Here is a 282,240-nt window from a genome sequence, read left to right as displayed (position 1 = left end):
TCTATTTATTATTCTCTCATTCAAATAAAAATTTATAGTTTAAAATTTGATATCATATGAAATTTGAATAAAAATGTGAATGTGTTAAAAATTTAGACTTGAAGCTTACAATGTAGATGGCTGCTAGAATTGAATATGATTACATAGTGGTGTGTATGACGAGTGCGCTTACATGTAATAATTGTTTTGTTCCTAAATATAAAATTAGTAGGTTAACGTTGATTTAAAATTTGGTAGTGGTACATAATAATTAATGTTATATACTATAAAGTACAATAATTAGGTAATGAGATAGTTTATAATATTCAGACAAACATTATTACCTTGCTGACTATCATTAAAGTATTTTTAGTATACAAAATTGTTTTTGTCTCTGTCATTTTTGTTCTCCTTCACACCCAAACTTAACCTATTTATTGCTCAGTCGATTTTTAAATTTATTAAATTTTATTTATAAATATTTAGATAAAATTCGAATATTGAATTGACGATCGAAGAAGGTGAAGGAAGATAAAGAAAATGGGATATAGAAAAATAATAGAAAAAACGAGAATGGAAGGGATGAAAGAGGAAGCATCAGAGGCAATGAAAACTTCATTTAGAAAAAAAAAAAAAAAAAGACAATTCCGACAAGTATTAATACCAAAAATCCATTAAACCAAAATATTTTTGTTTTGTTGTTTTTTTTTTGCTTTCAAACTTAAGAAAGATCGATTTTATATTCCAATAAATTTTAATTTCTTATTTGTCTCGTATTCCGTCTTGCGTTTTTACTTCTTCTCCTATTTATATTATTTAAAAAGTTTTTAAATATTATCGTTAAACTTTTTTAAACAATATTATCGGACACACTTTATATATGTCTTAACTTCTTTTACTGTATATAAAACAAAAAATCGAATGTGAATATATATAACAAATTTGTTTCCTCTGCTAGTTTATTCAAATTGTAATTCATAACTAGTATGTTTGAACTTCAACTATAACGTGAAAAATGAAGCTTCTCGTAAAAAGTAAAAGCAACTACTTTGTTGCTTTTGGAAAAGCGTTTTTAATGGTTAGCCACCAATTTGGAACAAAAGACGGAATTACTTTTTTTTGCAGTGAAAGTTAAGTCACGCTTAAAAATCACATGACAAAACGGATTAAAACGGATTAGTTCGGTTCGTTGTGCCCGTCAATACGTAGTTCATAAACAATGGGTCGGATTGAACTAATCTGTCAAACAAAAATAGGTTAATAATAACAATCTATTTTGAATAGGAAGGGTTATCGGGTTGGTTCATTCAATTTTTTTTTTTATTTTTTTTTAGTTTTTTAAATTATTTTTAAATTTTTCAAATTTTTTATTTTTTAAATTTATTTATATATACATATAAATTATTATTAAAGTCATATTTAATTAAATAAAATATTTTTAAAATTTTTAATTAATTAGTTAATGTTTTTAATTAGATAAGTTAAAAACCTTGATGGATTGGCTCGTACTTTGGCCTGTCAAGTTGACGGACTGGACGAAACGGACTAAAATGGGTTGATGGGTTGAAATCTTCAACCTAACCTGTTTCTTTTAACACGGATTTACGGACTAATACTTTAAACAGCCCGTTTTATCATCCCTACTTTTTTCCCTCTCAAAATTCAAATATAAAAATTTCTTCAATTCTAACCAAGCAGAGGCATAAGTAAAAATCAAATTCAATTGGGCTTGTGTGTTTTGATATAATACAAGCCTTATTTTGCATTAACTTGGCCAATTTATGGTTGTGAATATTGCTCATTCTTAATGATAACATGAACTAAAAGTCAACAAACTTCTTCTCTTTTAAACATTCAACTGTCTCCCTAAGACTCTCTTCCAAGGAAATAAACTCTATTCCCAACCTCTTTGCCTTTTCTTTCGAAACCTTAAATGTTGGCAGAAATGGCTCATCATCTTCACACCTGATACAATTGGCAGAAATCACTGACTTTTACCAACTCAAAAATATGCAGTACAAAAAAAATTGTTTAAATTTTACATAGGTAAACTACTCAGAAATTATACATTTTAAAGAAAGATGATTTTTTGACTACTAAATTTTGACAATTAAATTTTGACAATTTTCTCTTATAACCTTAAGTGACATCTTCTAAATGGTTCTCCATTTCTTCATTTTTTCATTTTCAATATTTCAAAATTACTTAAAAGACGACACATCATGTTATAAAAGAAAATTGTCAAAATTTAGTATAAAAAATATCATTGTGCGATTCTAAAATAATTACAACAAAAACTTCATTGACAGATTAAGTGTCAAGAATTCTAAAAGTTCACTGACTTTTACTAACTCAAAAATATGCAGTAGAAAAAAAATTGTTAAATTTTACATTGGTAAACTACTCAGAAACTATGTATACATCCTAAAATAAATCATATATTAAAAGTCAAACAAGTTGATATACATGTCAATTAATTCTTACCTAAATGACATTTATTCATCACATTACATGAATTTCTCAGAGTTAAACTTACCTGTCTGCAATCTTCAAAGTTGGGTACATCTGACCTAAAATCTTAACAATTTCGGAAAAGTGTGCAACTCTTTCAACCAGACAATATCTTCCACTAGCTGAATCACTCTCATACGCTTGAACATGAGCATTTGCAACATCTTTCACATTGATCCACCCAAAGCTGAAATTGGGAAACGTTTGAGAACCTGCATCAACCAAGTGAAAGAGTTATTGTTTTGGGAAAATCTGCAGCAGAGTTTTTCTTCTGCATAATTCACTTTTCTTGACAAAACCAAAAGGCTCGAATGGTTCAGAAGATAAACATCACCATTGATTAGGTTTAAAATTGAGGCACAACTTTCGTTCATTTGTTGTTGCAACAGAGGCCCTATGGTCATTGCAGGGTTAATAACAATCAACTTAATGTCTTGTTCTTCCAGAAATTTTCTGGCAGCATCCTCAGCCAAAGTCTTTGCATATGCATACCATCTCTGAAAATGTGTAGCATAACACTCAAAAATAAGAAACAAGTTGCAGAATATTAATAAGAAGTAGATTTCAAGTCTAACTCAATCTCATAAAATCAGTTTATAAGACGAGGTTTCAACTCATTTATGTATTCTTAAATCGTTTTATTTCTAGTCAAGTGAGACTTCTAGACACACAAAAACAAAGTGTTAAATAATATGTTTTTGGTCCCTTAACTTTTAGTGAATTTTGGAATTAGTCCATTTTGAAACTTTAGACAAATTTAGTCCTTCATCTTTCGAAATACGTGAATTTAGTCATTTTAATCAAATTTGGTTAGGTTTATTTGATGTTTCATACGTATTTCAGGATTGAATTTGAATTGTTCATTTGTTTGACATATTTTTGCTTTAATATTAAGTCAAATACTATTATGAAACGCCGCTTGAAATATGAAATAAACTTAACAAAATTTGATTAAAAATACTAACTCCACGTATTTAAAAAAATGAGGAACTAAATTTGTCTAAAATTTTGAAATAAACTAATTCTAAAATTCACTAAAAATTAAATCATCACAAACATATTTAATCCAAAAACAAAAAACAAATAGCAGTTACTCAGAAAGAAGAATGACACACCTCAATTTCGCTTAAGATGTTCGGATCTGAAAACCAAGTCTCGTCAACTACAACCTCGGGAGAACGAGGTCTTCCATTGTACAAAACCGCAGCAAAAGAAGAAGTCAAAACAATTCGTTTCACTGATGTCGATTTTGCACATGATTTAACAACGTTGAGAGTTCCTTTAACCGCTGGATCAATTAACTCTTTCTGAAATAAATGAAAACAAAATCATTCAACAAAAATTCAGTCTTTATCTGAATTTGCTGAACTGCAAAAAATCATCTGATGAAAATGTGCATCACTGGTATTTGAAAGTGCTTAGTGAAATGAACCTGTGGGTCGTTGACTATGAACTGAACCCGTGAAGCAGTGTGAAAAACACCATGACAACCCTCAAAAGCAGAGTCGAAGGATCCTTCTTCAAGAAGATCTGCTTTATAGAGATGTAACCTTTCCTTTGCTCCTTCAAGTTTCAGCAAGTGATGAACCTTTTCATGATTAGCTGCATCAAATACTTGTATTATATATTATTCATCTTACTTTTATAAAAAATAGGTTAATCGAAGGTGAAAGAGGAACTGACATGGGTCACGAACAGTGGCTCTGACAGTGTATTGACGTTGGAGAAGGAATTTGATGATCCATGAAGCAATGAAACCAGAAGCACCAGTCACACACACCACTCTTTCTCTGTTGCTGCTCATCTTCTTCTCTTTTTCTTAATCAAACACCTTGCCTTCAATTTATGTTTGGTTATTTTCTACTTAAAGAGGTTTATATCATCCGTGAGTAAATAAATCTTGACTTACAAAACTGGGCAATTCTGCTGAGTAAAGTTGATTCTTTCATTCATCTTTTAATTTTCAAAATACTTTATTCAACAAATTAACACTGATATGTTTTTTTTAACTAGTCTTTTTAATGACAAATTATGGTACAAAAATGTTGTAAGTACATAAAGACAAGAGATAAAATAATTTTATAGTATATTATATAATATAGATAAGGACAAATCTTATTTTATAAGTTAATTTTGTGAAAAATTGAGTTAGACTTAAAGTTCATTTTTTTTTTCAAGATATCACAGTCATAATTTAAAACATGTCTTAGTGAAATTTATGTTTGTTAGACATATATTTTCACTCGATCATTTATTAATGTTTAGTCTCACACACTAAATATACTTATAGCTCAACATGAGGAAGGTGTTGAAAGTCTCTCATATCCTATTTAGTAAATTGAAAAGTCCAGTTTCTTTACTGAATTTTTTTATATTATCCTCTGCTAAATATTAAAAATACATTAGTCAAAGATTATTTTAATATATTTAAAAAATTTTAAAAAATTAATAGAAAATCCAAACTCAAAATTAAATTAAACTCCAATATGCCACGTTAACCATTTGATTTTTTTCTTTTCCTTTTTGTCTGGTACGTACCTGAAGTGCCCTATTGCAGTGGGACAGTTTTAAATTCAATATTAAATGTTCATTTAAAAAAGTCTTAAATGCTCAGAGTTATTTCAAAATAAAATTAAAAATGACATTGAGTTGGTGTTAGGCAGATGGATACTTTAGATGATAAACATCATACACTTTATTTGCACATCAATTTTTTTTTCTTCTTATTTCTGTATTTAAGGGTCTGTTTCAGATATCTTGGGATTTGATTTGAAAATCACTCACTGGGTTTTTCCTTTTCTGAAGATCGATATGTTTTCTTGGACTTGTAGAAGCACAAGAAGGACAGAAAAGATGGTGTGGAAGCTTACTTTTCTTCATGGATATATGCATTTTTCTTTTCTTTGATGATGCTTTTGTTATGGAAAATGATTTTTGGATTATTAACTTTTGATAATTTTCTCTTACAATTTCAGGTATCATTTTTTAATTGGTTTCAACCTTTTTATTTTTTTTTAATAGTTCAAAATCATTTAAAGATGACACATCATATTATAAGAGAAAGTTATCAAAATTTAGTAGTTAAAATATTATTCTCGTTTTGTTATTTTCTAACAAATAAGAGTGGTAATATAATAAGTTCAGTCCATTTTAACCCGTAAAAAATATATAGGATTGAGCTCGATTGTCACAAGAATGGGTTAAGAATTACGATCCATCTTATTAGAGGACAGACCAGGTGAACCGATAAGTTTGTCCATATTTGTTTTAATTTTTATTTTAAAATTTGTTTATAAATAAGTATTTAGAACATATTTAATTATATAAATATTTTGTAATCTTTGACTTAATAAATTAATATTTTTATATAAATAAATTAAAATAATTATTATATTTATATATTAGATTAATCTATTATAACTAATAAATAGAATTTTATATTTAAATATTTATGATTTAAATTATAATAATATTGTATATTTATATATTTATAACAATATAATATAAAAATTTAATTTTTTAATTATTTTGATTTAAGTTTTTAACTGATATGTCAGTTTGGTCTTACTACAGAGTTAAAAATTGTAGCACTACCCACTCTATTTTATATTCTTAATAGTTCACAACCTAGTCCGCAAACCATAACCTATTTCGGTAAAAGAAATGATTTGTTTGATAATTTTTTCTTACAATTATAGCGACATTTTTAAGTATTTTTTTATTTATTTTTTTATTATTTTAAAACTACTTAAAAAATAACATTTTATATTATAAGAAAAAATACTTAAAATTTAATAATCAATATCATTGTTTTTAATAAAAATATAAATGTTCAAACATAAATATAATTTAAAAAATAATACAATTTCAAAATCAATAGAAGACTTTGCATAAGCGAATATATCAAATCATTACAAATCTTTTTAAATTTTGAAATGAAAAACACAATACATAATTTATTTATAGTACATGTATAAGAGTGCGACTTGGATGATTTATAGTAAATTTCATTACGGAAAATAAACCACTAAAATATCATTTTCTGGCTAAACTTGACATAGAAATCAACTTTAGAAAATAACAGAAGAATTAGCCCACGGTGTGAAGTGGGATTTATAATTGAAATTCGCATTCTGCATTTTCCCATGAGAGTCCAATGCAGAAAAGTCGCAGAGAAGAGCATAGTGGTTGAGTTTATACCTTTCTGCGTTAGTGATTCAGTGGACAAAACAAATTGACCACTCCATTGTACCTAAATAATTATGATGGCAAATTTCAAAATAAGTAATTTTTTTAAAAATTATAAAAATGATTACGTAGAAAATTGTAAAAATGAATATGTCAATTTTATATTATTTTATTATAAAAATAATAACTTCAATTTAAAATACTCTGAATTGAATTGAAGTCGTCTTAGTTTATTACGATTCTAACTTTAAAATATATTTTGAACTAAAATGATGTCACCTTAAATGACTATTTTATAACGAAGCCGTGTTATGTTAACAGTTTATCTATTATCATAAATTTTTTCATTTTGATAATTTAATTTTTGAAAAAATTGTACAAAAATTATGTTTTTTTCCCATTATGATACCACTTGGAAATAATGTATTTTTTTTAGAATATGTGATTCTTACTCTATAGTTTTCAAACATAATAAAATCAACCATAATAAAAAAGAAGCTTGATATAGATTCAATCCAAGTAGTATATACGAAGAATCTTTAATACATTAGTATTCACCATAACCATACTAAGTGAATTAAGTTCTTCTTGGGTTGTTTTCTTGTTGTATTGTTCTTCATCTGGTTGTTAATTCTTGTAGTTAATTAATGTCTGCTTGAACACCATTTTTTACCAACTCCAACCTTACGGATTAGCAATGAACACTGGATACCTCAAAAATCCTTAACTATGTATAATATTTTAATAAATGTTTAACTGAAATAAATCTAAATTAACTATACCAATGCTTGATTTTATAAGTGAGTAATGTAGGTATATGAGATAATGTCTATTTGTTTATTTGTTAATTTGAGGTGTAAATTACAAAAAAAAAAAAATGGTTAGTTAACCGTTAAATTATACATATGGATGAAGTAATGGTGATCCATGACGACTTCTAAAGTGAAGTTGTTAGATATATAAACGGTTTCTCTATAATTTTTCAAAATTTTTTCAAAGAGTCAAAGTCGTCATGTATACCACGATTTCAGTGTTCAATTTTAAATAAAATAACTGAAGTCGGTTAAAAATAAGAATGATTCTTACACTGAAATTGTCATAATACATCAAGACTTTTTCTTTCTACAAATTTTCAGAACTTCACCTTAGAAGTACTCGGCATTACTTCTGTAATCTAATTGTCAACCAACTCTATTTTTTTTTTTTTAATTTAAGCCTAAAACTAACCCACGTTTAAAAAAAAAAAATTAAATATGTTTTTTGTCCCTCAAATTTCAGTTAATTTTGAAATTAGTCTTTTTTGAAAATTTTATACCAATTTAGTCATTTATTTTAAAGATGCGTGGATTTAATCTTTCTTACCAAATTTTGTTAAATTTATTTGACATTTTAAACATATTTTATGATAATATTTGAGTTAATATTGAAACGAGATATATGTCAAACGGTATAAATAATTCAAATATTATCATAAAATACGCTTGAAATGTCATATTAACAAAATTTAATTAAAAAAATTAAATTCACACATTTTTAATAATGAAAGATTAAATTGCTGACTTAAGAAAAAAAGGAGTAATTTTAAATTTCACTTCGACTTCGACTTTAACAGACAAAAACATATTAAAAAAAAAACGATAATGTCCAGAAACTCTAAGTCTTTAAAATATTTAACGCATGCACTATACCTGAAGTGATTGTCATCATGGTCCAACCGGTGGGAGAGTGGTCGAGACCACAACTTTGTATAATGGAGCATACGTAAGTGGAACAATATTGTACAAGGAACGTGTTTCATTCACAAAATGTTTTTTTATTTTCTTCCCACCATAACCTATACCACCACACCCATTTCACCCCATTCATTTCTTCCTCATCATCATTGCTCTTTTATTGCAAAACTTCATCTTCATGGCTTCTCTTCTGCTCCTCAACCACCTCCCATCATCTCCTCCCCTATCAACACCGCACACCACCACCTTCAACAACACATCAACCACAACCCTCGCATTCTCTTCCAAAACCAAACCCTCACTCATCCTCAAATGCTCTTCCACCTCAAACCTAACCCCAAAACTCCACCAAGAAGAACTCGACCAAGAACAAGAACAAGAACAACAAACGTTTGAGTTTGATTCTGACACCCCCTTGAGCGAAGTGTGGAGGGAAATCCAAGGCATGAAGGATTGGAAAGGGTTGACAGAGCCAAGCATGAACCCTCTCCTCCGGCGAGAAATAATCCGGTATGGAGAACTCGCACAAGCATGCTACGACTCCTTCGACTTCGACCCTCACTCCAAGTACTGCGGAACATGCAAGTACCATCCCTCACACTTCTTCCACCAACTCAACATCCCCCACTCCGGCTACACCATCACCCGCTACCTCTACGCCACCTCCAACATCAACCTCCCCAACTTCTTCCAGCACTCCAACCTCGCCGCCGTCTGGAGCCCCCACGCCAACTGGATGGGCTACGTCGCCGTCAGCACCGACAAGGAACACATCAAACACCTCGGCCGCCGCGACATCCTCATTGCATGGCGAGGAACAGTCACCTACGTCGAATGGATCCACGACCTCAAAGACATTCTCCGCCCCGCTTTCTTCTCCAGAGACCCAACCATCAAGGTAGAATCTGGATTCCACGACTTGTACACCAAGAAAGAACATTCCTGCACCTACTGCTCTTTCTCCGCTCGCGAACAAGTACTCTCAGAGGTTAAACGTCTTCTCAACTACTACAAAGACGAAGAGATAAGCATCACCGTCACCGGGCACAGCCTCGGCGCCGCCCTGGCCGTTCTGAGCGCGTACGACATAGCCGAGGTTAGGTTAAACGTGGTTGGCGGCGTTGGCGGCGGCGACGGTGGTGAAGGTGTTGAGGTTCCGGTGACGGTGTTTTCGTTCGCGGGGCCTAGGGTTGGGAACTTGAAGTTCAAGGAGCGGTGCGAGGAGCTCGGGGTGAAGGTGCTGAGAGTGGTGAACGTGCACGATGTGGTACCCACGGTGCCGGGGATAATAACGAACGAGAAGTTTCGGTTTCAGAAGTACATAGAGGATACGCTGTCGTTTCCGTGGAGCTATGCGCACGTGGGGACGGAGATTGCGTTGGATCACAGAGAGAGTCCGTTTGCGAAGGGGAAGGTGGATCTGGTGAGTGCGCACAACTTGGAGGTGCACCTGCACCTGCTTGATGGGTTCCATGGGAAGGGGAAGAGGTTCTGTTTGGCGTCGAAGCGTGACATAGCGCTTGTGAACAAGAGCTGTGACTTTCTCCGGAGTGAGTACGGCGTTCCGCCGCACTGGCGGGAGGACGAGAACAAGGGGATGGTGAGAGGCGGCGATGGGCGGTGGGTTCTGCCGGAGCGCCCTAGATTGGAGGCTCATCCACCGGACATGGCCCACCATCTTCAACAAGTGTTGGACAACCACCTCGCAGCAGGTCAGCAATTAGAAACCATTTAGCATGGCTTACAGTTACTAGATTTTCGGACAAACGACAAAAAAACAGTGTTAAATATGTTTTAAGAAAAACAAAAACTTTATTTGGTCGTTGGAATTAAAATCTTAACAAAATTATATTGACGCGTGTTTTGAAGAAAGATATATATTGGCAATCAATAAAAAAAATTAACGTACAAAAATATTTCATTTATAAATTCTAATAATTTTGTGAATAAACTAAAAAATACAAGATATACATGTTTTGTTAATATGATTAATTATGTTTTTGGTTTTTACTTTTATTTGAAATTAATTCTTCTACTTTAAGTTTAGTTTAATTTAGTTCTATAATTTTAAAATTATATAAATTTAATATTTTAATCAAATTTTATTACATTTATTTAATTTTTTAAAAATATTTTATAATTGTTATTGAATTGTTTATGTCGTACTTTTGTTATAACATTAAATTAAATATTATTATAAAATATGTTTGAAATGTGTTAATAAATTTTGATTAAAAAAATTAAATTTAAACGTTTTTAAATTCAGACATTTTCGAGTTATTTGTATATAATAAATCTGTTAAATACTATAAAGGAATGATCATCCATTCACAGAAAAGTAAAAGTATTATATAATAATCAATATTTTAAGACAGACTTGTTAATTGTTTCTGTTATAATTTATTGATAATGAAACAAATTATCTTCTAATCATAAACTGCTACAAGGGTGACTTATTTCAAATAAAGTAGAAAATAAAGAAATATATTTTCGATTAAGGATTTATTTATTTTATTTAATTACAAGAAAAAATTGTGAAAAAATGGTTACACAGATGAATAAATAAATAAATAAACAAAACACGTTTCCATTTAGGAAAAAGGACAAAAATAAGTGGTCCATTCATTCATGAACATAAGTTCTTCCACCCGAAGGGTTTGAATATCATGACCCACTGAGAAATGCTTGAGCTCGTTGTACCCAAATTCGATGACATTCCAAGTCAAACTTTAATTTCTAATTATAAAAATTAAGAGTGAAATAGTTAATGATTATACCATTAATTATATAATAATTTGTGTTTGTAAATTGTTAGGTATAATATACTGTTAATTTTACCATAATTATGTTAAAAGTTGATATCAACAGTGTTTTTATGAACCACCACTAATTTGTTATTAGTTTGTATCATAAAACTTGTTACTGTGAGTGTATAGAAATTAGACTAAAAAATAAAAAATTAATGAGTTTGGATTTTTTAATGGTTTCTTTTTATATTGTTTATCTGTTGTACATTCAAAATATTAATTTTAAAATTTTAAAATATATTAAAATTATCTTTAAAATATTAAAATAATATGTTTTTAAAGTTGAGCATATGACATTATAAGAAAACTCAGCAAGAAATCAAATTCTAAAATTAAAAAGATTGAAAGTATGAGGGTAGGAATGGGCCATGGACCCTCTAAAATTTTGAATTTATATATATATATATTAAAAAATTATTGGATTTTTTAAATTATAGGTAATATATTTTAGAAATTGATGAAAATTAAATTGTATATTTTTCTATTTCTTTTATAAAGCACAATATTTAATGTTAATAAATAATAAAAAATAAAAATATTTAGGTTTAATTTCTCTTTTAATCTTGTTTTTGTCAAAAAAATTGACATTAAAATTATATTAATCATATCAACAAAGCAAATCATCCATATTAAGAGTTTTAATTTTAATGAAATAATCATTGACCCGTTTCAAGACATTTAAGTAAAAGACCAAATTAGATTAATTTTTTAAAAAATCTGAACCAAATTGAGACTACAAAAATTGGAGGACCAACTTAACATTTCTAAGCGGAAACATAAATAATAAAAGTACTTAAACCAAATATTTATTAAGATAATTTTTATTTTCCTTCTTCTTGTCTTTTTAGTTTTTTCACAAATTGTATTAATCTCTCACTCTCATATTTTCTTTTCGTTTAAAAAAAAAAAGAAAAATTAGACACAGTCATTATTTTTGTTTTTATTTCTCATTTATCCTCTTCCTTTCTTGTCTCTGGTTTCACTTGATAACGAAAACATTATTTTTTATTTCATTAGCTTTTTGTCTATTATTTTTTGTGAATATAGAAAATAAATGTATTGTATTTTTTCATAATCGATTTTTAATTGTGACTTAACTATAATATTTTTTTAATAATTATGTGCCTCAATTTTTTATTAAATTATGATAATTCTTTTTAATATTATGTATAAAAAAGTATATTTATAAAAAATAAAAGAATAAATTTATGATTAAAAAGTGATAAAAAAAAGAAACTATCGATAAAAACAAGATAAATTATATTTCTTCATATATCTTAAAACATTATACTAATAATCAAATTGTTTAGTTGAGAAGCCAATTTTTTAAAACATTATACTAATAAAAAAATATAATAATCTCAAAATATATTATTCTACTCCTCTAATAATTTTAATCAAAATCTGCCACTGAGTAAGAGGAAAATGTGAGAATATGGTTTTGAAGTTAGTTTGTTTCTTTAAGTGGTATTAAATTAATATATGTGGAATGTAATAAAACGTACATGTTTTAAGAATAAAAGACAATACGAAACGTTAGTAACAATTTGATAAAAGTTTATGTTTGAAAATTAGAATACATATGTTTAATCGTTGAAGATTCCTTCGAGAAAATGTTGAATATTCCGCTGAAACAAAGTAACACCAAAATCTATCTGATTCCACTATAATGATGACACCATATTTCTCAAATGTGAACCCATTCTGGTCGAATCATGAATGCGTGGTTTATTCTACCTTACCTTCATTTTAATCTTAGATTACAAATCCTATTTCCTAGAATATAACATATATAAAACAACTTTTTTTTTTTTTTAAGTTTATTTGTATATGTTATGGAATTTTTATCTTTATCGATGAGCAAATATTTCAACTAGTTCAACTTTTAATTTGCGGGTTGGTTAATTAAGGAAAGAAGTGAGTTTGGTTTCTTGATCAATATTTGGATAATGTTCTAAATATTAACTCTCTTACACTATAAAAAAGTATTAAATTATCAATATGAAAAAGTGTTAAAGTATAATTTATCAACAACTTTATGGATAGATTTTAAAATTTTAATTATCAATAAAAAATTTCTGTAATGAATTATGTTGGTAAACTAAAATTTTTATTACCAACAAAAGTATTTATCGTAAAATCTATTTGTAACTAAAATTTATTATCACGGGATAAAATTGACATTAAAGTTTTTTTTTGGATTTTGACAATTTTAAAATTTATCGATAAGGAATTTCTTTTTAATTTATTTGTAACTATATATTTTGAGAATTCATTGATAAATAAGTTATAACTGATTTTTTTATAAAATCTGTTGATAATTTTATCGATAAAATGAATAATAATTTTTGTGTTAAATTTGAAGAAATATCTGTTATAAACTAATTAGGGATGATTGAAAAGGAGAAGAAGTAGAAAAAAATTAGAGTATGATGAATAAAAATAAAAATAAAAAAATGAAGGGGAGTGAAGAAAAAAAAAATAAAGCATTTTAATTATATATCTGTCATTTATAATAAGTCTATTAATTTTTTATTAAAAAATAGCCAATTGGTTTTTGTAACGGATACTTGAAACAACTTCTAAATAATGGACAGTATAATTCTTTCAATTCACAATACACCAAAAAAAAGTATTTATTATGCATTTGATTTTCATTCAATTCGTGTTTATTTGCTAAAAAAGAGGGTCCATTGACCCACCCATAACAAACAAACAAAAATAAAAATAAGTTCAAAATAACCCTAAATTCCAGTCATTAAAATCGGTTCCAATTTGATTAAATTCAATAACATTTTCAAATTAAATATCATTTTCAAATTGACTCAAAGTAATATGATTTTTTTTTTCTTTTATTTCGTATTCAATCTAAACCGAACCACACACGTAGTGAATACATGTAAAAGAATAATGCCTAAGATTATGCTAAAGTCAATGATGCGTTCCATTTTATAATTGACTAATTAAGAATATTTTTTTTTCTAACAAAATAAGTGGGAATAATGGTATATAACGAGTGATTTTGTTACTAATTTTATAATTATATCTTTCATAAAAAATGGTTTTTAGTTTTTCATCATGTGCTCGTTAGAACATTATTTTTTTTAAATTATGTATTTAAAAACTAATTTAACTTAATTAAAGATGTGAATAAATTCTAGGATTGTGATCAGTGATTCAGTGACCAGAAAAAGTTGTGTGAACAGAGTGAGAAAAAAGAATAATTTTTAACATCATGCAAAAGCCAACGATGCATTATTCATTTTATAATTTATCGAATAGTTTGAGAATATAGATCAATCATTTAATAAACCAGCAATATTTAATTTTTTTCACAATAATCAGTTTTCACAAATGGTTAAGAAATCTCGATCATAATTACACTATAAAAAAGATATAAAAGCTCATATAAATTACTTTTATTTTAAGTATTTAATATTTAATTTAATTAATTTTAACACATTATTAATTTTTTTGTCCGTTGAATAGTTATTTTATTTTTTTATTGAGTTTCTATTGATTAATCTTTCCGTTAACTGAGTTGTTATCTTACTTATATTCTTTAGGGTCCGTTTTCAATTAGTTAAGCGGCGTGTTTTTAATGTTATTCACATTTTTTAATAAGTAAAAAAAAAAGTAGTCAAGATAAAATAACTGCCCTTTCAACTATATAATAGAAAAATTAAATGATAAATATTTAATTAAAAAATATGAAAATTTTGAAAACTAAATATAAAAAAGTTATTTAAAACTCAATTAAAAAAATCCTTAAATTTACTAAAAAAAATGAAACTTAATTAAATCTTGATATTTTTACATTAGACACTTAACAAATTAAATCTCTTAATCATTTAAGTAAGTTTTACTTTTTTTTTCTTATATATCACGGTAATTGAAACATATATTACAACATTTAGAACATTTCAAATCAATCAAGACAATAAAATATAAATAAATATTTTCTGAAATTTAAACTTGATTTAAAAAAAGTCATTAAATGCTTAAAACTTAGTTAACTAGACGAGCTAAGACTCAAAGCTCAAAGCAAATAAAAAAAAACATACTTTTACATCTCATTTTTCATTTGACATTAAACAAAAAAGTTAAAAAAAAATATTTAACTATGAAAAATATGAAAAAGGAGATGTCTTTATGCTGAAGGTGGCAATATTTTAATGGAGGATCGACAAATGAATGAGAAAGATACTGTTTATTGGTTAGTGGTTGGTAAACTTTATGAAAAAATAAAAATAAAATAAAAAAAAGTTATAAAAAGGAAAGTTGTTAGGTTTGGGATGGTGATAAGAGGACCTAGTAAAAATATTTTTACCAAAGAAAATATTATAAAAAATTAATAAATCTAAAAAAGGTAAAAATAATTTTCGGAATGATGAAATTTAGAAAAAATAAAAATAAAAAATAATGATGGTGTAATGGGAACAAAAAAAACCTAAGAAGTAACGCCCATCGCCTTCTTCAAGTGCAAAGGGAGAAGCCAAAATTTTGTCTGAATATTAAATTTTGTCACTGCAGAGCCAAAAACATCAACAGCAACACATACCTAGTATTTATCACTCATACCTCTGTGTCTGTTTCTTCGGAGAGGAAGAAAAAAAGAAGAAGAAGGAGTGAAGAGAACTGAACCAGTAACAATGGCGATCGCTTTCTCCTTCTTCACTGCGCCTACTTCCTCTTCATCTTCATTTTCTTCTTCAAAAGCCCTTCCTTCACTTACCCTTTCTTCCTCCTTCACCGTCCGCTTCCCGCGCCGCCGCGCGGATCGCTTTTTCCCTCTGTGCTCCACAATAGGAGCTTCTGTCGGCGGATCCTTCGGAGGAAACGGTGGTGGGCATGGTGGTGGTCACGGACACGGGGGTCATGGTGGCGGCGGTGGTGACGAGGAACACAGCAGTGAGGGAAAGAACGAGGCTTTAATGGTGGTGGTGGAGGCGGGGAGGGCGTTGGACAGCGTGCCGGCGGATTTGGCGACGGCGATTAAGGAGGGAAAGATTCCGGCGGCGGTGGTGACGCGGTTTTTGGAGCTGGAGAAATCCGCGTTCTTCCGATGGCTGCTTCAGTTCCCCGGCTTCAGAGAGCGTCTCCTCGCCGATGATCTGTTTCTCGCGAAAGTCGCCATGGAATGCGGCGTTGGCGTCTTCACCAAGGTTTCTCTTTTCCCTCTTTCTCTTCTCTCTACTCTCACTTTCAACATCAATTTGTATAACTTCGCGTTGTGGTGTGTTTGTTTAGACTGCTGCTGAGTACGATCGGAGAAGAGAGAACTTTTTCAACGAGCTCGAAATCGTATTCGCCGATGTGGTACTGTTTTTTTTTTTTTTCTTTTTCTTTCTCAGTTGATTCTCGTGTTGTAAACACATTCGACATTCAAGATTGAATCTTGTGTTGGTTTGTGTGAAATGTGGATTGAAATGTTGGTTTGAGTGACATCCCTTTTTGCATGTGTTGTTTTTTGTTGTTAGGTGATGGCCATCATTGCAGATTTCATGCTGGTTTATCTTCCTGCGCCCACTGTTGCGCTTAGACCACCACTCGCAGGCACTGCAGGGCCTATTGCTAAGTTTTTCCACGGCTGCCCTGATAATGCTTTTCAGGTTTTTGTTAATATATCCAATAGGGTTTGATTACTTTCATGGTTTTGCTATCAAAAGTTTGTGTTTGTGTATCTCATCTCGTGTGTTCCTGTTTTCCTTCAACAGGTTGCTCTCTCTGGGACATCATATTCATTGATACAGAGGATTGGTGCGATTGTGGTATGTGCTTCAATTTGGTAACTTCTGTGTTATTTATCTTGCAATTTGAATCCAAGTTTGCTCCTTTCGTTTCCCGGGACTAATTTCTGTATGTAATGTGGTTTACTTGCACAGCGTAATGGGTCTAAGCTTTTTGCTGTTGGTACTGCTTCATCACTGGTTAGTAGTTCTTGTCTTCCCTGGAAATTTTTCCTGTGCTTTTTGTGGTTTGAGAAGTTTCTGTTTATAAAGATTTTGCATTGCTTGATCCTCTCTTCCTTTCAAGTTTTGGCAACTGATTTGACTGATGCAGTCTTCTCATTTACCTTCTACAAAACTTGACTACTTGAGAGTTGGAGAAAGAGTTTAGTCTTAAATGTTTTTTCCTCTGAGTAATGAGCATGATCCTAGTTAGAGCTAGCACTGCATTAATATTTTCCATGGATTCATTTTGTGTATTACAATACAACCTTCTCTTTTAATAAATAATCCTGCCAATTGGTTTTGACTTGAATGTTCTACATGTGACCGGAATCAATTGACTTCAGATCCTAACATATGTACTCTATTTTGTATTTCTTCAGGTTGGTACTGCTATGACTAATGCCTTAATCAATGCAAAGAAAGCAGTTGAAAAATCTTCTGAAGGGGAAATTGAAAATGTTCCCATATTGTCTACCAGTGCTGCCTATGGTGTCTATATGTCTATTTCTAGCAACCTCAGGTAAAAAAGAATGCTGTGGCTTTTGTTTCGAACTTGCTCTTGCCTTTATTCATCTGTATTGTTCCACTAATTGTTATAACAAGATTTAGAAAAGTTATTTCTCTACTTTTTCTATAAATAATTACCACTAAAGGAATCATTGTCATCTATATTACTATAATGTGAGGGCTACCTAACCATAGTTAAATAGTTTACATCAGTTGCTTGTCATTGTTCATAATGTTAACTCATTGTGGTCAAGCATGTCAATATATCATGATGAGTCCTATTCTCTGGTCGTATTTTAAATGTTTCTTTACTATGATAATCAACATCCAATAGACTAGTAAAGCTACTGAAAAAGTTACAAAATGCAGATGATTCTAAGTGGTATTTGCACAATTTATGCTGCATGATTTTCTAAAGAAAGTTCACTTTTGTAAACTGTTCTCTTTGCCGTATAAAAGTCTGTTATCATCAGTGTTTCCTTCATTGCAATAAGAATATGCTCTCTCTCACCACTTCATTCTTCTGCAGTAATTGAATATCAACTGTTCTTTAAAACGATTACTAAGAATCTGATTTTGCTGCCAGGTATCAAGTAGTTGCTGGAATTATTGAGCAGAGGCTTTTGGAACCTATGCTGCACCAGCACAAGCTAATTCTTAGTGCACTATGTTTTGCTGTGCGAACTGGCAACACGTATTTGGGTTCACTATTGTAAGAAATCTCATGCCTTTTCTGATTACTTTTTGGAAGAGTTTTTGCTTGTTGCCACTGATTCATGCTGTGTGTGATCTGTGATTTTCCTTGACAGGTGGGTGGATTATGCTCGTTGGATAGGTGTTCAATAGGCTCAAGACCAAGATTACATGACTTGGATCTTTCGTTAGGTTTTTCTCTAGATGTTCATTTGCTTCAGTAGTAAACATCAGAAACATGTTTCTTTTTCTGCAGAGGTTTGGTTGTAGGGTTGTTATCTCAATAGGTTTTCGTTCTCTATTTTTACATGCTCATCACTGAGCACTTTCTGCGTATTCTTCTTTGTACAAGTGTGTCCTCATTCAATAATGTGATGAGGATTTGAAATAATTTAGTTTTGTTATGAGAACTTGATTTGACAGTTGATGAAAGTTGAAAATCTTGTGATTGCAAGATACAAAACAAGTATTTTTTTTATGCTAACACAAGAATCCTCTATCATTTCAAACTTAGCATACATTTTGATTAATTCTTTGTATATTTATTTGGTAGAATCATCACAGCTATACCTTCTCTTTAGATGAATTTTTTTTTTCTGACTAATTTGTCTTGTTCATGGATTTGGATCATTTCATGACAAACCCTTTCTATGATAATACTTATTGTTATTGTTTTTTGTTACAACTTTAACAAAATATCAATTTACAGATAGATAATGAAACATATATGATGTAATTAAAGAGAATAAATAAAATGAATTCATGGATTTTTTGATTTTTTTATCTTTGTAACATTGTCCATGCTTTGTTTTTGCTTTTTTTAGACAGTATTTTTTTTTTCTGTCCTTATGAGTTTGTCTAGACATGTACGGGTTCCAAAAATAGGATGAATAAGATGAGAGTTAGGAAATTTAGAATTTCCCTGTTTAGAATATGCAGAAATATAAACAAAAATGGAAACTTTTAAAGTTGGGATAAAAACTCAAACAATTGAAAATTTTACAGAGATGACAAAACAAAAACATCATTATCCAAGCAAAATTTATAAAATATAGTAAAAAAAGGCTTTTTCTGGTAAAGAGAGTTTTAGCTTTGTCTATTTGTCTTGAAAAGGTAATACGTACCTCCAAAAAGGAAAAGTGATTGCAGATTCCAATGGTCCAAACAAGAATAAATTTGGTGACCCTATTTGTTAACTTTAAATATTTATTATAAGATGTTAAAAAGTTCCATTAGTGTAAATTTGGTGCTTTTTTTTTAAAAATGGAGGGGTTAGTGTTTCAAATATGAGAGGAATGGAATTTTTTTTTTATCTCAAGAAAAATATGTATCTTAATAGGTAAATTTTGGATGAAAAATCCTTTGAAAGAGTTTAAAGAATTTAGGTTATAAATATTTTGAAATGGGGAAAAAGATGATTTTAGACTTTAAAGTTTGAGATGTAGAAATATGAATTAAAAGGAAACTTGATTGTTACAATTAAAAATTGAAAGATTAAGTTTAAGACAAAAAAAAAACATTAAAAAAGGTTCATGTTAAACATAGCATAGGACCAAAAATCAAATACACTTAAGCCTGTGATTAAGGAAGTGTATAGAATTATAAATAAATAAGGCGTGTTTGTTTTGTAAGAATAATAAAAAGTGAGTGCTAATATAAAGAGGAGCAGATTCACAAAAGTATTTATTCTCATCTAGTGGCTGTAAGAATGAACACTTGGCCACATTTTTTGAAAGTCACTTTTTAGAGTTATTATATATCTCCGAAATAGCCTAAAATGTTTGTATTTTTTGTTTAAATCAATGTATTTTCTAATTTTAAATTATATATACGAGTTTCTATAAGTGGATATTTAGAGTAGTCTTAAAAAGCTCCACTTAATGTTCTATTTTCATCTATTGCTTAATAAATATTCACTAAAAAAAGAAAATTAAATTGAACTTTTTTAATAAATTAAAATTAACTTTGTCTACCACAAATTAAAAATATAATTATATCGTTTGCTTTTTCAAAAGTAAAAATATTTAAATTTATTTAACTAAAAAAAAACTATATTTTTCTTCTTCTCTGTGAATGTCCATTGAGAATTCATAAACACTTTATTATAGCTGCTATATGCTGTCTCCCTCTTCCTCATTTTATTTCACTTTTATCAGTCACAAAAGTATATTTTGGTAATTGCATTTTAGTACAGAAGTGATATATTGATTTCGAAAATGTATTGCGAAAAAATAACATTTAAAACGTTTTTATAGTATATATTTTTATCTAATATATTAATTTATTTAATTATAGTATCCTTTCATTTAATTGTTGACTAATTTTGAACATTTTAAGGGTTCGGAGATAAGTTTTTATATTTATTCACTCATTGTTATACAGACTTAAAATCAATTTTGTGCCTTTCAAAAAACTAAGAAGTTAGTTGGATGAAAAAGATAAGGTAAAATAACGAAAATAAGAGTGATGAAAATAATATTTAATTATTTGGTAAAATGAAAGTAAAAGTTAATGAAAATAGAGTAATTCTCAGATGTATTTTTCGACTTTAATTTTCATCTGGTTATATCCATCTTTCCTCTCTTTTTTCTTCTAATTTTTCAACCAAATTCCTTTAATTTACATTTTATACGTCACCAATTTTCTTTCATTTTTTTTTTAATTTCTGTCTACCCAATTTCTCTTCCTACTAAAAGTGGTGGCAAATAAAAACCATCATTGAAAAATACTTTGGCAAAATATCCATCAGCTATTACTAAAAGGTTTATTCGTATTTAAATGAACTGAAGAATAATCCATATTCATCTCTTTCTCAAGGGGAGTGAGTATACATACATCATAAAATAAGAGAGGATAAGGTGTAAGAGGGGAATAATTTACTCTAAACTATAACTATATATAACTATAGAAAAGGAACTAAAATTGAAGTTGCTTCTAGATATTGCTGATGAAGAAACTAGCCAGTTTCCAACTACAATGCTCTCTACAGGTTCACTAAGAAAGATGGATAAAGAGATTATGTCATGTTTCTCTAGGGCCATCAAATGATTGTGTTTTTCTCAAATTCCAATGGAGACCTTCATGAATGCTGCGCAAGAAATCATTTGTAGAATCATCCAAACAAGCCGTAGGAACAGGCCATGGAGCCATGCTACAAACCAGTGCATCTCCAGGTGCTAATTGCTTCCTGTCTTTTCCATCAAATGATGCCCATGCAGGGCTTCTGCTGTTGAATGGTACTTGCACCCTCAAAGTCACATGCTCTGGAAATATCATTGGCCTAAAAGATAGAGAGTGTGGGCATATTGGGGTGAATAAAATACCTGGAACCTGCAATTCAAGACTCAGTTTCAGATGGAGGTGGAGAATGATTATATTTATATTTAGTTCTAGACAAGTAAATTGAAGGTTTAACTATGTTTTTCGTCCTTAAATTATGACACAATTTTGACTTTTGTTCCTATCTGATCCTGTTAGGTCCCTAAATGTATGGATGAAATTCTTTTCGTCTAACAGCGTTAACTGTTTTCTGACATGACAAACGACAAACCATATATTAAAAGCAATCCGCAAGTTCCTCTTCAGTCAACGTTTTAAAAGGTTAGCATGATTAACAGTTAACACCGTTGGGTTGGGTCAGGAGAACTGCGTCCATGCATTTATTAAGGATGAAGTCCTAACAGGATCAAAGTTTGAGATAGACAAAAATCAAATCACTTGGTGACCAAAAACATAGTTAATCTTAAAATGAAATAAATCGATTAGCTTCGTGATGATGTCATTGGAACAGTAAGATTAATGTGAATGTGACTTCAAACAGAGTAGATTTCTATGGCAGTTCAACAAATATAGCTGATTTCATTCCGAGACATTGAAGATACCTTTTTAGTGAACTGGCATTTAGTAGATGTTATTTAAATGCAATTGGTTCACAAAGGAATTCTACTTTCATTCTCTAGTTTTGACTTGTTTGAGACACTTAATTCAGAAAAATAGAAAATCAATCAAATAAAGTTTGCTTATTTTCAAATTCAATTTTATTCTCCCAATTTTCAAATTTACATTTTTCACACCATGGGAAGAGTCGATTGGAAGGTAGTCCAAGTAAAACACAGTGTTCATTTATCTACAACTGTTTCTTCCAAATTGCTTATTTTTCCCTCAGTTAACAATTCTAGAAATATTCGGGAGACTATAACAACCTTCAATAATTTCCTCTGAAACAAGTGGCATACTGGCACTACATAATTCCCTCCCAAAACTGAAATTCATTGCACTGAGCTCCCCTAAAAGCTTGAGCAAATCAAAGGTACTATTGTAAAATTCATTTCACAGTCAAGTCCCACTAAAATCACAAGGATTTATTTCTTTTGGATAATCACCATACCATGTATCACAAAGGAAGCAGAAAATCTATGGCTTCAACCTTAATAACATTTGTCGTAAATATTTTACATTCATTGTCTATTTTAAGGCCGAGAAAAAACTTTAATTTATGAGAAGGATTGACCAAAATTTCCATTGTAAAATATTATCTTTATCGATCGAGATGAAACACTACCAGAGAAGAAAAAAAAAATTAAACTATGCAGTCAAGCCATACGAATAAGAAGCTATTCATCAAAGTACCTGTGGATGAACCATTGATCCTCCAGCTGCTAAAGAATATGCTGTACTGCCAGATGTAGTGGATAGGATTAATCCATCCCCTTGCACACACGTGACAAAGGAGTCGTCACAGTAGCATTCCAAATTTGTGAGGAAAGAAGATATTCCACGATCAATTGTAACCTCATTTAGAACAAGCATAGGTTCTTCAGTTTCATATTCATTTTTAGCTGCTTCTCGTATAACATGACATTGTAAACGATGCCGTAATGTGATACTAATGGGGCCCTTTAAAATTGATTCAAGGCATTCTTTGTAATGTTCACTATCTGAAGGATGGTTAAGTCCAGTTTCCAATTAGAAATGAAAACAGATACTATAATAAAAAGGTCCGGAGGGACAAAATAAGTTACTCTGTTAGTATCTTGATCTATCTTCTAAATAATATATGTAAATAAAAGTTGCAGGATACAGAAAGGGGTCATAAAGCCAAGAGACCCTAAAGAAAAAGGGACAATGGGAGGCACTGGCCCTTTGAACATAGATGCTGCCTGCACATTTAGTACATGATCATTATTAATCAATGTCCCTAAGCAAACCAATATACAACAAATAATATGACAGGTAAAGTAAAACCAAGTATCATATCTATTTACTAAACTCTTTAAGAATGAATAATCCATTGCCAGAGATTAATAGTACTAAAGATACCCCATCCTGAGTGTAACAGTCATCATATTCTTAGAAAACTCAATCCAAAAGGAAAAGTTACGCAAATCCAAGATCAGTAATTAATTAAATGAAATTTATACTCTTAGGATGAAAAAGTTTTTTAGTGATTTAGTACACTATGTAAATACCTATTCAGATTTACCTCAACATGATATCTTTCCCTCGAAACTGTCTCGATGCATAGAATCATTCACAAAAATAAACCATCAAGAAATATATACTATTACTACTAATAATAATAAACTAAAAAATCAGCAACTGAAGAAGTGCTTAAACTTCAACATTAGTAATATGGATAAAATACTGGAAATCCAAGAGTTTCTTTGGTTCACAATGCCTGTTGGTTAAATTTTAGGCAAATAATTTCTGGCTTCTAATCATATTTTATGTGACAAAGTTGACAGGTTTCACTTTGAAAAGTGAACCTTTCTAGATTTGGATCAGAAATAGTTTTTTCCCGAGACAAAATAAAGCAAATTAATAGCTTGAATGTGTATTAGAAATCTGTGCTGCTTTTATACAATGGCAAATTAATTTAAATTGATCTCACGTACCCATAGAACAGTACCATCTCCACCAAGAGTTACCACGAGGTCAACCTTAGTGTGCAGCCTCAAAACTTCCTCGTCTACAAAAAAATGTCATTGTTCAAATAATTATAATTTTCAGAAAAATAAAGTATGCAAAATAGTTTATGAAAATAATAATAAAGGATATATTGTATGAACACACACACACACCTTGGTGTACAAGCCAGAAAATTTTGTGAAGGCGATTAAGTGAAAACTGTCCTTTTATGAATTTAATTGCTTACCATCATTCCAGGTTTCTACAAAGTTAAAGTATGATGATTCTGCCAAAAGCTCAACCCTGACACGTGGTTCTACATAGATGTGTAGATTCTTTTGTTGCCTCAACCATCTGGGAATGATAAAAAAGAAGCACACAGTAGATTTAAATGAAGGTTTGCCATGAGCTGAAATGCTAAAATCAAAATAAAGTTTCCGTTCTGTATAACTGGTTATTCACTTGAACCAAAGACAAATACATCGAAGGCTAAAAAGGTACAGGATAGATGTAAATAATACTACATAATGAGAATTGGAGTTAAACTTGAAAATAAACAATCTTCACTTAGTCACATCAAACTCACAAAAATGAATTGAAAAGTTAGGCTAACTTATATTTTGCACGAATCTAGTGAGAGAATGGAATCTTAACCATCCATTATGATTGAAAGTTAAGACTATCACATTTTCATGTGCATAAATATGAATGACAGACACCATCAAATGTATCAAGTTTTGTATAAAAATGTAAAATGAGTTGAGATCTATGATCAAAATTAATTTCCATATCAGCATAATCCTTACTTTCATGAAGAGTTTCAATCTAAAATCAGTATTGTATTAAGGAAAACCCAACTTTGGGAGAACCAAACGTTAAAACAAACAATATATTAGAGTTCATACCTAACCATTTCAGAACACAGAATTTGAACTGAAACTGAGTTTGGTTTGGTCAATATGAGCACTGTCTGTGGGCATGATTGCCACTTCAAAGAGATCTGAAATAAATAAACTTCTGAATTAGACAATATACAAGTATAGCCATTGTAAATTTACAATTAGCATTACAACAAAGTTTAGAAAAAAGGAGACAAGATTATCGGTCACAAGAGCAATAAAATCAAATCGCCCACAACAAGAAACACCTGCTTACTACTGCGCTGAGCAGTGGTTATATTTCCTCTTTCAAAAGAGACAATGTCATGTTTGTACTGGTCACTTTGATCATCTTTGCAGAACCATGAAAGTTTAAATGAAGCCTGCTCAGAATAAAGAAATAAATTAAGACTAATTAGCTTAAGCAGCAACTAAGCGAAGCTTATGAATTGCAAATTTAGTAGGAGATAAAAGAATATTATTTGTAAGTAAAAATAGAAGAAGGTGCCTTAGCACAGACTTTTAAGTTTAAATATATGGAATAAATAATACAAAATCATGTAGAAATTAATGAGGATGTCAATCGCAAGATACTTGTGGGATGCATAAAATAGAGAAAGAGGCATCTGAAGGAAGAAAAACAAGACTGATGACATGGAAGGTCTATGCACAAAAAGACAAATCCCAAATTAGTTACAAAGGGAGGACAAGTGGCAACCAATTCGAAAATTGTGGAGCCAAGGAAGAGTAACAGAAAGAGAATACCAAATATCACGGTACAAGATTTTGTTAGGTAGGCAAATTGTGGTAATTCTCTCTCCTCTCAGATTTCTCTCTGTTTCTCAAACCCTTTCTGAGTATTCCCTTCCTTCTCAGGTGCAATGGCAGGAATGAAATTACGACTGCAAGTCCTTCTAGCATCCCTCCATTCCTTACAGTGCAGCTTTTATGTTGGGACTTATTTACTAATTCTGTTATTGTTGAATGATTGGAATATAGTATTTAAACAATAATAAAAATTCCACATACATTCTCTGATATTCTGATATTTAAATTTATGTTCTATCAGCATCAAGGGTTACTGTGATCACAAAGTCCCGACTGAACTCAATGGCAAGCTGCTTTTGCATTGCTATAGGTCTGACTATATTATATGATAGTAAGTGTCGGACTTTAAAGGGACAAAATAAGAGGAAGGTGAAAGTAGCATAAATGAGAATATTAAGATGGATGTGTGGCCACACAAGAAAGGTCAGGTGGTTATATACAAGAAAAGAATGGTGTAGCCACTGATTGAGGAAAAGATGATAGAAAACCGATTTAAGCCGGTTTGGACATGCACAAAATTGGCCATGAGTGGCACTGGCAAGAAGAGTATATGGCACAATTTTTAGTCCTGTACAGAGGAGGAGATGAAAAAGGAGCTTGGAATAAATTGTCAAAGGAGATCTAAAGATAGATAGTAGTCTTGAAGCTCTGACTTTTAGCAAAGCCAAAAGACGTTGTGTGATTTATATGTAGCGAATCTCAGTCAGACAAGGTTTTCTTGTTGTTTAGTTAAGGTTGGGTTTGTAATGTTAAGATTAACTGACACACTACAAATAGAAAACTACTCGGATATGAATTAGTTACTGGTAGGACAAATTTTGTAAAACATGTGGTGATGGTACTTGCATGATGTCATGGAAAAAGGTGCACAAAAAAATTTAGTAGTAATTTCCCTAATTATACACCAGTAATAACATAGTTAACCCAGTTGTCATTTGAATGTAAAGGCTCAACAGCTTGTGCTGTTCTGAAGAATCATAATCTGTTCAGTCTTATGGATGTTTGAACATGAGAAATGTAAAAAAATATAAGGCTAGACAAACACTTGCACTGAGACACAAATATTTCAAAATATAAAATATCAACAGGACACCCGACTGTGTCGGGTTGATCATATAGCCCAATTTGTTTCGATCACGGAATTATAAAATACCTTTTTGACTATTTTGGAATCAGAAGTGGGTGTTCCATCCTTAAGAACCTCATGCGAGCAAATACCATTCCTCGAACAACATTTTCCAGACTGTCCATTAGCTACATTACACGATGTAGGTTGTTTGGCAGGGCTATTTGTCCTCATATCATCAAGATCAACCTGATGCTCAAAACATGATTTTTCTGCAATAAAAACAAACAGCAATCAGAAATTACAAACTTCCAAAGTTGAGATATAGATAGAACACCACTTAGCTGAAGAGATAGAAACTACATAATGAAATAGGCCACATGGAAACATAAATATAGAAGACATGGAAAAATAGAAAATTCTAGCATTCACTTTAATGCTTCAATCACCATATCTTAAAAAACGTTCAGTATTGCCGGTGGGACCTTCGTAGATGTCAGAAGCTTAGAAGGTACATCTTAACATCCAAAATATTTAATTGTTTACTTCCTTGAGGTCAAGATTGAGATCATCAAACTAACTTTTTTGCAACTTTACGAAAATAGGGGTATTATATTTTCATCAGTTGAATGACCATGAACACACACTGAAAACATGCAATGAACAAAGCTACATATTTAGCAAAAGATTTCAACCGTAAAAACATACAAGAACAAAAAATGAAACCGGAAAAGTACTCTCTTCGAGAAAATAAAAGTACGCTTCATCACTTCTAAACAGCACATACACCTAACTTGAATTCCAATCAGTAAAAGACAGAAATTCCATTGCATAGAACAAATACTTGAGACAGCAAATTTGGATAAGATGAGTGGTATGAAAAGGGATAATAAAAAGTAACATACAATGAAAGTAACTGAAATACGAGAATAGAATTGACAAAAAAGAAATAAATTGTTCATAAATCAACAAGTATAAGAGAGCATGATCACAGTTAAGTCAAAAACAGATAGTTTATTTTCCTTTTCCAATAACAACCACAACAGAATGGAAAATTTAAAAATAAAGACTCTTCATCTTGTAGTTATTCAGTTATTAGAACCTGTATGTTCAAACTTCAGATTCCGATCCCTCTCCAGCTCAAATTTACGTTTCCATTCAGCAGCCTCAGCTTGAGCAGAAGCTTTCCCTTCAGCAACTTGCCTGAGAGCCTTTGCAACAGCTAGAAGGAGTTCAAGACAAAATAAGGACAAAGATCTTTGCATCAAGATCATGTCTTGTTGCAGTTGATATTAATAATTTGAACAGAATACGATCATACTTCTTAAAGCTTCAGAGAACTCTATAAGATGGTCATCCGATCCCTGGATGGGAGATTGAAGAATCTCTTCCACTGCTTTCTCAGGAAATAGAGAAAAGGAATTGACAAAACCATTCTCAGCCTGTGAACATGACATGCTAGTCTTTCCCTGCTGCATAAAGTAAATCAGGCAAAAGTCACAAAAACAAGAAGTATACACTTGTCACAAATTCTGATATATGTGAACTTCGGTCGTGCTTTGTTTGATTATAAGCATGAACATGCAAATGACCAGTAGGTATTCATATTGGCAGATACATCTCAGTGTCAGAGAGATATAAAGGTAGCACAGACTGCCATGAAGAGTAGTGGTTTACAACTAATCCCACCTAACAATCAATAAATTTTGTTAACACAAGCAATCCCACTAGACGCTGATCCTACAAGTAATGAAGGAAATCAAGGCCAATTTTGACTCTAACTCATTTTTGGACACCCCCACTTTCATTTTCCTTAAAAGCAATAGTTTGAAAATTGTAGCCAATTGTAACAGTAAAGGATTCCCCGGCTCCCAGATTCCAGGAACACAACTCCAAACCTCAAAATAAACACAAAACAAAGCATCCTAATGAGCAAACTTGCCAGCGAAGAAAAACCCTATCAATTCATGACGCGAACCAACCAACAATTAAGATTAAAAGACAAAGGAAAAAAACATAATTGAAGCTGAAATTAAGAAGATTATGAAAAATTAACGAAGATAGAAATTAAATTACCGATGAATTGAGCTTGTTTGGAGCCATTAGAGGGAAATGGAGAAGACAGAGAACAAAGGAAGACGAATAATTGGGATCCCTTTGTCTCGTTTCTGCTCCAACACAATACAATCCAAAGTGTCTGAAGAATTTTGACCTTCAAATTTGTTTACTTATATTCATATATATACAACTCAACGCAACGCATGGCACATGCTGTTTCTGTATAATAGATTAAACTTTTTGTTCAAATTTCGAACAACCCAGAAACAGTGGGGTTTTCAGGTTTTTGTTTTGTTTTTTTCTTCTTTTTCTTATAAGTTAATTACTACAAGACTAATTAATTCCTCTCTACAGATAGATAATATTTTGTGAGTATAGCAATGCAATTAATTAGTTAATTAATAATTAATTAATCTGTGCTTCCATATTAACATGCATATTAATTTTATTTCTTTTATTAATATTATCAGTTCATTCAATTCTTGATATTGTGAATAAAAATAATAATAGTAATAATTGCTTCGTCTATAGTCAAGTTTGTACGAGTCAATAAATTTAGTCTTCTTCACACAAAAAAAAATTATTTAGTCTTTTGGACTAATGCTTATTATATATTAAATTAAGATTGGTTGTTAAATTGAAATAATTTAACTTATACTTAAGAATTAGACTGATGATTGGTGTCAATTTTAAGAACTTCAATTATTTAAAGGTAGATTGGCCAAATATATAAATACTTAATATAAAGACTAAAATTAAATTTTGACCAATTTTTGCACCTTTCCAATTAAAATATTAGTAATGAAAAATGAAAAAAAAAAACTTATTATTCTATTAATCACTTTGATATTTATTAGTGAGAACATATGCATCACATATTTTTTTTTATAATTTTATTGTAAATATAATTTTTTTATAATTTTATTGTAAATAGATGTTTTTAGTTTGTAAATGATTTTATAATTGAAAAAATTCAATAAATGTATAGAAGTGATTAAATAAAAAAGTAATTAAATTTAGAAAATAATTACTAAAAATATAATTACTAAAATAATTATTTTAATTTAAAAAATATAAATAAGATACATTTAGAACATAAATATAAACAAAAAAAATCCTGAATATCTAACATTCAATATTTATGGACCGATTCATCTCCAAGTCAGACCAATTAAAATAAGATGAGGTCAAAGTGAAATAAATCATGTATATTTAACATATATTTAAAAAATATATTTGTACAATTGTAACTTAATAGTTGAAAATAAAAATATATTTAAAAAATATATTTGTACAATTGTAACTTAATAGTTTAAAATAAAGACTTATATACACTTTATATATATATATATATATATATATATATATATATATATATATAATTTATTTTTATTCATTAATCATTTTGAGGAATTAATGACATTTTGGAAATGAGGACCACAAACCCACTACATTAATGAATGATAAAATCAAATACCTTTCTTCTTTAACTAAAATTATTAATGAATCTATGTTATTGCATGATGTTGTGTGTAGCTAAGTCCTATCACATCATTAGGAACCTTCTTTTCCTTTTTTATTTCTTAAAATCTTAAGACAATTATGAAATTCAATTTGTACTATTTAAATATTTTTAAATATTTTAAAACAATTTTTGTTTGGTACCTCGGCATTATTATATGCCATTAGAGATTATTTACTTTTTATAAGTGATAATTTTGTTGAGGAGGATTTTGTAAAGGAAGAATCATTCATTTGCATAAGCATAAAATAATTTTAAGAATATCATTATTAAAAGTATGTTGAGGATCTTGCACTGAAAAAATCATTCTTCCCAATAAGCATGGAATAAATTGACATTCTGATTCTTTAAAATATCATTCATGAAAATCTTTTATCGTGAAGGAAAAGTTATTTCCCAATCATTAATAAAAGAATTTTAAAAACTTCATTTTCATAAATATCATTCATGAAATTTATTTATTTATTTGTATGAATTGCATTTTATTCTGAAATAAATACTGAATTGAATGTCGTTTTTTAGAAGTAAGTCGAGATGTTCATGGGGATGAAAATTTATTCCCAAAGTTATAAATTTATAATTAATATTCAGAATATTTAAAAATTATAATAAAAATATTTTTGTGTTTCTAAAAATAAATCCGCAAGAGATGATAATTATAATATTTATGCATGTCAAATTATAAAGATAAATTAATATTATGTACATTAGGAATTTAAAATTTGAAAGTTATTAGAATAAACATGAAATCAAAATTACTTGAGGTTTATACAAATATTAAAAATTTTAAATTTATGACTTAGTGACTTTTTAAAAACATATATGGAGAATGTGTATCGAATCACTCAAATAAAATGATATTTTTTTATATATTGTTTGTCCTGTCGAAATTTTATCTTTAAAAGTATATTAGAGAATAGAAAAAGAAAAAAAAAATATAAAATACGTTTAAATTTAACTTTTAAATGATGAGTGACTTATTAGTATCGAGAATCATTTATCATGTGTCTAACTTTGTTTATACATGAATTTTAATGAATTTCAAACCTAAAAATCTTCTTTATATATAAGTGATTTTGAAGTTATTAAATATAAAACATCTTTTTTCCATTAATAATCTAACTACTTAATAGACACACTATACTTTGGTCAAATAAATTACCATTTAAACCATTTTCAATCACATCAATCTAAAACATCACCATAAAAAAATACAATTCTATGGGATTGTTCAATTACATACATCAAAGAGAATATTCAAAATATACCCACGTATTTATTTAATCAAAACAGAAATAAAAGCATAAAATTTAATTTTATTTGGGCATAAACTATTTTTAGAGTATAGTATATAATGTTAGAATATATGAAAGACATTAATAAACGAATAAGTTCAGTTTTTCTACAATATTAGTATATAAATTTTACATAAGTCAATAAAAAAATATCATGTAATTTTAAAATTAACTATTATAGAAGTCAGTCACATTAGTTTATATATAATAGTAATTAGTATAAATACATATGTGACCTTTTTCTTTAATAACAATCAAAAAATAAAAATTAGCACAACAATTAAATTATTTTTAGATAAACTGATGTAGGATTTTTTTTAATTATATTATAAATAATTTCATTTTATTTTGCTTCATAGTTATTCTACTAAATATACCACGAGTTTTGATGAATAAATTTATTAAAAAAGTTTCTATTTTTCCTTTTAGAGGAAGCACAATGATTAATAAAAAATTATTTAAACTATAATATCAATTATCTCTTTTTTCTTTCTATTAAGCTGCTATTAAAATTTAAAGGATTTGGAAAGAAACTTATTAAAGTGGATATATCAAGTTTTCCTTTACCAATATTAATTACTCACAAACAAACTACTCGGTACAATTAATATTACTTTATTTATATATATATATATATATATAATATTATATTATATTATATTATATTATATTAATGTGATATTATCAATTATTTTATTATTTTTTATAAATAGTGGAGTGGATTTTTTTTCTCTGTATTTCTTTTTTATTTCTATTAATATAACATTTGATTTGAAAAAAAAGGAAAAAAATAAATAAAGAGAAAAGTGGAGTTTACGCGCAAAACGCAATTCACGCATTTATAGTCAACCAAACCACACCAACTACCCAACCCAACCTAACATGTTTGTTATATAATTTGTTCAAACTATGTAATTTGAAAAAAAAATTGACATCTTTGTCTTCTAGACTAAAAAATTAAAAATCACAAAAATGGAAATTTTCACATTCTTTTGAGATATTAATTATAACAAACAATTAATGTTTTCTCACAACTTCTGTCAACCTTTTCCATTTTCTCCCACATTTGGTCATGGTTGGCAATAAATGTAAGACCACTCTCCATCATTGGAGAAATAAATAATTGAAAGTAATAAAATAATTTAATTTAATTAGATAAAATATTTTTGTTACAGAGTTTTACTTTATTCTTATTATTTATTGACTGATTTTATTTCTTTGTTATTGAAAAAACAAAATTTTGAACAAAAAAAATTCTTCATACCATTTATGGAGTTCACACATTTCTATACTTTTTCAATATAATCAGACTCAGACTCAGTCACTCCTTCCCAGATTCTCTAGTCAACCAAACAACCCCTCGTTCATTCATTTTATCTTTTTAGACATTAAATTAATGCTTTATTTTTTTTAAACATTTACAGGGTTTTTTTTTAATAAAATAGTGAAATAATTATTAATATTACTCTGAGCCATAACAAAACTGTTCGTCCATGACTTATTCTGGAAATTCAACTAAATAGTGAACACATTAAGTGGGTTCAACTTTTCAGACAATTGTTGAATTGAATTTTACGCGTATTAGTTACATCAGCTCTGCACAAATCAATTTATAAACTAAAATCAACTCATATGGACGAAACTGTAATTGCACAGCAGCAGGTTTAAGTCAAAAGAAAAAGTTAAGTAAAGAGCTTATTGTAAATCCCTAAAATCTTAACATAGAATATATATATATATATATATATATATATATATATATATATATATATATATATATATTCGGTACACCCAATAAGTTCCACATCGCTTAAAAGTTGAGGTCAAGCAAAGTTTAAATACTCCTACCTCCTTCCATCATTTGAAATGTCTTTTAAAGACAAAATCGTGACGGAGCTAAAATGCTTATGGACAATACATTCTCTCATTCTCTTTTCCCTCTTATATTTTTTATGTGATTTATTTATTTATTTTTAAGAATTATCTTACGAGTTTTGAAATGACATATCTTGTAAAAGAAACGGTTTAATTTTAGTTTTAAAAATTTCATTATTAATATTTAGTAGGGTTAAACATGTTTTTGGATATACTCCAATTTTAGCCAAGAAACATATTTGAACCTCAAATGAATTTAACAATTTTTTTTAAATAATTAAATTCATGCATTTAAAAAAAAAAACTAAATTAGTGCAAAATTTTAACCAAAAAAAATAATTATAATATTTAATAACAATTAAGGGGTCAAAATTAAATTTAATCTCATTTAATTTCTATTTACACTTTATTTACTCATCCATCGTGCATTTAAGTATGTTTATATAAAATTTTTTAAAAAAAATTGTCATCTTTTTCACATGGACATGCATGTACCCGCATATACACAAAATATTTTAGTTTTAAAAACTTTATCACTGATATTTAAAAGAGTTAAACATGGTTTTGGTTATACTCCAATGATAATCAAAAAAACATTCGAATCTCAAATAAACTTAACAATTTTTTTCAAATAATTAAATTAATGTATTTTTAAGAAAGAAAACTAAATTAGTCTAAAATTTTAAAAAAAATTACATGTTTAATAACAGTTAAGGGACCAAAATTAAATTTAATCTTATTTAATTTCTATTTACACTCTATCTACTCATCCATCGTGCATTTACACATTGTTACATTTATATTTAAGTATATTTATGTCATTTTTTTACATGGACAGACATACATTTACACAAAATATTATTCTTTTCCATAGTATTTTGAATACTTCTATCTAATTTTTTTTTTGCTTTTGTTGCGTAACACACTGTCATCACATGTTAAAGATAACACAAATTGCACAAACATAAAATTAATATTATTTACAAATATCATACACACAAAAGTCAAACATCTTGTTAATCATCTAATTAATATCATTAAGTAATCAACTAATTTAATCATCCATAAACTTATATTACCTAATAGCTTGTCACAATAATAAATATTAATATAGTCACAATAATCTCTTGTCAAATCTATTGTGTATAACATTTAATCACTTTAATATAATACTGTTAAACCAATATTTTATACAAATATTTTAATCAATATTATAATTGTTTTTAGCAATGAAAGACACAATATGACTGCATATGAATAATTTTTGTTTTTCTTATTCAAAATCTACTTCTCGAACTCCTATGTCATTGTTTGATTAGACTAAAACTCGCATTAGGGTACAGGTTGAAATTGTGGAGTGGGAGTGCAGAAAGAAATAACCCATACTCAGAGGCCTTGTTCTGGGCCTGATTGGGCCTTAGGAAGCCCAAAGTCATTGATTGGGTCGTAGTTCACTATTCTCTACTTTCACTTTCTTCTATTTTACTACATACGCTTTTCTGAGAGCTTGTCGGAGCTTCCCTTTTCCGCTCTCCCATTCATTCTCACCGTTAAATCAAACCCTAGTCATGGATAGCTTACAAGCCACTTACAAAGATGAGGAAGATGAAGAGGACGAGGTGCCACCACCCACCACCGCCACCACCGCCCTAGCCACAGACTCCGAATCACCGGAAGCTCCTCCTGCCACAACCAGCACGCCCTCTGATACCCCAACCGAGCAACCTAACGACGCGCGATCGGAGCCTGACCCGTCCGACGAACTCTCAGACGAGGAGGCCGCCTCCGACGGATCCAAAAAGTCCCCGAAATCCGGCCGCGAAGAAGGCGACGCTTCTGACGAGGAGCCGCCGCCGAAGAAACAGAAGCAGCTCTCATCTATTACGGCGGAGGCGGCGAAGGAGGACTCGCCTGTGCCAGCGACGGCGGAGGGCGCCAACAATGCGACTACTCCCGCAGCGAACGGCTCGGCGCCGAACGCGAAAAAATCGAAGAAGAAAAACAACAACGTGTGGGCGACGAAGTCGACGCGGAAGGGGAAGAAGAAAAACAACCGCAACAATAACAACAACGGCAACAACAACAACCATGCAAACGGCGAGGACAACGTGCTGATTACGCCGGTGCCGCGGTTCCCCGACAAGAGCGACGACACGGCGGAGATGAAGATTTGTCTGTCGAAGGTTTACAAAGCAGAGAAGGTGGAATTGAGCGAGGACAGAATGAGTGCGGGGAGCACCAAGGGTTACAGAATGGTGAGGGCAACGCGCGGAGTCGTGGAAGGCGCGTGGTACTTCGAGATTAGGGTTGTGAAGTTGGGGGAGACTGGGCACACGCGCCTTGGGTGGTCGACTGAGAAGGGTGATTTGCAGGCTCCGGTTGGGTACGATGGGAACAGTTTTGGCTATCGGGACATTGATGGGAGTAAGATTCATAAGGCGAGTAGGGAGAAGTATGGAGAGGAAGGGTACAAGGAAGGGGATGTTATTGGTTTCTACATCAATTTGCCTGATGGCAAAAATTATGCGCCCAATACACCTCAGTTGGTGTGGTATAAAGGCCAGCGATATGTTTGTGCTCAAGATGCTAAGGAAGATCCACCCAAAGTGGTGCCTGGTCAGTTTTCAACTTTGTTATTTAGTTTTCATGATTCTCATTTACGTTTTTCAGCTAGGAAACTGAATCTTCAATGATAGATTTGCACTTGGTGATTTTTTTAAGTTAAGATACTACTGAAATACCTGGTGGTTGCTTTCTTAGTGTTTGAGGGCTTAGTTAATTATTCATGTTTTTGGGCGGAGGGAGAAAATTTGACTGACAACCTTGTTTGTATTTCTCGATTACTTTATTGTGATTTTGTTATTGGTTCTATTTTCTGCCTAGATTTTCAAAGTATGGGAAACTGAATGTTGCCAAGATGTACCATATACTTGTAATGAATGGTGAAGCTGCTAATAGGCTTGGAAACCCTGCTAAAATATGTAGAATAGACTAAAAGAACCTGCAGAACTCGAATCAACGGAAGTTAATGATTTATAGGACAATGAACATAATTAAAACATTAACGGAAACTTGGACCCATCTTGTGAAACTTAATTGAGAAATGCTAAAGTTGTTAGAGAAATAGAAGCAAAATGTTTGTATGTAAGAGTCTAGAAATAGTGTTTGAGGTTTGATAAAACAGAGATCAGAGCCTCCAAAGAGAATAATACAGATGAGAGGGATCATTGAAAAAAAAACTTGACAGAAACAGAGATGAGAGTATTTGTTCAAAATTTTCACCCATTGCAACCTAGAGACATGTGGCAGAGATGAGAGTAGAACATGACAATAAGGTTTTCGTGTTCTTTTTCTTTCTATTTGTAACAAAACTAAGTTGAAACACCTAAGAATCGTCTAAAACTTGGTTAACATGTGTTGGTGGCATGACCAGAATTGGAAAATGGGGAAAGTCTCATGTGCCTTCATCATTTCCACTCTGATGAATCATGTGGAACACTGTTTTCAATACAATTTAAAGTATACTGGCAAATCCTGAGTACTATGGGTTATTTCATATTTCAAAGTTCAAATCTTATTGATAGGACTTATCGTGGATGTGGGATATTTTGTAATTTGGATAGGGACTTATATATGGATGCACATCTAGGATATTCTTGGGCAGTGAGATAGGTGGAACTTGATTTCAGATTACTCTGTACAAGTAGGTCAATGCTTTTTTTTTTTTTGTTAGCTTACTAGTTTCCATCCCTACCCCATATTGGAAATCTTCTTTAATGTTGATGCTGATCCAATTTTTTTGAACTCTCTTCTTCTCAAAAGATGGAATATGAAATACAATTTAAGAAAGCTTTTAATAAGGAATGTAGTTTTTTATTTTAAATGTAAAATGCCCAAAATATAGAGCTTCTATAAAAGTTAATTGGAGGATTTTTTTTTGAAGATAAGCACCCAAAAAACTGGGTCAACATTATCCAGGTCACCCATGCTATATTTACAATACTAATGGTTTGACAATTTATGGATTAGAGGTTTAAGTGAGTATACATGCTGTGATGTTAAGGAGACCATGGCCATGGGCGAGTAGGAGCTTGTGAATACAGTGTAATTATGGAGATTATATTGAAATTTTCCCAAATGCACTAATTTCTTACCCCTATGAAATGTTTGGAAGTGGCTGAGAAAGTGAGAATGTAGAATAGTAAATATATGTGAAGCATTTTTGCTGGTAGTTAAATACAATTTGTGCCGGTGGGTGCTTGTCAATGAATCCTTGAAAACCTGATAGTTAATAAACTTTTGTTAGAGGCCTTCATTAGCTGTGCTCCTTATCCCTTAATTGAAAAAAGTGTTGACATTTAATAACCGCCTCCCTTGCATGTAGTACACGTCTACAGGAGATGACATTATTTGATCCATGTAGCCGAGTCTGCTAAGTAAGAAAAGGGCTTGATATTATTGTTGTTCCCTTGCATATAGTACAAACATATTCCCTTAACTGTTGTATTGTTTTTTTTTTGCGGGAACTGTATGTTGTATTTTATGTGTTCAATTTTTAAGTTTCATATATTATATTGTGTGCAGGAAGCGAGATATCATTCTTTAAAAATGGCATATGCCAAGGTGTAGCTTTCAAGGATCTCCACGGTGGTCGTTACTATCCTGCCGCATCAATGTTTACTCTACCTAATGAACCAAACTGCACGGTTAAGTTCAACTTTGGTCCTGACTTTGAATGTTTTCCCGAGGATTTCAAGGAACGACCAATTCCTAGGCCAATGATCGAAGTTCCTTATCACGGTTTTGACAATCGAGTTGAAAATGGAGAATCTAATGAGAAGAAACCCCAGAAAGAGTGACGTGTGTTGCACTTATTGCTAATTATAAAATCTGATTCACGAATGGTTAGATTGGTGGTGTAAACGTCTGAAAGAGAGAAATTGGCCGCATGATGTACATAAAATTTGTACGTGTTCCAGTAGACATTCTGTAGTTTCTTACTTTCTTTAGTGTTGCCTTATTTTTTCTATTCGAGTTACATATGGTGTCAATCTATCTCGGTGTCTCTTCACATGCCAATAATTATCAGTCATAACAATTTATACACTACATGTGTCATAGCTTTGAGTTCAGTTTTTGTCTTAGACCTTGCAAAACCATTTTGTTTCTTTCCTAGTCATCAAATTTTCACCCAAGAACAAACAATATCTTAAGATAGATTTCTCATTTGTGACAGATTTGCATAGTCCCATTCATATGTATTTCTAATCCTAGTTTTCATTTCTCTTAAACAATAATTCTCTTCCTAAACTTGTTTTCAAATATTAAAGGATTTTGTTAACAACTTATAAATGTTTTATTTTGGATCACGCTTGGATGACATGAACAGGACTAATTACACTTCCAACATAGACTATGTCAAGTCTAGTGTGAGGTAAACAAATGAGCTTCCTTAGAAGTCCATAGACTATGTCTAGTCTAGTGTGAGGTAAACAAATGAGCTCCCTTACAAGTCTATTGATCTTTATTCACAATAGAATTGTCCCCATAGCTTCCAATTTTAAGGTTTTATTTTATAAGAACTATTGCGGTTAATCTTTCATGTTTCTTAGACATGATCAAGAATATACTTTTGTTTGAGAGATAAATATGTCTTTATTTGAGTAAGCTATTTCTATTCTAATGAAGTAGTTTTATTTTTGTAGATCCTCCATTTTAAATTGGGTATTGAACTTTTCTTTTGAGATTTGTTTTTCAGGTTCATTGTCTCTTGAAAGAATTATATTATCAATATAGACTAAGAGTAGAGTAAGTTTACTTTTGGAGAATGTTTGATGAATAAGATATGGTCATCTTGACTCCAGAAAGATCATCACTTGAGTGAGCCTACTAAACCAAACATGGGATGACTATTTGAGTTCATACAAGCTTCTTTCAACATGAACACTTTATTCCCTTCTTCAATAGGTTTAGAACCTGGAGAAATTTTCATGTAAACTTCTTTCTTTAATTGTCCATGCAGGAAAAAATATTCACATAGTTGTTACAATTTTTAACCAAAATAATGACAATGAGAGGTTGATTCTAATAGTATTCATCTTTGTATTCGGAGTAAATGTCTTCCCATAATCAACTATAAGGTTGGGTGTATTCTTTACAACTGACCTTTCTTTATACTGTGCCACCAAATTTATATTTTACATTATAAACTCATGCATCCTATTACTTTTTTATCCAGTGATATGTCAACCGTTTTTCACCTCTTGTTCTTTTCTAAGACATTCATCGTCATCGTTTCATTTATGGCTTGATTATTCTTATACTTGAATGTTTCTTGAAGTGAAATAAGGAGTTTCTTTTCTCAAAGCAATGAACAATTCATCAAAGTAATGAACAATTCATTCCAAGTTGTTAAAATAATACAATCCTTCCCATTTTTTAATAGTTCAAATCGTCCCTCTTGTGACGAGATTTGAAAAATGCGATAAGTGGGACAAATGTTACAAAACAATTTAGGTCCTATATGTGTTTTCTAACAAAAATAAGTTTATCACAGAATTTTAGAATATAAAGGACATCTTTAGACAATTTTTTTTTTGACAATAACAATAGTGATGACAATAATAACAACAGTAACAACAATAGCTCTAATGACAACAAAAATAAGATTATAAGACAATTTTGGAACATAAATAACACTTTTTAGAGAATTTTTTTTTCAAAACAATAACAATGACGACAACAACAATAACTCCGATGAAAGTTTTGACGAAAAGTCCAACAAAGATTTCGACAACAATTCAAAGGAGAACTCCTAATATTAAAAGCTCTGATACCGGTTCAAAGTGATTGATTAAAAAAACAAAGTTCTTATTTAGTTAATTTATTTCAAATACTACACCATCAACCTCAACCCTCTAGTAATAACTAGAGAGATATATCTAAAATCTTATACACTTAATATCTTAGAGAAAATATTATTCAATTGGTTCTTGAGCTTCAAGAAATTTACATAAATGGTTTAGTTACGACAATTCCTCTAAAACGGGGAAGCGATGGCCTCTGAAACTGGTTCTCACTTTTCTAAATTATTGGCCATTGGGCATCCAGTGGTAGGTTAAGCTTGTGATAAAAGGAATGCCCTCCCCTCGAGAAGTATAGTTATGTTGGAGCGGTGGCCAAACTTCCCAGATGCGTGATTAGCACCGATCGCCACCTCGCGTCGGAATTCAGCTACAATTTGGAGTCCTTGTTGTCTTGTTTGATTTATTGTTGGTGAATGTTGTGTTGTTTGATTTGTTGTTTGTGAATGTTGTGTTGTTTGATTTGTTGTTTGTGAATGTTGTGTTGTTTGATTTGCTGCTCTTGAACATCTTCCATTTCTTACATTTTCTGTGGCAGAGGAATCATCGCTTTCTTTATAGGAGAGCATTGATCATTCACTTGATACGACAAAAGCTCAAAAGAATACGAGACAACTTCGTTTAATTCCGTTTGTACTTTGAGTAAGTTAGACAAACTCATAAAAATAACTCATCGGATTGATTAATTTAAAAAAAAAAAATGTAAGAACACCATCTATATGCTTTATTTACAGAGCTTATGACAGTTAATAATCATTCCTAAAGAGATAATAGCAACTGAGTAATTACTCTTACATATATGTATCAGCAAATGATGGTTCTAATGGATGAGCGAGTTGAGATCCTCTGGAGGAGACAAGGGATGCAGTGATTGGTGGCGTTTGGAAGCGAAAGATGGTACTTTCCTGAACGAAGGTCGCTTTTTTATACGTTCCAGAGTTTGCCTGGCGTAGATGCTATAAAGAAAAGGTGCTGCTCTCTCCTTGAATTTCAGAATGAAAAAGAAAAGAACTCTAAGCGATATGAGGAGGATCATGATTGCAGCTATGTCCCACCACTTTGAATTATCAATATGAATGCCAAGCATGGTTTTGAGGATGAATTCTCCTTTCAGTTTCGGGTCACCAGGTTCTAAGGGATCAAACTCCATTCCAATCAAGTCATTCTTGAAAGCTCCCTGCGTTCCCATAATCAGTAAAAGTAAGGCTAAATTTCAGTCCCAGATAATTCAGCTCATATATTATATATCCTTTTGATCATGCCCTTTTGAAGGTAATGCCTCTAATTTTACCTGTAATCCCCATGCGCCATAATTGATGTATGATATTGGGTAACGCCAGAAGATTTTGGGAAGATCAGGGAGTGGACGGAAAAAGCCAGAAGTCATCATCATAAGACCCTGCAAACACATACGCACTAAAATCAGCAACAACGATTATTCAACTGAAAATGGGGTTATATTATATGTAGTATATAGTTTTCTTACAATATATCCTGCTCCAATTGTCAATCCCATGAGGAAGTTGGGAACCAGTGAAGCTATAACCATCATGGAGCTCTCCACAACCGCAATGCAGCCCATAAGATCAAGAGTGATATACAAAAAGTGTGAAAATTCTGAACGAGACTTAACCATATAATAGCTTATAGCCCCTGTAGCAGTGGACATCACTGCCAAAAACGGAAAGGAAGAGAGAAAATTTGAGAGAATGTAGACTCCAACGCCATAATAACCACCCATTCTTTCTTTGTAGAAGACCTGAATCCAGAGGGTAAAAGGTAAGAGAACTAAATGCATATGTTTTTAACGTTTTAATTTTGTATCAGATTAACTTTTTATACCTTCATTTCTTCTAAGAAAGAAGGGAAGCTCCCAATGGACATGAAGGTCATGAAACCTGAGATAAAACCGGCACATGATCCTCTGGCAAAAATGGCTCTGTAACTCGTTCCGACATCATGGAAGATTGTTCCAACGCACAAAGATAAGGCGACATAGGTAGTTATCCTTATCCAGTAGTATCCCAAATCTCTGGACATGTTCAGGCAAGATCTCTGAGTCAGCATTGATAGTTCCTTCCACCATGTGGCTTCGCATTTCCTTTTACTTTCAAAATCATGTCCTTCCTGTAACATGATTAATTCCTTGGCCTTTACATCCCACAAAACATGTTTCCAATTGTTGCAAAATGGAGTATTAATAGTTCAGTGAACCATTATATATTGATCATTTTCCTATGCATATGTCTTTAAATTCAAGTACATGTGTTTTCTGACAGTCATGATCTCTTCTTCGAAGGGATTTCTAATATTATTGCATTTTCACATGAAGCCAAAAACTAGCTAAGAAATAAATGAATAAAAGAAAGGTTCTTAGAGTGTGAAAGGTTCACCTTTCTCTATTTATCTCCCTTTTCTTTATGGCACAAGATGAGTCCATCATTGTTATACTATTTTTTTCACAGCTTATCTAGCTGGATAATAACAGTTTCAGCTCAGGCAAAGAATATTATTAATTACATGAAGTTCTATGTTCTGTAAACAATAGTTAGTAATAACATTTTGAGTTAAGGGCTTCTTACTATGTTTGATATTTCCTTGATTCTTTCTCTTGCAGTGGTTGCATACTCAGACCATCGGTATTTTTCTATGAGTGTTGCTTTGATTGCTGCAGTTGATAATGATACTTCTTCCTGTATCAAAGGAATAAGGAAGACAGTGAGAAAGAAGCAAATCTGATAGGAAGAGATTCCAAGGAAGGAAGAAAAAGATGTAATTTATAATCAGGTTAAATGAGTAAATAACATCTAGGGTAAAAGATTTGCTAGTAGAAGTTGATGACTTTTATAATAAGTATTTTAAAAATCATATTAAAAAGGTTGATGACTTATAGAAATGGTTATATATACTTGTCTCGTTTGGGAGGCCGTGATTGTGGCTGTGACAGCGTCGAAGTCTGAGTTGATACAACGAAGGAAATGATCGGAAGGGTTTCTTCTACTTGGACATGGGAATCCAGCTTTAGCAAAGAACTGCATGCACAAATACAATGTCAGCTTTTAACCTGTTAATGTTCTAAACACATGATTTTAGTTGTGACATGCATGAAAACATGAAAACACATGAATACCTGAGTTGCCTTTTGTGCAGGTCCAAAGTAGATTGTTTGACCCCCAGAGAGAAGAAAGAGATTATCAAAGAGTGCAAAAACCTCACTACTTGGTTGGTGTATAGAGGAGATAACAGTTTTTGCATCATGAGCCAAATTTCTGAGAGTTTGAGCAACAAAATATGCAGAGGCACTGTCGAGACCAGTGGTGGGTTCATCAAGGAACAAGAGAGTTGGCCTTGTGAGGATTTCAAGAGCAATGCTTAGTCTTCTCTTCTCTCCACCGCTTATACCTCTCAAATGCCAATTCCCTATTATCCGATCTGCACATTCTTGAAGACCCATTTCCATAATTGTTCCTTCTATTATCTCATTCACCTCTTCTTTCCTCATGCTCCCTGGAAGCCTTAGATTCGCTGAGTAATATATCGTCTCTCTCACTGTCAGAGTTCCCAGCATTGTGTCTTCTTGGGTCACATAAGCCTGTAATTTATCTCATTCATTTGCACTGAAATATTAAAAATGGATTTTTATTTTTGCTATATAGACTCATACTTACAGCACCACCATAGTCCAATCTCCTCTTCTTTCCATTTACAAACACATTTCCAGACATAATAACGTTTCTGGAGAGTCTTCCTGCAACCATTCCCAGTTATCTGATGTTAATATATACAGTTTTTCTCATGATAATTAAGACACTGAATATAACTACAAATAGGTATTTTTTTAGGTATGCTAAAGGAGTTAAAGGGTATTAATTGTGGAGGTTGTAACATGGGGAAGCTGGCTGCTTCACCAGCAGGAACGTCATATGATATATAGAAACAAGTTAGATGATGAAGTATCAGATGATAAAAATCAACCTTCTATTTCTCATTTGGGAAAGCTAGAACATGCGGATTTAGACTTCAACTATCAGTTTACGCTTTATAGGGAGAGGAGTCAATCAAATCAACACAATAATTTGTATCTGCTGATCTTATATGCTACATTTTCACTGCAGATGAAGAGCTAGAAGGTTGGAGCTATAGAGAGGCAATTGGAGGTGTTCCTAGTCTTCTAGCTATGTAGAATGTCAACAATGGCAGGATGCCATGGAAGAGGAGATTGAATTTTTGAAGAGGAATCACACTATATGCTTGCTTTTAGATCTGCCCAGAAATCAAAATGTGGTTGGATAATAGGTATTCAAAAAAAAAAAAAAAGAAAAAAGAAAAAGGAAGGAATAACTGTTATGGAGAAGAAAATATTCAAGGTGAGATTGCTGGCAAAAGATTTTAATCCAAGAGAATAAATGGACAACAATACTTTGACACAAAAAAAAAACGGTTTTTACTTCCACTTGACAATAGCTTGCATTATTTTTTATTTTTATTTTTTATAAATACAAAATTTAATTTTTACTTCCATAGTATATTTTCAAATGGTAATTTTTGGTTAAAAAAATCTTTGTCCTGAATAAATAAATGGGGTCTCTCTGTCAGACTGTCGGTAAACCTAAAAAATTCATATCAAACTCTTGCTCCACTGTTTTGAAATGAATACATTAATGGTTCCATCCATTGCTCATATTTCAACCTCACATTAATTGAGAAAACGTTTCCATCCATAGATTGACATTAACATATTCTAACCCTAATATTAATTACTTTGACAGGTAAAAAACAAAAAAGTATGACAGATGATAGTGTATATATACTATACTAGAAATAAAAAGATAAACCTATGTTTATATGTTGTTGTCCACTTATAATTATCCTTAAATTTATTCTGTTTCATGGTTTCACAGGTGAAAGTGTTTCATCCATGCAACAATTGCAATTTATGTGTTTATCTTTTTAGATATACTTCATGAAGCACTCAAGTTATTTCATGTTTACTTCCAGGGAAATAGATTCAACAGAGGACACTGAGAACCAATCAAACATGTAAAAATGAAAATTACATGCTAGCTGATAAATTTGACTCCTGAATTCAAGAAACTTTTCAAGAAAGAGAAAAATTTGGGAAGAGATCACAAGATTGGTTATTTAACATTTTCCCTACTGTTTTTCACTTCCAAACCTTGTTTTTAAGCAAAAAGTGTCACTATCAAAAACCATTTAAGGTATACGTTTACACACATTCTATCTGTCATTTATGTGAAAGGAAAAAAAAAAAAAGTTTCTCTCCCTTTTATTTTCTCCCAGCTGTGAGTTCTTGGTCTTATGATCCAAAACTCATAAATTCTAATAACTTTAATATTAACAAATGAAAGTGACCACACAGATGCATAAACTAATTCAGTAATGAAAGTCCTTAGATTTCCTTGTTAGGAAGGATTTAGTTATGATAAGTTACTTGTCTTGGAACAACATCAGTCTTCCTTCATTCTGATTTTAATGTACCTGCAACATTCTCCATGTCAAGATTTAGTTCTGTTTTTCTTTTTTTTTTTTTTTTTTTTTTTTATCTTTATGACCGATTTAAAATATGTCTAGAACAACATTAGATGATTTGAAGTTCATAACCACATGATCTCAACAAGGATACTTACCATGTTTGGTTCGTTCTCTGATGCAAAAACCAAACATGAAAGTCCCTCTTAATTTTAGCATGAAATTCGTATTCAAAGTACAAGAAAAATGACATGCACACACAGAGACACACAGAGAAACACCAATGATAAACAGATAGAAAGAAGTTGAAATGAACTTGCTAAAGCATTAAAAAGAGTAGATTTATGCACACATGGACACAGACACACACACAGAGAAACATCAGTAACGATCAGAAAGAAGGAAGTTGAAATGAACCTGCTAAAGCATTAAGAAGAGTAGATTTATGCACACACAGAGAAACACTAGTGATGATCAGAAAGAAGGAAGTTGAAATGAATCTGCTAAAGCGTTAAGAAGAGTAGATTTATGCACACACATGGATATACAGACACACACATACAGAAACACCAATGATGAACAGATAGAAGGAAGTAGAGATGAACCTGCTAAAGCATCAAGAAGAGTAGATTTATGTACACACATGGAAACACAAACACAGGCACAAACACCAAACACCAGTGATGAATAGATAGAAGGAAGAAGAGATGAACCTGCTAAAGCATCAAGAAGAGTAGATTTTCCAGAGCCAGAAGGACCCATGATAGCCATGATTTTGTTAGGTTCAGCATATCCACTCAACCCATTAAGCAATCTCTTAGTGTGTCCATCTCCAAAATTTGGAACCACAACAGTTAAATCTTCCCACACCAGATACATTCCTCTATTTTCTGAAACTTCCATCGTTTCTCCACCCTCACCAACACCCTTTTCTTTAGCAGTGGCTGCTTCTATCTCCATTTTTCTGCACTCCAAAACAGGCTTTGGTTGATCAAAACAAGAGGGAACCAAATAGCATGGTTGAGTCACCTGCCAGTTTAAATGTATAGATATAAATGTACAGTAAGATGTGGTTGACAGAAAAGAAAGATATAAAGTGAATATCACTGATATTATATATCAGTAACTTTGTTTTCATCTTCTCAAATATCTTGTTTTTACCATTTCCATTTTTCCACTCTCATATTCCTATTAGGGTCACTGGTGAGCTATGTGGTGTATTAATTTCATTCAACTCCCACTGATAGAAAAATAATAGTGACGCAGCCACGTACCTTGTATCAGTAATGGCCATGCATGTGAAGGATAAAGACAAGTCTGAGATTGTACGGCTTCAGAGATTCAAATTAAAAGATTGAATTGATATATATATATAAACTCTTTCCCTCACAATTTTACAGCAAAAGAACATACATTCTACTTTTGCTTTCATCTTACAATACTTTGAAGTTTTGAAAGTTTTTTTCATGAACAAAGGAGTGTCTCAATGAACAAGAGTGGATAACTATGTTCAGAAGGTGTTGATAACAGTTCATGGCTATTTCAGTGACTCATAAAACACTTTGCTTCTTTTTTTCATGGCGATGAACTTCAGGTGTTTTCATGTGAATCTGGCATTGAAGGCCATAGACATTGTGATATATATACAAATTTTTTTATCAAAGTTTGATAGTCACAACACTAAAGTATAGTATTTGATGTGGTGGTGACCACCTATTATAAATAGTCTCTTTCATGCTCTCTTATTCTATGTAATCAATTGATTCCTACTCTACTATTTGTGGGACATTCTTGTTATTATTATATGGTTTTGGTCTTATCTTTTTCATCAGCTTATATCTTTTTGCATGGGACCTTCAACACTCCATTTTCATCAATAATTTGAAGGCCTTTGTAAAACAAAGTTTAATGTATATTTGTAGTATAACCTCAAGAACTTAATATTAATTTATAGAGTGAGAAAGTAATATAAAAATATACATTAGAGAAACTCAAATTAGAACAAAACACATGAGATATGTTTGTTTCTTTTGTCTGATTTTCGAAAAACAATTATTTCTATTTATTTGCATTTCTTTGAACTTAGTTTCTGAGAAACATATTCTATTTGTGTGAAGGGAAAGAAAAACATAAAGAAAAAATAGGCAAAACTGCTATACATAATGGAGAAATAATAAGAAGGTACGTTTTCATATGGATCATACTACTTTGACAATCAAAAAGTTTTTAAACTCACTTTATATTCATTATTATATCACTTAATCTCTCTTTTTCTTTACCAATACACTTTCATATTGTTAATTTAACAAGGTTTAAACTATTATATGACTAACTCTTTTTACTAAAAAAGTGTAAGTGTACTAGCAATTGTATGGTTAGAAAGAGTAATTCCTTTTGGCTATAACTTTGTTTTATCTGATCTGAATATTGCCCCCATTGAATAGGCTTTCTTTTTTTAAAGAATGATTTTGATATCATGTTAGAAGTGTGTTTAAGCCTAACTCAATCCCACAAAACCGGCTTGTAAGATGAGATTTGCACCTCACTTATATACTATGAAATTGCCTTACCTCTAGTCGATGTGGAACTTTCAATAGATATAAAAAAAAACATCTTGCAGCTCTGTCAGAATAGCTGTTCTGTTTTACTTCAGCTGTAGACATTCTGTTATATTGAGCTGAAAACTGGTGACTCATGGAATACGTACGAGTAAAGTTACACATATGGAAAACAACATGTTAGGATGTTTTAGAAAGTGTGACAGTGAAAAGGAGACATAGTTGGGAAAATTATTCTACTGAGTGAATCTGCTATATGTTGGAGTTAATTAAAGAGATCCAATTAATTTATGTTGTGGCAGAGGATGATGAATTGTTAGAGAAGTATATGAGGCAAAAGAATGTATATATATGAAGCTATGTCATGGAAGGAAGCTACCAACATTTATTTGGCGTGGCAGTGGCAGAGGATATCGAGGTGCTGCATGTCAAATAGTGACAGATGAATGTAGCATGTTTTGATGTAAAGCATATATAGGAACTGAGAAATGTTTTGTATATTCTTGAGAATCCAAGTGTGAGTTTAAATTACACGTTGAGTAAAGATTCATATGAGAAAGTCAAGCTTCATATAAGAATAAAAATTCATAAATCTATTGTTTTAAGGTTTTAGATAAGAAATATTATCAATCTTTATGCGGATTAAACTCATATTTCATCATTGTTGTATCTCTCTGATGAATCCACTCTTAAAAGACCTACCGGTGATATTAGAGTGGTGAAATGTTCATCTCGGTGATCGACTTAGACAATTCCGGTGTCATCGTTAGTTGAAAATATAGAAGTGATCAGACACATGCTTAAACTAATTAAGTAGCATCTCATATAAAATACACTCTTAGTCTTGCATATACATTGTGCATATCACTCTTTCTTCCTCTTACTTTTGCATAGAAATCTTATTAACTTGGGATTGGTTCCAATGGGTCTTAAGCAATATCAACTCTAGCACAAAGTTTTAATAAAATAGGTTTATGAATGTTTCTTTTTATAGATTGCTCGTCATGGGAACACTCGATGTAATTTTTTGTAATTAGTGAACTATGCGTAGGAATTAATGTCATCCAACTACCACAGATAGAACAGTGACAACTCTTGGGGGCTATGGCCGTACGGTGGTTGAAGTGAACAATTCAAATAATCTATTCAGAAGTTCTGTTGATTTGCGTACCAGTTTGTATTGCAATGTAGAAAAACCTAGAAAGAATATTCGGTATAAAAGAAAATTATCCTAAGTTCCTGTTATATTCTGAGGGATTTGTGCATTATATTGCAGATAAATTCTTAAGGATAGTCGTCGAAGGAAACCACCTAATTTGTGTTATCATCTGCTTTTACAACACTCTGATTGTCATTTTAGAATACTTTGGAGTTTTAAAAGTTTCTGAAAGAGGGGTTCAACAAAATTTAGACTTTTCTCTGCTAAAGATATATATGACCGTGAACGAAAGGGTATCTCTGGATTTATGAAGGAGGATAGACATTTATAACATATGCTTTCTTTACAACAATTCAAGCCCGTGTGAGTGACTACAGTAACTCTTTGATGCCAACATACATAATTGTGTTATTTCTGAATTTATACACACAAATCTGAATTTACAACAATTCAAGCCCGTGTGAGTGACTACAGTTTGAGAGTCACAACAAATCTACTTCAGTTGTCATTGTCAGTGTGCTGGTGACAATTTATGTTCTTGTTGTATGGTTTTGTGGGACATACCATATGGTTTTTTGGGCTTGTGTTATAATATATGCATCTTGCATGGAATTTGAGTAACCACACCTAATTTCTGTTTCATTCCGGTTTTTTATAAGAATGCAAATATAAGTCTAAGTCTTCCATTAAATAAGAATGAGAAAGTTGAGCAGAAGACTCAAACTTAATATCTTTTAAAGTTTTGAGTTAAAAGTGATATCATTTTTTTATATGCATCTGGTTCAACTCTCTTATATGCAGTTCACACATAACACATGCCATTTCTTCCTTTCTAAGTATTCAAAGTTTTTGGAGAACTATTTGGTAAACAAAATAGAAAGTCTTAACTTTAACTTAAAATTGGAATTCGTCCCTGTCTGAAATTTCGATACATTTTGGTCCCTAAACTTTAGAAATGAATGAATATAGTCCTTTTAGCTCAATTATGTTAACTTTTTTTATGTGTCGAACGTTTTTCATATTAGTATTGAAGTTTTTTACACTATTTGACACATTCTTTGTTCAATATCTACTGAGAAATATGTTCGACACTTCAAAAAAAGTTAACGTAATTGAATTAAAAAGACTGTATTCATTTATTTTTAAAGTTTAGGGACCAAAATATATTGAAGTTTCGGACAAGGACGAATTCCAATTTCGGGTCAAAGTTCAAGGACTAAAAACATACTTAACCCAAATAGAAACTATTTTGCTGTATATAACTATAAAATGAAAACTAATTGTGTCAAAAGTATTTTTTAGGTTTAATTAGTCGGATGATACCTACTTTCATTTATATGTGTTAGTTTGGTACCTGTTTTTAAAAATGTGTTAATTGAGTCCCAACTTTTGAAAAGATGCCTCAATTAGGTCTTTTTCAGCAAAAAATTATTAACACCGTTAACGGTATTAATATTTAAATGACTAACAAAATTATGTATTGATATTTATATCAAAATTTAGTAGTAAAAGTCATGAATTAAGTTAACGACTTTAGTAATTTTTGTCTGAAAGGGACCTGATTAAGACACTTTTACAAAAGTGGGTATCATCCGACTAATTAAACCTACTTTTTATAGACAAAAGAAGGGACAATGGGAAGATCAAACAGAAAAGTATCAACTAATATCTGGTTTTTTGTATCCAACTACGTACCAAGTACAGTGAGCTAGTTGCCTTTTTAAATTCCATGTCCGAACAGCAAGTGGTAACATCACTGGATGTGTTCTGCAAATTTTGGTAGTTTTTGAATTGACAAAAAGTAGAATCGGTGTGTATTTATTGTGACTACACCCCACACCACTCAAGCTTTCATGTGTTTCACCCAACCTTGTTTCAAACAATAACAGCAGAAGAAAAACAAAAACTGCTGCTTGTTTTGTAATATTTATGTTCAATGTTCTGTTGGGTTAATTGCATTCACCTAAAGTTACCTAAAATCAGGTCTAACCAACCATTAGTTAATGATTTTAACTAATTTTATGTGATCGATTTGTTATGTTCACCTATTGATTTGAAATGACAAAAGCGATTATGATTTGAAATAATTCTAATCAGTCCTGTGTTAGATAAAAATATCTGTACAAAATTTTACTGTAATACCATAAAAGGAAAAGAAAAAAAATGGATCAGCACAAACTTATTTACTTAGTTGACGATATTTAAGTCTAACTCAATCTTATAAAATCGGATTACAAGATAAGATTTGCACGTACTCACATATTATAAATCTATCTTATATCTAATTGAGGTAAGATCTTGATATTTATTTTTACAAGGTGAGATTTGCAAAATCGGATTACAAGATGAGATTTGCACGTACTCACATATTATAAATCTGTCTTATATCTAATTGAGGTAAGATCTCGATATTTATTTTTACAAGGTGAGATTTGCACGTACTCACGTACCGACTTCTTAAGAACATCATTTCTCATAATAAACACATTTAAACATGAATTACAACAATAATCAATTCATATAGTAAACCAATTTCTTAAATATTCCTCCAAACACACTGAATGGTTCACCATACCTGAAATCATAGTCTCAGGGGTGCTCTTCCTTATTGATATATATATATTTCATCTAACTCATGTCAGTAATCTAGACAAAGTACAAGAATTATACAAAATTTATATAATATTGGGGGTATGAATTGTGTGATGAATGTTGTGTGTGTTTGTATGAGCAAATAATTTTGATGGTTCTAATGAATAGGGGAGTTGAGACCCTCTTGAGCAGACAAAGGATGCAGTGATTGGTGTCTTTTGGAAGGGAAAGATGGTACTTTTCTGAATGAAGGTCTCTTCTTTATACGGTGAAGAGTTTGCTTGGCGTAGATGCTATAAAACAAAGGTCCAACTCTCTCCTTAAATTTCAGAATGAAAAAGAAAAGAACCCTAAGCATTATCAGAATCATCACCACTGCACCTAAGTCCCACCACTTTGAATTATCAATTTCAATTCCAAGCACACTTTTCAGGATGAATTCTCCTTTCAGTTTTGGAGCTCCAGGTTCCAAGGGTTCAAACTCCATCCCAATCATGTCATTCTTGTAAGCTCCCTGCATATCCCATGATCAGTAAGTTCGACACAGGACAACATCAGAAAACTCAGCAGAGAATCTAGACTCAAAATTTTGTTACTTTTTGTATGCTTTTAAATTAAACAATGATACTATGACTCTTATCTTTTGACTCTCATCATTTACTCGGCTGATGTGAAGTAATGTGAATCATTAACTAATGTACTACTATCTTTTTTCTTTGAAAAATTCAATGACGCACACTAAGTCATGTCAGAGAGAATAAAGGGAGTCAAAAAAAATGGAAAAATAGTGATGCTCCAGAATTACCTGCAATCCCCATGCACCATAATTGATGTATGAGATTGGGTAACGCCAGAAAAACTTGGGAAGATCAGGGATCCGACGGAAATAACCAGCAGTCATCATCATAACACCCTGAATTCACACACATAATATCAGCAACATCATTGAAAAACAAGCTTATATATCTTGTTTTCGTATTGTGTATAGTACACTTACAATGTATCCTGCTCCTATTATCAATCCCATGAGGAAGTTGGGAACCAGTGAAGCTATAATCATCATGGAGCTTTCCACAACCGCAATGCACCCAATGAGATCCAGACAAATATACAAAAAATGTGAAAATTCTGAACGGAACTTAACCATGTAATAGGTTATTGTCCCTGTGGCAAATGACATCACTGTCACAAAGGGTAAGGAAGAGAGAAAATTTGAGAGAATGTAGACTCCAACTCCATAATATCCATTCATTCTTTCTTTATTGAACACCTGTATCCATGGAACAAAAAAAGAAGTAAGCACTGATAAAAAAAACCCTAAAGGCCATACATAACATAACCCTTTTCTTCAAACTTTTATATGGCCGATGAGTTCCAGATTAAGATTGACACCACTTTTAACTCAAAACTTAGAGATATCGGATTTAAATTATATCATACCTTCATTTCTTCTATAAAAGAAGGGAAGCCCCCGATGGACATGAATGTCATGAAACCTGAGATGAAAGCTCCACATGCTCCTCTTGCAAAAATGGCTGTATAACTGGATCCAACTTCATAGAAGATTGTTCCAACACACAGAGATAAGGCAATATAAATGGTTATCCTAATCCAGTAGTATCCCACATCTCTGGACATGTTCACGAAAGATCTCTGAGTCAGAACTAACAGTTGTTTCCACCATTTTGCTTCGCATTTGCTTTTTCTTTCAAAATCAATCCCTTCCTGCAACAACACCATTAGTCCTTAGATTTCAAAGGTTCATTACTACATCAATATGGTTGTTCTTACGTAGCCTGAGGGAAGGGTTGCTTACAATGTTTGAGATTTCCTTGATTCTTGCTTTTGCAGTGGCTGCGTGCTCTGACCATCGGTATTTTTCTACAAGTATTGCTTTGGTTTCTGCAGTTGAGAAATATACTCCTTCCTGCATTAAAGAGAAAACAGGGAAGACTGTGAAAAAGTTTCTGTAACTTGAGAATATTTCTAGGGGAAGGAAGAAAAATATTACAGTAACTGTTACCAAAAAATGTTTTTTTATGAATAATTTGTGTTGTTGTTCCGTTCATTCAATCAATAATGCAATTTATAGATTCAGATATTTTTGATCGTAAGACAAAAATAACTAGTACCAGATTTAATGTATTTGTATATTTATTCAATCTCACACATGCATAAGTATAGATAGAAAAAATGAAATGGTGAGAGATATAAACTTGTCTTGTTTGGGAGGCAGTGATTGTGGTTGTGACAGCGTCGAAGTCTGAGTTGATACAATGGAGGAAATGATCAGAAGGGTTTCTTCTACTTGGACATGGGAATCCAGCTTTGGCAAAGAACTGCATACACAAACACAATATATACGGATAAACTGTGTCAGCTTTTAACCTGTTAATATTCTAAACATTTGATTTTAGTTGTGACCTATGAAACCCGGATACTAACACCAATACAGACACAGATACGACTAAATTGAAAAAATATAGACAATGAACACGACATATATACATATTAGTCTCAAGCTTTCAACTAATACATTGTCAACTAACACGAAAATGAATCTAATCTATCTTTTTAATTTCCAAAAAAGTGAAAAATAATGACCATATAAAATTTTTTCCTTATTTTCATAATGATAATAGAAACTCGTGTGATAATTCTGTAAATTTATAGATTTTTTAGAAAATTATTGAATTTGTGATTATTAACGTTGGGTTAGAATCATTTCAAAAAACTAATAAGTATCGTTCAAATTGGACACTTTACTGATATTTATATGGTAGTAGTATATACACGTAGCAGTGTCTCATTCGTGTCGGACATGCGACACGCCATTTGTCCGGGATTCATAGATTCATAGGTTGTGGCATGAAAAGAGGAGAATTTGGTTTAGAAAATGAATACCTGAGTTGCCTTTTGTGCAGGTCCAAAGTAGATTGTTTGACCCCCAGAGAGAAGAAAGAGATTATCAAAGAGTGCAAAAACCTCACTACTTGGTTGGTGTATAGAGGAGATAACAGTTTTTGCATCATGAGCCAAATTTCTGAGAGTTTGAGCAACAAAATATGCAGAGGCACTGTCGAGACCAGTGGTGGGTTCATCAAGGAACAAGAGAGTTGGCCTTGTGAGGATTTCAAGTGCAATGCTTAGTCTTCTCTTCTCTCCACCGCTTATACCTCTCAAATGCCAATTCCCTATTATCCGATCTGCACATTCTTGAAGACCCATTTCCATAATTGTTCCTTCTATTATCTCATTCACCTCTTCTTTCCTCATGCTCCCTGGAAGCCTTAGATTCGCTGAGTAATATATCGTCTCTCTCACTGTCAGAGTTCCCAGCATTGTGTCTTCTTGGGTCACATAAGCCTGTAATTTATCTCATTCATTTGCACTGAAATATTAAAAATGGATTTTTATTTTTGCTATATAGACTCATACTTACAGCACCACCATAGTCCAATCTCCTCTTCTTTCCATTTACAAACACATTTCCAGACATGATAACGTTTCTGGACAGTCTTCCTGCAACCATTCCCAATTTTTTGTTAGGACAGACTCACGACCTATGTTGTCCAGACACGAACACACCGATAAAATTATATGTTTTAAATTGAACATAACGTGTCCTACAAGTATCCTACAAGTGTCAGTGTATGATACGTATTTAACACGGGACACACAATTTATGAGACGTGTCGGAGCATTTTAGCTCAAGACTGGTGAGTCAAACAATAAAATTAACAAACAATTATTTTTGCTAAGATAAACTAATTTATAACTCTGATATCCGATGGGTTTATATATTTCATATGAGTTATTCATCGATAGATTTTGGTTCTACCTATACATATATTAGTCTTGTACATATAACATATTTATATAAGACATTTGACATCATTTTTAACTTAAAATTTTAAGACAATAAATTCTTAATCTTTTATCTTATATAATTTTTAACTTTATATTTTTTATCCGATATAAAACTTTGAATCATACTTGAATTATTTCTGATAATACTATATTAAAAAAATGAATATTTAAGTCTAATTTAATCTAGCGAAATCATCTTATTAAAAAAAAAATCTGAAACAGGTATCTGGCCGACTTAAATTTGTTTAGGAAGATGGAAAATAAACACGACCAGACAATGTAGAATGATGTAGAACAAAACAGGTAGAGTACAAAGGAATAGAATGAATTTATATAAGGATAATATAAGGGAAATAAGGTACATTACTAGAAAGCTAACTTAAACACAAATTCATTTATTCCTACCTAATTTCCAAACCAGGTAGGTGTATTCCACCGACTTTTATTTCGTTTTTAATTATGCTTATATAAAAAGCCTGTTTGGCCGAGAGTTCCTTTTGGATGATACAAAATTATTACAATTATTTTTATATGAAAATAATAAGTAAAGAAATATTTTAAATTATTTATTAAAGTAAAATGAAATATAGAAAAATAATTGAGATTATTTTAGTGAAGTACATGGAAAATAATGAAACGTCCAATCCTCCATGCAAGAGGTAGATATTGTTACTTAAAAGCCAATAAATGATCTGAGGTTTTTGAAATGAGGAAAGAGTCATGGGAAGTAAAACCTCCCTGTTTGGTCTTTTAGATGTCAATCAAGTTATCAGACACTAGAGAAATAGGGTTAGACAATAGATAAAAATAATTCAAAATTAAGAATAATTTATTAAAAAATAGAAAAAATAAATAAAAAGGGTAACAAGATACTAAAAAGAACACAAATGAATTTCGTTGTATAATTTTATTTATTTATTTTTTCAATCAAAGAGGGACAGAGTTGTTTTCTTCAAGAGTTGTAATAAATAAATGGCTAATGGAACAGGAAATAATGGAACAATTTAATGGTTCCATTGCTCATTTTTCTGGCTAAGCATAAATCTGCAGTCAACACTTACACAGTGAAAATGTTTCCATGAATGAAGGACTCATATTAATGTTATCCTGGTTCTTTGTTTTTTTATGTTTGCAAAACATTTATTTAGTTGGGAAGATAACACTGTTCTTTGATTGGAATGGACATTAATATGATTAAAAAAATATGAGAAATTTTAAGCAAATTATTTACGAAATAGAGAATATATATATCAGTGTTTTCTTCCATTTTTGTTCCCACTGTGTTCATTTCTGCTTCCTTAGCCAGAAAAAACAAAAAATAGTTTCTTCTCCCGAAATCTTTAGATCTAAATAAATTAGGGTTTCTTGCTTATCTTCTGATTAACCTCACAGATTCTATTTATAATATAACATAGAAAGAGACCACACACAAACATTCCCCCACATGAAAGTTCATTAAAAAAATCAAAGTTTCTTAGTCATCTTTGGATTCAACTTCTCAGTTGACTAATAAAAAATAAGATGAAAGGAAAATTCATCTTCTTCTGATTCATCTTAAAAAAAAAACTTCTGACTCAGCTAACAGATTCTATATTTATAATATAACATATTTGTACATGTATATATGAAAAAGAATACACAAAAACACTCCCATAGAATAAACTAAATATTAAAATGTGTTAATGATAAAAAAAAAAAAAGTGGAATGGGAAGAACAAACCTGAGGTTCCATTAATTATGCAGATCACAGGAAGCAAAGAAAAAGGGTGGGTGAAAGTACATCATATATATATATATAAGGTATATGTTATCAAAAGTGAGAATCATATTCAAAAGTACAACAAAAACAAGTGCAGAGAGAGACACTAATGATGTACGGAGTGAAGGAAGAAGAGATGAACCTTCTAAAGCATCAAGAAGAAGAAGAGTAGATTTATGTACACACATGGAGACACAGACACAGACACAGACACAGAAACACCAATGATAAAGAGATGGAAGAAGAAGATGAACCTGCTAAAGCATCAAGAAGAGTAGATTTTCCAGAGCCAGAAGGACCCATGATAGCCATGATTTTGTTAGGTTCAGCATATCCACTCAACCCATTAAGCAATCTCTTAGTGTGTCCATCTCCAAAATTTGGAACCACAACAGTTAAATCTTCCCACACCAGATACATTCCTCTATTTTCTGAAACTTCCATCGTTTCTCCACCCTCACCAACACCCTTTTCTTTAGCAGTGGCTGCTTCTATCTCCATTGTTCCAAGAACGAAAAGATGGTTTGGTTTGAAACAGATGAAAGAGAGAAGCTGAAAACAATCGGAAGTAGCCACCCTGCTTACATAGAAATAGATATACGTGTGCGTGATGGAAGGTATGAAAGAATATTATGAGGTGTAATTTAGCTTAATTTTACAAAATATGAAAACCCATTTACTTTGTTAAACTGTTCTTATTTCTAATGAAAATTTCAACATATTTCTAATGAGTTATATAATAAATCTAAAAAAAATATAAATATCGAAAAGATATTTTTTGGATAACTTTGATAACATTTAAAAAAATATTTAAATCTAGTTAATTTTATAGAACTGATTTAAAAGATAAGATTTGTATTTAATTATATATTATAAATTTATTAATATGAAATCTCCAGCACATTCATTAGGCTAAAATATATACATAAGTACATGATAGAAGCTATAAATGAATTTTATGTTTTAACTATATCTTTACTAGATTTGTTTGTAAAATAAAATCTGCACTCATTTATATATTATAAATTTGATTTTATTTATGGTCAATAGAATATTTTTGATGCATCTCTCACACCAAGACACATACGACTTGACTAAATATTTGTATGTGATCTAATAACAATATAATAAACTCAACAAATAATAAATATTTTTTATGAAATTTTAATAATTTGATAGGTTAAAAAGTAGATTTTAAAAATAAAGTTTATATCCAGTTAAAAATTAGAGGGACCACTGAGAAATGACATTGCTGATTTTGGTCGTTCGTAACAATGCGTAGTAATTACTGTCATCCAACTCCCACAGAAGAGAAGTAATAGTGATGCAGACCTCGTTGTTCAGTTAAGGGCATGCATGTGAAGGAGAGCGACATCTCTCAGGTTTAATAAAGGAACTCTTTTGCGAGCTCATTCTGCTCACCAATTTCAAATCAAAGATTCAAAGTGTTTTTCTCAGAAGCAATAAATGATTCTCAAATATCAAATGTTACATATCATGAAAATGGGAGAGAAAAAGAATACCCACCAACAAAAATAAATATACATCAACTTTTCATGGTTATCTAAGCTTCTTTTTTTTTTTTTAGTTATCGGAGAAAGTAAGTTATGTTAATTATAATAAAGTAAAAGTATTTATGTAAACAAAAATCCAAACATTTTGAAACGAAAACTTGAAAAAAAAAAAAAAAAAATATATATATATATATATATATATATATATATATATTTGCAAACCGAGTCTCTGAACTTTTGTATTGCTTTTAAATTGAAAAATACAAAAAAACATATACCCTCCTCTTCTATCCGAAGAAATGACTCATCGAATAATGAGTTACTAAATATTTCAGAATTTTTCTATTCAATCCTTTTTCTTCAAGTTTTTGCAAACTTGAAAAAAAAAACATTTTTGCAAACCGAGTCTCTGAACTTTTGTATTGCTTTTGAATTGAAGAGTAGAAAAAAAACATATACCAATAAAATTACAAATTAATTAGGTTAAATATGTTTTGGTCCCTCAAGTTTTAATGGAATTTCAAATTAGTCCCTCTTTTAAATTTTAGACCAATTTAGTCTTTCAACTTTAAAAATGTGTGAATTTAATCATTTTAATTAAATTTTGTTAAGTTTTTTTGATGTTTCAAGTGCATTTCATGATAGTATTTGAATTATTTACACCGTTTGACACATTTTAGCTTCAATGTTAACTCAAATATTATCATAAAATGTGTTTAAAATGTTAAATAAACCTAAAAAAATTTGGTAAAAAGGACTAAATCTACATATTTCTAAAGATGAATGACTAAATTAATATAAAGTTTCGAAAAGAGACTAATTTCAAAATTCACTAAATTTGAGGAAGTAAAAACATATTTAACCCAAATTAATTTGTGGTGTTTGTGTGTGTTTAGAGAGAGAGATAGACTTCAAAATTAATCTCAAGAAAAAAAAATGTATATAATCTTTTGACAGCGTAACTTTTCTATTAATTATTCAATTTTTTATAAAATAAAATTATGAACACTTACATTAATAGGAGATTAAGACCAGGACACGAAGTGATCATGCTAGAAAAAACCATACTTTCATTAAATATAATTTAGAATTACAATTAGTTACAATGAGTCTTTATAGTAGAAACTAATATCTGCTATCCAAAAGACGGTGTTTAATGTTACTAAAGAGTATTTAATGAGTGTATAAATTATAAAGAATGTTAGCCACGTGGAATGTGGGTTTTTTAAACAACTTTTAAGGTTAAAATTCATTATTAAAACCTAGCGTAACACATGCGCGATATTATATTAGTAGGTGATAATATTATAATGTTATTAAGTTAATATATATTAAAATTATATTTATTAAAAATAAAGTGAAATATATCAGATAAAAGAATAACCATTGATAAATAAAGAAGAAGAGAAGAATCAGAGACATATGATTTTATAAAAAATTTATAAAAGTAATAATCAATTTTTTAAAATTTAATAAATTATTATATTTAAAGAATAAAATCAATATTTTGAAAAGTGGACACAAAATGGAGAATCCTTTATATATTGTTATAGATAATACAACTGTGAATGAGATTTATTAAATAAAAAGTACCGCAAGACTTACGAAATTGCCTGAATTTCAATAAATATAATTTATTTAATAGTAAAAAATCACTCAATAATCGCTTATATAAATAAACTATATAATCTAAAGAAGTGAACTCTCAAATAATTTTTTTATTTATTTATTTTTCTCAATTCACTTGTGGTAGTTCCTACATTATTCTTACAATTAAAAAAATCTTGTGAATTATCTCAAACTAAAAATATTGATTCTCATGCTTGACTTATAATTATTTATCTTTCTAATAAATTAAATTTTAATATTTGAAAATTTGTAAATAGTTTGGGTTATATATAAAAAATAAAGATACAGTAGCTACGATAGTACATAGTCTAAAATTGGTATTGATTAGTACTATAACAGTAAGAAAATAAAAATTGATTGAGGGTGGTTGTTTTGAAACCATATCCAACCTGCTTTACAATAAATTCCATAATGAAGTTGTGTGATATGAGAAGAAACCAAACATGAACAGACTTTGAAGTTCATTGAATTTTGCATGTTGCTACCCTAGCTAGCCTCTCTGCACGTTATTTCAAACTTTCACATTTGACACATTTCATATATAGCCCACACCTGTAGTTTGCAAAATCTTCTGTCGTGTGTTTTTTTACGGATAAGAATTTACAGTATATAAATATGAGTATAATTCTTATTTTATAAATTTGAATTAGATTTAAAGTATACTTCATAGTATATATGTTATTAGAATTACCTAAAGTTTATCTCAAAAAAAAATATTATATTTTGAGTCTATCATATTATCCGTTATTAGAGTGTATAATAAATCATTCATAATGTTTAGTTTTACACTAGGGATGTAAATATCTCAACATAAGATGTATTAGAAATCTCACACAATTATAAATAAGATGATTATATAAGATGAACTCACATGAATGCAAATTTTGTCTTACAAGTTAATTTTGTAAAGTTGAATTAAATTTAAAATTCACTTTTTCTTTTATAAAAATATGGGTTAAATATATTTTTTGTCCCTTAACCTTGAGTGAAATTAGAATTAGTTATTCTTCAAAACTTTAACCTAATTTAGTTTTAAAACTTTATATAGGCAAGAATTTAGTCATTTTATCCAAATTTTGTTAAGTTTACTTGACGTTTTAAAAGTGTTTCATGATAACATTTGAGTTGTTTATACTTTTTGACACATATTTGCTTCAATGTTAGCAGAAAAACGCGTTTGAAACGTCAAAAAAATTTAACAAAATTTGATTAAAAAATTAAATTTATGTATTTCTAAAGTTGAATGACTAAACTGAGTTAAAGTTTCAAAGATTGATTAATTCTAATTTTAAGTCAATGTTAAAGGGATAAAAAATATATTTAAAATTAAACAATATATAAAATAAAATTATTGTGTTTCCGGCTTTAAATTAAAAATATATAATTCTCTCATATTTATGATTATGGAGACAAGGAAATTATAGTATTTTGGTAGGTGGGTATCATATTAGTAGCTATTTACTATTCCAAGGCACGTGGTACCAAACCCCAACTGCCAATTAAATCCTCAGACCAAAATCTGAGCCATATTTTATCTCTTAATCCTTTCACCTTTTACTGTGGTGAAACAACACACTACTACTACTATCATCTTTTATGCTTCTTGCATCTTTTATCATGCTTAATTTCATTAATTAGTATCATAAGTAACCAAATATGTTCATCCTAAAAAATTAACTATTTAAAGAGAAGACAACGTATATTAATTTAATACTTAAATAAATAACTAGTTGGTATGGATCATAATATCCAAATTCCTGTTATAGTATCATTCTATAAAGTTTCTAATATTGTCACTATTTTAATATAGACTTTGCTTTATTGAACTAGGTAGACATTTTCTTTCTCACCACTTTACTTGTCTATCAATATTTGAGTAGTCTACTCTAATCCAATTATCTCATACAATTTATGCGTTTCATAATAACATCTAAAATATTATTATAATTATTAAAATTATATTAATTATGAGTTATATAAATATTTTCTTACTTTTTTTTAAATATTATTGTGTCGTTATATCATGAACGATCTCTCTAAAGTTGAATACATATACTTTATACTTTATAAGATTTGATCTAAATCTAATTGTTGTATGTCTTGATAATTTATTGTCAATTTTCCTAATTGAATACAGATGCTTTATTAGGTTTGATTATAGATGTGTTGTAAGATTTGATTACAGATTGGTACGAGGCCAAACTCATAAATGTTTAGCATAAAAAAAAATAGGTTCAAATATACATTTATATATATATATATATATATATATATATATATATATATATAAATATAATTAGAATGTACATTTATATAATTGGAATGTATGTTGTGTGGTAGTGTAGTATTTTATTATTTGAGATTTTCTAATCGATAATAAGAGGATAATTTTATTAAAAAGGCATCTAAAAACTTTATTTAAAAAACTATTTCGTCTTAATTTTTATAAAAAGTAATATTTTTTTTCTTTTTCTAAAACAAGGGAAGAAAGAATATTTTTTTAAAAAAAAAGTATTTTCTCTGCCTCTCCTTTCTTTTGGGTAATTTATTTTAGATCACACTTTTAATAAAAAAAAGAGTAGTATAGTGAAACTAATAATAAAATTAAAAAACAGATATACATACACGTCTTTCAAAAAGTAGTCACCTTGAAGAGTAGTCGATGAAACTACTTTTAATGATAATTTCAGTTCATCATTAAGATGTCACACATTTATAAATATAATTTTTTATTAGTTAAGTCATTCGTACATTCATTCCTATAACAATGTCCGAAGCATTCTTATAACAATGTTGGGCTAAATTTTTATGAAAAAATTTCAATGAAATTTATTGTAATTCATTGCATGAACTTTATAGATAACTTTTTGGATTTGCATATGATGAGGATTGCATTCCTTATTAAAAAAAATGAGAATAATATTTTTGATTATTAAATTTTGATAATTATTTTTTTATATCATGAAATATCATTTTTAAGTAATTTTAAAATATTGAATATTAGAAAATGAAAAATTAAAAAATTACTTAAAAAATAATATCTAAAATTATAAAATAAAGTTGTCAAAATATAATAATTAATAAATATTTTTCTATAAAAATCTCTGCCAATAACAGTAATGAAATTGAAGAATTAATGAACAAAACTTATGGTGAAACATAGTTACTTCAAATCAAAAACACTGCAACCTTGTTACCCGCAGACTCATTATCACAGTTCACAACACTGGAAGAAGCACTCGACAAGGGAACGAGACTTGTCTAGGCATGTAAATTCACCCTTAACTCCTACTCAAGTATCTGTTTCTGTGTTTCCCATGTGAATTTATTCAGACCATGTGTAATTATTGTATATTATTTAACTTTATCAAGTATCAAGTATCAAGTCTAATTCAATCTCACAAAATCGATTTATACTTTATTTATATATTAATAAAATTGTCTTATCTATAATCAATAAACGTGAGACTTCCAACGCCGGTAGATGCGTATACCATGACTGAGACTTCCAACGCCGGTAGATGCGTATACCATGACTGAGACTCTACGTCTGTCGCTAAAATTCTCTCAGATTTTGTAAAACTATTTTAATATGTTATATATATATATATATATATATATATATATATATATATATATATATATATTATATAATGCATATGCACCGTTATATTATGCGCATTCATTACGAAAGGAGAGTTGGCGCGAGATCCTGTATGTCAATATATCCACCAATGATTAACGTTTTGTTTGTTGATTTAGCTTTGATAGAAAAATTATATACTGCATTGTTCATGCAGGTATTTCATCTGACAAAGTTTAAACCTGAAATGTCCATGATCTACAGATACCTGCACTGCATTTTGTACAAAGTAATTATATATCCCAATTTAGAGATTTTAACTAAGAGTAACAAAAAAATGTAATTGAAGGACTGAGGCATGTCCCATTGGTCTGTTTTGTAGCTTAAACGGTTGTGAAACATTTTTCTCTATACATATGCTAATTATAACAGATAACAAGTACAATTTTGTATGTTAATGAAGCAAAATAATTGGAAAACCCAGATGCAATAGTTTTATTTTCTGGTGATGGATTTTAGTTGAGTGGAGAATCAAGACCATCTTGGGAAGAAAGTGAATGGAGTGGTTGATGCCTCTGTGAAGGGAAAGATGGCATCTTTCTGAAAGAGGGTCTCTTTTCAAGCTGTTGGATTGTTCTCTTTGCATAAAGTGTCTGAAACAATGGTGATGCTCTCTCCTTGAACTTCAGAACAGTGAAGAACAGAACTCTGTAAACTATGAGAATCACAAATAGAGCTGCCAAGTCCCACCACTTTGAATGGTTCAATTCAATGCCTAACATGTGTGTGATCACGTATTCTCCGGTCAGTTTTTGGTCACCAGGTATCAGAGGCTCAAACTCAAGTCCAAGCAAGTCATTCTTGTAGGAACCCTACATTGTGAACACTATATGTTACTTCTTCTGCTTGATCTAGAGAAAAATCTTAATCATATATCCTTGTTGGTAATCATTAAATATAAAAATAATCTCTTCAAACAAAAATACACCATAAATTTAACGTGGTACAATACCTCAATACCTCAAGACCTACTGAAACATACTCAACAAAAAGTTTTGTTACCTGTATTGCCCATGAACCATAACTGATATATGAAATCGGGTAGCGCCAAACTGGTTTTGGAAGATCAGACAGCAACCTGAAGAATCCTGAGGTCATCATCATGATTCCCTGAAAATGATTCAAAGTTAATTACTGGTAAACATATGTGACTCATTAACGTAGGTGTTTAATTAATTGATCTTACTATAATTCCAGCCCCTGTAATTATTCCCATGAGGAAATTTGGAACAAGTGAAGCCACAACCATCATGAGGCTCTCTATCACGGAGATGCAGCTGTAGATGTTGATGGTGAAAAACACAAAGTGGCTTATCCCTGGCCTGAATTTCACCATGTTATAGGTGATGATGCTAGAAGTAAGAGCAATAGCAACCAAGAATGGGAAAGAAGAAAGAAAATTGGCTAAAATATATGCTGCAACTCCATAGTATCCATTCAGCCTTTCTCGATAAAATACCTGTTTCGTGTCAACAAATCAATTCAAAACCTCGTAGCTAAGCCTAAAAGTTTGAAAAATACATATTGCATATTCACACAAAACCTTTCAGAACCTTCTAAATAAGTTCGTGTTAGACATAATATTTCAACTATGCTATGCTCTAAAGTCCATCGATCATTTGTTATTACACCAAATTCTTGATAAAAATTATACTTCACGAAACATAACATAGATAAACTATAAAAATATTTGAAACTTTTTAGGTTACCTTCATTTCTTCGATGAATGATGGAAAGCCTCCAATAGACATGAATGTCATAAAACCTGATATGAATGCACCACAGGCACCACGGGCGAGAATGGAAGTGTAGCTGTAGCCAATGTCAAAATAAACTGTTCCCACACATATGGACACAATGATGTAAATTATGATCCTCAACCAGTAGTACCCCACATCTCTGCACATGTTCACAAATGATCTTTTTGTCAGAGTTGAGAGTTGCTTCCACCAACTAGCTTGACTTCCATTTTGTGGCTGAGGTTCAAGCCCTTCCTGTAACACATCACAATCAATATTTTATGATAATTAATGCTATCAAGTATTATACACTATATTTTTCAAAACCTCAATAATTAAGGTAACACAGTGTCTTATGAATTTCAGTTTTGAACTAATTAAGTGTGTAGAAAAAAAATATACATCTGTAGATAGTTCTTGAATTCTGGTCTTTGCTCTTCTGGCATATGTTGAACGCCTATACTTCTCAACTAGCATTGACTTGATCTCTGCTGTAGCCAAATTCATGAAAGGATCTGCTGAATTTGGAACATCCTGAGGAAAATAGAGAGAGCAATTCCATGCATTAGTATAGCTACTAAAGCTAAAATTAGACATATTTTCCTTCTTTATTATTCATTATTGTTAGAAATAGATTAAGTGTGAGTCAAAAAGAGTCCAAAAGTTTCATATTGAATAAAATAGACAAAGTTAAACACTATATAAGAATAAAGATCCATAACAATATTATCTCAAGGTTTTGATGTAAAAGTGATGTCAAAGATCTTATATATGTGTAAGACTAATGTCATATAACCATATGAAACCACAATCTCTCGATTATTATAACTCATATATGAAAAATATGAAGAATATATAAAACCCAACAATTATAAATATATTATCCTATTTTCTAAACAAGGGGAATTTTCACTACTTTCAACAATTTCCATACTTTAAATCTGTCTAGCATATAGAGACAAAAAACCAGTTTCGGGCGGATAAGTACTCAAATATAAACCACAAAGCATATTTTAGTAGAATTAGTAACTAAAACATACATGAATTCTCTGAGATCCCTTCAACGTAGCTGTAACAATGTCGAAATCAGAATTGATGCATCGTAGGAAGTGATCAGAAGGATTTCTTTTACGTGGACAAGGGAAACCAGCTTCAGCAAAAAACTGTAAAATAAATTCACAAAAAAAGCATATATATAGCAACTGAGTTTCTGAACTCAAAAAATTGAAGTAACCATATTCTGGTTTACAACAAACATGAAATCAATTAATCATAATGAAATAGTGAAGTTTGAATATGATAACTGTTAAAAGTGTACCTCAATTGCAGATTTTGCTTCTCCAAAATAAACTGTTTCACCGCCAGAGAGCAAGAAAAGGTCATCAAAGAGAGTAAAGACTTCACTGCTGGGCTGGTGAATGGAAGAGATAACAGTTCTTCCGTCACGAGCAACATTTCTGAGAGTTTGAACGACAAAAAATGCAGAGGCACTGTCAAGGCCACTGGTGGGTTCATCAAGAAACAGTAAACGAGGCATTGTAAGGATCTCAAGTGCAATGCTAAGCCTCTTCTTCTCGCCTCCACTTATTCCTCTCAAGTGCCAGTTACCGATCAATCTATCAGCACAATCTTGGAGACCCATTTCTATGATTGTTCCATCCACCAGGTTGTTGATTTCTTCTTTGCTCATTGATGTTGGAAGACGTAGATGAGCTGAGTAAGATACAGTTTCCTTCACAGTGAGAGTTCCCAGCAACACATCCTCTTGTGTTACGTAAGCCTGAACAAATGTCAACCACAAAACAACCATTAGAAAAAGAGCCTCTGAGATCGATGCATGTACATGCAGAATTAGCATATATATATATATATATATTGAAAATGCTACTATACTTACAACACCGCCGTAACCTAGGCCTTTTTTCTTCCCATTTAGAAGAACATTTCCTGTCATAACTACATTTTTTGAGAGTCTACCTGCAACAACATCAAGACATTTAAATTCAGAAAACTGCATTAATAATTAACCAATGCTGAAAAATTATGAACCAACTTATAGAAGCACACGACGTCATATATTCTTGAACCAAAAACTAATCCAAAATTCATCACCAGTTTTCTCTAAGTGATGACTGTATCCAGAAATAATTTGTTAACTGTTTAATGATCTCAAGAAAACTCAAGAACTATGATGTATGAATACTATGCGTATCTCGTATACCACATAAGTTTATTTTAAAAATAATATGATATAATAAAAAGTGTATAAAAATTTAAAAATATGATAAATATATGATGATTATTCTGTAAATCAAAATTTAAATAAATATACTGAATGTTGTTAAAATAAAAAATTAAAAAATTATTATAGCACAACATTTTCTGTTGCTTTTGTTTCATGAATAAACCAATCGACCAATTCGCAAAGATGATTATGAAGTTTGACTCTCTTTTTTTTCTCATGCACCATATCCCATATATAATATAACAGGTCCTGGATACATAAAAAGAATACACGTGTTCACCTCAAAGAAAAAAAAAAGAATTAATACTTTTTTTTTTAATTAGAAAGTGTTTGATTTTATTTTGTAATTTATGAAATTTTGCAGAAATATAAAAATAAGTATATAAAATACGTTAAAAAAATTGTTATTTCTTACTATTAAAATATAACACACGCACTAATTTAAAATAATTAAACTAGAAGTCATATTATCAAAGTATTTGAGAATATATATATATATATATATATATATATATATATATATATATATATATATATATATATATTATGATTCTTATTTATGGTATTTTGTGAATGAAATAATGAAAATGATATTTTTATAATTACTAATATGTATGTATGGACTTAAATTGATCAAATCAACTTATATTTTATTCTTTAATTATAGATAACTAATAATTGATTTGGAATTGAAAGGCAAAATATTAATTTCTAGGGTTCATGCAATCATGGTTAAGTTTTCAACCGAGATCACTTGATAAGGAAGGATAGATTACACATCATTACGAAGAACTGCAAAATGAAAACTGAATTCCATTGTCATTACTAAGTAGTGAAAATGACAACAGAAGAAGTCTACAATGAACAGAAAACTTTCTTGTCCCAGCATGGGCCACCCAGAGGGCTTAAACTGTGTTATTTTATTGTAATTGCTAAAGTGGTATAATCACCGACTTTTACTCTTTCAGTGAAAGTTTATTCATGTGAAATACTATATTAATTAATCATATTCTTTAAATAAGGCTCTTCAAAATGAGTGAGGTAGGTTATAGACTTATAGTGGTGGTTATACACTTTACTATGCAATTCCAATCTCATCGTTCCAACCACCAAAATTGAAGACTCGCCTACCATCAACTATTGTACTTTTTCGGTATCAATTATCACAAATTTCCAAACTTAATCAATGAAGAATTAAATTAATATATAACCCCACGAATTGAAACAGTTTTTGTCATTCTGTTAAAAGAAGAAACTTGAAACTTTCTTTTTTCTTTGTGATTATTTGAAGGACAAACATATTTATAAGAACAAAAAAAAATACTTGATAATATTTCTTGGGAGGAAATTAGATGATTCATGTGAAGTGTGTAGTTGGAGATAACAGCGTACCCCACCACGGACCAAACCCATTAAAACAATGGCCCATCCTGTCACAAGATTTGTAAGCTAAGAAATACAACAAAAAATTCAACTTAGCAAAAATTCAACGCTCTAAACAATCCAAAAAATGAACCTCGATATGGAAAGATCCAAGTCCCATTATCCAGCTACCCCAGTTGATTAAAAGAATTTGCACACCAGAATTTAAGGTCCTTCTTTTCCCAAAAAAGATAAATTTGATTTTCAGAAAGAGTGAAGGTGAACCATGCACTTGAACACATGGTGTTAGCACAAGAAAAGAGTGCAACATGATATGCATATTGTTTTCATACCAAGTCCGAAGAGAGATATTTAAATCAACTTCGATTTTCAGATTACCAACCTTCTAAACGATGTGAGACTATTAGATATATAAAACAGATCTTTTAAGCGATGTGAGACTATCGAATGTATACAACTAGGTGTAAATATATTAGTACCTGCAAGTGCATCAAGGAGGGTAGATTTTCCAGAACCAGAAGGACCCATGATGGCCATGATTCGGCCAGGTTCAGCATAGCCATTGAGACCATTGAGCAATCGCTTGGTGGGTCCTTTTCCAAAGTTTGGAAGCACAACTCTGAGATCTTGCCAAGCCAAGAAGCTTCCTCTGTCAAAGCCTGCGTATGGAAGATCCCTCTGAGTCTCAGTAGCAGCAGCACCACCCCAGTTCAAGCCTTTGTTCCGATCGGTGGCTGCTGCGGCTGCTGCTGCTGCTGCTGCTTGAATCTCCATGGTGATAGGTATGGAAGTTTGACCTAAAGAGGTTGGAACTTAACATAAAATAAAGTTAAGGAGAAGAAGATAGATAGATAGATAGATAGGTGTTATAGGAAGGAAAAGGAAACACAGATAGAGTGATTGGTAACAAATACCAAACAACTAACCATTAATGCTGTCATCAACTGAATTAGAGAAACTTATGGAGAGAGAGAAGATGAATGAATGAATGAATGAAGAAGAAGAAGAGTTATTATTGATTGGGTTGAGGTTGCACAGATCAGAGGCACACAGGTGGCAAGTAAGGGAAATTAATGTGAGAGTTACAGCTGCAAACATGTATGCCATGCTTTCTCATGGCACCACCATGAATGCTGCTGTCACTTTCAATATCTCTTTAACTTTCATTTAGTTACATCTTTTCATCGTAAACCAAAAATCTAAAAACACATTTTTCAATTTTTTTACATGGCTCCATCCCTCTTCTGATATTTTTAATAGTACAATTTTTTTAAAATAACTTTTTTCTAATTTTAATATAAAATTAGTGTTGTTTTTAATCTTTTTATATTATATTATGTAATAAAGACTATACATATATAAAATGAAAATAGTAAAATAAAAAAGTTTAAATATTTTTTTATTGAAACCAAAAAAATACATTGTTTGATTTATTTAAAATGATACTTAAAAATAAACTTACTCTCTTCTTGTTACTTGTTATATATTGTCTAATTCTCAGAATTGTGAAAGGATAATTCTGAATTTTTTTTGCTGAAGTATAATAGTTATCTTATTATCTGAACTTGTGAAATCTGACATATGGTTTATTTTTATAATAATTTTTGAAATTTGTATAAAATGATTTTATTAACTAAAAATACCAAAATATTAAGATTATTCAAATAAATATAAAATTTATATATTTTAAATTATTAAGAATGCATACAAAATAATTTTTAATTTATTACTAAAAATATAAATTTGATTTCTGTAATTAAGTCGGTCTATTCTTAATGAATGCTTTCCTGTAAAATTGTACCTGATTCAGTAAAAATATGGTGTTTATTTTTTTTATTTTTTTGATAAATTAATTTTAAATAGGGTTTTCTCCAAATATGTGGAAATCTATCCGAAAAAAAAAATGGAAACATAACTTTGACATGTTGTAAAAGTAGATCTAACACGCATGCAGGAAAGTATTTATAAATTTTGAACTGCTGAGTTTATTTTATATTACATATTAACAGGTAAAATCTCAAGTTCATATAATTTGTTACGATTTTTTTGAATATTTATATTTCGACTTTAAACAAATTTATTTACAGTTAACTAACTATTCAATGTTTTGTATTTATATATAGTCTTTTGTCTTCTATTTAGTGGTAGATGTTATTTATTACTTGGTTTCTGCATAGACACGTTACCATAACTAAAATATCTGCAAAGTAACCTAAATCTAATTCCTTCACTATATTACGCTATTTTAAATATATATATATATATATATATATATATATATATATATATATATATTATTAGAATTTGTATGTAACTCATGACTTGTTTGGTGAACCATAATTATCATTAAACCTAAGAGAAGAGTTTGTATATTAACTCTCATTTATCATTTATAGAATACATAACTGTATAATATAAAAGAAAGGTTTGTATCACGTGACATTATGCAGACATTATTTTTCTGTTCATGAAAAGTATTATTATATTTATAATTACAGCAATTTAGGTGGGCATAATAAGCATCTAACCTTATTCAATTAATCAATTAGTCATTAATTATTAAATAAATATTTATATTATCATTTTATTATAAGTTTTATGAAATGATTTTTAAGTATTGGAAATTTATGTTTTTATCGTTATTTTAAAGTAATAACAAATTTGTTATATTCAGTACCAGTTCGTATTAAAATTTTATGAAATAATTTGATTTGAATTTTATTTAAAAAATATTATTTTTATCTAAATTTATATTTTAAAGAATTGCTTTTAAATAACTTTATTTAAATTGAAAAATAAAATATATAGATATTTATGAGTATCCATAAATATACAAGAATACGAAAAGAATTCACAAATATTTTTTTACATATACCTAACAAATGAGCTACCAAACAAGAACATAGTATGAGTGTGCCTACGAATAATTCCTTTGTATATTCTCGTAGGTTCATTAATGGCTCCGAATTTCATTTCTCAATTGATTAAATAGTATAAACCATAACTTTTTCTTTCTTATTTCACACCTATAATTAGTAATGTTGCTTTAGAAGACTAATATTTTATTAATTAAAGTATGATGATAGAGAAAAAAACCCTCTTTGGTAATCTTTTTACTTCAGAAAAAGGTCTCCTTTTGTCAATTGAAAAGTAGTTTTTATGCAAATCTGTCAATTGAAAAGTAACCTTAAAATATATTTTTTAGATCTTTTATACTTTCAATCAATCATAAATAATCATATAATTTAATTTCTTTTACTTTCATAAAATTTATTTAAAACACATAAGTAAAGTAATTTTTTAATTATAGCTATTTTTTCAGCTTAAATATTTTATGCAAAAAAAAAGTCACGAAATCTCTTTTTAATATGTAGTTTCTCAATTTATTGTTTGATATAAAATACACTACAGAAGACTTGGCATTAAATCTAATTTGAATTAACATAAGCCAACGATTAATTCGACGAAGAGATTAATTTTATGAGATTGACTAAGTAAAAATACTTCTTTACAAAATCTTATTCAATTTAGTTTTATTCAAATCAAATTATAAATGGTTTTAAACTCAACTTTTCACGCTAAGATCGACACATATTATTTTTTTTTAGAGTTCAATTGTTCCGTCACAATTTTGTTTTGAAAAAAAAAATACAAGATAATGGTAGTTATAAACTACCACTTCAATTGTTAAGTAATGCAGCACTTTTTCTAGATATATCTTGATCAAAATAATATAAATAATTAAAAAAATAGTTTATTATATAAAGCAGAATTCTAAGACATTGAGAAACGATAAGTAGCTTGAATTAAGATGACAAATATAAGTAAAACAAGTAAATTTGGAAAGCATTTGAATGAGCAACACCATGAAGGGGCATAAAAGTAAAGAAACAACTTGACACTGATGGAATTTAAACAACAAAGAATAAAGGATGATAATGCAATTTAATTGAACAGTTGAATAGTAAGGTTTAAATAATCAAAATAAAAAGCAATTATGGACCATAAAAAAGTAATTGAAGTCACTCGAAGTATAAAAAGTTGAGTAAAGAAAAATGGAGGTGAAAGTGAAATTAAGACGAAAAGAAGATCCATTCATGTAAATAACAAGAATGTTCATTGAAAGGAAAAGAAGATCCATTCATGTAAATAACAAGAATGTTCATTGAAAGGAAATAAATTGCCATAAATGTAAGTTGAAGTGGAAGTAAATGGAGAGAAAATGTAACAAATGTACAAACCTATTGAAATAAATTATTAGAAACATATTTAACTTTTATTGAACCGTAACCATTGAGAGGGCAGAATGAATCATACAACATGTGTTACAAACTATTTTATTTGTTTCAACCAAAATTAGGAAACAAAAATCCTATTATTTATATTTCCACTATAGATAATTTTGTAAAATTAAATTAGACTCTTAATTTAGGCCAATTGTTAATGACTTCCTCTCAATCAGAACCCTTACCAGAATTCCTTCGTCTGCACTTGTCTACTTTCTAATTTCTTTAATTTTTAACGCAACATTTAATTTAATTTTTTACCATTTTGCTAAACATTCTTCATATAAACTTGGAAATGCATCGATCAGCAGTTATGCACAACGAGTGGATCAAATTTGCGGACAGTAAGAAAAACAATACATCACAATAATCTGAAAATTCTTCAAATTTTACAACTAGTGGTAGCGGGATCAAAATTAAACCTACCATTGAAGTTTTATTTTTATATACTGATACAAATTATTTTAAAATTCATTATGAAAAGTCCCTGAGATAAGTCATCAACTACAGAACACTTATCAGAGCCTCCGTAAAAATCGCAAATAATACGACAGTAATATCTTAATCCAGTAGACCAAGCATCACAACAACTTCTAGCATCGATACACGAATCATTACTCTTGTGGCGTCTCAAATCTTGTTGGGGTGTCGATTCCCATCATGCAGCAAAGGCCCGATATCAAAATTATAAGCAAAACTATACCCTGGATTATCACAAAAAACAATCATATCAGAATAAGATAAATAACACTCGACAGCCACAAACTCTAAACCCACTAACAAGTGATGATGATAAGTCATCATTGCTGTCTTGGGGCGTATCAAGGGGAAGCATAAAAGGTGAGAGAAGCTAATTTGACAATAATAGATATGAAGTTAGAAAAACCCAACCATCAATGAAAAATTAAATGGACAAGACTCTCAAAGATTACACGTCACTTGGTTACATATTGCACGGGATACCAAGTATACATGGAAGGTGACAGTTATTAGATGATCTCCTCATCTTTTTTATAGGACGTTTGAATTGTAATACTTCATGTAAATCCATGAGGGACTGACAGCATGGGGAGGGGGATTCTTAGACAACTTCTAAGTATTTTAAGAGTTGTGCTCCACTTATGCATTGGTTAAAAATACTATAGCATTATTACCATGTTTTCAAATATTAGATTGAAGGACATTTCTACAAGGAATGCTGCCACATAAGACTGGTTAAAATTTGTTAGAAACGAAATTTAACCAATTACATAATTTGTAAAGGAGGAAGTGCAATAAATGTCTAAGACCTCCCAAGTCGGGGGAGGCTGAGAATGCTGAAATATTACAGGATGACAGGATGCGTTACTAAATGTCATGATATTATCATATTCGCATTGTTAAAACTGGTGGCATGGGGACAGCAATCTACACAAGCAGGCCCAACGAGAGTATAGTTTTGGTACCATAGAATTCATACATCATCAAAGAAAAAAGGAATTAAAAACAAGGCATTGCAAGTCATCGAGCTACCGCACTTGAGAAAATGGACAAAGAAGCTTACCACAAAAATTCCTTCCAAAAGAGATGATTTAAGATGGCAGACTTTATCACACGCTGTGGAATTGGTTGATTCAGCACCTTCTTCTAGAAATCTTTGCAGTTCTCTGTAAGAAGGATACCGGATTGACCTGGCGGGATCTGACACATAAAGAACAGCATATTTTGCACCAGATTCCTCCACGGAACTGATAAGCTTGGATAAAACTTCCCCTACAAACACACAGCAAACACAAACATTAACCAAATTCATATGTAGCAAAACACATAACATACGTAAAAGTGTATGTACCTTCAGATTGTGACCTCTCCACATTTTTAAGAGGTTGAGAGCCCCCATTGCAGAACACGACCAAATCTGTTTTGCCCCTGTGACTATCTTCCATCCTCTTTGTCAAATAGTCCTGTCATTGGGAAAATAAAGGGCATCAGGTCACCGTTACAGGACCCAAGATACCATAATGGACCTTGTCACATTAATTTGTTGATTACTTGTATTGAGTGCAAAGCTGTGGTTTCTACATGATTTGTACCACCCACGGAGCAAGATCCATGGAAAGCAACATTGGCAATTTCCGTACCATCTCCACAGGCTTCAGAAAGTCCTGAAACCAAAGTTTTCTCCAAAAGCAAATCCTCTGATGCAGAAACATAGGGAAACGCCACAGAAGTGTTGGATCTGGCAAAAGAGTTCTGTTCATAAAAATGGAACAGTGTCACAGGAAAAATATATAATGGAATAGACCCAAACTCCATTATATGGACTATAAATTATATAATGGAATAGGATGGCAAGTGACGAAGTTCAATGCATCTCATTCCATCAAAATAATTCATTCTTTTAGCAATAACTCATTCTTTTACCACTTCTATCTAAATACAAATATCACAGAATGAAGAAATGGATGAGTTCTGACTTTGGTGGTGAGAAAGTGTTGAAATGAAGAATCAGGTGGCAATCGGGTTAGATGAGTTTACAATTTTGATTGTGACCCTACTCTAATAAGGATTAGGCTCTACTAATGACGATCCAGGTTCAATTGGGTTTTGCTGTCTAAGGCTAGCACATGGAAGAGGTTTATGGTGAGTAGCACAATAGAGATGGTGGTTGGTTGGGCGAACTTCTGTTGTGACACAGATAAGTGAGGGTTCAAACTTCGAAGGTGCATGGCAAAAGTTCTGATGCCATTGACACTAGATAACATAGTCTGCAAAATCCAATCTCATAGACCTCATCTGCTAAGGATTTATATTTCTAAGACAGGGTTAATATAAGAATATAAAAGTAATAATTTATTCTGTTCCGTTCTTTTTCCAAATGAATGAATGGGGCATTTGATCCATTCTATTATAAAATACTCAAAAATGGAATGACATTTTTAATCTATTCCATTCCGCACTATTATACTTTGATTGATTCCATTCCATTCTCTACCATTGATCCAAACATAGCCTTAGAAATCTCAAATCATATTTACTCAACATGAAACTTGACACAGACTGCATGTCACAATTCTCTCACCTTGAGCAGGTCTAAAATGGCCGAGTCTGCATGTTTGTTCATGCTTAAATCTGAAGATTGTAGCTGCAAAAGAAAAATGCAACATAGTTTACTCAACAGATGCCGCTGCACTGGTTGGTAGGAATCTAATACAAAGTAACAATAGATACATAAGCAGCAATATCAACTCTATTATCTATATAGAAGCTTGAAAGATATTACCTCTCTACCAATGAATAAAAGTGCCAGATCCAGAGGCTTGTCAAAATTCTTTCCTTTGCACTATCAAAAATATATAAAAATTAAAAACACTAAGCAACAACAACAATAGAAATAAATGGAACAAGATTAACGCTATCACAAATAGGGACAGAAAAATATCCTCTTCTTCATAAAGGTTGAGGGTAGAGAGAATTGCAGAGTACATAATCAGAAACCAATCATGAAGATAAAGATAATACCAGAAAATTTGACCAGCCAGCTTCAGATATAACAGACTTTGCCAGATCATGAGGAGAAATGACTTGATAATTTACAGATTCCTTCAATCCAGTTTCAGAGGCCCTGAAACGGTCCAGTCCAGTAAGATATAAACGATTTTATTATTTGCTATAGTATATATGCAAACACAAGAAGGGAATATTCAAGAACAAAACACAAACTCATTCTTACATGTAATAAATCACATGAAGTATAATTCAATTTAATGATGATATCAGTTGCCACTAAAGACAATAAGAACTAAATGAGAATGTAACATATTTTACCAACACTTTTTGTTTTATCCCTGTTCTTAATTTTCACTTATCCACTGCTTTCATTTCTCACTCTAGACTTCAAATCCACAAAATTTCAAGCCCTAAAGTACACCATATCTGCTGTTTTCTTGAATGATCCTGAAAATCCATCTCCTACTTCTGAACCAAAGCGCGTGTTTAATGCCAGTGAAAAACCTATAAATGAAGAGTGGGTTTTTCACTACTTCAATTCCTCCCTCGATTTTCTTCTTCTACAACCTTTCGGACATGGGGTTCTACAGGCTAATCCACTCTACAACACAACCGTAGAATACCCAAACTCCTTCCAACAAAACCGAAATTCCCCATTCTACAGCTTCCAGATTAGCCCTACCTTGTCCTAATCACAAAAACCGATAACAAGCTCGGCAATAACTAAATTAAACCAAAGCTGTTTGCTATTAGCCACATCCACACGAACCATACAGCATGGAACACAGCAAGTAGATATAATTGAATAAGGAAGTAAGAATTGTGAACTGACGCAAACAAGAAAAAAAAAAAAGAGAAGAAGATAAGAATCAGGAGTTACAGTTCATAATGTGATGACCAAAGGAATGCGGGGACGGTTGAAGGAACTGCTAACAATCCATTCGGAACAAAAGCAAGAAGAATGAAAACACTGAGCAGCGGCACCACCATCGTTGCTCCTGCAACTCAAACAAAAATCGAAGTTAGATCGCGCGATACATTTGATCGATCAGCTTCAGATCGAGTCCAAGCAACATACAACTACAAATTTAAAGGCTCTGCGATGGGACGAATTCAACAATCGAAATCGATCGAATCAGAGAGCGAAAAGAAAACCTAATCGTTCGTAACTCACCCCCTTATTACACAGGTGTGTGTCTCTGTCCTGTTGATAATATTATTAGTTTTATCGGAAAATTAGAAATTGCGATGCACACCTCGCTCCTCACAGATCTAAGCTGTTCAAAATTTATTTATGATTAAAATGCATACATGGTCCATATTTTTTTTGTTTTTTGTTTTTATTTTGGTTAAATATTTTTTTTTTAAAATTCGATCTTTACTTACAAACTTTAGTTTTATCGTAAATAAAAAGCATTTAAGTTTTTTTCTTAGTAATTTGTTTTAATATTTAATTACATGATTTATTTTAATCTTATTTTATTTGCATTGTATTATTTAAATTAGTATTAATATCGATATCGAAGTTGTCTTTTATTTGATGAGATTTTTGTTTGACAAGTAATACATTTCAAATTTTGATACATCACAATTTTTATATGATTCATTTTTGTTTATTTCTTTTTTTTTTTCATTTTGATATCTTTCACAAAATTGACATTAGCATATGCATTGTGTCAAAATGAAAATGAATCAAACCACTTAGTATTAATGTTAATTGAAATATATTATAGATTAAAATCTAAATATTTTTTATCTTAGGATATTATGATTTGATAAATAACACCTTTTTAATTTTAACCCAAGACACGTTTTAAACCATCTTAATACCTATTTAACATAAAGAGAAACAAAATTAAAAATAAATTACATTTTTTTATTTATATCGTTATATCTCAACATGGCCACGTTATTTATTTATAAGCTCTGAAATAATTTATTTTTATCGTAATAATTGTTTTTCTTTTCTTTATTTATTATAATTTTACTTACAAAATATATATATTTAAAATAATAGGGTGGGGTAGGTGCAGTGGCAACTACTGCTCCCTCTGGAGTTGGAAGAGAGAAGGAATGAGTCATCACTTGAGGCCGCCAAACAAACACTCACACTATAAACTCCGAAGTCCCAACAATTCTTAACAAACCAAAACAAAAGCAAAAACTCTTCTCTGTTCTTTCCGTCCTCTTTATATTCGCAGATCTCTATACTATCTTTCGATCTACATTCTCTCGTCTTCTGTTGTCGGAGCTAAAACTGAGATTTGTGTTGCCCAACTTCGAATTCCAAAGCAAAAACATGTTTTTGGTGAGACCCATTTTCCGAGGACCCTCCCTCTGGGCGTTGCACTCTTCCCACGCTTGTTTCTCTGCTTCAGCGGCTGCAGTTCATGCTGAGAGAACCATCAAAGAAGGCCCCAGAAACGATTGGAGCCGAGACGAAGTCAAATCCATCTACGACTCTCCCATTCTCGATCTTCTCTTCCACGGGGTAATTCTTTCTACTTTTTGTTTCAATGGGTTTCTGCAAAAATCCATTTTTTGTTTTTGTTTTCAGTTGTTACGTTTATAGAGGAAGTCCATTATTTTTGTTGAAAATAATGTGTCAAAGATTTCGTATTCACTGTTAATGAATATAATTGAGTACGACCATTGTTCTGTGAGCTAATTTTTGGGTTGAGATAAGCACAAGTCTAAAGTTTAAGATTAAGATAGTGTTGGAGTCTATTTTTGGGGATAGTGTTGGACCTATTTATTTACCTGTTATTGGATTTGTAATTTAACCACTCTCATATGTCTGTCTTACAAACTCTATAATCATATTATATATAATAGATGCATAATGAAAATTGTTGTAAATTTACCAAGACTTTGTTTCTATTGTTGGGGTGATTTGGTTTGTCAGGCTCAAGTTCACAGACATGCCCATAACTTCAGGGAAGTGCAGCAATGTACTCTTCTGTCTATCAAAACAGGAGGGTGCAGTGAAGATTGTTCTTATTGTCCTCAATCATCTAAGTATAACACCGGAATCAAAGGCCAACGCCTTATGAACAAAGATGCTGTTCTAGAGTCTGCAAAGCGGGTACAATTTTTCTCATATGTCATTATTGATCTCTAGCATTTGGTCTTGTGTTATCATTATTGAATCTGCTTCTCAAATGACATCATGAATGGATAACTGTTATGTATTCACTTCAAACATTTCTTTTCTTCGTATGTCTTGTTCTTGTGGTGCCGTTCTTTTTTCTTGAACGGATAATCCTTTTCCTGCAGGCAAAAGAGGCTGGGAGCACTCGCTTTTGTATGGGTGCTGCGTGGAGGGATACACTAGGAAGAAAGACCAACTTCAACCAGATCCTTGAATATGTGAAAGACATAAGGTAATGCAACATAATTTTATGTGTCAGTTTTTCTACAGAATGATAGCAAAATAAGTCTTCTTAAGTTGATTTGTTTGATAAATGCATAAATTAAAGGTTGGTGGAGACTGTAAAGTATGCTGAATGTTTTATTTATTAGCTTTCAAATGAAATGTAGTTTTTTCTTCCCTGAAAATGATAACACTTTCGGTATCTGTCTTATTACAGGGAAATGGGGATGGAGGTTTGTTGTACCCTTGGCATGCTGGAGAAACAGCAGGCTCTTGAACTCAAAAAGGCAGGTCTCACGGCCTATAATCACAATCTTGACACTTCAAGAGAATATTATCCAAACATCATCACAACAAGGACTTATGATGAGCGCCTACAAACACTTGAGTTTGTTCGTGATGCAGGGATCAATGTCTGTTCTGGTAATTATATGAACTTAAAGTGTAATCAAACTTACTAGTAATTTGCTATAACAGTTATAACTTCAATGTGTAATGGACTTCAATTCTTTAACTATCTTTTACACAGATTTTATGTTACAATTTCTATTTTTTTTCCCTTAAAGCAAGCTATGTTTAAGTGGGTATCTTAGAGGGACCAATATTTATTTAACTTTTAAGCCATGACATCACTAGCTATCAAATCTAAATGTTTTGTTTTGTATCTATTCAAAACAAACCTAAATTTGCTGTTTATCTTTTCTCATCAATTAAACAATGATTGTGCCATCCATTATTAGTGATGAATATAAATGATATATTATATGCAGTAAAATATCTCATTGTAATGAGGAGGGTTATCTTTCATACAATGGTTTGACCAGCTGAAAATTGTTTACAGGAGGAATCATAGGACTTGGAGAAGCAGAGGAGGACCGTGTCGGTTTGTTACATACATTGTCAACACTTCCCACCCATCCAGAGAGTGTTCCCATTAATGCACTTGTTGCTGTGAAGGGAACCCCACTTGAGAATCAAAAGGTAAATTCATTAAGTAGTTGAATTATTAAACTAAACTAATAGCAATTGAATGTCAATCACCTTATTGAGCGTGTTTTTAAAATTCTAACAATTAACATTTGCTGATAAACTTCGTATTCAACTCCCCCACTACCAAAATTCTAACAATTAACATTTGCTAATAAAAAAAAAAAGAATTAACAAGCAGAGATCAAAGCTGTATTATTGTATGTAGGTATTATTAGGGTTGCTTTTAGACCATGTTCGGAGTGATGCATCATCTGGAATTGCTTGAAACCTATTGACTCTTGTGTCACATATACCAGTTTACACTGTCAACATTGATTTGAATTGTCTGCATTATTTTCAGCCTGTTGAAATATGGGAGATGATTCGCATGATAGGCACAGCACGCATAATAATGCCAAAATCAATGGTGAGGTTATCTGCTGGCAGAGTCCGGTTCTCCATGCCTGAGCAGGCATTGTGTTTTCTTGCTGGTGCAAATTCCATATTCACTGGTGAAAAGCTTCTCACTACACCTAACAATGACTTTGATGCTGATCAACTCATGTTCAAAGTTCTTGGACTTCTCCCAAAAGCTCCAAGCTTTCAAGAAGGTGAAACTAGTGAGACAGAGGATTATAAGGAAGCAGCTTCTTCTAGTTGAGCTGGTCAATGCCTTCAAAAAATATCTACGATCCTTCACCCTCTGTTACTGCTAATTAGCATGTACTTGATGTTAGGTTTCATTGAGTTCGTCTATACTCATATTTGACGACATGAGCTCGAAGAACTAAACATAAATGTTGAAAATAATATTTTTTCCATAACTAGGTTTTGTCAATTAATGAGTGAAGTAAAAGTTGACATAGTTTTCTGCCTCCCCAGTCTAAAAAGTGACTCTTTTCTTTTGATTATCTCCTTTTTTTGGTGTTATCATCTTGTTCTCTCTAAGAAAAACGTTTGTTGTTTAAATTTGAATGAAACTTTAGGGATATTTACCTGCTTTTTCATTTTCTACTTTTATCTTTGTTTTATTTTTTATTATAAAGGTATCACGTTATTTTTAATATAGATTTTGTTCTGTAAAGGTTGCCTAAGACGCACTATTCCAAGAAAACGCGGAATTTTATTCAAATAGGATTTTTGAAGTTGTTCAAAATAGTGAACTTCGCAAAACAATCCAAGGGTTAGTCTTGAGAAATTAGACTGAATTATTTTGAAATATAATTTTACTTTTTTTATTTTATTTGAGGACTATTTTCTTTTTCTTTTAAAGGTGTTTATGTGAACAAGATTTCACTTTTTTCTTTAATAATTACTAGTCATGAATTCATTCTGCACCTGTTCCATCACATACTCCTTAATGGCATAATCCTTTGATATTGTGTCCTCATTCCTTGATTTGATTACTAAATTCAAATTTGTAGCATATAATCATGATCATATTTGACTGCCTCACCAATAAATTATATGACGGCTACCAATCAAATATTTAATTAAATATTCAACCAAATAGGAAGTTCAGTCAGCCCAACAAGCAAAATACGTTTTTCAGATTCGTCGTCAAACACGACTTTTATTTAAAAATATTAAAAAAATCATTAAAAAAACATAAAACTTAAGTTGGTTATCTAATCGTTGCTTCAGATAAAGAGAATGAAATATCAAAATGGGAACCAATCTTGTATTGATTACATTGAAATAAGTTCAACAATAATGCTAAATTAATGCTACCATATTCAAAGGACAACCATGGAGAAAACTGACGAAACTACTGTTGTGCAGGTGATAATAAACCAATCTAAGAAATAAAGTGTTTCAAAATCATTGAAATAGAATTATCAAGGATTACATCAAGACACCTGTTTTTTATCTTATAAATAAGACGTGAGATCCTCTATACAGAAAAAGAATAAAATTTTCAATTGCTCACCCATTACAATTAGGCATGCCTGGGTATATGCTGTGCTCCTAATCTTGCAAACAGATAGCATGCTAACTCATAAAAGATCAAAAAGGAACTCTTGGAACGAAATCAGTCAAGATTTTCCAGCAAGGTTATAGTCCCCCACAGTGAGAAAAACATGCTCACCAAGAACCACTTCCACAGCAGGTAGCTGATCAATTGAATCAATAATTTTCTGCAACAGGAGAAAATAATGAATAATGAATATGCACATTTCCACCATTAACTAAAACAAACTATAACTCGATCAAACCTTTCTATTTCCATCTTGAAACTCAGACTTCAACTTCGAATGATCCCTTGATAGAAGGTAAGTTTGCAAATTATGTGCACTTTTTGAATCACCTGTAACAACTGAGCAGTAAGTCGAAGCAACCAAGGATCACAGATGATGACATGGAATCAAAGTACAGTTTGGTTCGAAAAGGGACATATTAACTTGACTGAGAAAACAAACCTGTAAACAGTGAAAGAATGGCTTTTTCATTAAACATCAATGCAGGTCTCGTCAATGTGATACCAAAGGACATGCTGGCTATCCCATGGAACCTCTCTTCGCCAAGAACAACCTGCAGTTGTTGAAAGAATATTAAGATGGTGTGGCTTGAAACCAAGACACATGACTGATTTGTAAAGAATCACAATTCCCTCGAGGCAAAAAAGCATATCCACCAACATGATATTATAGGCCATCCCTATGATGAATGTTACTGCTAAAATCACAGCACCAGGATGAACTTTTTACATACTATCAATTTTGGCATTTAAGTTTTAATGGGTTGAAAGTTAAGCAGAAACTTAATTAACGGCTTAGCTAATTTACCCATTATGAAACAACAAAGTGAGAGTAAGCACTAGTTCTGACAGTAACCTCATACATATTATTAAAGAATAAATCATCCAACCCCAATAAGGTCAAAATTAAACGACTTACTGCATGTGCAGGCATCAGAGAAATTGAAAGCAATTGAGAACCAATAGCATCCCTGATGTAGGATTCCTGCAAAGTATACAAGATAAAAGAAAATCAAATAACAAAGTTGTCCCGAACAAGAAACATAGTTCAACTATAGCCAGCGCAAAACATATGCAACTCATGCATACAATGTAAAAGACAAAATGCCTTGCGTGTGTGTATCTATAATGTATTTATCTGCCCTCTTCAATCTTTTCTACAGAATTTTCAGTGTTATTTGGCAATTCATTTTATTTTTTTTGTCGGGTTATTATGGGTTTAAAATTTAGTTGTTTAACTTCATATTTGAATACACTGTAATTTAGTTTTGTACCTGAATGCTTCAAAATTGTGAATTTTTGGTTAGATCACATTTCTTTCGTATAGAAAATAATAAAAAGATTACCAGCTATTATACATTTGACATTTAGTTGTTCCATATCAAATAGTATTTTGAAAATTGTAGTTATTGGATTTTTAAAAAGACCGAAAACATTATAACAAATTTCATGTCATTTTATTCTGGAAGCCCTTCAAAAATTTATTTTATTTCTCACTTAAATTTGCAGACTATATTAAAAAAAATTTATGTTAGCTCAGTGGTTCAGGTTTTTCACTTGCTCATTTACATGATGATAGTACAAGACAGAGTATCTGTCCAGCAATGCTTTAAGAAAAATGTATAAGCGCGGTATTTCAGAGTCATTTATTGGATCTCCCAATTCTTACCTGTGAATGCAAAACTCTTTGAGAAACTGATTTGTCATCGTCTAATGATTCAAAGTAAACCTCCACCGTATCAGTTGGTTCAAGAGCAACTTTCTTCCGTAACTTCTGAATCCTATTAACAATCTGTACAGCATAATTTAGAAAATATATATAACATAAATTTGTTGAAGCAAAGCATTTAAAAACACAGTATAACATAGATATATAACATTTTAAAAGAAAAAAACTATTCCGGGCCTTAAAAGTTGCAAGTGGATAATTTAAATTGAAGCAAAGCACGGTAAAATGTATAACATACAGAGAAATTGTTGGAAGAAATAGCATGCACTATCAGGTTTTAGGCAAACAGGGAGGAGATAGTGAGAAAAAATGAAGATAAAGGATTCCACCGTTTTGAGGACATAACTAAATTGAAACACCCGTAAAAATCATCTGCTAATACCACAAACATAGCAGCCATACAAAATTGGAAATAGAAATACTTTAGGTGATAACCACTTCTTTAATGTCTATTATTCTATGTAACCTAGATACTTTGTATTGCTAGTTTAAATGCATCTTAGGTAGTACTGAAATATTAATTGTTCTAATGTAAATTGATTTTGGTATTTATTATCTGTCATTCTCCTGAATTGAATATAAATAAATACACTCTACTGCGTGGGAAAAACACTCATGCACACTTGGAATAAAATTCCTCAAATGCTATCCCCCTATTCAATTCTATCTTATCACATACGGGAGGAAATAGAAAAAAATTTCCCTTCAAAACTCAATTCTTCTCTAACTATAAGTGCTAAAGAGCAAAAACTTTTAATAATCAAAACATACTGAACATGTCTATAATTCAACAAATTTACAGAAGAGTGAAGACTCTACATCAGAAGACTTGCATATGAAAGAACCAGTTCTCGCAAAGAAAGAGTGAGGAATGGTAGGAAGAATAAGTAATGTAAATTGGATGTTTCTTTCATTGTATCCATATACTTTATAAACATTATAGAACTAGCTAGGATGTTTCTTCAATGGTAATTATGTTACCTCCCGGGCAGCACCAGCCTCAAACAATGACTCATCAGGGCGCAAGTCCAATATCACTAGAACATCACCTAAAAGAAAAAAGAAAGCACACATTAAGGAGAAAAATGTGATAAATTCATAACTGAAAATTGCTACATCATAGCAATAAGCTCACTTGAACATTAGTTGTTTTTATAACTGCAGAAAAAGGAGTTATTATTAGCTATTAATGATTCTCACCATCTCCAGCAGCATCAACCTCATTCTCAGTCATACCATCAGGTCGTTTAAAATCACGGAGAACCTGAAAATAATAACAAAGAGAATAAGGTTCCAAGTTTACTAGTCCAAAGTCTACACTTCAAGTAAGAATGCCAGGACAGTAGAATGCCCCTACAAATCTCCCGTTCAGGTGCCAATAAATTCATAACCACGTTTGCTTGTTACTTCATATAGGTAGACAAATGTTAAAGAAAATTATTTGTGGTCACCATGAACAGCCAAAATTAAAAGGAACCAATTTTACAAAGGTATTTGATAAACAGATTGACAAGTTTTAAAGCAAACAAATTTTGGTACTAAAGGTACCCAAGAAAATATTAACTTGAATAATCTTTCCTATATATACTTATAGTAGAAGAAAATAAGCTAAAACGAATCAGACTTCTCTTGTAAGTTAAAATCTTGTGCACTTGCACTTTTTATAGAAATTATCTCATCTATCTTCTCTAAACAACTATACCAACATCACATATTCCTGGCACCGTGAATCTATAGGAATTCTCATCTCCATACAAACATAGAACACATGCTATATAATTATGTATAAGTAATGATGAATGCAAACTAATTAGAAAAGGAAGCGCTCTGCCCAATAAAAACAGTCTTAGTCATCATCCCCACAAGATCAGCACCTTAATGTCCGTCAGCTTCAAACAGTGATTTGCAATGATAACTTCTCCAGCATTCTCAAAAGCCAAAATATTTTCCTGTGACATTGCTTTGACTTCTTTGGCAACAGCGCCCATCGATTTTCCTAGTCTTTTACCCAAAACACTGCAAAAAAAAAAAAAAAAAAAACCATTACAACATTGTGACTAGCATGAAGAACAAACTTCACACAAAATCATAAAATGTGTACCTAAATTCAGGCTCGGCTCGTAAAGATGCATATTTTAAAGTATCATTACATGGAACAAGAGATCGTACATTGAGTTCCTCCAGCACATACTGCAATGCAAATACAATACAATTACAATTGCATAGAGTAGAAGCCAAAATAAATAGCACAAGCAATTTTTTCAAACTAAATCACTGAAAAGGTGGCACATCAGATATAGACAAACATGAGGAAAACACATTGCCAAAGACAAAAATAAAAGGGAAAGAAGGTCAAAAGCAATATGAACTCTAACTGTACTACTAGCATAAAGAAGATATAACGAAGCTGATAATGAGCCATGTAGTTTTTTTTTTTCCCATCCCTATTGGGTGTGCAACAAACTATGTTTTTATTTGAAAGATCAATGGCAAGAAAATAAAAAGGAATTGCATGCAAGAAAGACTTTCTTTGAGAGAAAAATTGGACAAACAATATTACTGTTAGTTACATAAAAGACACGTAGTCTAGTCAGACCTCTGAGAAGCTGTATATTTCGAGCAAGGTTACTTTCAATATCAGAAGCATCAGGGACAAAAAAATCATATGAATTGATTGACACTAGAAAAGCTTCTGAACAAAATCTAAAAAGCACAAAGGGTAAACTGCAACATCCTGTCGCATCAAGCAGGTACCTCCTTCAATTTTCCATTTATGTCATCGAGGAAGTCTGCATCGGGATGAACTATGACCATCTCCCTGTAGATTCGTATATGAAATAAAAAATTAATAATCTTGTAGACACGAGATAAATTTTTGTATGCATTTTTTTGTACTAATATACCTTAGCGGAGTCTTAAGAGGCTTGTTGTGCCGTTCACGAATGTTTCTGGCCAGATCAATTATTGTCATCATCCTTGAAACACTCTGCTCAATTCGTTCTCCTCTCTGTTTTAATCATGCAGATAGATACAAAGATATATCATATTAGGTGAATACTATATGTCATGATTAAACAAAGCAAGAGCTGTTAAGTTGTAAAACGAAATTACATTCCACCACAAAATCCAATTATGCTTTCTGGAGAGGGAGAATTCAAATATCAAAGAATATCTCAGGAATGTTTACTTTCCTCCTATTTCACATACAATAAGATGAAGGAAGAATAAAAATATGGAATACAAATTCAACTAACTATACCAGTACAAAAGGTTGTTAGCATACTTTTAACAAGAAAATGGGGGAAAAAATTCTGGAGCAAGGTAACAAAGAAAATGATCAAACTATACAAGCACACACAGCACATGAATTGTCCATGGACCAGGATCATTAATCAATTAGTTAATTGTATTAAATACAGGACTGAGAGAATATATTAAATAACCAAGAGGTATACCTTTCCTTCTTCTTTGGGAAAACTGCAATAGTGTATACTTTCATCTGAACCCTCACAAGCTTTTCTCATATTTTGATAAAGGACCTCAGTGAAGAAAGGTGTAAAAGGCGCCATCACTTTACAGGACAACAAAAGGACCTGAAAGAATTCAAATAATTAAGTCTTCAACTGTATTAGCAAAAGGAACTAGCATTTTCCAGACATATTGCAACCAACCCAGGTATACATGAAAGATATCACAAGCATACATTGTAAAGAGTTGATAGAGCTATCCTACAGTCTTCTTCCCCTGAACGACCTTTAAGTCTCTTGCGGTTGAACCTCACATAAATATTGGTAAGGTTATCAAGAAACTTCAGAAGATAAGGAACCACCTATAACACAATTTTAATAATGGTGAGTGGTAACATTTTAGTAAATACTGTAAGTATTACACAATAATTATACCACCAATAAAGCAAATGATGTAGCTGAACATCATAAACAGTGGCAGTAAATCTTACAAACATAAGTAACAATTGCGATCATGCAAAGTAAAAAAAACTGACTTTAAGAAGTAAATGAAGCTAATGTAAAAGTAACAACTCAAAGAAATGACCAGAGAGATTAAAATGCGTGAGGCAACTAGTTCAAAATGTAACTAGTTTGGGACACCAATTAAATCAGGTAAAATACAAAAAAATATATATTTGAAATTGGATGCAAATTAACTTAAAATGTCCCAAAAAAGTTAAACAGCTAATCAAATACATCTAACAATTGAGTATGTCGTAAAAGGAATCAAGATATTTTGTCAGATCATGGATTCTTTCTCTCCATGTGTATGCACAAAATTAATCACTAATAGACTTTGTTTTGCCATGTATTACAGCTACTTTCCTCTTATAATATGAGTGTTTTAGGTTAAAATTGGACGTCCTTTTACTTAGGAGCATACAATTAACGCCATTCTTTGGTATATTATATTTGGTTGGAGCAGAATGATTTCACCAACACGGCAGTCACTTTCATTTTAACGAGTCCTATTACAATATTATTTTTTATGGTTTGTCCATGGCATTTCTGTGCACTTTTGTTATAAATAGAATTGCCATGTCTACACACAGCTTCTCATCTCCGCATCATGATTGGCAGACTTGCTGTACCCTTGATATTTCACATTCCTAGTTCTATATAAACATTTTTTGCATAAATATTCTCCCTTGGGTTGTACTTTCCAAAAATAAAATCAATCTCTATCCAACAAAAATGGACCAGAAAAAGCATTACAGACCGTGTAAAGGCGGTACCCATCCATTTCCTGCCGGACAAAATGAATAAGGCTTTGGGTGGCTGAGTTAATCCATTGATCAAGAACATTCGATGACTTCAGAAGTGACTCCTGATCAAAGGGGACAAAAGGTGCTAGACCTTCAACTTCCAGCCTCTTTGCATTTTGAACAAGGAACCGATATGCATTATACCAAGGAAGGAAAACATCCCTGACCTGGATCAGAACACCACAACAAAATGGAAGTACCATATGTTGCTCAGTTAAAGATTTCTAAATAGTCCTTTGGAAAAATGAAATTAATTAATTTTTAAGAAAGATATTGAAAATAAAACACAGATAAATGATACTGACAACACCATAAACTCCTTCCTTCTTGAAGCGAAGTGGCTCAGCACGCACAACAGGAGAGTTGATAAGGTACAATCGCAAGGCATCCTATCCAACAGACAAATAACATCTTAACTGTTTTAATAATACAAATCACATACGTTGATATCAAATCAAGGCCATAGACTCATAATTCGAAAAGGAAAGCAAAACATGCATTCTGATGTTGCAAATAAAAAAAATTTCAAACCAAAAGATGAACTTCAAAAGTTCTTACCGCTCCATAATCATTAATAACTTCCATTGGTGAAGGATAATTTTTCAAGCTTTTACTCATCTTTTTCCCATCTTCAGCTAGGACAAGTCCATTGCATATTAGATTCCTAAAGGCAGGCTTGCCAAATAAAGCAGTAGCCAGCACCATAAGGGTATAAAACCTGGAAAACAGAAAAGCGGAAAACTAAAATACACAACCATATTTGAAGGCAAAACACAAGTGAGGGACAAAATCTAGCAAAATTATTTGGCAAGATAAAAGATATAGCTAACAAAAGCAGTAACAACATGAAGAAACAAACATAATTAGAAGCATAGCTACCACAGCCTTCTTAATAAGTTAGGTTTCTCATTTCCCTGGTTCTAGTTTAAATGAAAAATAGAACCACCCCAAAAAGCTTCTCACAAAAACGTAGAAGATGTTCAGAATAACATTTAAAAACCTAAAAGTAAATCTACAACCAAAGTGGAAACAAGGACCCTATGACAAGACCAGATGTTAAAATAAAGAAACTGACCAACCACGTGTTTGATCCAACCCTTCAGCAACGAAATGGCCAGGAAAATTCTTCTCAAACAGCTCGACATTTTCAAAAGGATAATGAATATATGCGTACGGCATGGATCCACTCTCAAACCAGCAGTCAAACACCTGAAAGATATCAATGGATCCATAACAAAGTGCAATGTCTCTGTTTATTGTCATGTTTTTAATACTAATAATACTGAAAATGAACATCTCCATTTTCTCATTTAAGACTTTTGATTTCAAGCTAATGATGGTGTTGACATGATTTTGATATAATAACTGATATCTACTACAATTTTTAACACTATATTCCGTTAAAGGTGGCAATTATCCTTTGACCAGCTTAACAACACTGTCCAGTATTTCAATTTTCACAAACTAAAAGAATAAATGAACTCTACAAAACACTGATTATTAGACTATGATGCAATTGAATAACAGACTTGCTTAAAAGCTAAAATTAAGCATTTTTTACATCATCAACACGGCGAAGTACGCGACCGCTGTCAGATTTAATTGTAATATGATCTATGTTGTGCCGATGAAGATCAAACACCTGTAGAAAACATTACTATAGGATTAGTGATACTTATAATTTAGCAAATAAATCCATAAACACTAAGAAAACACATAGAACATTCATTTCAGAAACAGAATCCGTAATTGTTGAAACATAATTGAATATGAAGAGCCACTTTAGACAATAGTAGGTATATTATGTTCACTTTTATAATGCATGGTCAAAGAATTAACGTAACAGATCAAGCTTTTAAGTGAAACTTTCGAGCTACAACAACCTTACTCATAAGCTGTCCATAAGCCAATACATGATGCAAGATTATATCTTGTTGTATTACAGTTATTTCTATTAATTTCCCAGGGTAAATATGACAATATAAATGAGGAAAATTAACAAAACTGCATCCTAGTCACAAATCTGAAGCATTTTAGTGTTCTATTTTTAGTCATTACTTGGCATCTGTGCGAGGAAACTTACTTGGATAGCATTTTAGTGATTACGACATAATGATGATATTTGAATCATTTATATTTTTCTATTAATTTGGTAAGCTCAGTTACAAGATATTTATTTTTTATAACCTTTTTTTTTCTTTTTTTTATTTTGGTGGACTAACCTAACCCAATCCAGGACCCATTATATATTGGAGGATTAACCTTTAATATTTCAACTCAATCTCAAAATGGGTTCAATCACAAAATGGGTTCAACCCATTATTTTTTGTCAGGTTGCTTTGGGTTAACTATATTCGGTATCATTAAATTGTAAACCAAATATTTTTCCACACAGTTGAGAATTAAGCCAAAAGGGGCAAGTACATATCCACTTATCATTATTCTTCTAAGAGTGTAACTTATACTTTGTAATCAGGAAGTTAGTTGCAGTTTGTTTGTCTTGCACACAAACTTCACAAGCCAATTTCGTGATATTGAGTAAGGCCTAAACCACTTTCTAAGACTTCATAAACTGTTAATAGTTTCAGTTTGGTTCCTCACTGTTGTGTCTGTTACTGTGACTGACATTCAGTTACAACTAACCTGCTATCTAAACATTATAACAAATAGAGATCTATTTAAACTGTTTTGTGTTAAATATTCATGAAGTTCAGAATATGTATAGTATTGTTTCTCTTCTTCAGATAAAGTATTTTGATAAAGATAAAAAATCACGTCCGTGCATATCAGAAAGCTATAACAAAATGACCATAAAAAATATTACACAAGTTATACACGTGAATTCATGCAAAACCAAAATCAAATTGCAGTAGAAAATACAAATCTCTGTATTTTCAAAGAAGAGAACAAAAATGTCTCACCTTTACACCTGAAAGCTTCTCAAGTTTTTCAACAGAATCTATGACAACTATTTCCTTCTCATCCTCACTAATCCATAGAGGGAGAGGGGTTCCCCAAAATCTACTACGACTAATTGCCCAATCTCTCGCATTTTCCAGCCAATTGTGAAATCGTTTGTCCTGAAAAACATATGGACAATACAAAGATTAACATGAGCATAGATTGCATACAACTTAAACTCTGTTTCCAATGCCATTTGCCCTACGATATGTTATGGGACATAAAGATATGGTTGTGTTTGATAAACATAAAGATTTACAAAAATATGGACTGCATACAATTTAAAGTCCATTTCCAATGCAACTTTTTACCCTAAGATATGAAATGAGGCAGGATCGTGTTTATGGCCATCCTTGGTCATGTGTCTGCATATTTCAAGGAAGTTTCCAGAATTGGGATATCTTAGTTTCCTTTCTACATTTTTGTAGCATCATGTCCCTTGTATTGTATTCTTACCCTGGCTATGTAACAAATATTTCTACTTAAACATGTTAACCACAGCACATATTTATCCATTCTCAAGTAATTAACACAGACTCCCAATTAATATATTCACATATTCCTCACAAAACTAAATAACAAAGGTACTAGCAGAAATAATTTATTTCTCTAAGCTCACATCACCCTATTCTATAAAAGCAAAAGGGAAACAAGCAATTTAAACATAAATTCAAGATGTTTTAAGGAAGACACTATGTACCTTGACAAAATCAGGGACCCAGTAGGTCTGCTTATTGTTTTCCAGCAATTGCTCTTTCAATAACTCCACTCTAACAAACCTATGATAGAGTAGCTTAACATTTTAATAATCCATCAAAAGAAAAGCCCGGCTCTCCACAGTAGAAATGCATACTATTGTTATTAACAAAATGACTAATTATTTATCCAAGAAAACTTTTCACTACTTAAAACCACGGAAACACGGATATGTAGAATAGAACAACCTCAATATTTGTTCTGAAAACAAAAATTAGAAAGCTAGACATCAAAATTTGTTCATTTTTCTCTCTATACACTTTATAAAGATGGTATATTTGGGCAAGCTTTATTTCCAAAAGCTAAACTCTACAATTTCGTTGTCTCAGAAATCCAGAGACTATATCACTGAACTACTACAGGAAGTTATGAAGACATTAAGGGAAGTCCCATGCTGCAGCTCTACAAGAGTTTTTAAAACTACTGAAAGTCACAAACAGACCTGCCTTCTCTGTCTAGTAAAAGCTTCATTTATCAATCTCCCAAGTAATATTATATATATATATATATATATATATATATATATATATATATATATATATATATTAACAACAGTTATTGATTAGAACCTTGAAAAGCTCCACATAAAAGCTAGCTGTTGCAGTTGGAGAGCCCAAATCCCACATACTATAATCACATACTACCAATGCAAACTCAAATCTCATACCTTGCAATTGGATAATAAGAATTATCTATATTCAATATCACATTCTACTCAAAACCAAAGAAAGTCAGCACGATCACTCAAATTGTGTTAGATGAAACTGTGAATACTGGTGGAATCAGAAAACTAAAAGTAAATCATTGCTAATATGCCATTTTTTAATGAGGACAGGTGAAAGTCAACGAAGCGAGAAAATTAACTATTACAGCTAAACAAAGCAGTCAAAAGTTATAATCTTGATCAAACATGTTTACCAGCTTGGTACAGCTCTGTAAATGAGAGGGGTATCAGATCTCCAGCAGTATGGATAAGAATGTGTAAAAGCTCCAGACTTAAGCAATCTACCCTTTGCCTAAGGAAAGATCAAAAGCAAAAAAAAATAAAATTAAGCAAATACAACTAAAACAATGTTTTAAGATGAACATACTTCACTCCAAGACATAATGAAATTAAATTTTACGAAATGTTCTCATCTTAAGCTCTACTTTATATAGTAACTTAGACAATCTGGTAAAAGGGTTCCTTCAGAAGACAAGCAGAAGGAGTTGAAGAAGACTTTTGCATATACATTGTCGTGTACACAGTATCAGGTTTATCTTTTGTTCCCACACATACTCCCAGTCAAAACCACCAAGCATTTTCTGTTGTTTAATCTTTGTGCACTCCTCCAAACAAGTTCCTAGTTGAAGTTTAAAAAAGGGGGTATTTTTGTCCCAACTAGGGTTCATTAAAAATATTAGAGACAGAAAATTAGGAAAAATAAAAGAGTGACTTCCACTCAGTCACATTCGAAACTTAGTTAATCATCCAAAGCACTATAAATGATTCAAAAGTAATAATGGGCTAGTGGTTTCTCATAATTATAGATATGTGGAGAATACCTTCACAGCTTCAATGATATCTTTGTCAGCTTGTTTGATGTAGCACCCACTAAAGTCTGTAATTTTTTCAGTGAAGCAGCCATCATCGTCAACAGCTACAGTTAGATTATCCTACAGACCGACATAGTACTTCAGTAACATATAGGGAAGATAAGGATCCAACAACAAATATAAAAACAAGGGAAAATCTTAAAAGTTGTGTACTATCACCAAGCTTGCCAGTACAATTAAGTAGCAGAGAGGAAAGTCACCATAAAAGATGCAGCATTGCGCAATGGAAAAGACAGATAAATAAGAAATGTATCAACATGAAAAATCTTCCCCACGGACAGAGGAAACATAAACATGTGAAGGCATGCAAATAGATGATTAAGAATATTCATTCCATTTACACATCAAAGATTTGTTCCTCTAGCATTTCATGAGGGAAAAATAAAAAACAAGCCTTATATAACTTTATGTTCTTAAAAGTGCAAACCTTGCTAAGGATTTTATTGTCAATGCAAACACGAAAATCATCTTCACCAAAAGCAGGGGCACAATGGACAACACCAGTACCACTATCATCAGTAACATAATTGTCGGCAACAACTCTAAAAGCTGTATCAGATAACTCCTTGAAGTAATCAAATAATGGTTCATACCTGAAAAACATGTCATCTTATGAGTTTCAACACTCAATGAATATGCAAAATGTTATAAGAAAATCTCAAAATAGAAAATATAAAGTGATACAAAGAAGCTAACTAACATAAAAGATTAATGCAATATAAGGCAGAACTGCTTACTTTGTCCCTACTAATGATGCCCCTGAAAATTTCTCAAGTAATTCAAAAGAATCTAAAACATTGTCCGTTTTTCCGCCTGAAGCTCCCTTGGTCTTGGCATTTTTATTCTTAGAAACGTCATTTGAACTATTAGCAACAGCTTCTTTGGGTTTCTCCTTAGGGTTATGGATTGCAGACAGACGAGATTCAGCAACAATATAAACTTTACCAGAGTACTTATTGCGAACCTGATTGCATCAACTCCAAAAATTAGTAATCAAGTAACAAGAAAATAAAGAAACAATGTGTGTTTACAAATTAACAAAGGATGTAACAGTTTCAATTGGTCAATTCAAATGAGTTTTCATTTTCCGTGACATTATTTTTCACATTAGTTCTTCACACTTCAAGATACTTTTGTTACATGAACATAAGTTTTATTACAGGGATTGAACAGCTGATGATTAGAGGCAAAGTCAAATTGCAATCAAAATCTTCCTAGAGATAAAAAAGACGAATTGCAAATAATTGTAGGTAAAAATCACAGCTCTATTATCAATACTCCAGTTCCAGCATAACTTGCCAAGCTAGCAACTTCATTCTACTTCGTATCTATCCATGCATATGTGTAACATCATGCTCCAATTTTAACCCCAATCCAAATAAAACAAGCTTCAAAGGTTAAGTTAGCAGCATGTTAAGTTCCATATATGCTATTTTGACAACAAAGTTAACCAACCTTCACATATGTAAAATTGGCATTGATACACAGAGCAAGATTGCTAGGAAGAGTCCATGGAGTTGTAGTCCATGCTACAAAAGATGCACCATGCTGATCACCCACGACAGGAAACGTCATGAATACTTCAGGATCAGATACATCCTGTGCCAACAACAAAGAATATCAGATGCAGATTCAATTGCAACAACATAGAACAGATTCCTGTTTGGATTAATCTCTCCAAAAGCCCTAGTAGAAGAAAAAAAGCAAAACAATTAAGCATCTCTAATAAGCTAAAATCAACTTATTCACTTCAATAATGCATCTTACCTTCTAATCGAACAGATTAAGCTTTATCTAATTACTCACAAAGCTAAGTTTTAAAAGCTGATTTCAGCTTATAGGAGACACTCGATGACGCACTTTACCTTCTTATCAAAACAGAAACCAGAAACAGCAACAAACAAGCTAGGTAGATTGGTTGCATGTAATCACCACTGACCTTATAGTTCTGCCCAGCCTCGAAATTAGAAAGCGGAGTTTTGCAGCCAGTGCTGTACGGCATGACCTACAACAACAACAAAAAAATGCAGCTAATGCGTTGAGACAGAAACGATACCAGACAAATTGAGAAACAGAAACGAAGTGTAACGAATACCTTGAAACCTTTATAGACAAGGTTTTTGGCGTACAACTGTGCGAAAACCCACCACACTGACTCCATGAACTTGAGGTCCATTGTCTTGTAATCATTCTTGAAGTCGATCCAGCGGCCAGTGCGCGTGATTACAGTCTCCCACTCGGAGACGTAGCGCGTGACGATGCTGCGGCACTCCTCGTTGTACTTGTCGATTCCGAGTTTGAGGACGTCCTCACGCTTCTTGATGCCGAGCTTCTTGTCGATCTCGTTCTCGACGGGGAGGCCGTGGCAGTCCCAGCCGAAGCGGCGCGTGACGTGGTGGCCGGTCATGGAGTGGTAGCGCGTGACGATGTCCTTGATTGTGCCGGCGAGGATGTGGCCGTAGTGAGGGAGGCCGGTGGCGAAGGGAGGGCCATCGTAGAAGATGTATTCGGGCTTGTCCTTGGTGAGAGCTAACTGAGTGTGGAATGCGTCGATTTGAGACCAGAGTTCTAGAATCTTCTCCTCCTGCTTCGGGAATGTGAAGTCCTTCCCCTCGCAAACGTCGTCCATGCTTCCCTTCGCAACACGAGGAACACGCAGCGGCGGCAACTACACACTCAGCTGGAATCAGGGTTTATGAAACAGTGACGGTAAGTCTATTCAACCTCAACTGTAACTGTAACTCACAAAAATGGACCATGCGGAGAAACTAAGATAGTATAATAATAAATTCATTTCTTGTACATTTTTATTTATGAAATGCATTTGATTCCTATTTTTAAATGAGGAATTTAAGAAAAAAAAAATACACTGAGACAATAATCACACAAAATCGAATGAAGACAACAATTTTATTATGTTAGTTTAAACATATTTAATCTAATAAAATAAAATAGAGTGGTGCTTTGTTAAAATGTAAAAGTTCAATCGTTGTTTGAAAATTATGAGAGAAATTATTTTTGCCAATTTCATTACACGTTTTTATTTTTTACTTTTTATTTTAATTTATTTTGAATTGAAAAATGTTAAAAGTTAAGCAACACCTTTTTAGACTGTCCAAAAATGATATTTACTTAAAAATATAATTCATAATGTTATAAAGAAAAACATAAGATCTGGTTCATACAAAATCAATGTTTATGTTGTTCGTTTCAATGAATTTGGTCACCAGAAATTTATTAAACAGTTTATAATAAAAATATGCCAAATGGATAAACCTTTTATTAATTCTTTTATATTTTTTATATATTCATACCGCAAAGCGTAATATAGTCATCCATAAAATAATTCCTAAATAATTAGACTTATGGCGTCATATACTCATCCGTAAAATAATTCCTAAATAATTAGACTTATATATAATGACCATTAGTTTAAAATTTTGAGTTAAATATGTTTTTGTCCCTCAAGTTTCAATGAATTTTGGAATTAGTCTCTCATCAAAATTTTATATTAATTTAGTCCTTCATCTTTCAAAATGCGTGAATTTAATCCTTTTAACTAAATTTTATTAAGTTTATCTAACGTTTCAAGCGCATTTCATAATAATATTTAAGTTAACATTGAAACAAAAATATGTCAAACAATATAAATAATTTAAATACTATCATGAAATGTGCTTGAAAAGTCAGATAAACTTAACAAAATTTGGTTAAAAGAACTAAATTCACACATTTTAAAAAATAAAGGACTAAATTGGTCAAAAATTTTAATGAGAGACTAATTCTAAATTTCAATAAAACTTGAGAGACTAAAAACATGTTTAACCCTAAAATTTTTAATATAAAACAAATTATTTGGTTCAAGCTAATTCCAGTTACTGCTTTTCAAACTGAGATATGAGAATAGATTAGTTAAAGAAAAATTGAAATAAAAAAAATGATTTTGATCAGTTTTTTATTTATAGCATTAGCATTCAATTATTGTTTTTGTTGGCTTGGTTTTAAATAATAATCATATTTCATGGTTAGAAAGCTATTTTAAAATTATAACTTAATTTGAAAGTTATTCTGAAACTAAAATTGCATGGGTAAGTCTTAAAATTATACCTTGATTACCCGTCCCTGTGTAAAGAAGTTTTCAAAACTGACTTATATCCCCATTTTGAACAGCAATACAACAAAGCCATGAACGAATAGTATAAACTCAAAATCATGCCAATGGAAATAACACAGTCAACACTAATCTCCCAACGATGACTACCACAACATTCATCGGGCAAAATGAAGTATAAAGGGAAAAAAAAAAATAGCAATCACAAGCGCTTTCCAAAGAGTGAATGAATCCTAACATATCCGTGACCAAAATTTTCTACAGTTGAGTCATTGAAATCCAAACGCTGATTACATCAAGGGTGATGCAGTACAAGACAAACGAATTTCAATATGTTATTGAGGAATGCTAATATTCCAGACAAAAAAAATGCCATCCAGAGAGGTACAGTAGTATCAACGTTTGACCCATTGGAAACTTTTTCTTGCTTTTGCCTTTCCTGGCTTTTTCCTTTCTACCACTCGTGAGTCCCTCGTTAGGAAACCAGCTGATCAAGATTCAAGAAAATACTTGCTTAGTTAATCATCTTAGTGCAGCATAACATAAAACCCAGCCACAATTAAAAGACTAATTAACATGAATCCGCACTCGGGAAGTTTGATATCAGAAATTATTAGTCAAAAGCTTTGTAATATGGTAGGAAATCAAAAGCTTTGTAATATGGTAGGAAAACAAAACTGTAAGAAAGTGAATCAACCAAAAGGTTATACCACTTCTCAGTGCAGGCCGCAGATCTGGTTCCCAGTTTTGCAAAGCCCTGCTGATCCCCAATCGTATAGCTCCAACTTGCCCTGTGGTCACAAAACACATTTCATTTACACCGATGTGAATGATATGATAGCTAAACAAATGAACTAACTTTGACTAGTTATCCAGTTGGTGGTTCTGTAAAACCTCCACTGTGCACAGTTTTCTCAGTGTAGGATTTGTCAGGGGGAGTTGAACAGAAGTGTAGTGTCTATCAGGTGATAAATCAAAGATCAAGCATTCATTTGCAAACTTAATTGTTCGTGCTGGGATTAGCTCAAGGCTGAAATTATAGCAGAATGCATTTTGTAAATTAAACCAGAAAATATGAAGACACAAAAGGAAATGAAAACATAACAATATGACATAGTAGACTGCTTTTAATATTACTAAAGGATGTAGTAACGCAGCATATACATATTATTCAGTTCATTGTTATTTTATTTTCTTGAATCAACATAGAAGATACTTTTCTTGCCTGGTCAAGTCCAAATTAAAGAAAGCTTGTGTTGATATGGCAAGGAGTCATTTCCATATCACTAGAATAGTTACGGCAATATTTCAACTCAACAACAATTAAGTTTCAAAAGTTAGAGGCAGACGTGACACAGATGTTCCACAAACTGTAAGAAGCATTTGCTAATCAAAACTAGACATGCTTCAGTTAAAAGAAGAAAGATCATCATCATACAATGAAAGAAGCTGATGCCAATGACGAGCATTCAATTATAGAAACTAACTAAAAGTAATCAACCTCACCTGAAACACCGCCTCCTTTCACAGTACAATTGACATCCCATAGCCCCAATGTCTTTGTCTCAGAGAAAGGTCGGAGGAGCGTGGCGCGATGATCAAGCATGGGAAAATAGACATCAAACTCTTTATCATTAACTATAAATTTACCATTACCCGGCTGAACCCAGACACGGGCAACACTGCATTTTCTTCTTCCTGTTCCATAAGCACGACCTTTGTCATCAACTTGTTTCACTCTAGCTTTTGCAGCTTCCTCTTGCTTCAAACGCTCCATTTCACCTCTAGTGGATTTTCTAGTATTCCTCTCATACCTCATGTCTTCAATTACACTGAGAGGAGGCAACCCTTCAACTCCATCGAAGTCTTTCAACGCAATCAAACTGTCAAGCATTTCATCCGTGATTCCAGAAGCAGCAATCAAATCACCAAATGCACGTTTTGGACCTGCAATAACAACAGCTACCTAAAATAGAGGACTAAACACTAAATAAACAAAAACACTACAGCGTAAAATACATTCTCATTCAACAACAAAAAACAACACCATCTTAAACCTTAAACCCTAAACTTCAAGAATAACTCTCTTAAGAGTCATTCCGGGGTAAAAAGTGCATGCCTACTAAACTGTAAAGAGAAAATCATAGAAACCAGTAATATAGTATGAATCTATGCCATCAATTCAAACCTTACAAGAACCATATCGATATTGGTATTGACAAAATACATCTATAAAAATGTAGTGTTAAAGCCTAACCTTTGACAACAGCAGTGAGAGCTTGCTCTTCCTTCTGAAGCTGTTCAACATCCACTTCTGGCTTAACATCCAAAGCAGGAATGTCCCTTTCATGTTCCACATCCTCCTCGGGGAAATCAAACACATCCTCTTTGTCCTCTTCCTTCAAGTTCCAAGGTTTGAAGCCCTCTCCTGCTCCAACTCCAAAATTCCAACCACCAGCACCACCACCACCTCCACCACTCGCATCTCCACTTTCCTTCTCGATCCCTTTAAATATAGCATCTTCATCTTTCTCATCGAGACCCTTCTCTTGCAACCACCCCTTTTCTTCCTCTTGCAGCCAGTCCCGCTCCTCCCTTTTCCCACCCTCTTCGTTTATTCCAGCAAGGCTTCCACTCTCCTCCTCGAATAAAGCGCCGAACTTTTCCTCGGTCTCCCGAAAATCGTTCCACAGGCGGTTCGAGGATGGATCCTTGCCACCGCTGTTGGTGGAGAGGTGTCTGGGAAGAACGACGGTGGTGAAGTAGGGTTTCGCAGGTGTGTGGGGCGGTTTCAACGGAAGAGTGAGGAAGCGACGGAGATGAGAGGGTTTAGGGATTAAACGAGAAAGCATGGTGACGAAGAGAATGAATGTGAATTTGAATTATAGAGCGAAAGTGTTACCATTCACTCGTGCATTGCGTGAGAATAGAGTCGCCGGAGAGTTGACGTGGCGATCGGAGTGAGTGGAAGAGTGAGAAAGGAAGGGACTGCTAAGCTAAGGATTAGGTTTTACAGAACCAGGGACCAAACCGTCGTCGTTTAATGAAATGGTTGAAAAGTGGGTTAATTTCTTTGGGTATAATTTGTTACAGGTATTTAGGTGATGATAAAATAAAAAAATCACATGGGAAGAAGGCATCACACAATTTCATTAGAGATAAGAAAAGAAAAAGAAAAAAAAAACACAATTTATTTTAAGACATTTAAGTCAAACTTTTATTTATATGATTGGACAAATGCTTTTAAAAACATCTTTAGAAGATCAGAATAAAAAGATTATTTTTTTCCTTAAACTAAATAATTTAAGAAAGTAGTAAGATGTTAAACAGACTCATTGTTGCAATAATTAATTGGTTAAGGAGAATATCTGATTTTTTTTAGTATAATACCGGTGAAAACTGTGTGCATGTGTGCTGATAACAAACAATAATTTAGAAAAATAGTTAAATTTAAAAAACTAGTTAATACGTATATATGGATATAGAATAAAGACGACAAAGTATATATATATATATATATATATATATATATATATATATATATATATATATATATATATATATATATATATATATATATATTCGTTAAACTTGTTTCGATATGCATTCCTGATTTAGTTTCATTTAAAATACTATATGTATATACATAAAATGTTATGACCTTGAATTTACTTTTTTATAATTTTTGCTATGTGTAATGTTTACACAATATATGAAATATTAGTTACTTCAATGTACAACCTTAAATATTTCTTTAATTTAAATTACATAAAATGTTAAAAATAACTCAATAAATATATTAATAACATTGTAATAATTAGAATGAATATATAATATATTTTCATTTACTTTTTTATATTAACTCAAACTAATAAATTAATAATTCTATAAGTAATAATTGAAACAAGTGATAATAAGTAAAAACAAAATAATATAAAATTCAAGAAACAACAATGAAAGAAGATTAAATAAGCTTCACGCTAAAATTAACCTCAAATAACTTATGACTTATATTTTATAAACTCTTAAAAATAAATTATTTTGAAATACTATATCGAAATATGTTGTGTGATTAAACTACAATGAACCATGGTTAATTTATCATTGATGGTATTTTTGAAAAGTTGAAGTACATGCCAAAGAATGAATCCACTCTTATAATACATTTATTAATGTTCAGAAAATTGAATTGATTTGTTAAACAAAATTTATGAAATAGATATTGTAGTAATTATGATAAATTATGATGTACAAATATGATATGTGTATCAAATACAACACGTATTATATACGCTGGTACAGTTATTTTGAAGATAATTGAAAATAATATAATATAATGCCTGATATATATACATATTAAAAAAATACAAAAAAGTTATTAAAAACATGATAAATATATAATTATTGTTTTGTTAATCCAAATTCAAATCAAATATATTAAACATTTTTAACATAAAATTTTATAAATTATCGTTATTATAAAAGTATTGATTTACATATTAGATACTTAATTGGTAAGTATTTATAAAGTATTTCAAAATATCAAATACGGGTACGTGAGATTAATCAACACATCATAAATAAATGATAAATAAAGAAGCTAAATAGAAATTACTAGATCATAATTGAATGTTCAAATAAAAAGAAAAATGAACATTACACTTTTTTAATGTAGTCAAATTAAACTAACTAATTTTAATCTTAAACATTACTAAAATTTACAATTCTCATTTATTAGAACATGAAAAAATTTTAATTGCTGCCAAAAGAACATCCTACTGATGTACTTCCTTTTCGTCTTTTTGGCAGTGTTTTTATAGCAAACAACACATTATTTACAAGTCATAGATTTTAGATTATAGCAAACAACACACAGTGTTTTTATAGAAACAAGTTAATCTAAACATGCATTTTATATATTATCTATTTGATGTTTATATTTTTTTCACATATTTTTTCAGATGGCTTTTCTCCCCGGGCTTTTGAGCTGAACATCACAACTATTTCAGCCTCTGGAGGAGTTAAGCAATTAACAAGAATGTTTGTCAGTACACCAAGTGTTTGTGATAAGATCCCTGTCATGTGGTGAGAGATTGCAGACAACACTATGATGTTGCAAGTGTAATCCAATAATTTTCCAGGCATAAACTATTTGGAGTGCCAATAATCCGTGACCAAGCCCATTCTTTCTCCTCTGCAAGTTGTAATTCTGCTAACTGCCATAAGTCATGATGTTAGCTATATAACTGTTTAGCAATAAATTTCAGCACAATACCAAAACACCTTTTCAGTATCTTTGCTTGTGAGAAAGTTTGAATTGGCAGGTTTCAAAAGGGCATCACAAATGCCAAAATGGGTGGAATTCATTCAGTCCAGGTATCTTGTATGATGGTGCAAGTTTTCAAGCTAGATATAGTATTATATATTATGGCTCATGCCTTGTAGTGAAAAGTTACAGCAGACAATATAAAAAAGGTTTGACAAATGGGAACTAAAAACGCACAGAACCTGAATCTTTATAACATCCATCCTTCAAGTTTTTCTTTCTAAATAGTTATTCTTTTTAAAGAATGGATGATATATGTGATTATATACTTATAATAAGAGTTTTCCATCAGATAATTGGAATCTCAGTGTGATAAGATTCTTACCCTGCCATCTCTGAGCTCAAATATGACAGAACCTTCAGAAAATGGAATTGGTCTTGTGGATGCCACCTGTGTTGTATAAGATTCAAAGTCAATTCTATGTTATTGTTTGCTCCTTATTTTTTTTGTATTTCAAAGTACAATGATGTCAATTTTAACCAACCAGTAACTATAGACTAACTTTTACCTTAGGTTCACAATTTAAGCTGAGGTCAACAAGGTTATCATTGTCCTTGTTCAAGCCAGATGCACAATTTCCATCAATCTGATCTGGTTTCTCCTCATTGAATCTTCCACTATGTGCTTCAGCAATTTTATTTTCCACATTGGGGAAACCACAATCCTTCCACTTCCATGCACTGTTGTCCATGTATCTCAGGTATACTTTTCCATCTGAGCCTATCAAAAGTAGTTGACTGCCTTCAAAGCTAGGACCAGGTGAACCAACCAGTGTAACACCTTTATAAGGTGTGCCATGTTCTACCCAGTTCCATCCATACCAAGTATTCCACTGGTACTCAACAAGGCCACCTTCTCTTGAAAGCATGAAGAGAGAACCTGAGAGTGATTTTGTTGACGGTCTTATGACTGTTCCAGGAAACTGGGAGAGAATCAAATGTTGAGACTGATAATGCTCATGCCACAGTTCAGTCACTTTGTTATACTGATATAGGCGACCATTTCTTCCAGTGACAAAGACTATATTTTCCCTGAACGATTCCTGGTCAACTATACTCGCAACTTTCACATTTTGAGGATTTTTGCAATCTTTCCATTTAAACCTCCTCATGTACACCTGGGTAAACATGTAAATTTTTACTTCATATCTAGCTAGTGTAGCAGAATTTGACGTCTAAAGAGTTTATTCCCTGAAAATATTAATGTTTAATCCATGTGTGTTGTAAATAAGACTTTAGTTTGACTGCTTTTAATTAATTCATTTCGCTACTTACTTTGTTTTTGTGACGTCGCAAACTTGTGGAAAGACACAAGTTCTTAACGGTTCAAAGGGCAGAGTTACCAATGTTTAAGACACAAACTGCAGAAAATATGGAAGTACAAACATACTTTTGTTAAGAGGCTTACAATCATTGATGTCTTTCTACCTAACATCTTAACCTTTTTGAAGTGTCATTCCATCACACTTCAAACATTTTTTGTCAAGGCTTGTCTCTTAAGTATTCTAACTTCTAAGCAATTAAAAAGTGGATAGGTTGCACCTATATTATCATCTTGTACCTTATGCTTTAGTTTGAGAAAATTGTGTTACTGTTTACCTACCATGAACTGCAGTAATCTTCCATTTTTGCTCACGAAGAAGATTGAATCTTCAGTTGTAGCCCTCCTTGCTTTACCTGGTAGTGTATCCCATGGTTGGCCTCCAATAATGTGTCTCCCCTTCCTCAAAGCAGTGCAATTTTTCCATGCTATGTCGTTATCACTCCATTCTCTAAGGAACAAACTCCCAAATGTATCAACCATAAACAAACTTCCATTATAGCTCCCCACAATACCTCTCATAGCTGAGGAGCTATCATGCTTCAACCATACCCATACATTCTCAATACAAACGTATTCAAAAACCAAACCATCATTGTTTATTAAGAAGAATGACTTGCCTTCATACAACAGTCTCAAACGGAAGTTACTACTAGTCCAGTCATCTGGTAGATTGTATTCTTCTGAAGATTTATTCACTTCACCACCTGTGCCTACAGACAAGTAATAACTCTGTGCTTGGCTTTGTTTTCTCCTACCTGTTACTGAACTTGTTCCTGAATCATTTGACTCATCTTTTGTGCCTATCATACAATTTCTGGGGCCACGTTCTTCTGTACAATATTCTGCATTCCATCCTTCACTCTCTGGCACATCTAATACAGTCCAAATATATTTCATTGATGCTTTCCTTCGAGAGTTTTGTGGTGCAGATGGTCCTGAACTTTCACCACCTATTCCTGCTAGATGCAGTTCTCCAAGTCTACCATCATCTAGTGCATACAGTATCCTCCCAACTTGTAATGGTAATCCAGGTATACCTCTTGCTGCTTTAGCATGTGAGGGATGCTCATGACTTCCCCATGCTTCTGGAAACTGATTATTATGAACACTGCCTGTTTTCATGTGAAAATCAATGTCTAGAATGTAGTATTCAGATAGAAAACTGTTGTTGGAACAGCAATAGTTTGAGTCTTTCACTGATAGTATTCTATGTCTTACATTATTCTGCATATGTGGCTTCAATGAAAAAATATATCTAGCAATTCTTATGAGTAGGAATTGTCACAAGTGTTCACCGATGTTGAAATAATGAATCTAATCCACAAATAATCTTCTTAAGCTGCAACAATCTTTCAGGCTCTTGACAGATTATGAATTTGATTACATAACAGTTAACCATCAATTGATTACTCTTGGTTCCTAATTATCAAACAGCTAAAGTGAGGTAAACTATGCAAGAGATACAAGCAAAGATAGCTGGGAATGACAATTGTCTCTTATTTACTTCCTAAGTATAGGGATCAAATTTCAGATGGATGATAGGTTTTGGTGATGGTGATTACTATTCCAATTGTTTACTTAGTTGTTACTGGTGAAAATCAGAACATTATGTCTCACAAACTCCTCTGTGTATTGATAGATAAAGAATGAAACTGAAAAATCCCAAATAATAAAGTTCATATTTAGTGAAATCAAGGTGTTAATGTAATCATAGAAGTAAATATCAATCATGGATAAAAGTTAAACAGATTTAGAACAATTGGATGACTGACCTAATTGTTTTGGCATTTGATATTCAAAAACAGATCCAGCTGAAGTAGTAAAAAATAAAGAAATGAATGCTTCACTTGATTCATCTTGCAAAGCTGGTGTAATAGATGTCAAAGTTTGCTGTTCAGGACTTCCATGAACTACCCATTTCCACTTCCTTTGATGTAATCTTCTCTCCACCAAAGTGCCTTCCTGTACAATTATCATTTCTTTCATGGTATCCAAGAGAGACAGGGTTTTTAGATTCTTAAAGGGCCTCATTAAGATGAAATTCTAAATTTTAACAAGATGCTCAGTTGGTTTATGAAGTTAATTGGAACAATGGTTTTACTTGACATAATTAATTTTAGTAAAGCTTATTCTTCTCCTTACGAAGACAATTAACTGGGCATCAACTTGAGAGTTTTCACCAATATCTTCCTGATTACTATTGCACTCATATTCTGATAATGGAAAATATGTTCACAAAATACTTTCTTTAACAGTACCTTGGTTAAAAGAAACAGAGATTCAGAATGATCACCACTTAATCCATTTAAAATGCACCCTTTAGACGGAATCAAAGGTGAAACTTTTGCTGTTTTTTCTTGCCATATATGCTTCCTCCAGGACGGTTTTGATTTTCGATTATACTCAAAAAGATCTCCCGAAGAGCTACATCATCATATCATCAGTTAAACATGTTATACTCCAAAAAGGTGAAAAATGATGTCTGATACTGTTTAAAGACAACACGGTGGTCCATGAAAAGAAGGAAAAGAACAATGCATTTCAACTTTGTTTTCTGTCTTTCTTTACTGTTGTATTTACGAATCAAAGAGTTTCAAGCAACACACATCACCCACCTTATGGTGTATACAGCTTCTCGTGCAGAAGCAACAGCAGCTATTGCTGCAACATTTGCTCCAGCTGGTTGGCCATGATTTGTCCATCTGTTCTATAGATATTGGCAAAATAGGACCGAAATTAGTAATATTTGCTTAGGATTTAACTTATGTACATTTATGTGCTCCGAAACTTGAGTTTTACCTTGGAGACTCGACCACATCAAGTTCTACAAGAGTTCCATTCTTTGTGCAGAAATAACCTCTTCTGTGGACAATGCAACAACACAAACGAGACATTAAGAGCTTGATAGGTTTCAGACTTTAAGTAAGCACCAAATTCAAATACATCCTTGTGTTTTATGTGTTTGATCTCAGAAACTAAAATTTCAATATGTACTCACTGCCCATCATCTGAAACCACACCAGACTTCATTAATGTCAAAGTATTTCTCTCCTGTTCATTATCTGTAATTTGACCAAGTGCAGGTGAGAATTCAACCCAAACTGGTTGTGAAATTTCACCAAGTTGAAAATGCATCTGCTAAAATAAACAAAGTCAGCAGAGAAGTGAATGATTAAAGTGAATAATCAAATCATATTGGTGAGTGATTAAAATTGCTTGCCCAGTTGACAATCTATATGCATGTAGTGTTTAAAATGTATCCTAATAGAAGAGTGGATATATATTCTGAATGAAATATAATTCTGAGAACTGATATATACAACCTGATACAGAGTTCCTGATTCAGATAAAGCAAGAATCATCTGACCGATGATAAAAACTGCCACCGCACGTCCTGCTGATATTGGCAAGTCATGAGGGGCCATCACCCATTCCAATCCATTCCAAAACCTCTCATAGATAGACCCACTTTCACCAGTGATCCACACAGATGTCTCAGACATTTTGGTCAGTGAAACTCTCTTTCTCAGAGGCATCAGAACCACATCCAAGGGCCCCACAACTCCTACTTTATCATCTTTTCTGTCCAGTCTCATCTTTTTGTCATCAAATCCCTGTTCTTGATCCACGCTTTCTTCCCTTGTGTTCACCTTACCACACAAACTATCACCACCAGATATGAGATCACAGGGCAGTTGCACTTCAACCCATCTATCAGCTTCTTCACTGAACTTCCAAAACCTATCTGTTTTCTGTTCAAACCTTCTATTACTCTGCTGAAACAGCTGATAAGGACAGCATGAAGCACAACCCACACCAGTACAAAAGCTCACAGACAAGAGACCCCATAAGCCACATATCAAATGGAACACTGACATGGTGGCATGGGGAGCCAAGCCAGATATCAGAAACTCCAAAAAGTCAGAATTTGTAAGATATTCTAAGGACAAGTTTGGTAGTTGTGTGCCACATGAGGGTTCCCCATATGGGTCATGGATATAAAGGCTTGGATCATCCAATCAAACAGCTCAAATTTATTGGATACATGGTTTTTTCATAGCCTCCCAGTAAAAGGGTATTTCACTATACTAGATATGAATATATTGGTGCAGGGATGAAAAGAAAAGAAAAGAAAGTATTTTGTGGGGTACTATGTAGTAGCAGAGGCGCAGGTATTGATTCTCATCTCATATCATAACTACCTCATATGGCTTCTGTTTATTTTCGTCAACTTTGAAGTTAATTCTTTGATAAAATAACATGAAACAACCTTTTTTCACGCAGCGGTTTAACCACCATGTTTCTTTCTTTCTACATCAAAAAGGGTAAGTTGAGTTCTCATCCATTCCAAGTAGCTGCTTTATCTGACCAACTTGTGATGATTTCCCTCCCTTGATTCTATCATCACACTGATGTTTAAGGGATAGATTTTGATGAAATTGTTTGTTTGTGTTTGTAAAGTAATGCTATTGAGATTCTATGGTCGACTTTTACTATTAGGAAGACTATGAACTCCTCTGGCTCTACCTTGACATAGATGCAGCAACCAACAACTAGCTGAGAAAAATAATATTATGATATATGGTAACTGTCATTGGATCATGAGAACCCTCCAACCGATGGCTCTGATATTCTGTTGCACTTTGACTATGTGATTAGAAAACCTTACAAGTTTCGTATCAGAGGGTTTTCTGAGAGCGATACATTGATGACCTCAGATACCATTAATTTTCTTTTGAAGACATTTAGTGTTGAAAAGGACAATGAACACATCACCATTGGGAAGTGGTTGGCCTAATAAGGCATTACTCACAAACGTACATAATGTACTACTCAGGATTTTACTGCTTGTAACAACACTTTGGCTGTTTAATCTTATTCTATGCTAAGGAGTAATAACATCATAGGACTCTATAAACTTTATTAAAAGACAGTGAAACTGCCGAAGAAGTTGTTCCTGTTGCCTACGCAATTCCATCACTGTCACTGTCACTGTATCAGTTACAAATTAAGATCATGCAGAATAAAATCATTCACTGTAACTTTTATGCTCCAAAAAAATCCAAATTTATGAGTTCTAAATACTTATCGTAAAAATCTAACCTTTTTATTCATATTTATGGAATTTGACACCCTTCACGGCCCCACACCACACGTGATAATCGTTGGTGCCCTTTTTCTTTATACGATAACACGTGCTAATTGTTCATCGTGGGCACATAAGAAACTCCTTCTCTTGTGTGAAAATATGAATACTTTTTCTTTAGCAGGAGATAGTATCTGAAACTTTTATTCAGTGTTTGGTTAATTTCTTCTCACAGATCGTGTCATTTCAGAGTGATTTTCTGTTCTGGTTAAGGAAAACAGATGTTGGTTGAAATTATGAATACTGAGTGTGTTTTGGATAGAAATATTTTTAGACATGATTTTGATAATCCTTCATTGTTATAGTAGTTATAGATATAATTTATTATTGTTATATTCTAAGAAATTTTTGTGTCACGTTAAGGTGAAAATGATTTGTAAATAGTATATCTAGTTTGGATTACTAAAAGAAAACTTTTCATAACTAAATTATTAAATTTTTAGAACAACCAGTTTTATATTTAAACTCGTGAACAATGCAAGTATAAATTTTAAATTTTAAATCACAAATAATGTCAATTTATTATATATATTGAAATTGTATTTATTTTTATTTATTTTTCTCGGTGAATCTCTAAAATAAAAATTAATTAATCATGATTTTCAAAAAGTGTATTTTATCAAATGATAATAGATATATTTAAAAAAAATTATATTATATTTATTTGTAGGGTTAAGTATGTTTTTTAGTCCGTGAATTTTGATCCAAAATTGGAATTCGTCAATGTTCAAAATTTCGATACATTGTGGTTATTGAACTTTAAAAATGAATGAAATGTGTGTCGAACGTTTTTCATGTTAGTATTCTAGGTATTTATACAGTTTGACACATTTCTGATTCAATATCTACATATGACACATTTTCGAGTGAATATATACTATGAGACACATAAAAAGATTAACCTAATTTGGTTAAAATGACTATATTCATTCATTTATTAAGTTTATGGACCAAAATATATTGAAGTTACGGACATGGACGAATTCCAATTTTGAGTCAAAGTTCAATGACTAAAAATATACTTAACCCTTACTTGATTACAATCTATTTTGATTGTGTGAATGAGTTCCAAGTTCTAAAACAGACAATATTTTGGATGAGATAATTGACAGTAACAATATTATCTCAAGAGACTTGAGGTCAAAATATTGATGACGACTATAAAAGCAAAAACTGTTTCAGATCTTGATTAGTGATTTGTTGGTATACTCAATAATTTCATACAACTTAGGAGTAGAAGTTAAAAACAATTTAAATACAATTTTATCTTATAACTCTCTGCACATTTTAAAAACAAAATCAGAAAAAAAATTATAGAATTTAAATACTTACCATTAACTCTAACAATATCGTAATGATAGAGGTCGAAAAATAACCTACTTTAAAATTTTAACAATATTTAGAGTGGGTTATTGTGTCTAAGGTTAAATTTACTCCATTTGTTGCCAGAAAGTATACTCCAATATTATCTTTAAAATTGTGAAACTCAATCACCAAAATTAACTTAAAAAGAACCTAAGTTAGTGTAAAAGGACATAGTTATAGATAACCTATTACTAGGTCGGCCTAGTCAAAATAGTGGTACTTCACTATTAGTCTTTTTCAAGTTTTCATAGATCCTTAAATATACTCACAGCATCAATAAATGTTAACTAACACCACAAATTAGTTTACCAACAATAACATTTAGTCTGTGAAAGTTAGAGATATCTGAATTTTCTATATTAAATTTATCTTTAACGTGAATAAATAAGGACAAATCTACTTTTGATTTTATTTAAAGTAAATCATGATTTGAACCCACTTAATTATTTTTTTCAAGAAACTCACTTAAACTTTAAAACAACGGTGCTGTTGCAACATTCCATAAAGGTGTTGGGCATCTCAATTTTTTTTATATAACACTTCCACTTCCATGATTGTAGCACCTTTTATATATACAACGTTTTTCAATAGTCTATTACTAACTTCTTTCGTAAATAAGTAATTTTTTATTTGTTTGTAAGTTTAAGATTTCAATTATGATTGTTTTTCTCTTCTCTCTCTCTCACAGTTATACCTTGTTTTCTTTAATTATTTTATACAATATATTTGGAAAACAGATCACTTAATTTTCCACGTAGTAGGTAAGATCGAATAGATTACGATTTTATTTTGTGTATTGATTTCAGTATTCAAATCTATGACAGACAACAAAAATTATCATTTGAAGAAATTCAGAAATCATAAAAGTTTGAAAAAAATCGTTTGACACCGTTTAACAACTATTTGACAATTTATATAAAAATAAAATAGTTTTAACAAAAGTTAATTTTTATATTTTTAAAAGAAAAAGAAAGTAAATAATTATGAAAATAATTTCAAATAGTAATAAAAAAAATGATGTAAGTGTTCTAAAAATTTAGATAAGTGGCGAGAAAAAATTGACTAATATTTTGGTTATATAATCAGCAAATACTAAGCTACTTAGATTGACTCGTGACATAGAAATTCAGGAATAATTATGGACAACACAATTTTTATTTATTTATCTTCTGAGAAAAAAAAAAGCCTTTAAATTATGATATCTAAACCTCCAATCATATATATATATATATATATATATATATATATATATATATATATATATATATATTTATTTATTTATTTGTGGAAGAGTTTTGGTGATCGCGACTCATGAGCACAAAGATAAAAGACAGCTTTTGCATGCAATTCCATTAATTTTCCCTTGCATCCCATATAAAAAGAAATTTTGTTTTTTCTCTTTCAGGATTTTGAATTATATAATTCAGAAACTAAAAATGGCTTTTGAATAAGTCAAAAATGAATTCCAAAAGTTAAAAAGAAATAAGAAAAAAAAACTTTTGGGTTGTACCGTCTCAGAGTTATTTGACCTCTGAATTACATAACCCATAATTCATTTTTGACTTCCAATTTACGCAGTCCAAAAGTCATTTTCAATTTTCAAAAGTAACTTCTGAATTGTACAGTCCAGAAAGAGTAAAAATAGAATTTTATTTAGATGGAGGTGCAGATAACAATTTATGGAGGTGCGGAAGAAAGTATCAGATAAAACTACTGGGAACAACCCAATTAAGAGTCACTATCTAAAAAGCCCATTGATAATAAATTTGGTTCAATTTATATAAAATGCAAAATACATGTATACAATAATAATAAAATAATTTCTTTTAGTATCCAGAAGAATAGTATTTTATTCACAAATATCAATTGAGAAAATAAGTTTGTTGGTAAATTAAAATAAAATAAAATTGGTATAAGAAAGTGTTTCACTGGGCCCCATATTAGATGCCAAAATATTATAGTCAGAAGTTTAAAACCCCCTTAAACTAAAGTTTTTAGCATTAATGTCTGGTCTATTCTCTATTGGCTTTCCACTTATTTCCTTAATTATGTCCTTTTGTCCACTATTATTGAATTTTATTATCTTAATGAGATATTTTTTTATGATATTCATTAAACAAAATTGTGGTTTGAACCAAGATTTACCATTTGACCCCACACCTTTGATTTTAAGGATAAAAAGTATCATTGATGCTCTTTACTGTAATACTCATCGATCACTAAATGTTAGAAAATGTTAGAGTGAAGTGTTACATAATAGAGTATTTTGCTTAAATTATGAACAAAGAAAATGAGGGGATGATGAGAATACAAAAGAGGTCACAATAGTAGAGAAAGTGATCACAAATTTAACAACAGTCTATTATGTTATCTCAATAGAAGAATATAAAGAATGATGATAAACTTACTATTGATACGCTAAAATGTTTTCTTGTGTTCATAAACAATTCATATGAGAACTAAGATCACAACTTCAATTTTTATTAAAACAATTATCGAAAAAGAGAAAAAGGTTGTTATGGATTGGCATCTATCATCCAATAAGGCCCAAGCTTATATCAATGAAAATGATGTTAAAGTTTATAGAGTAGTTCAGATTAACTTAGCTTTCATTAGATTCGATACAAGAAACCTCTAAAGTCTGAGGTAATTTTAGTTAAAAATTCTATTCAGAATAATACAGTCCATGACTACAAATGTAGGATAAGTTGAAACAGTAACCTTGGAATCTTAATTTCCAAGAACATGTAGCAAAGTATCGATGACAGCAATATAATCACCATTTTTAGTGTAAAAGATGCAGTTCTGCTCCCTATCTGATCATGCACAACTCATTTTTAGTGTTCTAACTAGTAAGAATGACACACCATGCTTAATTATCAATCTCGGAGCAAACTAGGAAAACGCTATAGCAAGAGTTGACGGTTGACACAAATGTGAAGAAAAAAACATTAATCATGCACCAATGAATGGAAGGATGGAAGGATGGATGAATTGTGATTGGAATGAATATGAGTAGTATAATGGTTAGGGAAAGAAAAAAGGAATTTCCTCTCTTGTCATGTCCACTCTAATTTGAAAACATGTGTTATGCTTTCATTACGTGTGTAATGTGTAGATAAGATGTATTTTAAGCAGCCTAAAATATTATCATTTCTATAGGAGAAAAAGGTATATACAGAAGAATTTCCTGAACTCTAACCATTCCGATTATCTTCATAAAGTATGAAGAAAACCACAACTGCAGAGAAAAATTGATTTTATTACCTATCTATCTATATCAATCCCTTGCCTTCTTCATTCTTCTTATTAGAGATTCTATTGAAGCTTGGATTCTACTTCCTTCTGTTTGCATCACTGCTTGAGACACCTCCTGAAGATGCTGAATCCCACGACCCAAACTGGCAATAGATGGGGCGGCAGGGAGAGACTCAACAGCACACTCAATCCCATCACCGTACAAAAGCAAGCCTCCACAAGTTCCAATACTGCCTGCAAATGTGGCCCAAGGCAAGAACCCAACAGGACGCACCTTTCGCTTCCTCATTATTTCATAGAAAGCCGTTCTCATGACTGAAATACTGGTTTTTTCAGCAGAAGCTATAACACTGTGAGTAACAACTCGAATCTTTTCAGCAGATAATGCTGTCTTCATGATACCGGAGGTTTTGGCTCCAGAAGTTGCAAAACCTGGAACCACAACTTTTGATTGGCCAAAGGCAAAAGCCAGGACTTTCTGCATCTGGCTGAGACCAATTTTAAACGAAGTTGGAATTTTGAAAGTAACTACCTTCACCAGCGTTGATGCTGGGACTACTTTGGTCAGCGATGAAGCTCCTAAAACTGCTGTCGCTCCAGCCCCTACTGCCACCATAGGCTTATCTGTTAACAACCGCTTCTTGTCACTGTGATTCAACATCACCCCTTTACCTTCAGAGTTTGTGATCAGTTCCCCTACCAGGTCCTTGACTTCAACAGGAAGAGGAGTATCCCAGTGTTTCCTGAGTCCAGCCAAGGCACTAGCATCTACCACTGCCACAATGGTCTTAAACTTATCACTCTGGCTCCGAATCGCCTGTGCCAAGAGTGCATGCGACTTGTCATCAACCGGAAGCTCCGAGAACTCAACCTTATCTGACTTAGCCGCACTTTTCAACCCCTTATTATTCAGAGCAATTCTTAGCACTTCAGCAGCAATTCGGAAAGTATAGACCTCAGAAACAGTTCTCTTGTCAAGAACCTCTCCTCTATTCACATCCAACAACATCTTCTGCACATGAGCCAGGGCCTTCCCAAGCGACGGAAGATCACGAAATATACTACACAAATCCTCAAGCAAAGGGTAAATAGACCTGGCAAAACCCGGGGTCTCATAACTAGTTAATGGCTGAATTTCTTCATCACCCCCCTCCAAAACAGAACTACCATTAACACTACTAAGCAAAAGCGGATCCAAATAACCAGACATAGCCTTAACCAGCATCCTCCTAAGTTCCTCATCAAGAGAAAATCTCTTCAGAGCCGAAGGAGCCCAAGAAGCAGCATGCTTCTGAGGAACCAAGCTATTAACAAAACCTCGAAAATTACTCCCCCTATCAACTCCACCCCCAGAATTGCTATCATTATCACTATTATTATCCCTATTATTACTATTACTATTACTATTACCCCAACAAGAAGGAGACTCTATAACAAGAAAAGACGAACCAACATCCTCAGAAGCCCTCTTGGCAGCCAACAAGGGGCCATGGAAACTGGTCCCGAAAATCTCCCTCAGCACAAAGTTACCTGCAACATTCTCGTACATGTCCCTATCAATTTTATCAAGAAAACAACGTTTGATTACCCCAAAAGACGAAGTCGGTAACGGAACAGAGGACTCTTCAGACTGAAGCTGGTAGAAGGGGGAAACCCCAGCCTGCACCAAAACGGCGTCGGGTTTGATCTCCCTGATAAGGCATTCGGCATCGGAGACTGATCGCTCCGACAAATTCAAAGCAGAGAGAATGTAAACAACCGATTGGTTTTGCGAATCACGCACCGCATACACGAATTGCTTCGTCTGTTCGGGGATGCTCAGTTTCTTCACCAGTTCCTTCGATTCTCTCAGCTCGTCCACTCGGAATGGCCACAGGTTTTGCAGATTCCAAAACCATTCAATCCCCATTCTGAGAACCTAGAACGATTCTCGAACGAAGAAGGTGGATTCAGCGTATGATTAAAATCGATTACTATGATTTCTTTTCGCAACAAAATTCAGAGTTTCGTTTGACTGGGGAGGTTTTGTTCAAATCACAATACAAACTCTACATATAATTTTTAGTTATAGTTTAAACATTATTTTATACTAATAGACTGTGTTTATATTTTATTTATTTATATATATATTTATTTATTTATTCATGACGTTTATAATTTCAATAATTTTTATACTTTCTGCTATGTATTTTTTTTAACGCACTAATTATTACTATTATTGATTTTAAAATTATGCATTATTTAGAAGAGATGCTACAAAATAAAATTTTACATGAAAAAGATATTACGCAAAAAAAGTTGAAAAAAATAACGAAGTAATTATATATTTCACATTTTTAGAAATAAATTATTTTTTAGGAAAAGCTATTAGAAATTACAACGTTAAACCATTATTGGAGTTTTATCTCAAAATTTATTCATCCTACTACTATCATTAAGTTTATTTCACAGTTTTCTTATGTGAACAAATTTTACACACGATACTTATTATAAACTTTATTGAATAACAAAAATTTAATATTTAAATTATTCAGGCTAACAGCAATAAAAAATAATATATATATATATATATATATATATATATATATATATATATATATATATATATATATATATATATATAAACATTAATACCCCTTAAATTTATTAACAATAACAACTAAATATCCCTTAACAACCATTACAACTTAGTAATATATAGCGAACAAAGAATTTAAATACGATAAATAACAAACTTTTATTTTACACTATTTTCTTAAATAAGTACATCATAATCAAACATATTAACTTCTTAATTTAAAATACAACATAATTGATTTATTATAAGAAAAAAAATAACAATTACGTTATACAATAATTAAATTGTTTGCATATTCTACACATATTTACTCTGAACTATTTTCTTTTTAAACTACAACATTAGCATTTTTTTTATTCACTTCTTACACTAATTTTCTTTCTATACTAAAGTAATATAATAATCGTGCTTAAAATATTACATAATTTCACACCTAATAAATGAATTAGCAACTTTTTAGTTTAACTTATTATATTAAAATAAAAATATGTTGACTTCCTATAAGAAAATTATACACTATGAAACTAAAATAATTTGAAAAAAATTCAAGAATCTCACAATCAATTAACTGTCAACCTCGATAACCAAATATTTATAATACAAAATTGTACTCTCTTAATTTATCTAACATCACTATGTTTTATTCTTCTAAAATTCATTATATTTTATTGTTCTAAAATTCTAAATCATAATTTTCTTCAGACTACAAAATCTCATACCAAAAATCCATACTACATTAACTTTCTTTATGTTCCCCATCAATATTTGAAATATTACTATCACATTTTGTAAAAGTACTTTTTTTCCTTGAAAAAATTAACAATATTTTCTTTTATCTAATTCTAACCATAATATATATATATATATATATATATATATATATATATATATCACTGATTTTTTATAAATTTTTTTTATTATATTGAGTGATTATTGATCAACATTTTCATTTTCTTATATATCTAGCTCTTATAACGAAATAAATGAGTCAATTAAAAGCTAAAATTAAGGAGATGGAAGAAGTAATCAGTCATCTTGTTGAAATAAAAAATCAAACAAAAAGTTCTTAAATAGAAATAAAAAATATTTTAACTATGGAACTTTTTAACATTAAATCAATTAAGAACACTTAAATTTATAAGATATTTAAAACTTAATTAAGCTTTCATTTAGGCATATAATAATTGTCCACAAGTTTAACAAATTTGTTAAGATTTTCTGATGGTATTTTTGAATTATTGTCTATTTTAGAATTTAGAACATAAAATTATTTTATGATTTTTTGTTCTTAAAATACGCAGAGAATAAAAAAATAAAGAAGCATTTAAAGTGACATTGACTCCTAAATTACTTAAAACGATCGAATATGATTACCATATTTACATGTAGTCTAAATAATATTAACTTTTGCACTTTAGAAACTAGACTAGAAGTTTCAAACAAATGATAGTATATGTTACACCTAGAGTTAAATATGATTTTGTCCCTTAAGTTTCAGTGAATTTTGGAATTAGTCTCTCTTTGAAACTTAATATCAATTTAGTCATTCATCTTTAGAAATGTATGAATTTAGTCCTTCTTACCAAATTTTGTTAATTTTATTTGACATTTTAAATGCATTTTATGATAATATTTAAGTTAAAATTGAAACGAAAGTCTGTCAAATAGTGTAAATAATTCAAATACCATCACAAAATGCACTTGAAAAAACTTAACAAAATTTGGTAAGAATGACTAAATTCATACATTTCTAAAGATGAATGACTAAATTGATATCAAGTTTTAAAGATAGACTAATTCCAAAATTTACTAAAACTTGAGAAACAAAAACATATTTAACCCTTATATATATATATATATATATATATATATATATATATATATATATATATATATATATATATATATATATATATATATATATATATATATATATATATATATATATATATATATATATATATATATATATATATATATATATATATATATATATATATATATATATATACACACACACACACACGTTGTTTATGTCCACAAACCAAATTAGGCCAGTTATTGGTCAACCACTGTTAACAAGTATTGTTCTTGAAGTTTATGCTCTAAGATGAATATACAAGTTTTTATGCTATAAGATAACATTCTAAAAATCAAGATATGATTTTTCAAGCACAAATAACACACAGAATCCTCAATTGACAATTGACAGCAATTTATCTAAATTACAATTGGATATAATCAAAATACTAACCATCCTCATTCCAGATAAAAATTTGGATGTCTTCCAGAAAAATCGTTTTAAAATAAATTAGCGAAAACACAATTGAAAACATAATTGCAATAATATATGTGTGTTTATATTTTTTAATTTTTATAAAAGTTTAACTTAAAATTAATAAAAAATATAAAATGTGTATAAAAGAACTTTTAAAAGAACTTATTAAAATAAAGATTAAATCATTTCAGAGGTCTCTATTTTTGTAGCGAAATCTCAAGTAGGTCCCCCATTTTTATTTGACTAAATTGAGTCTTATTTTTGAAAATTCGTTGCAATCGGTTTCTTTCCGTTAGTTGTCCAGTAACGGTGCTAATTATGTGCCATGTGTCAGCACATGGTTTTTTTGATTTTTTTTTTATTTTTAATTTTTTTTATAATTTTAAAAAAATAAAATAAAATTGTCACGTGTCAATCTGACATTGTGCCACGTGGCAGAGACAGTGTGATGTGGTAGTGACAGTGTCACGTGTCACTATTGGATGTCAAAAGTCTCACTATAGTCCCTGCATTTGTTATTTTTTCTCAATTTGGTCCCAATTTTTTTAAAACTGAATCAATTTCATCCCTATATCAAATTTAATTTGTATATAAATTTACAATGGTATTTTTATTATAATTGATATCTTTAACAAAATTAAGTTTATTTAAATGTATATTTTGTATTGAACTTTATTTAAATATTGTTTCAAATATTTATATATCAATAATTTATAGACAAATGTTAGAATTGTTATAATTATTTTTTTAAAATTTTATATTTGAATTTATAAAGTTTTTATTTTTAAAGCAACCTTAACATTTATCTATAAATTATGGATATATGAATATTTAAAATAAAATTTAAATAAATATCAGTCCAAAATATACATTTAAATAAATTTATTTTTGTTAAAAATATCAACTATAATAAAAATACCATTGTAAGATTTATATAAAATTTAAATTTGATAGAAGATGAAATTGATTCAGTTTTAACAAAATTGGGACCAAATTGAGACAAAATAACAAATATAGGGACTACATTAAGACTTTTGACATCCAATAGTGACACGTGGCACTGCCACTGCCACATCACCTCGTCTATGTCACGTGTCACAATGTGCCACGTGGCACAATGTCAGATTGACACGTGACAATTTTATTTTTTTAAAAAAATCAAAAAAATTAAAAAAATTAAAAAAACCATGACACATGACACATAATTAGCACCGTTACTGGACAACTAACGGAAAAGAACTGATTGCAACCAACGAATTTTAAAAAATAGAGACTCAATTGAGTCAAATAAAAATGGATGGACTTACTTGAAATTTTGCTACAAAAATGGAGACCTCTGAAATGATTTAACCTAAAATAAAATAAATTTTTAAAATAACAATTAAAAGTAAATTATTTATAAAATAATTAATTTTTTAAATAATAATTAAAAGTAAAATTAGAATAACGAAATATAAACCAAATTAATAATATATCTATTGTTATAGATCATAATTGAAAGTATTATATTGAAGAGAAGGACAAAGTAGCCCTTCATTTTCTAACAGTTATACTTCATTTTATCAATTTTAGGATAACTGTCCTATTACTCCTACCCTACACCCAATCCTGAATTTAGATTCTTCACTACTGGTGCGGAAACACGTACTGTACTGTGCGGATGTGGAGGTACGTTGATTTGATAAAAAAAAATAGTAAAATATAAATTAATTTACATTTTCTTTAGATAATTTTTATAGATTTTATAGATAAGTTTTTTTTTTTATTAAGATAATTGTTTTAATTTTAAAAAGTTGTTAAATTTTAAAAGAACTTTCAAATTAGAAAACTGTTAAATTAAGAAAAAGTTCTCTTAAATAAAATTTATTTTTAAAAGTTATTATTTAAAAGATAAAATAGAAAGTGAAATATGAAAAAAAATTACATAATTATATTTATTAGTTTTCCGTGTGTATATATTCACTTTTTTTATGATAAAAAATAACAATAAATTATTATTATTATAATTATAAAAATAAATTTAAATAATTTTTAGTTTTTCTGTGAATAATAAAGTTTTAATTTGTAGTTTTTATGTGCACCTAATTTGTACTTCTACTTAATAGTTATTTTAGTTTAAAGAAAAATGAAATTTTATAAAAATTATCACTATAAAATTAATTAAATAATTTTTTAATTTATAAAAATAGTTAAAATATAGAAAAAAAATTGTGTACACTAAAAAAAAGTGAATTATCTTTATATAGCGGGATAGATATTGATTTTTTTTTGTACTCATAATACACCAATTTCATATTCTAAAATATTTTAAAAATATTTTAAATTTGTATGAACTAAAAGAGTTATATTATAAAAAATTATGTTTTGACGAGATTTTTTTTTGACAACTTGAAAAAAATTTCCATAAATAAAATTAAAATAAATAAATCTTTTATTTTTTAATCTAAATAAAGTAATAAAGTTGTACATTTTTACTTAAATGGATAGTTTGTCAAAATTTGTTAAAGTGTATTTTCTTTATATGATATCATTTTAGGGACACTTTTAGAAAAAATTATAAATAATTAATTTCACACTAATTAAGAAATTCAATTAATATAATTTAATTTCACTAATTTCTATAATTTTTTTTAATTACCTTTTATTCAAAATTGACACCATCAACAACAAGAAAAGAGCCATAAAAAAATAGAGTAAGTTTCTATAAAAGAATTCAAAACCAGAAATAGGAGTAGTAAGTACTGTATACATTAATATGAGTTCCTCACAGCAGTTCTGAACAGTTTTGGCTAAGATGAAATAAATGGCGCTAAGTCAAACAAGGCAAGGCAAAAAGCCAATAACATAGCCAAAAACTCTGTGGTGCATTGGAAAGGGGAATCATATTTGATGTTCTTATTGAAAGTTGAACCCCAACATTATCAAACCCAACCACCCTCATCAAGTTAAGCACAAGTGACACATAATTCGGCAACCCATTTGATTTTACCAAAATTTTGGCGCATTGAATTTGCATGGTCGTTGCAGTGCAGAGACAAAGATGGGTCCAGATGAAGAATTGATTCCTTTTCCCTTTGTAACTTCCAATGTGACTGAGACGCCTACTATCTGTTTGATGCAAAGTCAAAGTAGACTAAGATGACTTACAAGAAAATGTGGCCTTTGTGAGTAAGCAAAGCACACATTCACTCCACAAAGTAATCTGATTCCTATGCATGGTTAGCAGTGAGAGGACAAGCAAACAGAAAGTTTCACATCAATGGTTCAGCAAATCTTTGTACTTCACTTAATGTTGCAGATTTAGTTACCTTCAAAGGAAGGTGGTCCAAATGATGGCCATTCAGAATTGTGACACTCCTCACACTGCAAGTCATGTGCCATCCTCCACCACAACAATCATTCAAAACTCCTTCATAAACAATGTCCAACCCTAGCTTATTCCACCCAAATCAAATGCTCATCACATCACCCTTTCTTTCTTTGTTTGTTTCATACAAACTAATAAATGAAAGAGCCTGAAAAGTGGGTGAGTCATCAGTGAAGACAAGGAGTTAAAGGAAAAGGGTCCCCTCTTTTCTTTCAATTCTGTAATAATTGTATATATGTGTGTGTACAAAAGCCATGGGTTACATGCAGATTTACTCAGAAGCTCCAGAGAAACAAAGTGTGTGTGTGTGAAGTGTGAATTGAAGATAACGTGAAGTCCTTGGAAGCCAAATCCAAACATACACAAAGGTGTATGTAGTTTATCTTTTTTCTGCTTTTTGGTGAGATTCACTTTACTGCTTCATTGATTCACATGCTTCATTCATGCGTTTTCTTGTTTTAATTTCTGGTATCTCTCTTCATCTTGGAAAAGGAAACGGTTGTCCAGAATATCATATTCTCCTCTCCTTTTTAGAAGAAAAGAAGTAAAATGAAACAATTTGGAGTAAACCTAAAACCCTTTTGTGCATGTAAGCATTGGAACAAGAAAAAGAAAGACAGAAACCTCAGTTTCATGTTTTGTTCTTTTTCTGTGATTTGTTCTCTTGTTCTTCCCTTTATTGTGAGCTCTAGAAAAAGCATTATGGGTAGGTTGGTTGGTCTCAGTGGAAGAGAAAGTTGATAAAAAGTCCAAGAAAGGGTACACGCGTCTCATTACAGATGGGACACGTAGCTTCTTTTATACAACATTAATTCTGAGTTTGTCATGCATTAGTCTTTGACTATGGATGACTCGGAGACAGAGTTAAAGGGTTTGAAGTTACAACATTAATTTACATTTATTACATATGTTGTTGGTCGGTGGTTGCCACCCTAATTCCAGATAGAATAATGACAACTCGTATAAATTGAAGTAAATGTTCTGATGTTGTGATATGCAGTAGTAGTAGCAGCATGGAAGCAATTGAATTTGGTTTATCAAATGGCACAGCTACAGGTATTCATTTCTCTTGAAATTTTAGTTTATAAACACAACTTTATCATTGAAATTTAGCACCATTTCTTCAAGATTTGTGATTGGCCAAATACCCTTTTGTTCACATGATATTTTTCTTGTTTTATATTCTTTCTCTCTCTTTTTTAACTCAGAAATCACATTGTTGTATCTTCTGACAAAATGTGTCACCTCAATTAGGTAGCAGAGATGCAGAAGTGCATGCCTTGCAGAAAGCTCAAGACGAGAAGAGTTTGAAAATTCAAGAGCTGAAGAAACAGATTGAATTGACAAAGTGTCGTTTGGAAAAGAAGAAGAAAGAGATTAGTGAGGAGAAAATGGAAGGTTTCAATGCCCTAAGCAAGAAATATAGCAGTCTGAGAGAGGAATACAATGGAATGTTAGCTGAGAAATTAAGGAAATCAAAGTAACTCTCAAATTATTAAGCCTAGCTGAGATTATTGTTAGCTTCATATGTATTTATCAAATCTAATTAAACTTATGTTTCTCAATGTTGTTTCTATTTTCTGTTTCATGAAATGATACTAATACTTTGGTTCTATCAAAAGAGAAGAAAAAATAGATAATAAAATATAAGAGAGATTGCTCTTTGACTTAGAACAAATTGTGCTCACATCTCAAAATATCAATTTTATCATTTAAAATATAATTATGTTATTTTTACAAATTTTTTATCAAATCGTCTATATTTATTTTTTTAATCAAATTCATTAATATATTTAACCACTATTTTGGGTGATGGACCACAATGTCCATTAATGGAATTAACGCTAACATTGGAAATAATTGCAAACTAATTAAGTTGTATACTACTCTTCTTCATGGAAACTTCTTAAAACCTCTCTCACAATGGCTTAAAGATTATGTAATTGCAAACTGATTAGTACATATAATTAAAATTACTTTTATCTTTTAAGTCTTATTATATGTATTGTTTCTAGGGTAATAAATATGCAATATTACTGTTTACCTGTGATTAATTAATTGTGCTGATTCAAAATTATATTGGGTGGATTTTATTTATGAAAGTAATAGAGTTGAAATGTCCTACCACGTGATTAATTATGTTGATTCAAGATGATTTTAGGTAACATATTGAGATAAGTCTAAACTTTGAGTAATATTACTTTAGCTTAGGATTGTTGTACTATCCCTCTTATAAATATGTATCAATTTTCACTTTCTACATCTACATGACACTAGTTCAAACATCAAGTAGGAATTTTATTTCAATATTGAATGAAAAATCATGCCTTTTTCCTTAACAATTATTTATAAATGTTACTTTCAACAAAAATAATCTGTGTTTTAATGTAATTATAAATATAAACAAATCATATATATTTAATAGAGTATTTTTTTTCAAATTATTTAAATTCATCAATAATTAAATCAAAACTAAAATTAACTATTTTTTTAATATAAATAATCATACTGTGTATATTATGTGCATAAAAATTATCTCTATTTTATTTTGAAATATTGTTTTGATAAATCATTACAGAAAAAAATTTCAATTTAAGTAGAATTTATCTTGTATTCTTGTCAAATATTGTCATAATTAAAATATGATAGATAAGAACAATCACATCTTCAAATTTAAATGGTTAAGAAGCTCCACAGTCAAATATTGAAGTTAAAACTTTAAACTATTTTTTTAATATGATATTGATAACTTATTAAAAAAAGTAATAAATAATAAAAAGTGAGAAAATAAGTAAAAAAATTCATTATAAATATTTTTACATTTTTTATATTTTCAAATTTAATAGTTATTTGAGTTTTATCTTTACCAAAAATAATTTATTGAATACTCGTTTTTTAAAACAATAGAATATTTTATCTATAAAAGTATATAAAGGAATATCCTCTTTTATGTCAATATTTAAATTTTTTTGTTTTATCTTTAATTATTATTTTTAAAATTAATTATTTTATAAATAATTTGCTCTTAACTGTTATTTTAAAATCTCTTTTGTTTTTAAGCGTTATGTTGAAAAATACACATTTTATTTTCAAATTTAACATTTAAAATTTATTTTAATAATTAATTATATATTTTGTATTCATCTTAAATTTTTTTTTATGAAAATTAAGAAAATTCCGTGCGTTCGCTAGTTGTATATTAATGATAATAGAAAGGTTTGGGGACATGCCTCTTATAGTGTAACTAAGATGCTAGAAGCCTGAAATTTGTATGACACAGAATTGCATGTACAAGAAGACTTGACTTTTGGCCGTCAATTATTTATAAGAGTTCAAAATTTGCCTTTAAATTCCAACCACTTATTTCTCTCTTCATTATTTCATTCACCACGATCCTTAATAGTGACACATAGCATACTAGTCAACTATAGACTTTATGTAAATGAAGCTTCTTATTAAAAGAAAAATGATTTTGCTCTGGTTTTTGGAAAAAATATGTATTTTGAATACTCTGCTACTTGGAAAACTTTAAAGAATATGATATTTATTTATCTTTTTTGAATATACAATTGCATCATTAATGTAGCAAATGAACTCAATCAAGGAAAACAACAATAAGTAAACTACTTCATGGATCTAAATCAATGTAACAAATTTATTAATTTAATATATTAGTCTTTTATTTCAGTGAACATGTCCGATTGTGAACTTTACTTATAATCAAAAACCTATTTAAATTTCGACTTATATAAATGTAATGAATTTTGCACGTTATGTGGAAAATACGAAATGATCATAACAAAAAAAGGGCCTACATTATTTATGTTATAAGTTCAACCGTCACATTTAATTAGGCGACTTTGAACTTGAAAATAGTTGCAAAGTTCTACTTTCCGATCAAAATCTTCAATCTAGATTATAAGATACTACAAGTAGAAATCAACTTTGTAATATACTTGTTCTTTGTTCTAATCAGGTTAAAAAAAAATCTTAATTTAATTTTATAGTCAAAATTTCAAATCCAAGACTAACCTTATTTTTTAAGTAAACGATGAGTTCAACAAGATATATATATCAATTTATTTTCCATATGATTGATCATGTCACCTTATTTCTCAAGAAGACTTTATGGTTTTAAAATTTTATTCAATGTCACACACTAAGCTATATTAAACTTACTATAAAATGAAATAATTAGTATTAATCAAAACTTTGATTAATTTTATATTATATTACATTTGTTTTTTCTTTTCGAATTTCTCTGTTTGTTGTAAAAGCTTATTCAAGGAGTTAAGAACATACACAGTTTTAATATACGTGGTGGTGGAACCGTTGACGAACGTATCAACATCAGTTTGTCGCATTCTCGTTTATTTCCAAGTTGATGACAAAGAACGAAAGTCACAACACACAAGAATGGAATTAGAACATTAAAACATCAAGATAAACATGAAAAGATTCTGAGACATTCATTAATAATTAGGTTTAGGAACATCATGACATGCACTTATTATATATCTCAGTACATTGTCGGTGCATATTATTAGACATCTTTATTCTTATGATTATTGTAACAACACCGAGTTTATTATTATGATCATTGATCAATAACCTGTTTCAATTGAAACCGAGTTGGTATTTTGGTGATTTGTCAGGATTGAAGAGACCGAAGTGTCTCTCAGTTTCTGCACCATCCTTCTGGTTTTCATCGAACATGGCAAAGAGATAAGTCTCTATGGGTCCATTAGGCCTCTTCGGGGTGCCACCCTTGGCATGAGTAATCAAATTCCTGTAATACGTTCCTGCGTTGTCAACACTGGCTCCGACATCACCTTCCGATGGCCACCCACTCTCCGACACGACAACCTCAACATTCGATTGTCCTATTTTCTCAAGAGCCGCGTACAAGGAATCCAACGATGCATCGAACAGGTTTTGGTACCCAACTTCGTTGTTGCCTTGTTGCGTAAACAAGGCGTAATCAAGAGTAATGCTTTGCTGGTTTTGAACGTAGGCGAAGTAAGGGTACACGTTTGCGAGAAGCGGGGCACCGTTTTGGGCTAAGAAGTTTACGATCGGAGTTATGTATGAAGTTGCATCGTCGCGGAAAACGCCGTCGTTCGGTGGGTAGGAGTTGCCCAGTAGAGAGGTGTCTATGGCGGTGGAGACTTTGATCTGCTCTTGCAAATTGGCTGAGGAAATTGCGGTTTGAATGCTTTGAAGTGCCGGAAGAACTGAACCTGCTAAAGCGTCGCCGGAGGGAACTTCGTTGCCGACGGCAATGTACTTGAAATTGACGTTTGAATAGGGTGTTACGTACTTGTTGACCCAATCTGAGGCACCTCCGGCGTCGGTGACGGATTGAAGTTGGTCATTGGGAACACCGAGTATCACTTCTATGTTTGATCCTCCGAGAGCTTGAAGGGCACCTTCGTCGGGGTAGTATAAACGGATTTTGCCAATTCCGTTTGATTTGTAGAGATCCACCACTTCTTGCCTTGGTGGTAGATTGTCTCCGTTTGCTCCGTAACACACACCAATGGATTGTGCCCCTACATCATCACACACACACAAATATTAAGACACGTATCTACGTCAATATTATTGTCATCATTTTTTTTATATTGATATTAATATTGTCATTTTTTTTTAATTTAAATCGTTAGTAGTTAGTTTTTCTTAGGGGAAGAGTTTATATCAATTTATTTCTCCCACCTTTTTATAGACCCTTTCAAATTAATCTTATTTCTCCACAGATCGAATTCACGATCTTTCCCTCCTATCCCTTTTCTTCTTTCTAAATGCTAGATCATCTTATCGTCCTTATAAATTATTGTCATCATAAAAATATAACTGATTTATAAATTAGATGTTTCATTAATAAATATTGATATAAAGTATCAAATATAAATATGCATCGAACATGAATAGGTGATCAAAATTGAAGTATTGAAGTGTGTCAAAGTCAACAAGATGTGAGTCTAAATCACATCTAAATGATTGACGCCACTTTTGCCTCAAGGCTTTAATATTACTTACGAGTCTTTTCAGAAATAATCATCGAGAGAGACATAACACTAATAACTAATGCGACATTAGTTCATTAATAGTTAATAGGACAATGATATTTTGATTATTAAATTTTGACAACTTTTTCTTATAACATGAGGTTGTATTTTCTAAGTGGTTTTAGAATATTAAAAATGAGTAAATGGAAAGATGAAAAATCATTTAAAAAATATTACATAAAATTATAAGAGAAAATTGTCAAAATTTAGTAGTCAAAAAATCATTAATAATGATTCAATTTGAAACATATATCATTCTTTGTTGTTAATTTGAGGTTATTTTAACTTGATGGTCTGAGTCAAAATTCTTTGGAACAAAAACACAAATTAGAGACTCATCGCAAGAGAAGACTCATGTGTGTATATATATATATATATATATATATATATATATATATATATATATATGTATGATTGAAAATAAAGAGAGAAGAAATATAAACCAGTAAGTAGCACTGCAGTGGAAGATAATACTGCAAGAAGCAGCAGCAATGTGGCAGACATGGCTCTTGAGAAGAACTAAAAAAATTGATTACACTCACAAAACTATGTATGAACTAAGCTCTCAAACACTAAGTGATAGGTATATATTTTGCTCCACAATCATGGACTATTTATAGAAGAAATGTGGTGAAGAGTCGGGAGAAGTTGGATTACTACATGCAAGACTTTTCGTGGCCCCGTCAATCACTCCATAGAAAAACAAAAACGATATATAATTAATAATGAGTTAGTTATGTATTCACTTTTAATGCAATCTAATTTCCTTAAGTTAAGACACAGGTTTATTCGCTGATGGCTTTGAACATTCTTAAGAAACATACGTAAATATCTGTGAGAATAGGTCCCTTATTATCAACGTCACCCAAACGTTCCCGTAGCCACAAATCAACCCCAAACGTCACTCGTTTTTGTTTCTTCTTCTTATCCTCAAGTTCTAGGAGCCTCACTTTGCATTCATTGTACTGTATTAGACTCTAAGTCCTGAGTAAAAACATAAAAACGTTTAACTTCGTATAAAGAAAAAGATACGACGAAATAATATATCGGAAAGAGAGACTTGAGTGTAATTTACATAAAGGATCGCTCTTACTCATCTAAAATATTAAACAGAATGGATCTATGATGTTTAACTTTATTACTTTTAATTGATGTGTAAATTAAATCTATTTTTGAATTTTTAACGATAAACTCATTAGTTTAAGATTTTAGATTAAAATTTATATTAATTTGTTACTTAAGAAATACATGTTTGATTACACTGTTCATTCTCTTCGAAGGAAACATTACTTAATGATAATAAAAAAAAAGATTAAATATGTTTTTGGTCTTTCAATTTTCAGTGAAATTTGGAATTAGTTTTTTTTTTGAAACTTTAGTCCAATTTAGTCCTCTAACTTTTTAAATGTTTAGATTTAGTCATTTCAACTAAATTTTGCTAAATTTGTTTGACATTTCAAACGATTTTCCATATAGTAGTTGAGTTGTTAACATCATTTTCCATATTTTCGTTTCAATGTTAACTAATAAACTATATGAAACGAGTTTGAAACGTCAAATACACTTAATAAAATTTGGTTAGAATAACTAAATCTACACAGATATAAAGTTGGGGGATTAAATTGGACTAAAGTTTCAAAGAAAGACTAATTCCAAATTTAACTGAAAGTTAAGGGACAAAAACATATTTAACCCTAAAAAAAGTTATTTGAGACTATTTGACAACTCTTAGAAAAATAAAATATTCTTAACAAATATTAACTTTTTTATTTTCAGAATAAAGATAGAGTGAATATAATAATGAATAGTAATATCAAATGATAATAAAAAAAATGTAATGTTAAAATATCAGTGTCTTTAAATAACATTAAGCTGGTGTAGATGAAATTTGAAATTATTTATCTATAACAATATATAAAGGGGATTCCCTTTTTAAAAATATCGATTTTACCCTTTAAATATAATAATTTATTAAATTTTTAAAAATTGACCATTACTTTTACAAATTTTTTATAAAATCGAATGTCTATGCTTCTTCTCTTTTTCTTTATTTCTCAATGATTAATCTTTTATCTGTTCTAATATATTTCACTCTATTTTTAATAAATATAATTTTAATTCATATATTAACTTAATAATATTATAGTATTATCACCTACTAATATAATATCACGCATATTTACAAAATGTATACACATGCGCGTTATCATCGTTGTCAGTCAAATTAAAACAGGTTCAGTTATTTGGTGCTAGTTCCGTGCGTGTGTAAATCTGTAATCAGCTAAAATAGCACTACCTAGTCTGTATTGTTATCATGTATTGACCCGTAATGTGTCAAAATTGCCGTCTTTTGCTAAGACTTTTATACATACAGCTACATCATTTATTTTATCATACTGTAAAATTAAATTTGCTTGAAAAAGTGAAAATAGAAATAGTGTATTTTCAAATGATTCCTTTCCCAACATATATCACACCTCTTCGTATTATTATGGTTGAGATCGTAGGTTTTATGTATTCTCCTTTACCAACGTATCAAACCTCATGCATCCGATAAATGTTAAAATCTATACTTTGTCCTTATTGCAGAAAAAAGCTAGTACAATACAAAATAGACTTTTGAATCGAAAATTCACTTCTAGATTACATATTTTTTATAATAGACTTTTGGAATGATTTTCCGGTTGTATAATATAAAAGAGGTAACTTTCAAATCTAGAAATCTATTTCAAATTATAATCTAGAAACTACTAATACGTCAAAAAATACTTTTGAATTCTACAATCCAACAAAATTTTAGATCACATAATCACGAACAAAAACCAATGGAGACAGTGAAACTAGATGTCTAGGGTTAATTGTGTCTTTAACATACTTAATGGAGGTGCAAAAAGAATTCCTCACCACTCAAATAACCTCACTACTTCTACTGAGCCCAAACTGAACACCTCTATTTGAAAGTCTCCCATAAGGTTTTTCTTCCTGCACCTTCACCAATAATAAATGCACCCTCTACTAAAACTAAAATGTCCAGCTTCATCACACCCACCACCACGATTGCTGCCACTATCGTCATCACCGTCTCATATGGAAAAGAAGAGAGAATGGATTGCGGAAAAAGTTCATTTCAATAAATTATTTCCAAAACTTATTTCGTTTTTTTCTATAAAGTTTATTTTAAAGAATTCGTTGTAAAGCTTGTTTTGAGAATTCAATTCTAAAAAGCTTGTTCCAAAATATATTTCATCGGTTTTAAAAAATTTGTTCCAAAAATTATATTCCCAAAATTTATTTTAAAATACATTTTAGGTGTTCTAGAAATTTGATTTTGAAAATTCCACTAAAAAAAACCATTCTATAAATCATGCTCTAGACATCTAAATCAAATTATCTAAAATAAATCATCCGATAATCAATTATAAGAAATAATAGGATCATTTTTAAAAGGGTTAAATATATTTTTTGTCTCTTAATTTTCAATGAAAATTAGAATTAGTCCATATTTAAAAATTTTGTCTGATTTAGTCTTTCAACTCTATAAATGCGTGAATTTAATATTTTTAACAAAATCTTGTTAAATATGTGTGATGTTTCAAACACGTTTAAAGATAGTTTCTTAGTTAACATATAAAAATGTATCAAACAGTATAAACAACGTGTTTGAAATATCAAATAAACTCAACAAAATTTAGTTTAAATGACTTCATTGACACATTTACAAGATTAATAAACTAAATTAGATTAAAGTTTCAAATAAATGCTAATTCTATTTTTCATTAAGAGTCAAGATACCAAATCATATTTAAACCTTATTAAAATTATGAAAATGAAATTCATAAGATTAGGAAAAAAAATCCACACAATATTACCATTATGGGCGTAAAGATGTCGATGAAAAAAAAGGGAGTTTATTTATTAAGGGATAAAATTAAAAAGGAAAAATATGTTAAAAAAAATCAAATATTTGATGTTTTATTAATTTTCTACGGAATGAAATGAATAATATAAGGTCAACTTGCCTCATTCCAATTATTTTGAATTTTGGTATATGTTGAAAATATGATAATTTATAACACACTCATACTTGTTAAAATATTTGGAATAGAAATTAATTGAATTAGGTTGGTAAAAACATGAATGAATTAATATTAGTTTTGTTTTGAACTTGCCTTTTGAGTAACTAATTGGAACTACAAATAATGTATGATGCATTAAATGTAAAATTGGTGTATAATAAGAAATGTTTCAGAATGAGTTTAATAATAATAATTGAGTGTCATAATGAATATTACAGTGATATATTTAACTCCAAATTACTATACAATACATTTTGTTTATAATAAGTAATTTAAATTTAAAATAAAGAAATTTATAATAATTTAATAATATAACTTTTTTACCTTAAGAATACATAAATATTTAAATATTACCTAAATATAAAAAATACCAAACTTCACATGATATCTAATGCAGTTAATTTTCACGATTGAATAAAGTAAAATAAAACAGTCAAGTAAACTATTTAAATGTATATAATACAACAAAAATTAATTTTTTTTGTAAGTAATCATTATAATTATTTTCCCTATTAATAATCATACGCCCCAAAATGTGTTTTTTTAAAATCAATGTCAAATATTGTTATTAAGTTTTAGATTTCAAAATTTTGGGGTTAGTTGAGATATTAACAGTGTGTGTATGTATTTTTTTCTTTTCAATAAGATATTATTAATAGAGGGTTTATGGATGTTGCACAAGTGTAAGGAAATGTAACACTTTCTTTCTGTTTCATCACAAAAAGTCCACAACAAGACTTTATACAATTAGAGCACACGTTTTCATATTTGTATTTTAAAGAAGAGAAGAGAGTGGAAGAAAAAAAAAGAAAAGAAAAAATCATTAATTATTAGTTGCCATTAATTTTGAATTTAGAGCAAACATATTTTGTTGCGTTCCAATGATTGCTGAAACCCGACGAAGAAGAATCGTCGATTCAATCACTACTCCGATGATTCCGACGCGTCGTCTCCGGCGACTTGCTCCCTCTCACTAGGGCAGCGCCACCTCCTCCGTCCTTTGATTTGGATTATCGAAAATCCAAAACGACCGAACCAACCAATGGAATCGCCCAACGTCAGTGACGATAATAGGTTTCCGAATCCAAAAGCGAACGCGACCGCGACGACCTCAACCTCAGGTTTCACGTTCAGTAGCACCTCTTCCGTTTCGGGCATATCCCGGCCCAGATTCGTCAAGGTTCGGAAGCCCAACAACGCCCCCGCTTTCAATCCATTTCGCAACGGAGCTGCCGCCAATGCTGCATTTGCGAACCCCGATTTTGCTGCAGGAATCGGCGATCGATTCCAGAATCTCAAAATCGGCGAAGATTTCGACGCCGCACGCCACGGTGAGTTCGTGTTCGCCACTAATACTTCTTCGCGTGTTGACGGAAACTCGGTCTCTGAACAGATGAGCAAGTTGAAGATTGTAAACGAAGGTGGAACAGGTTTTAACGAATCGGATTTACGGAATGACCCGAGGAAGAAATTGAACATTAAGAAAGGAAGAGGTAATAATGCTGCTACTGAGAACTCAACTCATGAAGTTTTATGTCAATTGAAGAATCTGAATGTGAATGACTCTGTTGGTAGTAATGTTCGCAAGAGTAAACTTGATGCTAAACCTAGTTTGGAGAATGTGACTACGTTTGGAAAATATGAAATGGGAGCGGGTTTGTCGGAGAAATTTGAGAAGTTAAACCTAGTTAAGGAGAAGAAGGAGGATTGTGCAGAACCGAATTTGCGCGATCCTTTTGTGGAGGCAATTGACCGAAGAGGTGCTAGTGGTGGTGGTGCTCAAGTTATTTCTGAAGATAGTGGAGTGTCACAAAGTGCTGCGTCGGCTTCGTCTTCTATGTTCTTTCAGCCTGTTGGAGTGAGCAAGAATGGGGGATTTGTGTTTACTGGTAAGCAAGATAGTTCAGGCTTGTCTTCTGTTGAGTTTAAAACACCCGCATCAAAAGTCGGCAAAGAGGGTAAACTTAAGCAAAAAAGTAGCAAAATGAGGATGAATAGAAGTAGAGAAAATCTGAAGCATTTCAGCACAACCCAGCGATGGCATGGACATGGAGAGGGTTTTGCTTCGAAGGAAAGTGTTCCCCAAGACCAACTACAGGGTTCACCGATGGATGTGTCGCCATATCAGGAAAAGCTTGCTGAAAATGAAAGGTCCAGGGAAAGTTCTTTGACATCCGACGAGTTATGTAGTGTGGATAAGAACCCCGTAGTTGATGATTCGGCAACATCATCTGTTGATCCCATCGACGAAGATCTAATTGCCGCAACAGAGAGTTTGAATATAAATAAGGGTGATGTTGCCTTCAGAGACACAAACCCGGATCAAATACGTGCAAATAGTTATGTTGAAATCCCAAAGAATGAGTCAATTTCTGGGGTTGAAACTAAAAGCTTTAAGTCTGCCAATGATCAAGTGGACATAACTAGTGACGCGGCTGGTGTATCAGGAGAAACCGAAGCCCATATTGATAGAATGGTGAATGTCGGTAGTGCTATGAGTTCAAGCAGAGCGAGTGAGTCTGGCTTCACGTTCGCTGCTGCTTCTTCAGCTGAAGCTCAATCATGTAGTCCAAAACGACATCACAAAAAGAAAAATGTCGGTCTCGATTCTCACAACTACTCACCAAGCATAAAGGTTCCTTATTCATCATCTACCGTGGCATTTACTCCATTTTCTGGAACTTCATCTCTTTTCGCATTAGGGCAAGGTTTAAAGCCCAAGGTATCCCCTTCTCAGCCCAAAACAAGTGATTCTGATGAGAATGAGAAGGGGTTAAAGGAGACTTCTGCTTCTATTTCTGCTGCAAGTGTTGCTGCTCAAGAAGCCTGTGAAAAGTGGAGGCTTCGGTGAGTATGTATATTTGATAGTTCCATTACTAATTTTTCAGTCACTTGCTTGTTGTGTAAGGCTTGGCTTTTTACAATTGCTTCTGATTTGTATACTGAAATAGAGTACAATATACCAATGTTTACTGCAAACACAGAAATGGATTTTTGTTGAGTAACGTTGAAATGATTTTGGCATAATAATTTACCAACATTGCAAGTTGCAACCCTCATTCACTATACTGAATATGCTCTATGTCAGAGGAAATCAAGCCTATAAAAAGGGGGATCTTTCTGCGGCTGAGAATTGTTACAAACAAGGACTTAGTTGTGTATCTCAAGCAGAAGCATCTCGTAACTGTCTCAGGGCTTTGCTGCTATGTTACAGCAACCTTGCTGCCACACACATGTCTCTTGGTAGGATGAGAGATGCACTAGAAGATTGTAAGAAGGCCGATGAGATTGATCCAAATTTTCTGAAGGTGCAACTTAGAGCTGCAAAGTAAGTTTACACTCTTTCTTCAGACTCCCTTTCTACACAATGATTTAAGTTGTATGAATTTTCAGTTTCATGCGGGATGAGTGCAACCTTAGTAGATATAATACTAGTGGGAAGCTGCGTGTAAATGATAATGATGTAAAAAGGAATGGACCTAGCTACAGAGCCATTGAAAGTGTGCGAAAACATTAAGGGTCATTTGGTTAGATTTTGTTTTTTCCTGCTTTCACTTTTAATTACAAAATGTCATATTTTTTCAATTTGTTTCCTGTTTTTAAACAATAAAAAAATGTTTTCACGATTTCTATACAAATGATTGAAAACAGGAAACAAGTTAAATCATAGTGGTGGTATTTTTGTAATTAAACTGAAAATAGAAAATGTTTCTAAAATCCATACGGCCCTTGTTAAGCATCTAATGCTTGATTACTATTTAAAAATTTGGAAATACATTTTATCAATAACAGGAAGGCATACCAGGAAATACATTTTAGTGTCTAGCATTATCATACTTGTTCCTCATGTCTAAAGTTTCATGTATCGTGATTGATGATTGCGTACCTGAAGTCCTTTTGTTTTCATTCTTGTTTTAGTTGTTACCTTGCTCTGGGGGAAGTTGAAGGTGCATCACAGAATTTTAAAAGATGCTTGCAATCGGGAACTGATATTTGTGTTGATCGAAAAATTGCTGTGGAAGCCTCTGATGGCTTACAAAAGGCACAGGTTTGATAATAATATATTTTTGACCGATAACTTGATATTTTGGTTAATGTTTTTAATTAGCTACAAGCTGCACATGCAATGAGTTGAAATTAGAGCATGTTAGACTGAACTGGTTTGACATGGAATTTATCATTACCCTTCTACAGTAAATCTTTCAAGGGTTTAAAGTACATGTAATCAGTTTCAGTGTGTGTGTGTGTGTGTATGTATATGGTGAATGCTACTATGGACCACCTTTAAAGGTGGTCTACGCTGAACCAGTATCATTGAACCATTAGATTAGTCTACATATCACACATATCCTACATCTTTCACACGCTGAATAGTGTCTTCCTACTCCTCCACTATCTACCTCCCATCCCATCCCAAGAATTCCTTTAACTGACTTTCACCACTGCTGGAGGCAATTTCTGGTGACGGCATTTTGGATTTTTATCTTCTTTCATTTCTACCACCATGCATGGAAAATTATAATAGAAGATTCAGAAAATTTATGTTTATTATAATATGAACAACTATCATTCATGAAACTCCCGTAGAAAATCCACATAAACAATAATTACGTTACAAAGAACAGAGAATAAAGAAAAATGATCAAAATAATGGCACAAATATACATATTAAAACTTTTTAGGGAAATGAATGAGTGGGAGAGGTAAACACGGGTTAATTTTCCCCGATTCGCATTACAAAAGAAACCCACACACAATGTGGAAGTCCTCTTTTTAGTTGGCCGTCTTAATTTTATGGGTCAAAGATATTGGTAAAATTTTCTCTGATTTATTATGTATATATAATTGCAATCATGGTTATCAAACTCTAGGGTTAACCTGTAAACCCTTGAGTTTATGAGTTCAATGGGGGCTCACGAGTGAACTTGTGTGTAAACTCGTTTTTTGATCAAACTTGGACCAGACGCAAACGAACTCATTGGACTTGGTACAAACTCGCAAGTCAGAGGTTGAGTGAACGGGTTAGGGAAAAAAAGCCAAAACGACCTGGGTCACTTCGTTTACACACGATTTTGGTTTCACGCTTCTTACGAAACGTTGGCCTTTCAAATCTCGTCAACATCACCAATACCTCTCCTGTCCTTTCACTTTGACTTGTCATTGCATTCTGCCCTCGCTGCTCTCACATTCTGCTCTCGTTGTGGCATTGCGTCATCTCACCTTGAGTCACCTTGCCGTCTCCTCCTCTTCCTCCTTCAGCTAGTTTCTTTGTTTGAAGAGGCTTCTCAATTTGGGGCTTGCTTTTTGAGAAACATTTTTGTCCCTCGATTTAGTTAGGGTACTATTCTTAATATGGGGTCTTTGATTTATTCAGGGTATTGTTTTCAATTTTGGGTCTTCGATTTTGCTTAGAGCTTGTTTTTGTTTTGTGGCTTCAATTTAATATGGATTCTGTACTAATTTTATGCTTCAGTTTTAATTTTATATTGGGACTGACTTCAATTTCTTTACCGATTCATGAATGTGGAATTGGTATCATAATTTTTTTTTTAACTTTTGCATGAAATAGACTCTTACGAGTTTGGTTTACGAATCAAGTTTACATACCTTCCACGAGTTAGTAGATTCTCGAGTTTGATAACCTTGATTGTAGTGGATTCTTTCTGTTTTATTGCATGGTCCTTATTTTTGCCTTCACATTATGTTTATGCATGTGTTGGAACTAATTTAAAAGATTCTTTCTTGAGGGGAACAAAATGAGAAAAAATGTTTTATGTATTGGGATCGAAATGCAAAAATATGTAAAGATTTATCACACATCCACAGACCCTGTCAAAAATTCAATGGCCAGGCCAGGACTGATTTGCTAATGATGTTATAATTTTTGAAAATGGTGGGGTCATTTCAAGGAACATGTTTACAAACTTTTTCATGTAGTGAACAAAAATATATTACCTTTTATTGATGTTTTTTGCATTTTCTTCTCTATTCATCATAACCAGATCCCAATATTTTTTAATTTATGATTTTTTATGTGTGTGTGATGTGAATGTTGGTCCCTCACATTCTGAACTGATTAGTATTTTTAATGCATATGACAGAAAGTATCAGATGTGATCAATCATTCAGCTCAACTTTTGCAAAGACGAACATCCACTGATGCAGAGAGAGCACTGGAACATATTGATGAGGCACTAATGATAAGTTCATACTCTGAAAAATTGCTCGAAATGAAAGCAGAGGCGCTGCTAATGGTTAGTGACTCTTTTTTATAATAAAATGGAATTTCACCAAGCTTAGGTTATGATTATACGACTATCTCAAAATTCAGCTTGAGTCTATTTGTGCAACAATTTGTACCAGTTATGTCTGTGTTGGATAACTTTTGCTACACGTATCAGCTTTGTAGATATGACGAGGTGATTCAGCTGTGTGACAAGACCCTTGATTCTGCAGAGAAGAATACCTGTCCGTTGGATGCTGGTTGCCAAGTCACAGATCTGGATAATTCACAACTGTCAAAAGGTTTCTACTTCAGAATTTGGCGATGTTCAATGATGCTTAAAGCCTACTTTCACCTAGGAAAATTTGAAGAGGGTCTTTCTTTGCTAGAGCAACAACAAGAAAAGATGTCTGCCGTAAACAAGTACGTATTACAAACACCTGACTCATTCACCCTACTCTGTCCCTCATCAAATGTAAACCGAAAAGAAAAGGGGAAAATAAAAATGTGAATATTTGATAGCTATGGTCCTTTTTATCATCACCTTAAATCCTCTCCCTGCAGGAGTGGAAGCAAGGTTTTGGATTCACTCATACCACTAGCTGCTCTCATACGTGAGGCCTTGCATCATAAGGTTAGCTCATGTGTTTCATGATATCTTTATGCTGATTATTTATATTCCTTTTGTCTGTTAAATACCTCGATTCCTAACATTTCCACTGTTTCAAAGTATACTTTTCTATCTTTGTCTTGTGACCTAATTGTTATTTTAGCTATTTTACTTGAGTATATTATTTTATTCTAGTATGTCTTTTGGACCATATTGAGTTCTCAACTGACTTTTAAAATGAAATTTTTATTAGCAGCATAAATCCTTTTACCTACAAGCATTTATTGCATCAATCATACTGATAATGCTTGCTATTGCTCTAGGTGACTGTCATTCTGCTCATGCTCCTTTTTTTTATATGTATTTTTAGGTTTTCAGGGAAGCACTGAAACTGTTCTATTTGAGATTTTTTTACTTTTTTGTAAAGCACACAGCCACAGATATATATGTTCTTATACTTTGGAGTTTGGATTGACACAACCAAGTACATCAATAGCTTCTTCAAACCCATCTGACCACCCATCATACACTAACACTACCCTAGTTTTCTTCAAATTTATAGTTTGTCCTCTTCATTTGTGTTTCTATGCTCTTCTCGAGTATAACTATTCTATCACAAAGAAAACAATTGAAGTGCCACATTCACGTCATATTCTAGGATGGTTTTGTTAGTTTAATTCATTTTGTTCACTTGTGACATAAAAATTGCTTTTGATTAGGATTGGTGTAAATCTATTCATATGTAGACTGCAGGGAATGCAGCATTTCAAGCTGGAAGGCATGCAGAAGCCGTTGAACACTATACATCTGCTTTGTCATGTAATGTGGAGTCCCGTCCATTTGCAGCCGTCTGTTATTGTAATCGTGCAGCTGCCTATAAAGCTTTAGGTCAAATAACTGATGCTATTGCAGATTGCAGTCTATCTATAGCACTTGATGGAAATTATTTGAAGGTTTCTCTCCTTAACCGTTACTTCATTTTTTTCTATTGACATGTTATAATTGTTTTTTCTAGATGTTATAACTGTGTTTTTATCTATCAGAGAGTAGCAGTCTTAGCTTAGTGTGTTATGTTCTGTAATAGAGTAGTAACACATTAATTTTTTGCATCTTCAATAAATCTATTTTTAATTGTTATTCAGGGAGTTGTTTATTTAGGATTTACATTTATATGATAAGTATGAGAAAAATGTTTTCATATTCTTGCAGGCACTTTCTAGACGTGCAACTTTGTATGAGATGATCAGAGATTATGCCCAAGCAGCCAGTGATCTAAGGAGGCTTGTCTGTCTTCTCAGTAAGGGATTGGAAGACAATGCCAATCAGCTTGGAATATCTAATGATTTGAAACAAAATCGTATTCGTCTGTCTGAAGTGGAAGAGGAAGCCAGAAAGGAGATCCCTCTCGATATGTACCTCATTTTGTAATAATCAAACTCCTTTATCTTATCATTTTATAATGATTGGCCCAGTTTAAAAGTCAAATATCGTACTGAATAAAACTTCTGTTTATAATTGACACCATTCTTTGTCTAGTTGTTTTTCATCTGACAGAGAAAACCTAATGCCAGCTAAAACCCTATTTGTTGTATGTAGAGAAATATCATCATTTGTTTAAGGACATAAGCTAACTGACATTATGATTGCAGGGGAGTTGAACCATCTGTTTCGATATCTGAAATCAAGAAGGCCTATCGGAAAGCTGCACTTAGGCACCACCCGGACAAGGTTGTTTAATTGTGCACTTTGTTTGGTGGTCATACTAATTAGTAATCAATCTTTTGACATTTTATCTTGTTGTGTAGGCTGGCCAGTCTTTGACCAAAAGTGACAACGGAGATGATCAAATTTGGAAGGTAATTGCTGAAGAAGTACAAAGAGATGCTGATAGGCTTTTCAAAATAATTGGGGAGGCATATGCTGTCCTGTCAGATCCTGCCAAGGTATTTTATATATTTTCAACTAAATATGTTGCTGAGAGGCTTGCTCTATGCATAATAATTAGAAGGAATTAAGAGTATTATGCTACGTATTCATTTGGTCATTATTCCATTGATGCAGCGGGCTCGTTATGACGCAGAAGAAGAAATGAGGAATTCCCAAAGGAAACGCCATGGACCTATTGGTAGAAACAATGTGGATGCCCAGTATTACCCATTTGAACAAAGCAGCAGAAGACAGTGGAGGGAGGCTTATAAGTCTTATGGTTATTCATCTACTCGAGCCTCTGAACCTGCCCGATCAAGCAGGAAATAAGAAACTTTTCATGGAATGCTAATACCTTTTAAGTTATCCGCTGCATTTGGCCTTCTGAATTAACGCATTATGCTTAGTTTTGATGCATTGAACGAGCTGTTTCGTGGGTTAATCCTTCGAGTTAGGAGATGTGAGGTGCAAGAGATACAAAATTCTGCAACTGATGACGTAGCATTTGGAGAAGATTGGCTCATTTGCTGGTCAATGCTACTGGTCACTTTGAGAAGTAGAATTCTTCACTTGGCAAGAGAACGACACGACGGTTGCATCCTACGAGAGTTGTCTTCTTATACAGCTGACCATGACGTTCGCAGTTTGGCTGCTGAAACCAGCACCTGAAGCTTGAAAATTTTGCTTTATAGTCGGGCAAGGTATTTTTTTTAGACATGTAAATTTTACCCACACAAGTTCATATTGAGATGTACAGACGAAATTTAATCATACCACCACAGCTATTGTAATTACCATACCCAGTTGGGCTTGTGTAGAAAAAGTTCATACCAAGGTCCACGACTTAGCATTTGTTAGGAATCCTACCAATGAATGGAAAATATTAAGGTTAAAGCTGGGACTGAAATCACGTGTAATACTTCTATACAATGTTATTTAAACCAATGCTTTTAGAAGAACCAAAAATTATACTATAAAGTAATCCGAAATCACAGTATGTATACTGTTATTGAACAAATTTACACCACAATAAATGTTGAATATGTATACTGCTTTATACTAGTTTCAAAACAAATTGGGTTCACTCATAACATGAGTAACCCTTAATTGAATAATTGGTGACTTTTAGTTAATGCTTATGAGTTTCTTGTTTTATTAGAGTTGTAAAGAATAAACATCGTCATTCCTTTGGTGCCTTCTTTAAAGAAAAAGGGGGAATTTTAGAAGTAACATCCTAGTCATTGGTAACAACTGCTAAAGTAAAATAAAATCACAGATGACAAAATTCTGCTTTCTCTTCTTACCGAACAAATCCAAACAGATAAGCATTGCGTGCATTATTCTTATGGACATCAATTAATTAATCTCGTACACGCATGAAAATGAACGATGTCCCGAGAACAATACACTTACAGCCTTGAGTAATCAAAATGAATTTTACTGAATTTCACTTTTGCGTTGGTATGGACAGACTTATAAGTATATTCCTAACCCGAACTCCTTTGGGTTTGTTTAAACCCTCCATGGTGACCTGTTTATTTTTCAGAAACCGAAAAAAAAAAGTTGTTAACATTTCCAAATTCACCCATAGTACAGAACACGGGCACTATGGTTAGAAAGTGTACCTGTTCATTACAAAGTTAAAAGTTCCCTGGCTAGCACGCTCTAGTAGAGCTTCTCTTGCTTCAATAGGAATTCCTTGAGGCTGCTTGTAGAATAATCGGATGAAATTGTCATATATTTGTTTGCAAAGAATACAATAAAATTGAGACGTGGACACACATACCTCTTCAGGAAACCAGACTCCTGGTTGAGTGCTTCCTTCAAGAACTGCAAGTGCAAAAGCAGCCGTTGAAATTCCAACAGATCTGAAAAACGTGCACAGTGGCATTCGTCATTACCAATAAAAACAAACTACATTCCTGGTTTTATGAGATTAGAATCTGCCGAAGGTTGTTCATGCGGTAAAATTGTAGAAATTGATAGACCAAGAGTTTAACAGGCATTCAATCAGAAGCTAGCTTAATGTAAGCATGGTTAAAACTTTGCACAAAATTTCACCGAAAAATTAGAGAAAAGGAAAACTTACACCGAAAGTCTCTCGTGACTGAATACACCAACAGTATGGCGTCCACTTGCGCACTCCAAATCAACCTGTCCATTGGAGAATTTTATAACAAACAACTACGTAATTTATAGAAGAAAAAGACGGTTAACCCTTTGCATTCCCCTCACCCTCATTGATACGCGTTCTCCAGTAATCCCATCCAATGCTCTTACAAAAGGGCCAAACAACTGAACCAAACTCTGTACTCTATTTCTGTCTCTCAGAAATTCCTGCATGTTTAATCACACATCACTGTCAGATTAATCAACAACATCATCTTCAAGTCGATTTTCATGTTTTGTTTTCTCGTTATATTCCTCTTCCTAATTTTGTTTTATGTTTCCACAGCTTGCTATTATGTTTTTGCGTAGCTCTTGGTTTAAATTAGAGAAGGGGCGCAGAGCAATTAGTCTTATCTTCAACTATGTCAGTCCAAGTCAATGAAGAGCATACCGGGGTAACAAGTGTTGTCAGAGATTCCATTCCCCAATTCCAGAAAAACGGTGCTGTCCCAAATCGAGCACTTACAGTTGGCACTCTTAAAATCTGATGAGCACTCCTAACCTGCGGTAAATTCCTGAAAACCATGTATTGAGGTGAAATCCTAATTTCTGAAGAAAGGAAATATATGTTGCATATGGTCCTAAGACAGAAATACAAGTGGAAATAGTCTAAAGTTGAGTCAAAAGTTTCACATTAGATAAAATAGATAAAGTTAAACACTATATAAGAATAAAATCTCATAACACCGTTATCTTAAAAGTTTTGGATAGAAGTAGTGTCAAATGCCTTATGTGTAATACAAATGTCATATATATAGAACCACAATCTCTCCATGTCAATAATCCCATATGAGAAAAGGTCCGATGGTAAGCGTTCGATCCTAAAAATATATAGATAATTAAATCAATTCTTTTGTGGACAATCTATCATATAGGACTGATTATGAAGCTATATGACTTTCGTTTCCTATAACAATGGTTTTTATATATCATCAAACTTACATTAGATAAACATCTCGTTTGCCAATTCCATTTCCGAAGTCAATGTTGAGCATTGCACTATATGGCTTCATTCTGATCTTCTCTCCTAGTTGAACATTCCAGCATCATCATTTAATCCTACAAACAAAATGGTAATTTAATCTAGATAAAACAAACAACTAGATCAAGCTCTTTAGACAACAACCTTTGTTATACACAACTACTTCCTCTCCCAGCAGCAAGAGGGTTGTAGCCAATAAGGTTGGACCAGCACCACCAGTTCCAGCAGTGTAGGAGTAGAATCTGAGTTGACATAGTACCTTATAAGTGCTGAATTAACATGAAGCTCAGAAAATAAACAAACAAGAATATTTTTCTTGTCTTTTTTGGATTCTTTGTTTTTTTCATATTTCAGGCTGTGCTTATTACACCTCAGCAGGTAATAGCATAAAATATGCATTAAATTAGTAAAAGAACTTATTCCCTACATACCAGAATGGAAATAATTTAATAACATACGACTTTAAGGATGTATTTGATGTGCAATATGTTTCATTTCATTATCAATTATCTATAACATGTATAGACATAACATATCAGGGAATTCGACATATGATGAGAATTGACATATCAACCAAAATAGATTTGCCTTTAAAATAATAAATCATAAATTTAGAACTATATAAGAAGATCCACCAACCCTAGCTTCTCTGGCTTATCTTTACTTTCATTTGCTGCACGGACTAGCTCTGCTGCCATGACTGTACAATTATAGGAAGTGTTAGCAACCAAAATACAGCAGAGGAAACAAGATTGTCATTTACCATAAATCACGATCTCCCACTAATGCCACTTTAATTTGTCAGCATAGGTACATGTGTTTAGACCCATTTACTTGTGGTGTCCAGGATTAACTTTGTCTTTTGTAATATTTTATGCACAATCAATACTATACACCTCTCTTCTTCAAATATTTCGTTGTTATTTGTTTTCTACATAATATTAAGAGTCTCAAATGATCCATGTTTGAGTTTGAGTAAGGATTATTGTAAATTTTATGATTGAGAAATTATTCTTGCAGTAATTCCTTTTTCCTAAGTCTTAAGGTCTAAGACTTTTTTGCAAATTTTATAATTAAAAAGGATTCTTGCATTAGTTTTATTTCCTAAATCATAAACCTCTTTAGTAATTTTACTTGTTTCACCTTATCGCAAATTTGTTTTCTGCTATGACGCATGTTTGGCAGTTCTATACCATGGTTGGCTCACTTATGATTTTTTTTTTGTAATTTATTTTATATATTTATTTCATTATAACGAAAGTAAATTGACTTAATTTATTTTTTATAATATGAAAAATAAAGTATTCACCTATAAATTGACAAACAAATTAATTAAATTCAAAATATTCAAACATTATTAAACAACATCCTAGCATCTAAAATATGAAATTATGAATTTATATAATTAGTAGTAAATAATTATAACAATTTTTTTTGAAAAGGTTGTAAAAATATGTTGATGGGTTAAGTGGGTCAACCACCTTCAACCTAGCTCGAATCTGTTTCACCTGCAAGTTTGTTTCTGCTTTGAGGCCTGTTTGGCGGTTCTACACCATATTCTTTATGTCATTTGAAGTGAGTTGACTCACTTACGAATATTTTCTTTTTTTTACAATTTATTTTATATATTTATTTAATTACAATGAGATTGAATTAACTTAATTTATTTTTTATAATAGAAAAATCAAAAGTATTTATCTAATTCTCGAAATATTATTATAAAGATAATAATTAGGGATTAAAATATCAATATATATAACTTGACAAACAACTTAATTAAATTCAAAATATTCAAACATTATTAAACAAACATTTAAAATATGAAATTATAAATTTATATAGTAAATAATTATAACAATTGTTTTTAAAAAGGTTGTAAAAAAGTTGGTAGTTAAGTGGGTTAACCCACCTGCTTAACTCAAACCCGTTTAACTCTTATGTTAAGTGAGTCAAATTTAGTTCAACCCACTTGTTAAAAAACTATTGTGTAAGATTGACTCACGGGTAGGGATGACAACGGGTTGGGTCGAACACGATAGTGCCTACTAGCATCCCGATCCGCAACAAAAAAAATTCGTCTGCTAACCCACCTCGCTACCTGAACAAGTACTTGTTTAAAAAATACCCACAGGTATTTTAAAACCCACAGATACCCCTGAATACTTGCAAATATTTAAAAAAATATATTTTATAAATATTTAAAATTAAATTTAAATAAAATTACAAAAAAAATGTAAAATAGAATATAAATTAAATTAAATTTAAATTTAATATAATAAAATATAAATTTAATTTTAATTAAATTTAACTTAATAAAACATAATTTTAATTTTAATTGTTTTTTTATAACGGGTACATTTAGATATAGATAGTATGATATCACATCCCATTCATTTATAAGCGGTTATTAAAATATCCGCTACTCGGAGTAATAAATTTCCGCAAATATAAATTATCCGTCACCGATTTTATATATATATATATATATATATATATATATATATATATATATATATATATAGGCACAGGTATTTTTACCGTTTGCTAACGGATTAAGATGCATTTTGACATCTTTATTGGAAAAGATAACAATACTGCCGGCAGGTAAGTAAGTACCATTGCTAACTCCAGGGTCTATTCCTGTCGTTATTATAGCCGGAACATTTGCATCCGACGCCCTTTTCATCAATGATTTTGCACGCCATGCGTAGTTCGTGTCATCACAAACATCAATATACGCAGTCTGCGTCGAGAAACACAATTGAAATTTTTAAATGTGTATACGCTAAGATGCATGCACAGCAGCACAGAACACTGAACTTAACAATTCAGAAACTATGATAGCAAATAGAAGCTACCTTAGTATTTATTGCAGCTTCAAGCACGTACACCTTTCTGCGCATTGGAAGGGACCAGCAGCATGAATTACGAGATCTACACCTGCATAGATTCACATTTCCAATCACAACATTCAAAATCGATGTCAATTCACAGCACACAACACACTGAACGGGAATCGGTAGCGAGCTAAAACAATTTACGCTTCAACGCAGTTTCCAGTGAATTCACGTCGTCGATGTCAACACGAACAAACTCTGCATTTCCTCCAAGTTTAGCGGTGAGAGCCTCACCTTTCTCCCTGACACACGAATCAGAAATACACGCAAACACGATTTTAGCGGCGGTGCGTGTGGGTGCGTGTGATGCACGGGAACCGTGACTGACCTGTTTCGACCGGCGACGAGGATTTGAAGATCGGGACAGAAGTTTGAGAGCGCAATGGCGGTGGATCCTCCGACCCGGCCAGTCCCACCGAGGACGAGAATTCTCGAGTTGCGGATTTTCTCCGGCAGCGGCACTTCGGTGACCTTGTTAGTGGCGGTGGCGGTGGCCTTCAAATTCAACGGCCTCCATTTCAAATTCAGAGATAACAAAAGTGGCGCCATGGAATTCAGTTTTCTCTTCTTCCTCTGTGCACACTTCGCAGTAGTACATTCGTTATCAAATATCACTTTATCCCTGCGCTCGTTAAAAAATGTTGAATACCGTTGGAAATAACAAGTGTGAGGAATAGTTAATCACTGTATATAGATCAAGACCCGTGACCCCATTGTACGAATGAGTAACGACGCCGAGCACATGTTAATTTTATCAAGTCATCAGAAGTTACTTTGTTAATCCTATGTATATTAATTTTTAATTTAAGAAGAAGAAATACATAAGAAACTAGTATAAATATTTGATTTCTTGAAAGAGAAACAGAAAAGAAATAGAAAGTCTATCTTGCACAAATAAAGATCCTAACCGTATTAGAGCGAGAGCAGACCAACACAAGTTTTGTGTCTTTTTAGATAACTCATCTCAATCGTATTTTCAAAAACTGTTGGAGATTCAACTTCAAAGTCCAAAGGACAAAAAAAATAGGTCAAAAAAGTAATTTTCCATGCAAAAATATGTAAAGATTTATCACACAGCCACACCCTGTCAAAAATCCAATGGCCAGGCCAGGACAGATTTGCCAATGATGCTATCATTTTTGAAAATGGTGTGGTTTTTCATGTAGTGACCAAAAATGTATTTTGTAAATGTTTTTTTGCATTTTCTTCTCTATTCATCATACCATAACCAGATCCCAATATTTTTTAATTTATAATTTTGTATGTGTGGGTGATGTGAACATTGGTCCCTCACTCTCTGATTAGTGTTTTTAACGCATATGACAGAAAGATTCAGATGTCTTCAATCATTCAGATGTCATCAATCATTCGGCTCAGGTTTTGCTAAAACTGTTGGATCTTGAAAAAAAAAACGAGCCCAAACCCAATTACCACACTTTGAGAAAAAAATAAATTAAGAATTCATTATAAATATATATATAAAAGCGAATATACCTAAAAAATTACATCTACTCTTTAATCATCTAAGAAAAGTACATGTTATATATCATAGAAGAACACAAATTTCTACGAGTATATATCCCTAAAGAACAAGGAAGGAAAACCAAAATTTCATGTGGGTCCTACCAACGAAATTAGGAAATCATGTAAGATTTGAATATATTTTGATTTACTTTTAATCTATTATTTTAATCATTCTTTAATTATTATTTTTTATTTTTTTATAATAGTGTAATGTGATATCTAAAAATAATTAAATTGATGGGTTAAAATTAATCAAAATATCATTATTTTAATCTTTTAAGAAGAAAAAGAATGACTTCACCTGATGCAATTTGTCTTCTTTATTTCTCTGTATGACATGATGCTTTGTAGGGCCAGGGATGGTAGCAAAACTTATCACGTTTTGGAACTTGTGATGGTGTAGGGTAGCTTTGTTTCCTTTTAATTCACACGTTAGTTTTGTTCTCTTAGAAGTGGGGTGTGTGCTTCGTTAAGTGCCACATGCAATTTGTTTTCTTTCTCTTAACCAAGTAAGGCTGGAATCATGAGTTCGTGGAGTGGCATGTAAGGGTGTGGACACTAGTTAGTAGCCTCTATTTATCTTGGTTTAAAATATTCATAGCTTTGCTTTATCTTCCTTTAATTATTGCATGTTTAGACGCGTTAGGGAGACCCACACTATGTCATGTATTTTGTCATATTTAAAGTGTATTCGCGTGATATGTTTATGTGTATTTATTGTCTGCAATAATCGTATAACGGGTGTTATATGAAAACAGAAAGTAAAATAGTAATACAGATGCTTTTGATATGGAGTAAGTTGACAGATACTTTTGATATGGAGTAAGTTGACGAGAAGAAAGAATGAACTCAAAATTTTTATTAGTTTTTATTAAATTCTTTTAAAATAAGAGTGATGTAATTTCTTTTACTTTATTATTTGTAAAGTTTTATACAATTTATGTTTTTTACTACAAAATCTTATAATTATTTTGAAATTTTTATTGAAGTACGTTTTGTCAATAATAGTTTTTAATAAGTGTACATTTTTATAACTTTTGGAGTGGTGCATTCTTCTAAACTCTTGAGCCGCTTTTAATTTTTTTTACTATCTCAAAATTCAGCTTGAATCTATCTGTGCAACAATTTGTTCCAGTAATGTCTGCGTTGGATAACTTTTGCTACACGTATCAGCTTTGTAGATATGACGAGGTGATTCAGCTGACCATGACCTTCGCAGTTTGGCTGCTGAAACAAGCACCTGAAGCTTGAAAATTTTGCATTATGGTCGGGCAAGGTATTTTCTTTAGACATCTAAAATTTACCCACACAATTTCATATTGAGATGTATAGACGAAATTTAATCATACCACCACAGCTATTGTAATTACCATGCCCAGTTGTTAGGAATCCCACCAATGAATGGGAAATATTATGGTTAAGGCTGGAACTGAAATCACGTGTAAAACTTCTATATCATGTTAGTTAAACCAATGCTTTTAAAAGAAACAAAAGGTATACTATAAAGTAATCCGAGATCATAGTATGAATACTGTTCTTGAACAAATTTACACCACAATAAATGCTGAATATGTATACTGCTTTATACTAGTTTCAAAACAAATTGGGTTCACTCATAACATGAGTAACCCTTAATTGAATAATTGGTGACTTTTAGTTAATATGGTTCCGTTTTTTCTCCTCGAGTTTCTTGTTTTACTAGAGCTGTAAAGAATAAACATCATCACTCCTTTGGGGCCTTATTTAAAAGAAAAAGGGGGGAATTTTAGAAGTAACATCCTTGTCATGGGTAACAACTGCTAAATTAAAATCACAGATGACAAAATTCTGTTTTCTTTTCTTACCGAAGAAGGTTATATATAGGTCATTTTTCATCTAACAAATCCAAACAGATAAGCATTGTGTGCATTATTCTTATGGACACCTATTAATTAATCTCGTACACGCATGAAAATGAACGATGTCCCGAGAACAATACACTTACAGCCTTGCAGTACATTAAAATGAATTTTACTGAATTTCAATTTTGCGGTGGTACGGGCAGACTTATAAGTATATTCCTAACCCGAACTCCTTTGGGTTTGTTTCAACCCTCCATGGTGACCTGTTTATTTTTCAGAAACCGAAAAAAAAATTAACATTTCCAAATTCACCAATAATACAGAACACGGGCACTATGATTAGAAAGTGTACCTGTTCATTACAAAGTTAAACGTTCCCTGGCTAGCACGCTCTAGAAGAACTTCTCTTGCTTCAATAGGAATTCCTTGAGGCTGCTAGTAGAATTGGATGAAATTCTCATATATTTGTTTGCAAAAAATTGTCCTATATTTCCCCTTTTAGATTGCAAAGAATAAAATAAAATTGAGAGGTCGACACACATACCTCTTCAGGAAACCAGACTCCTGGCTGAGTGCTTCCTTCAAGAATTGCAAGTGCAAAAGCAGCCGTTGAAATTCCAACGGATCTGAAAAACGTGCACAGCTGCATTCGTCATTACCAATAAAAAGAAACTACATTCCGGGTTTTATGAGATCAGAATCTACTGACGGTTGTTCATGCGGAAAATTGTAGAAATTGATAGACCAAGAGTTTAACAGGCTTGGGTAAATTTTTCATTTAAGAGGGAAAAATAAGAAAAAAAGATAAAAATTATTTTTTTATAAATTAACTTAGTTTATACATAGATTAACTTGTAGAATATATTGTTTATTTAATTTGTTGAAGTTGTGTATAAGTTAGTTTTAAATTACTGAAAAATTGATATATCACTCCTCCTGCTTCTGACTAAATGCGTACTAGTATAGCTCATGGTGTTTTCGGAGACACCTCCAAAGTTTAGAAGCTTTTCATCTATGCCATCGAGCATCTCAATAGTATTGGCACTCTACTTGGCATGTTTTTGATCTTAATATTTTTGTATAATTCATCACATCCGGTAACATCTTTCCTTTTCTTTTTTCTTTTTTTAATTCCAATGTGAATTTCTATACATATAGTTTTGGTGTTTCATATAGGGTTAAATATGTTTTTGGTCCCTTAACTTTCAATGAATTTTGGAATTAGTCTATTTCGAAACTTTGGACCAATTTAGTCCTCCATCTTTCGAAATACGTGGATTGAATCCTTTTAATCAAATTTTGTTAATTTTGTTTGACACTTGAAGCTTGTTTCATAATAACATTTGACTTAACATTAAAGCATAAATGTATCAAACAGTATAAACAACTCAAATACAATCCTGAAATGCGTATGAAATATCAAATAAATCTAACAAAATTTTATTAAAAGGACTAAATCCACGTATTTCGAAAGATGAAGGACTAAATTAGTCCAAAGTTTCGAAATGGACTAATTCCAAAATTCACTGAAAGTTAAGGGACTAAAAACATATTTAACCCTTTCATATAGCATGTTTTGCATGTCTTGTTAGTATTTTTTTTATAGGTCTTCAAGAATGCTGCATATATGGAGTGATTGCAATTTTACACATGAAGTGTGTTTGTAATATAATTTTTCAAGATAATAAAACAATCTGACTCAGGATCTGAATGTAGATTTAAGAAGAACCACAGCAATATAAAATTTCGTATGTCCTTTTTTCTTTATCATTTCTCTTATTTTGTGTTCTTTGTATTTTCTTGGATGATAAGTGAACTTGATTTCTTTATTTTAGTACTCTAATAAAATGTTTCAAAGAAAATTTTCTAAGATTCTATTGGTGAAATTAAAAACTTTTGAACACAATTCTACCTTCTTGACATTCTACAACCTGTTTTTCTTGCATTTTGTTCTTTTTAATGAAGGTGTGGGTTAGATATTATATACTTCACCTTTATAGAAAAAGCAAAGGTCATGAAAATCTTGTAGCAGAAATATTTCAAATTCAATATCCCATTAAATATATTGACATAATATAAAAAAAAAAAGTAACAGAAACTAGCTTAATGTAAGCATGGTTAAAACTTTGCACAAAATTTTACCAAAAAATTAGAGAAAAGGAAAACTCACACTGAAAGTCTCTTGTGACTGAATAGACCAACAGTATGGCGTCCACTTGCGCACTCCAAATCAACCTGTCCATTGGGAGGGAGGGGTTAAAGTAAATAAGTAGTTTATATTCGCACTTTAATAATATTATAATTTATAACAAACAACTACGTAATTTATAGAAGAAAAAGATGGTTAAATGAGTAATAGGTTAACCCTTTGCATTCCCCTCACCCTCATTGATACGCGTTCTCCAGCAATCCCATCCAATGCTCTTACAAAAGGATCAAACAACTGAACCAAACTTTGTACTTTATTTCTGTCTCTCAGAAATTCCTGCATGTTTAATCACACGTAACTGTCAGATTAATCAACAACATAATCTTCAAAGTCGATTTTCATTGAAGCTAAAGTTAAACAGTTTCCTGCACATGATAAAGCAGATAAAAATATTTTCAGATTTATTAAATTACAGGAAAAGGAAATCTGGTATATTATTATCCCAATCGCATTTTGATAGAACATCTTGCACTAAGGTGCAGAATGTCAAGGGGAATGACAGCATTGGATAGAAGTTGTTGTGACTAGTGTGCCAGTGTGATCAGCGCACAGTTAGGTTGCATTGTAACAACTTGATGGTGGGAATAGATCAAAGAGAAAACAGGACAGGAAAAGTTTGGGAAATTGTGAATGAGGTTTTAGGTAGAAGGGAGCACAACACTTGAAGTTCCTGCGGTGTCTCTTATTTTTTTCACTTCTATTTCTTTTCTTTTCGTGAGTTTGCAGTTAGCACACATTTTCTGGACCGCTAACTCACTGATATTGGAACTCAGAGTAAATAATACGGATTCAGTTCAAATAACTAACATATTGTTTCGGAATATGCTTTTTCAAAAAAAAAATATAGATCAGTGTCGAAAGAAAAATCACAGGTTGATCAAGTTTATACAGCTCTATTCCGTGTAACTACATGAACTTCATTGCTATCAACATAATATTATCAAAATAAACAGATACGACCATTAAAGTAGACTATATGTAAATGATTTTTCCATGATAATATATTTTGAAAGCTAATAATAATCCTCTACAAGTTACTGATGGTAGGAGAGTTGAAATAGCAAACTGAGTTCCAGTTTTGCAAATTGACATTTCAAACTATGGTTCCCTAGATTTCATTGTCAAAGAATTTAGATTGCACAAATTCAACTTTTAAAAATGAAATCACTTAAAACAACAATTGCATAGCATAGGCTCAAATATTACATAGTGCATTACCAAAGGATGTAGCTATTTGAAGCGCATATAAATTGAATCAAAGCTTCCAAATATAGATCAAGGTTAGTATAATGGTCAAATAACCTACAAAACTAACTATTGTCGTTGTTATCCTCCTTTGTTTGCATCATAACATCAGGTTTCAGGACATTCCGGGCTCACAATAAGTTTAAAGGAAATACTTCTTAACTGACAGCATCACAATTTCCAGATCCATCTCATTATAGAGGTAGTAACGTAACAATAGCAATATTACATGCACAGAATATTTTCATGCATACTGTTATCAATTAGACTTATCTTCAACTAAGTCGGTCCAAGTCAATCAAGAGCATACCAGGGGAAGAAGTGTTGTCATAGCTTCCATTCCCCAATTCCAGAAAAATGGTGCTGTTCCAAATCGAGCACTTACAGTTGGCACTCCTAAAATCTCATGTGCACTGCTAACCTCCGGTAAATTCCTGAAAACCATGTATTGAGGTGGAATCCTAATTTCTGAAGAAAGCAAATATATAGGGGTAATTAAATCAATTTGTTGTGGACAATCTATCATATAGGACTGATTATGAAGCAGTATGACTTTCGTTTCCTACAGTGGGTATTCTGACTTCCAATGCTTTTTATATTCCATCAAACTTACAATAGATAAACATCTCGTTTGCCAATTCCTTTTCCAAAGTCAATGTTGAGCATTGCACTATATGGCTTCATTCTGATCTTCTCTCCTAGTTGAACATTCCAGCATCATCATTTAATCCTACAAACAAAATGGTAATTTAATCTAGATAAAATAAACAACTAGATCAAGCTCTTTAGACAACAACCTTTGTTATACGCAACTACTTCCTCTCCCAGCAGCAAGAAGCTTGTAGCCAATATGGTTGGACCAGCACCACCAGTTCCAGCTGTGTAGTAGTAGAATCTGAGTTGACATAGTACCTTATTAGTGCTGAATCAACATGAAGCTCAGAAAAGAAACAAACAAGAATATTTTTCTTGTCTTTTTTGGATTCTTTATTTTTGCCATATTTCAGGCTGTGCTTATTACACCTCAGCAGGTAATAGGATGAAATATGCATTAAATTAGTAAAAGAACTTATTCCCTACATACCAGAATGGAAATAATTTAATAACATACAACTTTAAGGATGCATTTGATGTGCAAAATGTTTCATTTCATTATCAATTATCTAACATGTATATTCATAACATATCAAGGAATTCAACATATGATGAGAATTGACCCATCAACCAAAATAGATTTGCCTTTAAAATAATAAATCATAAATTTAGAACTATATAAGAAGATCCACCGACCTTAGCCTCTCTGGCTTATCTTTACTTTCATTTGCTGCACGGACTAGCTCTGCTGCCATGACTGTACAATTATAGGAAGTGTTAGCAACCAAAATACAGCAGAGGAAACAAGAGTGTCATTTACCATAAATCACGATCTGCCCCTAACGCCACTCTAATTAACAAAGAATATTGCTGTCAATCTGCATGCACTCTCTATCTCGTATGTATAGCAACATATACTCAATTTAGATAAAACTTTCCCTCAGTTAAAATTAACCTGTACTTCTCAACTTTTTTTTACACATGAACCCATGGAGGAACCCAATAGTTACGGATGGAGCCGTGCCATATAAATAGCATGAATAGGTCAAGCAAAGTTGCAAATGCATACTTTATCGCACACAGTTGAGTACAAATAAAAGTGAAACTAAAATCAACAATTTGTGGGTATCTTTGAGTAAACTTCTCCATAGTCACTTGTACTAAAAGAATACGGAAAAAATAAATAAACAAGCTTCAGCACAAGCCAAGATTAGTTTATACATTACTTAGTTTCCTAACACAAACACTCATAATTTTCATAATTATTAATTTTAACTCTTAAGCTAATTTAAATTTAAGAAGAAACTCGTTTACTTTTTTCTTCTTCTAATTTTCTCTTATAGAAGTGCTTTACTTTCGATAATCAAATGCTATTCACGTTAGTTTAATATAAATTGGTGATGAAAATTTTTCATATTATTTTCTGGTCCTGATTGGAAACATAACAACACTGCCGACAGGTAGGTAAGCACCATTGCTAACTCCAGGGTATATTCCTGCTGTTGTTATAGCAGGAATATTTGCATCCAACGCCCTTTTCATCAAGGATTTTGCACGCCATGCGTAGCTCGTGTCATCACAAACATCAATATACGCAGTCTGCGGCAAGAAACATACAATTAAATTTTTTAAATGTCTATACGCTAAGATGCATGCACAGCAGCACAGAACACTGAACTTAACAATTCAGAAACTATGATAGCAAATAGAAGCTACCTTAGTATTTATTGCAGCTTCAAGCACGGTACACCTTTCTGCGCGTTGGAAGGGACCAGCAGCATGAATTACGAGATCTACACCTGCACAGATTCACATTTACAATTACAACTTTCAAAATCGATTTCAATTCATAGGACACAATACACTGAACGGGAATTGGTAGCGAGCGAGAACAATTTACTTTTCAACGCAGTTTCCAGTGAATTCACGTCGTCGATGTCAACACGAGCAAACTCTGCATTTCCTCCAAGTTTAGCGGTGAGAGCCTCACCTTTCTCCCTGACACACGTGCCATGCACACACGAATTAGAACTACACGCAAACACGATTTTAGCAGCGGTGCGTGTGACGCACGGGAACCGTGACTGACCTGTTTCGACCGGCGACGAGGATTTGAAGATCGGGACAGAAGTTTGAGAGCGCAATGGCGGTGGATCCTCCGACCCGGCCAGTCCCACCGAGGACGAGAATTCTCGAGTTGCGGATTTTCTCCGGCAGCGGCACTTCGGTGACCTTGTTAGTGGCGGTGGCGGTGGCCCTCAAATTCAATGGCGTCCATTTCAAATTCAGAGATAATGAAAGTGGCGGCATGGAATTCAGTTTACTCTTCTTTCTCTGAGCACACTTCGCAGTAGTACATTCGTTATCGCAACACACTTTATCCCTGGGGTCATTAAAAAATGTTCAATACTTGGCAAAATCCACGCCACAAGTCATATTTTATAATATCTAATTTAATATTTAATGAATTCGATACGGTTTTAAAAAGCGAATGAGTAAGTAACGACTCCGAGAGCATGTTAATTTTATCAAGTCATCAAAAGTCACTTTACTAATCAAATGTATATAATTTTTAATTTAAGAAGAAGAAATACATAAGAAACTAGTATAAATATTTGATTTCTCGAAAGAAAATAAATAAATAAAACGCTATCTTGCACAAATAAAGATCCTCGCCTGTAATAGAGGGAGACCAGACCAACATACCGTGTCTTGGACCACGTAAGGGACATTCCTTATAATCGGAGTTAAATATGTTTATAATTGATAAATTTTGAAATGAATTGAAGTTAATTTTTAATTTAAATTTGGATATTTTGGTATATCAATTTTAAAAATAAATCTTTTTAATTTATCAAATGATATAAATAGTTAAAATACCAAACTTGTTTTACAAATAAAAATAATTATACAATTGAAATTAAAGCTAAATGATTTCAAATTAACAAACCTAATACTCATCGCAATTCAATTTCAGTTAATATTTCTTCTTCAGGTATTAGCATTCAAATTTAATTTGTTTACAACTCTCTGACATTAACAAAAAATGGATTATATAAATAAATTCATATAAAATTTTAGAGCTGATAATTAAAACAATTCAAGTCTCACGTTACTCTCTAAAATACTAAAATCAATAATAAACCATGTACAATATTGGAAGCTTAAATATGATTAGAAGATATTTAATAATTATTTAACACCGTTAATGTATTTATTTTAATAAAAAATTATTAAAATATAACTTACATTCATATAGGAAGGGAAAGCAGTATATATTTTAAAATAAAAATGGAGATGAATGTAATTTAAGAAACTTTGCTGGAAGAGAACTTGCACTTGTTACAAGTTTGAACCTCTCTTTGTCCTCAGGATGAATCTATTTTATAATGAGATGATTGTGCAAAGAACATATAATATATATAATACAAAAATGTTAATAGCATCTAAGTAATCATAGTTTTTACAAACAAATCACAATATTACAAACCATACAAACCTCTCAACAAACGTTGTCCACATGACCACATCTATGCATCAGTGGGTAATCTTTTTCGAATTTACAACCCCTGTTCAGAATATCTATCAAAGATGCTAGCAAAAGTAATGTATGAACAAAACTAATAAAAAATTGATGACACAATAAATGATGATGATAATGATATTAGCTCCTGAGAAGAGTTTCGATGGCTTCGAAGAAAAATGCCGACATTTCAGGGCTTGGTGTCTTGATTGCGCATTTGACACCAGGGTTTCCGACCACTGTGGTAAGCTCAACTAATAACGGTGTCCCTCGAGGGATCTTAGCTGAGAAGTAAAACACATCCTGGTTGGCATTCTTGCGTTTTGCAATAAAGAACACGTTTGATGCAGCGAGTAGGTCCAAAGTCACGTCCACACCGCCAACCACAATGTCTGGGAAGTCCTTGGAAACCTCGTTTGAATCGGGAAGGGACCTCCAAGTCTGTTACACAGATAGTGATCAGCTTAACAAGTGACAAAGTTATAGAATTTGTATAATGTTTCGCATTATGTACAAAGAATCAAAAGTTTATTGCAGTGTAAAAGAATCAGAACAATGAAAAGGTATACCTCCAAGAAAGTAGAACGTTCCATTTTACCATCCTCGGTAAAAAGGACATGGAAGGAGAATTTATCGTTAAAATACCACACGGGTTGCTGGTTGTTTTTTACAGCAACCTGCAGAAGTGAGTTAGGAGGACCTTGGGACATGTTCTGGAACAAAACCATAGGAAGGAGTGTTCTAGTTGATGTTCCAGGTTGCAATTGTGGAACCTGAAAGGTAAGTGACCAATTATTAGAAATTATTCGGTAGAAGTCTAGAAGTAAAACTAAATGGGAATTGGACAATAATAACCTGAAGGGGTCCAGCAGCTGCTAGACCAAATGTGTTCTTGTTAAACTGAATCATGAAGCCGTCAAGTGGAACTTGAGTGCTGTTTTCAAACAACATACTGTAAAATATTTGACCATCTTGCCTGGTCAGCTGTGCACTGATTTGTAAACCCTGACCAGTAGAAGCGGGAAGTACAATAGGCAATGCTGGTCTGCATGCAGGGCAAAAGATATAATTAAGCATGATATCATGGAGGAAAGACGATCATTTGACAACTCTTATAAGAGTAAAATAGTCTTAACAAAAGTTAACTTTTATATTTATAAAAAAAAAAAAGAGAAAGTGAATAGTAATGAGAGACATGGTCAAATGGTACTAAAAATAAGAGTGGTGTCAAAATACCAGGGTTCTTTCGGAAATGCAAAGTAATGAAAGTTTCAATCACAACTGTTCCAAACTCGTGAAAAAGTTTTAACATTGAATAGTACCATGGCATTGTAAAAATTATCATTAATCTCTTTCTGTAGAAAGGAAATCATCTTTTTTATTCATAGAAGCGAGTAAATGCAACACTTCTAAGAGGGCATAGTTAATTTAGGTAGGAAATTAAGTAAAACCACAATCTACTTCCCAGTTTTACTCACCCGGCAGGAGTAGCTGTCTGATCAAGAGGAACAACAGAATCATCCATGCCCATCAAATCCCCAAGTAAATCAGGGACAAGGGCACTAGGTGGAGGTGAAGCTGGTGCAACAGATGCAGGCACTGAATAGCTTGAACTTGGTGGTGAAGCAGCCCCATTAGCAGGATTCGCATGTGACTCAGAATACCCTATTTCATCTCCCTCGGGATAGTCACCATCTTCAGTTTTCTGGGCTAAAGAGTGTGTGCGGGTCACAAATGCATCTGGGGGCTTGTGATAAACAGATGATAAGGTAGCAATGTTGACAAGAAGCTCGTCAAGTAGGGACGGATCAAGTTGGTTTGAGTCATCAGTTATCACTGGCTTCTCCGCTAACACAACATCCTTGGCTGCCTGGGGAAGATAAAAAAAGGTATGTACGTACAACTAGAAATTTGTGTCCCAAAAAGAAATTAAAAATAGTAAGGGGGAAAAGTATCATTTGAATGTGGTTAGGAACTAAAATCTAGTTAATGATAGATGGTGAATCGAATGTGCATACATAATCTTTGGCAAAGAATGATAAAATACATGAACAACGTCTCTGTGAAGAGTAAACAGTTAATAAATAAGTTTAGCTTGACTATCCAATCTTCAGTCAGGTATCCACCTGAACAGATTATGTTGGAAAGATCAAAGAGAAAAGAGACAAAATTCTTATTCAAGTAAACAAACCTCAGGGTCAGTTGAGAGGAGACGCCAATATATGTATGCTCGATCTCGCAAATCAGGATTATCTGTTTCCGCAGTAGCATTGTTCAAAACAACCTGTGATGATTAACTTATAAAGTCAAACTATGCATACCAGCATAAGAAGAATAAACATGAAACAAATCACAACATTTTTGAGGAACAATTTAAAGGAGGCTCTTAAAATAACTTAATAGATGAGTGGTGACAGAATGCTAGACTTGTCTTCCAGATTTGGTTCCGATCTATAATTCATAGATGGGATGGGGGCTTGGGGAGAATCAATGTAGATAAATGATAACGGCAGAAAGAGTACCAAAGATATCCATTTGAATTGAGAGAAAACAAGTAAGATGTGAACAAAGCAAGCATTATATGGCAGGACCTGAATCATCTGCTGTGGGCCTTCAGTTGGCTTCTTGAGGAAAAGTTTCACAGTGGCCGTTAACAATTGTAGTTGGACTTGTGCAGGTTCTTCAGGGAAATTTTCCAAGAAACTTTCCAGAAGTTCATCAGCATTGTCAATTCTCTCCGCATATTCACCAATTATCCAAATCATTGATGCCTATCCTCGAAGGAAAAGGGATGAAAACATAAGCATTCGTGATGAAAATTATAAAGGCACATAAAGAAACATACCTTGGCTTCAGGCTCGTCCAAAGTATCTAAGTTCTCACAAAGTGTTGCAATTATGGACTCATAGCTACAAAAATGACAGATTCAAATTTTCAAAGTTTGAATGTGATAAATCTAAACTCAAACATACAATCTTTTGTAGCGCAGCCCCTCCCCACCCACATCCAAAAAAAAAGAAAGATAAGAAAAAATTTTAGTACGTGTTGGGGTATCTTCTAAATATATCTTTGATAACAATGATGGCCTCTTGAACCACATAATTTACTTTTATCTTGATCAATTCAAGCAAAACACTGATACATCTTTCAGCTGCTCTTTCTAATTTGATGGCACAACGACCAATTGCACGAACTGCTTTTCTAACGAAATCTACGTCAACTTCAGTAGCATATTCCTTAAATTCCAATAAAACCTGCCAACATCGTAATTTAAAGGTTAATAAAAATTAAAACTGACCACATATATAATATACCAAATAGAATAAAGCTGCATGGACCAAAAGTTTTACAACAAATCTGTCATGAGTGATGATAGTGATCCATGCTTGGAGGGGGTAAATTTTACAAGTGAAAAATTGATCTACTAAATTACATGAATATACACATGAAAAGGTTACAATTTTGTACCAAACAAATGAAGGAAATATGAGTTTCATTATTAAATAGGATAACCTCTTTTCAATAGAAAAGGAAATTTCAGTACAGAGCACAAAGAAAATACAAGGATAAATTATCCTCCACAACCAAACTATCAACAAAACAATTAGCTAAAATTGGCAAGAGATACTTATGGGATTAGGATAAATGATTAAAGACATCTTTAGTTAGACACTATAGAAATCACCTTTTTACCAAATAAAATAAAAAAATTATAGGGGAAGGGACATACGAACTAAAAGAAAGTAAAGCTTGCCTGATCTATATTTCGGTCTGAAGCAAGTTTTATCATGATTTCTAACTTTTCCATTTTCACATAGATCGGATCATTGTACTTGCAGAAGAACACCTACAAAAAGAGTAAGAACAGCTCCATAATGACAGCATCCTCCACAATCGGGTACAGAAGTTCTTCACCAGTGCCCAACTATATTATAAATAACTGACAAGTTCACAAACTAAATCTTGGACCAATACCTTAATTTCATGAGCAAGAATTGTGGGTCTTCTTTGTACAATAAGATTGATATTCCGCAGGGCAACATACTGTATCTCAGGTTCTGCTGAGAGCAATGTCACAAGAGGAGGAGCCATTTTTTTACACAGATTCCGAACCACATCAGTACTGGTGATGAGCTCCATCTGTTGAAGGATCATCTGAAAAGCAAGCAAAATGTGATTTCTGAAGCATTAACACTAATATATATCGTAACAAGATAAAAGGTTACAGAAATAAATACCTTAACAGATGATAGTACAACTGCACAATTCGCATGCTGTAACCTCGGTGTAACTCTTTCTACAATGTTTTCGGCCTCACGAGCATCAGCTGCCTTGTATCTAGAAAGAGCGTCCAGTATAAAAACTTGACCCCATCTGATACATTAAGCAATAGCAAGTTATGTTACATTTAATAAATCATATATCATATCAAACTTCAAAGAAGAATAAGGAAAAATCAAGATGGTGACAACTAAAGCAATGACTGATAAATTGCTCACTCAACATGACAAAATAAAGTAGTGATACTTTATGGTCTTAAGATACAAGAGATTCTCTCGCACCATTATGGAGACTCCCCCCTCTCGCCCCCACCATTTTCTAATAATTATAATCTATACAAAAAAATGGTGTGTTACCATATATTGCCCTGATGAAACAAAATCATAACTAATCAGCTGTTCAAGATAGCATCCAAATCTACCAACTACTATTTGCACCCTTGCTCAAGAGGAAGAGAAGTTGCAATATAGCTAAACCCACAGTGTTTTCAGTTTGTAATTCTGATAACAAACATTAAAACATAACTTACTCTGTACATTCATTTAAAGCAGTGAGGAGCTTTGTGAGTGTGGTACTTGTGAGCTCAAAGATGGGTCTACTACTGTTGTCTTGAATTTCAGCAAGTGCTGCCACTGCATTAGCTACAACCATTGGATTATTATCAGATATCAAATCCTTCAGAGAGTCCAAAAAACCCCTGTCCTCAACCAACTCTGCATTTATATCATAAAGCTTTGCGACACAAATGGCTGCTGTCTTACGAACATATGGATCATCATCCTGTCAACATATCACATACAACTGATACAACTAAGGGTAGCAAATAGATGGCTCTAAATACATATTGTCACTCTTATCAATACAATAAGAAATAGAAAATAGTTCAAAATTTTCAAAATCAATAGTAGACAGGTGCAAAATATAACAGCACCGTATGAGTACCTTTAGGCATCTTTGAAGGGGATCACATAGATACTCAGTAATTTTATCAACACGAATGCAGCCCATTGTCCGTACAGCTAAGGCACGAATTAAAGGATTTGGATCTTGCGAATCCTGCAAATCATTTTATAAAAAGAAATTAAAACAAACACACACACGCACACACACAGATCCAGATTTTCTTCCATCACAGAGAGATAGGCAGAACAATATTCAGTTAATGAGTATTATAATCTGTTATTTAAATTTTCTGAAAAACATATCGGTTGGAGTGCTGGGACCACCCTTTGGGTTAATGAACAAGAATTTGAAATGAATTACACAATTTAAAATATATAGTAGAAAAGTTGGGATCTCAAGATGGGGTGGGAACAGGGAATATATTCAATATAGTGAAGACAGGCCATGAAAGCAATACAAATGCAGTACAAGATAATAACAAAAGAAACAGTACATTAAGACTACAAGAGAGAGAGAGAGAGAGAGAGAGAGAAAGACAAACAAAGTAGCGATAATTCCAGCTTTTACCTTCACAAATGTATTTACAGCAAGTATAGCAAGATCAGGCTGGCTCTTGGCATAATTTATCAGGTATAAGTAAACCAACTTTTTCAGCTCCAAATTTTCTGTTTGCATGCAATTCACCACATCTGTGAACAATGAAGAGACATCCTTCCCAACTGTCATAGCAGCAATCACCTTTTTCACTGCATCTTTTCTTTTATCCTGTTAAACAAGGAAAAATAGAAGTAAGATTCCCGTGTCCTCTAGGATGCAAATTTCAACCATGGCATAAAAAGGGAGGGAAAAACATCCAAGAAAACATGTTCACAAACTCCAATCCAAACAGTGAAACAGCAATCTCCATACGATCAGTTGTCAATCAGAACATCAACAAATCTTACCACTAAAATAGTGCAAGATACTAATCCCCAATCGCGTGCTTGGTAGTGAAAACTGATAGAATGATACAAAATTCAAACACGGTGACAATAAAATTCGTAAATGAAATCTGGAACATTAACATAGCAAAAGGCTCCATAGTTTAATAAGTAAATGCCACTCAGTGAAAGTTTTAAGTTGACACACTAAATTTAAAACAGAAATTAAGAGAACTAAATTAAAATCTCTACCAACATTTAAAGAAATCGGAATATTGCTAGTCATCCAATTACTATTTACGTATTGGCGAATTCTCTGATACTTGAAGCTCAAACTGAAAGGAATCGAAAATGCAGACAGAGGGATCGGGCGAAGGATCCAAAAATACAATGCAGAAACGAGAATCGGGAACAACAAAGAAAGACTGTGAATGGATCTGGAGAATGGAATACCTTGTACTGAGAATTTAGCTCCTCTTTGAGTTCTGGGATTTCACCCTTCTTAGTAGTGGAGAAGTACTTGGAATCGTTTCTGCTCATCTTCTCTCACTTTGCACCCTACTCCTTCCTCTTCCCCAGTTCTCGTTCAACTCTTCGTCTCGCCAACAAAGAGTTGCAAAACCAGTACTTGGATCGGTTAACTGTGCTTCTTACGGTCTCACAGATCCAAAACGGTGTCGTAGTCTACCCCTATTCAGAGTTAAGTTTCCCAACGCCTACCATGGCATGTCAAAATAAACTTTTCCTTGTAATAAATGAAATAAAATAATTGGTTCAAAATTTATTTTCTTTTCCCATAAAAAAGGGGTTATTCGATTTTATTTTTAATTTTTTTGTAATTAGACTTCTATGATATATTTTTTTCATAGTTTTAGTTCTAGTTGTTAAATATAACCATAGTGTCGATAAAGCCATAAAAAATACTATATTTTTAATGTCACATTAACACGTGGTCTTTCGATAAAATATAATTCGCAAGGTTATTTGGTTGCTATATTTCAATTAATAATCAAATGTAAAAATTTAAAAAAATATATTGTATTTAAAATAAGTTATTTGATATAAATATCATTTATATTAAATACTAAAAACATTAGCTAATTAAATTGTGTGTAGTTAAAAATTATAGTTACATTAATTGGAAATACTATTTGCTACCTTTATAGGATCATTGTTTGTTTTGTATGACAATATGATTTTATTGATGGCCTTTATACATAAAATCGTAATTGGTTGCATGTTGAATTATTACTCACATGTCAAAACTTAACACTTTGTGGTCTTTTTAGACGACATGTTTTTGTGTTGTTGCATCTATGAAACAATTTTTACTCTTAGTATCATTTTCTTGTATTGAGAGCATGCATTTTGGTATACATTTTCATAAATCTTGTGTTTTTTAATTTACAAGACTTCTTATTTGCATCATCTAGAACATCTAAAAAGTATTACCATTTTGATGGTAATAGTATACTCGAAACAAATTCAAGATTTTTTTATCTTATTATTAATCAAGAATTTCGTATATATCTAGACCGACCCTCACAAATTGCAAAAACTAATTTGTTAAGAATTAATCGAATTGAGGCTATAGCATCATCATTAGTTGGAATTGAAATATCAGCGAGGTCCGAGTCACTATTTGTATCAATTAAACAAATTGTTGAAATTTCCAAAGTTATACATTCTCAAAGAGCCGTATATTCTTATTTTTGATCGACGATTATTACAATATCTTGTACAATGGTGTAATAATGTTTTGTTTGATATGCTTAAATTATTAATCAATGTTTTTATTGAACCACTAAACAAATCTATATAAGGTTTTATAATTTATAATTTATGAAACTTGTCTAAATTTAATGCCAATTATCAAGTCAATTATATTTTAACTCATGGATTGGTATAAAATATGTGTTATATATATATATATATATATATATATATATATATATATATATATATATATATATATATATCTTCGATACATAGATATAATATTAGATGTAAAACAAACGACATTTGAGTTCATTGATTTTTTTTTTTAAGTGAGTTTTCATGTATTTAAAAAGCAATAGTTCATAGTTGCTCGAGTTAAGTGTGTTTTTCTAAACTTTGGTACAAGATTGAAATTTATATTTGTAATAATTTTTTATATATTTTGATCATTAAACTTTAAAAATAAATAGATATTGTATTTTTAATTTAAATATGTTACATTTGTTTAACATGTGAAACGCGTTTTAAGCTAACATACTAGTATTTTGATTGCTTACACTTTTTTATTTCATTATTTGTTGAGTCATGTTTAACATATAAAAAAGCTAACACTATCATAATTTATTTATAATCTTTTAAGATTCTATTTCTAATCATGTAAAAAGGGTCCTTGTTCGGTCTATTTGTATTAATTTTTATTGTTAATTTTTTGGTAATTATGATTATTATATTATGAATTTAATTAAGATTTCCAATAATAATTAAATTGAAATTTAACGATATTTGTTATCGTTATGATTAGTTTTGTCAAGATTGTGTTAAATAAGCAACTATTTTACGGTATGAGACTATTAAACCATCACGTTGAGAATTAATAATTTTTATTTACAACATTGAATAACTACACTACATTTAGAGGGACTAGAATAAATAAGCAGATTATTTATTTAATCCACTTATTTTGTTCAGTTTATTATACCTTTAAATAAAATGTTTAATATAATAATTGATAAAATAATTATTTTACTTTTAAAAAATTATATAAAAAGTAAAATTAGAAAATAAATGTGGACACCGATAAAAAAATCCATGAATAACTATATAAATTATTAATAAAAAATAAAAAAACAACATAAACGTTTACTTTTACTCATAGTTATTTTCAATTGTAAAAAAAAATCATGATAATAAAATGGTTTTAAACTACGAAACATTCTTGTAAATAAAATAAAGAACTTCGTTTCTTCTGTAGCTTATTTTAGTTTAAAGGAATTCTAAAAGCAAATTCTCAAAGTTTAAAAACCACTAAAAACTATTATTACTTAAGAAAAAAAATAAAACTACCGTATACATTTTTCAGTGGTTGGAATACTCAGGAAATTAATTATTTATATTATTTTTAAAATAGCACAATGATAATAATTACAATTTATCATTATTTATTTATAGATGAATCTGGCAAAAATAGTTAAACTAACTACAATAGATAAACTACTATTTCTAAAATTAAGAAAATCCAAATTTTACTAAAATATATATAAAATCAAATTAAATAGTTAAATGGAATAAAGAGTCCACTTTGACGATGATATAGCATTTAATTATTATGGTAATACATAATTAACAAAATTGTCCACATTGTTAATTTGGAATGACCTACAAGTAATAGCAGGTAAATAAACTTCAATAGATTTTTCATTCCATGTTAAGGACTTTTTATTTTTATTCTTTTAACTTGCTTACATGGTAAATAAACTCGTTTTTAATAAAGTATCTTTCAATATGTTTATCAGATTAAAAGTGTTTGGTAAAATAATAAACCATCCAATAATTGTAAAATTAAAATTTATGAATAAATATTAATTCAATTTATTTTTAATGTATTTTTTAAAAACAATTTTTTATTTATCAATTTAAATTATTGTTACAATAAATTTGTTTTTTTTTTATAATTTATATCATGTGTGATCTTTGTATATTGCTAAAAAAAATTATTAAAGAACAATTAATTTTAGAAATTATTATTATAAAGACTAATTTATAAATAAAAAAGTATTTATATTTAAATAGTATCTTTTATCAAAAAAATTATAATTAATATACAAATTTAAATTTAAATTGATTTATAATATCATATATCAAAATCTTAATTACAAAAATATTAGTATTTAAATTAATTTTTAATATTCCGAACTTTTTTTATCAATACTTACATAAAAAACACGTGCCAATAATGTTAATATTTTATTTAATTTATTTGTAAGTTATAATATAAAGATAACAAATAAAAAGTAAGGTGCGTGTGTGTAACTTTAGTCGTGCGTGCGTCAGTGGACAGCTCAGCGGAGCAGTACAGCTGGACTTAGCGGAAGCCAGCTGGCATAGTACGAATCCAAATACGGAGCCACCGTCGTAACTTCTCTCTCTTCACTGCTTTTCGCTTTCAACAAACACTCTCAATCTTATTACCTATATCTTATGTACCCCTAACTAATTAATTATTCTTATTTTCTATTTTTTAAGATATAAAATAATTATAAAAAAAAATCTCATCCTTTTCGAGGTTGGACATAACACGAGTGTACTGTATGCATTATACTGACCTAAATACCCTGAAAACCTTATCTATTTACAGTATTACCCTTCCTTTAAATTTGAACGTTCGTTGACGATGATATTCCGTCAAAGGGGTTTGTCGGTAATGGAAGTTGGAATAATAATTTAGCTATAAAAAGAAAAGGAAGAAAAAATAATTAAAACAATAAAGATATTTGTTTTATGTTAGTTTTGGACAAATTTTTTTTCATCTTATTTGAGTAGAAAATAATAAGACATTATTAAATGACATTTTTTTTCAGTTTTATCTTGTTTTTATAATTATAGTCTATAGCTATTTAAGAAGTGTAAACTGTAATCATCCCAACATTATATATCCTGTATTTTTTTTTTCTAGTTTTAAAAAAGTTACAAAGTCATGAGGTTCTCAGATATGTCATGAAAATTAAAATGAAGCACACGTGAATAATATGAATTCCTAACAGCACCTATGTTTGTTTGAAATGCATTTTTTATTTGTTTGAATAGATCTCGTATTTATATTTTATTTGGTTAAATGAAGTAATGACAATAAAAAATGTTTAAACTTTGTTTCTTAAAACTAGTTTTTTTTTTTGCCTTTTCTTTTATGCTACTTTTAATCGAACGAAATAACATATACTATTGTTTTTTTTCCTTAACCTTGATATCGTGTTAGTAGTGATCATAAACAAAAATGTTTTATATTAAAGATATTTGTATGAAATTAAATAAATCAATCATGATTATTTTTAATATACTATAAATAAATAATTTATGATTCATTACATAACGAAGAGTCCCATCTTTTATTCACTTTATAAACCATTTTATACCTTAAATATAATAAACTAAAGTATTAAATTTAAATAATCAAATTAGTAGACCGTGAATGAAAAATCTGAGATTGATTACTGGTAGTAGTTTTTAGTTTAATTTTTAAAATCATATCATGAATGATGAAACTGGTAAATGCGAGAACCTTGTCATAAATAATTTACTATAAAAAATATACATTAAAAGGGAACACAAAATTAAATTTGATTATGGTCTTGTTAATGGTTTAGAAATTTTAAATAGAAGTAGTATTTTCTTAAATTCATATTACAAAATCAATAAATATGCATATTAATGTCAATATTTAGTTTTTTCTTTACCCTTTGTATGAAAGATATTACTTAACATTTGTCTTTTCTTATAACCGACTTTTCTCAATCATATCTTATTATTACAAGTACATTACCTGTCAATAAATTATGTTAATTATATTTTATGCTTTGGGAAGCTATCACAAATATTTCTTAATTTTCCTATTTTTTTGTTCTTACATCTCTTGAGTATTTAAAAATGTTACATCAATTAATTTGCTACATTATAGTATATTTTCTTAATATTTGAAAATAAGCGTGTAAGAGAAATTTCTGCAAATATTTTAAAAATAAGACATTTAAGAAATTATTGAATGTTAGCTATATTCGTCGGGGACTATTGAATGGGGTATTGTAATTACCGCGTGAATATTTACTATTTGTTCTGATTGGTGATTAATAATCATTAATATCATATTAAAGCAATAATTTAAATTATTTTGTCTCTTTAAGTTAAATTGTTTTGAGTGATTATTTAAAAAAAGAAAAGAAAAGCGAGTGAGAAAGACACAGGCGAGAGCGAAGTCAAAGCTGGAAAGAAGGAGGAGAAATCCGAAATTTTGCAACCAATCAAGGACAAATATGTAATTTCACCCGCCACATGTGTTCATTCTAATTGCTTAAATAGTGCTGCGAAGCCGCCGCGTCTCTCTTCTCTTTCTTTCTTCTCTCTCTTTTTCCATTCATTCATTCCCCACTTTTCCGGTAACCGTCGCCGGCGTACGGTGGCCGGAGCGTAATGCTAGCAGCTGCGGAGCTCGACTTGGTTTGCTTCGATTAGGTCGAGGATAGGCAGAGGACGTGCGTGTGGAAACGGCGACGTTTGGTGGGATGTAGTTTGGTTTGATTTGATCAGGGGGAATGGGGAGAGTGGTGGTGGGAGTAGCGGTGGGTTTGGCGACGGTGGCGTGTGCGGTGGCGGCGGTGGTGGTTGGAGGGAGAATGAGGAGCAGGGGGAAGTGGAAGAGAGTGGTGAGAGTGTTGAGGGAGGTTGAGGAAGGGTGTGAGAGTTCTGTTGAGAGGCTGAGGCAAGTGGTGGATGCTATGGCTGTTGAGATGCACGCAGGGTTGGCTTCAGAAGGTGGTTCAAAGCTCAAAATGCTTCTCACCTATGTTCATAATCTCCCTGATGGGTAATCTAATCGTTAATTCCTTTCTGCTCCATTCTCATTCAATCACACGCACTCGCTTTCTCATGTTTTCTTTGTTGTCACTGGGAATGGTTTTGTGAACTTGTCAATGTTTGATTGGAGCATGTACACTTCTACAATAGTAGAATGTTTTCGGGTTCCTTTCCTGTCTTTTGTTATTATTATCATTCCTAATTGCTCCTACTGTAGCATTATTATTTCAATTTAGTGCTAAAAATTATCAATTCTTTTTTAGGTTAAATATTTCTTTGTATTATAATTATTTTATTTGTTTATAGTCCTTATATTATATTTAATAAAATGATGTATTTTTCATCTTTCGTCAACTAAAATAAAAGCATGAGTAACAAGAAATTAAAATTTCACTATTTTGTTGAATGTAAGTACTTAAAAGAGATACATTTTGTATAAATACTAAAATAAAAAAAATGTTTTAGTACCGAAAATTTAGAACAAGTTGGCTTTTGTCTCCAACTTGAAAAAATTATTTTAATCTGTCAAAATTTTAAAAGTATGATTTTAGTGTCTAGAACTATAAGATGGAGTTGGAAATTTTAAAAGTCATGTATTTCATTATTTTCGTAAACACAGATTGACTTCAAACTAAAATCATGTATTTTTTTAATTGGGGAGAGAAAGAAACGATTATCATTTATTCCAGAGTGAAACACAATTAATTGAAAGATACGATATTTTCAGGGGCTAAATATTTTTATTTTTCTGTTTCTCTTTTATTATATACATATTTTTAGTATATATATATATTTGTTTTGAAATATATTAACATTTGTCAATGTCTGCCTTGACTTGTGTGTTATTAGTATCCTTTGACATTGCTAGTATATTATGACCGATTTTTACTTTTAACTTTTGGACTTATTCTTCGCAATTCTTTCTTATAATTTTAGAATAGGTCAACTGAGGTTTTCAGTTCATATTATGGCATCATTTTAAAATTTTGGAAATGGTTCCTAAATTCTTGTGCATTACTAGGAGTCTGGGTTAAGATTTACCCATGGAATCTAAAAATGGTGCTATGAGCATTCAAGTGTTCTTTTTTGCTATCATTTATTTAGTTAGAGAAGGTGATGTTTACTTTTTCCGCTATCATTTCATTTAGTTAGAGAAGGTGATGTTTACATGTTTGAGCACGACTTTTTAACTGATTTAGACATTGGTGTTGATTAGTATATTTGTCTGTATCCACATACATGTTTGATGATTGCATGGATTAAATACTGAGGTGTTATATTCATATTATTCTTTGATCAGGACTGAGAAAGGGACATATTATGCACTACATCTTGGGGGTACAAATTTTAGGGTTTTGCGGGTTCATTTACACGATCAGCAATCTTCTGTTTTGGAACATGAAGTAGAGCGACAAGCCATCCCTCAACATCTAATGACCAGCACAAGCAAGGTGACATAATCTTCTACTCTTGTGATGTTTCTCTGGCTTTCTCTTTTCTCTTTGGGGGAGGGGGTTCTTCTAATGTAGTAGAATGTCATTGATTTTTCTTCCTGCAGGATCTCTTTGATTTCATTGCTTCTTCTTTAAAGGAATTCATCGAGAAAGAAGGAGACGGTTCTGAGCTTTCACTGGACAGAAGAAGGGAACTTGGATTCACATTTTCTTTCCCTGTGAAACAAACGTCAGTTTCTTCAGGCATTTTAATTAAATGGACAAAAGGGTTTTCCATTGTAGATATGGTTAGTCCTTCGGCTTTCAAGCTATTTCAATATGAGAAGCTTTTATTTAAACATTATGAAAAGGAGTTTATGTTTATTATTCATTGTAGAACTGGATCAATAACTTTGTCAAGGCTTTGTTACTTTATCACTAACTTGGTAAATTGTATTTGTTTAATTCAAAGGGGAAGGACTTGATTTCGCAGTACCTTTTATTTATATAGTTGTATTTATTTATAGATCTGAAGTACCCTCTTTCTTTTTTTGTTTTTTAAGTACTATCGATTATTGTTTGTGTACTTACTTTGTCTTTCACAAGTTACAAAATAGATAGGTTAAATTATTCAAGTTGCATTTGGTCTTTCAGTAGAGTGAAGTAAATATCAAAGAAATTTGAGTAATTTAACAAATACTTTGTGCAAAAACTGTTTGCCTCAGGTAGGAGTAGATGTTCCTGCTTGTTTGCAGGAAGCATTGATACGAAAGGGACTAGACATGAGGGTAGCTGCCTTGGTAAGGAAGTCTTTCTTTGTCCTGATAATGATCATTTTACATCGGGTTTATACCACCAAAATTTGTTTCTATCTTTTTTGTCATTCTTACGCAAGTTGGGTCAGTTTCCCATATCACTTCTTCCTTTGACAAATTAGATTGTTCTAGGATGTACTTTTATGTTCTTACATGATACCTGAATTTTCTTAACTCTTAATCATTATGTTAATCTCTATGCTGCCACTCGTTTGGAGGTTTTACTGACATATTCCTGCATGACTGTTGGTGATATGAGGCAACCATATATTATTTCATGTAAACGGGGTTATTGTCTTTATGTGTTCTTCTTACTATAAATTCACTTTTTTATAGTAATGAACCAAATAGGTTTCCACCTGTTGTGTTTTAATTTAGAGATGGTTTTTAAGTCCCTAAATTTTATAAGTGTGCACTGTCATGTATAATGAACCCTTTTGGCTTCATTGCATTATTTGGAATATGATCTTATGTTTATATTGATCAGGTAAATGATACTGTGGGAACACTGGCTCTTGGACATTATCATGACTCAGATACAGTTGCTTCCATAATAATTGGCACCGGTACCAATGCTTGCTATTTGGAACGGGTTGATGCTATTATAAAGTGTCAAGGTCTTCTTACATCATCAGGATACATGGTATTACTCTTGTTTCTTATTTTCACTTTCATTTATTGTTTTGTACTTAGTATAACTTCAGGATACATGGTATTACTTTTGCTTTTTATTTTCATTTTCGTTTATTGTTTTGTACTTATTATAACTCGTCCCGTTTATTAGGTTGTAAATATGGAATGGGGAAACTTTTGGTCATCTCATTTACCAAGAACATCATATGATATTGATTTAGACTCCGAAAGCCCTAATCCAAATGATCAGGTTGGTTCTGCTGCTCATGAATCCTCTTGCTTGATTCAAGATGACTCACAAGATTTTGGTAATCTTGATGTAGGGTTTTGAGAAAATGATATCAGGCATGTATCTTGGTGACATTGTGAGGAGAGTCATTTTAAGGATGTCGCTAGACTCAGATATGTTTGGACCTGTTTCTTCCAAGCTTTCTACGCCCTTTACGCTGAGGTATGTATCGTATCCATCCTTGCTCGATCAACTCTGTCAATTATTCTTTTTTCTTCTCCCAATCATAAATTTTCTGAGAAGTCAACAGATTGATCTATTATATTAACTAGAAAAGTGAATTTGCTATATATTCAGTTGACATTCTCAAGTCTTGTTTTCATTTCTGGAACGGACTTCACATTGACAAGTTTAAATGTTCCATGGTTTATTATTCTCCAGTTCTCAAAATTGATCCGTTTCCTTGTGTGCCATTTCAGGACTCCTATGATGGCTGCCATGCACGAGGATGATTCTTCTGACTTGAGAGAAGTAGCAAGAATCCTCAGAGACATCCTTGAGGTAAACAAATCTGACACGAGACCACATATTTTGTCCTCAAAATCCTGTTAAGTCTAATAACAATCATTCCTTATGGTTGGGTTGTGTTGTGGTGTCTCAGATTCCTGATGCTCCTTTGAAGTTAAGAAAAGTTGTGGTGAAGGCTTGCGATGTGGTGACTCGCAGAGCTGCACGATTAGCAGCTGCTGGCATTGTTGGTATCTTGAAGAAGATTGGTAGGGATGGAAGTGGTGGCATCACAAGTGGACGTAGAAGTGATGTGAAAATGAAAAGAACAGTTGTTGCAATTGAAGGAGGTTTGTATTCTAGCTATACATTGTTTAGGGAGTATTTGCATGAAGCTTTGAACGAAATATTGGGGGAAGATATTGCCAAGCATGTAATTCTTAAGGTCACTGAAGATGGATCAGGCATTGGAGCAGCACTGCTTGCTGCCTCGCATTCATTCCTATGATGTGGATACAGTAGAGTTGGTATAAGTATATACATATATATTCTATATGTATACATATAATTCTGTAAATCAGAAAGAAAATTTTCCCTCTTTCAAATCTGTTGTGTAAAGGAAGGTTCTGTCTATTCTTTGTTAAGATCATTAATATTAGTATTATTCTTGTCAATTGTTTATTAAATGGCTTAGTGGGTGTTTGGAAATGTTTGTTCATTAAATAGACGTTAATTTTTCAAGAATTTGTTTAGGAAGATACAAACAAGTGTTGTTTCTTCTAAATCAGCATAAAATTGTATATCCATTTGCTTTGTGTGAATTTGCCAAGAATGCAGTTTCTGAAATTATTATGAGTGATTTTAAAATAATGAGAAAGACTAGAGAAAATCCACTTTATATTTTTATCCTGGTTTATACCTTTTTACCGTTTCAGGAGAAAATGAAAATCTGTTAGAAAGCTATCAAGTATAAATAGCAGTTGAGTGGGTTAGAAATTGACAATAACGCAAAATGGAACAAATTTTCGAATTTGAGTTTAGACACGAGATAGGGAACACGATCATGATCATCGTTTTTCTTTCACAGTGAAAAATCGATTTTGCACGCGTTGACTTGCCTCCCTCGTGTATTATTTTAGAAATAGTTTCGTGAAATTTTAAGAAATTCAGTATTGAAAAATACTTAGAGAGTAGTTAAAAAAAACCTATATTTGTAGAAGTACCTTTTTTTTTCAGATTATATTATCAATAAGCTTTCAAACAATAATTTATATTTATTACAATTTTGGTTATATTTCCTTTTTTTAATTTAACAAATTCAGTATTGAAAAATACTTGAGAGTAGTTAAAAATAGTTATATGTGTAAAAAGTACTTATTTTCTCAGTTTATATTATCGATAAGCTTTCAAATAATAATTTATATTAAGAAGTGATAAGTTTTTTTTTTTTAATAGATTTTGAAGTAATAAAGTAACTTAATGATTATAATGGAAGAGAGGAGAGTGAAAAGTTGTAAGGTGACTATGGAAGGAGAAGAGTGAAGAGTTGTAAGGTATTCCTTCTACCGATAATTTGAAAAATTAAGATTAATTTGATAAATTTAATAGAGTTTACACCCAACATTTTTTCGATAAAATAATAAAAATTTATATTTATTACAATTTTAGTTATATTTTTTTTTTCAACTTTACCTCATGTGTTTGGACAAAGTTTTAATTCCACTCAAAGTTGTAGTGAATAATTCCACTTTTTGAAATTTTTAGAAATGTTTTCACAAATTTACTATAAAATAATGAGTTAAATAAGTTTGAGTACTAATTAGTCATCTAAAACTTTGAAAAGAGATTATTTATTTTAATTTTCAGTTAAAGTGAAGAGATAAAAAATATATTTAATCTTAGAATAATTAGGAACTTCAAAATATCTCTTTCAGCAAAATAACAACTTCACCCCCAAGTACTTTTGTTTTGACAAATTGAGTGAGTATATTTTTAGAAATTTTAGAAATGACCTAAAATAATCATTTAGGATGTAAAATTCGGAAGAACTTGTCTAGGCTTATTTTTATTTTATTTTCTTTCAGCAAAAGTTTCTGAAATATAAATAATATAAATTCTAAAATATGATATGACATAAAAGCATCTATTTATACAACGCTCTTCAATCATAAGCTTAAGCAGGCAAGGGATTGTTGCAGAATGTGTGTTTCTTTACTAAACTTAAATAATGGAATTGTCCCATGAATATCAAGAGGAAGCAAACATTCACAACTAAACAAAACCTTTTAACCTTTAATTGTAAAGAAAAGAAGAAGAAGATGCAATAATTGATAATGATAAAAATATAAATAAAAGCAGGCCCCTCAGAAAAGGACACCTCAAAAAACAATTGTGGCTTCATCATTTCTCTTTCATCAATTTCCAGATTTGTACAACTTCTCAACCATCTTCCTGTATTCTGTACAACACAAAACATCATAATCAAACTTTTATTCATGCAAACTCCTCAAAACTTAAAAGTTTCAAACATAGATATCAATGTTATCACCTTCTTGATTGCTCCATAGCTGTGCTGCTTGTGGATTTAGTGGTGAACTAATGTTTGGCTCTAAATTTAACAAAACCAAAAAGTTAGAAGAAGAAACAAAAAATTAAACAAACATTTGTGAACATTTTCCATCAAGAGACTTCTCAAATTACCTCCAAGCAGACTTTGGATGGATATAAGAATTGTTCTGACATCATAAGCAGATGACCATTTATCCTACAGAAGCAAAGTAAAACAATAAAACACAGACATCAAAATATGAAAATATAATGACAAATCAAGAACACAGTTAATGTTTGTTCTTCATTACAAATTATCACATCAAATCAAATTACCTGAAGTATGTCTAAACATATATTGCCATGGACATCAACATTGGGGTGGAAGCAGGTTGTTTCAAACTTGACTTTTGGAGGCTTAAAAGGGTAATCATTGGGAAAAGAGAGAGACAACTTATACTCTGTGCCTTCAAACACAGTATCTTTGCTTCCAGTGATTGTTCCCTTCCAGAAAAATATGTTGTCCTCTTCAGGAAATGCAGATATCCCAGAATCTCCACTCATCTAACAAATTTAACCCAAAAAATCAGACTTTTTTCCAACATTCAAATCACCTAATTATATGTGTGTTTTGTTTTTCTTACCATCAAAGCCATCAATTCAGACTGCAGCCTATTTAACAACACAAAACAAGAAAAACATTAGATCATAGTCAAGACAATGAAACAAAACATGAACTTGGAATATACATAATTCTGAGTATTGGAAATCTCCTATACTAATGATTCTAGAGTAATTAAATTAAATTAAATCATATACATAATTCTGAGTATTGGATATCTATCTAATTAGTCTCCAAGTTGGAATATTTGATCAACATTCTGTATCAATCATTTCAAAAGAAAAATCCCATAGAGCTTTAATTCTTGAAAGATTACTAACAGTTACAGAACATATACAAGAACAGATACAAGAACAGAACAGATACAAAAACAAAGAAAAATTAAAAAAAGAACCTTCTGAGAACAGATTGAGAATCAACAGTCTTGGCAGGAGGAAGAGGTTGTTTTGAGGAAGCAATATTGTTGGGTTGAGCAGATTCATTGTTGCCATGAATGGTGTTGGTAGCCATATTGAGGGAATGAAATGAATAAGAAGAATAAATAAACTTTTGCAGAAAGAAGAAGAAGATGAAGGAAGACAGAGATTATGAGATTGCAGTGTTCTCAATCTGAATCTTCCTTCTTGCCAAAAGGGTTATGAGAAGAAGTTGTGAGGACTAGTGAATCAGAAAAAGTGTGGCTTTAAAGGTTGTACTAGCCGTTGGGGATTTCACCAAACCCTACATGCACAATAGTTCAGTAGTTCAAATTTGAACGTTGAGTGGCACAAAAGATCAGAACACAACGGCTAGTACTCACTGACCAAACAGTTCGATACACCAAAGGAACCTTTCCAACCCTACTTTGCTTTCCTTTTGGGTCCACATTTAACTTTTTTTTATGACACCTTCTTTATATATAATTTTTTTAAAGGAAAATAAATATATTATCATAATTGAAATTAATTGTTTGGTGCAGACACATCTATAATAATGTAATATTGACTAAAAAGAAGACAAAGAAAGGGAAAATAAACTAATTTGTTTACTTTAGTTGATATCAAAATTTTCTCTCTTCCAAGTTTCCTCGTATGGTCACCAAAATCAAGCAGGAAGTGATTTTAGTTCTTCTTTTTCTTTTCCGTTATCTCCAAAGTAAGCATACATTACCCATGTTTGTACACTTTCTTTTTATAATAATAAAAATAAGAAATTTATTACTATAATAATTATTAAAATGAATAAAATAATTATTGAAATTAAAATATTATTAAATTATTACAAATTCATAAAAATAATAAAGAATTTGTATAATTTTATTGTAGGTAATTTATTTATTGTTAATTATGGGTATATAATTGAATTTAAAATATAAGTTACAATACTAAAATAGTAAAGAATTGTGTAGAAAAAATAATCCTTAAAAGGAAAATTTCCATTTATTAATGTTACATACTACGATTATAAAAACTTCATAAAAAATAATTATAAAATAAATATTTGTATGATTTTATTACAGGAATTCTTTTTTATTATGAGTAGGTATTATTTTTTTTTTAAATAGTTAAATTTTACTCGTCAAGCATAGATGGAAATTATAATTTTTATGATTCAAACGAAATCGAGATTATGCAGGTTTGAAGTGTCAGTTTTATTTTTATCACCTCATAAAAATTTAGCTGTGGAGAATGATGATTTTAGATTTTTAAATGATTCTATATTTTAGATTTCACTATGACTTAAAATGAAATCTACAACCTTACATGCATATCTAGAAATTGATGAAAGTTCCACGACCAGTATAAAAAGTATGTAATAAGTTTATTTCTCCACTTGCACCTGGTATGTGTAAAAAGTAACTTATTTTGATAAATGTCTCTTCTATTTTATTTCTATATATATTGTAATGGTCAAATGGCCATAATAATCAAATAAAATAGAAAACGTTCCTAAATCAAAATTGTTTAATTATTATTACAGCTAAAATCAAAATTGTTTGATTATTATTACACCTAAATGAGACGTCAATCACATTTTAAAAATCTTAATCACAATTAAAAAAAATTATTTTACTGCATATAATTTGAATGTAATATTTTAAATACAGTAATATTAGAGGAGCTAGACTTTTTCTTTTTTGTAAAGTTACACAATTCTTGAATTTTTATGAGTTAAGTGTCACACAAACATTATAGATCTAAGGGTCTACATAGAAACCAAATTTAAATATGAAAAGAATAAGGTACAGTTACAGTTCATAAGGATCAAAGCACAAATAAAAATTTGGATATTAAAAGTGAATGTTTTACTAGGAAATTATTTTAATGTTTATAAAAGACTAGATGAAAATGGTTCTTTAATAACGTGTTAGGAAGCAAAGGCTCAATTTATAATACAGACATAGTTTACAACAATCATGTAAGAATAACAATTTATTAACAGATTTAACCTATCAATTCATTCCAAAATTAACAAACAAACAAACATTAGTGTTTAGTTCAAACTACAAGTAAGATCGTATAAAGGGTATCTCGGAATCAGCATTTTAATCTATGCCCTGTAGAACTCCGGTGAAGAATGCGAAAAGAACTCCCCTTTCTCCAATGCTTCAATTTTCACCAAGTCAAAAGCCAGCAGAAAAATCTTTACAGAGCAAGATTCTATTTACTATCTGCCACGATCAATATAATCAATCTATACTGAGATCTTCTATGATTTATATACTCCATTTCTTTAAAAGAGTTTGACAAGACATTAGTGAAATCAGTTCAAGTGAAGACAAGACCCTACATTAAAGAATGCTACAATGAATGTTGATGATGGGTTAGAATAACAATCATGAATGCAATTGATGTATGAACTCTACTATGTCCTGATTACAATTATCTTCAGCCTTTAGAGCTACATGCTTGTTTCGTTATTCATCTTTCCATTTCCAGGACCGTTCGTTGAAATAGAAGGCAATTGAGCAGAAGCTTGATCAAACTACACTGAACCTGTCTAAGGACAATTCTTTTTATATTAAAATAATCATTTGCCACCAGACCCTGCAGGAAAAGAAAAACAACCCTACAAGAAGCTGGAATGAAGTCCTGCCATGACTTTTTTCAGTGCAGATAATCAAACCTGCAATGAAGATAAATAATCATGAGAATCTTGCAGATACTGAGTTGTATCAAACAAATAAATATCTCTTCTCTTGATGTTCATTATATGCATAATATCACTGCTCGTCCAATTTAACAGAGTTGTAGACAAACCAGTAATAATGATTTTTTAACATCACGAAACCTGACGTGAGAGCATAAGCAGTGGACAAATTTGTCAATTAAAATTTAAAAATTACGCAAGATATGCATGATTTGTCCATTTGACCTTTTATCATTTCATTCTCTAAGTTCAAAACAAGTCAGAATTAAAAGGAAACATACCTCGCTTAAAGGTTGAAGAGAAACAGGATTAGATAATTCCTCTGCAGACTCATTTGCAGCACTGCTTTCAGGACGAGACAATGCATTAATTTTCACATGAGGACAGATTGGAGCAGTTCTATCCAGACAAACATGGCACTTAAATCCAATAAGTTGTTTGACATTCTCCACATTAAGCCCAAAAGCATCACCATGAAACCAATCTGCATAAGTAGCATAGTATGATCAAAATATACTTTGATAAATGTTAAAAAGGTACGTGTACAGATATTTATGATATTATCTTCTTAACTTGCCAAAAGTATTAACCTCTTTCCACACTCATCCCCGAGCCCAAAAGGAGAAAACACAAATGAGAAGAGTAGTCACCTCCACATATTTCACATGCAATATAATTCAAGGTGTATCCATTTCCACAACAAAGGCAGCAGTTAAGACAGTCAAGAGAGCCAGAAAAGTCTTCGGAGGAGACAATAGTCTTCTTCTCTTTAAATAGCATTACTCGCTCGTCATTTGGCTTTCGAGACAACTGAAGACCATTAAGCCAATAACTGCTACAGAATTTTGTTCTCGTCCCTCGTCTAGTTACTGCTAACTTCGTATATTCACCAGTAGGTTCATTGGGCTCCGGATTGGTCACCTTCTTGGATTTACTTTGCTTTCCCTTTTTACGTCCCACGTTCTTTTTACCTGGCCTTCCTTTTTTACGTCCACCATTCATTTGACTTTGCATATACAGGGATTTGGCCTTCCTAGTAGATCGGCGAAGAGGTACACTTGATTGGATATTCTTACTGTTTCGAGATCTTCCCTGGCGTACCTTACTCAATGCCTTCTTGTTGCCCTTGAGGTTTAGTGACTTACAAACTGAAGGCACAGTTTTACGTTTCTTTGCTTGAATCTTTTGCAATTTTGAGCCAACTTTTCTTTTATTGGTATTAGTCTTTGCATGCAACCCATCCTGACATCTGTGACATGAATATGTGCTTCCAGTAGCTGTTGTGCTACCTGATTTCCTGACATGCCTCTTGTGGAAATATCCTATAAATTGTAAGATGATAATGAGATATGGAAGTGCAAATACAATTTATGAAAAATAACCAAAAATTCAAATATGAAAAAGCACGCAAAAGAAAACAAAACAGTAATCAAAACGTAGTGAAGCATACACAGACTACTGCTCATGTGAAAAAGGAAAAAAAAAAGCTTCTGGCTTCCATCACATAATTATCATATGCTGTAAATTTGAAAAACACTTAGTCATAACAAAAAATACTATTTATAGGATGTAGGGTAGCCTTAGTCATCATACCAGATGTTTTCACCATACACCTAGAAAAGATCAGATCTCAACAATCCTTCCTATCACTCAGGATGGGAAATTTTAAGACACCCATCACCAAGACCAGAGTGTTTAAAATTCCGGATAGCAGCATGCCCAAAATATGCTGTAGTATGATAGCCGTACTCAGAATTTATATAATGACCTATTTTGTAGACCTCACAACGACCCAAAATATGACCAAATTAATAATATATAAATGAGTACAAACCTTACCTTTCAAAACCATTTTGTGTAATTAAATTAAGCTTAAAGTTCATCTTCTAAGATGGTTTTGGAACTTCTATTGAGGTTTGTTAAACCTATCGTATCACCCACTATGGGGCCACTATCAAACCACCTACAAATATTTATTCCCATGCTTGAGACGTTCAATACTTGATGAGAAAGGGTGTTAGAGATCCTAAATCAACTAAAGATATGGACAAATTATATATATATATATATATATATATATATATATATATATATTATAAAATTGACTTGTAAGGCATAATCCTCATCTAACAAGTCAATTTTATCATGTTAGTTAAGCTTAAAGTCTACTTTCTAAGAAACTATATACAAAATACATATAAATTATGAAAAATGAAAAAAATACTCAATATTCATGACACTCATAATTAACAAAAAAAAGGGTCACAAGTTTCTTGAACAAATCATACATGTAAAAAAAAAAAGTAAAATACAAGTTTTCTAGATAGGAAAAACAGCATCTTAGAAATTCAAGTGATACATAGAAGTAAAACCCATAATATAGCATACATAAAAATACTGCTCCATCAATTAATGATAACATTTACAATAGAGGTATGAAACCAATCTTAAGACTTTGTTTAGTGGTTTGAACTATTATGTGAATTCTTTTTTCACATGACATAAACTCAACAAGAAACTGATTAAGTGTTCAATCCTTAACATCCCTCGTCACGGTGCCGATGAGTTGGCAAGTTTAGGCCTATCTTCTAGATGAGTGTTTAAATAGTATACTGTTATGCCAGCTTCTATAAGTTTGGACTTTTATCATAATAGTTTATTTTTCCAATGAATAGGGGCCTCTTAACTGGTGTATAGTTTTATAGCTGGCCTGTCTTTTGTTCATGGGTGTTGGTTGGGTCGCGCCATGAGTTCTTTATATCTTTCTTTTTGTTTTTAATGATATTTTCATGTGATGGTAAATGATAGATGTCCTTGGGGTGTCAGTCTAGCTAAGATGCCAAGGATCATAGTGATGCCTAGCATGAGACTTTTATTTAAAAAAAAAAAATCCCTCTTAATGGGTAAGTTGAATTTTTTAGCACAAAGTAGAGAAATGCTTGGGCAGTTTCCATGCTTGAAGCTCTTGGTTGAAAGGGCACGTCGGAGAAACAAAACCAACCATGGGCCATTATCCAAACTATTTGATTTTATTCTTGTCAATAAATAGTTTTTTAAAATCATTTCACGGAATAAAAATAGTTTGATACTTCAGAAAATCTATGGCACTGATGGGAAAAAAGTGGTTCTCAAATCTATTACGGTAAAAACATATGATTAATAACTTTTTTGTTCTTGCAAATATAGAAGTTTTTGCTTTTAGCTCCCACAAAAAAAATATATATACAATATAATTCCTGTAATACCCTATTTCAGTCCTTTCCATTCAGAAATAGTTACGTTGCTCCATCTGGTGTTGGCACATAAGCTTTTTTTTAACAATGAGTTGTCACATGGCAACATCATCTGATGGAATCAAGAAAGCAATTTTGCAGCAGGACAAAACACCAAAAGTTTGAATATTACAGAGATCACACAAAAATTTACAGGGACTAGGACTAGAAGAAAAAAGTGGTATATTAGTATGAACAAAACAAATTTAAACTAAAACCAGATTATGAAGAAGAGGCTTTAAGAAAACTACATAAGCTTTTGGGAGCAGTTCCTGACAAAACTTTTACAACAGTGTAAGATTCAGTAAGATACAAGTTATACATTAAAATCTAATATAAAAAGTAGTTCAGAAAATTGTAAAACAAATAAAACCATTTGCTATATATATATATATATACACACACACACAAAGCAAGCTAATGAGGAAAAAAAGCAACATTAGAAGACAAATACACACCTTTGCAATGAAGACACCTGACAGCATCCCTGCCAATTTCATTTGAAAGAGTATATATATTAGTGAGTATATTTTTACAGAATAAATTACGCTCTTAACAAGATAGGAAAACTTCAGGGTAATTGACAAGTGCACACAAAAGAAAAACTCGCAAATGCATATATAATAATAAATAAATAAATAATTATCAAAAGAAAAAAAACAGCATAATAACGATGACAGTCAATCATTTAATAACTCATTAAATCAAATTATCATCGCTCAACCTTAAAAAAATATCTCAATGTTATGCTTAATAAAAGTTACAATGATCCCCATTGTTGCTGATTTAATACACTCCACATATTTTAATAAATAATTCTTGCTGAGTTGGCAGGCCAAACCAAAATTAAAATTGCCCGTCCATACATTTTTTATCACTCTAATCTTAGCAAAAAAAAAAATTATCCTTCTACAGTCCTATTCTGTACTGGTTTATGTGCATAACATTATTTAAGGATACTATTATAGAAAAACTAATATATCATCATACATACGCATGTACTGATTCTTATTTAACGAAAATCCAACATACTCTCTATAATGACAATATTAGATTTGTTGCTTAAGAAGTATTTCATAGGTATACATTTCTTATAGACCACTAGTATCCAAGTTTGAACTATGGCTTTCATGTAATGTTTTGGGCAGATATTGGCGGAAGGAATACTAATTTCGTAAATTCTTTTACTCAGATATGTAATATTTCTTAACAGACAAAAACAGATCATCAGTAAACTTGAAAAAACATAGTCTCATCTTCAATCAACTACAACAAAACTAGCATGAACAAGATTACAATACAAAAGAAAAGATAACCCATGTATAGAGTAACAGAAAAAGAACTAGACATAACACAAAAAATACCACAAATACCTCATTGAAACATCTTTGTTGCAGTGTCCGCATTGATGACAATCAGATCTTTCCAATCTAGTAAACAGATATGAAAATCCCCTTTCCTGAGGAATTTTCTTGTTTACTTTACCAATCTCAAGCATTTTTCCAAGTTTCTTATCAGTGGACTTGCGAACAATTCTTTTTTCCTCAAAATTCTTTAGAAGATGCATTGGAACATAAGATTCCTCTAGCCAATATTTTTTTCTTTCACTAGAGGATTGTTCCAACAGAGAGCCATGTTTAATAACAACATCCGGAATAGCCCTTCTCTTTCCAAAATCAATAAGATATTTCACAGATTGCCCTTCAATGCACTTCCTGCGTACAATTGATTTTTTGAACAGCCTGACTGATTTTCTAGATTCCTTGTCCAACACACATAAAGGATGATTGTTCTCAATATCAAGCCACCTTATGTTTGAATAAAGCTCTCTAACCTGAAAATCATAAATAGCTTCTTAGATTAAAATGTATTTCATAACAAGAAAACAAGACAAGTTCATCAGCTTATGCTGACTATGAAAGGTTAGAATGTAACATCAAACAAAAGACTCATAATGTGTATACAGTTTAAAGATTTATTATGTCTTTGCTTTGGGTCCTCTTCAAATTTAGAGGGCAGCATTATATTCCCTTTGGCAGTTGCATTTATCATGTTTTTAAGAAAATTTATATATTCCCCACTGTGTATATTTAACGTATCATATCCTATTATTTTTCATATCTTATTATTTTTAAATTAAACATATCGTCGCATTAGATACGTGTCATATCTGATACACGAATTGTACCCATACATCATAGTATGTCACGCAAGAAAAATAGACAACTTTGTAGCCTTCTTAAAGACTTTAACCTTTATATTCCTTGTTTATTACTTCCATTGTTTCTGATGATAACTAATCCCCTGTTTGTACTTACCCTGTTTTTGCTAAAACATAACAAATCTTCAATTTACACCACAGCGATTATCATCTTCAACAGCCAGGTAATCATACCTGTAAAGCAAGCTGCTCAGCACTTGTTGACATCTCAACAGCTGCTCGCCAGGCAACAGATCTGCTTCTCCGTGCAAAGTCTGAGTTCTCAAGATATAGAATTCCTGGTATCTTCTTACACCCACCTGTGGAATTTCACAATTTTAAATCAATTCAAAATAACCATTCAAACAGATAGGCTCCTAACACAACATGCACAGCATACAAACAAGAACAATTTGAATACCTTGTCTAGCAGCCTTGGTAACCAAGGAGTGAGGCAAAGCCTTCAAATTAAACAATTTTCGGGAAAGCCTGCCACCTCTCCACCAGTACATTCCCAAACCACTAGCACCGTTTGAAGATGAACTGGTTTCAGTATCTGAATACCTGGCCCTTTTCTTTGCAATACCATGCCTGGAAGATGTGCGTGATGAATTAATCACAATATGAATAGCAGACCCCATTGTAGGAACAGAATCCACATGCTTTAACCAATCTGCCGAAAGTGCAAAAAGCCGCAAGTTGGATTCTAACTGCCAAATAAAACATCATACAGTGTCAGACATTTAACTACAAATATTCAAAGAGAAATGTAAACAAAAAGCCAATGTTAGCCAGCCAGTCGGAAAAGACATGTTTCTTTTGTTGCTAGCAGTCTTTAAGATCTAGTGATTCTACATCGTAGTTTCAGCTTCAATAAAACCAAAGGTAGCACATAAAGAAAATAGTGACAAATTAGTAAAATGATATACCTCTGGTACATTTATGGAAACATGTACACATTTATAAGGTGTGTACACCTGATACTTATTATTTATTTTGTCAGTCAGTTATATCACTTATATAGCACTAGCCAAATCTGGCCACCAAGCAATGTTAAATTTGTAGGAGAAAAGGTTCTGTTTATAGCTCTATGGTGCTCTGCTCAGGTAGAATTAAAGGAAATTGATATTACTGATATGCAGAATATGATACAACTCTGTTGCCTCTATGAGCCAATTTGGCTCAACCTTTTTCCTCTTTATTCTTATTAGGGGGATTTATGACCCCTCTCCCTCCAAATGTACATTATATGTTCTTCATCTATCAAATAAAATCAAAGGAAAAAAGGAACAAAACCTTTAGCACATTTCAAGTAAAAATATCAACAACACACTCTTGGGCAGTGTTAAGACTATATCTAAACGAACAAAAATGGTTTCCTGTTTTTACTTTACTTCTAGTGATTTAAAAAGAAAAGAGCTTAATGAAGTTATATTAATATCTCAAAACTTGACAGGCATAAAGGAGTTAAAATATTCATGTGTTTAATAAAAATGAATGACAGATAGAAAGCAAATCCTTACAAGAAGCAATAATCGCTTAACACGAACAAAATCAGATGTCTTCAAAAGATCTTTATGCCAAAGATTTGTTTGATGCAGATTCAGCCATGGACCCAATAAAAGCCCACGTAACCGAACCTCGAGAGAGAAGATAAGACATATGATATCTCTAAGATGTCCATTCTGGATATTCCTGGGTTGAAGCCCAACCAAAGTGCTATTGGACACTTCCCAAACAGGCTTCACAACAGAATTAAACAAACAATCCCTGTCTTCATTAGCAACTTTGCAAGTAAAGCACCACCCACATTTTTCTTTTTGAGCAGCTGCATCCAGTTCGGGAATACTTGGCCAACAAAAGTTAGTAGATTTCTTCATAATGACCTTGGTTTGATCTGAAATAAATTCTTCTTCAGACATTGCAAAAAGCTTATTCATTTTTTCAGGCGACTTACACATCAACTCCTGTGCAACAAATGAAGCTGTTCGGGCAAAACTATAATAGTTTACATACTCAATTCCATAAGGTGCTTCTGAAGTATCCTTACTGTCCGGGGAGGGGGTACTGCTAGCACCTACAGATCTTAAGTTTATTTTATGCCCCACATCCAAGCTGGAAGATGTCAAAGAACAGTCAGGATAGTGTCTTTCTGGTACTCCTGGCTGATTCAAAGATTCATTACATCTATTGAAATCATTGAGCCCACACGTCTGAACATTGTTGGTGCCCGTTCTCGTCTGTGTGGTATCAGCTGATCCATCTGAAACAACGCAAGGACTTTCTATGGTGATCGTTGAGTCTAGGCAGTTCCCAACTTTTGGAAACTCTTGGCCAAGTCGCATACAACAGTCAATAGTTGAATTTTCATCCAACTTTCCTTGATCATGGGCCTGATTATTGTCCAAACATGTCTCTGAAGTAGAAGGTGCCAAAGATGTATACACAGTAGAATATTCTCCCTTCATCTGCATGTTCTTGCCGGAACTTTGATTAAAGACACTATTCCCCACACTCAAGTTAGCTTTGATATCCCAATGCTTATAGATAGCCATTAGTATGCCTCCATATAAAGGACCCATAGATTTTAGAGCTTCAATTACTAAATGTATATCATTTCGGTGGTAGTAATAGAACAATGGCCCTGCTTCAGATGAGCTTGACCTGCAGAGGTTTCAGCATTCAAACAAAGTGTGAACACTCTAAAACGATAAGAAGCAGGCACAGAACAGATTAGACTTTAGATATGTGAGATATGGTTCGTATTTTTCACAATGACAACAACTCTAGCCACTCGAAATTTAAATGGAAAACTACATCTAGTAAAAGGTCGGTTGTGGTATAATAGAATTATGAAATAGACAAGGACAAGTAAAACTGTAGGCAATCTATATGTTGTCAACCAGATGTCCTGCATGAATTTTCGTCTAATACATTGGGATAACTTTGAAACAAGATACCAAGCAGCCTAGATGTTCAACAGAAAGCCATACAGCAATTTCCAATAGAAGAATTTTATGTCACTTACGAAATAATGTTTAGCAAGCTAAGGTATGTGGCAGACACACAAACAGGTATAACTAAACTTACACTAACAGGTAACCGCAGCTGTTGAAATAGACACTGCCATCCATATCCATCCCTAATAGGTCTGCTCCTCGAAGTGACCTTCGTGATTTCATCCAAGCCCTGTGTTTGCCAATTCCACACTCAGGGCAATACCAGTCACCTTCAGGCAGTTTGTCACTGGCAATTCCCACACATCGTGAGTGGAATGCAGCAGGGCAACCATCACAGCATATTAAACTACCATCCATCTTGCACAGGCAACATTCGTCACTGTTCCAGTCAGTTGTCTCATCCACATTCTCCTCAGTCAAGCAGGAGCCACCAGACACATCCATTACAGCTCTTCTTTTCTTGGATGTGTCAAAATACATATTCTGATCAAAACCCATATCAGTCTCCGTTACCAAAGATCTTCTGTTAAGCTCTGACCTTATGGCTTCTGATTCAATCATATCATCACACAGGTACTGGAGAATCTCGACCTTCACAATTACAGGTTGTCTATAGTAATCAGTTCTGAACATTAGATGTTTAATATCAAAACCAGTTTTAAATCCTGAGCCATGAATCAGAAGATACTCTGCCATGAAAATAGGCCACGTGACCAGGTCCAAAAAATCCCAGTTAAGATTCCTGCATTAAGGTAAAAATATAAAAATGGAGAACTTGTAAGGATAAGACGGTCAAACAGATTGACGAGTATAATTGAATGAAAGAAAAATTAAATAAGTATACCTCAGACAATTGGATGCAGACTCGCAACCCTCATTGGAAAGGTATTCCAAATGCTTCCTCAGAGTTTGCAAAATAGAAACATGAATACTGTCAAATAATATACTTGGAATTTCAGACTTCAGTGCAGCCACAAGATCCTCCAACTCAAATGGACTCAAAAATAACAAAGTACTGAATGATCTTAAACAGGCATAAATAGAAAACAGTTCAAGAACAGGAACATCATCTAAATTCAAATTTGTAGAAGACGGGGGCAATTGCAGCTTTGGAAGAACATTGTTGCATTGCCTGTATCTCAGATCATTGTTATATTGCTCAGATTTCTGAGAACCAGGGATTAGAGGTTTTTCTTCTGTTAAGGCATCAGTTTCCAAGGTTACCAAAGGATCATCAGCCACTTCCACTTCTAAGGTGCTTGAAACCCCTTTTATAGCTGATGCTCGACGAGAGCTCCTCCTTAAAACTGTCTCTGGCATGGCTCCTGGATTATTTGATAACTTTCTTCTTTTCCTTCTGCTATTTTCTTGTTTGCATGGACTTCCTGAAACATCTAGGAATTTTTCTTGTTTGCAAGGACTTCCTGGATCATCTTGGTATTCATGAATTATGGCAATACCACCTTCAGAAGGACAATCAACTCGCTGAGCCTCCCCAAAATCTGAATCCCTAACCGAAATTGCACTTGAGATCTGATGAGAATTAATAGCCCCTGTGTCATCTTTGTGACTGTCTCCTCCATTCTCCTCAACCAAACACAAAGAACCTTCTTTAGATGGATGATCAGCAGAAACATTAATTACCTCCGGTTTAACCGCATCAAAGGCGTGATGCAAATTACCACTAATACTGTCATCTTCCACAGAACTATAATTGACATTTATCTCTTCCTTTTGGGACAGCCCCATCTTACCAAACAAAACATTACCCACCTCAGAATGTCCATTTCCGTCATCATCACACCGAGTTTCCTTACCTTCTTCACATACTACCTCCACGTTCAAATCAAAGTTACATTCCCGCTGCATTGCCTCCCCTCCCGGGTCAACGTCATCCTCATTACTAACATCCAAATTTAAATCAATGCAATCTCTTCTCTTCAAACCATCTTCATTACTCACATCCAAATTTAAATCCTCATCCATATTAAGCCTAGCATTCAAATCAAGTCCATCTTTAACACAACTAACATTTCCAGATAAACCCTTGTTCAAACTATCTTCTAAGGCAACTTCCTCTATCAGAGTTTCTCTAACCCCATTTTCCTCCTTAGTCCCATTAACATTGTCCTCAAGATTCCCTCCATTCTCAACTATACCATCCAAATTTCTCTCTATCACACCACTATCTAAATCCAAACCCCCACCACTAGCTGAAGAAACATCCCCATCCAAAACCCCTCTAAAACCACTACCCTCCGCCTCCAAATTCTCTCTAACATTACCTGAACCTGCTTCCGCATCGCGCTTCCGCTCCATGCAGCGACGCTTCTTAGGTTTCCGACCAACTCGAGGCTTAGCCTTGACACTCTCCGGTTGAAATTGCAAGAGAGAAGCCACCTCAGAAGACTCCAACTCCTCAGAATCACCGTCTTCGTAAACGATCTCAACAAAACCAGAGGCAGGGTCGTACGATTTCACTGTTCCCGAAATAATCCCAACCCCCTTCACCTCTTTCTTAACTGTCTTCCCCACAAACTCCATCGCTACACTGCAATTAGGCAAGTGATCTCCATGAGCAATTAGGCACAACTAATGATGAAAAAGACTAAAGAATTGATCAAGAAGCTAAAAGGAAAAAAAAAAAGTGAGGTAAGAGAGAGAAGCAAACCCTTGTGGTGGCGTTGGTGCAGCAGAAGAACAGAGAGATTCGAAGTGTTTGGGAATTGAAATTGAAGAGAAGAAGAAAGTGCAGGGAAGAGAGAGAAACAGAAAGGGTGTGGAAGTTGAGAGGAAAAGAAAGGCAAACTAGTCCCTCCTTCTCTCCCTCTCTAATGTTGAAAATGTTGAAGTGGGTCAAACTAACTACTGCTAACTGGACAGAGAGAGAGAAGAGAAATCAAACAATAACAACAAATTCTTCCCATTTTCAAACACTTTTTTTTTTTCATAACAATTTAAACTGTTTCCATTTTTTTTATTTTATAAATAAAAGACAAATTATAAAAGTATTGTTCAGAGTATGAATATATTGTTCAGGACAGTTCCTAGTTGGTGTTTGACTATCCATTGGTGGAATTTTTTTTTCTGCAACTCTGTTTTTACTATTTTTTTTAGCTTTTAACATATTTAACTATTTTGGTCTTCATAAAACTATGAAATTTAAAATGGTGGATTATTTACTATAAAATGTAAAAATTACCTAAAATATTTAACCATTTTTTTGATTTGTTTACTACATGGTTATGAATCAAATAGTAGTAAAAATTGAAAAAAAGTAAAAGATTCCCAATATTAATAGGCTTGCATGCATGCAATGCAAAGTGTAATGTCAAAAATGAAATGGGTGAATACGGTTTATGAATATCCTGTGTGATTTTGTATTAAAATTGTAATAACTTGCATTTCAAAATGAATAAAATTGTGTTCTTAGGGAGATGGTCTCATCATACAAATTACTAAATTCTCTGATTTTTTTTCTTAATTTTTTTATTAAATCATTGTTAAAAAATTGTTTTATTTTTAGATTAAATTATAAACTATTTCATTTTCGAATTTTATGAAAATGATATAAAACATATTCTCTGACAAACTACACAAACTACATCGGTCATACACCAACTGCTAAAAGCATTTTTTTTAAAATATTGGCTTATTTATTGCACCCAATTAGAATTGCTAATAAATTCATACATTTCAAATAAATAAATATATAAAATAAAAATAATATCTGTCTAATAATTTCTTTTAATAAAAGTCTCATATAGTTGAACCACTCTTTCCTCCCATTAACAATAGATAAAAGTTAGCCATTTATAATTTATTTGATGTATAATAATACAAATCGTAATCAGATATCAATTTATAATACAAAAAATCTCAATTAAGGGTCAAAATGTTGCATTCTTATAAACTGAAAAATTAAACTTAAAAATTACATGGTTGTCTTTTTAAGAGGTAAGAAGTGGTTGAGTGTTTTTCTGAAATAAAATTAAACAAAAACAAATAAGTAATAGATTTAAAAATAATAAATCCAACAAAATTAAACTATTTAATTGAATTAAGATAAAATATTATATTAAGCTGAACTCGGACTCAACAAGTTTTAAAATAGCTACTCAGACAAGTCATGCGTTAAAGATGACATCATATATAACAGTTGTATTTTTAAACGTGACTTTTTGTTTAACTTGAAATTGAGTTCACTTAAATATTAAATATATTAATGTTTTTTCTACGTGGAGAGAATCTACGTGCTTACCACACACATCCATGAATAAATGCATATATCAATGTTGATTCGACCATTGGAAAATAGACATTGTCTAGTTAATTTACTCTACATTTGCCAATAATAATCTTACAAAGTTGTTTTTATTGAAATGCTCGTACAAAAAGTTTATTGTCAATAATACTTTATAACTTTATTGTATTAATATTTCTTTATATATAGATATTTATTATAAAAAATATTTCTTTATATAGAGAATAAGACGTAGATAAAATATTATATTTTGTTCTTAGATTAAATTATAAATTATTTGTTCTTAAATTTTAGGTTTAAATCAGTCTCTATCTTATTTAAAAATCTCAATTAGGTCCTTAAAATAAAAAAAAAAAGACTCAAATCGTTAATGATGTCTAAATAATTAATAACAGTGTCATTAAACGTGGTTGTTATTTGTTTACTTGTAATGTTAATTGTGGTATAGACAAAATGCATTAGGTTAGGTTAAAATGCATGGTACTAGTTGGACTGCATTAGGTTAAAATTAAAGCATAGGTAAAAAATAAATTTAGGGTTTTGGTGATCGAAGGAGCAGAGAAGGAGATTTTGTCAGAATTGCGAGTACGCCAATGAGCAACCAAAGGAGTTGTTAGTAGTGAAGGTGAGTTTCATCATTGTGGGTGGGTTTTGGTGTGTTATTTTACTTCATTCGATATTTGTTGTCGTAGTTGGATTATGCAATTTTGTTTTGGGATGTGAATGTTCTATTGTTGGGTATGAATGAACTAAAGTTGTGGGTTTTGTTTTGGGTTTTTGAAGAGGTAAAGTTGTGATCTTCTGTTTCGTTTTGAAATTTGTAGAAGTTGTGGTACCCTATTTAGGTGTTTCAATGATAGAAATCATAAGTTGTTTATTATTTTGTGGGCACAATTTACAACAGTAAATATGTGTGTGTGTGTGTGTGTGTGTGTTGTGAGCGTTTTGAAGTGGTAGTCCACCATAGTGGAAGCTTTCTAAGTGATGATAATAGGAAATTGTATTTTGATGGGAAAAAACACAGTAGTTTTGTGACCCAGATGTGTGGAGTTATTTTGATATTGTAGGTAACTAGAAGAATTGGGACACATTCAAGTGAAAAAGCTACGATACTCTTTATGAGGATGGTTAGTGTTGGAAGATAGGTTGAAACTTTTTATTGATGACATGGGTGTTGTGCATATAGTTAACATAGTTAGGCTAAACGGTGTAGTGCATTTGTATATGGTACATAAAATGTCTAAACATTAGATAATGGACATGATTGAAGGGGTTCAGTTAGATGTTGATGGTCAACATGGGTTATAATATATATAAGGGGTGTTAAGTGGTGAAGGTGAGAATCAGTTCAAGGAGTGTCAGTTACAAGGTGATGGTGAACCTGGGTTAAACAATACACAAGAGGGTGTTGAATTTCAGTGTAATGGTGAAGGTGAGAAGCAATTATAGGAGGGTCAGGTGGAGGGTAATTGTGAGGGTGAAAAACATTTCAATTGTTTTTTTATCATTTTTCAAAAATGTGTATCAAATAGATATATTTGTTTTGTTTTTTAATTTTGTAGAAGTTATGGACCCCATTAAGGTGTTTTGGTGGTAGGAACCATAATTTTTTAATTATTTTGTGGGCATAACTTACAACAACATATATATATATATATATATATATATATATATATATATATATATATATATATATATATATATATATATATATCTCCACCTCAACACCTTTCAAGAGGTAAACCAAACATCAGGCATAAAGTTAAGGCTAGGAAGGGTTTTGTTATGACATTTATTCTATGATAACTTAGTTTGGTGTATTTAATTTAAGCATGTATTTCCTTTGTGCGTAAAGAGGGGATGTATTTTGAGGTGTTAATTTACGTCTACATCAAATTATCCAAGCACCTTTATTTTGATGTAATCATTAAGTAAAATTGTTAGACTGCCATTTTCTTTAGGCGAGCAATGAAATTTCACTCGGTGGACTAATATGTATCGCTTCTTCATATACACGAATTTATTTTTAGCTTTAACAAATTCCAAATACAATGTTTAAACAACCACTGCCACATTAGTTAAAAACATTACATTAAATACTTCAACATTTTACAATACAGTATGGGGTTTTCAACAATATTGATATTACAACTATATTAATTACGCACACAAGAAACATCATCTCTATTAACAAATTAAACCATTTTTCCAAAATAAAAATACACTTCTTTAATTTCTCAATTTTCATCCTTTCAACACCCATTTATTTTGTCCTCACCACAAATCCATCCATTTCTTCATTTTTTGGTCCATGTTTTTCTTCAATTCCTTGTCCACTACACCATTGGAAATAATTACAGTCAACCAGTTCTTCACACCCAATTTGTTTGAGAAAACAACAAAATCTCACTCAAAATTTTGCTTGAATGAAAAAAAATATGTGCATTATGCTTCCATAGATCTTACCTTGAACTTTGGTCAACTGCAAAATTGTTTTACTTATTCTTAGGGGTTCTAGTAGTTCTCAATACTACATTCTCTCTCAATTAGCAACTGGGTTTTACGCCCAACCTCCTCACTCCACTACCATGAGAAGACATGATAGGTTGCATCCCCCATATGTTCAAGATGAATAAGAAATAGATTAAGACATACTTTAGTTGAACAATGAAGAACGGGGAAGACAACATCTTCTTTCGGGGAAGATAAGCTCTTCTTTCAAACCCTCCACATTTAAATCTTAGTAAAACTCATGAATCTCTTAAAACAGGTAGAGAGTTCATTAAACACGTTAACTACAATGAAATTTCAAACCAAATGACACATATTGCATACAATATTACAACTCATCAACATCAAACACTGATTCACAATAAATAATGAAAAGAACCTATTTGATACACTTTTTTATTTTTAAATAATTCAATTGAGACAACTTAAAATTTAAGGACTTAATTGAAATTTTAGAACAAACATAAATTGTCTAAAGGTTTAAACCTAAATTTTATTTGAGTGACTTGAAACATTTTTTTTCAACTTACATGTATTTTCCATGTGATAATCACTTGATATATTATCTGTTAAGGATATAATTTACATGATTATTTAAAAATTTAATGACAAATTAGTTTATAATTTATTTTAAATATAAAAAAAAATTATAATAATTTTAAAAATATATATTTTATTTATTAAAAAATTACACTATCTGTTATTATGATAATATAACATCCTCTTATACTCCATTTTATAAGTTCATCTATTATTTTTGTGCTTTGACAATTGTTATTTTGTTGGATAAATTGCCTATTATCTACCAATAAAAAGTTTTTCGAGAATAATTGTCCCAATACATTGCATTCACAAATGCTTTCAAATATGACTTGTAATTTCTGTAATTTTTAGTTTTTAGAAATATATCAATTTCACCAAATTGATAAAAAGAAAAAAAAAAAACCTACATTTCAAGGTCAACCATGTGATACACGCACAAAACTCTTACAATGCTTATTAACGACTCTTCATGTTCACATGTTTAATAAAAATTTCAATCGTATTCTTACCACTAACATATATCTTTATTTATTATAATTAAATTTATCATTGTAAACTTCAAATCTTGCTGTTATATCATGGATAACTCAATCTATATACTATGTTTTTAAATATAATTTTACCTTAATAATAACTACACTTTCAATCACTTATTCCTTGATTTTGCACAAATCACCAACCACATCTATATTGCATTGGAGTGTGTTAAATATATATCACATTATCGTGATCATATATTAAATTAAGAAAATAAAAGAATAACTTTGAGAGTTTTTTTTTCAAATTATAGAAAAATAAAAAATAAAAACTACTTTACAACATTACCTTCATAACTTTTAGACAAAAGTATTAATTTTCCATTTAAATTATACTTTCTTCCTTCCTCGCATTTTTTTTATACTCCATTTTGTTTATCGCATCATACATGAAATTTTCACCATTACCAAAATACTAAACTATATTTAAGTTTGTTTTATTTTTTGTTTTCCTACAACTTGATATCTTCCCGAGAGAGTAAAGTGGTTGAAACAATCAATGTCAAATCTGCATTGGTATCTGAACAAATTGAATTTTCGAACTTAATTCCACAGAAATTAACTTGTCTTTATTGTTGGGACCAAGATTGCTTTCAACCATATTAATTTTGGGAGGCTATAGTTTGGTCTTTTCTATCTACACCCCTTTTGTTTTCCAATTACCCCTTTCATAACGATAAGGTTTATGATCTTGCTCCAGTGACTTTATTTCACCTCTTAAGTGTTAAACAAACACGGGTTAAATATGTTTTTGATCTCTTAATTTGTAGTAAAATTTGGAATTAATTTTTTTTTTAAATTTTGAACCAATCTAGTCTTTCATCTATCGAAATACATAGATTTAGTTATTTTAACCAAATTTTGTTAAATTTATTTGACGTTTCAAACGCGTTTGATAATAGTAGTTGACTTAACATTAAAGCGAAAATGTTTTAAACAGTATAAAAAACTCAAATACAATATCGAAATGCGTTTGGAACATCAAATGAATTTAACAAAATTTGGTTAAAATGACTAAATTCACGCATTTTTAAAAATAAAAGACTAAATTTGTTTAAAATTTCGAAAATAGACTAATTATAAATTTCATTGAAAGTTAAAGGACCAAAAATATATTTAACCCTACAAATAATACAATATAACTTGGTATTTCAATAAGTTTTTATAGTTTGTGAACTTAGTAACATTCGATTTTAGTTCTATAAAACACATTTTAAGTCAATTATTGTGGTAACAAATTCCTTTTAAATTTACTCAAATAATATCGGAAGTCTCAGGTCATATCGACTTAAGATAATATAATTTTATAATATAATAGAATATAAATTTAATCTTATAAATTAATTTTGTAATTGAGTTAGGTTTAACATTTTTTTAGCATTTTTTTTTCTATCCTTTTCTTTCCTTTCAGCCGCCTGAAGCATAAACTGCTGCATGATTTCCCATTCACTTCAAACAAATGCTTTTCTTGCTATTCACTCTACAACAAACAAAAACCTAATAATAATAATAATATTTGTTGTTTCTCTTAGTATTAACGAAACGATGCCATGTTTCTCTCAGTATCAACTATCTATTTATCCGAGTTTGCAACTGTAAAGTAAAAAGACAATTATATCCCCATATTGATTATTTTCTCTCCTTGTAAACGAGCGCAACCAGAATCATTTGGGTAATTTCACGACACGTTCAATTCTATAGTACTGGCGTAGTTCCTCACGATATTGTTTTGAATTTGGAAGTGGCATTCTTAAAAAAAACGAAACAATCGAAGTTGTGTTTCTTTGTATTCCCACTTCTATATAAATGTTCACCAACTCATTGAACTGCATATAGGGGCAATTTTTGTAAGCATTGTTGCGACAGAATTGTGGGATTTCTCGTACAAATCAGAGAGAAAAAAATGGGAAGTGGCAGCACCTATTTGACACTGACAATGTTAGTGGTCGCAGGATGTTTGATGTGTAACACAAGAGAGGTTTCAGCACAATGTGGAGGAAGTGTGACAGATCTTATATCGCAGTGCCAACAGTATGTGCAGAAAACAGGACCAAAGATTAAACCTTCAGCAGCGTGTTGTGCAGTGCTGAAACAATTTAATGTGCCGTGTGCTTGCAAACTCATCACCAAAGAAGTTGCGAGCCTTGTGAGTATTCCAAAAGCTGTGTTCGTTGGACGCTCTTGTGGTTTGAGTCTTCCCCCAGGAATGCGTTGTGGAGGTAATTAATTAACATCAGTTTCCTTTTCTGCTTAAAATTATTTATGGTTAGCAAAATGATGTTTTATATAATAAACAACTAACGGAAGATTTTTGTGTTTTCTATATTATAAATGTTATAAATAAACAAAATAACATAAGATATTCTCGAGTCCATATTTTATAATGATTTTTTAAAGTTAAATATGTTTTTATCCCTTAATTTTCAGTGAATTTTGAAATTAGTTCATCTCGAAACTTTGGATCTATTTAGTCCTTCATCTTTTGAAATATATGGATTTAGTCATTTTAATTAAATTTTGTTGGATTTATTTGATGTTTTGTACGCATTTCAGGATTGTATTTAAGTTGTTTATACTGTTTGACACATTTTTGCTTTAATGTTGAGTCAAATACTATTATGAAACGTGCTTGAAATGTCAAATAAACTTAACAAAATTTGATTAAAATAACTAAATCCACATATTTCAGTATTTCAAAAGATGAAGAACTAAATTGGTCTAAATTTTCAAAATTGACTAATTTCAAAATTCACTGAGAGTTAAGGGACCAAAAACATATTTAACCCATTTTTGTATGATGTCCTATGTTGAGATTAAAAATATATCATATTAGTACTTTAAATATCTTTTTAAAATATATATATTTTAAAATGTTCAAATTGAAAAATTAGTAACAATCAGGATATTATAAAAATACAATAAAGAAATAGCAAAAAAAAAACTCAACAAAGACTCTAAATTCAGATATTCTCAAACTTTAATACTATTTAATTGAAATATTTTAAAAATAACAAATTATAGCCTTTCTAATATGTCAATATTATTGTTTAAATGTCAATTTCGTTCGCAAACATATTTAACCTACAATTTCTTTGAGTTTTGATAATGTGATAGTAAAGAGATAAAGGTTTTTCGAATCATTTCATAATATATATTAAAAAATTTGTGAGAATATAGTAAATATGTATATTTCTCTTTCATAAAAAAGTTGGATGGTTTAGAAATTAAATAACCATTTTTGTATTACTCTTAAGATTCATTTAGATGAATAACTATGAAATCTTTCTCAAAAAATTACACTTTATTAACCTCTCAATTATTGTTTTATTTTATAGTTCATTTACTTGCTTATTAGTTCTCAGTTTTTATTAACAAATTAAGCTATAAAAAATATAAAATATCGTCTTTTTCAAATTTTCCAAATATTTTTATAAACTTATGTCCTTTTTTAGTAGTACTTTTATTTCTTAAATTTATAATAATGATTCAATATCCTTACCCTATCTATTTTTAATTTAATATAGTCCATATATTTTTTTTTTTGAAAAAAAGGCAGTCACTTATATTAAATCAGTGTTATTATCATTTCTTTCATTTTGTTCTTAATATTAGACAACAAACATATAAAATTATTAATAGAGTTTATTAGTCTTTGAACAACATTAACTGAAATAACCAAAAAAAAAAATCATAGAGTCTTTTCAGAAAATATAAAAATCACATTGAATATAAAAGAAATAAATGATGAAAAAAATGTTACTAAATATTTATTTTTATAATAGTCAATAAATGAATGAAAATAAGGAAAAAATTGATGATATATGTTATTGTTTCAGCTATTGTAATCCCTCCAGCCATGAAGTGAATGAACATTTTCGCGATCTGCCAAATGGTTTAATAAGTGTCTCCTTCATGCAGTGGCAACCAAGAAGGAGTGTTTAAAATGTAATAAATAAATAAAGAATTATATTATTGCACAGCTTCAATGTTAACCATCTTTTCCTCCACTGGGTTAATAAAATTGGAATACTTTGATTCGTGGCTATCGTCAACCACTAAATGTGGGAGACATGGATCACTAGTTATCTAAGACATAAAAATTGTACAAAAATGGCTCTAGAGTACAACGTCTCATCAAATAATAATTTATAGTTAGTTTCTATTTATAATTTCTGTTATATAAACATTAGGATATAATTAATTTAAATAAAAGGTTTAATTCTTAATGTGTTTCTTTAATTTTATTTTAATTTTTAAAAAAGACTTATAATTCTTTTTTTCCAATTTAGTTCTTTAATTTTAAAAAATATATTTAATTTGTTATTTTCATTAGATGGATGTTAATGTTGTGTTTAATATTATGTGTCAATTTATAATTTTTTTAATTTTTTTTCATTATTACTATATTTTGAATTATAAATCTAAATTTTGTTATTACATTTTTATGGTATTTTGTAATTTCAAATTTCAAATTTAATCTTGGTCACCATATTTTTTAGATTTTAAATTTTGTGTTAACAATATAAAACTTAATTTTTAAATTTGTTAGTTATTTTTAACTTTAAATTTCTCATTGAATTGGTTAGTTATTATTTTTATATTCAATTAAATTGTTTATAATTTTTAATCTATGACATTGAAATTATTCTTAAACTATTATTTGATTGTATCACAATTATAAATGAAATATTAAATTCAGTAATTTATTATTTAGTTTATTAACAATTTTATTATTCAATTATTAATTTATTATTATGTTGTTGTACTATGATATTATCAGGTGTTTTAGAATTATCAACTTTGTTAGTAACCATTTTATGGTATATTGTAGGAATAATCAAAATACATGTACCAACGGAAATTCGGAGATAAAATTCGCTATAGATAAATAAATGATACTTGAGTATATCTATTTTTCACGATAGAAGTTATAGTTATTTTAATACATGTTATGTTTATAAATAGATTTAGTACTTGTATTATATAGACTAGCGTAAACACAGACGCTATCAGGACTATTGTGTGTACGCATTTTTTGAATTATATTAATAATTAATGATATTGTAATGTTAATAAACAAAATAAAAGTATATTTATAAAAAATAAAGTGAAATGTATGGAGAAAATATAAAAAAAATAACTGTTGATGAATAGTATGAGAAAAAAGAAGAAGGAGATAAGTAAATAATTTTATAAAAACTTGTAAAAATAACTGTTAATTTTTAAAGATTTAATAAATAATTAAATTATAAAGGGTAAAGTTAGAATTATGAAATGTGGACACAGAGAGAATCTCCTTTATATATAGTTATAGATTCACGGATACCTAAACTCGAATAAATTTAAATTTAAATTTAATTTATATTTTATTAAGTTAAATTTAATTAATTTTAAATTTTGTTAGATTAAATTTAATTAAATCTTAATTTATATTTAATTTTATTTTTTGTGTAATTTTATTTTTTAAATTTATAAGATATTTTTATTTAAAATATTTTTATAAGATACTTTTAATTAAAATATTTTTATAAGATATTTTTAAGTGAGTATCCAGTAAATAAACGGACGAATTACAAGTGAATTTTTTTATTACAGATAGATACTATCTGTCTTTGATCTGACTTGTTGCTATTCTTAATACATAGACTAAATAATATATATATATATATATATATTATTTTCTGGGTCAAACTTTTATGGGTTTTATTTTTGAAATCTTTAAAAAAAATAATCGTATGATGCCACGTTGCTGATTGTGCATTGTTCTTGTAATGAATTTAATATATTGATGAATTGATATGTTTGTAATTATTTTGGTTTCAAATATTTGTAATAATTATTAAAATTTATATTTCGTTACTTTGTTAAATTATTTGTGTTGGATTGAATTAATTTATGAAACTAAATTATCAGCATAGATAGTTCGATAATTAATAAAAATAAAATACAATTACTAACTTTAAAATAAATAGTTTTGAAAAAGGTTGTTCTTGTTATTCTTAATAATGCTTCCTCACAAAATTAATAGTGCACAAAATAATAAAAAATCTATAGATCAATAGTCAAATGGACAACAATTAATAACAATACAACACCATTGCAAATAGTAAATAAATTTTGAATATGAATATCAATAAAAAAATAATGAATCAGAAAATAAATAATAATCAAATGAAGAAACACATGAAGCAACCAAAACATATAATTTTGAGACAGATAATTATTCAAGAGGATTCTCACAAAGTAAACAATATCCAAACTCAGGACTTTTTTTAAAAAAAGAAAGCATAATAAAAAAAACCATGAATTAATTAGATATATAGATCCATTTCTCGTCCAAATTTATCTTCTTCGAAAATTACCAAGTCACTCTCTATGAAGGGCACAAAATTGTTACTGACCTTTACCCCTCTTGATATTTTTTCTAGATACTAGCCATTTCTATTTTGCAACAGAAAATATAAAAAAAATTAAATATATTTGTAACAAATATTTTTAATATGTGTCACTTTATATTTATATTTTTATTTTTAACAGTAAGTATGTTTTTAGTCTTAAATTTTCACTTAATTTGAAATTGGTTCATGTTCAAAATTTTAATATATTTTGGTTCCCAATCTTAAAAATGGTTGAACATAATCATTCTAATCTAATTATGTTGATTTTTCTTAGATGTGTTGGATGTATTTCATGTTATTATTTGAGTTGTTTACATTCGCAGTTCAATATCGATAAAAAATGTGTTCAACATCTAAAAATATTTGTTAACATTAGATTAAAAGTAATATTTATTATTTTTAAAATTTAAAAACCAAAATATATTAAAATTTTGAACAAAGAAGAATTCAATATCGAGTCAAAATAAAAAAATTAAGGCTTAAATACTTTTTTTCGTCCTCATTCTCGCAGTGTTTGTTGCGGATGGTCCTCATTTTTACCAAATGTTTAAAATGGTCCTCATTTTCGTAGTGTTTATTGCGAGTGGTCCTCATTTTTACCAAATGTTTAAAATGATTATCATTTTCGCAATTCGTGTTTAATTTAGTCATTTTTTGTGACGCCGTTTAAATGTTTAAATTAGTAACAGGAAGAAGAAGATTGTAACAACACAAATTGGGAATAGAGGAAGAAGATTGCAGGAAGTGACCAACTATCCAACAATTCATTTTCAAAAAACCTAGTTCACTTCTTTATTCTCAAATATCTAATTACTACACAACACATGTATTAAATACACCCAGTACAATGTAATACAAATAGTGTCACCTAGTGTCACCTGTACAGTGTTCCGTTACTAATTTAAACGGCGTCACAAAAAAATACTAAATTAAACACAAATTGCGAAAATGAAGACCATTTTAAACATTTGGTAAAAATGAGGACCATCCGTAATAAACACTACGAAAATAAATACCATCCATTTTAAACATTTGATAACAATGAAGATCATCTGTATCAAACACTACGAAAATGAGGATGAAAAATGTATTTAAGCCAAAAACTAAAACCATAATTAACCATTTCTAATATATTAAAAAATTACTTAAAATGGAATTTTTACGCGAAATAAACCTTTCCACCAAATTATAACCCTGAAACAAACCTTTCCCCGATTTATAACCCGAAACTAAACCTTTCCCACCAACTTAGAACCCTACGCATCAGCACTGCCTCCCTCTCTTCACTCTCTTTTTCTTACATTTCTCAGAAGCTTAACTCTCTCTCCCTCTTGCGCTTCCCCAAACCCCCTTCCCTCGTCGTCTCCGCCACTGCGCTCGCCGAACCGGAAACCGAGGACCTCAAGAAGTTCGTCAAATCGTCGCTTCCGGTGTATTTGCCACGCAGACAATCATAGAAACCGGTCGCCGTAAGAGCGCCATGGCTCGCGTCGTTCTCCAGGAAGGAACCGGCAAATTCATCATCAATTACAGTGACGCCAAGGTCTCACCCCTTTTCTCCCTACTTTCTTTCTCTGTTTATTTCAAACTCTCACCCTACATTATCGGTTTCATTGATTTTGTCATCAATTGGAATTTGGAGTTGTGGTTTTTAATTTGCCGAAATGTGAATGGCATATATCTAAAGTGTGATTAGTTCATTAAGAGTTATAAATTGTAATTATATTTGAAGCTTGAGGTTAGGTCACATATCCTCCTTATTGGGTTTAAGGTTCAGAATCAACTGGTCCAGTCTTGTTGGTGTTGGAACAAACCCTTGAGTTGATTAAGCTCAGAAATTTTCTTGAGTTGATTTTAATGTGGGTTATAGCAAAACTTAGAAACATTTTCTTAAATGTTTTTGGTGTTGTTGAATTGTTTTTCAATCCGAATTTAGAATTTAGCATAGGTGATCAGTACAGAAGTACTACTTACATGGATCAGTATCTAAGTTTTGTCATAAAGTTCATTTTATCAGTAAATGTTTTGTACAAAAGTAGAAATGGAACACCTTAGGTATCTGTCACAGTGTGTTTGTTTGGTTGATGATTTGGGAAACCGTACCGTGCGATTAGAATATGTGTTGTTTACTATTCTTAGAATATGGACTGGAGATACAACTTAACAATATTTATCTGTCTTATTCTTATTCTTGATACAACAAACATATCTCGAGTCCATATATAAATAATTGTATCATATTTGTCCTAATGATCACTTAATTTATCGTTAAATAATAAAATCATCTTTGTTAATTTTGCAGGCATCTGAAGTAATTTGTTTCCTTTCTTTTACTTGCAGTGTATGGGTTGGAATAAATAAAGCCACAACTCAAAATTGCTCTTGCTTTAGTTATTAGATTGCTTTGGATTCAGAGAGCTCAATTTAGTTACGGTAAGTCTCCATTGATCTGAAACTATTAACAATTTGCTTTAGTTCATCTTAGTTGGTTGCCATCGAAACCCGACACTGAATCAGTGTCCTAATATTGGTCGCTTTATGAATTTCATGACACATGAATGCTACTGTTGCCACCAAAAATTATATAATTCTAGTTACATTCCACATGGCTAGGAAGAATTAGACTGGTGTATAGCAATATCTCCATGTTCCCGATGGATTTTCTTCTTGTTGGCAAAGTTTTGTGCTGTATTGTTGTTTATTTTTGCTTCCAATCTATGTTTGGGTCGAATGTGTAAACATGCTAGAGTTGGTCGGTGCTTTGTGTTAGGAGCGTTATATGTTCTTTTTGGATTTAATGAATATGCTTACTCACATGCCATATATATGATGAAATGCTTGAACATTTCAGAAATAAACTATAAACTAAGCTTTCATAATGTGTTGATGGGTGAATTTGTGATGCTCTAGTAACTATACCTGTTGGTTTTCTTGTTTGCATCTGAAGTAATTTAACAAAAACAAGTTTCAAAAAATAAAAAACAAAAGCATGGGACTTTTTTTGTTATTATTATCCTGTTGATAATGTTACCATATTTTTAGAACTGACAGGAAATCAAACCAGTGAGGCATCCAACTGTCTTTGGCTTATAGTTTGGTTCTTATAACATTAGTATTATGTGAAATATATAGCACGGGAAGATCCATTGCTATTGTTATTCTTAAGAAGGTCCAACCAAAGCGTTTAGTTTTGAAGAGATGATTTTTTTTGGTTTGAAACTGTCATATTGATAGTAATTTGTTTTTTGATGTTGACAGTGAGAAAAAGGTGACTGTGTATCTGAATCCAAATCTGAATGGGTTATCTTCAATTTGGCAGACATGGTGTTAGGCAGATCATTAGAACTAGAGATATCAGTTATGATAATGTTGTGGTAAACCCACTCCTGTTTGCTTCCCAAGGGCTTCGTTACAAGAGGAAGCTCCAAGTTATCCTTACAACTGTAAATATTTATCTTTAGTTGTGATGCTTGTTTAATGGGTTGCATTTAATTCAATTTTCTGGAAGTTTATATTTTCAATTTACAGGACATAGATAAGCTGGGAAAGGCAGGTGATACTGTCAAAGTTGCCCCTGGATATTTTCGCAACCACCTAATGCCCAAGCTCCTTGCTTTCCCTAACATCGATAAGTTTGCTTATCTTCTCAACGAGCAGCTCAAGGTTTTTTTTTTTTTTTTCATTAATCTCTGTTTTACTTACTTTTATATGCTACTTCCTGGTCAATGCCATTCATCATTAGATAAATTGATTTCCACTTACAATTTTATTTATTTTACTATGTTCTGGAATAAATTTTTAAATTCATGATATGATAATGCTGTAGATATCTGATCCTTAAGACAACTGTGTCCTTTACATTTCTTTCTCTGTTTATGTGAATGCGTGTGGTTCATGTTGTCAATATTCTAAGCTTGTCTTGGTGCATAGGCAGTCTACATAACTTTCTTCTCTGTATTCACCATTTGGCAGTTTGATGTTTTAAATGATTCAGATCTATCAACCAACTGAGGAAGAAAAACAAGAAGATCTCACTGTAGTTAAAGAGTCAAAGGAAGATATGATGAAAGAGTATGAAAGAGCTGCACTACGTCTTGATAAAGCTAAGCTGGTTTGTAGTCTACTCTTTAAAGCTTTTCATTGCTGTTTTAGACTATTTCTGCTATCCTTCTTGGTGAAATTAACTTCATTTTCTAGTAATATTTGCTGAGAATACAGATTAACTGCTCTTGCATTTTTTTTATGTATTACTGATTAAACCCTCAATTTAGACTATGTTTTGTGATGATACCAACGATTTTATTTGCTAAGTTTAAAAAATAGAAATGTATAGTTGATAATTTCATAGTATTTCATTTCAAAACTAGCAAGTTGATATTTAATTTTTTAGTATGGGCCTGGATGTGATGATCTAATAGGTCTTGCGGAGGTTAATTGATGTTCAAAAGGCCAAGTCACGTGAATCCAAAGCTGACCCCTTGGAGTTACGTTCTCCTGTGACAAAAGACAATCTTGTGGCTGAGGTAATATTTGTTCTTTTTCTTTGTAGTTCAAATGTTTTGTTGATATTAGCTATAAGTAAAAAGTTAAAAATAAGAGTATATTCTGTTAGAGTGTATACCCTTGTCAATATTCAGAATGTAATAGAGAATGATTGTTAGATAATGGGGATAAAATTTTATGATGTTATTATGGTATCTTAAAAATATTTTGGAATATCGACCACTTATGAATGGTTTTCACTTTTCATGATGTGTTTCCTTATTTAATTAGGATTTGAAGTCTGATATCAGTGTAAACAGGAATTAATACTGTCTTTTATTCATCAAATCAGTAGTTTTCTATTTTCTCTTTTCTTTCTTTACCTTCACTTAATTTTAACAACTAACTTTTTTATGTTTACCCTAATACTTATCTTGCCATGTTACTAAAACTACTGAGAGAGATTTACTTGTTCTTTTATCAATGAAATAGGGTTGGTTTAAGTATACAGGACAGAGTAATGTTAAAGAGAAAAGAAGGAAAAGTAATATGACAGTGTTGGAAATGATGAATTCTTCTGAAAATAATCTTTATTTGCCACATGAAGAAATTCTATGAAAATAATTCTTATTTGCAACTCAAATGTCAAATAGCTATGCACAGATCTTGCTGGTCGTTGTCTCTAACATCCTTCCTTCTCAAACTGAAGGAATCCAAGTTTGTCCTAGGTGTTAGTATTTCTTTTTGCAAACCATATTTAATTTAATTAAGCATTAGTGTCTTATCACAAAAAATTAGGATCTATTTCAAAGAAAATCACATTTATATCAAATGTCTGAAATTACCAAAATTACCAAAATGTATGCCAAATGTTTTCATTCCTACGAGGGTACGCTTCTTTCTTCCTTTTACTTCTTTTTTCTTCATTCTTTCTCTGCTACTGACTTTTATATATCGTTCTAATTTAAGGTGGCGAGACAACTTTGCGTGAACATTGCACCCGATAACCTGCATCTTCCATTACCTTTATCGACATTGGGAGAATATGAGGTGCCTCTGCGATTACCAAAATCCATTCCCCTGCCAGAGGGCAAGGTTAACTGGAGTTTGCAAGTTAAAATCAGGAGTAAATAAATTTCTTTCTTGTGGAATTCCAGTTCACAGGGGATGTGGAATTATCGTTTTCTGCTGATAATCATCAAATTGAACCCGGGGATTAAAAGATTTTGACGTGCTTTGATTTATGGAAAACAGAAATGTCTTTTCAATATTCTGTACTGAGTGAAATCTCATGTTATTTGACATTCCTTTACACAGTTATCTCGTTGTCAAATCTTTATCAGAATTTCAATTGATTTTTTGTTTATCTATCAGTTTAAAAAAAATCTAATTTTACGTCAATATTTAAAATATATTAATTTTTTTAATAAAGAAAACTAATAAGAGATGTGAATTCCTGTACCAACACTATTTTCCTAGTCTGCTACAAAATAATTATCAGATAACAAAATGAAATCATTATTAATGTCATTGATTAATTCCAAGATTTCGATTTCATGAACGGAGTGGTAAGCGATAGTTACCATAAAATCTAACCCATAACCTATTTACATCACTCTTCATTTTGTTTGTAATCCTTCTCAGAATGAGGAAGTCAGAATTTGGAAATTTGACTCTTCATTCTGTGTGTAATCCTTCTCAGAATGAGGAACTCAGAATTTGGAAATTTGAGAGTGAGGTAGGATCTATGATTAACTCGACAAGACATATATTTTTTCCTTACATATGACATTTAGTATGTTTTTTACTTCCTCCAAATTTTAACTAGATGTGTGTAATTTTCTACCCATGCTCATGTGTACCTCCCAAAAATTTACACGTTCATAAGGAAAACCAAACAAAACTTTGCTTCAATCCTCATTTTTGTCATTTACAATACTATTCAATTAAGTGAGATTGAGGAAATTTCTGCTGATTTTTTTGAACGATATTTTAAAATATATAAATAGACAATGATTTTAATGTTTCTAAATATATTATTTTTTTAATATATTAAAATTAATATTATTTTGAAATTTCAATAATACTAAAACGTTAATAGAAAATCTGAATTCTTAAAATGACTAAAAAAACGATGGTAGGTGGAATATCAAACACATACATGTATCTTACAGTCAATGCTATTTTTGGTTATATTATCATTCCTTGAAAAAAAAACTATTCATTTTTTTTCTTTTTTTTCTTAGAATTGAAACATTTGAATTAGTTAGACTCGGACATATTTTTAAAGTTAGAGGAAGAAATTAAAAAGAATTTTTAAATGGATTAATACATGTAATGAGAGAGAAAATTATAATATTAAAAAAAAAATTCCGTTCAACCTATACAAAAATTTAGCGAAGATAAATAAAAGAAAGTTAATATTAAATCTTTCAAAATAATTTTTTTTTAAAAATAAAGGTTTTGTTTATAATAAGAGAAAATTGACTAATGATAGTTTTTTCATACAATGAGATTTTTTTTAATATAAAATGATTTTCGTGAATTAAATCATGAATAATTTTTTTTCGTAACAAGTATGTTTTTATTATGTATGTGATGTAATTTTATTACGAATTTGTGTAGTTCCTATTTTTTCATATAATGATAATTAGTTGTTTTTAAGAGTGTAAAAGTGTTTAATAAGATATGTTAAAATAATTTATTTTATGTAAAAGTTTTTAGCTTACTCATTATTTCACCTAAAATCTAACTTTTAGTTTGTAATTTATTTAAATTTTTAATTATTATCTCTTATTTTTTAATACTTTTTTTACCATAATTAATTTATATTTGCTTGTTATTATTTAATGAATTAAATATATTTTTGTTCCTAAATTTTTGAGCAAAATTAAAATTCGTCTATCTTCTTAATTTCGATACATTTTTGTTGTTAGACTTTAAAAATAATTGGACATAATCATTTTAAACCAATAATGTTATTTTTTTTTTTGCGTGTTAAACAATGTTCTGAGCTGTCATTTTAGTTGTTTATACAATTTAACACATACAAAAATGTTTACATTATGGATTTCAAAATATTATATTCATTCATACTTAAAATTTAGATGTAAGGTGAGTTTTTGTATTATTATTAATGTTTATTATAGTTATCATGTTGTTTATGTTTGTAATTTAACTCGCTATTATTTTGTTTATGTATTGTAGCATATTTTAGTCATTATTTAAGTTATTTTTTTTTTGAATTTTTTATAAAGAAAATAACAATTAAATTTATTTTATTTGTTGTAATTATAAAAGATTTTAATTTATTGTTAAATTTATTTTAAAGTTGAAAAACTTATTTATTTTTATGTGATGAAATATAAGATTTATTAACATGTAAAATTATTACTTATTACTTTATCTAAATTTAAAATTTGTATTTTGATTAACTCAATTATTATATATTATTTAAATTGTTTTACAATAAAATATATTTTACTAAAAAGAATATACAAACAACTTAAATATATTATTATTTAAATTTACAAAAATATAATTTTTATTCTAAATTTTAATTATATTTTTATAACAAAAAATATTTTGTTTAATCCATGCATTTCACTGTTAAAATACGGGGCAACTAACACACCTGTTGACGACAAATAACAATATTAGCTAGAAAACATAATTAACGGGGTCTCCTCATTATATATCCATGAAAACTGTCGGGGTCTCTGGTGAGAAATAGATCCGACTTTGAATAAGAACATGCCGTAGGAGTTGTGGACGGAGGCGTGAACTTCACTGTGTACTCTGTCACACTCAGATTGTGACGCGCGCTCTTCTTGTTTCTTTTGTCGTCGTAACTTGCACTAACAAACTTTAAAATAAATTTCTGTTGCACATCTTCACCTTCTTACGCTCTCCTTCGTCTGTTGGGTAACCCTTCTCTCTCTGTTTCCCTCCATCTCTCTATATGTATATATTTGACTTCTCTTCTCTTCCGTGGTAGCGCGGCTCCACGGGATGTGTTTCAGATCTACTTATCGATATTGGAGTTTGCTCTCTTTATTGATATTTTAATATTGCTCTGATTTATGTTTGATGCTTTGGATTATATTATGTTATTCAATTGTGTTTCTGTTGAATTGTGAATCTCCGTCTTATTTGTCGAAAGCGATCTATCTATGTTTTGAGATTGAAGCTGTTCAATCTATGCTTATGTGAATTCTGAGTTGGAGCAGCGATCTGATTCAATCGATTGCGTGGTTTAGTTTAGGTGTTTGATGTTGTTCTGTGTTCGGGTAGCTTGAAGTTCTATTTCAACCAGGGCACTACTATTGTTTGAGTTAGAGAGTTGGTTGAAGTGAATTTTGCAGTGATTTGAAGACTGTGGAGTAGAAGCTTCATTTGAAAATGCCAGGTTTTAGAGCGAAAATTAGGATTGGAATTTTGATTATTGTGGTAGTAGGGATTTGTCTCGCAGCTTTATATGGTTTGCTGAAGCCTATTTCGAATGGATGTATAATGACCTACATGTATCCGACTTATATTCCTATTTCATCTTCGGAAAGCGTTTCTCCTGCCAAGTATGGCTTGTACTTGTACCACGAGGGATGGAAAAAGATAGATTTTAAGGAGCATCTTAAGAAGCTTAGTGGTGTGCCCGTGCTTTTCATCCCAGGCAATGGTGGCAGCTTCAAACAGGTAAGGTCCTATTTCTTTTTGTTCTGAATTAGGCAAAGTTGGTTTGGTTTATGGATACTCGTTTATTTTTGGTTAAACTATTTCAACATGTTAAATAAATATTGGATTATATTGTGTAAAAATGAAGAATGGGAAATATTAATATGTTATTGTTGGGCTTGAGTAGTTTTAATGCTGGGGTATTTGGGAGTAAGTTGATTTAGTTCTTGTAGATCGATTTGAGAGTTGTTAATGTAGTTATGTAGTATGATGACATGTAAATCTGCATATCTAGTTTGCTTTTCTCAAAGTTTGAGGTATGCTCACTTGTTGGCCAAGGTTTCTGATTCGAATCTAGATTCTATGGTAACTCGATTCTCAGTTGCATATCTAGATTCTGATTTGTGAAATTCCTTTGGGTAGGGAATGTTGTTTCTTTTCATTTGTGAAATTGAAATCAAGGAAAAAAGAATAAAATGAATAAAAGATAGAAAATACGGCATAGATTCCTTACGATTTAGGAAACTAACTTTAAAGTTGATAATGATTTTTGGTTCAGTTATTTCTGTCAACATTTTTTTTTTTTAAATTTCATGACTTTTTGTATTATTGTCCCCCAAAATTTTATATTTCTATTGACATTTTCTGTTAGTTGTATCCACTTTGTAGGTGCGGTCATTGGCAGCTGAATCTGATAGGGCATATCAGAATGGTCCCCTAGAGCGTACATTCTACCGCGAGGCAACCCTAAGAGCTGAAGAAGGAGGTGTAGATATAAATTTATCTGGTTTTCAATTACCCAGCCAGTATACCAGCAGGCTGGACTGGTTTGCTGTTGATCTTGAAGGTGAACATTCTGCCATGGATGGTGCCATTCTTGAAGAGCACACTGAATATGTTGTACGTGCTATACATAAGGTATCACTTTTATTATTTTTAGTTTATACCAAAGTGATGCAAATGAATATTGGATGAATACAACCTGGTTGTCATCTTAAAACTCTTGAGATGGTTTATTGGTAGTCTGTAGATCGCCAATCTGTTTTGAATTGAACTTGTTATCATTGTTATGGGCTTGGCCGGTTCACACTAATGGTATTAATAATCTCAATAAACTGATAATTTGTTTCTTATTATTGATTATCAACATCATTAAAATCCAATGAACTAAGTGACTTGTTAGAATGACAGTTAAACCTTCAGCTCTGCTAATGTTGAGTCTTGCTTTGTCTTAGTGCTAGTAATATTATTATTTCTACTTTTAGACCATGTTATGGTAGGGAATAAACTAGTTTGTTTTGTTTGATGCTTTTGAATGACATTGTTCTCTGTTTTCAAGTCGTTCAACCTAGACTTTTGGTTTAGTGTTATCTCATGAATGTTGTGACTTGTTAGAATAATATAGTTAAACCCTTAGCACTGCAAATGTTTATGAAGTTTTTCTATGCATCAGCGCCAGTAAACTTTATTTATTTGTTCTACTTTTTAACCATCTTGACCATGTGTGTAAAAATAAGCAATTTCAAGTATTAATTTTGGAAGGGGAAACAAACAAAGGAGAATAGAGAGTTCTTCAAGATTCAGAGGATATAGACTACAAAGATTTACAGTTATCCATGTATACATTTCGGGGTTAATGACAAAAAGGAGAGATCCCCAACTTCAAGTGCTTTCTCCCCATGAAGAGAAGGGAACCGACCTCCCCAAGTGAGAGGCATTCTCTTTGCTTACCTGTTTTTCTTAGTGGACACAAAATTCAAATTCAATTCTTCTTAACCCTCAGTCTGATGACATGTGGTGGTTGACTGACTCACTAAGTACCCTCATTTCCTACCCTTAAGTCATCCTTTTACAGATCATGATGTATCAGAAGTTTTCTAAAGGAAATGGTCCAGTTAAATTGATTTCCAGCTTCTATTGTTCAAGTTAGGGACAATAATTTTCTTAGCCTTGTTTGGATAGACCTGATTCGCTTAGCCGACATGAAACTTTGATTCAATTTTGCTTATCGTCCTCAGCTCGATGGTGAAATTGAAATTATAAACAAATGAGTAGAAACTTAAATTAAAATTATAAAAGAAAGTTAACAAATTAACACTTGAAAGAATATTCATCTGGACTTGAAGATGAACCTTTTAAAAGCACAAGATAAGATGAAAATGTTTGCTGATAAACATAGGCAAGAAGTGCTCTTTGCGATTAGAGATTGGGTATATCTAAAATTACAACCCAACATACTGTAATCCTTGGCAGAGAAAAGGAACGAGAGGTTGAGTCCCTGATTTGTTGGCCCTTATGAGATTACCATGAAGGTGGGACAGGTTACTTACTATCAACCATGATTACCTGCAGAAAGCAGAGTCCACCCAGTTTTTCTTGTATCACTTGTACCCAACCTCTGCCTTTGATACTATCAGCTGGAGCTACAAGTTGTACCTATAAAAGAAGTAATAGCAGAAGGAGCTGAAGTTCTAGTGGAATGGAACTTCTACCTGGCTTTGAAGCTACTTGGGAATCATCTGATACTAATGAAAAATTTTCAGCACTTTCTTCTTGAGGACAAGGTGAAACTTGTGGTGGGAAGGAAAGGGATTTGGGCCCAAAAAGCCCCATGTCCACTAATGTGTAAAGTCAGTTGTATAGAAGAATATGGATGAGGAGAAAATGGGGGGAGGAGGGAGGGCAGGAACGGGCAGATATGTTTTGGTTGTAAGAGATCAGGTTTTTTAATTCCTGAGACATTCTTGTATCTGTTACTGCAGTTGGGTTATTTATTTCCTAACTGAGTGTATGTAATAAAAATTCATTCTTTATTCTTATACTTTCTTTTATAATCAATCCATTCCTTGCATTATCTTTTGTTTTCGTGTTCTTTACCGTAGACAGTTCTGTGTTATGAACTAGTTGGTGCTGTCTCTAGCATTGTATGAACTATGTTCCTTGAAACAGGTAATTATTGAAAATTGTCACTCTGTTCAATGCTTATGATCTGGCCATGCAGATTTTGGACCAATATAAAGTATCTTATGATACTCGAACAAGAGAAGGTGCTGTGGTTTCGGGGAGTTTGCCAAAAAGTGTGATATTGGTTGGTCATTCAATGGGAGGTTTTGTTGCTAGGGCGGCTGTTATCCACCCTCATCTCAGGAAATCAGCAGTTGAAACTGTTCTTACACTTTCAACCCCACATCAGTATGTTTAATTCCTATTATTGTTTTCTTGTTATATTTCTATGTGCTGCTTAAATGTTTGATGGGATACATGTATTTTATTCAGATCACCTCCTGTGGCATTGCAGCCATCGTTGGGTTATTACTTTGCACGTGTAAATTCCAAATGGAGAGAAGGATACAAGGTTCAAACCACTAACACGGGGCGTTATGTGTCTGATCCAGTACTCTCTAATGTTGTAGTTGTATCTATTTCTGGTGCCTACAACGATTACCAGGTAATGCCAATGGTTTTCATTTTCCCCCTAGAGGCAGTAGATTTTTCATCAATGAATGATATTTGATAGCAAAAGGGGCCTTATTTGTCTTCGCTTCAGAAGATTATTTGCCCTATGATTGTTAACAATTTCCAGATTGTTGGTACCAGCCCCCTTACTATCTCTATTTAAGGGCATTCTTAACTAGTATCTTCTTTTAGTATTATTAAATTTCCATTTTATGTAATGATATGAATGGAGTATACAAATTAAATACTATAAATCTATTTATACGGTCGTCTAGTATTTAATAATATAGAATATGTATCTCTATATAGATAAATCTAATTTTTAATTAATAGGAACTTACTTTTTTCTTAAAAAAGTAAATCAAAATATTTGATAGAATGAGAATTTCAATTCAATTATATAGATATATAGAAAAAAACCATATATAATAATAGAAATGTAATAATATAAATGGGAATTCTTGATAAAAATGAATAGTAATAGAAAATATTTTATTTGGGAGGCAATAGACAATATCTATTATATAAATTTCTTTTTAATTATCCCAATTAGAATATCAGGCCCATCTCTATACAAATAGAATGGCATATCAAGTACAATGAAAACGTGGGTATATAGAAATGAACTTTCTTAAATTTTGTTGGTGTTAAGGAAATCGATCTTTTATCATCACACGATAGAACTTCAAGTTGTACTGTCTTATGCAATCACATTTATTAAACAACTGTTAAATATTATGAACCTTCACATTATATGGTTTATTTTTTGTTCTTTCTTTTCTTCAGGTACGGTCAAAATTAACATCACTTGACAATATTGTGCCCCCAACCCATGGCTTCATGATCAGTAGTACAGCCATGAAAAATGTGTGGTTGTCTATGGAACATCAAGCTATTTTATGGTGTAATCAATTGGTTGTCCAAGTAAGTTGGTCTCTTTTTTGTGAAGAACATAAACTTGTTTCTCCTTTATGGGATTCTTATCGTTTTTATTCTTATCTAGGTATCGCATACGCTACTTAGTTTGATAGATTCTCGAACAGGCCAACCATTTGCAGATACTGAAAAGAGACTTGCAGTTTTTGCAAGAATGCTGCGTAGTGGAATATCACATTATTTTGACTGGATGATGCAGTTACCCTGTTATAAACAACCAATAAACATTCCTGTTCAAAATACAAAAGATGTTACTGGTACATGTTGTTGCTAATTTTATTATCCCATGATTGTTGTATTTAGTTTATCTGAAAATTCTGTTGACAAGCTTTCTGGAATCATCTAATATTCATTCCAGTTCTATTTTATGGACATATAACTGTTGAAACTTTTGCTTATAATACAAAGATAAATTATGCTTTATGGACAAAGAAGATAGTTTTTTCCTTTTTTATTACCAACCATCTTGATTTATACTGGTAAAAACTGTTACAATATACTTGGCATTATGATTTTTCCATAACTGATGGAATATACAAATATTTTTGAAAAATGATTTTGCATTGCTTAGGAAATTCAATACTTATGTCACGTGGTGGTCTTTGTTTAATTGGATTAAATTTTTCCATGTCAATTTGGAAATAAAAATGCCACATTTGTTCAAAATTTTGTATTCAAATTTTATTGTGGCTACAGGATCTCCGCTACATAGGCTGATTGCTTGTCCTGCCAATGTTCATTGGAATGATGGGGGCCTTGATAGAGACCTATACATTCAGATAAATGAGGTGACTGTATTAGCAATGGATGGTCGCAGGCGGTGGTTGGACATACAAAAATTGGTATTTGTTTCTTGTTTCTTTGATACAATATCCAAAGTATTTGACATACATAGGTAAAGTTCTGTTGAAATCATAGGGATTTAGGGTGAGAAGGAGGAAAAGAGAAAACGAACATTGAATAATAGAAATAAGTATTAATATATGTTGTGCAATAATTTGTTAGAAAAGGAAAAAACAGTCATCCCTACTTATATAAATCCTAGGCTCCCAATTCTTTTCGAACTAGGCAATAAATCTTGGGATATGTTGAAACTATGAATGGCCCTTTTCCAAACCTTGAAATGGTTGAGAATAATGGGCTTGTCACCTTGTAGATTTGCTGTGTGGTCTTGTGCTTGAGAGTTTCTACTTTGGCAAAAATGTCCATGACAATTTGAACTTTTGCTCTCAGAGTTTTATAGCCTCATCATTGATAGCAATTGCTTTTGGAATGGTGCAATTGCTTAATCATTTAATCTGGATGTGTAGGGTTTAAATGGAAAAAGTCATTTTGTACTTGTGACCAATCTAGAGCCTTGTTCTGGAATTAGGCTTCATTTGTGGCCTGAAAAGGGGAAATCTGCTACTACTTTACCTCTCAATGATAGGGTTGTTGAAGTAACAGCAAAGATTATGCGCATTCCCTCAGGTCCAGCACCACGTCAGGTACATTATGCCTCTTTCCGGACTACCTGTCTTGTTTGGATTATCTTTATACTACCTTACTATTGTTGAGTTCCTTAAGATAATATGAGGAAGATGCTTAATTAGTTTGGCCACTTATTATATTTAATCTGCAATAATATAACAGCTTGAACCTGGCAGTCAGACTGAGCAAGCTCCTCCATCTGCTGTATTTTGGTTGGGTCCGGAAGATATGCATGGCTTCAGATTTCTTACAATATCAGTTGCACCTCGTCCGGTACAACTTTTAGTTTTGAATGATTTCTTTTTAGATATTAAGAAATTCATATCTTTCTGAGATGTATTCCGAAATATTTTTATGTATTTGATTTTTTTCTTCCCTTGGACCTTTCTGTTCTGCTTGATTAGGAGTTTGAGATTGAATGTTTTTTCATTTTAAAGTTTCCATGGGAAAGCCTATACTTGCTTTACATTTGGTCTTACATTATCTTTCATAAAATTAGAAAGTTGATTTTCATCTGGATGGGTGGATTGTGTGTTAAACTAAATATTGTTTATCTTTTTTCTAATCTTAAAAATTCTTATGTAAGTGTACTTTTGTGTGGCCATACTAATTATGATGACTAAAGATGGAATACTACCGAAAAAAAGAGCTTAAGAGAGTAATTATCTCTCAGCTTATCTTTTTTATTCATAGAAGAAACTTACATCAGGAATATCTATGTAATTAATACTAATAAGTAAACAGCTTATAGGTATAAAGGTTTTCCAATTAAACTACTAACTACCTATATTTAATTCTTATTCTAACAGGAATAATAAAATCAGTTTGCATATAAATAGGATTTAGTTTTTGTAGTTAATAATGTGTTCCATATTTGCTTGTGAAACTACAATGTGGTTCACAGAGTATTTCAGGAAGACCCCCGCCAGCAGCATCCATGGCAGTTGGACAGTTCTTTAATCCCAAGGAGGGCAGTCAAGAATTGTCTCCATGGTTTATGCTTCAATCTTCCTATTCTCAAAAGGTTGTTATTTTTGTGGAATGTGCCGACCTATAAACCCTACACTGTAATTTACTTTTATTTACTGATATGAATTTATTTCTTGAGTTTCTTTTCATTGCAGTGCCTGTTGTTACATCAGAAGTTGTTCTAATTCTGAAGCAGTTTGTAGTATATAGACCTTATATAAAGCTTACTTTGATGCTTACATGTAATGCTGCAACTATTATTAGGATGTTCCTTTTTGTCTTATTAGGTTATATATAACATAATAAAAAAGATATACTTGTATAAAACTTCATTAGAAATCAAGTGAAATTATGCTGTTCGGTGCTAACATAGGGTCTCAATTTTCAGCAACTTGCAAGTGAATGGAACAATTTTTTCTTCTTTAGTGGGCAAAAACATAACATTGATAGGTTGTTTATGCAGGATTTGGTTTTGGAGGAAGCTCATCCGCTAGCTGTCAAATTATCATTTGGCATTAGTGTGGGGCTTCTACCTGTTACTCTGTCTTTGAAAACTGTCAGCTGTGGAATCAGAAACTCTGGACTTCCAGAAGAGGAAGCTGGGGACATTGAAAGTAGTAGTAAGAATCCTAATCAAATACCAAATAAACTATCGTTTAAGGATTTTACTTTTGGTGATAGTTTTTTCTGTGGTGTGCCTGTTTTCCAACTTCATATGGCATCGTGGTGTATTGAAATGTATTTTGTATGTAGTGAAAAGTTCAGCAAGTATCAAAAAGACATCTGAAAAGTAGACGAATGATTTATTACATTGACCCTAAAGGGATTGTAGTTAGTATTGTTTGTGGATTTGGGCTTGTGTTTCTAATAGTTACATTAGTTTAGTACCAGACCTGAGTCCCACATTGAAAGTATGGGATTTTGCTATGGAGTTTATGAGGTCTTGGATTCTCTTACTGCAACAATTAACTTTTGTGGTGTGATTTTCTCAATGTTCTTACTACTGATGTGATTATTAGCATAAATTGAGGTTATGAAATTGTTGTAAATAACATATTGTCATATTGTTATGATAGAAAATATTCTCAACATTTGAAAATGTGGGAAATCTCCAAAAGTTTACAATGTTACCAAATGATATGATGTAATTTATCTTTAATGACAACAATTGGGCTTGAACATGGCTTTCTTTTATCATAACTATTTTTTCATCTTATTCTTTGATGATATACACAAAGAAGTTTGAAAATGCGGGAAATCTCCAGAGGTTTACAATGTTACCAAAAGATATGATGTAATTTATCTTTAATGACATGAGTTGGGCATGAACTTGGCTTTCTTTTATGCATAAAGTTGAATGCATTCTAAATTTGTGATGAGTATTTTTCTGCTGTTTTTACTGTTTTCTTTTCAGCTTAGATAACTATAGCTGGGTATTTCAGGGCTCTGCAAATTGCGCTGTTTCCCACCTGTTGCACTTGCGTGGGATGATACATCTGGTCTTCATATATATCCAAATCTCAATAGTGAGATAATTGTTGTTGATTCCTCCCCAGCATATTGGAGTTCAACCCAGCAATCTGAAAAAACCATTGTTCTTTTGCTGGTATGAATCACCTAATGCATAAAATTCAACTGTTTCCCCCTTAAATTCTTAAACAAATAAAGCATTGGAGTTATTTTCATGCCAAACTGCCAAATTCTACAACTATCTAGAATTCTGGCAGTGGGAGGTATTATGACAATTCTTTTAATTCTTTTAATTTCTCCACTATGCTATAGGTTGACCCACATTGTTCTTATAAGAGTAGCATTTCAATTTCTGTCAGTGCTGCTGCAAGTAGGCTTCTACTATTGTATAGTCCAAAGGTAAATGAACTTCTTTATGCCTGATTTTGTAGCCTTCTATCTTGCATTTTATTTATTTATTTATTTGGATTACCTATAGTCTCATGCCTTTGAAAAACAAATAGAGTTATATTTCCATGAGAAGTTTTTTATTGTTATCCTCTTTTGTACAATTTACTAATTTAGTGTTTTCAATTATTTCACAATGGTAAATTGTTGTATGGTCTATTATCTTTATATCCATCAACTTAATATAAGGATTCCATTAATGTAAAATAATTTTGTTTATTGGCTGTTCATGCAGATAGTTGGTTTCTCTGTTGCTGTTGTTTTCTTTGCTCTAATGCGGCAAGCATATTCATGGGATCTTGATATGAGAATACCATCAATGCTGACTGCTTTGGAATCAAATTTGACACTAATATCACATTTGTTTCCCCTAGCCATTCTACCCATTTTCTTTTCCTTATTCCTTTCACTGCTGATGTCTCAGCCACTTCCTCCATTTGCTAGCTTCATTGGCATCTCTCTTATTTGTTATATCTTTGCCAACGGATTCATAGCCATTATAATTCTGATTACTCACTTGGTATTCTTTGTGGCTGCTGTTACACACATCTTCATCAAGACAAGGTTAGGTGACTGATTGATGTATGCCACTTATCACCCTAAATTTTGCTCAATATGTGTGCTAATGTAAAGAAGGGCAGCCTTGATAAATTGGAATTTGGATAGTAAATCACATTTCTTGTGGATATCTGTTAATCTATATTTATTTTCTTATCTCTACCAATAGAAATTTTAGACCGATAATCAACAACATAAATGCTAATTGTGTCTACGTTTTTATTGATAAATATGTTGCAGGTGGCAAATGTGGGAACGGAATTTTAGCTTTTTTTCTCTTCGTTGGTTTGTTAATCATTCGTCTCGCTTCTTTTCTCTGAAGGTAAAGTACAACGTTATATTTCCTTTGATTGACAAACCAAGTATGTTGTATTTGGCTTTCTTATCCACATTTTGTAGTCCTACTGGTCTAGTATATTTCCAAATTTCATTTTTTATTTTCATGAGTTAATTCTGTGGGGGAAGGGGGTAGTAGAACAGAGGTGGGAGGTAGTCAAGGACGGTGGTTATGCTATAAGTAATTTTTTTATCTTCAGTTTTCGTTTGTACTTCAAGTCAGCTTATTTACCTTTGAATCTTGGTACTTACATTAAACAGGTGGTTAGGGTTCTAAGATCCAATCCAGTACTTGTTATGGCACTTACTGCAATGGTCTTGGCAAGCTTGGTTCATCCATCTTTTGGTCTCCTCATACTTCTCCTCTCTCACTTTCTCTGTTGTCACAATGCATTATGCAGGTATATATATCTACATCTATTCCATTACTGCAGACATAAGTTGATTTAATGTTCTTCCAATTAGTTTTAACAAATGATGTGTCAGTGTGTGAATTTTTCATGGTATGTTTTGATACATGCATGCATGCTTATTGTGGAGAGGGTTCTGGTTCAGAGAAGTTGTCTTATTTCCTTTCTGTTTTCAACATGACTAAACTGTTGTTCTGCAATATTGGTTCTAATATGTTTTTATGTCCTTTTGGATTGGGAATAGGGTTATCAAAAGGGGTTTGTTGATCCACTCTACCTGCCCAAATGGGTTGGGTTGCGCATTACAACATACTTGACTCAGGTTGGATGGGTTGATCAATTCAACCAACCAGCCTTTTGGTTTTATTTTTCAAACTACATTGAACCTATGCATTTTTGTATGATACTTAAGTATTTTCTTAATTTACTTGTTTTATAACTCTTAAACTATAGGAAAGAGAGAGGCATTGAGAAGAAACCATGTGTTTTTGAGAAACAGAAACACTTTATTTACATTGAGAAAACTAGATCAATATAATTAATAGAGGATATTTGATATTCTTGAATAATAAATATATGATATGCCGTTCCTAATATTACATATATAATCTAGATATTTTTTGTTATACAGGATCTTTATTTTTATAAGACTTAAATACTTTTTTGGTCTCTATTTTTGTTGTGTTTGTTCAATTTGGTCCTCTAATTTGGATGGTCAATTAGGTCTTAATTTTTGTCAATTTGGTCCTTTTTTTTTAATGGTATTTAAATTATAATATGTCACGTGTCAGTTCTTGGTTTTTTTTCTCATTACTCAGAACCATTCAACAACCAAAACCCTTCATATTTTGCCCTTTGCAAGACAGTCAACTTGCTCTTATCAATGAATCATTACCCAAGCGTTGAGGAACTCACACCTTCAAATTATAGCTACTAAAGGGGGTGAACCAAGCATCTACATAATCCATTGAGCATCCAATATTACTTGATCTGGGTCTTAGGCACCCTATGATACCCAAGTTATCACATTGAGAACAGAAAAGGGTGTTGTATAATGTATTTGGGCTAGGGGGGTGGGAGGTGAGTAGGATGACAAAAGCACCATTGTTGGGATGCTATCAACTACATTGCTACTATACACTAGAAATCTAGTATTTAATGAGCTACATAGAAGATTAAAAACAACCAGATTTTTAATTGGTAATTAGTCAAGGAGATTACTATTTTATAACCCAAATGGTGGTATTGATGAACCCACAACTGTCATCATCCTAGTATGATTCTTTTTAGGCCTTAGGCCCATCCTATCATGACGTGTTTGACTCTTTGAGACTGATTTTTGTTTTTGTTTATGTAGCAGTTTCCTGACAGCATCTTGTGGCAGCCATGAACAAATTACCGAAAATTTGGATTGTAACAGTGAAGATTATACGGGGTCTGAAAAGAAGAATTTCAAATTTGATGGTAGTTTTAAGCGGACATTCCCTTCAGAAGACAACTTGTCAAACAGTCCTGATTCATCAAGAAGTTTTGGTGACGCACAATTAGATTTATTTCACCATCGCCATGGCTTGTTGATATTGCATCTTGTTGCAACGATGATGTTTGCTCCATCCGTTGTTGCTTGGTTCCAGGTAGACGATATATAACAATTATTGTCATATAAGCAGTTTAAACATATTCTGTCATGCAATCACTTTTCTTGGGAAAATAGGAAAGGGAAAGGGGAATTTGATTGATTGAATTCCCACAACATAATTTTTCTCCTGATTTTGTTTCTCCCTGATGAAGACCGTGACTTACAAAATCTTACCCATTATTTTACGTGATTTTGTTTCTCCCTTACGCAGTTGAAGAAATAGGTTTGGGTTTCTGCTTTCTTGTTGTCTTCCAATGGATCTTTCTTTCCTCTCGAGGCCTTTTCACTTTCACAATAGTGAACTTTTCTGTTAAATGTGCACCTTGTATGTTCTCATCACTTAGGGTGTGGATAAGAAATAAATCAGTGCAGTTAACATTGAAGTTGAACTTATGTTGAAGATGTAAATTTTTACTAGGTCACTGCTTGAACGAAAATGCACTAATATTCTCTTATTTACCTACAAATTATTAATTTTTGCAGAGACTAGCATTGGGTGAGAGCCTTCCATGGTTCCTGGATGTAGTGCTTTGCATTGGCGTCATACTTCATGGCATCTGCAACTCGAAGCCCGAGTTCAATTCCTTCTTCGTGTCCTTTGCTGGGTTCCCCATCCGAAACGTTAGACTCTATTTTATGTATCTTATAGCTGGATACTGGTCCTATTTTTCTGGTCTTACTTTGGCTCCCTACAGAGTGTTTTATGCTATGAGTGCTGTGGGGGCCATTTCCTTCGGTTTAAGAATGTCGCGTAGCTGGAACGCCGAAAAGAGAGAGGTTACTTATAGCAGCCGGAAGCATTCTCACAGGCATTGAAAATTTCCACAACTTTCTTAGAACCAGACAGTGGAGTGCCACGTGTATTTTTTGTAAAATGTGTAATTGTTTCGATGATTGTTAAAGTAGGTCATTGCTGTTAGAACTGTTGTAACATTTAGATGGATAGTTTTAGCGTCTTTTCCATGTGCCGAGGCTGGTTTTGCGGCTGTTGTATCATTGTTTCACGAGGATATTTTGCAATTTTGTCTGAATGTGAGGAATCTAAAGTGTTTCATTCTATTTTAGTGAACTTGTGTCCTAATCTTACAAGAAGATAAACACATTGAAGTTGAATCTAAGTTGATTACACAAGTAATTCACCTTCAGACTGTGTATATTTTTGTTTTTCCTTTTAAAAGTCAAATGTATGTTTTTCTTTCCTTTTGGTAAAAATAGGAAGGAATGACAGAGGGATGATTTTTTAGATGGCAAAGGAGAAATAAAAAGGATGATTTGATGTGCTATTTATAATTTTAGTTATCTTTTTTTAATTATATATTTTTATTATGATAAAAAGGAGTGCAAAATTAAATAAAAACATCAAATTTACTTGATAAAAAGTTGTGTATTGATAAGTTGGGCCATTGAATGACAGTCTTTTGTCCCAAACACTTGAATGAAAGCAAAGCTTCTATGTCATCCTGGTGGGTAGGTTTACTTGTGGGCCCATGTTCTTCTCATACATCACCAGTTTCACCCCATCAAGGGCCCATAACCCTTTGTTTTTTCATAGAAAAATTGGAAAAAAAAATATAAAAATGTTAGAAAAACTTAAAATGGCATGTCTCTACTTCTAAACATGCCAATGCTTGTTTAATTTTAGAATTTAATGGTTTCATTGTTTCCTCAGAAAAAAAAAAGCTTTTTATAGGATGGTTAAAAATGGACAGAAGATAATATACTATGGTGCAACACTATTATGTTAGAAACATATACATCAAAAATATGATGTTATATCAATTTTTATATTAATTTTTAAGATTAAATATGTTTCTAATCTTTAAATTTGAATATAAAATTAAAATTTATTATTGTCACAAACTTTGATATATTTTATTTCTTAATTTTTTTTAAAAAAAAAGTAGATATAATCTTCCTACTTCAATGACAGAAACTTTCTTTTTTTTCATGTCAAACAGTGTCACCGATTAATATTTGAAGTGATACGCATCAAATGATGTAAATGTTAGTCTGAAATGTTCTTTAACACATCAAAATAATGTAATTCGGTTAAAAAGACCATTTTTTTTCATTTTTAAAAATTAAAAACCAAACAATATCAAAATTTGAAACATGAATAAATTTGAAATTCACGTCAAACAACATATTTATCACTATTTTTTATAACAGTGTGATTCCCGCTGAAAAAAATCACGACATGCCTAATCCTGATGAATAAATTCTGACGCCAAATTCACGCAAGAATTATCACCAATCGAAAAGGCAAAGTTCCTCTAACAGGGTTGAGATGCCCGACAGCTTTATCAAAGCCTTAGAGAATCTCAACCATCGAAAATGTCGGAATGTATTGTCAAAAACAGTTGCAAAAAGATGAAGGGTGTGAGCGCAAGAGGATTCTTGGTTCCTCCTCACAAAAGTCTGATAAGAGATTTTACCTTTATTATTATTATTGACAACCTCTGACAACACAAATGTTTCAAAAAAAAGTGTCTTGTTTGGTCAACAACAAAAACTAGAGCACACCCCAATTATTTATATATTGTTCGTGAATTGATTACAAGCCCCAATTCTCCAAAAGCCACCACACCAACCAAAAAAGCAAAAACATAAGAAAAGATGACATGGTGAAGTGATGTTTTTATTTTGGGGTGAGTGTTTTTGGGATGCATCGCATCGTGCTAAAGTCAAAAGCTTCGAGGCCAATGGACTCATCTGTCACCACTACACCAAAAATATCCAACCACAAACAATTCTCCAATCTTTCAAACATGACATTTAGCATTCGTCACCATGACCAAAGCACAAAGAAAGTTGTGTGTGTGTGTGTGTTAGTGTGTGAAAGTATGGTACATAATAGGAATGAACCATCTAATTTCTTGAGCACCCTTATATGGAAGTGCTTTTTCAGGACTCATCCAAATCCACTAAAAGCCAAAGTCACAACATTCGCTGAAAGAGAACCGACACATGTCCTAGAATTTTGAATGTTAACTTATTCTAAACAAGTGGCTGAAGAAAAACATATTTTATATATATATATATATATATATATATATATATGTAATATAATAAGCTTGCTAGATACAAGTTAGGGTACAGGAATTCATAGAAAAAATGATCAGCAGTAAAAAATAAAATAAAATCAAACCATAAACAACCACGTTTAAATGTTTAAATCCTCTGTTCTTTTGTTATTCTGTCCTTCTACCCTTTCTCTATCTCTTCCCAAGTTTCTTTCTTGATGGGGTTTTACCAGGCAATGAATAAAGAGTATCTCTAAAAACCGATCTTGAAGAATTGTCATTACCAAAGGATAAAACACTCTCATGCAATGAAAAGATGAAAAAAAAAAAGGTCACTAATTTACCCCTTCAACTCTCTTACTTCCTAGATCTCCAAGCTGATATTGAAAACATTGGTCGATCCTGCCAGCAGATTAATACACAGCCATTTTCATCTCTCATTCTGTATCCTTCACAGCCATAGCTCTGGATGAACCTCCTTGCTTGCAACATACCATAGTAGCTCAAAGGAACATTACCAAACCCAGCTTGGTCAAATCTCTGAAACCACTTTTCAAGCTTTTCATGTCTCTCCTTTCTTTCAGGCCCTTCACATGCAATGATGTTCTTTATTTCCTCCCCAAAAATCATCTTCTCCACCCTTAATCTCTCCAACGAGGTTCTAGAGACTGTGGATTCCAAACAATCAAACAATGCTGCATAAGAATATAGTGCTTCAAGTAGCCTATCCATCAGAGTTGGACCATTATGGTTACAGTCTTGCTCTGTCACAGCCATGACCTTTGGTGATAAACCCCATAAGGCATTGAGAAAACTCTCCATGTTCATTGAATTGGAAGGTGTTAAAGATGCCGGTGATGACGAGGTTGAGTCAGGACTTGGGGTGTAGCCATTCACCATGTCTTTCTCAAGCATATCACCCAATGTGGTTTGGCTCAGTGGGAGAACTCTTTGCAGGTGAAATCCGTTTGAGCCTTTTAACAGACGAGGCGATTTTCTCCGCAAGGCTTCATCATCAAAGGCCAAAAGGGAATGTAATTGGAGTATGGAACTTATTGCTAGTGCCTCACCAGTTTTCACTCGAAGTTTGTCAAAATCGAGATTTTCTAGTTTGCTGACTACAGGGTTGAATTGGAATGGTATATCCAATTTTTCTGCTTCTTCAGTTAGTCTATGAGCTACCTGATCCAGAATCTCCTTTTTCTGATGAATCCCAGTGATTCTCAAATGAGGAGGGCCTTCTGGTCGAGCACTCAAAACTTGGATGAGAGCAATCCACTGAGCAGCTTCAGCAGCATTGAGATCAATTATGTGAATCACTTTCTCCCCCTCCATTGCCTCAATGATGGCCTGATTTGTGAGAACATATGCCACTTTCAAGAAAGGGAAAAGCTCAAAGAAGAGCTTCTGAACAAGAATTTCTTCAGACAGCATAGTTACTTTAGTCGAGTTGAGGGCTCTGTGGATCCCAGGCCATGTTTTCAGAATCCGATCTGCAAGTGATTCCATGAAATACGCCGCGATTCGCTGCATAGTATCCCCATCAGGGGGGGAAGCAAGCAGGGAAATCTGCTCAAGTGTGGTGTTTGCATTTTCAAGATTACCAGCAGCTACATGATTTGCACAAGTGAGCAACAAATGGATCAAGTACAAACCCCTTTCCTCGGATTTCATATCTCTAAGCAAGAGATTGTTGGGAGAACCTAAGCTAGGTGAAAGTGACATCATGGAGAAGAGTTGCAGGGTGAAGAACTCACAGAAGACGAACCTTCTTCTTGCCACACAAATCCCATGCAACAATAATAACAACAATCTTAGGAATTTGCAAAGACTGAAAAGAGACAGAATGTAGTCACACACAAAAAAAAATGAAAAAACTACTAGACAAGAAAACACTCTTCAAAATTTCGGATTCATTCAGATACAAAATCACAGGTTTTACAACACATGGACCAAGTACTAAGAAACTAATGAATGAAGACAGAATAAGAAAGAAAGAACAAATTCAAAGCAAAGCAGGACAAGCAAAAAGGAGAAAAGGATTTGTGCATAAGAACCTGCACATCACATCCCAAGTTCAAACTTTGATCACAAGTTTAACAACCCTCAAGCTTTATTCTCAGTTTTATAAACTTAAAAACCGAAAGGTCCAACATTTTTCTACCAATTCAGCAAAAGGAAGGAGAAAAACATGGAAGCAGTAACAGGGAGAAGAGAGAACCTACTCAAACCAGGTCAGCAACAAAGGAACGCATTGCAGCTAGAAAAACGCTTATCCCTTGGAGGGTTTTGAAATTGAAGAACAATCCAGACGAACCCCCTAGAAAAATCCAAAACTTGCCTCTCGAAACACTGAAAAAACCAGAACCATAATGGGTTGGTTGTTCTGCTTTCTTTGGGAGTGAGTTTCAATGTTTGGACCCTTCTTCTGGTTTCAGCTACTTGTTCATGACTACGTTGTCGACAATGCGTGAAGGGTCCCTTTTGTCTTTATTGTTTTGTTGTCCTTCACACCTCAGTGCTGTGTGGAATTTCTGACTCTTGGAAATTTCTCTATCTTCCTGTAAAGGCTAAACATACAGTTACATTTTATTTTTTTATTTCTTTTTAGCTTCAAAAAACAACCATTTTAATGTGCCGTTTCTAGTTTACTAAAACATTTCAATTCACACTAATTTTAAATTAATTATTCTAAATATCAACAAATTTACGAATCTTATCTATAATTACCCCAGCATTGCATAGATTCTTTTATTCTATTATATGCATAAAACTCTTTTAGCTTTATTTTTGTAGATAGAAGTAGGGACAGAATAAGTGATTACAAAGACCAACCTTCTCCAAATTTGGATCAAAGGTTTATTTAATGGTATCCATTAATCTTACGTAATTTAAAAGTTTAGGAATTGAGATTAATAGTTAAAAATTTTCATTACTTTTAAAATATTTTTAGAGTAATTAAACTATCACATAATTTTTAATTCTAAAATAGATTATACTTTTGAATAAGATAATTAATTTTAAAGACGTTATATTTATTAGAAAATTAATGTTAATTCAGAGTTTATAAATTTAAGTTTTTTATTTTCATTTTTTTCTAAAGCTCAACGTAACATAAGAAGAAAAGGTTTTGGCTTCTATTTGCCGTTGTTTTTTCTAATTTCAACAGACACGACATTTTATTCCTGGGAAGAGAAAGATATTGTAATTTTTTTTTTAAATCACATTATAATTTATTCTAATTGTGCATATTTGTTCTGTTTACTTAATTTAAGGAAAAAATTTTAAAAATTTAAGACAGTTTCATCTCGATTAAAAATAAGCAAAATAAATAATATATAAAAAATAAACGCATCGTAAAGTCTTCTTTATAAACAAATGTTTAATTTTTTATATAATTTTATTCATAACTCACTAATTCGAAACATTTTAGAAGTTCATTGCTAAACCTACATCTACAAAAATAATAAAATTGTACGAAACATTTCAGTTACAAACATGAGTAATAACTAATTTCACAACAAAATGTTTGGTGACCAAAGATGAGAGAGGTAAAAGTTGGTGTAAAAATGGTTTTGTGTCTCTAGAAAGCATGTGAGAGAGAAGGAAAAAAAAAGTTGAAGTTTAATGTGGTTGTGTTTGTGTTGAAGCTTAGGTGGGTAGGGAATGAAAGAGTTATAATATTCCGAAAGGGTACATAAAAACAAACATGCCTTGACAAAGACAAACAACGTTACCCCTCGGTTTTGGTCGCGAGTGGTTTTGGTCGCGAGTGGGATGAGTGTGCGAGAGAGTGAGAGTTCCTAACATACTTCCAAACCAAATTTTTGTTTTATTTCGAAAAGCAATGACTATACAATTGGATTATCTTCTGCTATTACGACAAACACACAACCACCTTCAACAAAACTCCAAAACCAGATTCAACTTTTATCTCTATTTCTCCATTCTTTTTCGGAATTCCCAATTTGCCAAAACTCACATACTATCTCATCAAAATCTTCTATGCCCTTTCGTCGCATGCTTTTTTATACCTCTTTTAGATTTTTTCTTCTCCTTTTCGTTTCTTCCATTATTTCCTTACACTTTCGTTTTTTTTCTAGTTTCTTTTGTTTACTGCCTTATTTTTTAATTCGGACTTTTGTACTAAAATTGATTGTTGGTGTTTCTGAGGAGGATCCCATTTGTAATTTCAGATGCTAACTTTTGCAGGCAAAAGAACAAATATAATATTGCGTGTAAAAGTTACCTATGGGATTTTGGAGTATTCTTTAATTAATTTTTGGTGAAAGCAAATTTGGTTTCATGACAATTTAGGTTGTGTTTGGTAAAGGAAAATAAAATAAATAAAAATTGTTTGATCAAAGGTAAATTAAAAAAGAAAAGGAAGTTATTTTTAAAGATGATTTAATTTTAAAAGAGAAATTAATGTCATTATAAGTTTTACCACAAACAACAAAATAAAAAAATATTAATACTATAAGTTGTATTTTATAATACAACTTATTAAAAAATTAATAATACTTAAGATGTTGTATCTAAAGAAACAAAATATTTTATTATTTTTTAAAACTTAAAATATCGACTAAAAAATATATAATTTTTTCCGTATTCTATTATCAACCGAAACATTAGATACTTTAAATAAATAGATTTTATACCATTAAGATGTGAATAAGACGTAAAACTAAATTAAATTCATCATAAGTTTACATTAATATGTTTATTTATTATATAAAAAATTGTGAGAATCAACTTTCTAATGTTTAAGCAAACATGCAAAGTACTTTTGACTAAAATGTCTGTATAAAGAGTGATGGTTAGGCATAATTTATTTTAAAATTGAGAACATGAAGAATCAAATTCAACAGAAAAGAACCGGAGAGAAGAGAGAAGTGGTCATAGGAAGAAATGGAGTGTGCAGAGTGTCTTAAATAGAAAGTGATAGAAAAAAAAAAGTACAGTTCAGTTGTTAACATCTCATAAATGAAATTAGGTTAAAAATAATTTAATAAAAAATATATTATTAGAAATTTGAAGACCAATCCAATGATATAAATATAAATTAATAAAGATGATAAATAAAAATATAAACAAATGAAAGGGATTTATGAGTAATTAAAAATAAATTAAATGATGTTAATTAATAAAATAAATAAAGAGAATAAGGTCCAATAATACACCTAACAATCATGGCTATAATTAAATATTTGAAATAATAAAACTATAAATTTTACGTTACAGTCAAATTCAACTTAACTTTTTATTATTATTATTATTATTATTATTATTTTCATTTTCTCTTTCTACCTTTTTTTTCTTATTTTACACGTAAGTCAATTTTTATTTATTTTAATTACAAATAATAATTACTTGCAAGACTGTTTTTAATTGATTAATTTCAATTTTTTATAAATATTTATTATTTTAACAAAATAAAAAATATTATTTATATAATTCATAAAAAAAATATTATAAATTTTGAGATCTTACCGTCACATATCACACATTTAACGTACTTTTATTTTTATGAAAATGTAACTAATGCTATTTGTGTTAGTTTGAATATTTATCATAATCTATAGTTTGAATTAAAATTGTGCATTACTGTCACTCAAATTATTAACTTATCCCAATGCAATTCTTCCTATATTTCATGCAATATACATTGGCAAAAAGCAAAATTAGAATAGTCAATATATTACATTCTATCAATTTTTATATAGAGACAAAATAAAGGTATGCAATCCTCTATTAATGACCTGATATAGTAGTACATGTGCCAAAATCACACAAACATTCAAGTATGAAAATGATACAAGATACCAAACACACTTTGACCTAATATGTTTGGCTAAAAGGAAAAAGATATATATACTTCTATGTTTAAAAAACACTTGGTTGTTTTTAAGGTTGAATTAATTGATATTTATTATTGTATCATTAGTACTTATATGTAATGTAATTATATAATGTAACCTACTATGCTTCCAATAGAGTAAGATAACAAGAAGTGGCTTAAAAAAATAATAATAAATAAAAATAATAGAAGAGGCCATTTAAAAAGGTCCTAACTTCCCCACCATCATTAAGGAAAAGACAAAAGATGAAACAGGGCAAAACAACTCCGTAGCTTGTAAGAAGGGACATGGAAATAAATGTTGAAGAATTCTTATAAGATTTCAGTGTTTTAGTAACAGTGTTAAAAAATTAAGTAAAATCCACTAATTACTACTGATAAACTAATTTAAAAATAAAAAATCCAGCAACATACTAATTTGTTATAAGTAATGATACTCAAATATAAGAAGAAGAAAAAAAACAAAATATTGACACGGGTTAAACAATTGGATTAACATTCAACTTGTTTTAAACAAAATTCCAAACATGTCACAAGTGTGAATTAGACAATATTAACCCATAAAAAAAATATTTATAACTAATTAATTCGTGAAACCAGTTAGATGATTAACTTAAGGGCTAGATTGTATTTGTTTGCAGGAAATAAGTATTTCCAAGAGAGGAGAGATAAGTTTAAAAGAGTATATACAACTTGTTTTTAAATTGGAACAATTAATTTTTATATATAGCATTCTACTAATAAAATAACAAATAACACTCTTATGAAACACATAAAATCTGATTAGGTGAGTTTAAGTATAAACCAATACGTTAATATGTAGTAATGTGAGACCCATCGATCCGTATAAGCCAGTCCCGTATTTTGTTCGTCTTCCGTTCAAAATGCAAGCTAAAAAGTTTGATCCATTCCTCACAAGTTCAGGTCCGCGGCCTGTTTATATTTTAAAAAAAATTTATGATAAAATTTTTAATGTTCAATAAATTGAAAAACTTTTAACACATTTAAAAATATAAAACACTTGTCTTTTCTACTCATAAAAGAATTTGAAATATTCATACAAAAATTCAAAAGAAAAAATTCAATATACACAAATAGAAGTTTTTTTTTTTTATCCGAACCACGGGCCTATCTGTGCAAGCAACAAACCAACCCGTGCAAGCCATAGACCAACCCATATGAATTGCGGGTTATAGGCTTTTGCAAACTAAGCTTTTACAAACTAGCAGACTCAATATCTCAATCCGTTCCACATTTTTTCTTTATGAGCCTACAAACCAGTCTAAACTCACATCGTCACCCCTAATCTTAAATTGATGTTCGAAAGAGAAAAACTGAATATTTTTATTCTATTGAAAGACTATATGTGTTGAACACATCATTTTCGTTTCAAAAATATTATCATTTTAAAATTGAGAAAATGAGTTATTTTCAAGTTCTTTCCATCTTTCAATATTTTAAAAAATGAAACAAACAACTAACAGGTAAAAGAATAATACAATTAAAGATTAACAAACTTATACTTTTTCAAAATTAAAAACATAGCATTTGAAAATAAAGACGGTACTTTCCCTTATCTGCAAATCAATCTTTTTGCTTGAGCGTTTAAACAATGATGGCGCGAATATAAATGAAAAAGCAACAAAAGATTTTGGCAGATAGGCGTTGAAAGCACCTCCAGGTCCCAAACAGGCACAATAACGACAGTGTCGCGATGCTGCTCCAACAAGAATTGCAAAATTTGGCAACGACAAAACCTTCATAACAAAGCAACCACTGGGTTAGGAGTATTTTGTCAGAAGCCAGACTAGGCCATTCTCTTGTGTAGATAACTACGATCCTAAGATACCTAACATCAAATGACACGTGGCAGAAAAAAATCTATAGCAAGAGAAGAGACAATTATACAAGCCAAAACTATTCTATCCCCAAACGCAAGGTCATGACAATTTTAGTATCTACCGGAACAAATGGTACAATAATAAATTAAAATCCATTAAGGAGGCTCATGCTTACACTTACTGAACTGATGCTGATAAGTGTTTTGAGATTTCATCAACCGCATCACGGAAGATTCACATTTCTCAACGCATGTTCAGCAAAAAGGAACAATGAAGTTCATTTCAATCTCTCAAATGCCCATAGGCATTTTGATGTATCTCAAACGTACAGGCTGCAAGATGACAGACTTTAAACCTAAATGATGAGGCCGAATAAAAAACCAGCTGTTGGAGTCAGAAGGTGTCCACCATAATTTTCGTTTGTATGGTCTGAAAGGCTAAAATCGCGCCTACCAGATAGACCCTTTGGTTTCTCTTCACTGTACTCTCGATTCCAACAAAAACATTGTCCAGATCATTGGAATCTCAAAACAACTCAAACTAATTCATGCCAGAACGAGGTTGAAGGTTATTCTCAAACCCACCAGGGACAAACACAGGAAGCTGATTTGAAAGTGAGTCCCTTTTATATCTTGGCTCTAGGGGCAAGTTCGCTGATATGCTATCTTGCGCCTCCCCTGATGGCAAACGTCTTTCATTTTTCAAACCATCTTTAACAGGGGCACTCAAAAATGGACCTCCATAAAAAATAGAATCTCCGGTATACATCAGATTCTGTGTGTGCTGCCCTGGAGACTTGGGTGCAGATGATGACAACTCCTTCTGAGGAATCGCTGGTTTTTTCCCAAAACTGCTTGTTTCCGCATTTACATTTTGCAATTCTACGCGCATGGATGACCTATTTCGGGCTTCTGAAGGCAATAAAGGGACTGAAACATATCTGCCAGCTTCTTGATCCCAAACAACTGATGACCGTTTCACATCTCTTAGAATAGAAGTGTTAGAAGCAGAAAGCAACAATGGATCATGGCCAATTCCTTTTGGCATGGCTGTCCTCCCATCAAATCCAAGAGATGGATTTGATATTGGGTTCCTGAAGTTTGACAATGTTGCTTTAGAAGTTAAAGGACGCTCAGGCACCACCAAACTAGGGATTGCGGCACCTGGCCTGAAGCCACCCAAACTGTGACCCTGTGGAAGAGGGCTGAGTGTAACTGCCTCATGAACATGGCTAGGACTGCTGAAACTACTCATACTTTGAGTTCCAGTCTCGTACTCATCGCGACTTCCTTGACTAGGAGCAATAGAATTTTGGACCGGAGACAATCTTAACTCGTGTTTAATTTCCTTGTTAGTTCCAGTCTCGGTGCTTAAACTACTTCTGATGCTCATGTTGCCACTAGAGCTCAATTCTGCATCTGGTACGCGGTGGCTGTCTACAGGTCGCAAAACTGAAGAAGATGCCCTGGCTTTCGCAGCTGCTCGCACAGCCTCTTGTGAATCCAACTTAGCAAGCTTCCAAGCACTAATACGAACAGGTCTTTTTGGCATCCTTTGCCCTCTTTCTGCAATACCCGCTGCATCTGGATCAACAGTTGACGGTAGCATTCCAGGCTCCAAGTGAGGCACAACTTCATCCTAAAGCCCATGTTAGGCAGGCCCCATAAACCAACTCATAAATACTTTTTAAGAACAAAAACATTTCACTTTGTCAAGAAAAAAAAATGAGAAAAGTGTAACAGCATGTAATATACATAAAACAACTACATGAAAAGTTCGTTAAGTAAAAAAGGTATAAATATAGAAATGAAAATCACTAATTAGGCATACCGATTAGAATAATATAGTAAGTCACTGATAGAGGGACGGGCACAACAGCACCATATAAATTCGGTCAAGGATGCTGCCAAAGCCATTATACATGGTATTCCCCCTACCTCCAAAGAAAATTTCTTTGTTCTGCCTTTTGCTCTTTCATTCATTTCTTTTACCTAAAGGTCCTAAACTACTTAAGACTTTAAAACAGCAATTTCATTTAGTACACCAATATGGAGTGATGAAGGCTTTCAGCCATAAATTTATAAACCTTCTTTATATAGGTAAGCAAGTCATACCATGGCAACTGTTGTGAATTGATATATCATTGCCAGGATGAACTATTTTAGAACGACACAATTTTCATGATACCCAATTTATGGAAGTCTTTCTGCCTGGCAAAGATGAGGGTTGACAAGCAATATACTACACGTGAAGGAAATCATAATGTATAGTATAGGCTTTAATTCAAAATACAGAGGCCTGATTGTAATGCTCAATAGGTTCAATGAGAGCCTATTTGGTTTGATTTTATTTTCTATTTCCAATTCCTATTCTCTCATATAATTACAAAAGTCCTGCTTCACTGTTTCTTATACAAATATTGGTTAACAGGAAATAAAATAAAAATAAGATGTCAATTTTGTAATTATTTGAGAAAACATAAAAAATAGAAAATAGAAAACATTTTCAAAACCCCTAGTTTTCTTGTCACTGGACCTCTTTCCAAGGATTAGAAAGCTACGACTTCAGGAAAATTCAAGTTATTCAAATTTTAAATGTTAACCTATGTAGCATTTGAATGATAAGACGCTAATTTTCCTAGGGGTGACCCATATTAGAACAAATGAAAAAGATACATTCCAAAAGCCAAGACAGAAGTGTCCAGTGTCAAAACTAAAAGCTCTTTTAGAGGATTTTTAAAATAAATAAGAACTGCTTCTGACTCTGACTGTTGCCCAAGAGTCTTTCAATATAGTTCCCCAACTAAAAATTACCACAAGCCAACAGCACCCTCTTTGGGTACTCAATATACAGATGAAAGAAAAAATTAACCATAGTACCTGATAATCCACGAATACCCTGGGAGGGGTGCACCAAGCCCCTTTATATTGCAAACCAAGAGAACTTCCTCCACTCAATCCAGTCGTGGCTGAGCCTGTTGGAGAGTAAAGTATATTTGGCAATTCCTCATCCACAGATGCCCCTGCAGGTGCTTCACTCATGGCTCTCATTGCTACAACATATTCATAAGTAGTAATGCCCTGATCCAACAAGAAGAAAGGAGTTATGATGAGAGTACCACTCTTACGTGTGAAAAAGCTAAAATAACGGTCAAGAACTAAAACATGATTTTTATAGTGCTCTGAAAATCTCAGGGTGGAAGCAAAATATCCCAGACAAAATTCACGAAAATTCTTAAGTAACTAACTTTGATAAATTATTTTCCAGTTCATAAAAATGCTCTTCCAATCCTAGATGAGTTTTCTGAAACTCAACTGTGTATATCTTAACTTTCATTGCAGAGTTCCCTTGATCAAATTAGATTAGCCAAGCAGCATAGAACCATGCACAAAAGCATGGGGTTGGGGAAGAAAAAAGAACAGAAAAACAACCTCAGATTCTCAGCTACTGAATCACTGACCTTCCTGATTAGTATCATGTGGAAAAAGAAAAGCTCACCCAAAGGCACACAAGCCAAGATAGAAACTACAGTACATACAACCTACACATTGAAACAAGAAATATATCGAAATTCAAAATATGATTAAGAATAATCATTTGTCATTGCCAGATTTAAAATAAAACAAACAAAAGAGATACCACAACGGCGGCAAATGGGGGCCGAGAGAATCCATTTCCAAGTCTATCAATGATTTCAGATTCCATTCCTCTCTTATTGACAAAGAAACGCACAAAAACTGCAACACCCACTCCAGCTTCAATGACTAACTGAAATGCAAAAGAATAACATACAGAAGGCATTATTGAAAACCAAAACAAATCATAGCTTTTAAATTATAAATCATTTAGAAGGACCAATATACATACCCAAGCAAGACTAAAAGCCATGAGAGCAATAAAAGAACTGTAATTTTTGTGACCCACACAATTGTTAAGCCACTGCAGCAATGCGATGCACCAAGTGAAACTTTAAGTTAAACAAAAATTATGAAAATGTTATTCTAAAAGTGAATACAAGTCCAAAATGTATACTTCACTTTGCACAACAAATCATACCCGACAATGGTGATCGAAGCCATCAACACATTTATCACAACTTCTACAATGTTTGCTGAATTTGCGCACCTGCAAAACAGGACACACAAGGCACGAAATACACTACTCGGTGAGAAGCAGAAGTCCAGTCCAAGGTTTAAAGCTACTTCTCTAAAATGTGTCAATTGATGGCTGCATGCCACTAGAGACGTTTATAAGGTTAGACTAATTTTATTCCCAAAATTCAAGAAGCAGAAACTTCCAAAAAAGATAAAGACTGAAACGAGAGCCCATAATTCACAGGCATCTCTATCACTCAAGTTTCCAGGAAAGGGGAAGGAATATCAAAAATAGATAAACTGGGAAAAGGGGCTCATAATTCTCTTGTATCTCTACCACTTAAGTTTCCAGGAAACTCGAAATTCAAGTTAAATTACGATAAAAAATGAAAAGGATTGAACAAATTATTTTAAAGAGATTATTGAATTGAAATAGAAGAAAAAACATTAGAATTAAATGTCATTAAATAGGAGAAAAACGAAAGAATAAACAAAATAGATGAATTCATAAATAAAAGTCATAACTCTCCCAAAAGAAGCAAAACAATTCCAGAAAACCTAGCTTCTTTCTCAAAGAATGATAAGAACATAAAGTACACTTTTCCACAACTTATACCAACAAATCATGGCATTTCTCAAAGAAAACAAAATCTATTTTTGAAACTCATTCTCAATGACTCATGATTTGTTTTTGTACTGGTGACTTTAGTATCGACCCAGGTATAAAATAAAATATAAAAGATATCACTTACAGCCAAACTGAATAGGAATACAAAGAACAAAAATTGAAATATTAATGCAATGTTTCAAAGAGTCACAAATCACAATGCAGTACCTCAGCATTGCACAATGTGCAGAACAGAGCATCTTCAGCACCACCCTGCTCTTCAGTCGATGCTTCCTGTTTCCGGCAATCTTCATGTGAAAATAGTATGCAGAAAATTCCTCCAACTACATTACATGAGCTTTGGTTATTCTGTTTCCTAGTACTGTCTGCTCTGTCCATATCTTCCACCGAGCTTTTCTTGCTCATATTTGTCATAGACCTTTTGGAAGATGATGGAGAATATTGCTCTCTAGCAGCAATGCGTTCATGTTCAGAAATGTGATGTTTTCCTGACAATTCTTGCGCAGAATTGAACTTATTTCCCACTCTGGGGTCAAACTTAGACATAATGCCCGGATCTGCAGGGTTGATTGCGGTGCATCTGACGTAAAGAATGAACACAATGAGTGCCTGCAATACCACAAGAATGAGACAACAACATAAGCTATGTTTCTTGTGGGTAAGTAAGTATACATAAAAGAGGTGGAATGACAAAAAGGTGATTTACATACCACGGGAGAGTAAACACCAATGAAAATGTATTCCCATATACGACCTCCAATGAAGGGAGCAAGAAAAGCATAGAAAGCAATCACCAACAAACAAAATACAGTGATCGCAACAACCTATTCATGAAAGAACCAATAATTAGAAAAATAAGTTGGCATGCCTGCAACTGATAAAAAACAACACAGTGTAAAAAAAGTGCTAAACATCTATAAATCAACAAAAATATGGGAAACTAGTATGTACGAGATCAATAATGTACGAGATCAATAATACAAAATGATGCAGAAATTATTAACAATATCACAGAATATATTTGAGATTGTTTGTAAAAGAGAAAAGCCACCAACGGTTATTTCTACAAAGTACCTACCAAGTTCAAAGACAATATTGTATTTGTGTGTTCAACTATACTCTATGGTAAAGTTTAGTGAATATTGAATTTTAAAAGAACAAAATACAAGAAAAAAAAAAGGGGAAAGAGTATAAATGAGAATTGTGTTGGCACATAAAAAAGCTAAGATCCAAAATGGTTGTATGTAGCATCGATTGAAGAAAAAAATATGGTAAAAATCATTTAAGGTGATTTGGATACACACACAAAAAAGACCACTAGAAGAAGCACCAGCGAAAATAGTAGATTACATGATTTTTGGTTCTGCAAAAATAGAGGGAGACCAAGAAGGATATTGAGAAATGTTGTTGAGACAAACCCCATGATAAATAATATCTCTGAAACTTCGGTCTTTCATAAAGCTGAATGACATTGAACGATCCATGTAACCGACCACACCTAGTGGGATAAAGTTTTGCACAACACTTATCGCCCATAAATTCTAGTCTGTGTCACTTTAAATTAAAATTATTGAATCTTCTTCTTGTTAGACAACCCAATACATCTGATGTTGCTTGCTGGTTTATAACTTTGGACATGGGAAAGAGTATATGGTAGGTAGGTAGGTAGGTACAGATCAGAGGTTGTGCTCCACAGTCTATATTTCCTTCGGCCGTTAACCCATTGAAGAATTAAGCAAAACATTATTAATTGGCCCGGGAAAGGGTCTTCCCTCCAACAAACAAATTCTGGATTGTTTTATTTCCAAACGACCCCTCTCCTTGTTAGTTTCCAAAACTCGCGCAAATAAATTTATCCAAACAACGAATTTCACTATTTCCTTTTCTTCTTTTTTTCAAAAACAGATTTTCAACCATTAGTACGAAACGAGAACTTCCAGAACATAATCACATAATCAAACACACATCACTCTGCAATATAAAGTAGACATTTCGGAGCCAATAGCCATGCGTCAACCAAGAACCTACGTAATTAAAAAAAAATAAAAAAAAAATACAAATCACGCGATTACAAGAATTGAGCAATTAAAGCCACATGATATGAGATTCCGCATGAAGTTAATCACGAATTACTGATTCCAGCAAACCCTAGCAAAAAAGAAAACTTAGGATCGGAAGAAGAAGAAGAAACAAAAAAAGGTATACCTGAAAAGTGTGAGCAGGTAATTGCCAGCCATGTTTTCTCACCATTTCTGTTCACAGTTGAATTGAGATTTGACTCACTTTCTTTCCCAAGTCTTTACCCTAAACCTTTAACTAGCAAGCAAACACTAACTTGCTACTTCCAGCTGCAGAGTAGGAATAGGAACAGAATAAAATAAATCTTAAATAATATACCAAATCCTGATATACAAGAAACTGTTCTTACTTCTTGCACACACCTTTTTTTTTTTTCCCTTTCTTATTTTTCTGATTTCTTCTTCCTTCAAACCCTTTTTACATTCCTTCTTCTTTATCTGGACAAAGCGTTAATTAACCACGATTCTTCTTCTTAGCTAATTGTTTAAATTCATTTATCTAGTTACTTAAAAAGAAAGTCAAACTTTCCATTATATAGATAACTTAGATCAAGTTTTAAAAGTTTCGATATTAAAAATTCATCGATATCTTATATAAATTTAGCTAATAATAGTAGTAAAAACACAATTGCACTGTGTGTCTGTTTTTTATAATAATAAAAAAATACGTAATTAAAAAATTATTTATTATAATTATTGAAATAAAAAATATTATTAAATTTATATTGTAATTATTAAAATATACATTCAATTTTATTTTATATTATTTAATATTTTTAGGTTGAATAATATTTTTTTTAAACATCATATTTAAATTGAAAATTCTTTTCATATAAATTTATATTTATATGCTGTCAAATTAATTTATATTTTATTTACATAAATAAAAATTGATGTAAGATATATTGTTAAATATACAAAAAAGCATCAATCACTTAATGGACTATTATTTATGATTTAATTTTAACAAGTAATTTAGTTATAAAATAAAATTAATTTAGTTACAAACTAGTTGAAATAAGTAAAGTCTTTAATTTTTTAATAAGTAGTTAAAATTAAACTGTTAATTAAGAGTATTGTTTTATTGTAGAGATCAAAAATAAACTTTTTCGGTACACTATCTTCTAAAAATTTAGAAATGTTAAAAAGTTTTTTATACCCTACGAAACATGTACTTTATTTTAGATTTTAGATTTATTTATATATGACATATATTGTTTGTATTTGATACTTTAAGATATTTTGTCTATACTTATCAATAAAATATTTGATTTATAAGAAAATAATAATTTGATAATAACAATAATTTATAATTTTTTATATAATATTTGTGATTTTAATTTGGATGCATATGATAACAATAACATTTATTTTGTTTTTAAAAGTTATTGTATATTTTTTAATATATATATATTACATATTGTATTTTATTATGTCAAAAGTAAACATATCGTGACATATATGGTAATTGTGCATGATAAATTGTTTGTAATTATTAGAATGTAATTTTATTACTTTTTAACGAATTTTAATTAATGATAAAAAATATTAATTATTATCAATTTTCCTTATTTTACAAATCCTGAATCCAATATGTTTTTATTAACAATTTCAACTTATTTTTATTAAATAGAGCAAACAAACATAATCCAGTCAGTATTAAAACAAATGAAAAATGTAAAAGATAATAATCAAAAGTTCCTTTAATCTCAGCTAAGAAGTGTATTTAAAACATCGCATATGTGTTGATTCTTTCTAAATTTTTTTACAGTCAACGTAGCAATTTTTACATTAAATTAAATTCGTGAACACGATCTTTGGCCGAGCAAAAATATCAGGTTACCTTTCATACTTTCATACAGTCAAAATAAGACTAATGGAAAAGTCAAAAGATAAAGTTTGGTGGTATTTTTAAGAGTACATAAATAATGTAAATATTTACTTAATTTCTTCCTATAATATTAATAATAATATAGTAGTCATCAGTCACATTCTTTCGTATATAATCTAAATTTTCTTAAAAATTAGTCAAATATTTTAATTAAAAAACTATATGACACAATAATTTCGAATTCAAACAAAAAAGAAGATTTTAGAGTTTAACATAGAGTTAAATATATTTTTTTCTTAGAATTTAGTGTTGTTTATATTGTTTGACACATTTTTACTTTAATTTAAGTCAAAAATATATTTGAAATATCAACTAAACTTAATAAAATTTGATTAAAATGACTAAATTTACGTATTTTAAAAAATAAAAGACTAAATTATTCTAAAATTTAAAAATTTATTAAAAGTTAAAAACAAAAACTTATTTAACCCTTTAATATATAATATATATTATCAGTGTAGGGTATTTTACTGTCAATGAATAAAATATTCTTTATATAATTTTCTTGAATAATTATTACATCAAAATCATCATGTATAATAATTTGTAATAATCAAACAATAGCGTGATGATCTTTTTATGTGTTTTATTTATTTATTATTTTATGATTTTATTTCAATTTAAAAACAAGTGTGAAATATCTTTAATGCATTCTAAATTTGATTCATACAAGAACTTTGAAAAAATTATTGTGCTCTGACATTTGCCTTTATTGTTGATAAAACTCTTGAGTACCATAAAAAGCTAATTTATTATTTTGTTTTAAATACATGAGCGGCCAAATAAGACTAAACATATATAAGTTTACAGCTAAGAATGAAAGTTATAATTTCCTTATAAAATAAAAGCACCTTTAATGATAAGATTCCACCTATGATATCTTATCTTATTTTAAACCGAGTCAATTTAAATGATCTCATTATTTTAAATAATAAAAAGATAAGCAATTTATATTTTTATGATGTTTTATTTGTAGCTAATTTTTTGTTTTAATTAAAAAATTTAAAGCGATCATATTTTACGTCATATACAAAGCTTATTTTGAAAAAGAAAAAAGAAAAAACTTTCAATACCATGTATATTTATCTCAATAAAAATAATAGCGTGTCTTTAGAACACGAAGATACATGTTAAGAATTATATTGAAAAGCATTCGATAAAATAATAAATAAGTTAGTAGAAAAGAAATTGCAATTTACGAGTTAATTGAAAAAACTAAAATTGGTTAATGATATATATGGAAAACGAGTTAAATTTATTTATAAAAAAAACAGTGGTTTAAGTAAAATATTGTCTAACAAAATATATTATTAGTTAAATTTAAGTTTAAAAGTTTATAAATAAAAAATCAATTATTAAAATTTTATTTCATAAAAATATTACTCTTTAAAGTGTTTTTTTTCCTATTTTAGATTTTTTAAATATTTTTTTATCTTCTGTAATATTTTAGTTTATCGCGATGGAGTAAAAAAAATATGTTTCCAAATTAATATTTTTATCTTTAAACCAATAAAAAAATATTAAACCATTCAATCATCATTCACATGCTATCTAACCTTACATCATGAGATTATATTGTATAACAAAAGGTTGTGAACATTTTAAAACACATTTTATAGTTAAAATTGGCAATAGGTGTTTCATACTTTGCATAACTTCAAATACTTGTATATATTTCTTTCATGTTTAACTCAATCTTTCAAGTTAATTTGTAAAATAAAACTTACACCTCATTTATATAACATAAATTATTTTTTTTATTGATCCGTATATAATCATCAATAACTTAAATATAAACCCATTTACTAATTACATAATAATTATTTTTTACGTTAAAAATCCGTACTACTACGATAATATACTTATTTGTCGTAATAATAGAAAACATATAATTGAAAATTACCATCACTAAAATAAAATAAAATCATGAGATAGCAACTCCACCGAAAGTGGTTAATATGTAAACTCGTGGGATACACGTTTTCGATTAATTTCATTAATATTTATATTTTATAACACAAACATACAATGTGTACGATGAATTAGTGTTGATATGGGACCACTAAATAATTACACTTTTTCTGACATTGTCATCTTTGCATGTCAAAGAAGAAAAAGATGAATTATTAAAATCTAAAGGTTTAATTATCTCTTAAGTAACTCATAAATAAATTTGAGAATTTTTTTATTGAATTCTCAATAAATTTTCAATAGATTTAATCTTTTAATTGAATTGTCGCCGTTAACTTCTCTGGTTAATCTAGTAACGTAGTCGTTAAGTGATTAATGTGCATACCTCGTCGCCCCAACAATTTTTTTTTTATTTATATTAAAAAGTTTTTAAGTTTTAAAAAAAAAATTATATATAAAATATATTAAAAAATTATGAAAAATAAATTAGGTATATTTCTATTTCTTTTATAAAGCTTAATATTTATAACATTTAGTGTTAATAAATAAAAAAGAAATAAAATAAAATATGGTAAAGAATAAAAATATCTATTAAATATTTTTTTTTTCATTTTTTATTGTCTTTTTGAGCTTTTCATTTATTGTACTAATTTTTCACTTATTTTTTCATTTTGAAGAAAAAAAAATTAGGCACAAATTCACTGTTTTTGTTTTCACTACTCATATTTTTCTCTTATTGTTGAAAAAAAAAACATTTATCTTATCTCACTTGATAGTGAAGTATTAGTTTAATAGTTAACATTATTTTTTTATTTATTTCACGAGTCTTCTGTGTATCATATTTTACAAATATAAAAGAAAAAATAATATATTCCATGTTTTTTTTCATACCTAGATTTTAAGCCATGATATAAAAATCTAATTATTCAATTAGAAAATTATTTCTTAAGGTTCAAAAAGTTAGAGGTGAGAAGTTGATATTAATTACTGTGTGAACGCGATACAAGAAAACGTTAACGTTTTCAAGTATGAAGAGTATTAAATGAATGAAAAATATGAAAAATATGAAAAATATTAAAATATAAAACTTATTTATAATTGAATTATATTAAATACAACTTTTTAAAGTTTGGCTCTCTTAAAATTATTGGTCAAAATTTATCAGTATTGATGTGATTATTATCTTGTCATGTCACATCTATAATAGTTACTATTATAAATAAAAAATTATAATTGGTCATTAATTAATTATAGACTAATTTAGAAACTAACTCATCTTGATAGCTAAATTCTAAATAACTAATATTTAATGAAAAATTTCTTTTAGTTGTTAAAAACATGTTAGCTAATTTTAAAAATCAACTATAACTTTTTATTTATAATAATAAATATTTTAATAACAAATAAATATTAATTTTGTAAACTAGTATCTTTGTCTCCCTACCATTCCACCCATCATTCTCTTATGTGAGGTTTTATTATGCCGAAGATGTCTAAACAAGTTAAAATATTTGACTCTTTCCTGACTTTTTCTAACATGTTTAGGAATTGAATTTTTATGCCTAAGTTTCACTAATATAATTATACTTGATTATTATGTTAAATTAAAATTTGTTGTAATTTCTTAATTTTAAAACTCTTAATTTTTAATTCTCACCCATTTGAACTCTTAATTTAGTAATTAAATTAAAATAAATGTCCGGTCTGTGCTACTGTTGATAAAGCATTCTCTTTTTGGCGAATTATTTAAATATCAGACACGTCCTCATCTTATCGTTTTCTTTGTTTTGTGCTGAAATAAAGCCAAACCAAACACCACAATAGCTTTAATGATGTAGAAAATGTTTGGAGATTTTTTTTATACGGAGTTTTAAGGAAAAGTAAAAAAATGAAATTGCTTTTTTATAACATTTTTAAATATATTTTTTATAAATTACATTAGACATACAAATTGTTTAATTTATAATCAAAGTAGAACTTTTTAAGTTTTGATCAAGAAAACGAGCCAACGTACACTTCAACTACTTTTGGTTATCAATCATGTAAATGAGTAATAGGTTAAAGGTTAATACCACAATTTCGCGAGTTTAACTTTACTATCCATGAATATTCGATAGATGATTTTACTAATATGATAGTTGTTCGAATATATATATCTTATGAAAATGATATTTTAATTTATTTTTTTTTATCCAATTTTAATTCACTTTTAATTCATCATTCTTCTTATTTTTAAATTATTTATTTTAATTTTTTAAATGATATAATGTGATGATTAAAAATAATAAGAATGATGGATTAAAAATAGATAAAAAAATTAAAATATCATTATTATTTTGTAAACAGTACAGATTCTTGGAATGAATGAATTTTATTTATTTTTTATCACAGAAGTGATTGAGTATCAAATTAAAAAGTAGGTCTGTATCAAGAAAAGTTAAAAACGTAGGTCCCACACGTGCACATTCGTACTGGATCACTTGTCCACATTCACGGGACCGAATAAACAATTAGAAGAACTTCTACGTAATCGCGTCTTCGTCGTCACAAATTAATGAATTTACTAAACAAACAGCCCTTCATTGTTTTTCGTTACCACGAATGAAAGAAAATCAGACAAAACAAATACTAATAATAAATTCAAAAGCCTAAAATAAAACCAATTTTGGTTGAACGGGAGTCACCGAGCTCAACGTTTCGCTCGTGCGTGAGTTACGATAGAGACCACAACGTTGAACTTTACACGTGCCACTAATATTGGATCACTACTTTTCTGTTTCAGTAATAAATCTTCTTCTCACTCCCACTGTTTCGCGTTTTGAACATTTTCCATAGTTTCGGTGCTGATAGAGCACAACCAATTCAGGCACCATGAACACGCTCCTCCGATCCACTCTGAGGACTAAGGCACGAGTTATTTTTGTTTTTTCTCTTCGTTTTTGGTTTTAATTGAATCTGCTCATGTTTTCGTCTCTTGTTTTGCACTATACGTTTTCCCCTATCTAGATTCTGAGTTCTGGTTATGCGAAACTAATTTGTGCTTATGGATTAGATTGATGAAACGTATCTAGTTTATCGGCGTTCTTAGTCGTTCATTGTTATTGTTTACTTGTGTGTGCAATAGGATTTAGGACGTGTAATCGTGACAAACGCTAAACTACTTTTATAATTTTTGAATATCAATGATGACGAAGATTTGTGAAATTGGACAGGATCCTAGCTTACGAAAATGAAAATTTATTAATATTATAACGTCTGCACTTGTATTTGAACGAAGGCCCGCTTTCGTATAATATTTTAGGTGCCTATTCAATATTCGTCACTCTTGTCAGATTTTCATAATTTAATCGCCTTTCTCTGTTTCTATCTTTAGAATATCATCACGGTTTGAGCTGCTGCCTTGGGGTCGTTTAGAGTAGCTGATTAGATTTATAAAGGCATTTTTGATTTTGTACTTTTTAACGCAAGCAATTTAGTAATTTTCTGATGGTTGTAGTCCTGAATTTTGAAATGTGCTGCCTCATTGTGTTTCTGTATTCGTAATGGTATTCTATCATGATGCTAATTTGTTGATTCCATTTGGGTGTAAACGGATTGTCCAAGAGCAGTCTTACTTGTTACTCAGAACTCGTCTTGTGATGTTTGTTTTACTTTCAATTTGCAGAATGCTTCATCTCTAGCATATGCTGCTGTTTCCAGAGGTGTTCAGGAAAATCTTCTTCAGGCTACCTTGTGGTCTAGATCAAATAGCACGGAGTCTTCCTTGAAAAAGGATGATTCAGCTAATGAAGTGAAAGGTCGTCCAGGGTATGTAGTTCTTTTACGTCAACACTTTTTCATTTTTACCTTTGTATTGGTCCTATCGCTGTCTTGCATGTATCGTAATAGGTGTGTGCCTTAGAACTCAATGTGAAAATCATTGCTCTTTATATTAAAATATGATGCTGACGTAGTACTAGTTGCCTCTTTTTAGATTTCAAGCTAATTGAATTAAAATAGATGCTTGAAATACCGTTTTATTATCTAGAGGGAGAAGTGAGTGGCTGGGACATCTCTCTGGGTCAATGTTTATGATTATGATACAATCTTGAATATGTTGAATGCATTACCAGATGCATTTCTTTTCTCTTTAGATTATTGTTTTGAGTTATTCGTGGTTATAATAACTGAAAGTTAAAAGTATATTGGTTTGTAGAGTCCATGTGTGGACTCTTTAGCTTTTGCTTAACAAAACAATGAAAAATTAGTTTGAAGTTAAAATTTTGATAGTCTTATATGGGTACTGTGAGTAAAATTGCTGAAATAGTTCTATTTTCACAGGTTCAAAGGCCATAGTATGCTTGCACCTTTCACGGCTGGGTGGCAGTCTACTGATTTGCATCCTCTGGTTATAGAAAAGTCAGAGGTGAACTTTTTTGCAAGGTTTCTGTTTCTTTTTCAGTTACTGCCATGTGATATAATTAGGGAATCACGGTTCCCTCTGTTTTTATTTGAAAGATTTAATGATAACTTTTTTTCAATTATGTTATTTTCCCGATTAATGGATTCAGGGAAGCTATGTGTATGATACTAATGGGAAGAAATATCTTGACGCACTTGCTGGTTTATGGGCCACCGCTTTAGGTATGTTATTACCTTTGCAGTTATTTATTTTATTTTTCATCTTTTCTGAATGGTATATTTCTTCCGGTTCATGTTCTTATTCCATTTTGAGAGCAGTATTACTATAAAATTAGCTCATTCTTGATATTTTAGCATACTCTAATCAGCTATCCACCACATTATCTCTATAAGTTTCTCGGGGATCCATCTCCTTCCCTATATTTGATCTGGACTTTTTAATCTTGACAACAAGTACAAGGGACGAACCATTGTGACTACTTTTGCAGAATGCCCTAGATATGAAACTTCAGGGTTTTGGAAGACATATATTTTGAGTTAATTAATTATAAGAAATGATCTGTTAGAAGTTGTTCTAACTTCCACGATTATAATATTTATTAACTTTGATCTGTTAAATATACAGATACTCACTAAAATTGTGGGGTTATATTCACATTTATAAGTTACAAATAAATAGTGTAAACGTTTTGTTTGCTATATATTTTGGGGCATTGAAGTATTTTATCTGAAATGAAACGTATTTTATTTTCCAGGGGGAAGTGAGTCACGCCTTGTTGATGCTGCTACCGCACAATTAAAGAAGTTGCCATTTTACCATTCCTTTTGGAATCGAACCACCGTACCTTCTCTGGTATTCATTTAGTTCTCTTATAGCAGGATTTAGAGGATAAAATAAAGATTCTGGGTAAAAATCTTTGTTGCATTTTTTGAAGTCTCAAAGATATTAGTAATATTTGCTGCCACTGAAAGTTGAAAAAGTGCCTTTGGGACGATTTTTTATATTTGTTCACCACTAATAGGATTGTTTAAATTCAAATGGACTAAAGTGTAGCAAACATTTTCATTTCTAATGGTGGGGAGAGGTAATTTGAGCATGTCTCAAAAGGATGTAGTTTCCATTTGGGTGTGGGGGGTTGGGATGAAGCTGTGGTATTTTAACCTGTCTACATATTCAAGGAAATAATGATGAACTGCTTGTGATGACACAGTTGATACTTGATATTGTAATAGTCAACTTACATTTGATATGTACTTAATATATATATATATATATATATATATATATATATATATATATATATATATAATATTTTCACATACAGGAACTAGCGAAGGAACTCCTAGAAATGTTCACGGCCAAAAAAATGGCAAAAGCTTTTTTTGTTAACAGTGGATCAGAAGCCAATGACACTCAGGTTTGTTAGATTATTATTCCCTTTTCACAGTCTCATTTTCTTTGGAAGTTTTCATTTAATTGTAAAGTAGATGTTTTGAATGTGTCTACTTTTTCTTGCAATTTAAAAGCTTAAAATCATTACTATAGACTACATACAACGCCTGCAACAGGTACCACAAAGAGGGAAAATCCGATCAATCAAGCACCTAAAATATTTGAAGATAAAATGAAATATTTTGTCAATGACAATGTGGTTTATTAGATAAATATTAGATCGATCTTTATGCAGGATTTAATAGAAAAAGAAGGCAAATGTTGTACATGTCTTGTAAAGATATTGTTGAAGTATATAGTTTATGCAGAACATATTAGATATATTTCAACTTTGCATGTATTATTTCAGGTGAAACTTGTATGGTATTATAACAATGCGCTTGGAAGGCCAAATAAGAAGAAGTTCATAGCTCGTGCTAAATCGTACTCATGACATCTCAAACCATGCTGTCTTCTTTGTATTGCTGAAAGTATGCATAATATAGTGTATTTTTGTTTTTGTCAGGTATCACGGTTCAACATTGATAGCAGCCAGTCTTTCCGGGTATGAACTCAAAAGACTATTTTTTGTGTAAATTAGTATGTAGTATACAGTTTTATGTTATTCCTATTAAATAAATCTTTATTCAATTTATCAACACTGTATTCAGTCTTCCGGCCCTTCATCAGAAATTTGATTTGCCAGCACCTTTTGTATTGCATACTGACTGTCCACACTACTGGCGGTATCATCTTCCAGGTTGCCATTTGGATGGGCAAGTTTCTAGTAATATTTTAGACATTTATTTTAAGGTACAATAATATATATTATGCGTGCTTATGAACATTTCAGGTGAGACAGAGGAAGAATTTTCAACCAGATTGGCCAACAATTTAGAGCAGCTGATTCTGAAAGAGGGACCAGATACAGTAATACGTTCATATGCAGGAAAAATGATTTCTACTACTGGAACATTGATTTCTTTACTGACCTAAATGTTTATTTTTTTACTATCACAGATTGCGGCATTTATTGCTGAACCTGTAATGGGGGCAGGAGGTGTAATACCTCCACCAGCAACTTATTTTGAGAAGGTATGTTGTCCTTATATTTGCTTCATATGCTCTACATCAACCGGATGGATGCCCAGTAATGCATCTTGCACTAATACTACATTTCATCTGTATTCCCTGTCCCAATAGAAGGGTATATGATGTATTAATTATAATTAAGCATACTCCCACCATCCTCGTAATCTTAATTTATGGGAGAATAATACCAGGTCTATTGGCTTTCCAAAACTACCGGCTGATAGGTTCACCTTTATTATGAAGTACTTTTTATAGTGTAATGATTGCTAAATTAAGTTTTATAAACATAAGAAAATTATTAGTAAAATAATTCTAGCGCTAGAACTGTAATTCTAAATAAACTTAATTAAATTTCAAGTTTCTCATAAATTTGAGTATTTTTAGTTGAGTTTTCTGTTGAATATTCAAAAATTTTATATTTTTCAATTGAGTCCCTATTGTTTATTTTTTTCATCAACTGATGATTAACTTTTATTTTGCCTCATCACTTTGTTTACTTGTTTCCACTTGTTATAGAAAATGAGGTTTTGTTGTTAATACAAAAAGATATTGTGGTTAATATAAAACGATAACTTTTATTACTTTCATTGAAAATGTGTTGGATAACACGGTAGGCGATGATATGGAAGCCATAAGGGATCATGATGAACTCATCATCCAACACTTTAGTGAAAAGAATAAAAGTTACTAGTCGTTTTACATTAATTACAATATCATTTTATATTAACCACAAAAATTTCAAGTGCTTAGTAGAATCAAAAAATTTAAGACTCAATTGAAAATATCCAGATTTATTATGAGGGACTTAAAACTTAATGAAATCTTTTAAATTTTAGTGTCAGAACTTGTATATTTTTTAAATATTCTGTCAATTTAATAATACACTTTCTTTCAATGATTTTCCTTGTCTAGAGTCCAAATGTATAATGACATTGGAAAATAATGGAGTCGAGTAAAAAAACACCATATGATTATTTGGATATTCTGTGATGGAGCAAAGAAAAGTTTTCATTCTATTCAGGGAAATAATTGAAATGGTGAGATTCTTGATAAATAATAAAATTGTTATCCCAACTCTCGATTTGGAAAAGAAAAATAGAGGTAAATACAATGAGAAGGAATACATTTTTATCATGTTGTATTCCATTCCATCTTAATCTTTTCCTTGATCACTTGTGTGTGTCCTTTTTTTTTGTTGCCTAGTTGAATGATTTAAGTTGTGCATATGATTTCTTTTGGAGTCTATATTAGAATATCCAATAGTAAATAGAATAAAATGATGTTTATATTTTTATGTTGAAGCAACAGAAAAAAAAAATAATAATGTGCACATTCCTTGAATTGGCGAGGAAGAAAAGGAAGAGTGCTGAGCGGGACAGAGTATGTTTAGTTTAAATGAGAAAAAGTGTTGGGTCTCCTTGCTTGTTTACATGAGGAGGGTAGGCAAAATAAATATTTTACTATTATATTCTTATAGCTGCTAAATAAAACAATCAAGGTTGGTTACTCGAATTAAGATCTTTTAGAAATTTGTTATTTATCTACTGATAATTACATACTCAAATTAAGATATTCTTTTTGCACATGACGTTAATTGATGTTGTTTTCGCTCTTCCTCCTTGTCCAAAACCAATAGAATGTAATAACATTAATTCCTATGCAGGTCCAAGCTGTTGTCAAGAAGTATGACATTCTTTTTATTGCCGATGAGGTACTTACGTAATTCTTTATATACTGTTTATTTAGGGTATTCTGTTGTGCAGTTTTCCATTGTAATTGCTATCTTATATGTCTCTTTTAAAGGTAATCTGTGCCTTTGGAAGGCTTGGGACAATGTTTGGATGTGACAAGTACAACATTAAGCCGGACCTTGTATCCCTGGCTAAGGTAAACATGAAACAGCTCTCAGTACAGATTGTCTTCCTAATATTTTAGAAGTTTGTACAATGTTTCTCATTTTTCTGCTTGACTTCTAGGCATTGTCTTCTTCATATTTGCCAATTGGAGCTGTGCTTGTAAGTCCAGAAGTTTCAGAAGTTATATACGCACAAAGTAACAAACTTGGTATGGTGGTTCATTCATTAATCAGAATTATCACTAAATCTTCAGGCTTAGTATTCTGACACGTTTGCTTACTTTAGGTTCATTTTCTCATGGGTTTACTTATTCTGGACACCCCGTAACCTGTGCTGTTGCAATTGAAGCTCTCAAAATCTACAAGTGTGTTCTTTTGTTTCTTGTTTTTAAAAAGTGCTATGAAGGTTTTTATATATCATGGTATAAAGTAATGCTTCGTCAATGGAGTATGATCATATTTTACATCTTCCTTGTAGGGAAAGAAATATTGTTGACCAGGTGAACAAGATCTCCCAAAGGTTCCAAGATGGCATAAGAGCTTTTTCTGACAGTCCCATCATTGGAGAGGTGTATATTATTTGCTAGGAAACTTTAAGCTTGTGGTTGATAGAATGTATTATCACAAACATTACATTATGGTATCTGCAGATACGGGGAGTTGGCTTGATTCTGGGCACCGAGTTCACAGACAACAAATCACCTAATGATCCGTTTCCTCCTGAATGGGGTAGGTTCAAATCAATACTCATTTTTCATCTATCCCTATTTGAAACGTACTTGATTCAACGTGTCTATTTATCCTTTTCTAGTGATCTAAATTGTAATAATATAGTAAAAGACTGTTCTTTAATACACTTGAGCAATCTACACAAGACATGTTTAAAATACGTTATTAGATCATATGATGAATTGGATAGACTATATCTTGGCGACTTTATTTTTATTGTAGATTATTAACTGTGGTATAGTACATATGAGTAAAACGAGCATGCTGTTTTATGTGCATCTGAGCATATTTTTTGGTTGTGACTACAGGTGTAGGTGCCTATTTTGGAGCTCAATGTGAGAAGCATGGGATGTTAGTTCGTGTAGCGGGAGATAACATCATGATGTCTCCACCATATATTATTTCTCCTGAAGAAGTTGAAACGGTAACTTCACAGATAACCTTTCCATCTTTTTTTGCCATTCATCAAATTAAGGAGGACTTCATTCAATATTAATTTAATTATTTTTTTTTGGAAGTTTTATATGCTTTTCAATGTTTTTCCTCAGTTAATCAGTATTTATGGGAAAGCTTTGAAAGACACGGAAAAGAAGGTGCAAGAGCTCAAGTCTCAGCGCAAGTAGCTTAGCAAGATGATGGTATAATAAATTCTCCTGCGCACACCTTCAGGTTAAAAGGAATTAAATGCTGTATTTTAACTTAATTAAACTTTGTTCCAACCTTTTCTTTATTGTAAATGTAAGTAAATCGATTTCCTAGTTGCTTCCTATCTTATTTTCCAGCTATTTGCTTATAATAATGGTCGTTACACGCTTCCACATTGAACCGAGTATGGACCCTCGTCTCATTAATGAGTTGAAAGCATCAATAGTTTTAAGAGTAGAAAATATAGTTATAAGCCAAATGGCAATCAGGCCATTGAAATTGTACGAAGGGAAAAGATGTGCGCACTTTTTTTGTGAAAAGCAATAGCAACACATCGATACGAAGGGTGTTTTGTGCGTTTACCATTAAAAATAAGTTATAGTGATCTGCAGTAACTAACAGGGCACATATAAAAGCGCGAACCAGAAGTCGCGTTAGAGTTTAATTTTCTTGGCTTTTTTATCCTCCTTTATACCAAGAATGAACCCGGCTTGAATTTGAGTGCATGTGAGATTCTGTGTTGTGAATTGTTGGATATTGTGATCGTTGAGATTTTATGGAGGTTTTGAACTTTTATTGGGCGTCTATGTTACGATTGGTGGACGGGGAAGGACTTGAGAGGGGCTTGTAAAAATATATGGCATTCAAATTAAGCTAAATTTATACTTAGTTTTAGAAGTTAGTTTGTAATAAGTTTACGTTGCTTTTGTTTAACATGGTTTTAACTTTATGTATAATTAAAAGGTTTAAGATTATTAACTAGTATTTAATTGTAATTTTACTTCTAAAAATGATATAAAGAAGAAAAAGACAGGATAAAATTTATGTAAAGTATTATTTGAACTATTCACAATTTTTTAATGTCAATCTTGTAAACATTGAATTTCACTTGTCTATGCAATTAACTTAAGTTAAAGAAATGAGTTTAAATAAATATTAATAAATTAAATTTTCTGTTTTATAAAGGAGAATTTATACAAGACTTGTCTTAGTGCGTGTTTGGTTCTGACATCAAATTGATGTAAAATTGATTAAAATTGATTTTCTAATACATAATCTGTATGTATTTGGTTTCCAAAATCAATTAAAGAATAAAAAAATTATGTTGAATGAGAAGTAACTAATTCTTGTTTTTACGTTAGAGAATTGATTTAATTCTCCAACGTTGAATCAAACACACCCTTAAACAGTAAATGAATGTAACCATGGCTTGTGAACTTTCATTTTATATATTTTGAAATATCTAAAATTTTATACAAATAATATTATCGTTATCATATTTACGAATTTAATTAGTATTTTGATGTTATTTATAATTTTTGTTTAAAAAGTCCTTACACTTGCTCTTGTTCTCTATCCTAGAGAGTGAAAAAAAACAAGTATAGGTCAATAGATGGCAAAAAGAAGATGGTGACTCTAAATATATGCATCAATCCAAGTTTTGCAATTTAAGTATTATCCTCAAACACAAGGTTTACCTTATAACACTTTCAATGGTGGCAATAAAGTAGCTTTTCGTTGGCGCGGCATCTATCAATTTAAACTTGTACGTTAAATCTATTTTTTATCGAAATTTTGGTCCATAAGAAACGTAAAATCAAGCACGCTAATGTCTATCTGCACTCTGCGTATTATTAACAAGTACATCTTAAACTCCTGCTAAATCTGCAATATAAAAAAATCACATCACTTACCACCACATAATATCATCGCTTTTCACGCTGAAAATAACCAAACTACGGCAGAAAATTGTAAAGCTTTAATCATTCCAAATGTTCTATTAAATATATTTTGTATTTTGCTGATAAAAAAAAAAACTCGGCACAAAATAAATACGAATTAATGAACAAAACACGAAAGAAAAGGAAATGCAACCAAACTAAATAGACAAGTATATATATCATTCGCAAGGAAAAACGGTCCTCAATAATATTTTAACCCACTTTTCTTGATTTATTTTTAATCCATCACTTTCATCATCTTTAAATCATTTATTTTAATTTTTTATAATGATGTGATGTAATAATTTAAGAATAATAAAAATATGAGTTAAAAAAAGTGAGTTAAAATATCATTATCAGAAAATCAGAAAGTAAAACCAATTCCACCACACTATGAACCAGGGAAAAGCAGAGACACAATTTAAAATTTGTTTGGATACCAGGTACAATAATAATAACCTTTGAGAGTGTTTTATGTTGAAAATTTAGTTACACTTCTTACTCATATCTAAACACAATCTCAAGAAGGTTCATTTTTTATTGTTTTTGTTAGCTTGTCTTCTGGCACGCCTCTCCCGGGAGCTAGGGGATGGCCTATAAACTCCATCTTCATATTCAGATTCCTCCAAATCTCTAAATGATTTCTGTTTGAATTAACATTGCAAATGAAATAAAAAAGAAATAATTTGAAACGGTGTTGATAGAGAAAAAGGTAAAAGAAAGAAACGAAGTACCTCTCTGAGCTCAGCAAAGCTGACTGCATAGAAGGTCACAGCTGCAGCCGCAACAACTCCGACAATAGGAAGAGCTATTTGAAACCCATCCATGTCTTTATTTTTTCTGAACAGTGTTGTTACTTTTATTTGAGTGATTCTGAATAAAGGGTATATGAGGAAGAAGAAGATGACGATGAGATAAGATATTGGATTTGGATTTGCTTCCACTCTACAGTTCCACTTTTACAGTGTTTTTACAAACCCGTCTCTTCACCGTTAAGTCCGTCAAGTGACAACTGGCAACCTGTTATTTTTTGTTCACAGAATCAATTATAAATTATTATTATTATTACTAAAAACACATTATTCAAATATTCTACCACATTTTTATTAAAAAAAATTATTTTATCTAAATATTAATTTTCTCAAAATATTTGTTTAGACACTCACCCTTTTTCATAATTTCGTCTAAGAATTCGGCTTATGGAAATCAGATTTCTCAATATATCGTTTTCTTTTTCTTTATCTCAATTTTTTGTTATCTTTTTATATTTTTTAAGTTTAAATATTGGATAATGATATTATGATTTTTATTTTTTATTTTATTTTTTATTTTCTAACATAATTTAGTGTGATTATTGATTAATATATTTTTTTAAATTAATGACTTACATTAAATTGCATAAAAAATAAAAAATTAGTTATAATATAATTTTTAAGTTTAAATATTGTCGTAGCTTTTAAAGGACGATGGAACTAATTATGTGAAGTAGCTATTTAAAATTTCCAGTCACTTCACTGCTTACATTTGTTTTCTCTTTTAAGTTGTTGTCTTTTATTGGATATTTTGTTTTTAAAAATAAATTCATAAATACGACAAAGAAAGAAAGTAGAATGCGTTCTTTTACAATTTCTAAAATATTAAATATGTTTCTAATTCTTTTTTTACTGAAATGAAATTTAAACATAATAGAGATTAAACTTTTATCTTATATTTAACTATAAATTAGAATTTTTAACTATTGAGCAATTTATTTTTTATATTATACTATTCTTTAGATCGTGTTTACCTCCTTTTTATTTTTTCTCTAAAATCTCAAAACTTCATCTCATCTTTTATCCAATTACAAGGCTTATTTTAGGAGGAAGTAGAATTTATGACAGTTTAATCTGATTATATTTTTGTTTGAGTAAATTTCTTCTTCTTCAAATCATTTTTTTTTCTAGTAATGTTTGCATGTATAGTTTGTGTTTAATCTGATGTTTGCATGCATAAACTATAAATTTACTATCTCTGTTCGGTTGCTGAATTATTTTTAAGAGCACAAAATACAAGAGAAGCTAGATTATTATTTATTTTGAATTTTTTGACTTAAATTGGCATTGTTTTGTATTAAAATATTAATATATTATGTATAATATGTCTATAATGTCGGTGTTATTTATTATTGTTATTATTATTATTGACTTATTTAACCGACTTATTATTAATTAATTTATTATTATAGGTGTAAATGTGATGACTTACCAAATTCAAATTTATAGTAAACTAAATTAACTCACGAGTTAAAATTAAAGTTCACATTTATAGTATGATGTGACTTATAAATTTATCATTTTCATTCTCTCTTTTCTTTCTGTGTCGATAATAAACTTGTTTGATATGTAAATATATTTCTTAATAAAATGCTGACACAATTTCACCCAAGAAAATTATTGGTAAAATGTTGACCTAATTTGACATATAATTTTAGTTACGAGCTTAATGAAAGGTGATGTCATCTTAGTCATTTAATACATGTGCATAAGGGCTTGAAAGTTTCAAAAGTCTCCTTTTTATTTTGATTTGTCAACTTTCAAAACTTTTATATATTTTGAATACCAAGACCAATCACTTCTTCATTTCTTTAACGTTGTTATTGTTGCTATCAACTTCCCAATCAAATATTTTTATTTTATTTTATTACTAATCAATAATTTTATATATAACTAGAACTACCCCATATATATTACAAATACCAATATTCGAAGAATGAATCGAATTAACAAAAGAAAAGCACTGGTCAAAAGGATCATATTGAAGAAACTAAATCAATAATTGAGAGGAAATTGAGTTCAATTTTTTCTATGAATTTTTTGTATTGTAATTTGCTGAATATTAAAAATATTATTTTAATATATTTTAAATTTTCAAAATTAGTGATCATTAATTATTCAAGTACATTTAATAAGTCACACATTACTTCGAGATGGTCAAACGTAATTTAAATACTTCTTCCTTTTTTCACTCTTGAAAGTTTTTTAATAACTAAATCGTAACATAGTTTCATATTCCAAAACACAAAATTTTGAGAAATTTGTTCATATACACTCATTTTAAAGACATGACATACCGAAAAATAATAAATAACTAAATTAGGAAGAAACTAAACTTGATCGGTTTAAGTGAAAATTAAAAGTTAAAAAATCAGTAAATTGTAATTTTTTTTTTCAATTTCACAACTCTATTTCTTCGACATGCACATGCTTAGTGAAAGACAAAGTAATAAAAATAGAAAAATCTGACTTCACTCAATCATTTTTGCTTTTCCCAAGGTATGGTGTGGTGGAGTTGCTTTACACGGGACCATCTTTCTATCTTTTATTTTAGAAAAAACCAAATAAAGTTTCATGTAAGAGGTCGATATATTTACTTCTCTATTTAGTATTGTTGTCTTATATTTGTATTTATTTTGCTACAATAGAAAACCCCAACTTGGGTTTACAATTAAATAGGGTGCTATAAATAGTGATGTTATCACATTCTGCAATTATGTGCAAGTGATAATGATCTAATTGTTCTTTTTTTTTCCTCATGCAATTTTTTATGTTTCAAACCTAACGAGAGTTAGGTGGTTAACTAAGGTAGCTTTTGAATCAATTATAAAAAAAACATTCGACTACTTCCATATTTAATAAGAATATGTAGTAGTTAAAATTATCTAATGTTTCTATTTTTCATTCAACAAAAATATTTTTCTTAAATTATTTGAAATGTTATTTGTTGAGAATATTGTTGAGATTCGGATAAGATCATAAACCTTTTTTTCTTTAAGTCACACTTTTTTATATGACTGTTTTAAAAAAAAATTATCAGATAATTATTTTTCCTACAATATATATTTAATGTTTCTCATAAAGTTATCAAAGAGCGAAGTGAAGTCAATGTTTGATTATATACCTATTAAATACTTCAAATTGATTTTCTCTACTGTGTTTATTATAATTAATGTTCAGCACAATTGGTTGTATAAATGGTTACACATCTTCCAGCATCTTCCATCGACATGAAACAATTGGAAATTTGTATTCCAATTATATGTGAACTTTTATTAAATTAAACATAATTCAAGTGCAGAGAATAATAATAGCATTAAAAGAAAAATGTTACATAACAAAAACAATTTAAAAATGTCATATCCAAAATAAATTTTTTATTTATAAATGCCAAAATAATTTGTACCACAAGATATATGTTAGAAGTCCAATTTAGAGGATATACCGTAAATTTTATTTTACAAGTCGATTTTGTAGAATTGATGTTTAAAATTCACTTCTTAATATGATATCAGTTTTAATATAGTATCAAAGTTATTGTTAAATTATACCTTGGTGAAATTTTTTGAATTTATTATTTCATCTACTATCAGATCATCTATTAATATCTAAATTCATGTAATATATACGGAGATAATAGATATATGTATTTAATTAATTGTTTGTTGAAAAGAGATGGCAATATCATGATATCAACCTACAAATACCTTTATTTGTTACTTACTAATAATTTTAGTTGCATTTTATTTAATAATATTTTAAAATAAAATTATCAAAATAATGTTATTATTAAAAAATATTAATAAGTGGAAAATATTTTTCTATTTCTAACTATGAAATTAAAGTCATTTTAACATAATTGTTTAAATAAAATTTATATTTTAACGGTGGATATAAAAAAAATCTTTTACTTGTATCCATCAAATAATGAGAAGAATTTTTTAACACCACTAATTATATTATGCATATAATTTTAATTTTTTAATGATTAAATATGTTTTTAGTTCATAAACTTATATATGATATTGAATATAATTCATTTTTTAAACTTGTATTTTGTTTCTAAATTTATAATAAATAAAATCCTTTTAACTCAGTGACATCAATTTTCTTTTTTATTTAAATATTAAATGATGATATAGATTAATATTTAAATTGTTTACATCATCTAATAGTTTAACATGTAAAATGAAGTTAACATTATTGGAATAAACAAATTATATATATATAAATCCTAAAAATAATAACATATATCAAAATTTGAAATAAAAATAAATTTTAATTTTATACCTGATTTAAAGACATTTAATAATATTTTTAACCGAATGGTATGTTTTAAGATCTTCTTCCCACTGTTATTTTACTTTAAAAGAAATTAATATTTGAATTAATTAAAATAATTAATAAACGTGAGCTATATTTAAGAAATAAAGAGTTGAGTGTTCCTTGAATAGTTAGTTGATAGCAACAACAACAATAACATTTTGCTTTGATTCTTTCAAATCAAAGGAAAAGACAGTGGTCTTCATGTTTGCACGCATATATAGGGCGGTTTGGTCGGTTGTCTGTGGCCGCCACTTTGAGACCAAAAAGCCATTACTTTTACTTTCTCATATTTTCCTCTTCAATCCCACACCAAACTCATACATATTATTATATCACCGAAATTAACAATGAATAAAATCCTTTTATTTATTTTTTTTATTTACAAAAAATTAACCACATTTATATCAAAAACAAAAATACTTTTTTCATATAACTACAAAATGAAAAGACACTTTTTAAACGGCTTATTTTTCGTGTAAACTGGTTTTCAAAAATAATTTTAGCATGACTCATTCGTATTTCTTGAATAATTATTCACCTGTGGCCCCAAAATAATTATAAGTCCACTTCCTACATTTTCAATATTTATGTGCAAAGTATTTCTCCTACTTTTCTCGGTATTTATTGTTTAAACTTAAAAGTAGTATTAAATTGACTAAGAAAGTCATTAAATAAAATTTTATGCTCAACTTCTTATTATTGTATTAGTGCTTTTCATTTTTATTGAGATATAAAGATAGCATGCAAATTCATTTTGTATATATACTAACAGTTGTCAATCGTTCTGGAAGGTCAATGGTTTTTCTATAGACTTTTTTAATAATAATTTTAAATATTAAGATAAATTCTTTTAATTGAATATTGATGACTCTTACTTCAAATTCAATGTATCGAAATTTTAATTGATTTTTCACTTAATATTTTTGTCTACCTAAATCAGTATATTGTTAGAGTTTTAATATTGCAATCAATTTTCTAACATAATATGTATTGGTAGTACATTCTTAATAACTATTGATATACACAAAATATTATATTAGCATCAAATATATCCCGTGTACAATAAATTATTAATCAAACTTAATAATTCACAATTTGTCATCAATAATACTTAGTGATTTACTGTTTATTATTATAAACACACATATCTTATACTATTAATAAATAACGGTTTTAAATGATTTCATATATATTATATATACTTTATGTCATATCAATTTTATCATAGTAAATGCGAAATTTAACAACAAAAAGAAATTTATTATTTGTCGTGATTTTTAGTTTGAACAAATATTTATAACTGCAACGATAATTTATAATTTGAGGGAGAATTATCCAAAAATAAAGATATGTTTGGTTCTCATTTTGCATAAGAGAACAGTCTAATTGAGAAAAATACTAGAAAAAACATGCAACAAACTAAAGTATTCACTTAGCGTATCTTAAACTAACTGTCCATTTTTGCTAATTCAAACTAACCAACTGTTTGATTCGAATTTCATAAAATAGATGTTTTTAAATTAAAAACACCACTAAATTTAAGATTTAATTAGTTGTTTGGTCCTTACTTTTATCCAAAAATATCAAATTAGTCCTCCAAATTTTTTAAGTTTAAATTTGGTCATAATTTTTAAAAAATTGAAGCAATGAGATCATTTTCGTTAAATTTCTTGAAACCGATATTTTTCATCGACACTGAAGTTGTTAATAATAATGATTTGCTTTATTGATGTAATTAACATAATCATGTTGTCAATTTTGATAAAAAAATAATTGTTTCACTTCAAGAAGTTTAACAAAAATAATAAAATTGTATCAATTTTTTAAAAATCGTGACCAAATTAAAACTTAGACAAACTAAAAAATCAATTTGACACTTTTGAACAAAAACATGGTAAAAAAATAATTAAACCTAAATTTAAAGCACAACTTTGTAGAATCAATTTTTCATATGAGTCTCAACGGTTATGAGATTCCATCCAACGATGTTAATAATATGATGAGTATCAAATTTGCTTATCGAGTTTAAGTTATGGTACTTTTTTCTTGTACCAAAATAAATCTATTTCAATTAAATTCCCACTTGAATATTCCAATTGACTGATGTAATGTCTCGTATTCAAATTATCATATTTATCTAGTCACATTTCTATTAGATAGTTATATACATAACTTATTGGTTAAAATACTTCATTGGTCTATGTTTTTGTATCAAAATCTCAAATAGGTCATAAGATTTTTTTTAGTCTTACTTAGGTCTATATTTTAAAAAATATATAACAATTAGGTTCATTTCGTTAGTACAGTGTTAACGGTGTTAAGGATGTATCACATGTTAACTTCTCATTTTTTTTAATTTTAATTTTTGTAATTTTTTTTTGAAAATTATTTATGTCATTTGTCACGTCAGTATTATGTCACATGTCAAGTCAATAAGATGACACATGTCAAATCATTATCTTAATATTAATTTATTCTATATATTTATTATTTTAATTCTATTTTGGTCCATAATTTTTTAAAACTTTTTCAATTTCATCCCGTCCAATTTTTTAAAAAAGTTTAATATCAAATGCACTTCTCACGCCTTTATCGTCTCCACCATAAATTAACAAAAAGATAATGTCGTTGTAGTTTTTTTCCTAGTTTCCCTTACTTCAAATGTATCCCTCATAATCAAATTCTTGCCAATTAATAGACAATGTTATCTCCACCTGTGACCTAATACAAAATATTTAAACAAGACAAAATTTTAGTATAAGGTAAATTAAATTGAGAGAATTACTTTTTTTAAATGTCCCTAGTAATTCAAAACACTATAAAAACTAAAGAAAGATTCAATAAAATAAATAAAAACTTACTTTAGTTAAGAATCAATCGGTTCGAAATACTTCTAAGCACTTTAACTACTATGAAATTAATTAATTTTTAAAATGGATAAAAATTAAATATAAATATGATTGAAAAAGAAGAAAAAGAAATTTCGTGACACAGGAAAAAGAAGTTGATAATAGTTAAGGTTATATATATATATATATATATATATATATATATATATATATATATATATATATATATATATATATATATATATATCCCTATTATTACTATCTTAATATTATATGTTATTATATCATTAGCTCTCTACGTTCACTATGTCACAGTGTATATCTTTGCAAATCTCAAATTATTACTCATATTCAAATTTACACATCTAGTTTTTATCTCAATTATTAACGACAAATACTTTTAAAGTTCCACCTTTAATTACAAAATGTACCAAATCACTTTTTTTTATGTTTTTTAAATTTACTTGATAAAATAACTCTAAATTATTTTTTCTAGTATTTAATTTATTAATTATTTAATTTTCAAATCAACTAATTATCTCTGCGATAAAAAAAATAGTTGCATCTTAAACTAACTTAAAAATTTATCAGAAATAAATTTTATTTCATTGTGAGATTTTTATTTTTGGTTTTCAAATACTTTTTAAAATAAAACATGTTAAATAAAGCCCAAATTTTTACAATGTAGTTTAAAATGTTTTAATTTATTTTATTCTAAAACTATTTGTAAATTTGAATTTATCTTTAAATATATAGTATAAATATCATTTAAAGTCAATGCTTTTATTATTTATATGATCAACAGAAATAATATTATTATTAAGATTTGTATTATTATCGTTATTATTGCTGATACAGTACTTTCTGAAATTATTAAAATTACTGTGTTTATTATTATTATTTAAACATATTTTTAAATTGATTTTATTACAATAATTTTTTTATATTAAATAATTTAAGAATGAAAATAATATTCTAAAAAGGTAAAAACCATCATAAACTAAAAACTAGCACGAACTTACATAAACAAAAAACATTTTTGTGTGAAGTCCCCTAAATGAATATTTTTCTCTATTTTCCCAACAAAATATTTAATTAATTATTCAAAAAATAAATTAATCATACTTTATTCACTTATTTGGTAAAGTTAATAAACTAGTTGCTTAACACAGTGGACTAGTTCATAAAGCAGTTTAAGAACAAACATAGTTAATAAGATACAAAAAGAAAATTGCTTTACAAATTTCTTATATATAAGTCTTAACTTTATTTAACTATTTTCTAGCTTTTGATCTTCTTTCACTGCTGCTTCTTATATCTTAAATTCATATTTCATTATTATTAATTTTGTTTTATTTATTACTCTTTATTACTCTTTATTTCAATTTATAGATATAATTAATTATTATATTACTTATAATATTTATTAAATCATTTGATAGATCAAAATAACAAATGTTTCCTTACAAATGGTAAAAGAAAACGAAATGTTACTATAATTTAAATTGAAAAACAAAGACAAAAAACATCTAAAAAGGAAATAAAAATAAACATTAACTAATACTTATCAGATTCACTTATTTAAATAAATAAAGCCTTAAATATTTTTTTTTTCATTAATCTCAAATGAAAATTAGAATAAATTCATATTTAAAATTTTAATTTAACGTAGTCTTTTAACTTTAGAAATGTGTTAATTTAATTTTTTAATTAAAATAAAAATATATATAAAAAAATTAATTAATACTTATTGGATTCACTTATTCAAATAAATAAAACATTAAGTATGATTTTATTTTCATTAACGGTGAAAGTTATAATTAGTCCATATTCAAAATTTTGGTCTAATTTAGTGTGTTAACTTTAGAAATGTGTAAACTTCGTCATTTTAATCAAATTTTGTTAAATTTATTTAACATTTTAAACAATTTTACAATAATATTTGATTGTATATAATACTCAACACATTGATGTGTTAAGAAACACTTTAAAAACTTTTGAAATATTAAATAAACTTAATAAAAGTTGGTTAAAAGAATTACATTAGCGCATCTTCACACATGAGAACTAAATTGATTAAAAATTTAAAAAATAAACTAATTTTAATTTTCAATTAAAATACAAAATATATATATTATATTTAAGACAAATAAAAGAACTTAAATTTACAAAAGGAAAGTAACATAATTGAATTTAATTTGCATGCACACAAAGATAATATTTGACTTGACTAGAGGTAGAAAAAGAAAAGAAATTTATGGGACGGGGTTTGGTAAATAAGTGAGAAAAAGGGTGGCAATATCAAAACTAGCGGCGCCACCCACTTCTGTGCCGGATTGGCTGTTACATGACCCCACCAAGCATTGTCTCAATGCTCCAAAAGAAAGAGAAAAAAGAAAACAACACTCTTCTCTCATCTCCTCCAACCCTCCCTCACTTCACTTATATACCCCTCCCTTTCTCTCTCACTCTTCTTCATTTTCTCAATTTCCATCATCATCGCACACCACACACCACTCCATCTCCATTTCCAATTATTTTTTAATTCTCAGATTCCAACAAATACTATACATTTTCTGCAACAAAACCAAACCAAACCAAAGCAAAGCAACTTTTTCCAGGCAAGAATTCTCTCTCTCTCTTTCCCCTTTCCTTACTCTTCTAACCATATATAGTTGTGTGTGGGTTTATCACGCCGAATGAATTGACTAACCACGCTCGCAGTTTTCCATCTTATGTTTTCATTTTTCATTTATTCTCTCTGTTTCTTCTTTCTTTCTCTGTATCCTGTGCTGTGTTTTCATTTTTTTCAACATGCAATCTTATTTCTCTGTTTGATCTTATCATGCAATCCTATTTCTCCGCTTGATCTTATCATTCAATCTTATTTATCTGTTTGGTTTGATCTTTGAGGCTTGATCGGTATTCAGCGGAGGGATCGGAATCTATTTATCTATCTATTTGGCTGTATATGACCAACGATTCTGAGTTGTTCTGTATATTCTGTTGCGATGATGAGTGGATGAGTGTTTCACCACCACTCTGATCGATCAGAAATAATTAATGTTTTTCACCGATCACCAGAACTTCATCGTGTTGAGTTTAACTAGTTTAATCTTCAATTTTCATCTCTGACTTTTGTTATAGTGTTTTTTTAATGTTGAAATTGAGTTTTTCTACTTTTCGATATGTGTCACATTTTTTTGTTGAGAATATTGGTTTTGATCTGGAGATCGATCGATCTCAGTGGAGACAATCAGCCGATTTCTGGTGAGACGTTTCTGTAGAGATTAAAAAAGCTAAATGTTTCTATAGCTTTCAGATGTTAGGTGGTGATTTTTTAATACATTTTATATATTGTGATTTTGATATCTATTTATAGATCTTGTAAAGGTAATTATATATTTGACACTGCATAAACAAGGAAGGGCAGAGGATAGGAAAATAATAGTTCAAAAACAAAAGGAAAGAAAAACTAGTTTTCTCTCTGTGCCACTGTATGTATTAACTGCTGCTTAAAAGGCTTTCTCAGGAATCTCAGCCCCTGCCAGCTTCACTTTTGTTCCCATTTTTTTATTCCTAAAGTTCACAACTACCCCTACTCTTTTTGGTAAAATCCGATTCTGACCTTCACTTTTACTTTGTCCTTTTACAAGTAGCCAACTAAGGGGGGGTTTTGTTTTAATTTATGGAATTTGAAAATTTTATTAAAAAATATTTTTACAAAAAGAAAACCTTCTTATGTCAGTAAACGTAGAACAACGATCAAGTAAAACAAATAACTATATTCGCGGTCAAAATTATTTTTCTATAACAGTGAATTATGCACACTTTTGTTTTATTATCCTGGTAAACACGACATGCACTGGATTTTAGTTATTTATTTTTACATAACTATTGTAATTTAGTAATCATAACTGTGAATACAAATTTAATTATAATCTATTACCAGTTTTAACTTTCAATTATAAATATGCATATTAATTTTGGTTATTTTTATGATAATTATTTTAAAAGGTGTATTCATAGTGAATTTTAATTGGTTTTTGCCGTATTTTTTTACTCTAAATCTACTTAAAAATGCTACTCAATTAGTGATTGGGTACCATGTAACTAAATAAGAGTATATTTTTTAAATCTAATTATTGTAATATAAATAACAATCAATTCTTTATCAAATTTAAGTTTAAAACTAAAGTATCATCGTGAAGAGCGCAGATGATCACGATTTACACTTAATGAAAAAGTGAAATTAACGCGCTTTAACTTTGCTGTATATATCTTTATTTGAATTTTAAAAGACATCACTAATATTATATGTTTGGCTTTGGTATATGAAAGGGAAAAAAAGTGTGGTGGGGTTTAGTAGCTAACTATCAAAAGTGGTCCTACTCATATACCATAGATATTAGCAAATTCCGTGTTGATTCATTTTTTATCTTTGAATGTTTGATCTTTGGGTCCCATGATGTTTATGTCTAACCAACGTTCCAGATGCAGTCTTCATTCATTTTAGAAAGTTATATGGTAAATTTGATTTTGTAAAAAAGTGAAAAAAAAGAAAAAAAAATGGGGAATAGGCCTAAAGCTATGAGAGTATATAAGCCATGGCATGATATTGGTAGTGGTGGACAGGAAATGTCTTATTTGTGAGATCAAGCTGTAAGATAGCATTTAGGGGCCCACATGGCATCTTCAATATTCCCTCACAAAACCAGTAACCCCAGACCAGATCTTTTGCATGTGTAATTAATATAATTAAGGGGTTAATTAATCAGTGTCACAAATGAATTAACTATTAATAACTAACATTTTTTTTTTTTACTACAAATCATGTAAAGAATTTTATTGGGTTATTAATAAATTTTAAATAAAAATATTATTTAAATTTCTTTAGTCATATGACAGTCTGTTAACCTTTGTCATTAATTAATTATGACTACTGTCACTTTTACTTCTTTTTTTTTTCACACATGTTAGGATGAATCTTTCATGCAAATGGAAACTAATGTCAGATTTTGAGGAGTAGAGTTCAATGAATCATTTAAGAGAGCAAAATTTATAGTTTCGTGTTCCTAATCGATATATTCTTTGTACATTTTCCATGTTTAAATTCAAAATATTTATATTCTGAGAAATATTGCTTTTACCTGAAAATTATATTTTTTTAATTATGAATTTCAATAGTTATAATGTTTAAGAATTATTAGAGTCTGTCCGACATACATAATTTGAATTTCTACCTAAATTTCTTATAATTCAGATCCACGTTGTTTTAGTTATTTATTTGTTTATTTATCATATTAAATTATCTAATACGAATAATTTCATAAAATATTTTTTCAATATGATTTTTACTACAACAATTTCATATTCTTACCGAGTTCATTTATTGTGTTTTTTTGGAGAAATAAACATGACAATGAATTCATAGATGAGGGTGACTTAAAAATTGAAATTATTTTTTTTGTCTGATGTTGGTACTTGTTGCCATAACTTCCTCACCTGAAACTCATATCTACTATGGTCTCCGTGGCATATTATGTATGTTTGAGGTTGTTTCACATGTATTAAAAGAATTTAACTATTCTAATATATGTAACACATTTATTAAAATATGCTTGCTCTCTCTCTTCGCTTCAATAAATGAATTATTTAATCTTTGAAAACAACTGATTTATTAGAGACAATATTAGAATAGATATTGAGTTATCTGTAGATTTCAAATGTTAAAACTACAATTATTTTGGAATGGAAGTAGCAAGAAGAATTATGTTATCTGTAAAGTCATTTATATTTATAAAAGAATATTTTATAGCGTTATCAATTACATGTCATACATTTTAGTTGTACAATTTATTGTACCAATTACATTGTTCTTGTAATAAGATTACGTTAAATCTCTTATAGAGTTTGAGAGATACGATTTGGAGGAGGAGGAAGACAAAGCAAATTTTTCGTTTTAATAAATATTTGTCATTTCGCCTTAAAAAAGTAAATTAACATATTTGCCTAAACTTGTTTATTTTGACAAACATTTTCACTTTAATTTCTTTTTATTTGTATGGTATAATAATAATAATAATAATTATTATTATTATAACGAAATTAATTGTGTTCTGATCTGCCATAAACTCTTATATTTTTCCTGTTCTTCATTTACCTAATTTCTTTTATCACATTTAAGGGAATGTGTCCCCCAGCTACATCTGAATTCCTCTAGTTTCTTCGTTCCTTTGTAATGCAGTCAATAAGAGAAGCGGGCATGGAGGAAGAGAACCAAGTCGTATCAGAGGTTCCAGGGACAAAGGTTGTTGTGGAGGCAGATCATAAGAATGACGGCATCAAGGTATCATTTTCTTCTTCCACTCGTTATTTTAGAATTTGCTTGTTATATAAAGTAGTCTCGGGTTAATTTTTTTTTTTTCTAAAGCTTCTCTTAGCATCATATCTTGCAGTGTTATCGTTATTGCAATGATCAGTAGGCATCTATTTCCAATTGAATATTTTTATGGAATCCACAGATTGGGCACACCTACTTCTTGTGGAGATGTGATTAAATTATTAGTATGGGAGACGTGGACTGAATTAGATCATAGAGAAAGAGAGACGCTATGGTGCTATTTTTATTTTTTTCATATACTTGGTTAAAAATTTATAAATTTCAAAAGATATGAATGTATCCACATAGATTATGAGAGACATAGAACTTATATGATTCTTTTGACGAGTGATGGTTATTTAGATATATAAGAGACATACAACTTATAACATTCTTTGAATAATTGATGATAAAATCAAATAGTATAAATTTCCAGACCCAATGAATTGCTTAGAACTCTATTTCACTCTTTTGATAGGCAATCCTGCTGCCCTATTATAAAACCATATGATGCTTCATTTAATTGACACTTGAGTATACTTTTACTTTTTATTTATCTATCTTCTAGTTGTTCACCACTTGGACTTTATAAATAGACACAAATTCAAAAAATATTGTTCTCTAGTTCATCTCTCCATCTTTGAACAACTGCTTTTGTATCCATATGTCATTAGAGAGGTGATATGATCACTTACTGGATTCTTAATCCATTAACAATAGCTTGAGATTATACCCTGTAACTCTTAATAAACGATTTCCATAGTCATTTACCCTAGCTCAAAATACTGTTGTTAGTTGATAGTATTATAGTAGCAAAAGCTTTTAGTACAGACTATACCAATGTTTTTGATGTCCATTTTTTTAATGATTTATTGCAGGAGACAAATGGAGGCTTGTCAAGTGAAGTAAAGAAAGAAGAGGAAGAGAATGCCTTAGATGGAGAATTCATAAAAGTTGAGAAAGAAGAGAATGCCACAGATGATAAGTCCCACAAAACTGAAAGAAGCTCAGATTCTCAGAGCAGAGAACTTCTAGAAGCTCAAGAGAAGATACGAGAACTTGATGTTGAACTCCAAAGACTAACAGAATCGTTGAAGACCTCTGAGCATGAAAACAATCACCTGAGAGAAGAGATTTCAGTTACAAAACAGAAATTTGAAGAAAGTGGGAAGAAATACGAAGAGCTTGAACTGAGTCACAAGAAATTGCAAGAGCAGACGGTTGAAGCCGAGAATAAATATAATCAGCAGCTCAGCAATCTTGAAGAGGCACTTCAGAGTCAAGAAGTGAAGCAAAAGGAGCTTCTTCATGTGAAGGAAGCTTTCGACGATATCAACCTTGAGCTTGAAAACTCCAGAAAGAAGATGCAGGAATTGCAGGATGAGCTGAAACTTTCAGCAGACGAGGCTCGGAAATTCGAGGAACTTCATAAGCAGAGTGGTTCACATGCTGAATCCGAGGGAAAGAAGGCCTTAGAATTTGAGAGACTACTTGAAGAAGCCAAACTGACTGCAAAAGGAATGGAAGATGAGATGGCCTCCCTTAAAGAAGAACTGAAAGGTGTTTATGATAAGATTTCAGAAAATCAAAAGATTGAAGAAGCACTTAAAACAACCACAGCTGAACTTTCTACTATCCAAGAGGAGTTGACACTTTCAAAATCACAGTTGTTGGAAGTTGAGAAAAGACTGTCTTCAAGGGACTCTTTGGTGGATGAGTTGACCCGGGAAGTAAACCTGATAAAGACATCAGAAACACAGCTAAAGGAAGACATGTCAGCACTTCAAAATCTATTGGCCACGTCGAAGGAAGAACTGCAAGAAAAAAATTCTGAATTGCAAACTGCAAGGTCCAAATTGCAGGAGGAGGAAAAATTGAGGGAATCAATTGAAGCTGCACTCAAGAATCAAGAAACACAGTTTCTTAATGTACAAGGGGAGCTGGCTAAGCTTAAAACAGAAAATGGAACTCTTGAAGCAACCATGGAAGATCTAACCCTTAATTCGAAGAAGTTTGAGAAGTTATGCGCTGAGTTAGAGGAAAAACTAAAGCTATCAGATGAAAACTTTCATAGAACAGATTCTCTTTTATCTCAGGCGCTTTCAAACAATTCAGAGCTCGAGCTGAAGGTGAAGTCGCTGGAAGATCTCCACAATGAATCTGGCGCTGCTGCAGCTACTGCTACTCAAAGGAGCCTTGAACTTGAGGGACATATTCAGACTTCCGTTGAAGCTGCAGAAGCGGCAAAAGCACAATTGAGGGACCTGGAAACACGCTTCATAGCAGCAGAGCAGAAGAACTTGGAGCTTGAGCAACAATTAAACTTAATACAATTGAAAACCAGTGATGCTGACAGAGAAGTGACTGAATCGTCCGAAAAAATATCCCATCTCAACGCTAAATTGGAAGAGGCCAAAAAAGAGAAGAATCTTCTTAACAACCAAATGCAAGATTATATGGAAAAGGTCGCTCAACTTGAATCAGAATTGAATCAATCATCTTTGCGGAGTTCAATATTGGAGGAGGAGCTGAAGAAAGTCAATGACAAATGTTATGAGCATGAAGACCGAGCCACTATGAACCATCGGCGTAGCAGAGAACTGGAAGATTTAATCCAGAGCTCTAACTCCAAATTGGAAGATTCTGGTAAAAAGGTGAGTGAGTTGGAGTTGTTACTTGAAGCAGACAAATACAGAATTCAGGAACTTGAACAACAAATAAGCGCATTAGAAGACAAATGCAGGATTTCAGAGGCGCAAAACAATAAATACCTCAGTGATTTGTCTGATTTAACATCAAAACTTGAGGCAATTCAGACACAAACGTCAACCCTCGAAGTTACACTGCAAGCAGCTAATGAAAGAGAAAAGGAGTTGGAAGATTCTCTGAATGCGATGACAGATGAAAAGAAGAAGTTAGAAGATGCTTCTAGCAGTTTGAATGAGAAGGCTGTTGAGAAAGAAAAACTAATGGAAATTTTGCAGGATGATTTAAATCTCACACAAAGTAAATTGCAAAGCACTGAAAGTGATCTCAGGGCTGCTGAATTGAGAGAGAGTGAAATAATTAAGAAACTTACAGCTTCTGAAGAAAATCTTGCCATAAGAGGAAGAGATATAGAGGAAACTGCTTCAAGACACTCGGAACTTCAATTGTTGCACGAGTCTCGGACGAGAGATGCAGAACAGAAACTCCAAGAAGCTATAGAAAAATTCAGCAACAAGGATTCTGAGGTTCAGTCTCTGCTTGAGAAAGTTAAGATTTTGGAGGAACTGATTACACGGGGTGGGGAACAGTCTACGTCCTTGAACAATCAACTTGAAGAGAGTTTGAGCAAACTTTCTTCTTTGGAAAGTGAAAATGAAGTTTTGAAACGGCAAGTTTTAGAAGCCGAGAGCAAGAGTTCTCAGTCTGTTTCTGAAAATGAATTATTGGTTGGATTAAACATTGAACTGAAAACCAAGATTGGCGAACTTGAGGAATCATTGAACCGTGAACTATCAGAGAAGGATGCCGCTACTCAAGAACTTGTGGCACATAGGAACAGTATAGCTCAGTTGAGTGATTTACAATCAAAATCCACTCAAATTCAAAGTGCAAATGAATCCCGCATTCTAGAAGTAGAATCACAATTACAAGAAGCATTGCAGAGACATACTGAGAAGGAATCAGAAACCAAAGTGTTGAATGAGAAGCTGAATACACTAGAGAACCAAATAAAGCTTTTCGAGGAACAGGCACTAAAAGCCGTTGTAACTTCTGGAACTCAAAAAGATGAGCTGGAGCAGAGTCTCATAAAATTAAAGCAACTTGAAAATGTCATTGAGGAACTGCAAAACAAGTCACTCCACCATGAAAAAGAAACTTCTGGGCTAAATGATGAAAACTCAAAGCTTAATCAGGAAATAGCTATCTATGAATCCAAATTAAGTGATTTGCAGTCAAAGCTCTCTGCAGCACTTGCTGAGAAGGATGCCATTGAAGAATTAGTGTCAAAGCATAGTGCAGAGGTGCAGACGCTGAATTCACAGGTACATGAGAAACAGACTATTCGTATAGATATTTCTTTACTTTTCGTTCTTCCATTCCTATTGGTGGTAATATAGTTTTCTGAAATTTTCATTTTGTCTAAACCATTATGAATAGAGAAGTGATATTGAAATGCTATCAACTTGCAGTTATCTTCGGTGATTGATGAGAAGAACTTGCTCAATGAGACTAATCAGGATATAAAGAAGGAACTTCAGTCGTTTATACTTGACCTTGAAGAGAAGTTGAAGGAAAAACAGAAAATTGAAGGCTCTCTGAGATCTGAGATCGAAATTCTCAAAATTGAGATTGCTGAGAAATCTGTGTTGCAAAGACAGCTAGGGGAAATTGAAGGGAAACTGACAAGATCTGAATCTAGACTAAGTGAAGAGGTAGTGTTGACAGTTTTTATTTAGTTTTTTTTTTTTTTTGTAAATGAGCGCAAAGTTCAGAAACATAGTTCTGATATATCAGAACTAAATTATTGTTAATAAACTGTTATATTGAATAAGCTTTGCTGATTAATCCGGTGCTTTGCAGGTTGGAAGTGTTCAAGCTGCTGCTTCTCAAAGAGAAGCAGAATTAAATTCAAAACTGATAGACTATGAACAAAAATTCAATGATAGAAATGTGCTGATTGAGAAGGTTGCAGAACTTGAGAAAGAGTTGCAACTTGCACGGGATACTCTTGCTAACCAGGTATCCCTTGTACTCTTTTACTCGAATTGCATATTTTTTTCATGTTAGCATGATATGTTGAAAGAAAAAGTTTAAAAAGGAGATATCTGAATTTAATCCTCTCATCATTGTGTTCTTTCTCTTTGGCCACCCCATATAGTCGATCTACCTCTGCATGTCTGTGATAAATATGAAACTCACGCAAGCGGTGTGCAATTGTGTATCATACTGATTTTTTTATTTAATTAAAAAAAAAAACAGAAAGGAGCAGAATCTCAAAAGTTGGAACTAGAGACAGCCCTGAAGAATTCTGTTGAAGAACATGAAAGTAAGAAAAAAGATATATCTCTTCTACAGAAACAAGTGGCAGATCTAGAGCAGAAATTGCAACTGGCTAGTGATAAATCCCCAGTAAAGGTAATTCTCCCCCCGAAAGTTCCCAACCACTTGTGTTTGTCCTTGAGTGATTTCCTTGTTGGTTTAAGGCCAGAAATTACATGATTTGCATTCATTTCAATTTCCCTAATTTCCCTAATAACACAAAAGAATGCTGGGGGTGACATTCTGTGATGTTTAGAGAACGTTATAATTATGATTGGAGAATGCTGAATTCTGAAGGCCCCAAGTAAAATTAGCTATTGTACCTCGTCAAAGTGTAATCGAAAATTTCAAAACATTCGAATACAACATAAAAAATAGGTCCAGGATTATTCTGTAATTAAATGACGTGTTTTTGTATTCTCTAATGGCACTCCAGGGTGATGAAGAAGGGTTGGAAGTCAAGTCCAGGGACATTGGATCAAACCTCTCGAGTCCATCGAAAAGGAAAAACAAGAAAAAGTCAGAAGTACCAAGTGTTCAAATATCATCTGCGTCCGAGACTCATGTTCAAAGTGGCCACCGTTCGTCTGTCGTAAATTACAAGTTCGTCTTCGGAGTAGCTATCGTGTCCATTGTCCTTGGCATAATTCTTGGGAAGTATTACTAGTATGAGCAGCGTATGTCTTTTGTTTTTGTTATTCATGGTGATTTCCCCTTTTTTTCTCCTTTCCCGTTGATTAACTATCAGATTGAAAGCTTTCTTTGCATGCTTTCAAGCTCAAGTTTTCAGGTTGGTCAGAAACTTGTTTTCATCCTATTCTTATTTTTTATGTAAAAGAAATGGGGGTTGGTTAATGTTTTATTTCATTTATAGTTTGAATTTTTAATAATTTGAGTTCGAGTTGTTTTTGCTATGGAGCACATTTTTCTTCTCAATGATGTCTCGAGTGGAGGATTTGGGCAACTACAAAACTTTGTACTAGACGATAGTGTAAAGATTTATTTGCTTTCTTCTTCCTACTTACTATGTATAATATTTTGAAATATATATTTTTTATTAGGGTGCAGTATTTGCATTAAATTAAATTAGGGTGAATTATGCCCTGTTATATTTTGTATTTATTCACAATACCTTTTCTGAAGTGTTAATTAAATGAATTTTATTATTATGTATTGATACAACTCAATCACGAATATGAATATATATGCAAAGTAATATAATTGACCTTTGTAATAATAAATTAAAAAATCGTATTTAGTGTAATTTCCACTTTATTTTCCTTATTTTCTTATTTTTATAATCCTCCTTTAATTCAAACAAAGCCTTTTGACTTGCTTGTGTGGGTGTCTTTAATTAAATAATATAACCAATTCACAAAACTTGTGTAAACATATAAATTTATCTTTAAAACTTTAATAAAAGTTCCTAAATTTAAAATTCTATTTGGAATGTATTTGTTAATAACCTTTAGGAAAAAAATTGTATTACTATTAAATATTTTTCTTAATGATCAAGCATATTTTTCAAACTAATTATGTGTCCACTGTAGTTCTTTTTTAATGAGTTTAAAAGTCTGTTTCTGCCCAAATCTTATTGTCCAAACCTATCTTTACTATACTCAATGCCCCAATTTTCTATTTTCACTCCCCTCAAATAACAACATTATTATTATCTTCCATTCTGATATATAATTAACCTTCATTCATACATGATTAAATCAATTACAACTTAAACTGTTTTAAATTTAATTATTACTTTTTAATTTATTCCAAATACTTATATTAATACACAAGTCCTTATTATTATTTCACAAATAACATTTGAAAAAGTTATAACTCTTTTCGCATAATATGGCCTCATAGACAATTGATTCATTTTTGTACAGAAACATTAGTTCCATTAAAAAAATAAAACGAATGGGTATTGAATTCCACAACGTTGTATTCGAATTGAAATCAATTTTATGCCAAAAATAATAAACTTACAACTATAAAAAAATTTATTATTCTATTTTTTCTATATAACGAATATCATAAATATAAATAATATGACAGCACATTCGATCTATTTATAAATATTAAATTATTTGTTATCTAATATCTACAAATACTCATTTAAATTATTTACTTATTACTCATATTTAAATTTTATTTGCGAATAAGAATATTTTTGTCATTTCAAAATACAACAACAATAGAATGAAAATATTTATGTTGACAAACATCATCTTAAAGAAAAAGAAAATGGAGAAATTGATTTTAGAAAAACGGTAAAAGTTTCTTCCCATAAATACAATGTTATGATAATAGTTATAAGAAAAGTGGAAATCCATAAAAAAAGTTTGTTGGGCATGGCTTACATGCGGATTCAGCTTTCTTTGTTTTCACTTTGGAGGGCAAAATGGAAGAGCGAAAAGAGTGATGCCGCATTCGCATTTGTTTTTTTATTACAACCTCTTACGTTTCTCACTTTTTCCAATGACAAAACATCTTCCTACCTCGTTACTACTTCTATGTAAGAGATTTCCATCATCATCATCATCATCAATTCAGTAACATGTTTATTTTAGACGGGACAAAAATAATATGTTAGAAATAAATTTTAAACTTAACTTAACTCCACAAAATTGGTCAGTGGATGATTTGTTAGTGGTCCGATATCAGATAAAACAGAATATCCAAGAAAATTCGTTATGATAGGCTCTGATGCCATGTTAAAAGTAGGTTTTAAGCCT

The 282,240-nt window shown here is 31.1% G+C and overlaps 28 protein-coding genes, 4 long non-coding RNA genes and 2 pseudogenes across 52 annotated transcripts; 15 read left to right on the top strand and 19 right to left on the bottom strand.

The window, feature by feature from the left end:
• Positions 1-1,682: 1,682 nt before the first annotated feature.
• LOC114168898 (phenylacetaldehyde reductase-like) lies at positions 1,683-4,431 on the bottom strand. Its single transcript, XM_028053869.2, has 6 exons — positions 4,174-4,431; positions 3,923-4,092; positions 3,606-3,797; positions 2,825-2,987; positions 2,516-2,702; positions 1,683-1,944 (listed from the first exon to the last, which is right to left on the bottom strand). The coding sequence occupies exons 1-6, from the start codon at positions 4,292-4,294 to the stop codon at positions 1,800-1,802; spliced, it is 978 nt and encodes a 325-aa protein (XP_027909670.1). The 5' UTR covers positions 4,295-4,431; the 3' UTR covers positions 1,683-1,799.
• Positions 4,432-8,508: 4,077 nt separating this feature from the next.
• On the top strand, positions 8,509-15,886 carry LOC114168801 (alpha/beta-Hydrolases superfamily protein). Its single transcript, XM_028053757.2, has 2 exons — positions 8,509-10,123; positions 15,752-15,886. The coding sequence occupies exons 1-2, from the start codon at positions 8,590-8,592 to the stop codon at positions 15,781-15,783; spliced, it is 1,566 nt and encodes a 521-aa protein (XP_027909558.2). The 5' UTR covers positions 8,509-8,589; the 3' UTR covers positions 15,784-15,886.
• On the top strand, positions 15,715-18,864 carry LOC114168134 (protein RETICULATA-RELATED 4, chloroplastic-like). The gene is made up of 8 exons (XM_028052868.2): positions 15,715-16,383; positions 16,469-16,537; positions 16,699-16,830; positions 16,936-16,989; positions 17,104-17,148; positions 17,553-17,692; positions 18,266-18,391; positions 18,489-18,864. The coding sequence occupies exons 1-8, from the start codon at positions 15,871-15,873 to the stop codon at positions 18,523-18,525; spliced, it is 1,116 nt and encodes a 371-aa protein (XP_027908669.1). The 5' UTR covers positions 15,715-15,870; the 3' UTR covers positions 18,526-18,864.
• Positions 18,865-21,122: 2,258 nt separating this feature from the next.
• On the bottom strand, positions 21,123-29,374 carry NADK1 (NAD kinase 1). 2 transcript variants are annotated; one of them, XM_028054960.2, is made up of 11 exons: positions 29,128-29,374; positions 28,373-28,523; positions 28,154-28,273; positions 27,139-27,323; positions 25,427-25,540; positions 25,185-25,279; positions 24,527-24,633; positions 24,267-24,340; positions 23,453-23,531; positions 23,002-23,309; positions 21,123-21,702 (listed from the first exon to the last, which is right to left on the bottom strand). In XM_028054960.2, the coding sequence occupies exons 1-11, from the start codon at positions 29,152-29,154 to the stop codon at positions 21,394-21,396; spliced, it is 1,569 nt and encodes a 522-aa protein (XP_027910761.1). In that variant the 5' UTR covers positions 29,155-29,374; the 3' UTR covers positions 21,123-21,393. The 2 variants fall into 2 exon arrangements, with proteins under 2 accessions (XP_027910761.1, XP_085525289.1); XM_085669163.1 differs by having other exon boundaries at positions 28,373-28,520; positions 29,128-29,330.
• Positions 29,375-35,289: 5,915 nt separating this feature from the next.
• On the top strand, positions 35,290-38,910 carry TRO (histone H3K4 methyltransferase TRAUCO). Its single transcript, XM_028055279.2, has 2 exons — positions 35,290-36,417; positions 38,386-38,910. Exons 1-2 carry the CDS (start codon positions 35,370-35,372, stop codon positions 38,658-38,660), a joined length of 1,323 nt encoding a protein of 440 aa, XP_027911080.1. The 5' UTR covers positions 35,290-35,369; the 3' UTR covers positions 38,661-38,910.
• A 1,801-nt stretch (positions 38,911-40,711) lies between these two features.
• Positions 40,712-47,291, top strand: LOC114169539 (uncharacterized). The gene is made up of 5 exons (XR_014986560.1): positions 40,712-41,306; positions 41,473-42,443; positions 42,527-43,715; positions 43,815-45,031; positions 45,663-47,291. It is a non-coding gene; the product is annotated as an uncharacterized LOC114169539 (long non-coding RNA).
• LOC114169537 (ABC transporter G family member 15-like) lies at positions 41,325-47,135 on the bottom strand. 2 transcript variants are annotated; one of them, XM_028054743.2, is made up of 9 exons: positions 46,868-47,135; positions 44,333-44,412; positions 43,795-44,256; positions 43,574-43,696; positions 43,247-43,357; positions 42,507-42,791; positions 42,151-42,423; positions 41,956-42,063; positions 41,325-41,841 (listed from the first exon to the last, which is right to left on the bottom strand). In XM_028054743.2, the coding sequence occupies exons 1-9, from the start codon at positions 47,112-47,114 to the stop codon at positions 41,485-41,487; spliced, it is 2,046 nt and encodes a 681-aa protein (XP_027910544.1). In that variant the 5' UTR covers positions 47,115-47,135; the 3' UTR covers positions 41,325-41,484. The 2 variants fall into 2 exon arrangements, with proteins under 2 accessions (XP_027910544.1, XP_027910543.2); XM_028054742.2 differs by lacking the exon at positions 46,868-47,135 and adding an exon at positions 46,760-46,801.
• Positions 47,292-52,131: 4,840 nt separating the features above from the next.
• On the bottom strand, positions 52,132-58,608 carry LOC114169538 (ABC transporter G family member 15-like). Its single transcript, XM_028054744.2, has 9 exons — positions 58,347-58,608; positions 55,906-55,985; positions 55,368-55,829; positions 54,680-54,802; positions 54,280-54,390; positions 53,904-54,188; positions 53,461-53,733; positions 53,269-53,376; positions 52,132-52,977 (listed from the first exon to the last, which is right to left on the bottom strand). The coding sequence occupies exons 1-9, from the start codon at positions 58,591-58,593 to the stop codon at positions 52,621-52,623; spliced, it is 2,046 nt and encodes a 681-aa protein (XP_027910545.1). The 5' UTR covers positions 58,594-58,608; the 3' UTR covers positions 52,132-52,620.
• A 6,550-nt stretch (positions 58,609-65,158) lies between these two features.
• LOC114168480 (ABC transporter G family member 15-like) lies at positions 65,159-71,350 on the bottom strand. Of its 2 annotated transcripts, none has more exons than XM_028053318.2 (10): positions 71,172-71,350; positions 70,725-71,042; positions 68,515-68,594; positions 67,936-68,397; positions 67,658-67,780; positions 67,020-67,151; positions 66,588-66,872; positions 66,065-66,337; positions 65,881-65,988; positions 65,159-65,690 (listed from the first exon to the last, which is right to left on the bottom strand). In XM_028053318.2, exons 1-10 carry the CDS (start codon positions 71,341-71,343, stop codon positions 65,334-65,336), a joined length of 2,310 nt encoding a protein of 769 aa, XP_027909119.2. In that variant the 5' UTR covers positions 71,344-71,350; the 3' UTR covers positions 65,159-65,333. The 2 variants fall into 2 exon arrangements, with proteins under 2 accessions (XP_027909119.2, XP_027909118.2); XM_028053317.2 differs by having other exon boundaries at positions 70,725-71,057; positions 71,172-71,326.
• Positions 71,351-74,865: 3,515 nt separating this feature from the next.
• On the bottom strand, positions 74,866-79,330 carry LOC114168133 (2-C-methyl-D-erythritol 4-phosphate cytidylyltransferase). Of its 3 annotated transcripts, none has more exons than XM_028052866.2 (9): positions 79,195-79,330; positions 78,901-79,018; positions 78,033-78,135; positions 77,794-77,853; positions 77,593-77,655; positions 76,563-76,763; positions 76,363-76,474; positions 76,075-76,283; positions 74,866-75,235 (listed from the first exon to the last, which is right to left on the bottom strand). In XM_028052866.2, exons 2-9 carry the CDS (start codon positions 79,008-79,010, stop codon positions 75,146-75,148), a joined length of 948 nt encoding a protein of 315 aa, XP_027908667.1. In that variant the 5' UTR covers positions 79,011-79,018; positions 79,195-79,330; the 3' UTR covers positions 74,866-75,145. The 3 variants fall into 3 exon arrangements, with proteins under 3 accessions (XP_027908667.1, XP_027908666.1, XP_027908668.1); XM_028052865.2 differs by having other exon boundaries at positions 79,099-79,240; XM_028052867.1 differs by having other exon boundaries at positions 79,176-79,213.
• A 726-nt stretch (positions 79,331-80,056) lies between these two features.
• Positions 80,057-83,237, top strand: BIO2 (Radical SAM superfamily protein). Its single transcript, XM_028056259.2, has 6 exons — positions 80,057-80,511; positions 80,926-81,105; positions 81,297-81,403; positions 81,611-81,816; positions 82,235-82,374; positions 82,724-83,237. Exons 1-6 carry the CDS (start codon positions 80,320-80,322, stop codon positions 83,021-83,023), a joined length of 1,125 nt encoding a protein of 374 aa, XP_027912060.1. The 5' UTR covers positions 80,057-80,319; the 3' UTR covers positions 83,024-83,237.
• Positions 83,238-84,161: 924 nt separating this feature from the next.
• On the bottom strand, positions 84,162-98,908 carry LOC114169281 (tRNA synthetase class I (I, L, M and V) family protein). Its single transcript, XM_028054357.2, has 27 exons — positions 98,252-98,908; positions 98,096-98,161; positions 97,612-97,755; positions 96,894-97,120; positions 96,584-96,749; positions 96,106-96,216; positions 95,479-95,576; positions 94,505-94,583; positions 93,765-93,923; positions 92,405-92,485; positions 91,919-92,052; positions 91,402-91,561; positions 91,149-91,232; positions 90,798-91,010; positions 89,773-89,898; positions 89,525-89,662; positions 88,973-89,076; positions 88,824-88,887; positions 88,171-88,259; positions 87,944-88,085; positions 87,270-87,333; positions 87,051-87,118; positions 86,010-86,132; positions 85,260-85,325; positions 84,783-84,894; positions 84,579-84,670; positions 84,162-84,500 (listed from the first exon to the last, which is right to left on the bottom strand). The coding sequence occupies exons 1-27, from the start codon at positions 98,783-98,785 to the stop codon at positions 84,399-84,401; spliced, it is 3,546 nt and encodes a 1,181-aa protein (XP_027910158.1). The 5' UTR covers positions 98,786-98,908; the 3' UTR covers positions 84,162-84,398.
• Positions 98,909-100,479: 1,571 nt separating this feature from the next.
• Positions 100,480-103,330, bottom strand: LOC114169951 (Ribosomal protein S5 domain 2-like superfamily protein). Of its 2 annotated transcripts, XR_003601026.2 has the most exons (5): positions 102,525-103,330; positions 101,774-102,214; positions 101,162-101,297; positions 100,978-101,058; positions 100,480-100,754 (listed from the first exon to the last, which is right to left on the bottom strand). XR_003601026.2 is itself a non-coding variant. In XM_028055359.2 (4 exons), the coding sequence occupies exons 1-4, from the start codon at positions 103,117-103,119 to the stop codon at positions 100,663-100,665; spliced, it is 1,209 nt and encodes a 402-aa protein (XP_027911160.1). In that variant the 5' UTR covers positions 103,120-103,327; the 3' UTR covers positions 100,480-100,662. The 2 variants fall into 2 exon arrangements, 1 of the variants encoding a protein (XP_027911160.1); XM_028055359.2 differs by lacking the exon at positions 101,162-101,297 and having other exon boundaries at positions 102,525-103,327.
• Positions 103,331-105,161: 1,831 nt separating this feature from the next.
• Positions 105,162-111,282, bottom strand: LOC114169463 (uncharacterized). 2 transcript variants are annotated; one of them, XM_028054619.2, is made up of 10 exons: positions 110,241-111,282; positions 109,916-110,055; positions 109,717-109,779; positions 109,533-109,619; positions 109,176-109,341; positions 108,690-108,879; positions 107,197-108,029; positions 106,103-106,711; positions 105,919-105,984; positions 105,162-105,483 (listed from the first exon to the last, which is right to left on the bottom strand). In XM_028054619.2, the coding sequence occupies exons 1-10, from the start codon at positions 110,793-110,795 to the stop codon at positions 105,373-105,375; spliced, it is 2,820 nt and encodes a 939-aa protein (XP_027910420.1). In that variant the 5' UTR covers positions 110,796-111,282; the 3' UTR covers positions 105,162-105,372. The 2 variants fall into 2 exon arrangements, with proteins under 2 accessions (XP_027910420.1, XP_027910421.1); XM_028054620.2 differs by having other exon boundaries at positions 109,916-110,052; positions 110,241-111,256.
• Positions 110,948-111,790, top strand: LOC114169464 (uncharacterized). The gene is made up of 2 exons (XR_003600939.2): positions 110,948-111,089; positions 111,202-111,790. It is a non-coding gene; the product is annotated as an uncharacterized LOC114169464 (long non-coding RNA).
• Positions 111,791-116,499: 4,709 nt separating this feature from the next.
• LOC114170683 (uncharacterized) lies at positions 116,500-118,727 on the bottom strand. Its single transcript, XM_028056210.2, has one exon. It carries the CDS (start codon positions 118,593-118,595, stop codon positions 116,709-116,711), a length of 1,887 nt encoding a protein of 628 aa, XP_027912011.1. The 5' UTR covers positions 118,596-118,727; the 3' UTR covers positions 116,500-116,708.
• Positions 118,728-124,340: 5,613 nt separating this feature from the next.
• Positions 124,341-126,474, top strand: LOC114170502 (uncharacterized). The gene is made up of 3 exons (XR_003601086.2): positions 124,341-125,309; positions 125,910-125,965; positions 126,164-126,474. It is a non-coding gene; the product is annotated as an uncharacterized LOC114170502 (long non-coding RNA).
• A 2,879-nt stretch (positions 126,475-129,353) lies between these two features.
• Positions 129,354-131,556, bottom strand: LOC114169092 (glucan endo-1,3-beta-glucosidase-like). The gene is made up of 2 exons (XM_028054113.2): positions 131,421-131,556; positions 129,354-130,461 (listed from the first exon to the last, which is right to left on the bottom strand). Exons 1-2 carry the CDS (start codon positions 131,479-131,481, stop codon positions 129,527-129,529), a joined length of 996 nt encoding a protein of 331 aa, XP_027909914.1. The 5' UTR covers positions 131,482-131,556; the 3' UTR covers positions 129,354-129,526.
• Positions 131,557-135,827: 4,271 nt separating this feature from the next.
• LOC114168779 (uncharacterized) lies at positions 135,828-144,719 on the top strand. The gene is made up of 11 exons (XM_028053726.2): positions 135,828-137,900; positions 138,142-138,381; positions 138,972-139,101; positions 141,155-141,307; positions 141,455-141,699; positions 141,841-141,910; positions 142,633-142,839; positions 143,096-143,310; positions 143,536-143,614; positions 143,692-143,829; positions 143,948-144,719. The coding sequence occupies exons 1-11, from the start codon at positions 136,096-136,098 to the stop codon at positions 144,140-144,142; spliced, it is 3,477 nt and encodes a 1,158-aa protein (XP_027909527.1). The 5' UTR covers positions 135,828-136,095; the 3' UTR covers positions 144,143-144,719.
• A 370-nt stretch (positions 144,720-145,089) lies between these two features.
• On the bottom strand, positions 145,090-150,963 carry LOC114168780 (uncharacterized; annotated as a pseudogene). Its single transcript, XR_014986297.1, has 14 exons — positions 150,769-150,963; positions 150,189-150,482; positions 150,005-150,102; positions 149,822-149,903; positions 149,580-149,706; positions 147,603-147,663; positions 147,108-147,205; positions 146,924-147,008; positions 146,373-146,496; positions 146,048-146,149; positions 145,902-145,966; positions 145,599-145,680; positions 145,438-145,517; positions 145,090-145,343 (listed from the first exon to the last, which is right to left on the bottom strand). The product of XR_014986297.1 is annotated as an uncharacterized LOC114168780 (transcript).
• LOC146881952 (uncharacterized) lies at positions 146,051-147,923 on the top strand. Its single transcript, XR_014986298.1, has 2 exons — positions 146,051-146,173; positions 146,268-147,923. It is a non-coding gene; the product is annotated as an uncharacterized LOC146881952 (long non-coding RNA).
• Positions 150,964-153,201: 2,238 nt separating the features above from the next.
• Positions 153,202-159,652, bottom strand: LOC114168572 (Saccharopine dehydrogenase). Of its 2 annotated transcripts, none has more exons than XM_028053449.2 (13): positions 159,363-159,652; positions 159,174-159,271; positions 158,990-159,072; positions 158,746-158,872; positions 157,970-158,030; positions 157,477-157,574; positions 157,293-157,377; positions 156,990-157,113; positions 155,609-155,710; positions 155,396-155,460; positions 153,770-153,851; positions 153,578-153,660; positions 153,202-153,488 (listed from the first exon to the last, which is right to left on the bottom strand). In XM_028053449.2, exons 1-13 carry the CDS (start codon positions 159,581-159,583, stop codon positions 153,431-153,433), a joined length of 1,287 nt encoding a protein of 428 aa, XP_027909250.1. In that variant the 5' UTR covers positions 159,584-159,652; the 3' UTR covers positions 153,202-153,430. The 2 variants fall into 2 exon arrangements, with proteins under 2 accessions (XP_027909250.1, XP_027909251.1); XM_028053450.2 differs by having other exon boundaries at positions 153,578-153,657; positions 159,363-159,650.
• A 1,019-nt stretch (positions 159,653-160,671) lies between these two features.
• On the bottom strand, positions 160,672-167,606 carry LOC114169485 (beta-adaptin-like protein C). The gene is made up of 15 exons (XM_028054652.2): positions 167,354-167,606; positions 166,548-166,745; positions 166,020-166,133; positions 165,607-165,857; positions 165,035-165,170; positions 164,772-164,951; positions 164,551-164,643; positions 163,839-164,050; positions 163,642-163,705; positions 163,388-163,567; positions 162,988-163,080; positions 162,275-162,666; positions 161,652-161,841; positions 161,366-161,569; positions 160,672-161,237 (listed from the first exon to the last, which is right to left on the bottom strand). The coding sequence occupies exons 1-15, from the start codon at positions 167,438-167,440 to the stop codon at positions 160,938-160,940; spliced, it is 2,694 nt and encodes an 897-aa protein (XP_027910453.1). The 5' UTR covers positions 167,441-167,606; the 3' UTR covers positions 160,672-160,937.
• Positions 167,607-172,987: 5,381 nt separating this feature from the next.
• LOC114169887 (hexokinase-3-like) lies at positions 172,988-177,767 on the top strand (annotated as a pseudogene). The gene is made up of 9 exons (XR_014986641.1): positions 172,988-173,474; positions 174,765-174,915; positions 175,023-175,205; positions 175,623-175,697; positions 176,200-176,355; positions 176,497-176,595; positions 176,669-176,796; positions 177,054-177,135; positions 177,236-177,767. The product of XR_014986641.1 is annotated as a hexokinase-3-like (transcript).
• A 1,503-nt stretch (positions 177,768-179,270) lies between these two features.
• Positions 179,271-180,916, bottom strand: LOC114169889 (ubiquitin-conjugating enzyme E2 20-like). Its single transcript, XM_028055268.2, has 6 exons — positions 180,645-180,916; positions 180,273-180,300; positions 179,965-180,192; positions 179,782-179,845; positions 179,630-179,689; positions 179,271-179,539 (listed from the first exon to the last, which is right to left on the bottom strand). Exons 1-6 carry the CDS (start codon positions 180,758-180,760, stop codon positions 179,496-179,498), a joined length of 540 nt encoding a protein of 179 aa, XP_027911069.1. The 5' UTR covers positions 180,761-180,916; the 3' UTR covers positions 179,271-179,495.
• Positions 180,917-182,646: 1,730 nt separating this feature from the next.
• On the bottom strand, positions 182,647-194,697 carry LOC114169688 (PHD-finger and DNA binding domain-containing protein). 2 transcript variants are annotated; one of them, XM_028054951.2, is made up of 11 exons: positions 194,483-194,697; positions 192,656-194,362; positions 191,942-192,553; positions 190,375-191,515; positions 189,273-189,561; positions 189,047-189,171; positions 188,025-188,485; positions 187,110-187,138; positions 183,970-184,701; positions 183,661-183,863; positions 182,647-183,355 (listed from the first exon to the last, which is right to left on the bottom strand). In XM_028054951.2, exons 2-11 carry the CDS (start codon positions 194,353-194,355, stop codon positions 183,350-183,352), a joined length of 5,298 nt encoding a protein of 1,765 aa, XP_027910752.1. In that variant the 5' UTR covers positions 194,356-194,362; positions 194,483-194,697; the 3' UTR covers positions 182,647-183,349. The 2 variants fall into 2 exon arrangements, with proteins under 2 accessions (XP_027910752.1, XP_027910753.1); XM_028054952.2 differs by having other exon boundaries at positions 184,030-184,701; positions 194,483-194,696.
• A 6,826-nt stretch (positions 194,698-201,523) lies between these two features.
• On the top strand, positions 201,524-203,530 carry LOC114168937 (uncharacterized). The gene is made up of 2 exons (XM_028053923.2): positions 201,524-201,884; positions 203,502-203,530. Exons 1-2 carry the CDS (start codon positions 201,569-201,571, stop codon positions 203,528-203,530), a joined length of 345 nt encoding a protein of 114 aa, XP_027909724.1. The 5' UTR covers positions 201,524-201,568.
• A 3,757-nt stretch (positions 203,531-207,287) lies between these two features.
• Positions 207,288-211,911, top strand: LOC114168424 (uncharacterized). 2 transcript variants are annotated; one of them, XM_028053220.2, is made up of 7 exons: positions 207,288-207,606; positions 208,404-208,496; positions 209,322-209,506; positions 209,592-209,726; positions 210,058-210,174; positions 210,482-210,586; positions 211,515-211,911. In XM_028053220.2, the coding sequence occupies exons 3-7, from the start codon at positions 209,360-209,362 to the stop codon at positions 211,677-211,679; spliced, it is 669 nt and encodes a 222-aa protein (XP_027909021.1). In that variant the 5' UTR covers positions 207,288-207,606; positions 208,404-208,496; positions 209,322-209,359; the 3' UTR covers positions 211,680-211,911. The 2 variants fall into 2 exon arrangements, with proteins under 2 accessions (XP_027909021.1, XP_027909023.1); XM_028053222.2 differs by having other exon boundaries at positions 208,366-208,496.
• A 2,305-nt stretch (positions 211,912-214,216) lies between these two features.
• Positions 214,217-227,971, top strand: LOC114168455 (phosphatidylinositol deacylase). 5 transcript variants are annotated; one of them, XM_028053275.2, is made up of 19 exons: positions 214,217-214,469; positions 214,805-215,237; positions 215,886-216,134; positions 218,218-218,408; positions 218,493-218,664; positions 219,459-219,596; positions 219,676-219,865; positions 220,305-220,450; positions 220,919-221,095; positions 221,241-221,351; positions 221,983-222,102; positions 222,511-222,667; positions 223,490-223,653; positions 223,830-223,916; positions 224,200-224,528; positions 224,763-224,844; positions 225,120-225,259; positions 226,626-226,902; positions 227,391-227,971. In XM_028053275.2, the coding sequence occupies exons 2-19, from the start codon at positions 214,947-214,949 to the stop codon at positions 227,721-227,723; spliced, it is 3,354 nt and encodes a 1,117-aa protein (XP_027909076.1). In that variant the 5' UTR covers positions 214,217-214,469; positions 214,805-214,946; the 3' UTR covers positions 227,724-227,971. The 5 variants fall into 5 exon arrangements, with proteins under 5 accessions (XP_027909076.1, XP_027909077.1, XP_027909078.1 ...); XM_028053276.2 differs by having other exon boundaries at positions 214,244-214,469; positions 214,810-215,237; XM_028053277.2 differs by having other exon boundaries at positions 214,244-215,237; positions 226,629-226,902.
• A 2,038-nt stretch (positions 227,972-230,009) lies between these two features.
• Positions 230,010-232,145, bottom strand: LOC114170077 (scarecrow-like protein 3). Its single transcript, XM_028055558.2, is given in 2 exon segments — positions 230,010-231,675; positions 231,678-232,145. Coding segments are annotated over 2 exon segments (1,434 nt in total). The 5' UTR covers positions 231,724-232,145; the 3' UTR covers positions 230,010-230,287.
• A 5,146-nt stretch (positions 232,146-237,291) lies between these two features.
• Positions 237,292-244,906, bottom strand: LOC114168745 (DHHC-type zinc finger family protein). Of its 5 annotated transcripts, none has more exons than XR_014986481.1 (10): positions 243,772-244,071; positions 243,064-243,177; positions 242,561-242,962; positions 241,688-241,756; positions 241,499-241,570; positions 241,271-241,399; positions 241,092-241,172; positions 240,511-240,711; positions 237,807-239,269; positions 237,292-237,547 (listed from the first exon to the last, which is right to left on the bottom strand). XR_014986481.1 is itself a non-coding variant. In XM_085668910.1 (10 exons), exons 2-10 carry the CDS (start codon positions 244,601-244,603, stop codon positions 238,172-238,174), a joined length of 2,211 nt encoding a protein of 736 aa, XP_085525036.1. In that variant the 5' UTR covers positions 244,604-244,701; positions 244,795-244,906; the 3' UTR covers positions 237,658-238,171. The 5 variants fall into 5 exon arrangements, 3 of the variants coding, with proteins under 3 accessions (XP_085525036.1, XP_085525035.1, XP_027909459.2); XR_014986482.1 differs by having other exon boundaries at positions 237,813-239,269; XM_085668910.1 differs by lacking the exons at positions 237,292-237,547; positions 243,772-244,071 and adding exons at positions 244,559-244,701; positions 244,795-244,906 and having other exon boundaries at positions 237,658-239,269.
• Positions 244,907-250,907: 6,001 nt separating this feature from the next.
• Positions 250,908-258,500, top strand: POP2 (Pyridoxal phosphate (PLP)-dependent transferases superfamily protein). The gene is made up of 19 exons (XM_028055458.2): positions 250,908-251,140; positions 251,898-252,040; positions 252,554-252,638; positions 252,784-252,856; positions 253,390-253,487; positions 253,960-254,052; positions 254,437-254,510; positions 254,593-254,631; positions 254,738-254,826; positions 254,920-254,996; positions 255,087-255,161; positions 256,822-256,869; positions 256,962-257,045; positions 257,135-257,222; positions 257,300-257,378; positions 257,492-257,582; positions 257,664-257,742; positions 258,051-258,166; positions 258,291-258,500. The coding sequence occupies exons 1-19, from the start codon at positions 251,105-251,107 to the stop codon at positions 258,363-258,365; spliced, it is 1,542 nt and encodes a 513-aa protein (XP_027911259.2). The 5' UTR covers positions 250,908-251,104; the 3' UTR covers positions 258,366-258,500.
• Positions 258,501-260,502: 2,002 nt separating this feature from the next.
• On the bottom strand, positions 260,503-261,060 carry LOC114170477 (uncharacterized). Its single transcript, XM_028055964.2, has 2 exons — positions 260,843-261,060; positions 260,503-260,752 (listed from the first exon to the last, which is right to left on the bottom strand). Exons 1-2 carry the CDS (start codon positions 260,933-260,935, stop codon positions 260,639-260,641), a joined length of 207 nt encoding a protein of 68 aa, XP_027911765.1. The 5' UTR covers positions 260,936-261,060; the 3' UTR covers positions 260,503-260,638.
• A 9,454-nt stretch (positions 261,061-270,514) lies between these two features.
• On the top strand, positions 270,515-280,572 carry LOC114170538 (early endosome antigen). The gene is made up of 7 exons (XM_028056036.2): positions 270,515-270,716; positions 274,343-274,444; positions 275,356-278,508; positions 278,656-278,898; positions 279,047-279,205; positions 279,446-279,601; positions 279,942-280,572. Exons 2-7 carry the CDS (start codon positions 274,361-274,363, stop codon positions 280,170-280,172), a joined length of 4,026 nt encoding a protein of 1,341 aa, XP_027911837.2. The 5' UTR covers positions 270,515-270,716; positions 274,343-274,360; the 3' UTR covers positions 280,173-280,572.
• The last annotated feature ends 1,668 nt before the right edge of the window (positions 280,573-282,240 follow it).

Source organism: Vigna unguiculata, chromosome 11 (assembly GCF_037176805.1).
Source record: "Vigna unguiculata cultivar grain cowpea cultivar isolate G323 ecotype 2 chromosome 11, ASM3717680v1, whole genome shotgun sequence".
Lineage (NCBI taxonomy): Eukaryota > Viridiplantae > Streptophyta > Magnoliopsida > Fabales > Fabaceae > Vigna > Vigna unguiculata.
Note: the sequence above shows the minus strand (reverse complement) of the source record. Positions and strands in the feature narration are given on the sequence as shown.

Coding starts and splice junctions, on each gene's coding strand:
- LOC114169463 (XM_028054619.2), bottom strand. CDS start 110,795: ATGTCAGTGTTCCATTTGATATGTGGCTTATGGGGTCTCTTGTCTGTG. Junction 106,712..107,196: donor GAAGATTACTGCAGTTCATG/GTAGGTAAACAG, acceptor ATGTTTACCCAG/GTGTACATGAGGAGGTTTAA. Junction 105,985..106,102: donor GCTTAAATTGTGAACCTAAG/GTAAAAGTTAGT, acceptor TATACAACACAG/GTGGCATCCACAAGACCAAT.
- LOC114168801 (XM_028053757.2), top strand. CDS start 8,590: ATGGCTTCTCTTCTGCTCCTCAACCACCTCCCATCATCTCCTCCCCTA. Junction 10,124..15,751: donor GGACAACCACCTCGCAGCAG/GTCAGCAATTAG, acceptor TTGTCACTGCAG/AGCCAAAAACATCAACAGCA.
- NADK1 (XM_028054960.2), bottom strand. CDS start 29,154: ATGGCTCCAAACAAGCTCAATTCATCG. Junction 28,524..29,127: donor CAAACAAGCTCAATTCATCG/GTAATTTAATTT, acceptor TACTTTATGCAG/CAGGGAAAGACTAGCATGTC. Junction 28,274..28,372: donor GTTCTCTGAAGCTTTAAGAA/GTATGATCGTAT, acceptor AACTCCTTCTAG/CTGTTGCAAAGGCTCTCAGG.
- LOC114168572 (XM_028053449.2), bottom strand. CDS start 159,583: ATGCCGCCACTTTCATTATCTCTGAATTTGAAATGGACGCCATTGAAT. Junction 157,575..157,969: donor GATAAGCCAGAGAGGCTAAG/GTCGGTGGATCT, acceptor ATGTCAACTCAG/ATTCTACTACTACACAGCTG. Junction 155,711..156,989: donor TGACAACACTTCTTCCCCTG/GTATGCTCTTGA, acceptor TTAAACATGCAG/GAATTTCTGAGAGACAGAAA.
- LOC114168134 (XM_028052868.2), top strand. CDS start 15,871: ATGGCGATCGCTTTCTCCTTCTTCACTGCGCCTACTTCCTCTTCATCT. Junction 16,538..16,698: donor AAATCGTATTCGCCGATGTG/GTACTGTTTTTT, acceptor TTTTGTTGTTAG/GTGATGGCCATCATTGCAGA. Junction 17,693..18,265: donor TCTATTTCTAGCAACCTCAG/GTAAAAAAGAAT, acceptor TTTTGCTGCCAG/GTATCAAGTAGTTGCTGGAA.
- LOC114168779 (XM_028053726.2), top strand. CDS start 136,096: ATGGAATCGCCCAACGTCAGTGACGATAATAGGTTTCCGAATCCAAAA. Junction 141,700..141,840: donor AAGATGTCTGCCGTAAACAA/GTACGTATTACA, acceptor CTCTCCCTGCAG/GAGTGGAAGCAAGGTTTTGG. Junction 143,311..143,535: donor CTCGATATGTACCTCATTTT/GTAATAATCAAA, acceptor TTATGATTGCAG/GGGAGTTGAACCATCTGTTT.
- LOC114169485 (XM_028054652.2), bottom strand. CDS start 167,440: ATGAGCAGAAACGATTCCAAGTACTTCTCCACTACTAAGAAGGGTGAA. Junction 163,568..163,641: donor TGGACGAGCCTGAAGCCAAG/GTATGTTTCTTT, acceptor CTTCGAGGATAG/GCATCAATGATTTGGATAAT. Junction 163,081..163,387: donor GCCCACAGCAGATGATTCAG/GTCCTGCCATAT, acceptor TAATCATCACAG/GTTGTTTTGAACAATGCTAC.
- LOC114169092 (XM_028054113.2), bottom strand. CDS start 131,481: ATGTCTGCCACATTGCTGCTGCTTCTTGCAGTATTATCTTCCACTGCA. Junction 130,462..131,420: donor CACTGCAGTGCTACTTACTG/GTTTATATTTCT, acceptor GTGATGATGTAG/GGGCACAATCCATTGGTGTG.
- POP2 (XM_028055458.2), top strand. CDS start 251,105: ATGAACACGCTCCTCCGATCCACTCTGAGGACTAAG. Junction 253,488..253,959: donor GAACCACCGTACCTTCTCTG/GTATTCATTTAG, acceptor TTTCACATACAG/GAACTAGCGAAGGAACTCCT. Junction 254,997..255,086: donor TGAAAGAGGGACCAGATACA/GTAATACGTTCA, acceptor TTACTATCACAG/ATTGCGGCATTTATTGCTGA.
- LOC114169537 (XM_028054743.2), bottom strand. CDS start 47,114: ATGGAGATAGAAGCAGCCACTGCTAAAGAAAAGGGTGTTGGTGAGGGT. Junction 42,064..42,150: donor CAATTGGAGCAGGATATATT/GTAAGAAAACTA, acceptor ATGTGTTTGCAG/GGTCTTATGATGATGACTTC. Junction 41,842..41,955: donor ATGGCGCATGGGGATTACAG/GTAAAATTAGAG, acceptor ATGGGAACGCAG/GGAGCTTTCAAGAATGACTT.
- LOC114170683 (XM_028056210.2), bottom strand. CDS start 118,595: ATGGGGATTGAATGGTTTTGGAATCTGCAAAACCTGTGGCCATTCCGA.
- LOC114168937 (XM_028053923.2), top strand. CDS start 201,569: ATGGGAAGTGGCAGCACCTATTTGACACTGACAATGTTAGTGGTCGCA. Junction 201,885..203,501: donor CCCAGGAATGCGTTGTGGAG/GTAATTAATTAA, acceptor TTATTGTTTCAG/CTATTGTAATCCCTCCAGCC.
- LOC114169538 (XM_028054744.2), bottom strand. CDS start 58,593: ATGGAGATAGAAGCAGCCACTGCTAAAGAAAAGGGTGTTGGTGAGGGT. Junction 54,803..55,367: donor CTGCACAAAAGGCAACTCAG/GTATTCATTTTC, acceptor TTGTGTATGCAG/TTCTTTGCCAAAGCTGGATT. Junction 54,189..54,279: donor TCAAGGAAATCTCAAACATT/GTAAGCAACCCT, acceptor GTGTTGTTGCAG/GAAGGGATTGATTTTGAAAG.
- LOC114169951 (XM_028055359.2), bottom strand. CDS start 103,119: ATGCTTTCTCGTTTAATCCCTAAACCCTCTCATCTCCGTCGCTTCCTC. Junction 101,059..101,773: donor GAAAGGAGGCGGTGTTTCAG/GTGAGGTTGATT, acceptor TTGTGACCACAG/GGCAAGTTGGAGCTATACGA. Junction 100,755..100,977: donor GCGGCCTGCACTGAGAAGTG/GTATAACCTTTT, acceptor AATCTTGATCAG/CTGGTTTCCTAACGAGGGAC.
- LOC114168133 (XM_028052866.2), bottom strand. CDS start 79,010: ATGGTGGTGCCGCTGCTCAGTGTTTTCATTCTTCTTGCTTTTGTTCCG. Junction 77,656..77,793: donor TTTTATTCATTGGTAGAGAG/GTAATATCTTTC, acceptor TTTCTTTTGCAG/CTACAATCTTCAGATTTAAG. Junction 76,764..77,592: donor CCATTTTAGACCTGCTCAAG/GTGAGAGAATTG, acceptor TTTTATGAACAG/AACTCTTTTGCCAGATCCAA.
- LOC114168455 (XM_028053275.2), top strand. CDS start 214,947: ATGCCAGGTTTTAGAGCGAAAATTAGGATTGGAATTTTGATTATTGTG. Junction 220,451..220,918: donor GGTTGGACATACAAAAATTG/GTATTTGTTTCT, acceptor CTGGATGTGTAG/GGTTTAAATGGAAAAAGTCA. Junction 225,260..226,625: donor TGTCACAATGCATTATGCAG/GTATATATATCT, acceptor TTGTTTATGTAG/CAGTTTCCTGACAGCATCTT.
- TRO (XM_028055279.2), top strand. CDS start 35,370: ATGGATAGCTTACAAGCCACTTACAAAGATGAGGAAGATGAAGAGGAC. Junction 36,418..38,385: donor TCCACCCAAAGTGGTGCCTG/GTCAGTTTTCAA, acceptor TATTGTGTGCAG/GAAGCGAGATATCATTCTTT.
- LOC114168898 (XM_028053869.2), bottom strand. CDS start 4,294: ATGAGCAGCAACAGAGAAAGAGTGGTGTGTGTGACTGGTGCTTCTGGT. Junction 4,093..4,173: donor AGCCACTGTTCGTGACCCAT/GTCAGTTCCTCT, acceptor TATTTGATGCAG/CTAATCATGAAAAGGTTCAT. Junction 1,945..2,515: donor ACTTTGAAGATTGCAGACAG/GTAAGTTTAACT, acceptor CAATTGTATCAG/GTGTGAAGATGATGAGCCAT.
- LOC114169281 (XM_028054357.2), bottom strand. CDS start 98,785: ATGGACGACGTTTGCGAGGGGAAGGACTTCACATTCCCGAAGCAGGAG. Junction 95,577..96,105: donor ATATCATTGAAGCTGTGAAG/GTATTCTCCACA, acceptor ATCTTTCCTTAG/GCAAAGGGTAGATTGCTTAA. Junction 91,011..91,148: donor AGGAAGGAGTTTATGGTGTT/GTCAGTATCATT, acceptor GTTCTGATCCAG/GTCAGGGATGTTTTCCTTCC.
- BIO2 (XM_028056259.2), top strand. CDS start 80,320: ATGTTTTTGGTGAGACCCATTTTCCGAGGACCCTCCCTCTGGGCGTTG. Junction 81,817..82,234: donor AGGGATCAATGTCTGTTCTG/GTAATTATATGA, acceptor AATTGTTTACAG/GAGGAATCATAGGACTTGGA. Junction 82,375..82,723: donor CCCCACTTGAGAATCAAAAG/GTAAATTCATTA, acceptor CATTATTTTCAG/CCTGTTGAAATATGGGAGAT.
- LOC114168745 (XM_085668909.1), bottom strand. CDS start 243,837: ATGGATCGTTCAATGTCATTCAGCTTTATGAAAGACCGAAGTTTCAGA. Junction 241,571..241,687: donor GCTTCGATCACCATTGTCGG/GTATGATTTGTT, acceptor GCATTGCTGCAG/TGGCTTAACAATTGTGTGGG. Junction 240,712..241,091: donor ACATGATACTAATCAGGAAG/GTCAGTGATTCA, acceptor TTGTTGGATCAG/GGCATTACTACTTATGAATA.
- LOC114169889 (XM_028055268.2), bottom strand. CDS start 180,760: ATGGCTACCAACACCATTCATGGCAACAATGAATCTGCTCAACCCAAC. Junction 180,193..180,272: donor CTGAATTGATGGCTTTGATG/GTAAGAAAAACA, acceptor TAAATTTGTTAG/ATGAGTGGAGATTCTGGGAT. Junction 179,690..179,781: donor CATCCAAAGTCTGCTTGGAG/GTAATTTGAGAA, acceptor TGTTAAATTTAG/AGCCAAACATTAGTTCACCA.
- LOC114170538 (XM_028056036.2), top strand. CDS start 274,361: ATGGAGGAAGAGAACCAAGTCGTATCAGAGGTTCCAGGGACAAAGGTT. Junction 278,509..278,655: donor TGCAGACGCTGAATTCACAG/GTACATGAGAAA, acceptor ATCAACTTGCAG/TTATCTTCGGTGATTGATGA. Junction 278,899..279,046: donor AATCTAGACTAAGTGAAGAG/GTAGTGTTGACA, acceptor GGTGCTTTGCAG/GTTGGAAGTGTTCAAGCTGC.
- LOC114170477 (XM_028055964.2), bottom strand. CDS start 260,935: ATGGATGGGTTTCAAATAGCTCTTCCTATTGTCGGAGTTGTTGCGGCT. Junction 260,753..260,842: donor GCTTTGCTGAGCTCAGAGAG/GTACTTCGTTTC, acceptor TAATTCAAACAG/AAATCATTTAGAGATTTGGA.
- LOC114168424 (XM_028053220.2), top strand. CDS start 209,360: ATGGGTTATCTTCAATTTGGCAGACATGGTGTTAGGCAGATCATTAGA. Junction 209,727..210,057: donor TTCTCAACGAGCAGCTCAAG/GTTTTTTTTTTT, acceptor TAAATGATTCAG/ATCTATCAACCAACTGAGGA. Junction 210,587..211,514: donor AAGACAATCTTGTGGCTGAG/GTAATATTTGTT, acceptor TTCTAATTTAAG/GTGGCGAGACAACTTTGCGT.
- LOC114169688 (XM_028054951.2), bottom strand. CDS start 194,355: ATGGAGTTTGTGGGGAAGACAGTTAAGAAAGAGGTGAAGGGGGTTGGG. Junction 188,486..189,046: donor CTGAGCAGCTTGCTTTACAG/GTATGATTACCT, acceptor TATGATTTTCAG/GTTAGAGAGCTTTATTCAAA. Junction 183,864..183,969: donor GGGGATGAGTGTGGAAAGAG/GTTAATACTTTT, acceptor CTACTTATGCAG/ATTGGTTTCATGGTGATGCT.
- LOC114168480 (XM_028053318.2), bottom strand. CDS start 71,343: ATGTTTGCAGCTGTAACTCTCACATTAATTTCCCTTACTTGCCACCTG. Junction 66,873..67,019: donor TTCAAGAACTATCTACAGAT/GTATATTTTTTT, acceptor GATGTGTTACAG/GAAGGGCTTGAACCTCAGCC. Junction 65,989..66,064: donor TTACAGGGGCTGGAATTATA/GTAAGATCAATT, acceptor AATCATTTTCAG/GGAATCATGATGATGACCTC.